Source organism: Epinephelus lanceolatus, chromosome 4 (genome assembly GCF_041903045.1).
Source record: "Epinephelus lanceolatus isolate andai-2023 chromosome 4, ASM4190304v1, whole genome shotgun sequence".
In the NCBI taxonomy this organism is placed as follows: Eukaryota; Metazoa; Chordata; class Actinopteri; order Perciformes; family Serranidae; genus Epinephelus; species Epinephelus lanceolatus.
Genome location: NC_135737.1, coordinates 29,693,726 through 29,982,083, shown reverse-complemented (window position 1 = coordinate 29,982,083; position 288,358 = coordinate 29,693,726). Strand labels below are relative to the sequence as shown.

At 40.5% G+C, this 288,358-nt stretch overlaps 5 protein-coding genes across 8 annotated transcripts; 3 read left to right on the top strand and 2 right to left on the bottom strand.

Moving 5' to 3' along the window:
• Window positions 1-93,600: 93,600 nt before the first annotated feature.
• Window positions 93,601-129,224, top strand: vps53 (VPS53 subunit of GARP complex). Of its 2 annotated transcripts, none has more exons than XM_033631782.2 (22): window positions 93,601-93,741; window positions 94,252-94,332; window positions 97,470-97,519; window positions 97,617-97,683; window positions 105,820-105,906; window positions 106,330-106,445; window positions 107,064-107,183; window positions 110,300-110,378; window positions 110,495-110,638; window positions 110,754-110,896; window positions 111,496-111,637; window positions 113,235-113,330; window positions 115,999-116,093; window positions 117,138-117,380; window positions 119,866-120,013; window positions 120,293-120,375; window positions 120,488-120,566; window positions 120,933-121,081; window positions 121,172-121,241; window positions 121,368-121,505; window positions 127,220-127,324; window positions 127,932-129,224. In XM_033631782.2, exons 1-22 carry the CDS (start codon window positions 93,655-93,657, stop codon window positions 128,097-128,099), a joined length of 2,490 nt encoding a protein of 829 aa, XP_033487673.1. In that variant the 5' UTR covers window positions 93,601-93,654; the 3' UTR covers window positions 128,100-129,224. The 2 variants fall into 2 exon arrangements, with proteins under 2 accessions (XP_033487673.1, XP_033487672.1); XM_033631781.2 differs by having other exon boundaries at window positions 113,232-113,330.
• A 236-nt stretch (window positions 129,225-129,460) lies between these two features.
• Window positions 129,461-132,366, top strand: rflnb (refilin B). The gene is made up of 3 exons (XM_078167126.1): window positions 129,461-130,018; window positions 130,428-130,522; window positions 131,044-132,366. Exons 1-3 carry the CDS (start codon window positions 129,821-129,823, stop codon window positions 131,360-131,362), a joined length of 612 nt encoding a protein of 203 aa, XP_078023252.1. The 5' UTR covers window positions 129,461-129,820; the 3' UTR covers window positions 131,363-132,366.
• A 2,996-nt stretch (window positions 132,367-135,362) lies between these two features.
• On the top strand, window positions 135,363-144,659 carry dus4l (dihydrouridine synthase 4-like (S. cerevisiae)). Its single transcript, XM_033631784.2, has 14 exons — window positions 135,363-135,701; window positions 135,906-136,027; window positions 136,245-136,362; window positions 136,578-136,700; window positions 137,332-137,558; window positions 137,662-137,906; window positions 139,754-139,767; window positions 140,253-140,357; window positions 140,439-140,539; window positions 140,926-141,073; window positions 141,160-141,295; window positions 142,629-142,731; window positions 142,886-142,986; window positions 143,333-144,659. Exons 1-14 carry the CDS (start codon window positions 135,610-135,612, stop codon window positions 143,366-143,368), a joined length of 1,671 nt encoding a protein of 556 aa, XP_033487675.2. The 5' UTR covers window positions 135,363-135,609; the 3' UTR covers window positions 143,369-144,659.
• Window positions 144,660-144,746: 87 nt separating this feature from the next.
• LOC117259958 (solute carrier organic anion transporter family member 1C1-like) lies at window positions 144,747-200,812 on the bottom strand. Its single transcript, XM_033631783.2, has 15 exons — window positions 200,321-200,812; window positions 192,674-192,846; window positions 181,332-181,473; window positions 171,380-171,512; window positions 170,722-170,843; window positions 170,501-170,647; window positions 169,787-169,885; window positions 167,947-168,195; window positions 167,399-167,563; window positions 166,035-166,230; window positions 163,589-163,754; window positions 162,173-162,345; window positions 159,084-159,148; window positions 158,680-158,797; window positions 144,747-146,822 (listed from the first exon to the last, which is right to left on the bottom strand). Exons 2-15 carry the CDS (start codon window positions 192,767-192,769, stop codon window positions 146,585-146,587), a joined length of 2,109 nt encoding a protein of 702 aa, XP_033487674.2. The 5' UTR covers window positions 192,770-192,846; window positions 200,321-200,812; the 3' UTR covers window positions 144,747-146,584.
• An 11,541-nt stretch (window positions 200,813-212,353) lies between these two features.
• Window positions 212,354-286,797, bottom strand: LOC117259801 (cGMP-inhibited 3',5'-cyclic phosphodiesterase 3A-like). 3 transcript variants are annotated; one of them, XM_033631541.2, is made up of 16 exons: window positions 285,750-286,797; window positions 246,445-246,495; window positions 233,273-233,518; window positions 227,547-227,692; window positions 227,335-227,444; window positions 226,749-226,992; window positions 226,409-226,485; window positions 226,110-226,306; window positions 224,751-224,888; window positions 221,192-221,303; window positions 220,564-220,671; window positions 219,912-220,111; window positions 219,521-219,724; window positions 219,146-219,307; window positions 214,611-214,878; window positions 212,354-214,316 (listed from the first exon to the last, which is right to left on the bottom strand). In XM_033631541.2, the coding sequence occupies exons 1-16, from the start codon at window positions 286,668-286,670 to the stop codon at window positions 214,000-214,002; spliced, it is 3,501 nt and encodes a 1,166-aa protein (XP_033487432.2). In that variant the 5' UTR covers window positions 286,671-286,797; the 3' UTR covers window positions 212,354-213,999. The 3 variants fall into 3 exon arrangements, with proteins under 3 accessions (XP_033487432.2, XP_078023253.1, XP_033487433.2); XM_078167127.1 differs by having other exon boundaries at window positions 214,626-214,878; XM_033631542.2 differs by lacking the exon at window positions 246,445-246,495.
• Window positions 286,798-288,358: the final 1,561 nt, after the last annotated feature.

The window sequence follows — 288,358 nt, the reverse complement described above, 5'->3', positions numbered from 1 at the left end:
CCTAAAATATTCTGTCACTTTCTTTGCACTTTCGACTTATTTAAATTCTTTTTTTCTCACACTCTAACTTTAGACTGTTTGTGAGCACTTTGTTTGTTCAGGTGGAAAAGTGCTATGTAAGTGCAGTCCATTTACAATGTTTTATTTAAAAGATCTTTTTCTCTTTTACTGGCACCAGTATAGCCCATGAAAATCCCCCAATTTACATTAAACCAATTTTTATTGATTTAAATTATGCTCCACTGTCCTCTAAAACTGGCTTGCAGGGGAGAGGCTGCTCTGCAGACATGCAGGTGGATCACTGTCTTCACCAGACAGAATCCCTGAAAACTGACTTTGATTTCAGAGACTGACACATATGCTGCCATTGACCTGCTGCCAATCTTTCTGCCTCACCTGTGATTCAGGTCAGCCGTCCCTATTCCTGAACTGACTGCCTTTAGAGCTTTGTGTTCCTCTGTTCAAGCCCCACATTTCAGATTGTCATAGTGGGCCAAATTTGGCCATGGCCTCGGTCACAATTTTTTGAAAAGCTGAAATTGTCACGGTTAAAGGGCCAGTGTGTAATATTTGGCATGTTTTATTGTCAATCTGAATCTGAATCTGAATATTCTACCCATTAATATGTTTATACAAGTGTATGATTGCTATAAAATAAAATTCGTTTGGTTTTTGTAGCCTTATAATTATGCTTTTATATATATATATATACAGTACAGGCCAAAAGTTTGGACACACCTTCTCATTCAATGCGTTTTCTTTATTTTCATGACTATTTACATTGTAGATTCTCACTGAAGGCATCAAAACTATGAATGAACACATGTGGAGTTATGTACTTAACAAAAAAAGGTGAAATAACTGAAAACATGTTTTATATTCTAGTTTCTTCAAAACAGCCACCCTTTGCTCTGATTACTGTTTTGCACACTCTTGGCATTCTCTCGATGAGCTTCAAGAGGTAGTCACCTGAAATGGTTTCCACTTCACAGGTGTGCCTTATCAGGGTTAATTAGTGGAATTTCTTGCTTTATCAATGGGGTTGGGACCATCAGTTGTGTTGTGCAGAAGTCAGGTTAATACACAGCCGACAGCCCTATTGGACAACTGTTAAAATTCATATTATGGCAAGAACCAATCAGCTAACTAAAGAAAAACGAGTGGCCATCATTACTTTAAGAAATGAAGGTCAGTCAGTCCGGAAAATTGCAAAAACTTTAAATGTGTCCCCAAGTGGAGTCGCAAAAACCATCAAGCACTACAACCAAACTGGCACACATGAGGACCGACCCAGGAAAGGAAGACCAAGAGTCACCTCTGCTTCTGAGGATAAGTTCATCCGAGTCACCAGCCTCAGAAATCGCAAGTTAACAGCAGCTCAGATCAGAGACCAGATGAATGCCACACAGAGTTCTAGCAGCAGACCCATCTCTAGAACAACTGTTAAGAGGAGACTGCGCCAATCAGGCTTTCATGGTCAAATAGCTGCTAGGAAACCACTGCTAAGGAGAGGCAACAAGCAGAAGAGATTTGTTTGGGCCAAGAAACACAAGGAATGGACATTAGACCAGTGGAAATCTGTGCTTTGGTCTGATGAGTCCAAATTTGAGATCTTTGGTTCCAACCGCCGTGTCTTTGTGAGACGCAGAAAAGGTGAACGGATGGATTCCACATGCCTGGTTCCCACTGTGAAGCATGGAGGAGGAGGTGTGATGGTGTGGGGGTGTTTTGCTGGTGACACTGTTGGGGATTTATTCAAAATTGAAGGCACACTGAACCAGCATGGCTACCACAGCATCCTGCAGCGACATGCCATCCCATCCGGTTTGCGTTTAGTTGGACGATCATTTATTTTTCAACAGGACAATGACCCCAAACACACCTCCAGGCTGTGTAAGGGCTATTTGACCAAGAAGGAGAGTGATGGAGTGCTGCGGCAGATGACCTGGCCTCCACAGTCACCGGACCTGAACCCAATCCAGATGGTTTGGGGTGAGCTGGACCGCAGAGTGAAGGCAAAGGGGCCAACAAGTGCTAAACACCTCTGGGAACTCCTTCAAGACTGTTGGAAAACCATTTCAGGTGACTACCTCTTGAAGCTCATGGAGAGAATGCCAAGAGTGTGCAAAGCAGTAATCAGAGCAAAGGGTGGCTATTTTGAAGAAACTAGAATATAAAACATGTTTTCAGTTATTTCACCTTTTTTTGTTAAGTACATAACTCCACATGTGTTCATTCATAGTTTTGATGCCTTCAGTGAGAATCTACCATGTAAATAGTCATGAAAATAAAGAAAACGCATTGAATGAAAAGGTGTGTCCAAACTTTTGGCCTGTACTGTATATATATATATATATATATATATATATATATATATATATATATATAGCAAGGGCCTTGTTTTAGAGAGATCGCCATCTTGCGCCGCCATGTATGTACGGCAGACCGAGTGGACAATCCAGCCAGCCAGAGAACGCGTTTCGCGTGTATAAATGAACCAACGAAGACAGCAGAAGGAAGGAAGAGGGAGGAGGAAACAGCAGAGAGTGTTAGTAGTTCGTCGATAGAGAGTAGTGAAAAGTTTTTTTAGTTATAAAGTTTGCGAATGGACCACACTTACCACGCAACAGGAGAGAATGAACCCGAACCGTTATCTGCGACGAAAAGAAGACGCAACTTCACTCCTTGTGATGCACTCTCTGTGGCGCTTTTCCTCCTGGTGATATATCTCCCAACAATGGCAGCAGTAGCACCGAATCCCATTCTGTGCATTCAGCCTCTCTTTTCACCCGCTCAGCATCAAACACATGGAGTTCCTCATCTGTGTGCTCCGGCTCAAACAGGTATGGCTCTGGGTCTGTGTCCGCTACAAGAAACTCTTCAAAATCGCGTTCAAAGTCGTCCATTGCAGCTACTATAGTCCGGAGATAGTGCTAGGCTAAATAAACAGCTGAGCTCTGTTTACTGGCTGCCCTGTCAGTCAGTGTGCGGGCTGGAGATTGAGCAGAGAGGGGAGGGGGGTCCCCACTCAGTATGGTAAACGAGTATGTGTGTAAAGTTATGAAGTGTGTCTGTTACGCTAGAAGAGTCAGAGTTTGGGACGGAGTGGTGTGTTACCGGAGTTTCTGGAGTGCTCAAATAAACGGGCCTTTTTACCGAACGCTCCTCTGGTCTCCTGCTCGTGAGGGATTCATTACAATATCGTAACATGGTTTAGATTTCTAAATAAACATTCACCTCGTCGCTAGATAGACCTACTCCTGAAAAACTCGTGCGCAAGACTTTTTGTCCCTACGAGGCCACCGTCATTTACCCGACGGGAGGGGTGAGCGAGTGAGCCCTGCAATCTAGAATTTGACCACTGATGTCACTGTTTCCAATGGTTTTCAACCCATTTTACACACTGGCCCTTTAAATCAAAACAGTGACAGTTTCAAACCCATTCTTTTCCATAATTTGACTATCTAAATAGCAAAGAGGAGAGAATCCAAACTGTGATAATCCAGTATAAACTGAATTTCACAACCACATTAGTTTGCTTGCCTCTTCCATGACATCTTCTGTCAGGGACTATTAGCTGTGACTGGACCCAGCTCAACAGGAGACCTATGATTAATGTAACGCCTCTGCATCTATTGTAACTTTTAAGTCTACATAATGCGGTGGCTCGGCCTATCCTGGGCTATTAAACATGCCAGGACTTTGCACTAAAGCTCTAACAAGCCTCAAGCACAGAGCTAGCTGTCCAAGCAAATTTATAAGATAAAAAAGCACATTGCTGGTTCTTTCAGGGAGTTTTCAACACACTCTTTAGATTTGTTTAAGATGCACTAATTGGAGCTAAATAAGGTCAAATCTTGTAATATGTTTGTAATTCCAAAGGGAACATACTGTAGAGGAGTTCGGATAGCAGCAGCAGAATATTTTAATCTTTGTCATTCCTGAAACCCAAATTGAATTTCTTATGTTCTCAGGAAACTGGGTTTATTAAAACACACAGCAGTAACATTGTAATCAGCCAGACACTGATTGGAAACACTACTGTGACCTAGTCCTTATGGTTGATTAGAGGGGCATGACTGTGAAAGGTAGGATAATACTGTAATTCCATCACTCTCTGGCCACACATTGGGTTCTCTCAGTGAGAATGGCCAAAAAAACATCCATTTCAAGCCTATGTGGCCATCTTGTCAGCGCCAAATCTTTATGTTGCTAGAGTGGGCCTCTTTGGCAGTTTTTCTCCCAATACACTATGCACACTGCAACACCGCACTTGGATTTAAAACCCGCTGGTAACAAGAACATCTCTTAATCTGTCTACCAACTGCTTGGCTCCAATGGATGATGGCAGGCTTTTCAAGCAGCTGTCTGTACAGAAACTCTTCCCCACCACGGCTTAAAAGTCACCTCACGCTCTCTGGTCCATGATGTGTTGCTGAAGGGCACAGATAGCAGACCAAGGGCTACAATTTGTGACCCAGGGTAGAATCTGCCACTCGTACTTGATGATGTTGGCTGCTGATTTCCAAGTGGGAGTGAAATGGAGAGTTTTCTCTGCAGGTTGGGGGCAGACATGATGAAAGACGGTATGTCTTACTGGTCACTGAAATAGCATGCTCATGGACACCAGGAGTAGATCATACCTACTGTATCAGCGTCAAAGAATAGTCTAGTGCTGATGTAAAAAAATTTGTGTGCCCTTCACCTGCCACTCATGCAGTTTTCTGCCCTCATCTGCAATGCAGAATACCTGCAATGTACGCTCAAACAACTCCTGAACTGCACCGGACAATGGAAATTACTGCTTTCTCTGCTGCGTAAGATTTCATGTGTCACGGCCATGACATGCCAATAAAGGCACGTTTCACTGTCAGCACCAGGGTGGGTGTGATTAGATAGCATCTGAATGTAACCCCTTAAGACAGGACAGTAATTACTGTCTTATATTTTACAGCGTATTACAGCATATACAATACAAAATGGTGCTGCAGCATTTTTTAAAAGACAGAAAATGTGCGCGAGGGGCAGGGAATTTACACTTTGTGGAAATGAGTTAACCTGCTCTACTGTAGCAGCCAGAAAGCTTGGATGAGTGACTGCAGGTATATGCCTCAGAAAGGGCAGCAGCTGTAGCGCTGTTGTCTGGATGTATATGTGTGTCAGTGAGAGCAAGTTATCGCAGAGGAAAAAAAGCACTGAACTGCTGACTAACAGCTTCAAAGCTCTCTCCACATTGACCTGGGAAACCTGACTAAATAGCTAAAGAGCTGAGAGATTGTGTTGGTGGAGCAGAGTGCATCGCCCGGAGAGATGTTGCAATGAGGAGATAACGCAGATATAAATGAAACACATTATTAAGACAATTACTGTGACACAAAGTGGAAAGGAAAGAGGATAAAACTATGCAGGAGGAGTGTCTGTGTTTTCCTCAGCAGGCTGCTGTTGATAGGCTCCTTTAAAACACTAATTGCAAATGTGCTTAGCTAATTAGCTGAATATGTTGGTCTGAATGGCTACATGGTGAGGGGCATCAGTAACTCCGCCACATAAACAGGCCTGTTGAGTGAAACTGATCACCCAGATCACTGTTTCATCGACCAGTTGGAAGATTTACTAGCAGCTGCTCGTTGCTTTATGGTCACATGATGCAGCACATGATTGTTGTGTTGGAGAATTTACTTCTTCTGCACAAGCACCACGTTTGCCATATTTTGTGCTGTAGCTTTAAATATACATACACACACATTGACAAACTCACAAGTAAAAAGCAACTTTACGGCAATGTGCTCAAGCCTAAGATGCAATATACCTGAATTATGGAAAAACACAACACCTTTACTGGGTTATACTCTGAACGTAATTTCATACAAGGGACTTGCTGGGATCAGGGGGGAACCATTGAAATAGACTGAAGATATGAGGCCTCTGTGTCTGATGCTGGCCATCTGCTGTGACGGGAGGATATTGCTAACTAATGCTCAGCATCTGCTCTGATCCTGGTGCGTCAAAGGATGAGGAGAGGCAAACAAGATGCACAATATTCTGTATATTTTAGTAGGACTTTGAAGTACTTTTTGATTCGCACTGGGGCAGCACTCAGGGCACTGAAATAATATGGCACACAATGTGAGTGTATTTTTTGAGACTGTCCTCTTTCACAGTACGGCATCATAGGTTGTTTGTAGAAGCAGCTTATTATGACTCAGATACAGTAATTGTTAGGTGGCATCCTTGAGTGGCTATGGTAATTATGATGGCAGCAAAGAAGGAAGTCAGGTGACGCCGTATAAAGAGCGTCAAAGTCTTTGTAGGGGGGAGGCTGGGTTGAATGATGGGTCAAACAAACACAGAGCTTTTACCCAGGAGACTGCTGTTTGTGTCCCATGTGAATCCAAAAGTCCACATTAGGTAATCTTAGCTACATAACATAGTGACGTGTGTCATGTAATCTATGTGTTGTACGTCACGTGATGTAGCCCTTTCAGGGCTGACGTTACAATGACGTCAGGTTATTAGCGGGAGGCAAAACACGGCTCGCCACCACAGGGCTGTAGGCTACATAGGAGTCTTAAAATGTTGTCTTGTTGTGTTATTGGGAGCCAGAATAGAAGGAGTCATGGCTCAAAACATAACAGAACAAAAACAAAGACAACTATGGTTGAATGTGATTAGACGAATGGACTGGACGGCAGTGATTATCAAAAAAACTCACATGCATGTGCATTAGGGAAAAAGTATTAACTGTTGTAGGGATGAATAACATTATAACGTTAGCTTCAATAGCAAAACAAACTGGAAAAAAAACATTCAAGTGTTGTCCTCCTTTGTAAGATTGGCATAGTAATCATCCATACACTGAGTGAGAGCATACGGGTCGGCCAGTCTGGTCCCGTTGGTCAGTGTTTACTGATTCAAGTGAAACACGCGGTCCACGGTGCATTCGTAAAATTCAGTTTGATGCTCTACACTAAAATGAGAGCGCTGTTGGTCGAAGAAACTGAGCATTATATATTCATATGAATTAACGAACCACACATTCACTCCGCTCAGTGCTATGCTGCTCCATCTTCCCAGACAGAGTGCAGAGAGAGTGCTCTGCCACTCTGACTGTGCAGTGCTCTGGATAACTGAACAGTACATTCCAGCAGTATTGCAAATTTTCGAATGGTCCAGTTTGTGCCCAAGTGCACTCTGACACTCAGAGTGAGTATTTCTGAATGCACCACTTGTATCATCTTCCTCTATTGTCTAAAACAAGCCAAAAGAACTCGTTAGTTAGCGCTGGCTAAACTCTATGGAAAATTGTTTTGCCTCCAGCTAAACCCTGTCCACCAAAAAACATCATACTGTTTACTAACAGTAAAAGGGTCTGTACGTTATTAATGACCATACATATTTTAACCCAAACCATAATCTTTTTTTCTGAATCTAACCAAGGATTTTTGTTGCCTAAACCTAATGAAGTAGTTTTGGTGTAGTGGTAATTTCACAACATTAACCATGTGTTTAAAACTGCAACTGTTATGGTCGTATACAGAGTTATTCTGTTGTTTAGGTATGGCACCCATGGGGGTGCTCTTTTGGAAATGTCAATATGCTAACGTAGTCATACAGGTTGGATGACTTGTATCTTTTAAGATTATTAAGTTACATTTGCCAGTTTTGTGTCATAGAAGTCTAAAAACACAAAAATATGCAGGGTGCTCTGAAATTAGAATAAATAGAAACTGACCAACACAGAAATGAAACTGTCTCAAAGATAAAACTGCTGCAGTGTTTCCAGTAACAAATGGCAGCAGTACTGGCTTGCTTTTCCCATTTGTTTGAGAAGAGTATTTTGTCTCAAAGATTATCTGGCTCTGTTTCAACAAGCTGACTCCTCGGAAAAAAAGAGAGAGTTTTCTCAGAGGGTCCAGACAGTTGAACTCTGTGCAAGCCAAAAGCCAAGGTGATTCTGTTCGTGTATGGGTTAGATAAAATAAAAATAAAAAAACTTCAATTTCCTTATCTCCCCCTTAAGGCTCATAGAGGTGAGAGCACAGGGATCTGAATCTGGGTCACCAGAGGTTGTCTCTGCAGTGAACTTTATCGGATTATCCTCAACCATTTCCTTTTTCTCTTATGTTCCAGATTTTGTTGTCCTGACAACATGTTTTCTCACTTACCTTGCTGTTGTATTTGATTGTCGATGTTTTTCTGTGGAAAGCCTCACAAAGTGGACGATTCTCATGAGTTGAAACACATTGTGAGAAGTGTGTGGTCCAGCAGGGGGAGAAGCTACATTTGTTCTTTTCTTATGACTAATCTGTAGTTATAGGCCTGTAGCAGTTCATGTATTCATGCAGAACCATCACGGTTCGGGGGTCACAGTCCAGTGCATGCAGCCAGACAGTATGTACATTGATGCATGCTCGATGTTATACTGGAATGTGTTAGAATATGAAGTGGCTGTTTTCATATTTTTTGATGAAATGTGATTGGCTGTATCTCCTGACACTGTTTTTTTAAGGTCTTGATTTGTTGAGGGCCTCTAAATTATTTTTTTGCTCAACCTAATTGTGTGGTATGATCATCTAATCATGATCAGCTGTGTGACAAAGGTGTGACCTATATAACAGATCAGTGTACCTGTGCCTTAGTGTGATTGTTGATCTTGAGGAAGGTCCAAAGGCCCAAACATGATAAAAGAAATTCATATGGAGCTAGAGTGTGTGGCTCTTGTTTTTTTTGTAAGCATGCTTGAGTTCTTCCTGGAAACTTTTAGCTATTAGCAACACGTGCTGAGCGCAGCACAACAAGATGATTGGCATGCAAGTCAGTCACACTATGTGCAAATGCTCAGAGAAAGGAGACCTGCCTGCAAGTTCCTGGTAAGCTACAATGCACAGCACTGACAGCGTCAAACAGACATGCCAGTTACTGATACGGGGAAAAAGCAAACTGTATTTTCTATTTTCAGTTTCATAGCACAAGAGATGTTTTTCAGTTTTAAAGCCTGTTGTAACCTGCTGCTTTTTGGGAAAGTGTTTGCTCCATGTTTGTACAGTGTGTCACACAGATGTGTTTAAAATGTTCCTTATTTTAACAATGAAAATAGTTTTACCAACGCTGCCTGTGGGCAAAATTTTACCCCAGTCCCCAGTGGGAGAATTTTGTCTGTCTTAAGTTCTTTTTTTCTCCCCAGCTAATAATAATAATGCATTATATTTATAGGCACCCTTCAAAGCACTCAAGGGCACCTTACAAAATACAGGGGAAAAAAACAAGCAGCAATGTATCCATAGATCATAAAATCAAACAATTCTGTGATATACAATTAAAGTTAATAAAATGATTAGACAAAAATCCTAATTATAAATATTAGGTATAAAATCATCATAAAGTTATCATCAGTGCAAGCCTCCATATGTGTGTCTCTGAATTTCCCCCTCAGGGATTAATAAAGTATATCAAAATAAATAAATAAAAAAAATATTAAATCAGACTGAATATACCAGCATGGAAAGGTGTGTTTTCAGACAGGATTTGAAAGCGGAAAGGGAGTCAATATGGTGAATGTGGTGGGGGAGAGACTTCCAGAGGTGGGGGGCTCTAGAACCCATGGTAGTCAAGCAGGCTGATGGTGATGTGAGCTGGATTGAAGAAGAAGATCTAAGCATACAGGAGGGTGTGTAGATATGAAGGAGTTCAGACAGGTTAGAAAGGGGCTTGATTATGAAGGGCCTTAAAGGTGAGAAGCAGAATCTTGAAATTGATGGGATATTTAACAGGAAGCCAGTGAAGTTGCTGGAGAACAGGAGTGATATGATCTATGGAGGGGGCTCTAGTAATGATAAGGGTGGCTGAATGCTGGACCAATTAGAGTTTATGAAGTCACATGAGAGGGAGACCAAAGAGGACAGAATTACAATAATCAATACGAGACGTAACCAAAGAATGAATGAGGATAGCAACGCTCTGAGTTGTAAGTGATGGGTGAAGACGATTAATATTTTGTAAGTGAAAGTATGCAGACCGAGTAACATTTTTGATGTGGGCCTCAAAGGACAATGTGCTGTCCAGGATGACACTCAAACTCTTAACCTTAGGAGATGGACGGACTTTAGAATCGTCTGTGGTTAAAGAGAAACTCTGCGGTTTAGCCAAAGTAGATTTTGTACCCACAAGAACCTCAGTATGAAACTCGCGCCAAACCGTGACACCTGTGCACCATAACTCCCCTATGTAGTTTGATTGTTGCTGAAGAAAACAGGCATCACTTGTGCCGTCATTGGTTGCTCTCAGAGTGTTGGACATCTGCAAGTATACAAACCTGGGTATCGCTCTTATGTTTGATGTCATCTGTAGATGTTTGAATGGCTATATTTTCTTATAAGTCTGATTGCTATGTCACTTTAAGTTTTTCTTGGTTACTAAAGCACAGATGTGCCAAGCCTGAGAGTCGACATTTTACCACTTGAGTCACTCCAGAGCAGTGCAGGTTGCTTCTTATAAAAAATGGTATCCCTCTGTATTATTTGTCAGTACTTCAGGACAAGCCCTCATCTATATTGAAGCAAGCCTGGATGAGGACGAAGTCTAGTTGCCATAGAAATAGGAAGACTTTATTGTTAACAAAGGGACTTTTTTGTTTTGTTTTGTTTTGGTGTGTTGTGGTTTGTTTTGGATTTGTTTTCGATGTACCCTGTGCCTCAAAACATATATGGAGCACTGATCAATTTAAGTTCTGTAGAGGACTCCTATCATCACAACATGATTTTATCAGTGGTCAATATTTAATTTTGGAACAAAACATTTAATGTACTCACTGTTCGCTCTGGGAATATTAAGCAGGATATTCACATTAATTACTGAGCCAGTCAACATAAGAGCATAAGCATCATTAGGATGTCAGAGCCATTATAATACGTCCTATATTCAGAAAAAGCAACGTGGAAAAAAAAATCTTTGGATTATGCTTTCAAAGTCTTCAAGCTGTATCATTTTCTCTTTGCTCTTGCCAAATCAGCCTACACACCATGACACACAAATTATCTCATTTAGTGTGTTATATGTAATGTACACTTTTACCCTGCAGCTACAGAATCAGTGAAGGCTGTAAGATTTCACAACTGAAACAACTTAAGAACAATTTTACAGACATTAGTGGTGTTGTTGTAGCTAAGAGATTTGGTCAACTACATCTTTAATTGACCTTTCACTAAGCTCCACCCCCTTAGTTACTGTTGCTTCCTGTAACTGTTTATAAAGAAGGACAATGCATCTCCACTTCCTCAAACATGAACCCAAAATATCCGGATACGGATGCTGCCATCTTGCGCTCGGGATGTCATTTGCATCCAGAGTCTGCACAGTAGCAATCTCCCCAATATCAAGTTCTCACCAAGTGACTACTTGCAAACAGCGCCACTGATCGCAAGTGATCAGTTGTTGAGATTCTCAGTCATCCAGGTCATGGTAATCTTAAGTGCTATATCGTAGGCAACTGAGGTCACATGTGAACTCTGAGTTTCAGAGTCATTAGGATCACATGTGTAACATGTATAACATGATCTTAACAGCTCTGAAACTCAGAGCTCACATGTGACCTCAGCCACTCTGTAAGGATTCACACCCACACAGTTTAAAGTTGTAGTTTAAAGCTTGTTAGAACTAAAGAGGCCTTTTGGGTGAGAGGTGAAACGTCTTTTGAAACGTCTTTAAGAAACTCAGTTGCAGTTGCACCAAAACTACTTGGTTAGGTTCAGAAAAAAAGATCATGGTTTGGGTTAAACGCATATGTTAGCTACCAGCATGGTATATGTCACATGACTTTTCACACTGCTACATTACCTTGTTAAAATAACTCAACGTTCACTTTTGGTTTCACATGGGATACAAAGATTCAAGGTTCAGTTTATTGTCATTCAAACATGTTAAACAACAAATGATGCTGGCTATGTTGGTGGCCCAACTGAGGTAGTTGGAGTTGTACAGGCCCAGATATTTGATTTCCTGGATGAAAGTCTTATGTTTGCTGACCTGTCTGCCACCCTAATCACCTCACTACATCGACTTTGGTGCTCTTTAAACTATGTCGTGTTGACTTTGTCACTCTTTATATTACGTCACCTGACTTTCTCTTTTGCTCCCGTCATAATTACTACCACCACTAGAGGTCACCACCTTAGCAATAAACATAAAACATCGGTCATAATTAGCTGACTTATGTGGTTGTATTGTGTAGGACAGTCTTGTTGTGACACTGTTCAAGCTTTACATACTTGCCTAACGGTGACAGATTTACCACATGAAATTGTTAATAAAAGAGTCATTGACTGTAGACAGTGGTAGACAGTAACACAAAGATGGCTAAAATGACAACTGTCGCCAACAGATTTTTTTCGGCTGTAGCTTGTTTGATAAGTGAGCTAACTTTACTTAACTTCAGAAAACGCACTCTAGAGTGACAGATCTATGATATACACAGTGGGTCTCATTCATGAAAAGTGAGTAAATCTGTGTGTAGATTTGCACATAAAAGCCTATGCTACTAAAAATCTACTCCGGATTCAGGAACGCCACAGGAAACTTGGATTTGATCGTAAACACGTGTGTATGATCATGAATGCCAATCCGTCATAAAGTGACAGCGCGCTCCTGGTAAAAAGGTAATTAGCATAAATCCCTGTCCATGAATAGCCAATGACCACCATATAAGGAGGTGAAGATGCATCCTGTTGACCTGTCAGTCATGGCGCAAAGAAAGAAAGAGAGAGAAAGAAAAAAGAATTTTTCCGAAGCAGAGATCGAAATAATTTTGGGTGAAGTGGACTTAAGAAAAAACATTTTATTTTCTTCAGTTAGTAGTGGTGTGACAGAGACAGACAAAGCGAAGGCCTGGAGGGTGGTAACAGATGCTGTTAATGTCTCCGTGGTACAAAGAACCATGTCAGAGGTGAAGCGTAAATGGGTTGATATGAAACTGGAGGCAAAGAAACGCATAAGCACACACACAAAAAATACAGCGGTCACCAAACAAACAGAAGATTCATTTGTGGGGTTTTGAATGAAGTGGGAACGGGAAACCAGAGATGTTTTGTGCATAATGGATAAACTCTAAATCAGTGATGGCTATCGGAATGTAGAGCTATTTAACATTTATTTTAACAAATGATACGGATAACATATAGCCTACAGCAGTTTGTATGCATCGTCTTCAAATTATTTGAATCTTAATAGCCTAAAGCTCTGTTTTATACAACGTAAATTAAACATTTTTCAAATCAGATTTATTCATTCAAATGATCAAAAAGCCCCAAAAAAACCCCCAAAAAACGTGTTGTCTCAAATAATTCTTTCAGCTGGCGCGTGCTCCTTCGTGGCTCCACCATCTGCTGCCCCTGCTGAACCCAGGCACCGAGGCTGAAGAGGCTGTGATCCGGCTGTACTTACGGATATTTTTATTATCATCATTCAACATGTAGAAAGAATGTGTAATCTATTGAGTCGATTTACATAGATAATTCACAATCATGAACCTAATCTGGATCTTAAACCTGCTAATTGCCAACTAATTTAACTAAATGTGTTATATTTTTAATATTTTTGTCATGTTTAGATTACGTGTTTCAAAGGCATCTGTGTATTGTGTACATAACAGAGCGCAATACGAATTAAAATTGTAATTTCCAATAGTGAAAAGCAATATTTATGTGCTTTACTAAATTTACACAAGCACTACGAGTGGTCAGGAGCAGGAGTAGATTTTGTTAGTAGCTACGAAAAGATTGGAGCTACTAAAATATTGATAAATGCGGACATGCACGTAAATTTCCGTCTGCGAACAGTTTACACACAAATTCCTTCTGCTCACGTTTCATGAATGAGACCCACTATGTTGGAGCCATAAGAACATTCTTTGTATTTGTTTTGATTCATGTTAGAATAATGGTGACTACATGTAAATAGATGCAGTTTTGCTGTTTGTACACAGGGTGGCACACTAGAGCAGGAGAATGCAGGTAATATAGGTAAGGTGCAGGTGATGAGCAGCAGATGCGTGACTGGGAAAGCAAACAGTTTTTTGACCGTGTCAAATGTAGCAGCATGACGAGTTTGTCATGTGTTGAAACTGGAATTGATGAAAGGAAACTTGGAGACTGAACTGTTGATATACACTGAAACAGTAAAGTGGAATCTTACCTGAGATGAATTATGGACATACCATGTTTTAACTGTGTGAAGGTGAGCATGTGTGAAAATAAATGCATTGGACATTGGTTTATTGTTGTTGCCCAGAACACACATTTGCCCCTCACAGGCCTTAAATGTAATGTTTTTTATTGAAAGACTTTACACAGTACATGATATTGTGCTGAAAGACTGAGTTCTGCTGGCTTTGCTGAAGAGTAAACTCAGGTCAGAGCAGGTAACGTACATCTACACTCATGTATGTAGTAGCATCCAAGACCGATACAGTGGGGAAACGCTGCACAGTGGACGTGCAAGTCCTGAACAGAGTAATGTTGCATTACATTACTTGTAGTAAGCTAGATAGGCAGACATAAACACATAATTTAATCCATTCCTTCAATTCTGCTCTTGCATTTTTGGTTTTGGAGTTAAAAATTCATTTTATGGGGGTGCCTGCTCTACTAAGTGAGCTTCTGTGCACCCCCTGTACTAGGGCTGTGTCCTTCTATTCAGACTCCAGGCCCTTTGCTATATGTCATCCCCTCTCACTCCCCTTTCACTCTTCAGCTGTCCTATCAAATAAAGGCAAAAAATAAACAACAACATCTCATTATACAGATGTGGCTCCTACAGCCCCATGCACATTGCTCCAACATGCAGAAAAATCCAAAGGCCAACAGGCCTGCTGTGGCTAGTTATGGTTGCTCAGCTTTTATTGGACAATCGCTGCTCATGGAAGAGATTTAGTGAGCTGTCAATTAATATGTTAGCAGTTACAGTTACAAAAGAAACAGCTCTTTGGCGTTAAGTCCAGGATTCAAGATTTCAATTGGTTTGTACTCTGGTGTTAAAGGTCTTCCTTTAATGCCTTGAAGGAAAGGAACACCTCATCTGTTTAGAGAAAGAGGGCCATCTATGTGGTTTAACAATGACAGATGACAGCTAGAAGGACAGTTATTTATATTTCTCAGATTCAATCTTAACTATATTTAGAAGCCTATAAATGTCTTTCTAGATGCAGCTTGAATGACTAAGACACATTGCGTGTGCGTCGGCTTGAAGTAAACAATCAAAGGTGTCATACATCCTGTTTTGAGGTTGAGCATCTAAAGAATCATAATTTATTTATTATTCATCTGTTTATTTTTTAATCTCAAAAACATGAAAATCAAGTCATTTTTGTTAGCGATCGCATGGAAAAATAAGGGATGACGGATGCACATACTGGTGTCTATACATTAAAGAAAACTGTTCACCAGTAGGTGAAGAGATTAAGCTTTTTCTTTGTTTCTGTGTTTAACAAATGAGCCACCATGTACAGCGGCTTTTTGGCACCCGAGGCATTCACACATAATGTTACTAAGGTATTGTTTCTGAGGATGGTATCCACACACTGGATTAAAGCTCCCAAAACTTTATTGAACTGAAACAAAAGTCCTTCATTCCATCATCCAAGGAAGTAGGTTAAGATTATTTTATAGCTGGTGTTCAGATCATTCAAGGAAAGCTACATGAGGATGTACGCCAGGATGACACCCACAATATGGCACATACACTGTATGTGTCTACAAGCTATAATGACACCCCATGAAATTATTTTTTATTGTTTTTGTTGGTTTGTTTGTTTGTTTTTAACAACACACAAGATTAGCAAGTATTTGCTCACTCAGTACTTGAGAATTTGTCATTTGTCCAGCCATGTGTGATCCTGAGGTTTTCACAGGCAACATCTGAAGTCAATGAGCACCATAAAGGGCTGAAAGGAGATGTAAGTATCTGATACAAAAAAAATTGGAATAAAGTTATTGATAGTGGGGACAAATTTAAACCCTTATTCTAAACCACTTTTCTTTACATCCATCTGAGGAAGTTTATCCGTGGTTGTTAAATTTAACCATTACTGTAATAAATATCAGTTCTCTCACACTAATTGTGATCCCACTGGTTTGTACTTGTAAATAATACATTATACTCTAAAAAATCCTGTTTCAGCAAGATAGGGCTGCCCCCCAGTTGTTGACTAAATGTTAGTTGACCAGAAAGGTCATTAGTCATCAAGATTTCATTGGTTGCTTAGTGGCAGAAAAAACACACACACATACACACACACACACAAGCAGCTGTGCCTTGTCAAAATATATCAAAACCTAAATGACTGGACCATGTGGGAATTTAAATTGAAAGGACAGACACAGGAAGAGGCCATGCTCAGCAGTCAGACAGGAGTCATGTAAGAAACCAATCACAGCCGATATCTTTCCCTTCTTCTGTAAATATTCAGTCTGATAAATACGGAAAAGTTGATCATGTTAGTGCAGGGCTACCCAGAGCTTTACATCTGTCCCACGGACGATAGTCCTACACACTTAAAAACAGCACCTGGAAGAAGATCAGCTCTGTGCTCAGGATTTCAGGTAAATAGGCTATAGAGTGCTTGTTAAGGCAGGTTGCGGCACAACCTGCCACCGCGCTCTTCAAAGCTGGCACAAAAAAGGCACAAAGAGTAGCACCCAATGCCTGACCTCGGGTTTCCAGGTGGTTTAAGACGCAGCATGTGTACGGCCCCTAATTTCCAGGGCTGGTACCTGCGGTTATCACACAGGCTAGTTAATAACATGTCGGGCAGGAAATCCAAAGTGTGGGATCATTTTGAGAAGGTGAAGGATGAACCCAAGGTGATATGTAAACTCATCTTCATTGGTCGACTACAAACATGACGTATCATGTGAAACATGGAAGTAGCTACATGCCCATTAGCCACTTAGCACAATCATTACTGCTTTGCCCACAGCGTCATTAACAGGCGGCTCGCTCAGTGTGTGACGTGCACTTGTAGATAAAATATAGGCCTATATTAATTAAGGAACTCAAACCATTGTGTTGTCCCACCCAAAATTTGTAATTTAATAATTAAATTAATTTAATAAACATGCAGGTAACTGGTCCTAAATGACAACTATCAGTTGACTAGGAAAATTCTAAGTTGGGGCAGCCCTACAACAAGAATATACCCAAAGCAAAATTCTCTTTAGATACCATTTCACATATGACCTAAAATGAGGCTGTGCCAGCTCACTTATATGGGTAGGAGAGGTGAAACAGTGAGGGGAATTAAAGACTTTATTTTTCAATCCAGAAGTTGCGAAAAAGGGAAGATGTTTTAATGTCAGATGAAAGCAGGACTACTATTAAGATAACCACACTCAGGCTGGGTAAAGTACAGAACATAAGGAAACATCCACACGTGTTATGTGAATGTGGTAGACCTGAGACAGGAAAATGAGAAATGATTTAAAGAGCTCTCTGACTCCCCCAGTGTTCTTTCACTCTCATCTTTGCTGGGCCTGAACAGTGATCATCGGTTGATTGAAAGAAGAGTCATCTAGTTTTATGTGCGTCAGCGTAGTCTTCGTCTTCTTTTTTTTCAGTTTGATGTTTTTATTTGATTTTGGGATGGATTTAAGGCTTGCTACCATCTTCATCAAAATCTACTTTAGCACATATATCAAGCACACAACCGACCACTGAAACAATCATAACTAAAGATGCACTAGCTTTCCCAGAGCTTTCAACCACATATCCACATAATGGGTGTCTCAGCAGGTCACATTTGCCCAGTTGTCATAGAGATGGTTGACCTGCTTGCTCACAAACAACTTTTTTAAAAAAAAGTTTAAGCCATGTTATCAAAAGTAATATTCACACCTTATGTATGGCACAGTGAGATGTGCATGTGTTGCAGACTGTATAGAACTAGTGCGCATGCGCCCGCGTGTGCAGCCTGTTGCAGTCGCTCCTGCTTGTTTTCTCAGTTTTCTTACTTTTTTGCTTTATTAAGTTTGGTGTTTGTGCTGGCTTTTTGTGATTGTCATTTTGAAACTGCACCCTATCAAAACATGCTGCTTGTTTTCCTCACTCTGGAATTACTTATTTCATTCGGACCCGGCACCATTGCGCAACAACTTCATGGCCGCATTGTTTACTCCAGAGATCAGCTGATCGCGCTCCACATCGGAGATACCAGCTGAACTGTGGAGGAAAACAGACAGAGGATGCAGGGGAAGAAGTAAACAGTGGCGGAAAAAAGCAGGGTTGAGACAACGGAGGCTTATGGAGAAGAGAAGATATAAGCCGTGTCTCCCCTCTCTCGTCATGGGCAACGTGAGGTCACTGGCAAATAAAATGGACGAGCTGACAGTGGTCGCCAAAAGTCAGAAGGAGTACCGGGAATGTAGTCTGATGTGCTTCACTGAGACATGGCTTCACCAGGACATTCCCGACAACAACGTCTCCATCAGCGGCTTCCAGACTGTTCGGGCCGACCGGGACTGCACCGAGAGTGGTAAGCGCAAAGGAGGGGGGCTTGCTGTTCTAGTAAATAACCGCTGGTGCATTCCTGACCATATTTCATATGAGAAACGTATCTGTTACCCGGACATTGAACTGTTTGCTGTTGGATTCAGGCCGTATTATTTGCCCAGGGAGTTTTCACATGCCATTATTGTAACTGTTTACATCCCCCCCTCTGCCAACCCGACGTCGGCATGTGACGTCATTCACTCCGCCATAGCCCGCCTGCAGACTAAACACCCGAGTGCCTTCATAGCTATCTCGGGTGACTTCAACCATGTCACCATGGCAACAACGTTACCCACATTTACACAGTATGTGAGCTGCCCTACCAGAGAGGAGAGAACACTGGACTTGCTGTATGCAAACGCCAAAGATGCATATAGCTGCTCTCCCCTCCCCCCTCTGGGTAGGTCAGACCACAACCTGGTGCACCTCAACCCCTGCTATGTACCACTAGTCAAGAGCCAGCCTGCGACCATGAGGACAGTGAGGAGATGGTCGAAGGAGGCTTATGAGACACTGCAGGGCTGTTTTGGTGTGACAGACTGGCAGACACTCTGTGAGCCACATGGGGAGGACATCGACGGGCTCACAGAATGCATCACGGACTACATCAGTTTCTGTGTGGACTCCACTGTCCCAGCCAGGACTGTCCATTGTTACCCAAATAACAAACCATGGGTAACAAAGGACATCAAAGCCATCCTCAACTCAAAGAAGAGGGCCTTCAGAGCTGGTAACAGGGAGGAGGTGAGAACAATACAGGGGGAGCTGAAGATGAAGATCAGGGAGGCTAAGGAGAGGTACAGGTGGAAGCTGGAGAGGAAACTCCAGCAGAACAACATGAGAGAGGTCTGGAGTGGAATGAGGACCATCACTGGCTTCAGGACCAACAACCACAGAGGAGTTGAAGGCAGCGTGGACAGGGCCAATGAACTGAATCTGTTTTTTAACAGATTTGACACTGCTGGACCTATCAGCCCTGACTTGGAGTTGAGGACGCCATCATCTACCTGCTCAACCGTGTCTACGCCCATTTGGATAAGCCGGCGAGCACTGTGAGGGTCATGTTTTTTTTACTTCTCTAGTGCGTTCAACACCATACGTCCAGCTCTACTGGGTGACAAGCTGACAGCAATGCAGGTGGATGCCCCCCTGGTGTCCTGGATTGTAGACTACTTGACTGGCAGACCACAGTATGTGTGCTTGCAACGCTGTGTGTCAGACAGAGTGGTCAGCAATACCGGGGCCCCGCAGGGGACTGTCCTCTCTCCCTTCCTCTTCACCCTCTACACCACGGACTTCAGCTATTGCACTGAGACCTGCCATCTTCAGAAGTTTTCTGATGACTCTGCTATAGTTGGATGTATTACCAAGGGTGATGAGGATGAGTACAGGGCTGTTGTGGATAACTTTGTCACATGGTGTGAGCAGAACCATCTGCAGCTCAACGTGGCAAAGACAAAGGAACTGGCTGTGGATCTGAGGAGGACCAAGACACCAGTGACCCCTGTTTCCATCCAGGGGGTCAGTGTGGACATTGTAGAGGACTATAAGTACCTGGGGGTACACATTGACAATAAACTGGACTGGGTTAAGAACACTAACGCTCTCTACAGGAAGGGCCAGAGCCGTCTCTATTTTCTGAGGCAACTGAGGTCCTTCAACATCTGCCGGACTATGCTCAGGATTTTCTATGAGTCTGTGGTGGCCAGTGCTATCCTCTATGCTGTTGTGTGCTGGGGCAGCAGGCTGAGTGTGGCGGATGCCAACAGACTCAAAAAACTGATCCGCAAGGCCAGTGACGTTGTGGGAACGGAGTGTGACTCTCTGATGGTGGTGTCAGAGAGGAGGATGCTGTCTAAGCTACGAACTATCTTGGGCAATGTCTCACACCCACTCCACCATGTGCTGGTCAGGCACAAGAGTACTTTCAGTGGGAGACTCATACCATCAAGATGTACCACTGAGTGTCACAGGAAATCATTCCTGCCTGTGGCCATCAAACTGTACAACTCCTCCCTCTGAGTGGCCCTGAGACTTTTTCACACACTGCAATAATCTAATTTAACTTGTGCAATAACCCCATTCACCATGACTGTATATATTCTGTTTGTGTAAATAATCTTGTTCAGTTTACAATATATATATGTATATATATATATATATATATATATATATATATATATATATATATATATATATATATATATATATATATTTATTTATTTACGTTTATGTTTGTTAATAATTCCTGTTAATTTAACTATATATTTGTAAATACTATTGTTTAAATTTCTTATATTTTCACGTATCTTTCCTCTCTTGCAAGGAGCACCTGTAACATAAATAATTTCCCCTCGGGGATCAATAAAGTATTTCTGATTCTGATTCTGGTTCTGTATAAACTTCAGTCAGAAATACACTTGGCGGTATGGCTCTGTTCTGGGGCCCCTCTGTTCTTCCTTTGGCCTAAGCAGAAAGACTCTTCCACACGCCTACATGGAAAGCCTTAAGACAGAGAGAGCACACCTCTCTGCCCTTCCACGTGCAAACAAGGAAAGCCTGAGGCAAAGAGAGCAAACCTTCCTGCCCTTCCATGCGCCTACATGGAAAGCCTAAGGCAGGGAGAGCAGCGGCAAAGACCCTCTGGGAACAGAATAGAGCAAGCATCAATGAAAAACAGAAATGACATTGATAAGTCAGACACAGCATAAAAAGGAGGAGCTTTTTTTACATCATAATTTTGGCTTTGGTCATAGATAGAGGGATAGTCTTTAATGTCCATGAGGGAGATTTGTTTTTACATCCTAGACACGTCTCATATGCAACATATTATTTCACACTTTAAACACTGAAGTCCTGCCATAGCAGCCCCTTCATGTGATTTTTATTTAAACATTCATTAACATTGACACGTTTGTCCAAGAGATGTACATTTGCACTAATTTACTGGCCAATGAAATAGGGTTTAATGCCATTCCCCAGTGCAATGCAGTTATTTCAACATTTCCTCTGTCAGAGGAGGAAAGACTTTTATCTGCATGTATCAGGATCAGGCAAATTTACTACCTGCACTAAACTTCGATGGATAATTCAAATAAATTAAACACTCAGCTCTTACTATCTATTCACCCACTCTTTTACAGAGCGTTTAATTTCCAGGTTATGTTCAAATGTTGACATACAATTCCCATACGTTTTAATGACATGGGTATAGGCTCGTGATTCCACTGCAGGAGAGGTCAGCTCTGAACTCACCAGTGCTTTGGGGGATCACATTTCCTTTTAATTGTCCCTGCTTTCTCTCCTATCTTTCCCCTATTCCCTGTACTGACTCCTTTGACAAAGACTTTTCCTCTCCGTAATCAGTCTCTTCCCCCAGTCTTTTTCTACCCCTACCACCTCTCTCTCTCTCTCTCTCTCTCCCTCTCTCTCTCTCTCACTCCTTCTGTTTGCTCTCACTCTTGCTCATTTAAATGTCACACTTTCATTTTAAGTTGGATCATTTTCTCTGCCAGAGGGGGTAAGAGAAGAGAAGAGGAGGAAGACGGAGACGCGCATAAAGGAGAAGGCGAGGCAGAACATAGCGGCTGCAAATGTAGGAGTTCACACCTAAAATACAGAGAGGGGAAGGAGAGAGGGAGAGATTTGATGCCGTAAGTGAGCAATATTAGAGAAGAAGGCATGACTCAAGTGAGAAACCTTGCAGTCTTCCCTTATCTCAATGTTAAAGCTGAACCTGACAAGCACAGCCGAGTGGGCTAGCGGTTCGGGCATGGTGTGGAATAGTCCAGCATATTAATGACTAGGTTTGACAGCTTTTTTAAAATATGTATATGATATGTGTTGGAGCATGGAGCACGGTGACGGCTGCAGTTCAACCAGATGTTATTTTTCTTTTCCAGACATACGCCAGCAGCCCTAAATTTAGTCCTACAGCTCAGTTCTGGCACTGTTGAGGTGCCCTTGAGCAAGGCTCTGAAACCCTGGCATCTTCACAATTACTGCATGTGCATGTGTTTTCCTTTGTGTGTGTGTGTGTGTGTGTGTGTGTGTGTGTGTGTGTGTAATAAAATAACAAGAGTGAAAGGGCTGAATTTCCCCAGGAGGGATTAGTAAAGTACCTCTTTTTATTCTTTTTCTTCTTCTTAATATCAAATTTTAATGATTCCAGGGGGGAAACTGGGTCATTGCAGCAGCAACAAAATAGATATACAATACTGTCTATAAGAGAACTAGAAACATACACTGTTCAGAATAACATTTGAATTTAATTCAGGGTTGGGCACAGGGAGCACTCCTTCACAGAGCACCAAAATGAGAAATTCATGAGACCTTGGGTATCATTAGCATGACACATTCTGCTACTGCCCTATATTTACATTTGAGTACACTCAAATCCAACAGAACTTATCATATAAAGGAACGGTTCAACATTTTGTTTTCAACACAATCATCTATCCTTTCCTCTAAAATACCCCTTAGGTACCCAATACTTAAAGTATAAGTAATTTATATTTTCCTGTAAAATATGCAGTGGGTACACAGTCCTTTTGCTAGTTTTCTCTAAAAGTTATTTCTCCCTTATTCAAAAAATTCCTAATGGTAACTCCCTGGTTCCACTGTACCTTCGCTCTAAGGTTCTGTATGCGACCTTCAGAGCATTAATATAGCAGCAACCACTTGCTACATAAAGATATGGTGCAGTCATGCTGTCCTGGGTGGAAAAAGAAGTCAAGCTTCTTCTGTAATTGTTACCCATTGTTTTTGTCTGAAGTGGCCTGTGGCCTAGCGGTTCAATCCTCGGCTCCTCCAGTCCACATGTCTAAGTATCCTTGGGCAAGATGGCGGTTCCGTTGGTGTGTGAATGCAAGTGAATGGTTACTGAGTTGCAGGTGGCCCCTTGTATGGTAGCCTCGGCTATCAGTGTGTGACTGTGTGTATGAATTGGTGAATGTGAGAGCTTTGAGTGGTCGGAAGACTAGAAAAGCACTGTACAAGTGCAGTGGTTAGCCGTGGTGGTTAGCCGTTCCGGCTGTGCGTGCATGTTAGAGGTCATCACCGCCACTTTGTGCTGCGTTTATACGGTAGATACCACTGACATCAGGACAGCGGTTGTCTCAGATTAAGTATGTTTGCTGTAACAGCACTCTTAGTGCTCTTAATAGAATTAGCACAGTTAGCAGCTAGCTGCAGGCTCAGCAGTCTCCATGCTGAGAATTACATCTGACAGCTCATACACTTTGAATTTCACATAGAGCCCCTTTAAGTACCAGTGGGAGCCAGTGAGTCTTTTACATGTACTCATTCATATTAGGGGTGAGTTCGTGTACAAAAATCTCTAAACATTTAGAGCGGGTAACTTTTTTCGTGTAAACGTGTACACGGGTTTCACCGCTGGGTAGTACTATTGCATTATACCAGTAAAGCCCCAGTTATCCAAATACCAACCGAACGGGCCATTTAACCAACGCGCCGTTTTAATAGAACGAAACATGTAGGCTACTGACCTGTTGCCAAACCCGGTCTCACACCATTTCTTGTCATATTCACAGTTGTCACTGGCCAGCCCTTCGCTTTAAGACGGTGGCCGTGTGGGTGTGACGTAGTAGATGTGGGAAGTAAAGCGGCGTATAGAGTGTACAGACGGGAATGCACCGTGAAAATATTACTGTTCATGCTACGGGTGGTTGCAGTCTGTTAACAGTCTTTTTACAGTGTTTAGATAGGCTTCAGTTACAGCATAGTCTCTGTGAGAAGGCCCTGCGTTATGTTATGTTATGTTTTCCTGCTGTAGAGGAGAAATAAATGTGCTTCTGCACGGACGTCAGTTCTGCATCCTCATTCTTCAAGCAGAGTTGGTCTGGACTCCTAGAGCTAGTTACCAGCAACGAGCCAAGTTGTAAAGATAACCTACAGAAAACCAGTGTCTCCCAACTACGGTTCAGAGTGCCAGACTGGAGAAGGTAACACAGTCTATCACAGTTAGTCAACAATTAGTATCACCCCCCTCCCCCCTAAAAAAAATAAATAAATAAATGTTTTTCGTGTACTAATTTTTCATAACCGTTCATGATCTCAAGCACGTGTACACGGACTCACCCCTAATTCATGTGATGATATTACAGGAAATTAAGAGAAATTATGCTACATGGTAAGTGTCAGGAAACTACACTATATGTCGCGGGCTGTGTTATACAGTAGTGTTACCGAAACTAATTGGTTTATTGTGAGACCAAGGCATTTTTTTGGGTCATTCTGTGAAGTTGTTCTTGATTCTAAAAGTGTTGCTAGAGTTTGACCTCTTCTGTCATTTTCTGTTTTCCAGGTATTGTACAGTTTGTTTACAGGTTGCCTAATATCAGACAGAACTGTCAACTCATTAAACTCCCTTTCCATCTTGAGTTTGACATTGCATCCACTCTAACATTTCTCTGTGGGGGAGGGGATTCAGTTTTCCCTAACCATTAGAGACTAAGGTATCCACTTGAACCTAATGTCATTTGGTCCACTCTGATGTGTAGCCATGCCAATACATCTGAGGTGAAGAAGGGCCTCCATAGCAGCATCTGTCTTGTCTACAGTGCTTGCCATTGTTGTTATTACTCCTCATTGGCTCTTGCGCATCACTTAACAACAGCTCAACAACAGCATTAGTCCCACCTGTGGCACTGATTGGCTAATGAGTCACCCCGCGGCACTCACTGGTCCCTGGTTCTTTATTTTAACTGAGAAATCGTTGTTTCATGTCACGACGCCAAACAGATCAGTCAGCTGAAACTCGGTGGAGTGGGTGGACTCAAAGGTCTGGACCCAGGCAAGTTTATAGGAGCTTCAGATGGCTGCTCTTTGACTGGAAGCCAGGTAAATAAAGAGTGAAGCCAAATCAGAGAGCCAAAAAATTCTGAAAATGCTTTGTAGAGCTGAGGGGAGCTGCAGAGTCAGGTAATAAGTCTCTCTGGGTTTGTCACTAGCAGCGATGCCATTCTTATTACACATAGTCGTTTCATCCACTGTTATATATATATATACATATATGAGTTCAGCCTGTTTTGCCTGGCTTAGCACAAAGACTAAAGGTAGAGGGAAATGGCTAGACTGGCTCCTTCTCCTGAGTTGAAAAAAAAAATACACCTACAAAAACTACAATTCCAAAAGTGTTTAACATTGTCAAACCAGTACTCAGAAATGTATCAATTTATGGATTTAAGGAGATTGATGGGCTGTTACTATTTCTTGGTAAACAACAGCTGGGTGCAGTGACTATTTGTCTCAGTGAGATTGGCAGGTTTTGTACCTTCTTACCTTTACAAAGACCAAAACCTGTGCTCACTAATCTTATCTGGCAGCCCACGCTACTGTTAGCGATGCTGCCCAGAAGTGAGAAATAGCTCCAAACCAAATAGTTGTTTTTCCATTTCTGTTTGTGTTCATCTGAGCCTTGAAGAGGCATTTGCTCCATGGTTTCTGGTGGAGGAAGATTGGTGTTAAGAAATATTGAATGAACCGTCCCAACATAGGATTCACATATGTGAATTCGGGTCTAGCATGGCATAAGTAGATTTGCCTGAACTAGAGCCAGTAACAGATGTCAATGCTCTCCCTCACTTTTTCTTTCGGTGTGTGTGCGTGTCTGTGTGTAAGCACTCAAAAGCCGCATGCTGCTTCTCCCTGGCTCCTGATGGCACTCAGCCGGCATGCCTGGGTAAGCACTGGATTGCTTGGCTGTATGTCTGTGTCTGTAAGCATGTGTGTGCGTGAGTGTGTCTGATGACAGAAAAGTAAAGTAGAGCAATACCGTCATAAGATGCTGAGTGAATATTCCTCCCATCTCCATTCCTCTTCCTCTCTGTGCCTGTGTGTCTTTCATTGTGCCTGTTTGCTTACTTGTCTGTGTATCTGCCTTTTCATTTCAAAGTTTGCTCGCCTCTTTGTTTGTTTGTGTGTCTGCCCACCCAGAGGCCTGCATATTTGCACACCTCCGAGCCTGTCTGCCAAACCTATCAGCCCGACTGACTGTTCACATGTTCTGCGTTCCTGTCTCTCTTCCCTCACTGAGTACAATTTCCCATCTGTATTCTTAAGCATCTGCTTATTTGCCGATCAGAATACAATATAGCAGCTTGCTTGTCTGCCTGCCTTACGTGGACTAACATTGTAATGTACACTAACAATGTCCCGTACAGATGACCTTTTCTTGCCAGTTTGTGAATAATAACAATTCCAGGTCATGATAAAAATTTCTGTGTGTGTCATCTTCAGTTACCCCTCTTCCATTCTCAACCAAGTAAGGGAACTCCCAGAGGCGGCCTTTGGCATCAGGGGGCCCGTCTCAATACTTAATATGGGGCCCTTATGTTTGCCAGCTACGCGTCCTGCGTCCGTGACGCATTATAAGCTGAAAGAACACAGTAAAGTCATCCATGCGTCCCAAGGACGCACATATTTTCCCATGTAAAACGATACATTGTGACCAAGTGTTAAAATCATAACCAGGGCAAGAAACCGGGACTCAGCAGAAAAGGCGAGGATTCAGGTTGGTTTGCAACAAATAAGGATATGGATACTTTATTGTCCCTTACAATCCCCTCAAATTAAATTAACAACAAAAATAGTGAGTGCTCCGCGTCATTTCAGCACCGTGGACAGCTCACTACCTGCATGAAAAGACAGAGACAGACGGAGGAAAAAAAGAAAGGTTTCGTTCTGCAAGGTGACAGACTATTGCAATTATCCTTTTCATGACATCGTTCCAGTGTTTCTTCTCCAGCATTTGTATTTCTTGGTATGTTTTGTCAATGGCACTGTGCGTTCTTACGCGCGTCTCCAGCTTGCGCCAGCTGTCCATGTTGGAACGGTGTGCATTTGATTTCTCATGATCCTGGAGTGTGAGAGTGAGTCGTTCCCACATTCTGAAACCCCCGTCAGTGAGACTGTGATTTCGCTTGCCAAATAGGGTACAGCAGAAACAGAAAACTGAATCTGATGATTTTGAATACACTAACCATGATTTGCGTATTTTTTCTCCATTTTTCATCCTTATGAAATATCTGTCATTAGTAAAACGGCGGCGTGTTTGGCTCTGTGGGAAGTTAAAGTCCTCTATCTGAACGGGACCTCTCCGAACATTATCGATCCGTTGGTCACTGGTAATATGCTCTGGCCAACATGCCGGGTCTGTCTCTGTGAATGGTAGTGGGACTTTCTCCCTGGCTGCAGTGCTGGTGGTGGCATCTCCCTCACCTGTCTCAGCTGTGGGACTATCATCATGTGGTGCTTCAAACGATAATGTATGGTCATCATTATCACCAGCTGTTTCAGTAGAAAGGTCTTTATTTTCACCTTCTCCCGTATTTGTTGTTTGGCTGGCGTTATGTGAGTGGGTTGCAGCCGCTGCTGTAGTCGGTGCAGCTGTTATAGATGCAGGACCAAAGAAAGAGGTCACTTTTGGAAGACTACTCACAGCTTTCCTTTTGATGTCTGCTAGTTTTCGCTTTTCAGCACCACTCTGGTATGTGCGTTTCATTTTGTAACAATAGGGATGTTAGCTAGCTAGTTAGGTGATGGCGGGCAGTGATTTATTATTGTGTCTTCCTTGCGGCATTTATTTTTTTGTCAGTCAGTTGGGGGCCCCCTGGTGGCCGGGGCCCGTTTCAACTGAAACGGTTGAAACATAGGTAAGGCCGCCTATGGGAACTCCACACCATTTGTTCCTGTGAGATTTCAGTAAGTTTGTGAGGTGCGCCCACAGCACTTGAGAATGGTGGGAGGAGAGGATCCAGTCCCAACTGCAGCTTGAGACGCGAGATGACTAGAGGAGCGAAATGTACATTTCAACTTAATTTAAGCTTCTCACAGTACTGTAGTCTGCATGAAATGATTATTATGTTATCACATGTTTTTAAATACGTTACCAGACTGCAGCTGCATATTTTGGGTTCTTTTTGCTAGTTTTGTTTTACTCGACTTTATTAAGACAATTGTACAACAAGTCTCCAAACCTAGACTGCAACTTCAAGTCTGCTAAATGAAAATTATGCTTCATTTAAATTGAATAATAAGATAATATTTCATGCATTCTGTGACATTTTTGCTGTTGAAATCATGTTATACGCGGTCTGTATGGGATACCGATTAGCCTCTGATCTCACAAAGAGGCAGAGGCATTACTTTTCCCCACTTTTCTCAAAAAGTATTAGTCCAAAACACATCAGTCTATGTGTGAAATGTCCTGTGGATATTCCCAAACATGCTTGTCTGGCTCTTAACAACAGGGGAGTCCTCGCTGTTGTGCCCCGAAGGGCAAAAACTGTCTGGTACATCGTTAGTCGACATTATCTGTCTTTGACCTTCACGTCCTTCTCTCTATACCCTCCTGAGGCCCCAGCTTTTGCTTGTTATGCATCTTTAATTTCTCCTAGCTATATGGAATAAGTAGGACCTGATGAGTATAAAAAGCTAAGTATTGTCTTTGCACAGTAAGTAGTTTTTAAAACAGGGATGGTGGCTTTATTTTTAATAGTCACAAAAGTGTATTAAAGTAAAAGCAAAGGTTTATTTCAATACCCAAATATTGTTATGCTAGAATAAAAATGCAGTATTTGCTCAGTGTTTTGTCACCGTATGGGTTAGGGGTCACTGTTCAAGTCTAAAACTGTTCAAAAGTGTTTATTTCAATGCCTGAACATGGCCATGCAAAAGCAAAATTGCAAGTAATCCAACATACCTAAAAGCCTTGTTGTTTGTTTGTTTGTTTTGTAACTCTGTAGGAATTTTCTTTAGTCTGTATCACAAGCTATAGCTATAGCTAAGCTAAAGGGACAGTGCACCCAAAAATGAAAATTCAGCCATTATCTACTCACCCATATGCCAATGGAGGTTCAGGTGAAGTTTTAGAGTCCTCACATCACTTGCAGAGATCCCAGGGGAGAGGGGGTAGCAACACAACCCCCCCTAATGGAGGCTTACAGTGCCCCAGATTCAAACGTCCAAAAACACATAATTGAAACCAAGTTAAGTTTTTCCAAACAACTTTTTATGTCGGGGCTTCAGGACACTTGGATCACTACGGACGAGCAGTATGGAGATATTTTGTGGTTTCAATTATGTGTTTTTGGACATTTGAATCTGGGGCGCCTTAAGCCTCCATTAGGTGGAGTTGTGTTGCTACCCCCTCTCCCCTGGGATCTCCGCAAGTGATATGAGGACTCTAAAACTTCACCTGAGCCTCCATCGGCATATGGGTGAGTAGATAATGGCTGAATTTTCATTTTTGGGTGCACTATCCCTTTAATGTCTTTTCTTGTCTGTAGGAACAGTCTGTCACACTTAATTGGCCTGTGTGAAATGGTGCAATGACACAAAAATAAAGTCCCAGTGTCCTCAAATAAGTACTTCATTATAATAGCATCAGAGTTCGTTCCTGATGCTAACATTTGTCAAATATGTATGCCATATCAAACTACAAACATTATTAAGCATAAATAAACACATTTCAACCAAAGCATTTGATCAGGTTTTGTACTTTGTCCACTTTTGTGTAGGAATCGGCTGTAAACCAAGACGGCTGCCATCTTGTTTTTACATGGATTAGTGTATTGTTGTTTTTGCTACCACTAGAAGGTGTCCACAAATAAGGACAGCAGGTCTAAATTAAGCAAATGAAGTAAGGTGTAACAAACCCTAAATGTAATATCCTCATATGAGGACGCAGAGTTGCCAAAGGTTACATTTGGATGTTTTGTTGGGGTTTTTTCTACTATTGCAGTCACTTTAAGTCCCCCAACTGTGTCTAAAATGTAAAACTGCACATTTAAAAATGTCTTTCTGCCACTTCCACGTTTCTCTGCCAGCCTCTGCCCTATAGTTTATAATTGCCCATGTCTGCATCTGCTTGTAACTGTCATCCTCTCAGGGTTTTGTTTGGTCTGACTACTTGTCTGCATTTGACTTTGTTGATCCTGGTTATCATGTCAATTTCCATGTCAGTGTCTGCACAGTTTGATTTTTGTGTCTTTCCTCTGTCCATTCATCAGTAACCACTTTCTTCTCTTTTTCCCCTTCTCTGCCTTTTCTCTCACTCTCTCTGTCTTTGGCTCCCTCACTCATTCCCTCTGCTCAGCTGTTATTTGAAATATCATGCTTTCCTTCTGAGTCAGGATTTTCTCAGTGCGGCGGCGGAGGGGTGAGGGAAGGACAAAGGTGGAGAGGAGTAGCTGCTAATCAGCTAGCATGGGAGTGAAGGGTGATAGGGAGACAGCAGCGGAGAAGAGCTGCTTCTTAACTTCGGGAAGTTTCACCTGAATTTTACAGGGAGGAAAGGATTGGGGAGAGACGGGGAGGGCCAGGGAGGAAAGAGAGAAACAGAAAGGGGAGACTAAGTGGATTAGAATAAAGGACAGAAGGGAAGAGTGGAGAAGAGAAACATCAAAGCTGTTGAGGGAAAATGGTGTCTGGCATCGGAGAGAGAGGGGAAAAGAGACGCAAAATGAGGCTAAAAAAGAACTCAGGGTACTATTACTTATCAAAAAGCTGACAGCAGGCTTAAGTTAGCTGTCTGACAGCCCTACCTAGAGATCTGAACCTACCATCAGTCTCTGTGGTCCATCATAAAACTCAAGTCAAAGTAGGTCCTGCATTCATTTGGGCGCTTAATAACAAGAATGTGCTTGAGTTTCATCATTAATTTGATTTTAAGAAACCGTGCTTGCACAAAGCTCGGTACCTTGGGTTCATGTGTGTGTCATGAATCACATTCTCAATCTTTATTTCAGCATGGTGGAACAATTTCACATTATGCTTTGAGTGCCCTCTATTAGTCACTGCCAAAGACTGGAGTTAAGAAAGAGGGTTTGGCATAACAATCACTTACAAAAAAAATAGACCACAAGGGTGTGTTTTGGCTAACATAAACATAAATTCTCTCACAGGCCAGTAATACTTTGGCACTGCCATCAAAAAGTTTCTTTAAAGGAGGCAACTTGGCCCACATTGGAAGACCAAATTTCCTGGCTTCTCTAGAACACACACACACACACACACACACACACACACACATAAATGTAGATGTTGTCGAGCTTTTCATCAAGCAGGAGTATGTAGTTGCACCAAACAGCTGTATTTTGCCATTATAAAAGCAAAGAAGCTGTGACGCAGAAGCAGACCTCAAATCTATGTACTGCCCTTCACCACGTTGGTGGCTTGGGGTTAAAAATGAGAAATACATGTGGTTTCAGGACCTGGAGCAAATCCTGGCCAATAGAACAACTTATTTTCCTGGACGCTATACCTGTAGAACCTGAAGCGACTTCCACTGATGGATTTTTCCACCCTCAAGCTGGCAGACTACATGTAGTGAATGGGCCAAGGTGGAGGATATAGTTTTCTTTATGTCAGCCTGCAGCTTCAACTGTATTTTTAGCATTATGTCACCTGTGGGTCTTAAGCTTTATGATTAGGCTATAATCCCAAGTGCAGAATTTTGTCATGTCTGTACGTTACAAAGTATTCTAGATGCACTCAGTTTCATTTCACTCGTCATATGGACTGTGGTTACTCACCTCATTTTGTCAGAGAGGATAAGCCCATGTTTACCCACCTAAAAGGAGAAACGGTAGAATAATACATCATGTTCATATATATATATATATAGAGAGAGAAAAAAAGCATTTTCAAAATGAAATTAATTTACATTAACTCAATTCACACAAAAAATACTTGAAATAACCATGTAAACACTCAATCATATCTATAGTTATAACATTGATTAAAAGGAGCAGTGTGTAGGATTTAGTGGCATCTAGTGGTGAGGATTGCAAATTGCAACCAGCTGAAACTTCTGGTTAAATTTCCTTTAATGTTCATTTTCCAGGAGGTTTTTACCAGGAGCCAAATTATACACAGAGGTCTCTTCCTCTCCCAAACAAACGTATCAGGTCATTAAAACCTGTAATAACACTAAATAAAGAAGTTTCACATTACAACTCAGTGTCCAATGCTGTTCCGCTCGTCGCAGCTTGAGGTTTTTGAGGTTTTTACCAGGAAGCCAAGTTATCTGCAGAGGTCTCTTAGGATGCTTTCAGACCTAGAGTTGTCTTGCTTTATCTGAACCAGGGACTCATTTTATTACAAAGTTGCATAGTTGCCTAAAGTTGGCTCATGTTCCCACGGCAGCATTTACAAGTGGACCAGATCACATGCCTTGCATAAGAAAGCTGCTCTTGACTGGTCAGAATTTCCATGCGGGAAAAATCCAGGAAATAAACAAAATGTTGAAGAAGAGTACACTTGCAAGATAAATGTGACACTTTCTAATGTCACAATGGAGGGACAGCTACGCAGGTTGATTTTAGCGCTGGTCATCGTGGACTATATTGCTGTCATTGTTCATTTTAGTCAAACCATACAGTTTGAAAACGAGGCGCAGCTCCAACTAGAAAACAATGTCTTGATGCATTGGATGTGCTGAATGTGCATATTAAGGCAGTACAGGAGGAGGTGCACATTAATAATCCTCATGCCCATGCTTGTTTAACCCAAACAATGCATAATGTGACTGCAGTTGGTTCAGACTGGGGTGGGAAAACACATTCTCACCACAAACAAACCGCACCAGAGTTCGTTTGTAACCGGATCGAGACCACCTCTTCAAGAAGGTCTGGGTCCGAGTGTGATTGCTGAGTTCACACCTGCCCAAACACACCGCGCTTAGGGGCAAACAAACTTGGGTTCGATTGAACTGAACCAATCAGGGCAGGTGTGAAAGCACCCTTACTCTCCAAAACGCATGGAACCAGTGATTTAAACCAGTAAAAACTCAGAATAAAGAGGCTGGTACAGAGGGCAGTCCAAAATGCAAATGGCTCTATTTAGAGTCAATGTTTGGTTTGTCCATTCTGGGCTATTGTGGAAGCATGGCGGTGCAACAAGGTGAACTCCATAGACGAGTACCCAGCACCTATGTAGCTCTAAATGGCTCATCTACGGTAATGATTTTTATATTCAGGTGATTATTCACTAAAGAAAATATTAAAGTATATTTTATTTCTGCCAGTATATACCACTGAATCCTACTCACTGAACTTTTAAGTTACATAGACAACTGTGCCTTGCAGTCATAAATACACTTCCCTCTTTGTGCCCCAAACTCACAAAGCTAGTACACCCTGACCTGTAGGTTTGAGTGCACTTACATTTTGGATTTAAGGGTGGATTTTGCTCAGTCATCCTCTCTCTCAGTCACATTTCTCACCAGGATGTGGCTGCCCACTTGAAGTGCAGAACTCTCATGTAATACTGTCAGTTTCCTGGATCTGCTGCTATAGGAGCCAGGGCAGTCTTCCTATTGATTTCTGAACAGAAGGTCTTTTAGAAGTGTGGGTAGCCTGCCAAAACTAAGAGGCATGGAAAGTAGCCTGTGGCGTCATTAGCTGGGCAATTATAGGCACCTATGACCTTGGGTGGCAGTGGGGAGGGAGGGGGGATTTTCAAGTCCTATTTCTGCTCATCTGTAAGTGTTGTTAACATAAAGAGAACAGTACCATTAAAGCTCTCTCTTTGTCCCCTGACAGTGATCCATGCATGTCTGAGACCCACAGAAACTAAAGAGTGCTTTAAGTCCCATCCTGAGTTGTGGTGCAGCATTTCTGAAAAACAACACTTTGCTCATTAGCTGGTTCTTGTATTTTCTTAACCGTAACCTTGCATGACCAGAAATATGTGATGCCAGATGCACAGAGTCAAGTGAAACCAACTAGCATGGTTGACTGGTTTCAGTACTTATCATGGGGGCACATGCCTGTCTGTTTCTTTGCCATTCTTGAGACACGTGCACACACTTTTCTATCTCTTTGCATTTGGAGCCAAAATAAACACTCTCCAATCAATTTTAATGGCCTTTCCGTGCCCAAGTGACCCATTTTGTTTATTCGGCTTATTTAGGATGAGAGAGCGGTACACTTCTGAAAGCACAGGTTGCCATTTGGTTTGATCCTTCCACTGCATGCTCTCATCTGTGCTAATCACTCTGTGCCTCCCCAGCTTCTTTGACTGCAGCCTCATGACTCTGGCTTATCAGTTTGTGTGCAGCAGGTCTCTTATGTCTCATTCTATAGTCAAATATTTTGCCAGTCACCGAATCTTGTCGTCCTGCCTGCATCATCTTTGGGAAATGGCTGAACTGTGGTGATCATATCCTGTGTTTCCAACATACTCTCACACCAAACTCATCAGGAACAGCAGCTTGCTCAGTGGCCCTACACTTCTACACACTTCAAACTATGATGCTGCAGGTACCCCTCTGTTTTGATTCTGCTTATTACATACTACATAGTCCTTTCAAAAAAAAACTTCTGTGTTTATAGGAAACATAGGTTTCAGAAACGACTTAAGGTTTATGCAATGATTCTACTGGGTTAGATCTAGAAAAAAGACCATGTAACCTACGTTTGGTATGTAAAAGAAGTTTTGTGAGTAAGTTAACAAGACAGTAATGTGACACATATGCTGCATGATGTTATTTAACGTAAATAACCAAAAAAAAAAAAAAAAAAGTTGACTTTTGGTTCCACACAGGACAGGAGACGCATGGGGACGGGTAACACAGACAGTGCCGTTTAGCCCTGTTTCTACCGAGCAGTACGGTACGGTACAGATCAGTTGGGTACACATTTTTTCCGTTTCCTTTGTGAAAAGTTGTGGATGGTACCAATGGAACTGTTCTGTACTGTCCCCATTTTTGGTCCCCCCTCTGTTGGGGTACCTAGCACACAGATCTGGTACTAAAAGGTGGAGCTGTGAACACTGCAGTCTGTTGATTGGTCAATAGAGGACGGTCACTCTGCTCAGGGCTGAGCTGTGGCTGGTTTTGAGGCTCATGTAACCACTGTTCATACTGTGGAGAGTTTTACATACATTAGTAAACTATAATAAAAAAATGAAAGGATGTTTTGCTGCCTCTCACAGCGAGGACTGAGAAATGGAAACAACTTAATTCAATGGCCCGATTGCAGCCAACCTTTAAGGTGGAACCTCTGCTTGTAATGTTACTCAATGTATGAGTTGACGACATGAATCCATCAGCACACCTTGAATTTCAATATGACAACTTTGACCATTACTTTGGTTTTTATTGTCTCTCTTGGATGACATACACTTTTAGTAATGAGTGGAACTTCAAGCGTTTATATTTCGACAGGATTTTGTGAACAGCATATATTCTAATCTTCACTTGGAGAAAAAAAAAAGCGTTGTGGAGCGTCGTTCCTGTGGGCTACAACAACACCAAACCCCTTTGCTTGCCTGAGAAGGACTAAATGCACAAAGCTGCTTTTTTTGTAAATATCCCATCAAGAGAGACTCTCACTGCAGCCTGTTCTATTTTGTTTTCATAATGTCGACATGCAACCCCATTCTGTGGACAATGAACAAGGTGCAGACTTCCATCTGTGTCACCAGTGATGAGGAAATAACAGCAAGTGCTGGACGGAGCAGTGAGTGTAAACAACCCCGCCCACATTTAAGTACTGTTTGCGGTGAAAAAGCTAGGGGCTAGGTACCATGTCTGAAGGGTTACTTTTGGTTCCAAAGGTACCATACTGAAAGTGTTTGGTGGAAATGTGGCTTTTGTTTGACCCATTTTTACGTTCAGGCTGATCTAATGCACTGTTCATATGTATACCTATGAAAAGTAATGCACCAAAATTTGTATGTAACCCACGTAATCATGAGCCAGTAATTTGTGTATATCCCAGGTAATCCCAGGTTTACAATGGAGTTAACTGAGTGCCCAGTGTACCTCATACAGACACCAGAACGATGCCTTGTGCATTGGTACCAGATGCAAAGGGCCACTGACCGAGCTGCCATATTTGATGCCCTTGGGATGAGTGGGTTGGTATTTTGGTGTGTTTAACCTCACTATCGATAGTTCAGTTCTGAGTAAACAGGATTTGAAGATCAGGTTTGTCAAATTTGAAGAAAAAAGGAGCTGTGGTGTTTGTCAGTCTTTGAGATAAGGATTTGTCAGGTTGTCATTTTCTTTGTAATGTCTCTTGAATGTGTTTTCTAAAGCACAGGCCTTAGAAAACAGGACACACCCTTATCAAAGCCTTGATGGCCTCTGACTCTGACCTTTCAGAGTCCACTCTCTATCTGTTGCATCGTCTTGGTGTATGAGAGCTTGTCACACTATCTACCTTCAACTATACAGTAGAGCATAGATGTCGAACTTCCTCCGAATAGTCACTTCAGGCACCTTGGCTGGTAAAAGGTTCTGGGTAGGATTTACTGTGGCAATATCAGATTCATTCAGTTTGTTGCCAAGAGCTTTTATCTCTTCCTCTAAAGCTTTGTGGGACCGCTGCAGCTCTGCAGAATACTTTCATCTCTTGTAGGTGTAGACATTTCTGTTTGCTCCCTAACAGCTCCCCACTGCCTTGCTTTCCATGAAGGACAGCTCATCTCGAACCATTTGGGTTGCTTCCTCTACTTAGGCATTTTTGTTGATTCTCATCCAACTTCTTTTCTGCCGGTTTAATGACTTTTCCACCTTATCTGTGCATCAGATACTGAGAGACCTTCACTAACTGATCCCTGTGCAGCTGTTGAGTGTGGTTGTTACCCAGAAGATACATTGCAAAAATGCAATTCTGAGTTTGGATTGAAATTCACTGCCATGGTATTTTGTCAGGGATGATTTTTTTCAAGTTTAATAAGGTTTTTTGCTTCGTGTGGTTTTGCCAAAATATCACTGCAATATGTCAGCTCTAAAAAAGCAAGGAAAATCAATGAAATGAAAGAAAAGTTTTAAAAACAAGTCCAAATATTTAGTCTCAAAGAACCCACAGATATCTTAAAACTACTGCATCCAGACTAAAAATTTGTCTAAATACAACCAAAGATTCATTTTCTCTCTATATGGAGGAAAATGTGCTTAATTTAGCAAATGCATGCCTGTAAAGCATACCCCCGCACCCCCTGCGAGGTGGGGGGGCCTCGGAGTCGAAGGGGCCCCTTCCCCACTCGGTCAACAACTACGTTTTTGTTTGCTTTTTTACAATTACATAGGAGCACATTGTGATCCTTTTGTCTGTGTGCCCAAAGTAGATATTGGCGTAACAATAAAGCAAACATATATTTCAATCCTTTTATTTTTGTTTGTTTGTTTGTTTTCTAGGGGGGGGGGGGGGGGGGGGGGATCTTGAAATAGGGCTATATGTTTGGGAATTACATCGTAAAAACCACGACAGCTACACTTGAAACAAGTACATTAGTCTAGATACAAAGACTTGCTTTGTTTTTGTTGTTGTTTTTAAACTATTATCAGCAGTGACAGGGTTTGCCTTGATGAGGTCTATTTTGATGTAAATTTTAATGAGAATCTCTTTGTAGCCCAACTGGGCTTAAACCAGCTGGCTTTCCAAAGTTGGGATTCGACCAGCTATTGTTACTGACAGGACCATCGAAGTAGTCCTCGGACACATGTCTGACCATGTGTCGGGGTTTGCAGTCCATGCTGTTAGGAGCGGTTGGACAAAGCAACACATTGGTGATGTTTTAGAAACATCATGTTTGCTGGAGGCCCGCCACATATTGAGAAAGTTCACCTTGATGTGTGGGAATTGCAACTCTACGGCAGGCTCTGTTGTCAGCAGGGGATCTTGCTTTGGTAACCTTATCAAGCAGCCAACATGGGCAATGCATTCTCATCCCAGTTCCTCAAATATTGCCGCTTTGTCAGTGGCCGCTAGGTAGCCTCCTCCGTCTGTTGTTGACGTTCCTGGATGTTGTGTCAATTTATGCTTGTTATATGCATTGTGTCTTTTTAAAATACGTGTTCATTCTCACAGGAAATATATGATTCTATCTCACACAGGTTTGCCAGTTCCTTGCATTACGTTATTATTGCAGCACTTTAAACTGACACCATCTGGTGGTGTTTCAAACTGATGCTGTCCAGCGGTGTTTCAAACTGTCACCGTCCAGCAGTCTTACACAGTCCCGCCAGCCAGCGGCGTATCATACTGCTATGAAAGGTGCTTTTTTGCCTATGTGTCTGATGCTGCAATCACTGACAAAGCAATGGTATTTGATGAGTTTGAAATGAGAATGAGAATGAGCTGGCCCAGGGGGAAGCAGGGAAAGAGCCTTCAGACCCCACCTGAACACCAGCCAAGGGCAGCCAGTGGAGGCCCTCTGATCGCAGGTCACCATTGCCAAGTGGTCAATGTGTTGTACAATAACAAATCTACTTGTTTTTAGCTGTACTGGTGTATAATTTCTAAATATATAGCCCTATTTCAAGATGATGAGACTAGAATTTCTTAAATTTAAGCACATTTTCCTTCATATTGAGAAATTCTTTCTTTGTATCCAGGCAAATGTACTTGGTTTTAGTGTAGCTGCACTAGCTTTAAGGTATCTGTGTGTTCTTTGAGACTAGATATTTTTGTTTCCAAAAAATATAGAATTGTACAACAGTTCAAATGACTCATCGTGCGTTCCTCAGATAAAAAACAGTGTTCTGTACTGTACTTTGTCGATAGGTATACATGATTGCTGTGCTGTGATGTAAGACTAACAGTAAAACAGTGAATTCCACTTGGTCATAATCTGTTTTAGGATGAGATACTTAAAATATGAAATTCTGACATCAACAAAGTAGTTTTGCACTTGTCAGTATTGATCCAGCAGCTTTATAATTCTGTTAATTCTAGTTTCAGGCATTAAGTTTCTCAGTAATGAGTTTTAGTATCTTATTTAGTTAATTAAGGACAAATAAGCAAAATGCTTCAACATAAAACTCTTTTCAGACAGTAAACAATATTATGCCTTGATTTGAGATATTTAATCTTACTTACTTTTCACTCTTTAGCCGTGTAGCCAGTGGCTTTGCCCTCAGTATATCACTGTATGCAGGTCATTACTATTGAGACCACTTGCATAAAGAATCGTTAGTTTTCTTTGTTTACAAGCAGCAAAATCAATGTAGTTTAACTTCAGGAGTGTATAAACTGCATCGATGTAATGCCAGTGTTTAAATTTGTCTGACCTAGTTTTCAACACCCACTTTAAAACCATATCTGCTGTATATTTGGATAAACTCCAATTAACATTTCTCGAGTCAACCAACACTTAATTAATATTAGGAAACCCAGATAAAGTTGCTTTTTATGGGTTTGATTAAGGGTCCATCGGAGACGTACTAACCAGAGCACTGACGAGAGGGTGGAGAGAAGAGAAAGATGGAAGAGAAGGGCAGCTGGGAGGGATAAGAGAGAGAAAGGCAGATAATCATGTGTTTGACATTTCAGTGTCTGGTGAAAGAGAGAGGATGGGAGAAAAGAAGATGAATAGACAAGGGATTACGGGTCTGAAAAGGAAGACAGCTTCTCTTAAGATGCTTTCCCTCTTAAATGCAAGTGGGAGGAAGTGAGAGGAGGGCCTGTGGTCAGAAAGAAAGACACGGAAAGTAAGAAAGAAAAAGATGTGAGAGGGGAAAAGAAAGGAAAAGTGAGAGAACCCTCCTACACTCACCAGTCTGTTATTTCTAAAAACGACCCTCCAGGCTCTCAGGATGGAGTGACGCATCTCTGGCTACCTTGGATTTACTTGTTTTCTGACACACACCACACACAGAGACACACACACGTAAGTACACAGAAAACAAAACACATCCATCTTCTGTCACTTCAGAAAACTAACTTGAACTCCCACCAGGCTGTCTATTTAAACACATATTATAGTGTTGACGTACATGTACTGTAACCACAGCGTTTGCAATCGCATGCAGAAGTTTTGTTTCATGTTTTCTGTGTATTTAGATCAAAATATTTTACTTTTCGTATTTTTTTTTTTTTAGAGAATGTTTTGTTTGTTTCCATTTTTGTTCCCATTTCCCAAACAGAAAAACAAGCATAACATATCCACTTATCAGATTTCATTAGAACTGTCAAAAATGTTGCTTAATCTTTTCCATAATCTGGTTTGTTGGGACATGGCCATGAAGGGTTGTGTGAAAGCCAAGATATGACACAATGAGGCTGAACAGAGAGACAAGAGAATCCAGATCATCATGTTCCCAAAAAACTAAGGGCCTCTTTTAGATTCTGTGAACTAGATGTGGAATTATAAAGTGAGAGTTTGTTATTTGTTCTATCTTCCTGCCATACAGTCACTCCCTGGCTGTCTCTTTCTCTCACTTTTAACTCAGCGAGATTACCGCACAGACAAGACAGGCAAAGTAACATGGCAGTTCAAAGAGTTTGGGTTCTTCAAAGAGAAGCTCGGGAAAAGCCAAACTCATGTCTCGGTAAATAAACAGAATATTTGCAGGTGTGTCTATTGTGGGAGTTGAAATGATATGTATTATTAACTGAACAGTTTATATTTTAAATTATTTTTTTGTTATGTTTTGTTTTTGTTTTTAGATGGTGGGTAAACTATTCCAAATGTTACAGGGTGAATTCTGCAGCAGAAACATGTGTAACACAGTCAAATATACATTTTTAATATTAACTTGCAAACAAAATTTGTTTCAGTTGTTATTATCTGACTCAATAGAGTGTGCCAGTAAACCCGGAACTCCGTTTGCGCTTTTAGCACTTCCGGTTCTCTCGTCTAAAAGTCAATACGTTTTTTGAATGGGATTTTGGTAAAATGCCTCAAATAAGGGGGTCCATGTCATTGGTCCGACCTCCCATTAGTTTGACTTCCCATTGGTTTGACCTCCCATTAGTTCGACGTCCCATTAGTTCGACCAGTCCGACCTGTTCGTACTAATGGGAGATCGAATTGATGGGAGGTCCCATAAGTCCAACTGTCCATTCTGACCGTTCACCTCCATTTCGGCCACGGGAGTGAAAGGCATGCACCGTATCTACAGACTGTTACATATTATGCAACCAGCAATCTGATCTATTGAGAGTTTATACTGTAGTAGTCTCGCTCTCCAGACCTTTCTCAAGAAAAGAAAGGTCTGGCTGGGCCGACTCTCACTTTAAGATTGGAGGAAAAAACGCCCCGGCTGCTTGTATTTCTTTCAACCAATCACAATCGTTCTGTGCGGTGCCACAGCAACGGTGCGCTTGCAAAAATATTGCCGGGGGGGAAACAGGTTTTGGTGTAACACGCTCACAAAAATATCGCCTACAGGACGCGAACCATGGCAGAAAAATGGCTACATCCCCGCAAGATCAAACACCGCAAAAGTTAGTAAAGGACGTGTTGAAAACTGCAACCGGAGGTGGTAGGGCGGGACTTAAGCGGGTGGCTCGTTCTGCCCAATGAGAGGCTGATCTTTGCAGCGAACTTCCACCCACTCAGACTAATACTGTAGTGACGCATAGCCTAATTCCCGACAGCAAGATTGGTTTTTAAAATAATAAAAAGTCAGTTAACCCTCAGAACTCAGAGCGGCAGCTTTCATATTTTGCAGAATATCTCTAAAACCACGCAACGGAACTTAATGGGTTAAATTGTGTTCAGTAGCTTACATGTTGGTTGTTCAAAGCTGAGCTCAGGGCCATTATAACCCTCGCAGAAAGTTTTTAATCCAGCCGTGAAGTGCAGAGTTTTTTTCAATAACTTCATAAAGTAAAGCCACTGCGGTATCGCCGTGATACTGTGATTATATCTTAATCTGAGGGCCTTTTCTGACAAAAGCAGTTCATTTGGTTGATTAATTACAGAAAATCAATTGACAGCAATACAAAGAATATGCAAGAATCAAAAACAATGTTTTGTTCCTGGCCAAGATGCGACTGGAGACAGCATTTCTAATGATCACGTGACAAAATATTGCAGCAATTGAAACATGAACTTTATTGAACTTACAAACAACTTTTTTCTTTTTTTTTGAATTGTCAAATTATCCCTCCTTCTGTGTTTTCTTCTTCCTCCACACCCCCCTCTCTCTCCCTCCCCTCCTCCCTCCTCCTCTCTTTCCTCCCTCCTCTCCACCCTGCCCCTCTCTCCCTCCTCCAGACTTCCCCTCTCTCTCTCTCTCTCTCTCTCTCTCTCTCTCTCCCCTTCTCCTCTCTCCTCTCTACTCCTCTCTCTCCTGTCTGTCTTCCTCTCTCTCCTCCCTCTTCCTCCTCTCTTTCCTCCTTCCTTTCCACCCTGCCCCTCTCTCCCTCCTCCACACTTCCCCCCCTCTCTCTCCCTCCCTCCCCTCCTGCCTCCCTCCTCCTCCTGACATCTAGTGTTGTCACGACCATTCCATTCGGGGTCGCGCAGTGAGGCGGCTCGGGTGCCGCTTAAAAAAGTGTTCCCCCACTTTTGGGAGAGGGGGAACACTGCTCTCTCAGAGGCCCAACGTGGTCCCCTACTTCTAATTTTACAAATTAAGCACTGGTTATTAGTTTGGCTAAGATAAGTCTGCAAAGATATTGTCACTGCCATTGGTTTGCCTGATATTAAAATAAGATGGAGCTAGCTAACATGTGCGCGTGCGTGCATGCATAATTGAGCTACAGTTCTTAGAAATGTTTTAACCATTGTCATTACAATAAATTAAATCTGTAGTCATTTAATACTCACAGGCCGACATTCAGCAGGCCTATATTTTGTGCTAGAGTGACACTATGTTAAATGAAACATTAACCATAAAAATTAACCATGTCATGTTAGCTTGTCGGTAAGGGGGGTAAATAGTGCTCCAAATTTAGGCTAACGTTTAGCATGGAAAACAGGGCACGAGCAAAGGGTCCCTTGTTCTCTTACTTCAAGATACCTGAATGAAAATGTTTTCGTATGATAAGCGTTACCCCTTTACAGACACATCCACTTCACTCTAATCCCTTGCAGTTTTGTGCAAAACCCACGCAGTTATTTTGCGTGCGGTATTTATGTAATTTCGCCTATTCTATTTTATTATTCCTGCATATTGGGGTCCTTAAACAGTATTACAGTTGGATAATTTGGGGCTGACTGGAAAGTTGTGACTCTTGTGGAGTCAGTGAGCCCCTTGTATTCATGTGTGTGCCATGTGTTTACACTCTTGCCTCATAGTAGGCATATCATTGCAGTAATTTCACTGTATAAGGTGAGCTGTTTTTGATATTTTATACAGGTGAATCGAATGCCTGCTATTGATGACACAATAAAACATCCATCGGTTAAAAGTAATTAATACTCTGAGTAGTTTTTGAGAGGAGTAGGCTACTTTGTACTTTTACTTAAGTATTTTTTAAACACCAGGGGCCTCATTTATAAAGCTTGCTTACGCACAAAACGGGGCTTGAAATTGGCGTACGCCACTTCCCACGCAAAGGTTGTGATTTATAAAAATAAACCTGGCGGGAGAATGTGCGCACCTGTAAGCAAACTCTGAGTCATGCATGCGCGCATTTTGGAGACACTGGGAAGTGGCGACGCAGACGGTGAGGTGGAGAAGTGGAGTCAGATTTTTATTGATGTCTCACACAAATTTAATGTCACGCTATATCCACCTTAAATTCACATTATCATTGAAATTAAATCCAGCAGCCTTATTTTGCGCTTGGAGTTTGTGATAATTGTTTCATAAAAACGTTGTAAAATCCAACTCAAATCCTGAATTAAAATTCTTTCTAAATACGTATTTAATCTGCACTGCCTCCAACATCTCACTGTCCACTCTGTGAGTGCAGGAGGGGGAGAGGATGGCGCAACTGCATGGAATATATTTATTTATTTAGCTAAATATTTCCAGTGCATTTATCATGTCTCGAAATACAGCCATTAAGCACAACTGTTACACTCTTTTCATTAGCCCTACTTAGACGTGCTGTTCATGACAAAACCGGCATGAAGAAACGTGTTCGCCTATTACACTTTCATCTTTGAATTGTATTTCAAATTACACGTTGTATTTTTGGGACAGGGATACAACTGGTTCATGCTGTAATTCAGGCCAGGAGTCTGATCAGACTAATTGCCATAAACATATAAATACTGCGGTGACCTTTGTGCGTAATTGCGCAAAATGGCACTGGCACATACTCCTTTTTGCCTCCACCTTTAATAAATGTGATTCTTTATGTCGCACATCAATGTCAAACATCCTCAAATTTAAAAGCAACACATTAACTACATGTTGGTAAAGAAGTAGAAATATTTGGTCTACCTTTAGATCAGACCACTTTTTTTTGTTCTGTCACTGTCCGTGACAGACACAGCTGACAGTGTCAGCAGCGTTGATGTGTTGCCACTTTGTTTCGCTTTCTTTTATTAGTGATCCCGCTGCTGTGGCCACCAAATAAAATCTTTCTTCAGTCCTCCACCTCCCGTTAAATGGTCTCTAGCTCAGTCTCGGAGAAATTCCGTTTTTTGGTTCGTTTCTCACACCTGTCGCCGTGACTCACAACGAGAGAACACTCGCGTGCCGGCTTATTTATATGCAGATCGCCTTCATGAAGTGATTTGCATGACCATTTATGGTTGAACTAGGGCGTGTAGAGGGCGGAATATGAGGCGGATCTGGGTGCGCACAACTCCAGGAGGTCTGTGATTTATAAAGAGAACATTGCGTGCAAGTGTGCGTGCGCATAGTTTTATAAATCAGATTATTTTTTGGCGCACTCCATTTTCAGCTTTTGGGCGCACGTCAACTTTTAGTATGAATCCTAAGCACTCTTTTATAAATGAGGCCCCAGTACTTTTACTTGTAATTGAGTACAATTTAAGCAATGTAACAGTACTTGTACTTGAGTACAAATTTTCAGTACTCTTTCCACCTCTGCCAAAATGGCGGCAGCGCTACCGCAGCGCCCCTAGTGGCTGTTGTCAAAAATTCAACGGACCTTCACCTCTTGGTATCCATGCTCTTTGTTTATACCTTCAACAAAATTGTTGGTCTTGTTGTCTGTGGTCCTCTCATACACGTTCCACAACGCCGGTGGAAACTGGCAGCCATCCTCCACATAATTACGGCCGAGGTAGTGGATGAAGCCTGCCAGGTTGTGGAAGTGCTGCATCAGTCTCACTGTCGACCTCTTAGCAGCCAGAAGTCTAAAATTCTGGCGCACCAGTGCCAATGGCAGGTACCTGTAATATGTTTTAGAATTATGAGGAAGTCTTCAAACTGAACATCTCTTAAAGGAATAGTTCACCGAAAAATGAAAATTCAGTAATTATCTACTCACCCCCATGCTGGTAAGTTGTCAGGAACAGTTTTGTGCAGCTCAGTGCATTGCTGGAGTCCCACGGGGAGCCAGCTTTCTGTATCGTTCCAAACAATGGACGTTTATGGGGACCTCTGGCAAAACCGAATAAAAGTATCCCCAAAAATCCTTCAGAATGCTCCAAACCTCTTCTGAGCCGTGTTCGATATGTCTGGAAGCCACGGTGTACATTATTATGCGGAGAAGACGGCATTTCATGTCTGTTTACAGGCTAAATGCTCAGTGTAGCTAATAGCAAGTTTGCGCATGCACAGGATGTGACGCCCGCGGGTGCTCAGGCTTCAGTTAGCATTTAGCCTGTAAACACTGATGAAATGTGGTTAACAAAAGGTTTTGTTCTACGACATAAAACACGTCAGTAAATACCCTACTTGTGAATTTTGAAGCTTTTACGTGTCGTAAAAAAGGCGGTTGCTAACAAGTTGCTCAATATGACTACAAACCCTGTCGGGGACATTAAACGTCATCACCCCTGAACAGGCGAGAGTGCTGGCAGTCCGCCATTACAGCTTCTTATTTAGCTTAAACAGTCCGATTTCCCCGTTATACAATGTTTTTAAAATAAAGCGACCGTGGAGTAGTCATGTAGTCCGTTAAAGCCTAACGTTAGCTTTTTACTTCTGGCGATCGCATTTAAGCTTCAAATGCGGTATGAAAGGTGTTCATATGTGAAGATTATCTCGCTGAACAAAACCTGTAAGTATCATAAACTTGTGTTAGCCACAGAGCTTATTTTCTGACATAATCCAAAACACAGTGCAAAAATCACATTCACTTTCTCTTCCGGGAACCAGCGCAATGCTAAACTTCCAGGTTTTGACGTCAGCCCTGGCACACTCTATAGACCTATGGCTAAGCCACGCCCCCTCCACTCACTCAGACAAACTATCAACATTCAGTGACCGGCGCTATGGCAGGTGTCACAGTACACGGCATTTTGCAGGAGGCAATTGATGATTTTTGGGGACATAACAATCAGATGTCATTTAGAAGTAACCAAAAGGGCCTAAAATGCGCATTGGAGGGATATATTCATCATTTTATTGTTGAGAAGGTCGATGAAAAGCTTAAATTACGAGCCAAAATTTACAGGTCACAGTGTACGCTTGTGAACCGCATCTTGTTGCCGTCACCATCAAAGACAACAAGTTAAAGTGCCGCTGAAGTTAAGGTTTTTGGCTCAGAATATGAGGATAACAGCCTTTTTACCATCTTTACCAAGAGTGTCTCTCTGTTAGTTTGGTGCTACAGTATTTACACTGAATCATTCAGCATAATGTTTGCCAACCTTTGTTATCTCTGTGATTACAGATAAGTTAATGAAGCTAAGCTCCAGAAGTTAACGTTAGCTTAACTGGAGGCCTTTAGACAACAGCTAACAATGATGTACAATCACCAAAGTACAAAACTAGAACAAAATAGGCTAATGAACTCCCAGCAAACAAGGTGACATGATGAATAACGCAGCTAGGAGCTAACGTTAGGCTAACTTTAGCTAACGTTAGCTAGAGATGTTAAAGATAACTTTATATTTCTTTCCAGCAAAGTGACAATATGTTGCCTCAAACACAATGTTGACTTACCATAGAACAGATGTAGACATCCTTGTTAATCTTATTCATGTTGAGCTGATATTGTGGTCTAACGTTACCACACAACTTTATCCAAAGGAGACACTTTTCTCGGTTGAGATGTGGTTTAGGAAAGGGTAAAAAACACACCTCGTCGCCCAGCCTCTCAGGATACTTCGTGTCGGAGTTGCATGTACCCCATGCACACCATTTGACCATTTTTAAACTTCAAATCTCAGAAAAAGCTCATAAAACCGAACAAAACGGACTTTCTGTAATGCATTTCAATGAACGTCCAGGCAGAGAATGTCCGAGTGTATGAGAATGGCTATATGCACTGTGATTGGCTCATCGTGTTTTAGGCCTCCATACATAGACGTCGGAACTAGGGGTGCGGCCGCAACCCCTCCCATCCGCACCCCCGCACCCCAGCCTCCCTACCCACTGCATTACGCTTTAAAAAAATAAAGAATCTGAATTTAAACTCAATTTGTCTGACTTACATTTATCTCTTTCATATCATTAATGCATAGATCTATGCTTTTGATGTGATATGCAACCTGCCTGACTACATACAGTAGCCTTGACATCCAGGATGTTGTGTCCATCCTGCAAACCTTGCAGCCCCAAACCCGCTTCATGCTGTTGGAGGGTGAGAAGCTCATTAAGCTCTGTCTGGCCCTGCCCATATCTGTCGCGGCATCCGAGCGCTCTTTCTCAGCCTTGCACAGGCTGAAAACCTGGCTGCGCAACACCATGACGCAGGAGAGACTAACACATTTGGCCATTATGAATGCTCACAGTGACCTTATGGATGAAAGCGATGTCTCGACCCTGCTTAAAATCTTCATCAGTAGGTCAGCTGAGAGACGGTCCACTTTTGGAAATGCATGAAAGCCCTGAGTCAGGAGCGCAGACTTTTCTTTTTTTCATTCAAGGTTACAAATAATGTTATGTTCCTTAAATGGCTTGATTTAGTTATCAAAGTTTCATTTTCTTAACAATAAAGATGTCGTGTTCATCCATTCTAGTTCTCTTATAACTGCATGTTATTATAAAATAACTTCAAATCAAATCCTTAATCATTGATAAGTGTGTGTACTTCCCCCGCCCCTCCCTACGTTCACCTTTGGGGGTATCCCACCTATAAAGGGGTGTCTCTCACCTTACCTCTCCCCTTTTGCTGTTGTGCTCCCTGGGAGAGGTGAGCGGCATTGCTCTTGTAGTAATTTCCGTGTTTTAGCCCTGTTAAGCTGTTTATAAATTAATTTTAGGCTAACATATTCCTGTGTCACTTAAGTTGTGTAGGGGCTCGAGTTTGTATGGTTGTGTTTGATGGAGGATTTTGTTTTTGCCACTTACTGTCAGGATTTAATGGAGATCACCTCCAAAGATATCCACAGTCTGGGCCTCTTCATATTAACACAATGCAGACAACACTGGAGTCCAAAATAATGCAGAGGTGAAACACCTCCACCACCTCCCTCCTTTTTCCTTATCTGCTGTGAGGGTCCAAATGACAGAGGGATGTTGTATGCTGTAAAGCCCTCTGAGGCAAATTGTTATTTGTGATACTGGGCTGTATAAATAAAATTGATTGATTGATTGATTTTGTCTGAGTTGACTTGTCATAATTGGGGGGAACCAGTGAGGGCTCATGTCTGTGTTAAACCCGCTCTCACGCTGAGGCTGTCAAAATCTGGCGCTTGGGCAGTGACTTGCGGCTTCAGACACTGACGCTGATACTGACACTGACTGACACCTTCAGTGTCGGCATAGTTATAGTTAACGGCAGCCGGCGGCATCAGGGGAAAACCCAGCGGGACGAGAACAAAAGTTAAGGTGGCGAAAGTCCAAGTAGGGTGGGCAGGAGGGATGGTGGATGGATCCAACTAACACCGACTTTTAGCCGGGAGAGAGACCTTAACCCAGGCAACCTGTAAGATTTTAAAGCCAAACCCTGTTCTTTTTTCCTGAACCCAACCACGTGTTTTTGTGTTGGCTAAACGTAACTATGTGTGTTTGTTGTTGAAGAAGAAAGAAAGTTGATTCGCGTTGTTGTACTGACGTAGTGTGTTTATTTTGAAATAGACTGTCTGTAAATGGTAAATTCTCTGTGAATACATTAGTGTATCTTGAAAGAAGACAATGCATGTGACAGGCAGAACTTGACATGGTGTCCCAGAACATCAACCTATGGTATGTGGTCGTGGAAAGTCCATGACCAAACATCAATATGTGATGAGGTTGGAGTGAGAATGTGTTGCTTCGTTGCTGCCATAGTGACCCCTATTGGTTGGTCTGGGCACCGTTGTACGTAACCTGTGCTGCCAGTTTTATGATAAAAACTGTAAAAAGGCGATAATTTGACCATTTTGTGACACTAACAGTTAGTCCGCACTCTCATTTTAATGTATTTCCCGACATAAACAGGATAGCAAAATATGGGTCCTATCTCCTTACATGACCCCTTTCCAGCCAATCATGCCTGGTGTAGACAATGATGAACATGATTCATGAACACAGCTGTTGTTCTGAAGCTTGAACTTTGTCACTAAGTTCTGCTGTGTTCAAGTCGAGTTGTTTTGAATGCGTCACTGGCCCTCTCGTATTTATTTAATTAGCTTAGCTTATGGCCTGAAGTGTTCACATGCAGAATATTAACAGGCTTACAGTCATGCTGTCTTGTAATTTAATTTTGTAATAGTAGGCTATTACAAAAGGTGACAGACTGATGGACTCATGGACTCATCCCCCCTTCCATGCATCAGTGCTACGTCAGCAAGGGTAGATTGCAAAGGCTGTCAAAAAGTTTAAACAATTTCCCTCAGAATGTGATAATTGTAAGCATCTGGTACCATAGTTGAACATTTTTTGATCTGGCAACACTGTATGCAACTCACACAGTGCTTGATTCAGTGTGGCAACCTCCTAATGCTTGACCAAAACACTTCCCTTTTCCATGAAAATAAACTCTTCTATTAATAACTTTGGCCTCCACAACCAAGCAACACAAACAATCTAGAAAAGTATTTTTCTAAGTGTTTTATCCGTTGTTGCACAAAAACAAGGTCAAGGATAACTCAGACCCACTCAGCAGCTAGGAACTATCTCCATCCACCTATCTGACAACATCATGCTGTACAGAGGTGAGCAAAATCTTCATATTATCCATTGAAAATGAACTTTTCTGACTCAATGTCAGAATTTCTGTGGTGGGAGTTCTGCACAGAGGGTTTCCAGGTGCTACATGACAGCCTGGAATTCAGTCAAGAACAAACAGTCACTCAGCAAGGAGAATAAAACACTGCATCATACTATAAACAATCTCACATCCTAACTCACCTCTGTCTCAATGAAAAAAAAGGTAATGAACTGACAGCATGAGGGACACTTTTACAACATAAAACAAAGATGTGTATCTATCCTATTCAACAAAAATATCTCATTTGTCTTTAACGACACAGTTGCAAATGCTGAAAAGATGCAGATACGGTGCATATTTATGGTGCAAACACAGATGTCCCATCCTTTTTTTATAACTTTTTCTCCAGCATCTGCAACTGCCCGATTGAAGGTGACTTTAATACAGTTATTGATCCATAAAACACAAGCAATAAACGTACCTGACAAGCCACATAATTCAGCTTATTAGGGAGAGAGAGTAATCATTCTTCCCACCAGTTCAACACTCATATTCATGAATTGAATTCTGAACCAGCAACATATTAATATCAAATATCTCATACTCAAAGATTCACCTATGACTGACCATGCTCCTGTGTCACTAATAAGGAGCTGAAACAGCCAATAGAAACCCATCATTAGAAGGCACTGTAACACATCCCTCCTACAAGACCCTGCATTTGACATATAGGAATATTAAAAGGAGGTGTTCATTCTCCCCAGTAAATTGTGTCAACCATGGCAGCTGCTGGTCTTTCAAACAGGGGAAGCTCACTTTAAGTTTACATCATAAAATTTGTCATATTGTAGCAAGGCAGTAACTTATGAAAGGAACATTTAATTGAAGCCGTTTTTCAACCACACTTATGCCATAGAACCACAGCAAAACACAACTCAAAGATTTTCAGATGGGTTTACGAATGGTGAAAAAGCACTGTCAATCACAAAGGGGTTCAGCCTTTTAGACAATTCCTCCAATCATCATGCATACACTGAGCGTCGTCTCCCGTCTACCGCTCCATTAGGTCCCAGGGAAGCTGAGCCTCCAAGGAAAGGAAAGTTTTTGTCACATTTATCCAATGACCGTCTCGCTTTGCTGCATGAAAAAAACCTGCTCAGCGCTGTCTCATAGGAATGCTTGGAGGCTCCGCATCCACTGTGCTGACACAAGAATATATGACAGGGAGGTCGCGTTTCAAAACTGTTGATAAACAGCTGACATTTGAACATCATAGTCATGATGTTAAATGCATCCTAGCGCATGTTTAATGCAATGTAAATTTTTTATTTTAATGTTAATTCAATAGTGCATATTTGACCATTTCTTCTATGAAATTGTAGGGGAAGTTCAGCCTCCCTTGTTGTCTCAGAGCAATTGCCCTTGGTGTCAACACACTTTATTTTGAAGTACAGTCAATTTTCAGTAGACATGAAGTGTTTGAGTGCTGTAATAAATCTAAGAAATATCAGGCACATCAAATGGAAATAAATCAAAAGCAAATAATTAAAGACTCAGCAGGGAAGCCCACACAGTCTCCTGAAGAAATACATATCTTTTATGAAACTTCACTGCAAACCTGCGTTCAGCAGAATACAGGTTTGTATTCAGTAGTGTTTTACAAATGCTTTTACAACCACTTGGACCATCTAAGCACCCCTTTTCACCAACTGACAACTGAAATAAAATAGAACTCCTTTTGGCAGGCCAAACAAAAGTCACCACCTTGTGGACTCTGCATAATTACTAAAGCCCCATGCACACCACTTCCAAATCCAAAGCTTGAAAGGCTTACCGGTGCCTAATTACGGTTACTAAGCTATGATTGGAAAAGTGCTGTTTGGCAGAAGCTTTGGTAAACAGTCAATTAAGATTAAATAGTTTAAGTTTATAAAAACTACATACCTGAAATATTTCTTGTATTGCTATTCTAGACACTTTATTGATCACTTAATATTTTCCAGGCATCCCCAGACCAATGGGAGAGTTTGCAGTGACAGACAATTTCTCAGCCTGTAACGCAGACCTAGACTGGTCATCTGGAGCCCCGAGAGAATTCCCAATGGCCTGGCCAGCTGATTGGCCAGGAGTGTTAGGCCAGAGTTATAAATGCAAAATGAAATGGGCAAAACAACACAGTTACTCCCTCTGCAGTCTCTGATCCTGGTGAGAGAAGCACCACCACATCAAAAGCACATGAATTCAGCATAGATCAGTGTCAACATTGAAGATATCAGCTGTAATCTGTCTTTTTATTAGTTTGAGCAGTTGATAAGCAGATGTATTTTATCTTGTTTGAGCACAAACACTCCAAATTGAATGACTCCTCTGTGAGTCCTTGAAGTGTTTCCCCCACAGCCTCAGTGCCGACATGCAGATAGCAGAGGTAGAGGTGCATTTTCTTTTTCTTTAAACTAAACCACACCTGGACATTTTGATATGGGCTGTATCTTCTGTCAAGTTTGGCCAGCCGGCTGTCAATTACAAGTGTGAACACTTCACACTCTAAATCCAGACAGTTGCTTTTTGTCTTGTCACTCGCTGTGTGTCTCCTTCATACAATTCACAAACCATCAGGGACATCTTCTTTGCACCTGCTTCGAAACTGTCAAATTGACCACAGAGACCTGACACTTAGTCTCTCTGTCAATGGACAAGGTCTGCAAGGTTACATGGGTCAGTTTCAATTGCTTGTAGTGCAGCACTCACCCAAATTTTGAGAGAGGTTTTCACAGTTTACCCAGAAATTCAGCTTCAAGCTTGCACAGTTGTGTTTAGACTCCAAAATGAATGCCAGATATTGGCATAGTTTTGTATGTGCTGACAACAGACTGTATAAAATAATAGATGTAGTTACGATGATGTCACCCATTGGTTTGTGGCCCCGCTCTTAAATATGCATAACTTTAAGCCTTAATAAAATGTAAATGGGTGAGTTATATGACATTCACACACCCACATTTGTCATGAATGTTAAAATTAGCAACAGAGACGAAATTCATTTTTTTGTACCAGGCTGTGAACATGTTTAATGAATAAAGGTACTTATAAGGTTAATGGATTTGCCACTATCCAGCAATTTCTCTGTATATTTAACAAGCAAATGTAGCTGTGCACATGCATCATATTCATATAATGGCTGTAAATGGCTACTGATACAAAAATGCCACTTAATTTTTTTCCCTTTTTTTTATGAGAACATTTTAAAGGTCCAGTGTTTAGCATTTAGGGAGATATATTGGTGGAAATGGAATATAATATAATATAATATAATGTAATATAGTATACTATAATATATTTTTTTTAGTCTATAATCACCTGAAAATAAGAATCATCATCTTTTAATTACCCTAGAACAGTGGTTCCTCAAATCCAGCTGTGCCTTGGAATTTTGTGATAATATTTTCAATATTCAACTGGGCCTATACACAACATTATGGATGGATTTTTAATTGACTCTATCAGTATGTTGTGCGCATCCATTTCCTAATAAGGAGGCAAACTCTAGCCAAAAATATAATTTAATTTAATTTAATTTAAAAAACTTTCACGGAAAACTGTAAACGGATAGGTTATATAAATTCGTTGCGCATGGGAATTCTAAGTGTGTGACACCTCAAAAGTCCTGATTGGCAGCCAGTGTGAGGGATGATAACATTTACAAGAAGAAAGCCGTGAGTGGGACAATGGATCACTTTACTGTACCAAGCAAATTACAGCAAAGCACAAGCGAAAACGACCTTCAATCTAAAGAAAAAAAAAAAAATCTGTCAGTAGACAGTATCACGAAAGCTACCTGTCTTATCTTTTTATTATTTTTATTGTCTTATGTCGTGATAAGAGCGATAACACGCGTTAGCTATTGTGCGCTGATGTAAACACAGGTGTGCCTTGAGATTTTGGCTTGCCCTTTGGTGTGCTTTGGGCACAAAAAGTTTGAAAACCACTGCCCTAGAACGAGCTGTTTGTATGTACATCAGGCGTGAGTCTGCCATGTTGCACTGCCATGTTTCTACAGTAGCCCAGAATGGACAAACCAAACACTGGCTCTAGATAGGGCCATTCACATTTTCACACCAGCCCCCCGCAATGAGCCCAGCGGCGTCAGAAAAACATTAAATTGTCTACATGAAACCGCTTTGTCCCATGTTTTTTTTTTTTACCAGTTTAAATCACTGGGCCCATTTGTTTTGGAGAGGAAACCTCTGGAGATAATTCAGCCCAGTAAAAGAAATCCTGAACAATTAACAATGAAGGAATACTAACTGCGAGTTAATGCTTGGCACATGAGAGAAGTTTAAGCTGGTTGCAATCTGCAGTCCTCACTGGTATGGATGCCACTAAATCCTACACACTGCTCCTTTAAGTACATTTTTTTTATTATTATTAATATAAAGTGCAAGTAAGTACAAAAAGTACATTAAGTTCTGTATATTAATGCATCCATAAAATCCAGGATATTTGGTATATTATTTGGCATGGTAGTCAGAATATGGAGGTCCTGAGCCACAAACATGAGGGTGACGATATTATTACCTTCACAAAAGTCATATTTTCGCAGGCCTTTTGAACTGGATCGCATTACACTGTAGAGGTGCTCAGATTATGGTCTCCAGCCCCTCTGTATCAGCGGCTGTAAGTCTCAGCAACTGAGGTTATCACAGTGAGATTTAGAGAGAGGCAGGGAGAGGGAATCAGAGGAGGAGCAATTCATGTCACTACAGTGGCAGTAATAAGTCTCTGCAGTGTGTGCTAGTGTGCGTGTGCTGTGTGTGCACGCGCTTTACAGTAATAAGCTTGTTGATGTCTCCAGTTCATTTATCTGCCTCCATTCAGAGTGACCTTCAGCTGCATGGCCTGCACTCAGATATTATCCACACACATACTGTCTCTCTCTCTCTCACACTCACACACACACACACACACACACACACACAGATGAAAAAAGTCGTAGACATACACAGGCAAGAACACACAGACTCGCACTTTAAGTTGCTAATAATCTCAACCACAATAAGCGAGTTAAATGACATTTTCATTAGGTTTCTGAATACACGTAAACCTCATTACATGGCACTTAGTCAATCCGCAGTCTCTGCTGGAAATATATAGATGATCGATGCTCAGTTGATGGATGAAAATTGTCTTCCTGGAGATCTTTTAGTCCTCTGCTCTCTTTTTCCTTTCCTCTTTGTAACTGAGATAATAATAACTGTTATATTAGTCCTGCAAGTTTGCACTGATAAATGGCCTGTTTTCAAGATGAAACATGATTAGAGTTATGAGACCTGATTTATGAGCTTGGCTTGGGTTCGTGGGTAGGTTGTTCAGCAAATTTACATTATGAGATACAGAGCTTTAGCACTGAACACTGACGCTAGTAAACCTTTGGTAATATAAGACAACAAAACTTGCACCAGCCCAAAAACAAATGCTGTTTGAAAGGCTCCACTCTTAGTTAAAGGGGCAAAAAGCGAAATCGTTTCCCTGCTAGGTTCGCTGTTGTGCACTGCCTGTACACCAAAACAAAGTGTCATGAGCCACACCTCCCTCTACCTCTGCTCTCCACCCCCCACTCGCCTTGTCTAAACTTAGTTTAGCAGTTAGCGATGTCTTTCACTCACTCTTAGTCTCTGCTGTGTTTAGCTATTTCCCTGCCTGCTTCAATGATGATGGTACCTGTAATAAATGCAATATATTTGCTGAGATGGAGGCGAGGCTCAGTGACTAGAGGAGCTGGTAGAAGCGCTCCATAGTTACTCCAGTAGCCAGTGGCAGCCGACTCGCTAGAGCCATCGCCGGATCCCGGCTAGTGGGGGGGTGGTGATTCACATAAACGTACATGAACACGCAGCCGGACTGGCTTGTAAACAATGGGCTGGAGATCAACACAGAGAGAGGGTGTGTGACATCATGCTTTACTCCAGATGAAATTACACCTCTAGTTCTTCACATAGCAATTTTTTAATTCCTTCAATCTAGAAATGATGAATTTCAGCTTATTGCCCCTTTAAAGGAGCTGTATACACCATCAAAGATATAGTGTAGTAATGGCGTCCTGAGCAGAGAATGAAGTCACGCTACCTCTGTGTGTGTTCCAGGTGTCTCTGTATCTTGTTGTAGTAGATATACCAGACCATACATGCATGTTAGTGCATATCACTGTATTCCACTTGGTAGCTCATCGCTGCTACTCTGCACTGCGCTCATACAGTGGCTGGGCCTAGCGCTGATATTGAAAAGGTGTAGTTGTGAAAGCATAGCACCCCTGGATGTATCTAGAGACCTGGATACAGCATTGTAGGCGGGACACGCTTCATTCCTGTGAAAGTAGGAGTGCTCAGTGGCGCATGAAGCCAAAAAGGTTCAACTGTCATGTATGATAATCGTTACCGCTTTTTCATCATCAGGCTCATACAGCATGCCGAGCCCATTTACTTCCATTCTAGTTCTCCGCCAACTTGAATTGAGATAAAGTTGTTTAATCTGGCTGCTCCTCTCAACTTTCCAAATGTTATCAAACGAACGAATGGATCAAGCCCTGATAGTGAAACGAGTCATTATCCACTGATTTACAAATGTCTCTTTAACAATTTAAGTCAATGGGAAACAGTCTTTTTGGGCCCAACAGCATCACATGAAAGGCTCAGAAGTTGTAATTCCGCTCTTTTGCCACTATAAAGATTGATTTCAAAGCCAGGCACACTTCCTGGGAACCTGACAGCGCCCACTCCCTGGTTTTCCTCTGATAATGTTCGCTCTGTCAGCACTGTTTCCGTTGTTAGCCCTGTTAGCTGCTAGCCGGTGCAGCCACTTCCATGTTAAGGGCCATGTGCAGACTATCCCACCCCAGACTCTGGATCATAGATATGCTCGAAATGTCGCATACAGCTTCTTTAAGGGTGTACTGCGCAGGAATTGTTGGTTACTGTTTGTAAACGAGAGGCACGGTGGTGTAGTGGTTGGCATTATCGCTTCACAACAAGAGGGTTCCTGGTTCGAATCCAAGGTGAGGGGTTGGAATCCTGGGGTGGGGGAGCCCCCCTGTGCAGAATTTGCATGTTCTCCCCATGGCAGTGTGGGTTTTATCTGGGTACTCCGGCTTCCTCCCACAGTCCAAAGACATGCAGGTTAATTGGTGACTCTAAATTGCCCGTAGGTGTGAATGTGAGCGTGAATGGTTGTCTGTCTCTATGTGTCAGCCCTGCGATAGTCTGGTGACCTGTCCAGGGTGTACCCTGCCAGCTGGGATAGGCTCCAGCCCCCCTGCAACCCCCAACAGGATAAGCAGTTACGCAAAATGAATGAATGAATGATTGTCTGTAAACAGTATCATCAGCAAAAGTGACAGCAAATCACAGTCATTTGTTGTACTGTATGTACTTTTTTTTTCAGCACTGTTACTGCAATTTCATAGCTTCTTCTTGGATGTGCACTGCTTACGGTCTGGTACCTGGTTACTACCTTTTTATAAAGTCCCAACCTCACCTGCGTGCTGTGTCCAGGAACATCCAGAATACAGCAACCAGAGGAAAATGAGAAAAACAACTGTGGAGGACCCCCAACTCCATTTATGCCCCCTCAATGTTGAAACAAAACCTTCACCCTGATAATAGGCTTTTAATGTGTTTTCCAGTCATGTACTCACACACTCTCCCATCAAGCTCTTGAACGTGGGTCATTTTGGGGCCACAGATACATTCCCTCTGACTGTAACCATGTTTAATACTGTTTGGCCATCAACCAGACAGCCCGTGACACCATATTTCTCGGCTGCTTGACAGATGGCTCTGGTCCAATTTTTGTAATAAAGATGCCTTCCACTCCTCTGGAATTTATTTAGCTGCTCTGTTACATAAGCCTGCAGAAAATCCTTTAAGGTTAAACTAGGTGAATGTTTTGGACTCGTGGCAGGCCCACTACAGACAGACAGGTAGAAACCATCCATTATACATAACTCGATTATGGTCTGTTATTTTGTTTCTTTGAAGTGAAATCATGTAACAATAGCAGCATGATAACAGATGAAGGGGGCCACAGGTAGACACAGTGGATGAATGATACAGGTTTGTATTTGCATAAACTAAACAAAGTTGGGAAACAACCTCAAAAATATGGGTTTCTGCCCATGCACCAAATCAGATATACTAGGTGGATTTCTTGATTTCTTACGTCTGTAGAGGAAGCCTCTACTGACTGGCAGATTTGAATTCGTACAGTATTTATTTGTTTAGTTCATGGTTTCAACCTGAAAACAGTTTTTACAGTCAATAAGTGAAGAAGGTCAAAAAGTGTGGAGAATGTTTCCAAGTAATAGGCTTATGCAAAAAAGGAAAAGGTCTTAAATAACTGATAGCAGTGACTTGCCAACCATTTGAAGTTATAAGCCAATAAACCAGTGTAGTTTAGATAACAAGGCTTTAAATTCTAAAACATATATTGTATGAATTATTAATTATGCTGATGAAACATCTACTGTAAACTACAGAACTACAGCGTGGAAGAAATCACGACACATTTCTTTTAGTTCAGTACCTGTTCATGTCAGTTAGGGAACAGATGTCACATTTCTGAACATTGTCAAGTAACTCCTGAAGCAACACACACAGCAGTCCCATGTATTGTGCATTGTAACAGGAAATCATGCAGTAAACACTGGGGGAAAAGGTTATTGTTTGTGATGATGTACTACTAATTTTGGGATGATTCTGTGAACCTCATACTGAGCCCCTCGCATATGTCTGTTTGTAAATGTCACATATGTTTGATGATCAGAACAGCTCAGACAAGTCCAGAGGTCTGTCACAGAATCTGTATAATCTGGGCCCAATCATGGCATTTTATTACGCTCTTTTCAACACTTTGTTGAGGCAACAGATGTAAAATACTCCTTTCAATGCTGATTTAACAGGATGATTCAAAAGCATCTTTTTGCTTTTGGTTACCAGTTTAAATGCAGTGCTTTGACTGGTGGTTTATTTTCATTCTATCTTTCTTTTTTAGTCCCAGGATAAACATTATGTTGATCTCTCTCTCTCTCTGTCTGTCTTTAGCTTGAGTCCATGGCTTCATTGTCTGTTGTCTGAAATTGTTTCTTTAGAAACCGAGTGTGCCTCCAGGGAAAGGACCAACTGACAGCCAGGGAGGAAGATGGGAGGAGGTGATGAGGATGACTGACAGGAGAGGAAGATGGAGAAATCACCATTGACAGAGAGGAGGATGAGGGGAAAGAAGATGGAGAGAGAAGGAAAACAGTGAAAAAACTAAGACGCACACAGTTACACTTTAAAGGGAAATACACCATTTTTAATATGTAGTTCTTCTGCTCTCTGACCTGTGGCGGCAGTGCCTCCATGTACCAGGATGCACTAAAGCACAAATCGCCGGCAGCTGATTTTAGAATGTAAAGACTGTCACCTGTTTTTACAGCCAACAGTCTTGCAGTGAAGTCTACTGGTCAAGTCAAAATGACTGCAGACAGCGTGTTCACTTGCCGCTGCAGGTGTTCCATTCCCACCGAGCCTTCTGTTCACGTCCTCACGGTGTGCTGGTGTGGGTCACTGGGCAATGGTGGGTTGTTGCATACAGATGATACACCATCCAATCCAGTTGCATTGCTGTGAACCAGCAGGTTTTTAGAATGTTGCAGAACGGCGCATTGCAAGTAGTTGCTTGTTTCAACTTATCTCGTCACAAATCTTTGGTCTGTACTGTGCTGAAAGTGACACTTTTTGCCCTACTGGTCTTGGTTGTCTTTTCCAGTTTATCTTTGGGATACTGATGAAGGTCTCCAGCACACCTTTAAGGAGTGAAGACGAAAATTTTTACTCATAGTAACACACACAAGGGCTCTGTCTGGGCCCTCCCAGGGTCAGTAACAACATCCAACAAAAACTGCCCACACTAAAATTCAGAATGATTCAGTTGCTGTTAGCTTCAGAAGGTAATTTGAGCAAAGGTACCACCAGTCGGTGTTTGCCATCAGCAGGTCAGGTTCTGGAGGGTCCCCACCAGTCATATCCTCTTGCAGGGCTGTAGCTATGTCCTCTGCCACTCTCTGTGGCATTTCTTTAGCCTAAGCATCATACTCCGATATACGGCTGAATATTCTAGTCAGCCAAAACACTGTCGAATGTTTCCTCATCCATAACATCATTTGCACTTATTTTTTGGGATGCCATTTTCCTGTTGGAAACATAGCTAGGTATCCCATTCATGCAAAAAGAACAATTAAGTTTATGCGTGGCATCTAGAACCTGTAGTTCTCCCTCACCTTCAACTGTGCCATTGTCACGTCAAATGATGCTGGATGCAGGATGAACTACAGCTGCAGCGCTCTTAGTCAATATAGCACATACTGAGTAATGTATTGCTTCATTCAACTACATTTACCTTCAACACTGATTGGACAGCCACATAAAAGCTTCCGTTTAAGTCCACAGGTACTGACATCCACAGGGGTTTATTTAGGTATGAAAGGTTTGGGATGTTTGAATAATGCATGCCAATAATTGATGGATCAGGCACCCCTTTTCCCCGAGTAACTGCTGCAGCCAGCAGAACCTCATCGATGTGAGTCTAAATGCTGATCAGGGATTTGAAATCAGTCAAAAGATATGCCCTATGGACATGTAGTACCAACACTGTATGTGTGTATGGTGTGTAATTCATCTCATCAACAAAGTATACTTCTCTTTAAATGTAACATTGTTATTTCAACCAGTTTTCTGTCTAAAGCAGGATTTATACTTGTCTGTATGTGTCTGTGTCACTCTGCAGTTAGACCTCGGAAATGGTAGTTGGTGCCAGGGTTTCTGTGAAGTGCTGCAAAGTTTAGTTGATTCAAAACACACCCAAAACACACATTAAACACACACTAAACATGACTTAATAGAGACAGTTTCAAACACAAGTACACAAATCAGCTTCACTGTAACTCGCAGCATTCACAGACAAAGCCCTTGTCTTTATCTGCACACATTTTCCCCACAAATACAACATGCTGATGTTTTTAGCACAAGCCAATGGCATTTTACATTGTATAAATTAACCTAGCAGCTAGTGAACTTTTCCTTTGCTTGTGTGAGGCCTGGGACAAAAACAACATGGTTACGTTATAAAATTGGGCTTCATAACTCACAAGGTTCACTGACATAACAACTGTCTTATACTAAACACGTTTTCCAAACAGATATAACATGCTAACATTATTAGCACAAGCCTATGGCATTTTACATTGTGTAAATTACCCTAGCCACAAATGGAGCATTCCTCTACTATGAAGCTGGGATAAATCCAAAAGTATAAATCCCTGAAGGATAAATCACACACAAGACTTAAAATGCTATTTTGAGGAGGCTTTATTGTCTACACAATTTATTGTTTGTTGTCCGTCAAATTAAAGTAAATAAAAGCTTTGTTTCCACTGAGGGAAATGGTTTCAGCTTACAAAAATAGACAGAGGGTCTGCCTCGCCGCGACGTGTAGGCGTAGGGTACAACATAGGCTCTATGTCGACGCAGAGACTATGCTGTGGGTACGGTGTCAATTCAGTGCAAAAGTATAAATTCCACATAAGCTGAAGTATTACAGCGATTTAGTATTGCGCTCCCAGAAATCCTCAATTTGTGGACTGTTTCGGCTGCTGTTCTTCTTGAGTTAGCTTCTAACTGCTGCTAGCTGATTTTTAAATCTCCCAGCGGTGGGTTGTACACATAAAATTTCATCAGATCACACCTCTCCTGCCGACTGTCTCTTTTACACAGACGTTTCAGAGGCGTTACTACATCTGTTACTGGATTGAAGGCAAGACAACTCTGTCTTCCCCATCCCGCAATTGTACCTTAGTTAAAGAGCAGTGTGGCAGAATAACAGCTCAACATTTCCACAGTGAACAGGCAGTGTAAAAGTAATAAATAATTTATTTTTCCAAATAAATGAAGAGTCTGCATTTTCATGTGGGGCCTGCACGCAGTGTAACGTGGCCTTAGTCATTTTTCTTTAACGTGAAATTTATTGTACCTTCTTTGATGTTACAGAACTACATGGATAAGCAGACTGCTAATGAAGGCTAGGTTTAGGACACAGGCAGATGAGCTGTAGATTGTACTTTGTGGACTAATGTTCTTTTCCAGTAGATGATTGTCTAAATCGAGTGTATACTTAAATTTCCTGTTCTGTGGAAGGGGCTCATGAGGTTGCCATTAAAGAAACATCTTACCAAGGTTTTCTTATGTCTTCCTTGAAACAGAAACCAGTGCCATAATTTGGGTCTCTCGAGTGTTTAAAGAGCTTCTTATTACAGACCCACTAGTGCATTCTATTTGAAGGGCCTCCTCTGCCATATCTACTGAACGCACAGCTGCTTGTCTTAGTTATTTGTTTGAAGACTCATTGGCAGTAGTAGCAGAGTGTTTTGTTTGCCCACATATGAGGGAAACAATCTTTACAAACCTGCGTTACTCATTTGTGCATTCACCAGACAAAACAAACAGCTTTGTCATAAAGGATTCTGTAAAAAAAAAAAAAAAAAAAAAAAAAAAGAACATTGTAAATAATAGACGTTTTAATGGTGTAATTACTGTATGTACTGAAAATTTTACATTTTGATGTGACATCTGCTCTCTTTCTGTAACAGAAACAAGAAACAGTGCTGATGAATATATGCATAGATTGAGGGGTTTTTGTTTTTTTTGTTCACGAATATTTCAAAGGTCCAACATTAAGTTTTTAATAGTCATTAAACATAAAAAATATATACTTTCTTCTGTGGGAAATGCACTTAACATGCTTAATGAAGCCTAATGACACATTTCTCACAAAACCATTGAGTGGAAATATTGAATATAAACATGAATCATTGATGGGATGAAGCAGGGGATCTTGAAGCACACATCTTTTGAACATTCCTCCTCTGATAGTTTTAAATAATTCTCAAAGTAACTCTATGCAATATCATTATCCAAAACCAGCCATTTGTTCTGTTGTTTGAAGAACAGAACAGAGAACATAGAAGCAAAACAGCCCGAAAAAAACACACAGCGGACCACACCACAACAAAATAACAAAAGATCCAATATGAAACACAGAAAACATCAAAACTAACCAAAACAGAGAGCAGAACAGACAGAGGACAGAGGGACGGCCACACCAGACCAGAATAAAACAGGAAAGGACAGAACAGAGGAGAGAGAAGGGCACCGTGTTTTATCTGGTGCAGAGCTGGAGGGTAAATCACACTAGGGAACTCTTGTCAATAACAGTTCTAAGTGTGTGTGTGTGTGTGTGTGTGTTGGAGAGAGACATGTGAGTTTCAGATGGGATCACACTTCCCTGTGTGTGTGTGTGTGTGCACACCTGTGTGTGTGTGTGTGTGTGTGTGTGTGTGTACAGATTCTTTAAAGAATTAAATCATCTCTGGTATGGAACCATTATGTGAATGCACTTATGTATCTGTGCTTTCAGATCTGTGTGTGCGTGTGTGTGTGTGTGTGTGTGTCTTTGAGAGATAGAGAGAGACTATGAACTCCAAAAATGCTGCATTACTGAGATCACTTGGTGCATCTCTGGCCTAGAAAGTGCCAGAGAACTACTTCCTCAGCACACTCAGCACAGGAAATATGAGGCCAACGCTGCAAACACACACACACACACACACACACACAGTCACACACACACACACACTGCCTGGGTCGTAAAAGTGCCAACATTAGTCTTTTTTTGTCACCTTTATGGATCAGATAAACAACATTGTTGTTCAAATTAAACATCAGCCTATAAGAACACTGCACTGTTTCTGTCCGCACTGAGATCTTAACACTTTATTACTGGGCTCATTTCCGGCCTGTAAAGTACACCGCAACCCCCACGAGACAGGGTCCCAGCAGAACTGCTCCTGTCTGCCATCAACTATGATGTATACTTTTAAAAAAAACAATTACATTGGGTGCACATAATGGTATTGTCAACATTTTTAGACACAGTGTTGGCTGAAGATAAAACAAATATCTAAAAAAAAAAAAATTTCAGTCCATATTTTTCTTTGTTATATATGTCAGAATCAGTCGGTAAGGTTTAGAAGGCAGGGGCGAGGTCCACTAGGATGAAACAGGCCTACCTGATTGGAAAGACAGTAATCAGGAAGAATGCATTACAGATGAGGGAGTCACTCCAATAGTGTTAGCGTCAGATGACAGAGGCCACCATGCACCCTGCGGCATCAGCATCAGGTGAGGGAGACAACAGTTTGACAGTGGTTGTGACCCTTTGTAGTTGGTAATGTTAAAAAGCTCCAACTCAATTAACTCCATAATCCCTGTCCAGTGTTTTAAAGTGGGCTGCTGAGTTCTGTTGTGCATTTAATATTATAAGTATCCTCACTATGAAAGATGATAAAATTCACTTGCCCTGTGCTGCAGGAAAGAGCCCACTCAGGGTTAGCTGCGTGGGGGCCTCACATGTTTATGTTACGGGGCTGACTCATTTGAATCTGTAACACCATTTGTAGGGCTGTACCTGACTCAGAAGTGTGTCAGTAGAGTCTGACTTGGGTGTTCAATACAATAATTTGACTATTTATTCCTCTTTTTCCATATAGAGTTTGAAGAGTTTGAACAGAGTTCAGTGGGACTTTCAGGGTGACATCACATTCATCTAATATAGTAAACAAGCTAACTGTGCTAACAACAGATCGGAAATGTGCAACAACATTTTTGCTGATGCTAGTTTTTAGGGGTGTAACGATCCATTGATTTTGATCAATGTATCGATTTAATGATGAATAATCGAATATCATCAATGCAAAGTGAAAACATCGATCCATATTGCCATCTTTAGGATACGCTTTTATTTTGAAAGGTTGCATCACCATCAAACAGCAGCAGGCAGATGGCAAAAAGCCAAGAGAAAGACGATAAGGATTATATTATTTACTCGGGAATAAATCAGCAGTGTGGAAATATTTTTGATTTCGGACAAAATACAGGTCAACGTACAGAGCACATGGCATACATCACCTGCCTGTACAGCAACTTCTCACTACAGCAACATTAGCTGCTCAATTTCAACAATGTTTGGCTGAAAAGCGTGTATGCATGCTGAAATTCAATCGTGCTGTTCTGTCGAGTGATGCAGTGAGTTGAAGCAACTGTGAGTAAGAACAATAATAATGTTACATGTAATCTGTTAACTTATGAATAGAGGAAAAAAAGTCCGCTAGCTGCTAGGCTAATTTCTGCAATGTTAACAATGCATACGCTAATAATGGGTGACTAGCAAAAAACAATTGTTTTGTTTATGAACCCTGACAATTATTTCTGAGCTGAATTTGATACTTATGGTCAATGATGATGTTGTTATTCCATGTTTTATGGCTGTTTAGAGAAGTTTGCCTTCAGGGCTTTAAGCAAGATAACCCTGAAGTTTAAGGGAAAAAGATGATGGTTTGGGTTCAAATAAAAATATTTCTTTCAGAAAAGGCTTTCTGACAGAAAGCTCTGAAGGTTAACTTATCACATGTGCTGTTTATGTTAGTGGAGTCACTTTAAAATAAACTTTACTGCACTTAAGAGGTTACAATGACTTACATTATATCTGTGTTGTTTTTATCTTTAATGGACAAAAGCAAAAGAGAAAGGGGTGGCAGCTTCTTTTGTTTTTGTTATATGGTTATAACATTGTCTTATATCAGTTGCAGGCCCCTAAATCCCATTGAATCAAAATTGAATTGTGGAGTATCAGTGGCTTAGTGGATAGAGCATGCGCCCCATGTACAAAGGCCCAGTCCTTGTCACGGAGGCCCAGGTTCAATTCCAGCCTGTGGCCCTTTACTGCATGTCGCTCCCACTCTCTCTCTCTCCCGTTAACACTTAGCTGTCCTATCAATTAAAGGCAAAACGCCCAAAAAAATAAAAAAAAAATGTATTGTGACAGACTTTGTAATATTGGCAAATACTGTATCGTTGTCTAACGAATCAATATATCATATGAAACTGGTGATTTATACTCCTACTAGTTATCAAACAAAAGCTAAAGGCTTTGTCATATTTAGTTGACGTAAGCTGTAAATTCACCACTTCTGCACAGGAGGTAGGAGATAACATTATCTCTGAGCATTATGGGGCAAAGCTTCTCTGGGCAACTGCCTCTGTGTCCTCAGCTGTCTGTACCAAAGAGCAGCATGCACTCCACTCTGCAGCAAAATCTGGGGACCAAACCATCCCCAGAAGAACACTGCACACTGACTGACAAAAGAAATAGTGAAATAAAAACTGCTTGACTTGAAGGAATCTCAGTCGACTGAGGGGTCTCCGACTGATGATTGTAATCTCTGACTTTAAGGGGGCAGCTCTACTGGTATGTGTCAGTAAGGGAATTACAGCCTTTTGAATTAAGTTTGTGTTCCTGGTGTTAACAGATAGCTTTTCAATTTTTTTTTACAGAACAGGTTTGTATTCAGATTCTGTGAGAAGTGTGTAGTTGTAGAGCTAAACCTATTCGACAAGCTGAACCTTGAGTGAGATGCCTCCATAACAGTTTTCATTAAGCGTCATAAAACAACACATTCCCTGACATCACTTGTAATTTTTTAATCATCTGATATCTGCTCTGGGAAACACCAGCAGTCACTGTGTGGCGTTGTTAAACAGTGAGCAAAGTAATCTGTAAAGAGTTTTCAGGAGAGGGTACAATTAGTGCCACTTGAGTAGGCTTACTTCATAATCCTGCATCTTAAATTTGAAAAAGATATTTCACTCAGGATAGATCAATTTAAGACTAACAATATTAACAATGTATTCATGGTGGTAATTAACCTCTATTAAAACATCTTACTGAAATACATGCTTGTGAAAATTTGGGGAGAAAGAAAATACATGATCGCTCCCTTAGACTCAAGGAACTGGTGGTGCTGAAGAGACTGCAGACAGTGATGGAAACTCCCACTTGGGTGACTCTCACGGGATAATACAAAGATCTTATCGGGGATGAGGTGGGTTGTGCAGCACTCGGCCTGAAAGACAGAGTGACAGATTCAGCAATGACATTTAAAGTTCAGCATTCAACCGGCCGATTGATTTGTTGAATGCAAGGAGAAAGATGATTTGTCAGATATGGTGACACCTGGAATTTGTGGATGTGAAGCTTTGTGCTTTAATGGTACGGGGAGTGAGGGTGACATTGTAAATGAAGTTTGATGGTGAGGAAATGTAAAAATTATACACTAGAAAGACACAGTTAGATAAATGGTACAAGTAAAAATGTGAGGTGATTTTCCTTATTAGAAAAACTGTTATGTTTGATGCAGGCTTGCATTCAATTCAAATCAAGGAGGAGGGTCAAAACTTTTCAAGACAGGAATTAAACATAGCGTTTAGAAAGCATGGTACTGGCTTCTACCATCCATGCATGTATCCACCCTGGAATGCTATACTATATAAAAACAGAAACGCGTCAGTGCCATCTGTAGCTCAAATAGAGTCGATTCTGAAAGGGCAATTTGGCTCCTAAAAGTGGTCAACAGAGGACTAAAAAAGGAACCTGCAGTCAGTTTCAATAGGCTCCTCAACAGTCTGCCTCTGCGGGGCAATTGTTTCTGATAACTACACATGTGCTCCCCGGCATTTTCCCCAAACCACTGTGGAGACTCAGACCTTTTTCTCCTTTTTACCTTCTCCTTACTTGCAAAAGGTCTGGACCAATTCTGAAAATGATCCGGGAATCAGCACTGCATTCACTCCTTTCTTCCAAAGACATATCAGACACCACCAACGCACCTGCATCGAAACAAACTTGATTAATACAAATGTTTTCAGTGAATTAAAAAAATAATTTGCAAGTCATGTATAAGATAATCACCAATCATGCCATACCTGACAACTAGGTGCCCAAAGTGAGTCTGATTCCCTGTTGTTCTTAAGATCAGCCATCTGCCTGCGCAGCTGTGCATCATTGGTTACTCATATAGAAGTCATTTTCCAGTGGCTGCACTTCATGTTGCTGTGCCAGTGTGCTGCATGTTTCAAGGGCAGGGAAACCCTTATACATAGATTGTGGACGAGTTGTCACGTTGCAATCCAGGCTGTTTACATGCAATGTCATATACAATCCATGTAATCATGAAGGCTGTGATCACATGATAAATGCACTGAAAAGGCTCAAGGCAGCATTGTAAAGGAAGAAGAAGTAGTAGTATAAGAAGTGACCTGTGCACGAAGGCAGGTTGGAGTGGTGAATGATTTAAACACACAACTTTCACACATGAGACTGGTATTCGTGTCCCGTGTGAAACCAACTGAACTTTGAGTCATTTATGTATTGTCTATCTACCAGTATATTTCTATTCTAAGTTGGAAAATGACCAAAATAAACTAAACTAAAACTAAACTAAAGGTTTGTTGTCGGGATTTGCAGCAAAGTGCAGGACTGTGACACCAGAATCTATCATTCTCATACAGACTGTCTTTGGTTTTGTTTAGGTTACAAAAGCACTTTGGTTAAGTTTAGGGAAAGATTGTGATTTTGGTTCAATTCCAAATAAAAAGGTGCCACAGTGGTTATCATTGTCACCTCACATCAAGAGGGTTCCTGGTTCAAACCAGTGGTGGGGGAGCACTTCTGTGTGGAGTTTGCATGTTCTCCCCATGTCAGCGTGGGTTTTCTCCAGGTACCTCCCACAGTCAAAAGACATGCAGGTTAATTGGTGACTCTAAATTGGCCGTAGGTGTGAATGTGAGTGTGAATGGTTGTCTGTCTCTGTAGCTCTTTTTAGATAGGAGTTGTGCAAATTTGCAGGAAAGCCCAATCAGTCTTTTTTCAGCATTGGCAGTATAAAAACAAAATCGGGGAGTGCGGCAAAATGCCGCCTACCTACTTTTGTTTATACAGAATGCGCCTTTTTCGGGGCAATGGGGGGCGTGAGCAAGTAACAAAACGTGTAGCTCAGCGTGTGACGTAAACAGTGACGTGTAAGGGAAGTGGCTGGTCAGTCCTTCGGCGATTCTCTCATAAGTCGGCCCGTCCTTCACCATCCCCGTCATCTGACGGTTAATGGCCTCTTCGTTTGCGAGGCCAAGGAGGACGCGCAATTCCTTGTCTCCCCAGTTGCTCATCTTTACTGTAGTATCTGTCAGGTTTTCCGCTTTTGCTACTAGCTGCTAATTCCTGCTATCAGCTGTTTCCTGTTTATCCACCGCCAGTGGGTCGCACATGTGGCGTCATCAACAGCTCCTCCCACAGGTCATCAACAGCCCCTCCCGTGGCGGAAGGCTGCCTCTATCTTCTTAAACTAAAAGGGTTCCGCCAATATGTCTACCCTACGAGGCGGAAAAATGGGCACCTCAGATCAACTCACCAATCCGGCTCTTTGTGTCTAAACGCATGTAGCTTGCCAGCAAAACAGCCCAACATTCGCGGAAAATCTGGCAGTGTAAAAGGGGCTATTGTGTCAGCCCTGTGATAGTCTGGCGACCTGTCCAGGGTGTACCCAGCCTCTCACCCAGTGTCAGCTGGGATAGGCTCCAGCCCCCAAGTGACACCCAGCAGAATAAGCAGTTGAAGAAAATGAATGATTAATAATCCTGTAGTCACTATGAGCGGATAGTGTATTACAAGATTGCCTATTTTGGCAGAAAACAAATGAAATACATTGTCAGTGAATATTTTGCCGATACGTTCAGTATGAACATTTTTGTGACTTGTCAGGTACGTTAATTAGAATCATGGCCTCATCAAGTTAACAAAAAACATAATTTGCTCTGCATTATGTTTCCCTCAAAACGTATTTGCTCTTTCAAATTAGTTTCTACTAATTTCTGAGAGACAAGGCTATTTGCTTCAGGGATTACACATCCCAAATACCGTGCTCTGACTTCCGCTTCTGTCTATACACTATCCAGCATGTGCTACAGGTGGCATGTGATGTGACACTGTGTGAAACAACAGGTGTTGACGTCATCCAGCATAATAGTAAGAGCTGCGCAAAAACCTGAATTACCTGAATCAGATGTCACACTTTCATCTGTGCTGCCTCTACAAACACATACCAACAAACTATGGGAGAAGGGGCATAAACACAACACTAGAAAAAAAAAAAAATGGGAAAGGTGTGAAGGATGTAAAGGAAGGGGAGAGGTGTTGGTGTCAAGTAGAGCGATCGGGGCCAGTACGGTGGAAAAAAAGAAAGATGATGAGATTGGAAAGAGACAAGACAAAGGACCAGAGGTGAAGGGGTGGAGAGGCGTCTTAAGAGGAGGTGAAAAACCCAGATAAAAACAAAAGTCGGGTTCGGTAGAAGGAGGGAAAAGATCAAGGGGAGCTTGAAAATGAAGGCAGAATGGAGAGGAAATGGAGGCAACCTTATTATCTAGCAGGATGACTCAATTAACTCTGAGGTCTAATAACCTGACTTAATGAGACACATTGACTATCAGTATGCATGCTGGTGCGAATCTACATTAAGTATTGTTACGTGATGTCGTATGTGACACACGAGCAGGAGTTTTTACACAGGCAGTTGTTATGGGCATCCAGTTGTTCAGCGTTTAATCATTTTGTGTCGTTGCTTCTCGTTTCATGCGTTTTTCTTGGTGTTGTTGCCAGGTTGACAGAACAATAAATGAAGCACTTATGGCGAAGACTGCTGTGTGAGTTGGGATAGCTGAGCACAAGCGTCGCTTTTATGGAGCGTTCAAATTCTACCACCCTGCAGACAGGAACCACAACAAACACTACGGGGATTATACACCCCTTTAAAACTCTCCCTCAGCCTTCATGTTCCTCTGTCTCACTCTCACTCTTCTGTCTTTCTTTTCCGGTCTTTCTTTTTTGTCTGGCTTGGTATCCCTCTTCCTTTCACGCTCTCTTTCTTCCTCTGTCGCAATTTCTCTCTGTCTCCCTCTGATTTAATAAAAGTGGCAGAATAAAAGGTTTACACTCAAAAGGAAATCATTCAGGGAGCCAGGAAAATAGAAATAGCCTGTCTTAATCACCGCATGCACACTCACAATCACACACACACATACACACATGCATACGAGGTTTCAGAAGCACCCACACAGAAACGCATTCTCCATATATCATTATCACGGGGTTCCAGGCAGCAGATAATCCGGTAACAGTTGACATTTAGCAGCCTGTTGTTCGCACAGACACATTCAGCAGAAGCCCTGATTAACACTGGGCATTAACACATTTTATGAAGGCAAGATTAACACCAACTAGCGGCAGATACGTACCCTCGAAAGCTGCAACAACATGGGGCACCACACAACAAAACAAAAGCGTCTTCCTTTGTTTGCTTTACATTATTTTGAAGGTATTTGTACTTTGTGCAAAAGAGACAAAGAGTTGGATAGAGGAGGAGGCAGCAAAAGTGTTGATGGGATGACACAAATCCAGAGTTGAAGTCATGTCAGCATGCTGTGTACGTTTGGATCTACAGGTGGGTAGCAAGGAATTGAAATTCAAACAGAAGCATGACATAACTATACAATAGCATAGCGTTTATCAAAGCTAGGCTCTAAAATCATAAACGGTGTTAGGGATTATAATGCGAAACGGCCTGCTGCTGCATAGCACTACAGCATGGTCTTTGATATTAAATGCAGATTAGATGGAGTATTATAAGGACAAAAAGAGGTGCCCAGGTGAAGTTGAACAGAACTGAAAAGAATAAGAACACATGCATTTGGCACCCTGGTGAAAAGTCCACTTTTCGCGGCCAGGGACATTTGTTGAATGTCAATCCGAATCTCTCTCTCTGCTAAGTTCTTGTCCCTTGTCTGGACAAAAAAAGCCCAAAAATATTTTAAAGAAAGAACATTCAGATCTCTCCCAACTTTAAAAACTAAATGTTGAATAATGTTTTACCTCTGGTGTACAGTTTTAACTTTGTAGATGACTTTTAATGCCTTTCCAGTAGTCTGTAGTTGATTAGATTAATGTTTGAGTCTATATTACGAATGATATTCATTCACACTGTTTGTAGAGTGTGTAGATTCCTTTTCTTTATTAAATCCGAAGTCCTTATAAAGCAACAGGCATGTACGCTGCATTTGCTGTCTCTAATTTTGCACTTGCACTGTGTGATATTTACACACAGCTGGCACAGCGGTGGGTATGCGCACTGATTATTTATATCTTTCAACATGCCACCGTGTAAGCACACAAAAAAAGATTAAACAGCGACTGTAGCAGCCGACCTTTTTTACTGAAGTGACAAGACTGGTTGTTTGGATTGCTGACATTATGCTGGCAAAGTTGGGCATAAATTAGCTTTTTGTTTTCCTTTCTCTTGTTTATGTAACCTGCAGCCTGCATGCATCTACCCTTACCTGTCAATAGTTAATATATTTATTACCGGGAACAAGCACTTTTTGCTGATTGCCCATGTGGGTACACAGGACTGTGGGAAGACTCAGCAGTTCAGCTAATGTCTGCTCTTACTGCACATTAACAACACAACAGCCAAGAGCTTCATTTTGTAAATTGGCCAATTACAAATGTTGGTTAGTAACAGATGATTAGAATCTGCACCAGCAGTTATCCGTTCAGCTGACAAACTAATGATCATTAGCTAAAAGTTTTGCCTCTTAACAGGTTTAATCCCATTTTTTTCCCAGACATAAAACTATCCAAATCATCTGTCACTGATAACTCTTTGAAATACTCAATCATTACTAAAATTTTCATGGAAAAGTAGGTAAAAAGTGTGTTTTATTGTGACCGGTGGCATAATGTGTTGTATCTACTATTTATTGACCAAATTAGCATAACCTCCTATGCAGTCATCAAAACACTTATACATTCTAGCTCAGTTATTAAAACATTTAAAACTCTGGCAGTCCTAAGCATCGCCACTAGAACACTCTTTCATATTCTAGAGGGACTGCTTTACATATCAGAAACCCTTACATACATATGTCATCACTTTGACAATAGCCTTTTACATTCACATTTTGTGGTAGGTATCCTTCTGTGTCTGTTGGACACGCTACCAATACCATGACATCAATAAAAGTATGTGGTCATAGGTTTAAAAAAAAACATCTTGGTTTGGCATTTGGGAAGGGGATCACTTGGCTCCTGGGTGAAAGTCCAGGGTTTGTTGGACCCATCCACCACCCTTCCTGTTCACCCTATCCAGACTTTCTTGCTCCTTATGTTGTTACCAACAGCGTTTCAACCTGACCACGTAAAGCTGCGTATCATACCACCCTGATAGGTGCCGTCCAGCCGACCAGCGGCATATCATACCAACGCCAAAGGTTACGTCCAGCCACATTACATACTGCTTTTTTTTTGATTGATTGATTGATTTCTGGAAGACGATAAGACAATAATCCAAAGGATGACATGCTAAAGTAAAATACTTATTTCCAGCATGGTCACTGGTGTTTACACACAAGAAACAAATAAACAAGAAGTAGACAAACTCAGACTAAAAACAGTGCTATGAAAGGTGGCTTTTGGCGTCAGGTGTCTGATGCTGAAATCACTGACAAAGCGGCAGTATTCGACGACTTAGGAATGAGAATGGGCTGTAGGGGTAGGTCATAACCACTGATAAAGTTGTTCCTGTCATGATCTGTTTGCATAAGTTCAGCAAATGAATTCAACAGCCTGCTTCCCCCTCAAAGTCTATATCTGAACTAGAGATGCACTGATCCAGCTTTTTCACTTTCGATACCGATCCCAATGCTGTGGCTTTGAGTATCAGCTGATAACCGATACCGATCCGATACCATGGTTCACCTAAAAAGCTATACACCTTTACATGTAGAACAGAAAAGACTGGAGGCATCAGGCATTGATGACTACACAGTTCTTGCCTAAGATAAAATGAAACAAGATGAAACAGATTAATGCAATGATTTTTTTTTTTTTTTTAAATAAACAATTGTACAACAGCAGTTGAAATAGTGTGAAATACCTCCACACAGCAGATTCTCTCTCCTGACGTAGCTCACGTCGCAATAGATTTAAAGGGAAAGGATCGCCTCAGGTAAAGGTTGCATTTTCCGTTACCCGATCCATCTATTTTGATGATATCAGGGCCGATATTAGTTCCAGATATCGAATCGGTGCATCCCTAATCTGAACCATCACTATCACATTAACTGAAGACAGCATTTCTCTGATACTGACAAACAACTGTAAGGTTGTATGCATTGTCTGGGTCGTCACCGAGATCCCACATCTCCAAAACCTCAAGTGAACCTAAAAAAAAGAAGAGTAGACAGTTAAGTAGAATAAGAGGTATGTATGTGTATAAGTACATGTACCTTTAGATGCACTGTTATCCCACTGGTCACTTTTGTTGCTGTCAACATGTTCACTAATTCTGTGACCACACTAAAAAAAGTTGAGTGATTGCAAATGCACATATCAATACAAGACACCTTAAAGATAATGTGTACCAAAAATGTCTGTCCTGTCTTTATATTAACATACTTTACTAACCTTTTGTTTGGAAACTTTGATGCCGCCATCCATATCTCATGGTGCAACATGGAAGTAAACAGCTCTGGTCATGTGACAATTTACACTAAACATGTGAGACTGCACATATTGTATTGAATCCCTTTATTATTTCAATATTGTCTGGTAATGCATTGATACATCATTTGGTAAATTTTTTAGAGCCTTATTACTGAAAACTTTTTTGCGGTTACTATTGTGACCAGTGGGATTAAATGGGTTAAAACATGTTTATCGAAGTCTATAGCTAAAGCTTATTAACATTACTCAATGATATTGGACTACATTGAGGAAGTGATTGCGTAATGAACTGTTGACTTAGTCCGTGAGGTGCACATTATGTGCAGATAGCAAACTGAATGTAAGGCACACTGCAAATTTGCCTTGTGCAGGTACCTAATAATATTCTTTGTTGAGGATTTTCTATACAGTTAATTGGTCCATGTTGTGGCTTTTGACTTTCAGAACTATATGTTTCACCAGAATAAAGCAGCAGTATACAGTGGAAGTAGCAATTGATTGACCAGGACAAGATAAAGTGTACAGGGCACAGTTCAATAGTTTAATGATCGTAATATTTGAAACACATTATAAGTGGTTTAATCTCACCAGAACTTATTCAGCTCATTTGCCGTTAATTCCAGCAGTGGATTTTCTTTAAGATCCCAGAAATCCGTTCTTATGAAGTACGTGTTTGTCTGTGCATCTGTGTGCTTGTGTGTCAATGCAACAGCTTGAGGGCACCATTATCTGGCAGCGGAAATGGATGAGTCCAGTGAACTAATTACACAGCTGTAATGTACTCATCAATATTTAGGGGTAATCACGGTCTTAACAGGTACTGATTACGCCTGAGAAGAGAAGAAGAGAGAAAAGAAGCATGACCCTGTAACAACCATACAAACGATGCTTATACAACGTTGGCCTTAACAACATTATAACAACACAGTTAGTTTTAAAGTGGCTCCTCTAGGACTCTAGAAACATAAAGTGTTTTTCTTTAGGGTCAAGAACAATCAAACTAATGTTTGAACATGAGCAAATGCCTCTCAAAGCAAGAAATCCAAGTGCTAAATCTGGAATCCGCTCTATGTATGTACACATAGAGACATTTACACCTGGTATTAACATGCGTTTTGGAGATCCTACGACAAGTGGACAGCCGAGATACATCATTGTTCACACCTGTGTCTATCATATGTGTCCAGGTGACCAGTCGTGTTCAGATTTTGGTGCTGTTAAAAGGCCCCGCACACAGTTAACACACTCTCGGTAGCGGCTTGCCAGAATGCTTGCTAGACATGTTAGCAATTGTGTTAGTACAGCTGGAGATATGGCTGTCAGCAGAATTCAACACATCTCCTTCCATAGGGCAAAACAACTGACGGTCGCACAACTCAGCGCAAAGTGGGCAAATTAGAAGGTCTCCAAAATGTCCACCGCATCCTACACTGATAATTTTTTTTCTGTTGCGTCTTTTTGTCGGGGAGGCATCAGTGTTCTACAAAAGATATGTGGTAAAATGCATCCCAGACCACCTCGGCAAGTGGTTTGAGTGAACAGATCACAGTGCATCTTAGTGGTTTTTATGCCTTATGCTGGTGATAGCTGCAGCCAGAGGCATTATGTTTCAGGTTGTCCATCCATCCGTACTTATGTATGTCCCTGTGAACATGATATCTCAAGAACACCTCAAGGAATTTCTTCGAACATGTCACAAGTGTCAACTTGGACTCAGCAATGAATTAACTAGTTTTTGGTGGTCATAGGTCAAATGTCAAGATCACTGTGACCTTGTCTGTCTCATTCTCCTGAACATGATATTCGCCTTGAGGAAATTTCTTCAAATTTGGTACAAAGGTTGACTTGGACACAAGGATGAAATATTTAGATTTGGTGGTCAAACATTAAAGGTCAAGGTCAATGTGACCTTGTCTGTCTCATTCTTGTTAATGTGATATCTCAAGAATGCCAAAAGGGAATTTCTTTAAATTTGGCACAAAGATTAACTGAATAATTTTGATGGTCAAACATTAAAGGTCAAGGTTGCTGTGACCTTGCATCCATCTCATTCTTGTGATCCAGTATCTCAGTTTCTTCAAATTTGGCACAAACATCATGGAGTAGATAAAATTGTATTGTTATTGTTTTATAGGGCATCCATTGAAACTATTATCCGTTATGGCATCACAACATGGTTTGGTAACCTGACCATCAAAGCTAGATCACAACTTCAAAACTTGATTAAGAGGGCAGGTAAAATAATTGGCATGCTGCCCCCATCTTCAGTACAGGACATATTTGAGCAGACAGTCATGAAGCAAGGCCAAAAAATTACTACAGATCTGAATCATATCCTCCATAAGGAGTATGAATTGATGCCTTCAGGCAGAAGGTACAGGTTACCCAACTATAAGTTGAACAGGTACAAATTTTCATTTATCCCACTGTCAATCAAGCTACTTAACAGCAGGAAATGAAGGTCAGCTTTTTAAACTTAGGGGCAATGTGCAATACTTGGGGATGTTGGGGCGGGGGGTATATATTTGTCTTCTTAATTTATATGTTGTCTGTATATGTGGCGGCTGTGTGACGGTGGACGGTCTCTCACAGGTCCAAAACAAATTTCTTCTAAGGAAGACAATAAAGATCTTATCTCTTATCTCTTATTTATTTGAACTCAACAATGAACTGGTGGTCATAGGTCAAATGTCAAGTATGTGTGACCTCATCTGTCTCATTCTTTTGAACATGATGATTCAAATTGGGCACAAATGTCCCCTTCTACTGAACAATTGCCTGAATTGGTTTTGGCAGTCAAAGGTCAAGGTCAGTGTGACCTTGCATCTGTCCCATTCTTGGGTGCATGATATCTCGAGAATACCTTCACGGAATTTCTTTACATTTGACACAAACATCCATTTGGACTGAAGAACAAACTGATTAGAAGTTTGTTGTCAAAGGTCAAGGTCAGTGTGACCTCACAAAATATGTTTTTGGCCATAACTCCAGAATTCAGACTCTAATTATGACAAAACTTCAGACAAATGTCTAATTGAATAAAATAATAAAGTCATGATGATTTATAGCCAAAAGCTCAAGGGTGAGCATCACTGTGACATCATAGTTTCTGCATAAAACACTTTTCTGGCCATCATTCAATGTCATATCTCAGGAACAGAGGGGCAAATATTTGATCAGGTACTGAATTGGTGACACTAATCTTGGTTGCCCACCTTGAAACTGTGCTGATTGTGTAGATCTTCTGTGCTGTCGTTGGCACAATGGGTGTGAAGCATCCACGTTTTCACAGACATGGATCTAAACTGTAAGAGGATCTTGACAGGTGCAATGAGGCATACAACCCCGGGGCGGTAATTCTAGTTTACACTTGTAATTAGTCCTGTACACTTGTGATCGGATCACCCGAGACTTAAAGCCTAAGCAACATTCAAATGCAATGTGTAGATGACATCAGTCACAAGCTGGAATGAGATAAAGTCAACCTCTCAGTGAAAATAGTTTTAAAAGTTCATATGATTGCTCGCACTCACAAAATACCCCGAGAGAGGCATGCAGAGAAAAACAGTTGGAACATTAAAAAAAGAACAGAAAGAAACACCCAGGGAGACAGAGTGACAGAGAGCGACAGCTTCATGCATGTAATTACCCTGTTGATTTCTCTGACAGACATTGAAATCAAGATTGAGAGAGGATGAGGGAGAGATGGAGAAAGTCATTACTGTACTCTGACATTACGTCTTCTGCTACTATTTCTGCCACTGCAGGGTCCAACGTGCTCTGACTGGTCCCACACATCCTGGCTCAGAAGATACACAGATACTCACATGGACACTCTCATGTACACATGCTCCTGGGAACATGGAAGCGTGCAACCCACACTTGATCATACACACACCCCTTCACAGTCATTTGCACCCACACCTGCATGCATACACGCAAACACTCCCCCCCACACACGGTAATTCTCTGGTTTGTCACAGTACTTCTCCACTCAGTTACATGAAACAGAAAAAAGGACAGTTAAGGTGGAGGACAGAAAAAGATGAAAGTGAATGAAACAAAAAGGAGGAATGTAAATTGACAGGAAGTGTGTTTTGGTTCCCTTTCAAATGTATGTCACACCAGGTTGTTGAGAGGCCGTCTCTCGCAGTGAAAACAGCATGACATGTGAGGTGACATGTTCTCCCAAGTGCCGATTCAGATTCCTGCATAGTTTCTTCTCTAGCTTGTTCTTATTGTCCCCTGTGCACATTTTGATGCAGTGTTAGTAATGTCCTACATTTGTTTTTGTTTTTGTGTGTTTGTTTGCTTGCTGATTTTGTTTCACTTTATTTTTCTCTCATGGCTTTGTGTGGGTTTCATGAATTTATTTATTTATTTCTTATTACCTTTTTAAATTTCTTCTTCTAGTTTTAAGATTTTTGCTGGTAATGTTTCAAAGACACAACGAGAGAAGTTCAGAACAGATGTTTTGGTTGAGTGATACAAATGATACGTCTTAAAGGAATAATTTTTCATTTTGTGAAATAACTTACGCTTGTTTGTTTGTTTTTTTCCCAAGAGGTAGTTGAGATGGTTGATACCATGCATGTCTTGTATGTACAGTAAATACAAAGCCACAGTAGGAGATGGTTGTAGCATAAACACTGGAAACAGGGAAAACGGTTTCTGGCACTGTTTGAATGTACAGCCCAGTCATAAGAAGAAAATGTTAGCATTATACGTTTCTGCAAACCATGAATTTGTTACATTTGCACCTTTCATGCATATTATATCAATGTTTCTAAAGTGACCCAATATATGAGCTGACTTTGTTATCAGGAGGTGGAGGGTGTGTGGATGGTGGGTCACCTATACATCTGCTAAGCTGTAGACTACTGCAGACTAATGTTAAAGACCAATACACAACAAAAACAGTAAGCGAGTTGTTGCTGTGTTTCCGGGCTTTAGGCTTCAAACATGGGTGTTTTGTAGCATCCTGTCAGTGTTTTTCCATCAGCTTTTTGGCTCCAGTCATGGGTGTTTTGTAGCAACTGGTTTGTATTGTTCTATCAGCTTTTAGGCTCTAGTCATGGGTGTTTTGTCGCAATCCATTGGTGTTTTTCCATCAGCTTTTAAGTCTCCAATCCTGAATGTTTTGTAGTGACCTGTCAGTGTGTCCTTATCCCTTATCACAGACGTTTTGTAGCAACCTGTCAGTGCATTTCCATCAGCTTTTTGGCTCCAGTCATGGGTGTTTTGTAGCAACTGGTTTGTATTGTTCTATCAGCTTTTAGGCTCTAGTCATGGGTGTTTTGTCGCAATCCATTGGTGTTTTTCCATCAGCTTTTAAGTCTCCAATCCTGAATGTTTTGTAGTGACCTGTCAGTGTGTCTGCATCAGCTTTTTAAGCTCCAGTGAGGGTAGTAGTGGAGGTAGAGGGGGTAGTGACCCATCAGTGTGTTTGCATGAGCTTTTTGGCTCCAGTCAGGGGTGTTTTGTAGCTACTGGTCTGTGTCTTTCCATCACCTTTTGGCTCCAGTCATGGGCGTTTTGTAGCAACCTGTCAGTGTGTTTCCATCAGCTTTTTGGCTCTAGTCATGGGTGTTTTATAGCAACCTGTCAGTGTTTTTTACACTGGCTTTTTAGGCTCCAGTCCTGAATGTTTTCAGTGTGTTTGCATCAGCTTTTTAGGCTCTATTGGGGGTAATAGTGAGGGTAGTGACCCGTCAGTGTGTTTACATTGGCTTTTTAAGCTATAGATGTGGGTGTTATGTTATGACCCATTGATGGGGAGAGTGCTCTAAAAAAAAGTGACAGAGACATTGCTGCTTTTCCTGCCAAGACTGTACCCCCAAACCGGGTATTTTTGCCAAGACATGATCTTTTTCTGACCATAACCACATGGTTTTTGTGCCTAAAACTAACCCCACGTTAATCACAGTGTTGTTGAAAAGATAAATTTAACAAATCTGTGGTTTGTAGAGACAAATGATGCCAACATTGTTTTGGTATTTGGGTTGTATTGTAACAAAATCCACCAACCATATCCTCTGCAGCTTACTAAACTAAAGTGATATATCTCATTTGTTAAATATGGACAAAAACTTGCTGTTCCTGGCCTGGCGCAGTAACTTCCTGGAGTCTTTTTAGACGTCATTTTTACACTTTGGTTTTTGTAGGGGTTGGATTAAACGAGACATGACATTTTAGGTTGTGTGGTGTAGAACCGCTGGTAGATGGATTTTGTTACTTTTGGACAAAGCCATGCTAGCTAGCTTTTCCACCTTTTTCTAGTCTTTATGCAAAGCTAAGCTGCTGGCTGTAGCCTAAATAGACAAACATGAGAGTGGTATCGGTCTTCGCAAGGGAGCGAACAAGCATTTCTAAAATTTTCCCTGCCACTGTTTCAAGGACACAGTCTGAAAAAACTGCTCCTGCTACTGTTTCTCTTGTTCTCTCTGGCACTAACCCAGCACTGTGGTGACAGGTCCGGCAACACAACTACTCTTGTTACATTACTGTTAATTCTCTTTCTTTTTTTAACCTTTGTAAAGTGGTTATCTGCTTTAAAACAAGCTTTGAGAAAGTGCAGAGAGGTATTGAACTTTGACCTTCAATCAACGGTCATGCCACACACACACACAGACACACACACACACACACACACACACAATAAACACTCCCAACAGGTTGCTCTCTGTGTGGTCATAAAAAAAAAAAAAACAAGGTCACTCCCCCCATCTTGGGCATGCCAACTCCGCAGGCGACCATGCAAGAAAGGTTATTAAATTGACCATCTGTCACTACACACGCATTCACACACACCCCAACACACTCACATGTGCCATATGCATAGACAAGCATGTGTGTGAAGACACATGCACGTGCGTGAAAACAAATGCGCACACAAACAAATCAGTGCACACGGCCCACACGAGGAAGGTGCTCATTTGGGTCTTTAGGGTTCAGTGGATTTTCAATTTTATCTCTTTTTTTCGCCTCCAGCGTTGCAGAAAGACATGTGCATGCTCATGTGGCACTTTTGCTGTCCAAGTGCATAGGCCTACAGATGCAAGACTTTAGGTCAAGTATGATATTGCCCTTCAGTCACCATACACACACACACACACACACACACACACACACACACACACACATATGTTGGAGTGGCGTGCCATAGGGTACGAGATGTGTTAAATCAGCTGTACTTTGCAACACTTGATGATGAACATGATGCACAGAGGACTTGAACATTATCACACACATGCAGGATGAAGGGTTGCTGCTGTCAACCATTGCACTATAGCATCCAAAACTAGCATGCTAACCTTCCCCCTAGCAAGGCAGATGGCTTATTCTTTCCATTCATTTCCCTGATGTTGTTAGCATGGTGCTAAGAAGGTGCTAAATCTCCTGAAGAAACCACTTTGTGAAAAAGTAGCTACAGTTAACTGTGTAATTCAACTCTATCAGCGTGTTAATTAGAAAAAAAAAAAAAAAAGTGTTAAATGAATCCGTAGTCGCAAGGCAAAACACTGACATCCTCATGTTCCTGATAAACCCACAATTTACATGAGTGATTAAATCATTTCTATCACACAGGGAGTCTTCCTCCTGCACCCCGTATCGGTAAATAAATGAATGCAATCATTTTGAATTTCTAGTGACAATTACAACACCGAAATCCCTGTGGCTGGATTCACTTAAGAGTTAAAATTAACCATCATTCTGTTTCCCGTTCCTCATCAGCTTCGAGACAAATAAGGCTCTAAATCCACCGTGGCAGATAATCTTGGCAAAATAAGATGATTGCACTGCTCTTTAAATCTTCATATTAAATTTAACCTTGACATTTAAATCTGCATGTTAATTTTCACTGATTAGGGGAGGGCTGAAACCGTATGCTCCTATTATGCTTAGTGTCACAAAGAGCATGTACTGTACCACAAAGGACTAACGGTGGGATGTTCTATTTCAAGATGACATTTAGCTTAGCCTAATCTTAGTTAAGCAGGATGCACACCAGGGCTGTTGTGATATGTTCGCTACCTGATTATCAAGCAATAAAGTAAGTGAATACTTTATGGCAACACATACAAGACAGAATGTCACGTTTCCTTATACAGTTTTGATTTTCTTCAAACTTAAACTCTATCTTTAAATAACTGTAGCATGGATAGCATTTCTAGATGAGTGCTGGAGACCAAGTGGGAAAAGAAGGAGCTCATATGGCAAGATCTGCATGTTCAGTTTTCAAGCTTGATCAGAAAGCTGTCTGGACGCTGCTTGAAAGCTGGCCGGAGTGCAAAGTGAATCTAGTTCTGCCAGCCTCGAGTGTCTGCCTTGTGAGTTTCTCTCCACAGCAGCAGCTCTTCACCTACAGTGATATTACTAGTGGATTGCTTGCAGATTGTTTGTCTCATGCTGTGTTCCACTTTTTCATTCATTGTGATTTATGCATTGTGATCATCTTGAAGAGGCCGGGCGTGCTGTTTAGACACTGAGAGCTGGAAGCATCTCATCTGACTTTCAGCAGAAGCTCCCCATGAATCCAGGTCCAGAAAGTACATTCAGATATAAAAACACCTTTGCAGATAAAAAAAAGAGTGTCCAAGATGCATGTTTATCACTCTATGCTTGCATCTTTGTACCGCTCGTACAGGTCTGTGTGGATGGATCATGCACAGAAAGATGTGAAGATGCAATAAATGCTTTTTATTCATTCACTGTCACTTTAACGTAATAGATGTACAAATTCTGAGCCAGTCAGAGATCATAGCCAATTCATTCTCACACTTTTTGGAGAAGTTGTCTAATTAGCTGAACTTTAATTAACTTTTTTTTCTTTCTAATTCCCCAAACTTTGGCGTTTGCCACTGATTCAGTTTGCTTTTTCAAGACATTTTTTGCACATGTCGATTTTGGCATGGTGCAGCAAAGCACAGTGAGCTTGAGGGATTTAAACCAATGAAAATAATCTGGAAGCCTGACAAGGTTTGGACAGATCGCAGAAACAGAACATGGCCGAGGTTCACTTCAGCGAGATCTCGCTTTGCTGTATTCGCTGACACACAACTTTGATTAGGGTGGGATAACGTAGCCAAATTAATGGAGCTGAAAACTTTTTTGTACTTGCCAATTTACAGTAACTTAATCTTAGAAACAAGTTTGGGTCCTCCTCAGTTAGAATGACTCAGTGGGATGCTGAGGGACTTGCCCAAGGGCACAGATTGTGTAGCTGGTTTCAGCTGCCAAAGAAACATGAAAAGCTCTGTGAGACTTCAGCACATTACGTGTTCTGAAGGGCTGAGATGTGGGATCCCTTTTGTCGCCTTGAAGACTACATTAAATGTATTTCCCACATTAATTGCACATCTATTCAGCATGCTTTTACTGTATCTTTTCAATGAAACAAAACATTCAGCGCACAAGACACTGATGTTTGACGAATGCAACAATGTTTGGAAATCTTGTCAAGCAGAACATCTCGTGGTTTTGGATGCTGAGGGAAATTTTGTCCCGCTTACATCGCTCCCTCCTTTTCTTCCAGGAGTAGTTAAACCCCTGGACCACACTCCATGACTGCTGCATCCACTTTGTAAATCCTCGATGCTTTTCCATTGCAAATTATGCAGAAAGCAGCTGATTTTAGGAGAAAGGCTTTCAACACAGCCGTGAAGGTGATAGTAAGTGAAGTTTTACATATTGATATGTTGGAATAATGTGATCCCGTCCTGACTTATTATATTTTACTGCTTGGGCAGAGGCCCCGGCGAAATCTAAAATGACTACAGGGGCAGCCTTTTGTGCTGGAAGTAGGGGTCAGCAGTTCGGATTGGGCAACAAAATTACTTGGTTATGGTAAGAAAAAAATCACGAAATCACTTTGAGTGGCACAAACGCTGCGATAGGAAGAGGTTGGCAGTTAGGTTTTGGCAACAAAACTGTGTAGTTAAAGGGGAACTAATGTATTTTTCAACCTGGGCCCTATTTTCCGATCTACTTTTGTCTAAATGAGTGATAGGATGTTCAATATTTGACATTTCTCCAGTACAAAGCTAGGGCTGACCTGCCTGCAGCCTGTGAGTGCACACTATATTTAATAATAGGGCACTCAGACAGCGTCAAACAACGTCAAAATACGTCCACTAAAAGTGCATTTTTTCCACACAGATAGGCTCGGATTGTCAGTATAATTATCCGACAACATAACGGAAAGGAGGAATGAACGTCTGTGTTTACCTTTAGCTGGATTCTGACATGTTCCTCTGCCTGTTGCAATTTTAGTATATGTGCTACTGAAGTAACACTGCTCCTTCTCTCTCCTCGTCCGCTCTTCAGTTTCAATGAGCTCTGCATCCGTCTACATCTGTGTACTCCATGTTCACATAAATACAGTCCATCCAGATCCAGTTGGTCAAAATCGGGTAAAAATTCGTACGTGTTCGTTGTGGCAAGTCAAAACACTCACTCGAGAGTGAAAGTCTGGCTCTGAAATCTCACATCTCACAAACCAACACATTCTCACTCCGACCTCGTCACATATCGATGTTTGGTCATGGACCTCCAACGTCCAGATACGTGCAAGGTACCCTGGGTGCATTGGTTGTTGACGTTCTAGGTAGTCTCGCCACCAGACAATCAGAGATCTCCGCCTTCTGATAGTCTGGGGACACTCCTTTCTAAAGTGTGCTTAACACACCGGCCGGCAACAAAGCAACGCCTCTTGCATTTTTGAAAAGGACACGCCTTCTCGGAAATGTGCGCTCCCCCTTTTCTCGTCCGCTAGGAAACAAACACACAGAGAGCTTGAAAATGGATGCCGAGAGATTAAACTCCGTTTTATCAAACGTGTGCTCATCCGTGAAGAAAATATTTTTTCCAGCGGATGTCTTAGTTACAACATGATTGAGCTAACTGGAGTAGTTTCATGTTGTATCCAACAACGGGAGGCTTTTAACAGATGACATCCTGATGTTAGCTTTGCTGCTGCTGTTAGCTGTCCCTGTCAGCTGCAGCCACTGATGCTTTCTAGACGTGATTTCCCAAAACGGAATAAATACCACACATAGCAACACAAAACTGCTTTGCTAGCTCAATCATGTTGTAACTAAGATATCTGCTGGAAAAAATATTTTTTTCACGGACCGTTTAATGAGTTATTACCTATTACAGACACCGCTAAAGGGCTAACAGGGCTAACAGCTAACGGTTAGCCCAGCTAAACGTGCACACAGAAATAGTAATGTTTGTTCAAACATTGTGTTTATAGACTTTACAAACATCGGATTAGTCCAAACGGTGATACAGTGATGTGAAAAATGTGATATATATAGGCTATATATATAGCTAAAGGCTCTGCTGGTTTTCTACCCGGAAGTATTTGTAAACAACAAGGCAAATCCCTCTATAGTCCGGCCGGACGGATGAGTCATGGCCTTGTAAAAGATTATGTTTGTTTCTTTTAGTTGGCGAGAATGTGTCACCGCAAACGCGACAAACATCCACTAACTTTGATGGCGTTTTCTGCGAGCGCGGCTGAGCCATTTTGTACCGCTACACGTGTTTCTAGTCAGACTATGTTTACAAGCACAAGAGTTCAGCGAGCCACCGAAGGACCGCCCTGCAGATTTACTATTGGTTCTGCAATGTAGGGAGTTTTTTTAAACTCTGAAATTATGTCCGCCCATCTAAACACAAAATCAGGGAGAAAGTCATCAGTCTTTAGTTAAGCAAAGCGTCTAAAGACTGACTTGTGAGTCTACGTTCTAGGATGCCGTGTCAAGTTCTGCCTGTTACATGCATTGTCTTCTTCCAAAATACACTTCTGTTTTAACAGGAAATTTAACGTTTACATACAATCTTTTTCAAAATAAACACACTACCTCAGTGTAACAGCGCAAATCGACGTTTCTTTTCCCCCAACAACTAATGCACATGGTTGGAATTAGGCAACAAAAACATGTGGTTTGGTTCAGGAAAAAAGAACAGGGTTTGGCTTTCTAATCTTACAGGACATGAACACCACTCTCCTGGGTGAAAGTCAGTGTTTGTTTGACCCATTCATGACCCCTCCCGCACGCCCTACTTGGACTTTCGCCACCTTAACTTTCATTCTTGTCCCGCCCTGTTTCCCCCTGAAACAGCTGTGCACCATTAAACTATAATGGCAACCAGCAGCCGTATCATGCCGATGTTCAAGGACAGCTTTTTTCATCTGCAAGTCACTGCCCAAGTGCCGGATTTTGACGACTTCAGAGTGAGACCAGACTCCACTAACACCACAACTGATGTTGTTTGCTGGTCTCTAACGCCGCTCCTCTGGGTAAAAGTCCAGTGTTTGTTGGACCCATTCACCCCGAGCAGACTTTCATGCTCTTTAAACTATGCCCGTTGCTCTGGGCATCTAATAATAACACAGATGGGTTTACATTTAAGTTGGTGGAAAGCCCAGTGCATCTCATACAGACTCTAAACAGTGCCCCTGGTGTCACTGTAATGACGCCAGAGACACTACCCAAGCAACATGCTTTGATGCCCTGGGAATGAGACCAGGCTGTGAAATAAACTGTGTGGATGCAGTGATGCCAGACTAGTTCAAAACACATGTAGAGATTTGTAACTCAAACTTTACATGCAGGAACATATTAAGGGTCTCTTCCTCAGGACTTTGGAACAGCTGTTCTTGTAAATGCTCTAAATCTTGACCTCCTCACGACCCTGAAAGACATCATATCCATCGCCACAGATAAGCCCAAGATCTTGTGATGACTTCATCCTGACATGAACTAATCTCATCTGCCTTTCTTTTCCTCTCCAGAGACCCAAGTATGTTTCGCCTTACTGAACCATTTGCTTTTGCTTGACCTGAAGTCTCTTGTTTCTTGAACGCTGCCAGGTCAGGAAAAAAAGAAAAAAAACGCTGTTAGCGACAACAGTTCAGCATCGTCAGCCCGGGCATTAGCAGTAAATGGCTTTCCACAAGCTATCAGAAACCGTCTGGCTAATTAAGTGCTATCATGAGTGTGGTTATCTACTCATTCTGTCCACCCAGCCTTTTCCAATCTGGCTTTGAAAGTGTTTATACCACTGGTGGGAAGTAACTAAGGGCATTTTCATATTCTGCATCTTTATACTTCTACTGCACTACAATTCAGTGACAGACATTGTAATTTTTACTCCACTACTTTTATCTGACAGCTATAGTTACTTGTTACTCTGCAGATTTAACATAAGAAAACACATGATAGGTCTAAAAAGACATGCATTATTAGACATAAAACCAGTGGACTGTCTCTACCCTATTGGCTTCTGGTCCCTTATAAGAAAAAAAGCAACACTGGGCACACAGGCTTTAATTATTAGCATTTCCGCCAAAGAGATTTCTCCTCTAAATTTCTCAGATGGTTTATTTAAGCAACTGTTTTTGCCTTGGACAGGTGAAATGGAGGGGTGAGAATGAGAGGGGCATATGTGACATTTGATCATCTTTACAGGACTGCCAAAACAAAATATAACCATAATTTGTCTCAACTTTGTTAAATGAATTTAATCTTTCAAATTAAAACTTTGTAACAGGTGATATACTTAATGAACAGTATTGTGACATGCATTTTAAGTAAGTAAGACCAATCTGTGCACCACCTGGACTGACTACAAGAAAGCCTACATCTCAATGCCACACACAGATGGATACTGGAATGCTTGGAAATGTGCAACATCAACAGGACACTAACGGCCTTCATCGAGAACTCAATGGGGCTGTGGAAAACGTTTCTGGAGGCCAACTCAAAGGCAATTGCACAAGTTATTGTCTAGTTCGGCATATACCAAGGCAGTTGCTGATCCTGATATGGGCCCAGGGCGGCACTTTGTCACAACGTGTGGGGGGGCGGCAGGAGCGGCAAGTGCTGGAATTTGTAATTTACGTGACAACGCCTGAACGCAACACAGGCTCCGCTCCAATTGACTGTGTGTCCAGTGCTGTGCTGCTGTCTGAGCTGCGTGTTACACACTGTCCATAATAATAACTATGTCAGGTAACAAACTGCGTCGGACTCGGGTCGTTTTTGGACAGGTAAATGCGGCCCGAGCCGCGCTCTAGTGTGGTCAACTGTGTCTGTGTGTGTGTGTGTGCGCACGTGTCTGTGTGTTTGTGTGTGTGTGTGTGCATGTGCGCATTGGAACTCTGCCGTAACCGATACAGAGAGCAGAGGAGAATTGTAAACATGCGACCATGTAGAGACAGAAATGACATGTAAGTAAGATAAATAACATAGGCTATTTAGTTAGTTTAATAAAAGGACAAGGTATAGACCTGTTCTATAGGAAAGGTAACCTTAAATGACTTCTGTTGTGATCTGGCGCTACATAGAAAATAGAATTAAATAAAATTAACTTCAAGGGGGGGCGGGGGGTGCCGTTGGGGGGGGTGTCGCCCAGGGCGCCATTTAGGCTAGAACCGCCACTGTACCAAGGTGATGCACTGCCCCCGCAACTGTTCTGCATAGGCCTGAAACCCTCAGCCAACTCATCACAAAGAGTGGCTACGGATACTGGTTCCGAAGTGGAGCGACCATCAGTCACCTCCTCTACATGGATGACATCAAGCTGTTTGCCAGGAGCAAGCGAGGCACTGATCCACCTCATCAGAATCTACAGCAATGACATTGGAATGTCATGCGGACTAGAGAGATGTGGTCGGAGAAGAGAGTGAAGACAATCAGAACCGAGGAGGTTGAACCACCAGAAGGTAGCATTGCAGATGTTCAGGACAGCTACAAATACCTTGGGGTCCCACAGGCAAATGGGAACCATGTGGAAGCCACAATGAAGTCAGCCACAGTACCTATACAGAGTAAGGCAGGTCCCGAAAATCAGCCGAATGGAAAGACCAAGGTCCGAGCCATCAGCACGTACACCCTGCCAGTCATCAGGTACCCAGCTGGTATGATAAGCTTGCCAAAGGAGGAGATAGAGGCCTCTGATATCAAGAAAATGCATGGAGGGTTTCATCCCAAGTCCAGCACCCTGAAACTTTACACTGGCACCAGTTTCAGAATGTACAGATGTGTGAGTGGTACTGATTGTCTCATTTGACTCTCAGTAAGACAGCCAATAAGTATAGGCTTAGATTCCTGGGGGGCAAAAGGACATTTGAGCCCCCTCAGCAATAAAATCATAAAAGCAGCATGAAAGACTTAAATTTTAGTCTAAATTTAAGACATTTTCACCATAAATAGGTGAATTAGACACTCACCAGAATGCAAGAAATGAAACTACCCCCCTTTTGACATGTGCCACCGCCCTGATATCATCTTAGACTCGATATTACATCCCATTTTCATATCACAGTTGTCACAAAAGCTGTTACACCATCCTTACCACACTAATGTATTCACACACACACACACACACACACACACACTGTTTGTCTGCAGTGTTGGTTGTGACCCCCTGTGTGCCGTGCAACATGATGTGCAGACAACTGCTCTGTCTCACACTCACACAGTACACCACAGCCCTCTTCACTCCTTCTACCTTCTTCCTCTCATTGATTTTCTTTCACCTCTTACTTGATCCAGTCTCATCCTCCTTTAACTTCCAGTTCATCCCTACATCCTTTCAAAATGTTTTTTTGCTAATGAATTGTGGCGATTTTGTCAAACGCATTTCGCAACTTTGTCCTACGAGTTGTAAATTAAATCTGTGCCTTGCTACATCAATTCTGTCTTTGCACAATGCGTACAATGAGGACCTGTTACACCTGATCATCTGGTGTCTTTTCCTCCGTCTCCTTTTTCTCCTCCTCTCTACGCTATTGATTTTCATCCCTATAAATAATATCCAGTTAAACCTGATAACGCCATTTCTGTCTTCTTCTCTCCTCAACACGCCCCCCCTTTCTTTGATACTTTGTCCTCTACTCGTCTCAGTCCCCTATCTCCTTCTGCCCTTTCGCCACTCCACTGCTTTCCTCCTCTCGTCTGCCTTGTTATGCTCCAGCTCGTCTCCTGTCTGCTCCTTTAAATAGCCGTACTAAAAGCTCTCTTATGTGTCTCTTTGGAATTAAACAGAACAGTGTAATGGGGGCTGGGGCTTGTGGGAGGATGTGTGTTTGTGTGTTGCTTCTGACACCAGCAGAGGGCACTGCTGCTCCTAAAATGATAATGTGTGCACAGATGACAGCAATATGTTACTGTAGTTGGAGGCTGGTTTCTTGACACAGTAGGAGTGGTGGAGACAATTTTAGTACATAAAATTGTCCCTGCAGGGCACATTGTCAGTCAAATCCTGTTACAGGTTGGGACACCCCATGATGTATTAAGATCAGAGCAGAGCTCGGAGGAGATTTGTGGGCAGACGGTGGGGGTGGAGGTTGTAAGGCTGTGTAAAATGTAATTGAAATATTCTGAGCAGGGATTTTCTTCACCTCAGTTCTTGCGGGGCTTTAACGGATGAAGGTGGTAAAGACGTAAAGAGAGCACTTAATCTATCTGTATTTGATGTAATTTACCTGTAATTATTGGGAGCATTTGTTCTCATACACGCAGGCATTAATGCAGTCAGGAGAAGTGATGTGACATTTTGATGCCTCCGCATGCCACTAATGAGTTCCTCCTGCTAGCTGTGTGTGTGCATATTGGAGATCATGATCCTGTGAGGCCAGAGGGAAGGCATCATCTGCAAACAACAGCAATAGAGATATCAGCCTTATGTTGGTCTGTCAGTTGGGGTGCAAAATAACAAAGCTGAGAGGAAAAAAGATTTTTTTTAAACGTATAAATAAACAAATAAAAAGGAATAAATTAATAATATTTAAATGTCTTCTTATAATGTGCTTTTATTGCACTTTATTTCTATGTTTTATACTTTGAATGGTCTTGTTGCTCAAAGTGGTTAAAATAAACTTGCTTTCCCCTTCTTCTTCTGATTATACTTGTATTTATGATTGTTTTCAATACATAAAATACTACCCTTACATCACTGCACCCTGTGGAGTCTGATGACAACTTCAACAGGTCTTGCTCCATGTGTACAAAATGGTTCCTATTCTTCTCATCCAAAATATGGTCGGACAAAACCAATCTATCTAACAAGTTATCTTTGATGTAGCTGCAAAATATCACTGTCGTGCAAAAAATAACTGTAGTAACTGTATGAGTGTATGATTCAACCATGGTCAAGGTTTGGTATTTTGAAAGGTCTCAGAGTCCTTCACTGTCTGCATGCAGGCATGTGAGGGGGCCCCATGGTGTCTGAAGGTTATAATACTGTAAGATGAAGACCTTGTAGATGTTCAGACTCCAGTGTTAAACAGATTGGATGAAGGGTTACACGTGCTTCTGTATGATGTGTGAAATACACTGTGTAAGGCTGAATCATTGTTCTACTAGTTTTTGGTATGTTTCCATGCATACGTGTTGTACAAAGATCTATGACGTCACATTTGTGTTGTAAGAAACATATATTTAAGTAAGATAAGCTAAGGCTCATTGAATTCATTTTATTATTCATCAAAATGAAGACCAAGAGTACAACTTTTTTCACATCAACCACTTTTTGCAGTTGTGGCGAGACTCATTTTTTTTTATTTCATAAAAGTGTAAAACCAACAACACAGACATATGAACAGCTGTTTACTTGTGTTCTCTGAATGTTAGGCTACAATATTCTACATAGCAGAGGCCTACATATGAATAATTAGAAATAATAACAGCCAGCTTATTGCTTGTTGACTTCATACCTCTAATTTCCACATCTTGACAACCAATAATTTATCATAGGCACAATGTTGGATCATTCATGGGCACTTTCAAGAGGGAGGGAGGATCTGTCTAGAGATTAAATTTGCACCAAGGGTCAGGAAAGATATGCAGGACGAAGAGGAAGCGAGGGATGTGTGTTGGGGGGATGATTATAATCCAAGGTTTAAGTTTAATGTTGAAGAGGTGAAGAAAAGATATGTTTCATTTCCACTTCCTCCTCAGATTAAAGAGGTGAACTTCAAAATTTTAAATGAGATTTATCCAGTGAACAAATTCTTAAGAATGAGATTCAATATTGATGTGAACGACTGTATATTTTGTGTCAGGGGAACATGAACATGTGTTTTATTGTTGTGATTTAGTGCAGCCCTTCTGGAGTGATATGCAGTAGGTACTGGCTGCAATCCAGGGATTTTGAGTTGTCACCCTTGGCAGTGAAGACAATTAGATTTGTTGTGTATGTGTTGATAGCAATGACTTTGTTCAAAATAATGTCCTCTTACTGGGGACGTTTTTCGTACATATAAGCAGACATTTTAAGGCTAAAATTAGGTTGAAACTCCTTAGTAAGTCACAGAAACTTGTTAAAGACAAGAAAGCTCTTAAGTTATTTTCATAACTAAATATGTTTAAATTAAATGTATGTGTGTTGTGTACATGTTTGAATCAATTTAAATGAGTTTTTTATTTATTTGTTTCATTTGCATTTTTCTGTTTTGTTATTATTAATAAAAAATATTATTATATTATTTATAAAAATGTGACTTGTATTTAAAAAAAATCTCAATGAAGCCGGAAAAAAACATAAATAAATTAAAATAAACAAAATGAATGAGCCATAGTTTAAGTTAAAGTTCTGATTTCCGATAGCCCTGAAAGCACCGTTTCTCCAACGTCATCAGGTATCCCAGAAGCCTCCTCACCAGGAAGTGGTATGCCGGAGAGGTTTTGTTTTGACAATGATGGAGGAGGAAGAATTTGAATTTGCTGAGGATTTGGAGGCTATTTTGCATCTGACCCCAGAGGTGCAGCTAGCCATTGAACAGGTGCCGTGTGACCTCGTTACTACTGCGGCTTTTTAAACACTGTTGCTGCGCGTGCTAACAAACCAGCTGTTAGCAGGCTAACTGGATGTGACACTGCTGTATGACGACAGCTAGCTATGAAACGATGATTTTCCCACTTTATAAACAGCATTTAGCTTCTAGACAAGTGTGTGAGGTTGTTTAAATGTCGGTAAAATGTTAATATTATCTGGAAAATGTGTGACGTTAGTGTACAAAGCTGTGTTTAACGTTACTCCTCGGTGAAAGTCGTCGTGAATGTCAGGATACGATTGTATCTGTAACGTTGGTGACAAACGGCTCATTTGACAGCGTGTATGTGCAGGTTGTCAGCAATGACCCGGCCAATGTTATGACAGGAAACTGCTGAACAACGTTACAAAGCATCACCTGTTTGCATGTTGAAGTCACCCCAGTACACCATCATATATGCAGTGTAGCACCGTCAGCCGTGACTTTGTGACCGACCGTCGTTTGTCTTCTGTATCCAAGGTTTTCCCCAGCCAGGACCCGCTGGACAGAGCAGACTTCAATGCTGTGGAGTACATCAACACACTGTTCCCCACAGAGCAGGTACAGTGATGTGACACAGGCTGCAGCCACACTGATGTGCATTGTGCATATTGATATCTGCTTTAGTCTGGACCAGCTGATAGTCAACATATTCAATTCAATTCAATTCAATTTTATTTATAAAGCCCAATATCACAAATCACAATTTGCCTCACAGGGCTTTACAGCATACGACATCCCTCTGTCCTTATGACCCTCGCAGCGGATAAAGAAAAACCCCCCGAAAAAACTCCTTTAACGGGGGGAAAAAACGGTAGAAACCTCAGGAAGAGCAACTGAGGAGGGATCCCTCTTCCAGGACGGACAGACATGCAATAGATGTCATACAGAACAGATCAGCATAATAAATTAACAGTAATCCACATGACACAATGAGACAGAGAGAGGGAGAGAGAGAGAGAGAGATGCAGGTAATGACAGTAGCTTACAACAACATTATTGAAAGTAATAATATTATAGTTATAGTTCTGGCTACTGTGGTACAATATGTTGAAAGCATGTATTAATATCTGGCAGTATACATGTGTGACAATAGTCAACAGTTAACCTGAGAGACAGTGGAGCACAAAGGCTCCGGAGAAGAAGCCCAGTTAGTGACATCCAGAATGGCTGAGTTAGCAAGATGCAGTAATAGAATACGAGAGAGAGAGAGAAGGAGAGAAGGTGCCCGGTGGATTATAGGGGGGTCCTCTGGCAGACTAGGCCTAAGTCAGCCTAACTAGGGGCTGGTACAGGGCAAGCCTGAGCCAGCCCTAACTATAAGCTTTATCAAAGAGGAAAGTCTTAAGTCTAGTCTTAAATGTGGAGACGGTGTCTGCCTCCCGGACCGTAACAGGAAGATGATTCCACAGGAGAGGAGCCTGATAGCTGAAGGCTCTGGCTCCTGATCTACTTTTGGAGACTTTAGGGACCACGAGTAACCTTGCGTTCTCAGAGCGCAGTGTTCTGGTGGGATAATATGGCACTATGAGCTCTCTAAGATATGATGGAGCATATGACACAAGTGGATTGACAGTTTGTGTTTTTGGTCATCTGAGAAAATAAAAATAACTAGACTTTTTTTCAGCTGACATTCTGACTCATCAGAGTAGGAAAAAACAGGTGTCACCTACACTGATCAGCTGCAACATTAAAACCACTGACAAAGTAAGTGAATTATACTGATCATCTTGTTACAATATGATGTTCTGCTGGGAAACCTTTGGTCCTGGCATTCACGTGGATGCCACCTGACATGCACCCACCCAAGCACAGTTACAGACCAAGGACGCCCCCTCATGGCAGTGGCACTCCACAATGGCAGTAGCCCCACCACTGGGACAATGCATCATGCTACACTGCAACAAGTGCTCAGGAATGGCTCGAGGAACTTGACAAAGAGCCCAAAGTGTCCACCCAATCCCAATCTGGCTGATCATCTGTGGGACATGCTGATACCTCAGTTCACAACCCACAGGACTCAAAGGATTCTCCAACAATGCCCGGGTGCCGGACACCACAGGAAATTTGAGAGGTCCTGTGTCCATGCCACGAAAGGTCGAAGCCAAGTTCAATCCAAGGAGGCCTGACCCTGGATCGGGGAACCTCCGGAGTAACAGCACATCCCAAGAATGCTCGATCAGGTTGGGGTCTTGGGAATTTTGAGGCCACGTCGATACGTTGAGTTCTTTGTTACATTCCCTTGGCCATTCCTGAGCAGTGTATGCCATTTAGCATGACATGTCATACTGCCTGGGTGAGGCACTGCCATCATGGAGAGCCATTGCCATGAGGGGGCATACTTGGTCTGCAGCTTTGTTTGGGTGGGGTGGAGCACGTCAGGTGGCATCCACATATATGCCAGGACCCAAGGTTTCCCAGCAGAACATTGCATTGTAACAAATTTGTAATAAATATGATGTTATTCACTTCACCTGCCAGTGATGTTAATGTTTTGGCTGATAGGTGTATATTGTAACATTAACAACGGTCCTGTTCTGTTCAGGTGACCCAGTAAGTCATGACAGTGTGACAGTGAGCCGGCAAGCACAATATCAGAACCCCAAAACTGAAGCAGCTAAATTAAATTCAACCATCACTAATTTCATTACATACATTTGTATGTTTCCTACTGTGACATATCAGAAAATCTTACATGAAAAAGTATCTGTATTGTGAATGCTAAATAACTGTGTTGCACTTTATCTTAAAACACTATACAGTATCATCCATATACTGTACATGTGTGTATACTCCATCTCCATGAGGGGTCACTGTAGACCTATGGTTAGTGCTAATATACATTGAATGGTTCCTATTAGTGTGCATGCATTTTCATCTAACTGGGTTTTGTGCGCAATAAATCAGTAGGTAAGGAGTTACACCTGCCCTGCATTTGACATGAAGATGTCTGTATAATTTAAAGCGAACTAATCTGCTTGTTTCCGCAAACTTGCATGAAGTTATATAAAGTATGTATTTCTGTACAGAGGTGTTTTTTTTGTTCATGTAAAATACACAATCAGCAAGAAAACACATAAAAGCAATACGTCACCCACGAAGGGACCATGTGTATATCAATTAGTCATGCTGCGTTGCCTTGAATTCATGAAGAAAATTTTGTTTACTTGCATGCCTCCATGGAAAGTGGCAAACATACTGATTTACTGATTGACTGGGGATGACTGGGTTTAACAACAACAAAACTATATCAAAACATCTGTTTACAAACTCTCACACAGCTTTGCAGTATAATCCAAGCCTCATTTATCCAGTCGGATGCTCAGGACTTTCCAAACACATGCATTTTTGCTAAAACCTCACTATCTAAAACTGAACTGGAAGTGCAACTTTTCTGTGTTCTCTTCAAAGCCGGACACCAATACTAAGGTTTTATAGTGAAAATTCATGAGTTTGGGAAGCACTGAGCGTATGACTGGTTAGAAGAGGCTTGGATCATACTGCAGAGTTGTGTGAGAGTTTGTAAATTGATCTTTTGAAATAGTTTTGTGAAACATGGTCCCCAGTCAATTAATAAATCAGTTTGTTCACTGTTTTCTGAGGAGGCTTGCAGAAAAACTAAATTTATTGATGAATTTAAGGTAACACAGCAGTCGCCTCATGTTTTCCTGATTTCCCGTTTTTGCTTTTCCCCTCAGTCTTTGGCTAACATTGACGATGTGGTAAACAAGATCCGTCTGAAGATCCGGTGAGTTTGTGTCAATGACTTGGTAACACTCTTGTTTGTGTTTGTGTTGTACCCTGTTGTAACCTGACACATTGTCGTTTTGTGTCTAATATTATAGGCGCCTGGATGACAATATCAGGATGGTGGTCAGAGGCCAGACCAACGTGGGCCAGGATGGCAGACAGGTGAGTTGAGTTGCAGGTTATAGAGGGACGCACTGCAGTGGGTAGACAAACTTTATAGACTTTGATTTTTTTTTTGCGATGAATTTGATCACTTTTCTGGCGGCATGACCAGAAAAAAATAGTCCTTTGAGTTTAGTTATATTTTTCATCAGCTGTCAGACTTATAGACGTGCTTGGATGATGTCATTGTGTTATGGTGATAGTGGTAGAGCCAGAGCTGTTTGCTAAGGGTGATTGGTACATGTGTCGGTCCCAGGGAAAATCAAGAAACACAGTATGCAGACCTTGCATGCCCTAATGGGGGATATGGGGGAGATTAACAACCAGTGTTGCATGTTTTATACACACACCACCAGGTCTTTTTATCACTTGTGCTGTTCAAAACAGCATCACTCAGTCAGAATAGTGCCAGTTGTTGCTCCCAACTCAGAAAAACATGTTCTTCCCGCTCGCCCGCTCTTTCCTCTCTCCACACTGCTTCCATGGAAAAGGACAAGATGACTCAGAACCATTCCCACTGCTCAAACTCCTCTTTACGGAAAACACGTCTGGGAAATAGATTCCCGTATGTAAATACTTAGATTTCTTTTAAACCCAGTCTTTTGAGTCTTTGCCTTTTCTTGCGGGAGCATGATGGAAAAGAACAGCTCCTGCTGATTTAGTCCAGGTCCTCGCCCTGTCAAGGACTTGTGGCTTAAAGGGAATGTGACACCTGACTGGTGAGTCGTGTGTGTTCTGACCAGTTGACATGATTAGGTGTGCGTTGTCGTCAGGGTGTCTGGCCCGGTGGCCCCGTCTTCCCCAGTTAGCTACCGTTTGGTAGCGGAAACGCTCTAAATCCCCTCCAGACCAATAACATTATACAGTCACACACAATAATTTTAGTTTGTTTTTCCAACCCCACTGTGCCATTCCAACATTTCCAGAGGGAAAATCCTTTCAGCAGACGGAAAGATGGAGAGGTGTTCATTTCAAGATGGCGACTGAAACATAAAGACAGCAAGAGAACAAAACCAACAACATCAGCAATTTAGTCATTTCTGCTGTTGATTGAAGTCACTCGCTGAGCTAAATGCAATCCCCAGGTTGAAACCTAAGATGGTAACATTTATGGAGAAGGATGGAGAGAGTGAGATGGGAGGAGGGAGAAAGTGGAGGAGGTCTGGGGAATGATTTCTCTGGTGTGTTTTTTTTCCTGTAGGGAGTCGGGCAGTTATATGCTGCAGGACTGAGAGTGTGGAAATGTGATTCTCTCAGTGGTCAGACGCTGGCGTCTAATAGAGCAGATTTTTAGTGTGTCGATGGCTGTGCTAGTTGGCAGTGAAAAGCTTTATGTTTCTTTCATATGGGTAAAAAAAAACAACAACTAATGTCTGTTGCATCACATTTAGACAGATGCATATGCACATTGGTGACAGTATGATTGACTGTCAGACATGGTATCTGGTGGCAGAGGGACAGATTCAAGTTATAATGATATGAATTCTGTCATTAAGCAGAAATTATGTCTGTGCTCATATACAGCAGTCAGACTAACAGTCCAGACTAATCCCTTTAACCTGCATGATTTCATGTGGTTGAAATATCATGTTATGTTTCGATGTAATTTCCTACAGTGCTGAAGGTGAGGGCAGATTGTTGGACTCTCCTGACCAGTCTGGCTGTGATGGCCAGGGGGCAGAGCCAGACGTCATAAACATTTGTGGCTCAGCCCAAACCCAGGGGGGTCAGGAGGCATGTTCCCTTTGGGAGATTTTTTTTTCTGTGTGCATTATTTTTCCAGCCATTTAAGATAATTGAATGCCTAAAAAAAAAATCTGTACATCATTTGGGAGAAAGATAATAGTTGCCAGGAAAACAAAACCATCCTGTAGAGTAGGGGTGGGAGATATGGCCCTAAAATGATATCACGGTATTTCAGGGTATTTTTGCGATAACGATATTCTTGATGATATGACAAATTAGTAAAAAACAATTTATTATTAATTTAGGAAAACACAATTGCAACAAAATAAGTGATGTAGTTTTACAGTTTTCCTTCAAATATTCAGTAAAAACTAAAATGATCTCTCATTTCTTTAGTTTGTTAACAACAGCAGTAACTCAGAGTGAGATTCAGATTCTGTATACAGTATTAATAGATCAACAAAATAAAATCCACCACAAAGAGTGTGGAGAGGGAGAGATGCTGTTCTGCTGCCAGAGGAGCCACTGACTGAGTTCCCTCTGAGTGGTAACTTTGCTAAAAGAGTCTGAGAAGTCCGGGGCTTTTCATAAAACATTCAGGGCGTCATAGGTAATTCCACACTACCGAAGCTGCTCCTCTTTTTGGAATAATTTCGCTTTCAGCCATGCTTCTTGTTGCCGTGGTTAACAGTAGGATGTCAGTATGTCAACAAGTCTAAATATTGCGAGTGTCATGATGTGAATTTTGCATAGGATTTTAAAAACTATATTGGTATTATCGTGAACGAGATGACACCCCTACTGTAGAGCCTACATCCTGTTTTGTATCCAGTAGTTCTCCAAAAGTCTTCATCATTCTGAAACTGTAACACAACAACTGTTTAGGATGACTCATTTTCACTCCTACCAACTAAAAAGACACAAAAAATTGAATTAAACAGCATCACTAATAGGGAAGTAATAAACACTGGCTTCACTGATTTTCTAGTTCACTCAGAAAGACTGAGAGAAAATGAAACACAGTTTAAGTTATCCTAAAATCCTAAAACAATTGGGGCTTTTGAGAAAGCATGTGGGACTGGAGCCCCAGAAGCCACCTCCTGCTCCACCACTGGTAGAATCCAATGTGGTGATGTTCACAACTCTACTCACATACACACAAGATATCTGTATCTGGTTGTAATCTGCCAGTGAAGAGTTTCCTACCGCACACGATGTTGCACGATGTTCCAGCCCGCCTGTTGTGAGGGTGATGTGAATACCGTATGCACACCTGCTCCGTAGTCAGCTCAGTATCACAGCACTAATGACGGGTTGTTAAGCATTTATTCTTCTTTCTTTTTATTAGAATAAAGGGCGTAAATGCAGTTTGGATGGCATCTATAAGTTGATGTCTGTGTTGAAGAATCTCATCAGTGAGACCAAACATTTGTTACTAGTTACGCCTTTCACATTAAGTTGCACACACATGCACACACTCATAGTGAGAGTGTGCTTGCTTGCTGCTTGCATGGTCTGCAACCTGGCATTTGTGTTTGTCTTTCTGTGTGTGTGCGTGTGTGTGTGCAGTCTTGTCCACTTTGGTATAGAGAGGGCTGCATTAGAAGATAGTGTCGGGCGGTATAGAAACAGCATTAATGTAAATATTTAAGGTTAACTCATAAAAGGCTGCCCACAGTTTGTTTAAGCTTCCCTGCTTTCATCCTCTCAGAGCTCTGTTTAAAACTTTCTTTTTTCTGTCTTAGTGTTTTAACTTTCTGTTTTCTGCATTTGTATTTCTTAAAATCAGGGTCGCTCTCTGCAGAGTCTTTTAGCTTGCACTTCATTTATGTGTGGTGACTTAATAAGTATATCCTATTAAATCTGACTACAACATTGACTTTGCCAAAACGTTGTATTGCTTTTTGAAAGGAAAATTAGACAATCGAGGCGATGCGCAGTAGCAGCAGCAGCAGCATCATAGTGTATTGCTATTTATAATGTGCATTTTGAAGTCGTGCTTTGGGTATTATTTACTGTCAGGTTTAATTATGACAAACCAATTGTGTTAGCGTTTGGAGTGATTCCATACAAAGCATTTCATCAGATTCTTTTCTCTGTTAAGTGAAACACTCTTCCCTATAAACTGTCTCCCTAAAATGTTTACATGAGGCATTGTGCTGAGGCAGTGATCCAACTGTTAAAATGATCCTGTTTGGTTGATCAGATTTATTGTATTTGGCATTAAACTCAGAAGTAGCATTTAATATTCCCCGTACTTCAGAAAGCTACACTGATGTCTGTCAGAGGGAGCAGTGAAGTGCACCCAAGCCCCTTTTTTAAACTTCCTTTGTGTGCCTTGGAACCTGTGCTGCTTATTGCACGTTAGGGATGCACTGGTGTGCATGTTTGCCTGTGCGTGTTTGTGTGAGAGCAGATAACATCTCGGGCATGGAGGCGCCTGCTGGGCAGTGGTCTCTCTCTGCTTTCCTCAAGGCTAAATACAGGAAATGAGCGCTAGGAAGCCGGCCAGATAGACTCAGCTGATTTGCAGCCTTGGAGGTTCTGGCCTCTTCTGCGTGCACTTTGTTTGCTCAAGAACTCCTCCAGGGAGCCTCTTTAAAGATTCAGTGGCCCTCCCTTCCTCCACACCTTTAGATAAAAGAGTAATCACATAACCTGCCTGCAGTTCTCCAATTCATTTATCCAATCATCCAACAACCATAGAGTTGTTTGAAGCATAACAAGAAAGACGGATGTGTGCGAGCCAGTCAGCTTTTGTTCGTCTTGATTAAAGAAGAGTTCCTCTCTGTCCAGCCTCTGCAGCAGACTGTCGCAACCTAGTCATATAACACACAGCAGATGAAGTTTTATCTTAGTTTAAGTGCATTCAGGTTAAAAATCCCCATGCAGGTTTCATTAGGCCCCTCACAATGATTATGTCATCAACATATCGAAGTTAGCAGAAGTAGGGCTGTAGTGGTGAAGGAATTTCCCTTGCGGTGATGAAGGGTGGCTCAACGTTGCAAAATGTGGTATTATCGCTATTATTAGTTATATTGCTGCTTTTTTAATGACAAAGATGACACAGTTTTAAAAGAAATTAAATACTTGTTCACCATTAAATGCATAACACAGAAGGGCAGTGAGGCACGATAAGGGCACAGCTTTCTTTTTGCGAAAAAAGCTTTGGTTTCTATGATACAGAATATCCACGGAAGTAAAAATGTCAGCACAAGGTGGAGTACTTGCTCGGCATGAAGGGAGGGCTGAAGCACGTAGGGACCTGCCAGTCAGTGTTGGTTCAGTATTAATTTCTCCTCCACTGTTGGTATTGTTCAGCGATGTGACGAACTTTGTAGTGTTTGTCCCGCCCCTCTTCCACTGTGATTAGACGGCTGGGTGAAAAAGTGGCAAGCAACTGTAGCATCTTACACAAAGTTTTTCATCTCTCAATGACCAGACAAAAATGTTAATACTTAAGCTTCTATGAAAAAAAAGAAACATGACCATAGTGGTTGTGGCAGTTGCTTGCCATCCCATGTGGATGGCTTGTTAATAGGGTGGTATTGCAATATTGCGGTTACTGCGACAGCCTTAAGCAAAAAGGTCGTGTCCTTAAATAGAAGAATATCTACATGCATCTGTGTTCACATAAGAATGTCATGAACATTTTAGCTGACATGGCACCAGATGAAACAGCAGGGTTTTCCCTGACATTATAAGATGTGGAGCCGCAAAAAACTGCTGAAACATGGTTTGCTGTTACTATTAAAGGGTGTACTTGCATTATTATGTCATTATATTATTACTATATCAGTAGCATGAAATGCTCCAAAAGAATACTTCACTGACAAAATGACCATTTGTATTTCAAATACTAATTGTGTGTTACGTTGGATTTGGGAAGAAAACTTTTCTTGCATGCCTCTATGGTGGATTGTGGAATTCAAAAAAGTTTAACATTCTTCGGGAATTTGTGTGAAAGGAGGCCCGCACCGAGTCTGTTTTTTTTCCCAGTTGTATGCACAGTACTTCCCAAACACATTTTCACTAAAACATTATGATTTAAAACACTTTGGCTAAATGAGTAGCTTGCCTGAGCATGCGTGTGCGTATGAGGATTGCTTGAGCAGGCACGCTGCTTGGCTTTGCATTATACTGTTTGTACCAACATGCTTTAAATCATAATGTTTTGGCAAACATGCATGTGCTTGGGGAGCACCAACCATACAACTGGGTAAATGAGACTTTGATTATACTGCAGGAGTTGTGTGAGAGTTTTTAAAAAGATGTTTTGGTATAGTTTTGCTGTTGTGAAATGTGGACCATATTTACTTCAGTTCATGAAGAATGGCGGCCTTTTTTTGGATTCTCCATTCACCGTGAAGGCATGCGTTAAAAAAGAAGTTTTCTTTACACATTCAACGTAACACAGGTTGAGTAACTGATATACAGATGGTAATTTTGCAGCTGAAGTATTCCTTTAAAATCACGATAAAATTGTTTCCGCAATTATTTCTGCGACAATATATCGTCCAATAAAAGTAGTTATTGTGACAGACCTACTGGTCATATCGTGTCGTCCTGACTTTAACTGTGTGTCCACCATACTGTCACCATGTGCTGGTCTTTGGCTTCACTCAGGAAGGAAAATGAATCCTCTGCTGTCAGTGCAAGCTGTGTTTATGTTTGTGTGTGTGTGTGTGCATGTGCACAGTTTTTGTGTGTTTGCTCACTCCATGTTTCTTAAAGGTGCTTGTAAAAGTGGTAAATTCCTTGCACAGCTGGTGCCGGCTGTTAGCATTCCTTTAGTGCGTGTGTGTGTGAATCTGAGGAGAGTCAAAGTTGTGTCACAGCATCGGGCCAAGTGAAGCCAATTACCTTGGCATCAGATGTCGGAGCACAATCTCTGTTTAGGACCATCAAAGAACAGCTGCCATGTCAGATGATGGGGAAATATTAGAATAGCACGTTAACTATCTTACGATTGTAACTGTCTAATGTTATCTAATCCGGTCTGGCTTTATAGGCTGTTAAAACTGCTAATAATCTCTTTAGCCTTTATAGTGACAGCCTTTATGTGGAGATTAGCCTTATGGCTCGTGTGTCGAACTAAGACCTATCAATGTCAGATATCTAGATAGCTCGCCAATTAGACGACCAATTAGTCTGTTTTCCAGAACTGGGAACAGGCATAAGCAGGATATTTTTTCACATGGACCAAAGCCAGTGGTGAGTGTGGACAAGGAAATATCCCTGGAAATTTGACCCAGACTGGCACACCACAACTGAGGCACAGTTATTCCACACACCGCCCTGCTTCTCACAACAAAGTATTACTAGTGTAGCATATTTTTTTCTAAAGGAAATTTAAAGGGAAGTAGATTTTTTTATTTTATGGGATGATACATTTTGATTAAAAGCAGAGTAAGAAACTAATCAATTTACCATCAGCTGCTGACAGAGTTTCCACATTCTCTGTTCATGAATTTGGGGATAAAAGGAAATCCAGACTGTCCCTTTCATTTAATTTTGGATATTTGAAACAGACACCAGAAGGGAGATTTATGTGCATTTGTTAGGTTGACTCATTTGCAATTAATGGACACTGCAGACCAGTGCAGTCTGCCAGCTTAGTGTATTAAGGAACAGAGAGAAAGCTAATTTGTAAGAGATGAAGATGTAAGACGAATGTATCCAAAGCCACAAATGTATTAGAGCTACAACAAATTATAAATTAATCATCAGTTGGCAACTATTAAATTATCACCAGCTAATTTGATGATTTTTTAAGAAAAATAAGTCAATATTCTTTGATTTCAGCTCCTTAAATGTGAATATTTTTTGGTTTCTTTACTCCTCCGTGATAGTCAATTGAATATTGTGGGGTTGTGGACAAATCAAGATATTTGAGGCCATCATCTTTGGCTTTATCACGTTGACATTTTTCACCATTTTCTGACATTTTCTGATCAAAGAACATCGATTAATTAAGAACATAATCGTCAACGATAAAAATACTTGTTCATTGAAGCCCTAAACTGTATTGCATCTCATGTGGAAGCAGCAAACAGCTGAAGACTTCTTCACCCTTCTTGTTTCTGTTCTGTCTGACTCCCCACTGCTCCACTGATCGACCAGCCAACAGATAGAAAACTCTGTAGCTGTCTACTCAGTCAAAATGAGTATGTGCGAGTAAACTGAGTGAGGAGTTTCTCATCCCTTTGCTCCTGTCAAGGTTATGTTGCATCTGAAGGTTTCCATTTTTTATCCACTTGTTTCTGCTTCAGGTGTTATTCTGACATGATTAGTGATGGACTGAGATGGACTTTGGTGTTCAAACTTCTTGAGTCCAAAATTTGAGTCCATTCAAACCACTTTTGTCAAACACTCTGTCAGTGATTTTTTTTTTTTTTACACAGTGTGTCTTCTCTGTATATCTCATATTGCTCTTTTTATTTTGGGCAGGCTTTGGAAGAGGCCCAGATCGCCATCCAGCAGCTCTTTGGCAAAATCAAAGACATTAAGGACAAGGCGGAGAAGTCTGAACAAATGGTATGCTCACAAATACACACACAAACACGCGTAAAAATACAAAGGTGGCTTGTTGAAGCTTATCAGAGACATGAACCTGGATCAGGAGAGATACACTCTGTATCCTCCTGTTACAATAGACAACAGTGGGGAGGGTTATTTAAAGTCAGAGTAATGGACCTTCCATGTGTCTGTCTGTTACACGTTTGTGTGTCAGAGGAAGGCCAATAGGCTGGATGCGTAGACAAAGGATAGGGGGGCCTCAAGAGGCATGTAGATGCAATTATTCCTCAAACCAGTGGGTGTGTCGTTCATCTTGCTATATTTTTCTTTGTCCTATCGGCCCATCCAGCAAACCATTTAGATTTATTTGCCTTCTTTTACTTCCTCCTTTTTTCCATGCTATATGACCGACCTGTCTGACTTGTTCCTCTTCCTGCGCAGGTCAAGGAGATTACAAGAGACATAAAGCAGCTGGACCATGCCAAGCGCCACCTAACAACATCCATCACCACCCTCAACCACCTGCACATGTTGGCCGGGGGTGTTGACTCTTTAGAGTGGGTACAATCACATTTCACAGATCAGTGCAAAAGATGTTCACAATTTATCCTCAAAGCTCATTTGACCAAAATAAATCTTAAAGGATTGTTCAGTGGTGCTGTAGTTGTGATATGTATGCTTAATGTTTGGGTTAGTTGCTGCCAGTTACAACGCAGGTCTTGTGTCAAGCCTTATATAACCCACACACTGTCAGCTTAATGATTTTTTTGTTGCCGTTTTCGTGTAGCCTGACAAAATAAAAAAAACCTTGGGGTTAAAGCTGCTAATGTATCCTGATGTAACTGCAAAACAAGACGAAAATCCCTTAAAATTTCACCCTAAAGACGGATGGAAAGAAAAACATACTGTGCCATCCCTACAAGAGGCTTAATCATTTTTATCTCTTGTATCCATATCCTTCTGTATTTCTTTTTTAAGAAGAGTGGGTGGTTTTCTCACCTCAGGAATGAATCGACACTGGTGAGAAATATACAGCTAGATTGATGCCCGTATGATACACTTGTTTACAGAGGTGCATGGCATTAATCACTTGGCAAACGTAGCGTAGAGCATGTAAAGGTACATATTGTCTTTAGATAATAATAGAAATTACTCATATGTGTGTTGTGTTTCAGAGCCATGACCAGAAAAAGGCAGTACGGTGAGGTTGCTAACCTTCTGCAGGGAGTGGTCAACGTGCTGGAGCATTTCCACAAGTACATGGGCATACCCCAGATCAGACAACTCTCTGAGAGGTAACTAACATGCACACTAACACATTTTGACAGCTTATATGTTTGCATAAGACTATTTCTTTACATATTTTCCTCAGGTACACTTTCTATGGGTGTATCAGCTGCATTGTTGCATCTCTTTAATGCTTTGGGGTTTAATGCCTTGCTCAAGCTCACTTGGGCTGCTGGGTAATCTGGAAGAGCAGCTCATTTCCAGTAGCCAGTTTAGAGCTTGATTTCTGCTTACAGCTGAAATGTTCCATAGCTCATCAGCTGAACTGTTGAAAAGTGGTTACAGTATTTGGCCGGAGGTATGCTGCATATTACATCCTGTTTATGCAGATATTCACACACATACATGCACAACACACACAGGAACACACAGGAAGGAAACTCGCTGAATAGGGCGCTATTATGCCAAAATTTCTTCCATTGTGAGAGATAAGGGGCGTAGATTTTCTGAGGGTTGTTTGCGTCTCCATGTATGTGATTCCACTCGTGTGGAAGATGCATTTAGTACATTTCGGACTTCAGATTGTTGTTCATGCTTGCATCATGTCTAACAGTGTAACATTTAATAAAAACTACATGTAGGAATGTTTGTTTGCTCTGGAGTCTGTGCTCAAGCACTCACACAAAGATTTACACACAGACAGAGACACACACAGAACAAAATGCATTGTTACGCTGTTGTTTCCCACAGTCCTGACTGATTAAATTTCCATTTTTACTCTAATTTTCCAGGAACATTAGAATCAATTTGGGACACATTGGCCAAGTTGATGTTTGAGTTCAAAGCAGTGCTGATCCCCAAAAACAAAAAAAGGATGACCTTCTGTTCTGTTTTGACTGAGGTGTGGCAGACCGTGTTCATACCAAATAACAGCTGCGTGGAAGAAATGACTCTGCCGGAGAAACAGATGATAGGAGAGGGAAAGGGGAGACACGAAGACGAGACAGACAGCTGGCTGCAAACAGTTAATAGAAAGTATATAGAGAGTAAGCAATAGAAAGTCCTCTCTGTGAGAAATGTGGGCAGGGTAACACACCAGCCAAAATCCTACACGTAGCAGGTAAACAGGGGACAGGAGATATAGAGGCAGGATGAAGGATCACAGAATTACAGCCACAGGGGAAAAAGTAGCTAAAGGATTTTTTTCTCCAGAGTTACCTGCAGCACCTTTAATTTAACAATAGCAAAAACAATAATAAGGCACTTATTACTACTATTATTATTACTACTACTATTACTACTTACTTACTACGCATTTTTATTAATTTCTGAATTCAAACAGCAAAAAAGACCTACTTTAAATCTTTTTTGTTTTTTTGTTTTTTTTTTTGTTTTGTTTTTTAGAGAGAAGACTTAGGTAAAACATTTCTGTCAATTATAAAATTAAATAAAATATACAAATAGATAAAAAGAAATAATTCTATTAATTTATATGTAGGTGATAGTGAAGACTATATTTAGGAGATGTTTATTTAGACAGTGCCGTGTTTAAAAATAAAAGGCAAAAACAAATAAAGCAAATAAATTAGCTAAATTCATATTTTAGTAGTGACAACTACAGAGGATATTTTCAGGTTAAAGAGAAATGCACATTTCAGCTTTAAACAAATGTGAAAATTCTACAGGATTAGTCTGAATGCATATTAGAGCCTCTTTTGACATTTCTCTACTCTTGCCTTTATGTCTTTAATTCAGTGAAAGATACCGACCTTCTGTCCTGACAGTAGTTTGAGCTGTGGCTAAATGGGGTCAGTGCAGCTGTCACCTTTAAACAGGATCAACGCTGATTATTTTTAAAAGGCTTGATTCTTGCCATCGCTTACTTTCCTAACTGTCTCTGTCTGGCAGGGAGACCAAATGTCTGGCTGTGTCGCACCATTGTATGTAAACGATGTGTATGCACATAAATGACTGGAGAAAATGCAGCCACAGGCTCGACACAGTCAGACCTGCTGCTGACAGATTGGTGTCTGGTATCAGCTTATCACAGTGTGAGATACAGCTGAAACAGGAGCTGGAGAGTTGTGTGTGTGTGTGTGTGTGTGTGTGTGTGTGTGTGTGTGTGTGTGATTAGATTTCTCATACTCAGACAGAAGCTGACCAGACAGAGGTGGATAGTTCGATATTTAGCCCACAGCGGGTGCTTGAAATGAAGGCTACCAGTTCAGTTAGCATCCATCTGTGACACAATCTCTCCACCCACTCCTGTTTATTCTGGACGATTGTCATGGCTTTGGGTGCTGTCCTTGGTTAACCTGGCCTGAATGCATTCGGACCAATACAGAGGACTGGACACGCTCAAATTGTCTTAAAGGGGAAGTACACCCATTTATAAAATTCATACATGTTATTCTCATGGTCTAAGACAGTCTAAAAATATTAGTAAACATGAAATACTCTCCCAAATCTAAAACTTAGAGTGCTAAAACTCACATTTATGATGTCATAGGGTATAAAGTCTGGAGGTGCTCCATAGACAATGAATTCTGGAAAGATGTTTTAGGTGACTCTGGGGAATGTTCTGAATATTTGGGTACATTTTCTGTTTTATAACTGAGAGCACTTCAAAATCAGGCTCCCATTCATTGTCTATCGAGCAGCTCCTGACTTCACACCTGATGACATCACAAGTTTGAGACTTACTTCTCTGGTTTCTGGCTTTGAGAGAGAGTAGCTCATGTTCACAAATATTGATTGAACTTTCCAAGGCCATGGGAATAACACTGGAATCCTTAGTTTAGGTGGTCTCTTCCCCTTTGAATATAACCCCATTATATAAACACTTCTCTACCAGGTTTGGAGTTTTCGTAATATTTTACAATAGCAATTTTTGTGATGTGTGTGCTATGACACTTCAGCTACATCACTGGTCTTGAGGTTTTCCAGGTACTAACTTGTAAATAGTGTATTTCTCTGTGGTCCTTCGACAATAATAAAACTAGGTATCTTTAAACTGGCTGTTAGCCATAAAAAGTGTTTGCCAGAGTGACTACAGAGCTAGAATTTTCAATCTTTAAAGGAGGCTAAAATCTGAAGGCTTCCACGTGAAAGTGCCACTGTTGTTTGAATGAGGAAACAATAAATAATAGATTTGTAATTAATCATTGGTTTTTGTCCTTTCCAGAGTAAAGGCAGCACAGAGCGAGTTGGGGACTCAGATCCTTGCAGATTTTGAAGAATCCTTTCCCTCTCAAGGTTCCAAGGTGAATATATTTTTCAGAAAAAAAAATCTCAGATCACCTCTGTTTAAACAATGTTCTTGTCTCGTTCCCATCTGTACAAAACTTAAGGTCAAACTTTTATGTCAATACCGATTCAGAGACCAGGTGGTCCTAGCAATGTGTTGAGAGATGCCTGCCAGGTGGCCAACGTGCTGGATCCACGCATCAAACAGGAGATCATCAAAAAGTTCATCAGACAGCACCTATCAGAGTACCTGGTGTTATTCCAGGAAAACCAAGATGTGAGTAAGAATTAATTTCATAATGTGTGATATCATATTAAATTGTAGTAAATACCTAATTTAAAAAGGGTGGTGTTTAGGTATGAATGAAAAAGTATCATACCCTGTTGCTCAGGTTGCATGGCTAGACAAGATCGATCGGCGCTATGCCTGGATCAAACGGCAGCTGGTGGACTATGAGGAGAAGTATGGACGCATGTTTCCTGAGGAGTGGTGCATGACGGAGCGTATTGCTGTGGAGTTCTGCCACATCACCAGGTAAACACACACCACAACATTTAGCATAAAAACCCATCAAGGACCAAGCATTACAAATGATCTTATACTATGAGGTTTATGGTTTGTGGCTTTACCCTATTCAGTGAATATTTTATGCTGCGTTTTGTCCCCCAAGAAAAGAAAATAAATTAAATGTAATTAAATTCAAAAGGCAGAAATTGAGAAATTGGTTGTGGGACTTTTCTGCATCATGAAATGAACCACACTGGTGTGGCGTGCCTGACGTGACTCTGTGATTTGGCTTTCGGTGCTGTTGACGTAGGTGGCCTACATGAGCAGTGACCTAGTGTCCACACTTCTCAGTCTTTTCCCCTCAGCTACATGAGGGAAGAAAAAGTGGGCACTGTTTGTGTGTTACTCCCGCGCTGCAGCTGACAATAAAAAAACATCTGGCAAAAATCAAAGAAGTAGCATTTGAGAAAAGCCTGACAAGACATGTTTTTGCTAAAAGGACAATTATGTAACAATTATTCACTAAGACAGATTATTGGACACATTTTGGGATGTAAAAGCAAAGAAATTAGAGGTAATACACTCAAACTGATGCTATGTCTGTTTTTTTCTTGTGTGTTTGTAAGGGTGGAGCTCGCCAAAGTCATGCGTACACGGGCTAAGGAGATTGAAGTGAAGCTGCTTCTGTTTGCTATTCAGAGGACCACAAACTTCGAGGGACTTCTGGCCAAACGCTTCACAGGATGCACCTTGACCGACACACCCGGAGTAAGAACAGCATACACAGACAAACAAAACATACGTGTCTATTGACTGTTTACTCCAGCTGCTTCAAATTATTCAAGCTGAACACAGAAAATTCAGTCAGCTATTGTAATTGGTGCAGTGTTAAGCATTGTTGCCTCACAGCAAGAGGACTCCTTGTTCGAACCCAGGGTGGGGGAGCCGTTAGGTGCGGACTTTGCATGTTCTCCCTGTGTGGGTTTTCTCCAGGTACTCCAGCTTCCTCCCACAGTCCAAAGACATGCAGGTTAATTGGTGACTCTAAATTGTCCATAGGTGTAAATGTGAGTGTGAATGGTTGTCTGTTTCTATGTGTCAGCCCTGTGATTGTCTGGTGACCTGTCCAGGGTGTACCCTGCCTCTCACCCAGTGTCAGCTGGGATAGGCTCCAGTCTGTATGTGTATACACTTTTCTCCAACGAGACCATACCACCTGTTGAAATCATGGATGTATAAAAAGAACTGGATACAACGTTGAAAGTGGAGCTTCATTTATTCCTATGAAAGTTGCTCAGTGGCGCATAAAGCCCAAAAAGCTTAATATCTGCAGCATGAAATTACCAGATTTTCTACACTGTAGTGGCCCTTAGAGCAAGTGGAGAAGGGAATTATGGCGGCTGAGCCTGGCTGAGCACATTTGAGCACAGCCAAGCGCAGCTGAGCGGCTAACTTCCTGTTTAACTAACATGAATGGGCATAAAATGATTTAGTCATTCAACTTCTCTGGTCTTTCCAAATGTTATCAGGCTGAATGGATCAAGCCCCGATGCAGCAAGTCAAAACAAGTCAGTTCAAGGGCATTGTGATGCTCAAAAAAATTGTATCTACTGATTTATATACATCTCTTTCCCAGTGTAAGTCTATAGGAAAAAGTTTTTGGGCCCCACTGTTTCAAGTATTGGACCCTGACATCGTGATTCCATGTTTGGCTACTCTGTAAAACTGGCTTTAAAGCCCGGCACTGTTCCTTGGGGCTTGGCTGAAATACTTTTAGTGTTGTGTTAGCAGAATGGCAGCGTGCAGATTGGTCCTATTAAGGCAAAAAATATTGGCAAAATATCTTTTGTTTGTACCATAATTACAATCATATTTTGTTGTGTTCCTCACTCACACACACACGAACAGCATTCTTTGTGCCACAGCCTGAAATAACCTCTTAATCCAGGTCATGTTGGCATGTGGAGGTGGAAGCGATACACAGAGAATGGAAGGATTCTGATTATTATTTTGTTGGGGGCACAACTAGGCCAAGCTTGTTCAGAACTGATAATATTTGGGCTCGTCAGAGGCCCTTTGTCCTCAGCTCAGTTTACACTCACGCCTGTTGGGTTCTGTAATTTAATCAGGGATTTGGTTGAGTGGAATTTTATAATTGGAGGTGCAGTTTTACCAAAGTCTCTCATGAAATGTTCTACATAAACACTGACGAAAGTGCTGAAACCTGGATCATATTTAAAAGAGTTTTTGATGATTACAGAAACTGTTCGCATGGAATTTCGTAGTGGCATTCAGACCTCTAATGATGCTCTAACAGCTGAGCAACAGAAACAAGACTCGTGTTTTATCTGTGCTTTTATAGCAGAAGAGGCCAGAGAGCCCTCTGGACCCAACTAACCCCTTCCTGGAGGATGAGGCAGGTGAGGATGTGGGCACAGATAAGGACGAGGACCTGGCTAAGGTGAGTTGACCTGGAATGACCCCAGATGACCTGTTCTGTAACATGAAGGGACATTCAGATGTCGTTTCCCCTGATGTGGAGCTGTCTGTAGGTCAAATAGATTTTCTTTTGGATTTCTTTCTAAAGCTCTGACTGCCTTTTTTTGTGGCAGGTTGAGCAGTGGTGTAGCAGCCTGATTTAAATACTCTCCCATGTACTACCTCCACTTACCACCATGTGCTTATGTGGCAGTAGTTTGAACACAAGAATCTTATCTGATAGACTCTTACTCTTGGCTGAAGGATGTTAGGTACACCTAGGTCAAACTGCTCCACTCCAATAAAACAATATAACAGCCCTGAGGGCTGAACAATGAGGTTAGAAATACAGAGGAAACTGCTTCAATTGATCTGGGGTCTCATTTAAAAACATTGCATACGCACAAAACAAGGCCTGAAACAAGTGTGCATCACTTCCCATGGAAAAGTTGTGATCTCTATGAAGACAGACTTTACGGGACAAACTTTGACCCATGCTCACAGACATTCTGGAGACAGGAAATTGGTGAAACAGAGGATGAGGTGGAAGCCTGATTGTAGAAACTGTCGAATATTTTTTGGCGCACGCCATTTTAGGCTTTTTTAGTAGCTATATATACAAGCTAAGATGTATTACAAAGGAATCCATAATAACAATAATGTAGATGTTGGTTGTCGTGATGGTAGTAGGTTGTTCCAGTGAGATGGTCCTGTGTATTTCAGTGAATTTTGATTAAGGGAAGTTCGACAGTACAGAAGACAAAAGTCCTTAGATTGTCTTGTGGAATATGAGTGAAAATCTTACAGTGTTGCCATTTGTATATTTATTACATGAATATAAACTAATGCAATGGACAGCTCTGCTATTTACTTCATTTTCTTGACTGTTGGAATACACAGTACAGCTGCTTCATTTCCTGGGCATTACGTGACCGGGCATTTTTCAATCCACTTGACGAGAATGGCTCACAGGTTGCTTCCCCCTGTGCACATTCATTTTCTATCTCATCACTGGCAGTAATGACTATGAGGTATAAGCTTTGAGGAGACAAATTTTGTCAGTGAGAGAAAATGACTTTCTTTTTCCTTCATCATTTCAGTGTTAACACATCACCAGTCTCAGGTAGCCAGCCAAAAGCAGATGGGTAATAGAAAGAGAATTACCATAGTTTAAAAAAATTCATATGTTATCATGTATGAAAAGATCAAAAATGGTCAATGTAAGCAGACTACTTGATTACCATAAGCAAATTATTTAGACAGCTTTTGTACAGGAATAATTCTGTCTAAAGCTTTTTGAGCCATGTGAACAGTTGATCATTTTAACTAGGGATGTTCCGACATGGATTTTTTCAGCTGATACTGATAATCGTCAATTACCTGCTTGCCATGGCTGTTGACTGATATGATAACCGATAATTTCACATTTTTGTGTTTTAAAGAGTAGTGTGTAACCTCTAGTTTATGTACACCTGGGGGTAAGAACGGCCTACTCCATAATCCTGACCTAACCAAATGAACCTGACATCTCTTCCATACCTGCCAACATTAGGTCTACTTTCAACACCCCTGCCCCCATATCACCCTACACTACAGATGAATCTAATAAATACAAGGATGTGAAAGTAAAATTACTTTTAATCTGTATTAACTAATGGTTGACGATAAGAGAGAGGGAAATTATGAAACACACCCATGCACCGTCTCACCATCCCACGATAGACTAGCCTACAACTACCAAGGAGAATAGTGCTGCACTTTTGATTCACCTCACACATTGAAACACAACTCGGACAAACAAGTAGCTATGTCTCACTCTCACACAGCCAGAGAGGTAATGATAGAAATAATCGCTAACTGTAGCATCACATGGCTAGCGGTTATTTATAAGTTTAACAACAGAGTCGAACTTTTTAAAAGCTTGGTGCGGGATGTGAGCCGCTGCTGCTAATTAGCTTGTGCTAACACTCTGGAGACAGTCCTCCAGCGCTGTGTCTAACCGTTCAGCGGTCAGAGATCAGACCCTTGGCGTTATCCTGTTGTCTTCCTCTGGAACTGTGAAAGACGGCTACACCGCAACATGTTTTGCTCAGACGAAAGCAGTCTGGCTTTGTATCATCAGCGCTATTTATCGGCTATAATTTTAATTATCTTAATAATGCATAATAAGTAAAATGTCCCTTTATCGGCCAATAATTTATCGGACCGATATATAATGTACATCCCTTATTGTAAACATGATCACTATAAGCAGTATACGCTGTACTCTCTCAGTGTAAAACAACATGGTTCAACAGCACCACAAACTGCAGCCTCCAGATGATCAAAAGTTGAATCGACACCTCTTTAAAAGTTTCAACAAATAATAACATTCATGAAAGTAAGATCAGTTGCAGGACTGGTGTATTGGACTGCGTAAGTTTTAGTGAGGTGGAGCTGATAAAGTAGGAGCTGAATGTATTTCATGCATGGTAAGCAAATCACTATCTCAAACATGTAACACCACCTTTGAAAACTGTGTTCAGTGTTTTGACGTTAACCTTTGCTTGCTGAGCTGGAGGCAAAACATAAACTCACTGATTGGCTCTTAGAGGAGCTGCAACCAAAACCTGTTATTTCACTCATTCCTCATTTTCCCTCCATTCTTTCAGCCCAGGAAGCCAAAAGCTCCGGACAACCCTTTCCACGGCATTGTCTCCAAGTGCTTTGAGCCTCATCTATACGTCTACATAGAATCCCAAGACAAGTGAGCAACACACACTCACACAAGCAGATGAGACCAAATTGGGTCGGGGTATACAGACGCGAGATCGGGAGCAGGTTGTGTTTAAAGCTGGCACATGCGTCCTTTTTCCATTGCCCACTCATCAATCAGATCCCCCACCTCCCATTCTACTTCCCTGCCTCTTCTGTCTTTCCATCTCTTGTTCCTGTACATGCCTCTGTCTCCACTGTGGCAGAAATGTTTCCCATTAGCTACACAACCACAGACGCTGAGAGAAACAGAGAAGGAGGTTGAATAAGTGCTGCCACAGCAGATCTGCCTATTTTCATTCCCACCTCTTTATTTTTTTTTCTTTGTGGTACCCCTTCTCCGCTCTCCTTCTATCTGTGTGGTTTTTGTTTCATTCCTCTCTTCATCCCAATCTCTTGTCTTTTATTTCTTTTATTCTTACAGTCTTTCTGTTTTCCTCCCTCTTCTACCACCATCCTTCACTTCTCCATCCCTCCCCTCCCCCCGTCATGGTGATCGCTCCTGAAACTGAACACGGTTCTGGGACTGCTGTGCTTGCATGCAGCTTCTGGCTCTTGGCTCTCTGGACCGTTAAATGCTGTTTGTCTGTCCAAGGGAACAGGATTGACCTATTCTGCAGCTACAACCTCATTTCAGCTCAGTCCAAAGCCCTTAAACAGGCAACAGCCAGATCAGCCTGTCCTCAGTGGGACATAGCGGGAGAGAACAGTGGCCTGCTTGTTTTGTCTTTGGCTTTAGTTCCAAGATTCAGTAAGATTGGGCCACACCAACTGACTGTGGACCTGTTTACTGTAGTCCTCAGGGTTTTGATATGCTCGGAATATTTTCCCCTATATATCCATGTGGCTTTCTGTCTGCCTGTTATATTATCCTTTTATTTGTTTAATGGATTTAGGAGCCAATCATGTTTTTAATGTTTAAATGTTTTTATTTAGTTCATTTAATTCCTTTCATGTGTCCCTAATCCAGCCACCCGTGTGTGTATGTGTGTGTGAACCTGTGTGGATTTGGCTATACATTTTTGGGTATCTGCAGGAACCTGGGTGAACTGATTGACCGGTTTGTGGCTGACTTTCGAGCTCAAGGCCCACCCAAGGCGGGTACTGAGGAGGGCGGAGCAGTGCTGCCCAGCTGTGCTGACCTCTTTGTCTATTACAAGAAGTGCATGGTGCAGTGTTCCCAACTGAGCACCGGAGAACCGATGATCGCCCTCACAACCATCTTCCAGAAATTCCTGAGAGAGTACGCTTGGAAGATCCTCTCTGGCAACCTGCCCAAGTAAGACTGGTTCCAGTTTGGTCACATATGTAGCACAAAACAGGAGATTGTCTGTGTCAGAGGCGTTCCCACCTACTGGAAATATTTGGTTTAGGCAAGGGGTGGCTTCTGGGAAGAGTGTGCAGGAGGCAGGACATGACAAAGATTATACCACGGTGACATAGCCCCATCGTAATTTTTTCATGAACTTTTTCTGCCGATTTCAGCTTCAGCCCATACCAGCAGAAGTTCCTCTCCAGTTAGACATTTTTGTTGCTGTCTTTGTGTAAATGGCACTTCTTCTTTACCCTCAGATGTTTATTTTCTTCCAGTTTGCACAAGCCTCATGTTAGAAATGTCATCAAGACGCCCACTTGCTCGCTGTGAATTCTCTGGACTATTACCTGATCTATTCACACATGGGCTCAATCGTATATGACACAGACTTTGTACTGGTGAGCTGGCAGGGTGAAGTCTGTTTAATGTCCGATGCAGCTGATTCGGACATTTGCATTCACACATACAGCTTGGCTGATTTAAAGTGACAGGAACAGCCCTCAGCTTCTCTCTCAAAATACAGTCATTTCATGTTAATATTATAAGTCTGGCAATGTTCAAATTGTTCTTATTTTCAACAATTAGCATGTAAGCCAAAGCCAAGGACGAACTGATCGTACTAACAAGCATTGTCTGTTTTCCACTGCGCCGTAGACCTCCATTGCTTTCCAAACACTATTAAAAACACATCATTCAGCCACACTGTTGCACTGGGTGGCATGTTCTTTTTATTACAGCAAACACAGGCCCTGTAGTTTATTTTGAGTCAGTCCCACATACACCATCCTGCTGACAAAAATACTCACTCGTGTTCGCTCACAAGTATCTCTAGTATTTAAACCGTTTCCATCCAGGAGAATCATTAAATTTTCTGGGCAGCAACACAAACAGAGAGTTATTTGGTATTAACTTTTCACAAACAAGCACGTCACGCCCATATTTGTTCATTCTTTTGGTATGGCAATGGGGCTGTTTAGGAGTTTAGTTTGAAACCTCATGTCTTCAGTGCTCGTTGTGTTTGATGGATTGGGATAGCATGCCATGAGGGATCTGGAGTTGGTTATGTTGTGGCAAAGCCTAATATGCTACCAGCAAAAACATCTCTGGCTCATTGGCCACATTAGAACTCATCCCTGGCTATGGTGCATACATACACACACACACACACACACACACACACACTCAGACACACTGTGTTTCTGTCCCAGATATGCATGCATGCTAATTACACACTTGTGCTCTCTGACTAATGTATACCATACTCTGAGTCGTATACAAGCACGATACAAAGATGCACTCAGAGGCTTTGGAAGCGCGTACACTGACAGACACACGCAGACACGGTCGCCCAATGTGGTGCGCTGTCAATTGGTTTTGCTAGGTTTGGAAAGGGGCCCTCGAAAGGAGCTTGAACTATGTTGTGGTTTTACCCACGTCTCTGTTATGACGTTTATTAATGACTGGGTTGCAGTTGAAGCTTCGTTGGCGCAGCGTCCCGACACTTGTGTCTGTTCGTAGTTAGGCCTGTGCTGTCTGGGTCACTAAACTTACTGGCCTTTACTTTACCTGTGGTTCCACAAAGAGATTTTCATAAGCTCAGTAGCAAAGGGAGTCCACATCAGCCTATCGTAGGAAAAACAAGACCTAGCTTCTTGAGGTTCGTCTTAACCCCTGATCCCTCTAAGTCACCCTATAACTTTACAGCATACAGTATCACAAATATTTAAATACGGAAACCAGCAATCACTAGCTTAGTTATTAGTAGACTCATTTTTTATTCAGCAGTGATCAGTTGAGAACACAAAGAGCAGATTTTCTGTCAATAAAGCCGGGCTTAAACTACAGGAGTTTTAAAATCCTAACGGGTTTTGAAATTGGGTTGAATCATGCACATAAGGAGAGACCTCAGAGACGTTCTGTCTAATCTCAAACATGCACACAATACAAGATTTGAAAATAATCAGACACTACAATATATTCTTATAATTACCCTGCCATAGGGAGCATGAATGCACCACCTCATGTGATCTCCTGGGGAAACAGATGTACACAAAATGGGGACTGACGTGGTGTGACAACTTGCTGTAATCTTAACAGTTCTTTGCGGTGAGGAAAAGCAAATGCAGACAGCTGAACGAGTCTGGAAGAGAAATGTTTTCGAAGACGTAGTCAGCATGGGTTGTCTGTTCTTCAGCAGCTGGAGGTGAGATAATATGAGCAGACCATTAGTACCGACCAAGGTTCCAGATCAGATTCCTCCTCTGATTGTCTGGAGGGGTAGATCAGGGATAAATCAGTCCAAACCTCTTGCAGTCTGAGCTCGGCTTAAGTCAGACTCTTTTATATATCTTAATTTACATGTCAAATATATATCAAGAAACTCCAATGTCTCTAACTCTGTTTCCCTGCCTGTTACCCTGTCTCTTGTTACATCTATCTCTCTGTCCAGATCCACCAGTAACAGCGGAGGTCTCACCATCACCAGTCTGCTGAAGGAGAAAGAAGGCTCAGAAACTGCAAAGTTCACCATGGACGAGCTCTGCCTGATCTGTAGCATCCTTAGCACCGCAGAGTACTGCTTGGCTACCACACAACAGGCACGCACATACAAATAAGCACACAGACCTGAAGTATCTTTGAGTTAGAGCTGCAGTGACAGTATATGATAGGGAGATAGGAGATGATTATCATGTGGGAGTTAGAGCATTTTTGACCTGTGTTTCATCAGTGTTTTGAGGAACTCACAGTGGCAGTTAGGATTACGCAATTTTAAGTCAGCATTTAAAAAAGAGATTAACTCATCTTAAAAGGATACATTCAAAATAATGCAGCTTTTATGTGTTAATATTTGTGTTTTTTGTTTTTAACTGTTCCAGTTGGAAGAGAAACTGAAGGAAAAGGTGGATAAAATCCTAGTAGAGAGAATAAACTTGACTGGGGAGATGGATACATTCAGCACGTAAGTGGCAACTACAAACCAGCAGTGCTTTTCTTACAAACAATAGCCTACCTTCTTTCATGTGAAGAGTCCATTTTAGTGGTGTCAGTTATGTACTTTCATGTTTTTTCAGTGTGATCTCGAACAGTATCCAGCTACTTGTCCAAGATCTGGATGCAGCCTGTGACCCTGCTCTCACTGCTATGAGCAAGGTTGGACACAAACACACTGACACAGACACACAGTCACACATTCAGCTCATATACAGGGTTTCCACACCTTTTAGACATGAAATTCAAGGACATTTCAAGGACTTTGCAGGCTCAGTTCCCCCAAAGTCAAGGACACAGCAAGGCATAGTTTGAGATACAGATCAAGGTTAATTACTGTTACAACACTGAGCAATTTTATGAGAATTAGCCAGCTTTACAGAAGCTCAAGGACAACAATTAAAAAGACAGAAAGGCTTGAAATTGTGAATTTCTAATTGTGCAGTGCTACAGTGACAACAGACAAAATCAAAAGAATTACAATCTCCACTTCCACTCTCTTTCTCTGCGTCTCTTTTTCTCTCTCAGATGCCGTGGCAGAGTGTGGAGCATGTGGGTGACCAGAGTCCTTATGTGACATCAATCATCATGCACATAAAGCAGAATGTGCCAATCATCAGAGACAATCTGGCCTCCACGCGAAAATACTTTACACAATTCTGCATCAAGTTCACAAAGTACGACACATTCACACACACATTTGTAAGCATCCATGAGCCATTATCAAAGGTTCCCGACGTTGATTTGTCACTTCTTTCTTCCCTTAGTTCTTTCATTCCCAAATTTATCAACCACCTGTTCAGATGTAAGCCTATCAGCATGGTGGGAGCTGAACAAGTAAGTTCAACTTAAGCTTATGTGTAAAGTGTACATGTATGTACGCTGTTACATGATTATTACATCAGAGAATTCATTATGTGCACTGGTATATATGTTTAATCTTATCCTATCCTGCCCCACCAGCTCCTCCTCGACACTCACTCCTTGAAGACAGTCTTGTTGGATCTGCCCTCCATAGGCTCCCAGGTGCTCCGCAAGGCACCTGCCAGCTACACCAAGATAGTGGTGAAAGGCATGACCCGTGCAGAGATGATTCTTAAGGTGAGGGGGGTTGGCTGTGCAGCTTGTGGGTACAAGTGTGTGTAAAGGACAGAACCGCCCTGAGATAAATGTTGGAAAAACGCTCAATCTTGCTGTGAAGGCCAGTAGAGATGAATTTAAACAGTTTACTTTTCAGGTATAAACTGAGAAGGAGTTTACGTCTCTAACTGATAGATTTTAATGAGAACTTAAGTTCTTATTCAAATACAAATAGTTCAACTTAAACACATTATCAGTGGCGCTTGATCTTTATGGGACACTTGAGATTTTATGACATTTAACTTGGGTGGCTAAATTCAAGCTGGCCATTTTTACAACCAGAGCTTCACTCTCTGACCTTTAAAGGCTCGGAACTTTAGATAGAGCCTTTTGTGTGAGAGCGGTCTGAATGACTTTTCTTTATCTCTTGTTTGCCATTGTACAGATTTAATGCTGGAACTCTGACATATCCAGTTAAACACAAGCTTTTGGTGTTGACGCTAACGCTTGACCAAGAATAGTCTGGCACAACCTGCAGCTAACTGCTTTTTCCACTGATTGAGGTTCCATCGTAAGAAGTTACAGAAGAAAACATTTCTCCATTGAGTGTTTGCGGTTTGACTGGTGAGCCAGTATTAAAGTGTTTGTTTTGAGTCACTCACGCAGATTATCTACTTAGAGTTTATTTTGGGCAGAATAACCCTTTAATTGTGTCTTTAACCCCACTCACAATAGCACTTTATGAGCATGTTTCCATAAAATAACCCACCTCACACGAGGTGGGGAGGGAATAGGAATGGAGCTCATGCACTGCTGGTTTAACAAGGGTGAGACGGGCCAACACAAGACACACACACACACAAACGTATTCTTTAACACAGTATGTGGTTGACCTTCAGCCAGTGGAAAGGTGTAAGCGCGTAAATAAGTAGATTCATGTAACCATGCGTCTACTCATGAGAACACGTGCAGTTTAACATGGTGAATATCCCATGTTGTTTAGCTTTGCCTCAGAATTACCTTATGGGACCTAAGAGGACACTGGTATGTGGCTGCCATAGATTAACCCCTCCCTAGTTGACTGTCTCTGGAGTGTCCAGAAATGCACACACACACACACACACACACACACACACAGAGTACACGCCTGTCCCTTGATTTCCTTTGGAACCCCAGAAGGCTTTGTTTCCTTCCTGAAGTTATGGTGGCTGGGCTGTGTTGATGTTTACAGCAGTTAGTTTGACCTGCTCTAATCGTGCTCAAGGGCTGTCACTTTTTATTTGATATTCGATTGTTTGTTCAACATAGTTAATTCCATCTGTAATGACCTGTTCGAATTCAAAATTTACAGTCTGTGAGCGCAACAAAGTCTTGATTTACAATCTGTATAAGCAGCAGACTGAAAATGGAGGACACCGGAAAACAAAGTATTTAAGAAGCAGTGTGTGTAAGTATTATGGGTTGTACGCCATACTTTAAACAGAAACTAAAGACAAGGCTGTTTTTCGGCTTTTTCACAAAGCAGCCGTCCTACAATGACCACAAATCTGTGGACTAGGGGTGGGCGATATGGGCCTAAAATAATGTCACGATATGTCAAGGTATTTTTGCGATAATGATATTCTTGACATGACAAATTAGCCAAAAAAAAATATACAGCAAAATAAAATTTACCACAAATTACACATTTAAACAACTCCCAAATGCAGGAAATGTACCCTGGGATCTATACATATATAAATCAACAGCTGATTTCCTTCTTTTAGCAAAATCCTTATTGATTGAGTCAGGTTTTTTTTCCACCTGGACCTTTATGCTCGGCCATTTCTCCTCTAATCATCACACTGTAACCTGTGACAGGCTGTTATGATACCACAACTATCACACATTCACATATATGTAGTTTTTTGTTGAGCCTTAAGCATCACGTGGGTTTACATTACCAAAGTTTTATGACAAAACGATACCAATTCCTGTGTGCACATGGTGAGAAAGGAGAGGTGCTGCTGCCGGAGGAGCCACTGAATGAGTTCCTTCTGAGCGGTAATTCGGTAAAAGAGTCTGAGAAGTCCAGGGCTGTTCAAAAAATACTCGGACACCACAGTTTATTACACATTACTGAAGCTGCTCCTCTTTTTGGATCCACTGCGGAGTCGGTAATAATTTCAGCCATGCTTGTTGTTGCCATGGGTAACAGTATGACGTTAATGTCAACAAGTCTAAATATCACGAGTATCATTATCGTGAACGAGATGATATGGCACACCCCTACTGTGGACTCACCTGTAGAGTCAGCTTGCGACTTGAATGAGGCAGCAAAGGCCACAGACAAGTGAAGAGAAGGCAAGTGTACAATCTCGTCTGACTGCCTACTATTCAGCACACACATGCCAGGACCTCTTAAAAATGTTATCACTGCCAAAATAGCAGAATTCATTTGCAAAGCTATGTGGCTATGTGGGGAGAAGGGTTTCAAGATCTCATGATGGAACTTGAGCCATGATACAGAATTCCAAGTCCCACCGCAATCTCAAAACACATAGTGCATCTGTACAACCCCACACGGGAAAACATTAAGACTTACTTAAGTATAAGGCACTCATTTTTACCACAGACGGATGGATATGGCAAGAGACAGTCAAGGCATCACTTCGGGCTGCAGCGTTCAGATACATTCGATCAAATTGCATGTCGTTTTAAATTCGTTCGATTTTGATTTTTGGAAAAAGTGACAGCCCTATCATGCTCTGCTTTGCTATAATGTTATGTATAATACTATAACCGCTCCTACACTGTGTCTTAGACTCGGGCCTCCAGGCACACTAACTTTGTTTTGTCTCCGACATTGATGTCCAGCAAACCCCTCTCAGTATTTCAGATTTGACAGCCTCTCCGGACTGTTTTTTCACTGCGATGCACGCTGTTCCATATGGCCCCTTTAAAGCTCGTCTCTGTTCCCTGGAAAAATGCCCTGAATATATATACAGTACGTGAATTTCCACTCATCTGCCATACATTAAAGGGGCTTTCACATTATAGAATTATAGAATGCATTCACATCAGCATTCACTGTCTGCTTTTTCAACTGCCAGCGGGCCCCTTCAGCGGGAATGTGATCTATATGGCTCGTGAAGAGCTCTTACAGACGGAGCTGACACTGCATGAAGGCCTCCGAGTGATTCACATTGATAACTGTGACAGCACAAGACAAAATAATCATTGTGGAGGCTAGATATCTGATACTACAAGATCTATTAAAAGAAAAACCATGAGCAAACACCCTATAGAAGAGAATTCAATTCTTAGCAATGATTACAATGATAAGCAAATGATAGGATCCTAATAATAAGATCCAATTAAGCATTGTATTTTGTCCCTGGTAGCAGGAAGGCCTAAAGGGATGAGTTGTTTGTAACAAACAATTTTCAAAGAGCCACACAAAGATTTGTTCTGTTAACATTTTCGGCCTTGAAAGAAGAAAGCCCACACGAGTAAAAAGAAGCTTTTGTACTAAAGCCAGGGTTTTAGCCATCAACTTTGTGCAACATCAAGGTTCCACTCAGGTAATTGCTTCCACCTTGGGCTGAGACTGAAGCCTCTGAAAGACAAATCCATCGAAGGAGGGTCAATAAAAGAATTCCTCTGTCTGGCCTCAACAATAGTTTTGAATTACCGTCTGCGATGCTGTGAGTTGAAATTAAATCTGGCTTACCCCCAACAAGAAACTGCAATTCACTGGGACAATTTAAGAAGTACTTTCAGTTTTCAAAGTTCACTTTGAGATACAAGCAGAAAACCCACTGCAGGATTCCTTGTACATTTTCTTGTCCACTCCAGTGTGAGAAAAGCTTGTGTTCCTCACACTTAAAGTTCTTATCATATATCTAATATATACTTCCTCTGTTGGTTGTTTTTCGTCAGTTGACAATTGAGCAAAACAATATTATTATTATCTCGTGTTATAGCTCCAGAGTTTACGCTAATCAAAACTCTCCAGTTGATGTTCCAGATAGATTTAAAGTAACTATGTCCTTAATTCACCTTATTTTGGCCGCTTGGGAGCAGTGAAACAAATTGTAAACTCAACACTGACATGGAATTATCTTATAAAGTTGTTATGTGTTTAACAGTTGCCTACTTACACATTTAACAACCATAAACATTTATTTGGAGTTTGTGGTGTTGAATCCTGAGGGAAATATTTGACTCTTTAGCTGCGAACAAGTTTCACCAGCTAGCTGATATCTTTGTCTCTCTGCTGTTAGGTGCTGGGCAGGTAGTGCACTATGGTTTATGAAGGCTGCCTTCTGCTGAAGAGAGCAGTAAGACTGACACAAAACAATAAAGTTCTGTGTCCTAAAACCGAAATAAGGAGTTTAAGATAGAAAAAAAATGGCTGTAAAGCTGAGGAGAGCTGTGATCACGCTCTGTGGGTTCATTGTTACCGACCTCTCTTCCATTACTCATTTGATCTGTTGGTGATATACAGTAAAAATATTTATTAGTGCAACTTCAGACTGATGCAATAATGGCTTGCACCTTACTGTAATTTTTTTCAACTTCCCAGTGCTCAGTTGTGTTCAAAGTACGTAGGATTCTTTCTGTCTGTCTGAGACGGCCTCTCCTGGCCGGTTTGATGCCTGTGAGACGTGGCTGTTTTCCACGCTCCTCCAGCCCAGCCCACCATAGCTCCAGCTCCCTCTCCCACCTCTCAAGTTCTCTCTTCTTTGGGAGTATTTAAAAGGAACCCCCCCCCCCCCCCACACCAGCACCACCACCACCACCACCACCCCTTCTTCTCCACCCTTGTTCAGCCTGAATGCCCCCTCACCACCACCCCCTTTCTTACTCTGTTCCTCTCGCTCTCCCTTTTTATGCCCATTTTCATTCTTAAACTCCCTCTCCCCCTTTCTTTCCCTTTTTTACAAGGTCCCTACAGGCCTTTCCCTTGGCCTGGCTCCAGGACAGTTGCTAAGTAAATCACTCAGTCAGCCAGGCTAGTAAGAAAGCAAAGAATTCCACACGATCCTGAGCCTTTCATGCCTGCTCTTCTCTCTCCTTCTCTCCTGCCTCTTGATTCCTGAACTCTCTTCCTGTGCAGCTCACCTTCTCATATATTTTACTTTGAGTAAAAAGAGAACACAATGAAAGGATAGATTTGGTCTTTTTTTTTTATTGAAGAGAAGCAAAGGAGAAAAATTGTGTGAGATGATCCCTGCATGCATGCGTATGCATGAGATGGGAGGTGGGGGTCTGTCAGCCATGTGTTGGTCTGCCTGCTTTGTAGCGGCTGCAGGAATTGCTACCCGATCCACGTTTTCCACCCAGTCTCTATTGTTGGGAAAAAAACAACCAGTAGAATCCAATCCAGAGAGACATGTGCCCCATTAAACCTTTTCTGCCTGCTCTTGACTAATGCTGATATTCGCCCAGACTCATTATACCCCTGAAATAATTACCAGTGAAACCAATTCTTGCCCACCAATGCGTGGAGTAATTGGTGTGTAAAAGGAAAAAAGAGTGAGGAGTGGGCTTTCTAAATATAGAAACATTGTCTCGACTTTGTACGCAGTTAGAGGAACCACTCAGTTTTGTCAGTTGTAGCCCGCTTATTCCTCATTTGGGCCATAGCTGCCCCATGTGGGATCATTTAAAGATCTCTTGGGTCGTCCCATGATGGTTCACAGGAAAAGAGGGAGGGGTTGAAACTAACATTACACTCTACTTTCCCGCAGGTGGTGATGGCCCCACATGAACCACCAGTGGTGTTTGTTGACAACTACATCAAGCTCCTGGCTGATGGAAATCCTGAGACCTTCCAGAAGATTCTGGACATGAAGGTCAGTTGGATTTTATGTGTAATTTAAAGGAATAGTTTGGTGTTTTGGGGAAGAAGAAGACTCTCCTGTGTGTATGTTAAATATAGAGCTAGTTATCTTAGCTTATTAGGAGGAAACAGCTAACCTGCATCTGTGTGAAGGTAACAAAATCTGCCCACCAGCACCTTTAAGGTTCCCTAATTAACATCGGCACATAACCCCTCGTCAAATCACAAGTTGTAGTTTTCCCTTTGGTTTCTGCGTAGATTTAACAAACAGGATATTTTGTGTTATTAGTGAGCTATAGAGGTGCTGGTAGGTGGATTTTGTTACCTTTAAAGCTGATTGATTGCTGGCCCCAGCTTCAACATGAACATACAGGTTTGAGGATGCTATTTATCTCCTTGTTTAACTTTTGGCAGAGAAAGCAAATAAGCATTTTTCCCAAAATGTGAAACTGTTGCTTTCACATCATACTTTGCTGCTGTAATCTCATCTTTTTCTGTTTTGCATATGTTGTCTAACCTGCTGCTGTGAACAAACACTCTCCTAGTTTTGCATTTTCTTCTTCAGTTTTTCTAACACTTTGAATTTCCTCCTGTGTTTATGTGTACTTGTGTTTGTGAAGGGCCTGAAGCGCAGCGAACAGAGCAGCATGCTGGAGCTTTTCAGACAGAGGCTACCCACTCCACCCTCCGGGGCCGACGGCGGCCCCTCTCTCTTCAGCACCCCCACCCCCGAGCAGGAGTCCTCCCGCATCCGCAAACTAGAGAAGCTCATCAAGAAGAGACTCTGAACAAACACACACTAAAATCTTGAAAATTAACAAAGCTGCTGGCCGGGGCGGGCGTCACATCTCTCGCAGTAATTCTCAAAGACTTCATTTTGCTCCGTTCAGTTATCATGGATAAGAAAGAGCAAAACGTAGACTGAATTTTCTGACTGACAGTGATGTGAACACAAGATGACGCTGGATAATGAAGAAACTTCCTCAAATGCTACTTGCTGTTGTTACATGTTTCATTTACCTCTGTAATTTCCCACCTTCCTTTTTTTATGACACCAACGTCTACGCTTTGTAACATTAGTATTGCACAGTGTATATGCACTCAAAAACAACTGTAGCACTGTTAACTAAACTCTGCTCAGAGCGCCTCTGGCTGCCTCTCTGGGACATGTCTAATCAACAATGACTACACGCAGCCTGATCTTAATTAACCTGTTTTAATTTCAAGTGTGGGTTGAAATCTGTTTAAAGTGGACATGCGTCATAAGAATGAGGACTGTTTTTGTGAATGGCGGCCTAAAATTTATTACTGTCCTCCCAATTTAAAGTCTGGGACAAAGAGAATCTTTGGATTTCCTGCATGTCCTGTCAGACATGAGGCCATCTTTGTCTTGGCATTTAAAATCCCTCTAGGTCGACTTGGAAATTAGAACCAGCTAAGTGAAGTCTTTTAACTTGGGCCATTGCCTGGGGTGTATACTGTATACATCGACATACCAGTCAGTACACATGTGTGCGGTCAGTCTTATTTGTTTAACTGTCCAACAATTTTCCCTGGTAATTTAATCCCCTGTCATATTTGCATTGACATGAAACATGGGTTTGTTTTAGTGCATCCATCCCTCCATATCCACAACAGAACAGAACGGGCCTCTTTATAGACAGTCTATGGTCTCAATACTTTGCTCTACTACTCTGAAGCTGCATGTGTGTACATCACAGTCTCTGGAGGAAAATCAGTCATTTGAAGTCACTGGTTTGATGGCAGTGCCTCTCTGTTGTAGTAAATCAAGTAACTGTAGCTGCGTAAGTGTACACATTCCTGCCTTCAGGTACAAAATGTTGCTTGTTTGTATTGTCTGAATTGTGTGCTACACATGCAGCTGTTGAACACTATTAAAAACATTGCCACCACTTTTCCCTTGTGCTTCATCAACTGGCTGTTTCGTGCTTCTTTTTACACTTTATGCACAATACCAGGAAAAAAAATATCAACCTGAGTTTACCAGGAACCAGCTTTGAATGAGGGGCTGGAAAAGTTCCCATGACCAGTCTCTGGTTGCCACTTATGCTCCATCCAATCAGGAGCCTGCACAGAGCTTCAAAAGGCGTTTCCTTTGGTGTGTTTGTGGATCTGAAGGCGACTGCGAGGGAGAAGTTTGAAGACGAGCCGCGGGCAGCAGGACCCCCCTCACACATCCTCTCTGTGCTCTTTACACATTCACAACAGAGCTGGGTTATGCTTTGATGTTTCTGAATGTCAAAGTAAAGGACAGTTTTAAAGTTTTTTTGGTTTTGGAGGTCTCCCAGTTTGGACTGAACCACCGCCCGGTTGATGATATTTCCAGCGCGGGCAGCTGTGCATCCTGTCCGGGGAGAGGTGAGCTGAAACACCGTGGGACTTCGCAACAAACCAGAGGACGTAAAAAAATCAGGAACTGTTATCTGGACGTGTTTCTGTTTCGTAACCTGCGTTTCACTCGCTGGACTTTTGCAACTTTTCTCTAGAAATGGTTGGCAGGTTGAACTTGCCAAATGTATGTGAAGGAGACCCGCTGGATATGAGCTGCAGGGCGGAGAGAGGACTTGACAGCCCGGACTCCGGGTTACCCCCGAGCCCGAGCCCCAGCGCCTGGCTGCTGCCTGTGTGTGCTGATAAAGCCGGGGGCGTGAGCCCGGTGTCTGAGGACGAGGGACGGGGCTCCCTGGTAGGTCACACTGCTACCTGACCATATGCTGTCATTTAATCAACATACGAACTTTGTTTGGAGCTTTGCAAACCACCACAAATTGCAACTGAACATTTATTTTAAAAGCCAGTATATTATATATGCCAGCTAGTTTCCACAAATGCATTGTGTAGTTTAATCCTACAAAACTGCAGGTTTGCATTGCAATATATGTTGCCACTGCACACAGGAAGTTAGCCACACCATGCCCATTGATTCCTGACTCTCTGTGAGCCCATTTTTAGTTAAATAAACCATTTTGTTGAAGCATCCCTGTGAGAACTTGCTGCATGTTCAGGCCAACTGGGGAAAGTGGGTCACTTCAGCACTGAACTGGACCTATGAGAACTTTGTGTTGACTGTGAGGTTGTTTTTTTTTGCACTGCAGGTTCCAGTTTTGCCCACCGGATCTTTCCAGCAGCTGCACCCGTTGTCCTTTGGGGAAGGCATAGCGATTGATCCATTGCCAGCGAAGGAAATAAGGTGGGTTGGCTTTAATGTGACTTGTTCTGTGCAGTGTTAGACCTGCTGGATGTGCACTAAAGTGGCACACCATGGGGGCATGCAGGCTGTGGTATTTTTATTTTGATATGTACCTAGAAGGCAAACAACTGCAGAGTGTGTGCATGAGCAAACAAGACAACAGTGGACTTGGACAGACCTTGCATTGATGCAGGTTATAGGCAGACTGGGGCTTCAGTTAACGAATATTTTCATTGTCCGTTAATGTGTTGATTATTTTCCTGATTGATAGATCAGTTGTTTGTCTATAAAATGTCAGAAAATGGTGAAAAATGTTGATCAGTATTTCCCAAAGCCATGGATGACGAACTCAAGTGTCTTGTTTTGTCCACAACCCAAAGATAATCAGCTTACTGTCACAGAGGGGCAAGGAACCTAGAAAATATCCACATTTCGGAAGCTGGAATTGGAATTTCCACTGCTGCTCTGATGCAAACTAGTTTTGCACCAAATAAAACCCTTACACTGTCTCTCCTGCACAGATACACCTCATCTGTGCACTATGACTCGGACCGCCACTTCATCCAGGGCGTGGCCCTACAGCCCACGGGCCAGGGCCTTGAACACTGCATGCAGACCATCATGGCCGTGCCCCACAGCACCTGGCGCCACTACAAGACACAGCTGGAGTTCCAGCCTCGCCATCGGCCGCAGCACTTCCAGAGCACCACCATCGTCTACCCCAAGAAAACCAGCACCCTCTACACCACAGAGCTGAGCTACGACTGCCACCGACTATCCAAACGTTTCCTCTCCAGCGTGGAGCTGGAGATGGTCGGCCGCAGGGAGCTACCTCAGTGAGGGCGGGGGACAGGTGCTGGGGACACACAAGGGTGGTTATTCCCATGACACCTATACTGCCGCTGACCTGCTGTGTTGTCTTTTAACAGTTGTGTAGCCTGTTATCTTTTTAAGTACCCCTCCTACGCTGTGGACAGGAAGCACCTGTGCTGTGATGTTGCAGATATCAGATGACAAGACATGGACAGAGTGGGTTAGATATCCATCCAGTACATGTCTCCATGATTATATTCCTGCCAGTGGATGATCCATCAGTGGGAATGGACGTTTCATTAAATGCTTCAACCTTGTAGCTTGTTGGTTTCCGAGGCATGCTTGTATCTGATTTGTTTTTACAGGCTGTAGGATTGACTCGTGGACTGGGATGAGGAGAATACGTCTCTGCCCTCAGCAGACTCTCCTCACGTCACATCAAGTTGGTCAAATAACAGAGTGAGGGAAGGAAAGGGAAAATTTAAATGTGGTGCTGGAGTTTGCGTGCATGCTAAGAACTCACTAACTTATCCACACTGTTTGTTTCTTCACAGGGTATTGTGTGTTTCTGCACAACTTAGACACAAGCTAAGCTCTTCCCAAGCCTTCTCTCTGGCCACTGTTGCAAGTCACAATGTGTTATGTAAATGTTGGTAGATTAAGGGAATGTATGTTTTCGCTGTGATGTGTGCGGGTAGACAAACTGATTAAGCAGGTAGTATAGATGGATTATTATGAGTGTGGAGTTTACTGAGAAGTGGATTTTTTGATATCACTCACTGGCTTTCTAGTGACAATAACAAGCTGCATTCCACTGCCATCACTTTCTCTGGCTTGACTTGGATTGAAGTTGTATTTATTCTTTTTAGTTTTAGGTTGAGATTTTATCAGCTGTTTAACGGGTCTCTCCACAGTCATGGCAAGGGATATTTTGTGATGCCCCATGTGCCTTATTGATGTATCTGTTGATGCTGTTTTTATATTAGTCACTTATTCAGTGCCAGTTTGAAATAAAGACTTCATCAGTTCAACGATTTTGTATTTTATGAGGAGGTAGCGGCGTGGGTTTTCTCCAGGTACTCCAGCTTCCTCCCACAGTCCAAAGACATGCAGGTTAATTGGTGAGTCTAAATTGTCCGTAGGTGTGAATGTGAGTGTGAATAGTTGTCTGTCTCTATGTGTCAGTCCTGTGATAGTCTGGTGACCTGTCCAGGGTGTACCCTGCCTCTCGCCCAGTGTCAGCTGGGATAGATTCCAGCCCCCCCCCCCCAGTTACAGTTACAGAAAATGATAGAGTGAGTGAAAGAATGAGGAGGTAGTCCTTGTCTGATTTAAAGATGACAGCAGACAGAGGTAGTTATTCATTATTTTGGCCCACAAAGTGAACACACTAACAAACTTTCACCACAGGAATGTCGTGTCTAAAAAGAAGCTGCTGGAATGATGTGTGTATGATCAAGTGATGCTAACTTTCCTCTTCAGAAGAGAAATAACTTTTTCTTTTTAAATGTTTTTGATGCTTTGAGCGCCTCCACTTAATATATTCAACCACAGTGAATTACACTACAACAATCTGGGTAGATGGATGTGCTATTGATCTCATAAGGTATGATACATTGATTTTGGGTGAACTGTCCCTTTTTAAGGGAAGACATCCCAGGTGAATAGGGAAACTTTTTTAACACATAAATATCACCATGAAACTTCCCTAGGTGATTACTTATATTAAGGCAATTTCTTTTTATCTTAAAGGTTTTCTGAAATTTAAATATGCACCAATTTGCATACATTTCCACAACATAAATCTGAACACTGGATAAAGCTGGTTTAAAATTTCTTGCCTTATTTTGTTGACATATTAAGAGTCAGAGGTTTTTGCAAATATAGTTTTTGATATCTCTTTTTATTACTCTATAAATCAGAAAATATTGTAAACAGTAAAAAAAAAATCCATCATCCATCTATCACCCTGTTTTTCGGAATAAAATGTTTAAAAAAAATCAGGCTATAAATGATATATGAACAAGCCCCTCTGTGAAAATCTTTTGAATATAGATGGGAATAAATCTGGGGATGTCTGGCTCAGAGTATGAGAAAAAACATTTTGAGAAAATTGCCCTTAAAGATGCGTATTGTAAAATTACATATATTTTTAAGACGCTACAGGTGAACAGAGTTAAACTATATCACCAACTTCATGTTTTTAATACGTTGTCTTAAACTTTATGTTTGAATATGGAAATGAAGCATTATCAAGGCTAATTATATATGCACTTTTCCAATAAATTTCCAGAACTGAAATCTGAACTAAACAGCTAAATGTCTATTTTTATTTTCTTTCCACCTGTCTGAAAGAAGACATTTCATGGAATCAAAATAGCCCAAAATCTTAAAATTGATCAGTGCATGAAAAACCTGTGTTTTCCCCTGGGGTATTGAGCATAGACTGTATAAAAATAGGTATTGAGTCGGATCATGAGACTCAGCATGATGAGAAATGCTTTTAGGATGCTTTACTGGCCTCCTGTGGCCAGAGAGGGAAACTCCTACAGGAGACATTCTGTCATTCCATAGTGAAGTGAATTCTGTGCTTCAAATCACATTTTCAACATTACAGATCATAAGTTGGGTTTTAGTGATGTTGTGTTGACTAGGTGCTACACAGTGGAGACACTGACATAACTGGGATAAGCAAGATAACATGCAATTGACCTAGTATCAACATTATCAGTACAAAGTACAATTTACTGCAATTGTCATATTACAACAGCCTCAGTCTTTATAAGAAGTGTTATTTGGGAAGATTGTTCTAGTGGTCACTGTAAATGATTACAGGGACACAATGACATAGAAAACACACCAGAAAGCCCCTTTCTGATAGCAGTCACAAGTTTGTAACTTTTAGCTTTTTACTTATTTCACAAAGAACAAATAACACATTTTCTAGTACATAGCATCTGTCTACCTTACAAGCACCAAGTCTGTTCAAATGCTTGGCTTTATGGTGTGTAAAAATTACCACAGCATTAGTGCTTATTCCTTCAGTTCAGTGTTTTCTTAGCATTTCTGTGCCAGAGGGGTTTCCTCAGAAGAAGCCTCCACCAGTGGCAGTCCTGACCTGATGAGAGCTGAGGAACAGTAGGTATTGGGTAACCTCTTGCATCATCTCCTCAGTATATTTCACTTTCTGTTCTTTCACAACACATCTCACCCAATGTTGCACTGATGGAGCTGCTTTTCACAACCAACGGTAAGATAAGAGATTATGACCTGCCAAGTATTATGTATTTGTTTTATTATTTATTTAACAGGGACAGTGCAGAGCTATTTAGCTGCACCAGAGTTAGCAATAAGCGGATTTTCATCTGAGGTCCCTGGGCAGGAAACAGAGAATAATTTATCTGCTAAAAGACACTGTAATGTAAAAAAAAAAAGCACTAACAATAGCAAGAAAAAATGAAGTTTTCTGTTGCAAAACAATTAAAGACAGAACGTTTTCTCCATTCTGTCTTGTATTTAAATGTTGCCTTTGTTTTTTTAAATAATTATCTGTAGGATAAATGTTTGATGGTCAATGTCATTTGGGGCTATAAAAAATTAGATATGAGTAATAATAATAATAATAATAATAATAATGATAATAAGGGGCTTAATATATTTATATATTATTTATATATTTGCTATATAGGAAGTTATTGGAATTGTTTGTATGTCCCTACTGTGTAAGCCCATTTCAGCAAGTTATTCTAATTCCAAAATCTCAGTGCAGCATTTTAGTGATCTGTAAACTCGAGAGGTAACTTTTCCCACAGAACTTGAAGGCAGCTTTGAATGGATCAGTATGACGTACCAATTCTAAGGTTGGTTTTTCGATAATATATTTTTTAACACAAAATGACACAATATTTACAATACAAACTAGTTAAACTAGTAAATGGATGTTTAAGATCTGAAAAATAAAATAAAACACATAAACACACATGTTGTTTTTTGCATGACGTATGAGTTCAGAGGTCGCAAAGACACGCCCACATTTCTTCCTCTCATGGTGGATTGAAGCAGCGTTGTTTGTTCCTCCGAAGTAAACCTAGCTATATCTGTGTTTCTGTTTGCGACTGTGTGGGGTTATATGGACTATATGCACTTTGTTATCGACTTTGAAACGATGAAGTAAATGCCAGACGACAGAATTCAACCTCAAACGAAACTTTACTCTTGAATATTGGAGTTGTTAGCTTGTTATGCTAGCTGGCTAACAGTGCTGCTTGTGTAAAATGAAGACCTCAAACGGAAACACCAGTATCATGGACATGTTTGAAAAGGGGAAGGTCCTGAAAATATGTGCTCCGATGGTACGATACTCAAAGTAAGTGGAGACTGTTGTATTTCCATAATGGTAGCTACTAATTCCCTAATGTTTTGAAGTAATAAATGTATGAATTTCAAGGTGCAAACACATTTTCCTCATGTGCTCTGTTCTCCTGTATTAGACATACTGCAGGTACAGCTACCCTTTATTGAGTGTCTGTTGCAAACTATGCTCACCACAGTTTTTTCTGTCTCTCCACAGACTTGCATTCAGGTCCTTGGTGAGGAAATACAACTGTGATATCTGCTTCACCCCGATGATAGTTGCTGCAGACTTCATGCGATCGATCAAAGCCAGAGATAGTGAATTCACCACCAATGAGAGTGAGTTGCAACATTGCATTATGAGCTGAATGTAATAGTGCACTATCATAAGTCTTGCTGCTCCACCACTTCCCATAGATAGCATCCAAACACACAGATATCTTGTAACACGATGACTGTGTTGTTTAGTGTGGGTTTTGCACAAACTGCCTTATTGCTGAGAAATTGTAAAACTTCGTTGCTATCACCATTTATTCTTGTTCCTTTTCCTCTTCAGGTGACTGGCCCCTGATAGTGCAGTTTGCCGCCCATGATGCCCAGACTCTTGCTGATGCGGCCTGTGTGGTAGCACCTTTCTCAGATGGAGTTGACCTCAACTGTGGCTGTCCCCAGAGGTGCAGTGACTGACTGAAGGCCCTGGTACAATTTGGCCATCAGTCTCTTTTTCATTACTCTCATATGTCAGCATTTTGATTTTCCTAGAGAATCAAAAGCTCACAGTTTGCACAACATAGGAATTAACCACCCTGCACCCTGAACATTCTTGTAAATCTGTCAGAAATTTGGTTTTATCTAGCTCATTGGATTAACTTTGTTGCTGTGTTTTCAGATGGGCAATGTCAGCTGGGTATGGTGCATGCCTCATCAACAAGCCTGAACTTGTGAAGGACATGGTCAGACATGTCAGGAACCAAGTGGACAATCCAAACTATACAGCCTCCATCAAAATAAGGTAAAAAAAAATGAACCAGATTGACATTAAACTTAATTATACATGACACAGTTTGAGCACTGGCAACTTTAATTTTTAATGTTAAAATGTCCTGCACAGTATTCTTGCTTACATTAAAAAATTAAGGGATCTGGGCCAAGATTGGTTGTTTGATGTTGAAGAAATTACAATTAGACTTTGTATTATAGCATTTTTAAACTCCAAAATTTGAATGTCAGCACTTGCCTCAGTAATCCAGTATTAGTTGGACTGTACATTTAATTGTATGTGGTAAAAATACATTTTGCAAGTGTCAGAATACATGAATTAATGCGTAATTGCGGGGCGGCAGTAGCTCAGTCCATAGGGACTTGGGTTGGGAACCGGAGGGTCGCCTGTTTGAGTCCCCATCTGGACCAAAATATGGAGCGTGGACTGGCGGCTGGAGAGGTACCAGTTCACTTCTTGAGCAAGGCATCGAACCCCCCAACCGCTCGGGGCGCCTCACCAAGGGCAGCCCCCTCACTCTGACATCTCTCCACTTTGTGCAAGTATAGGTCCTGTTTGTGCATGTGTGTGTCTTTTGGACCTGTGTGTAATTGACAAGCAAGAGTGAAAACATTGAATAAAGACCATTTCATTTCACCCACAGAATTCACAAGGACCTGAGGCGGACGGTGGATCTGTGCCAGAAAGCTGAATCAGCAGGTGTGTCATGGATAACAGTTCACGGCCGTACAGCAGAAGAGCGCCACCAGCCAGTCCATTACGATGCCATAAAGACAATCAAAGACAGCGTGTCCATCCCCGTCATTGCCAATGGGGACATAAAGTACCTCCGTGATGTGGAGTCCACTCACCAGCTTACTGGTGTCGATGGTAGGGTTTCTTTTACAAGTACACTCACAGCTCATGACAGATGTGTAAATCTCAATATTCCTTTCTAATTTATTCATCTTGTGTGTTTGGATTGTCTCACCAGGTGTGATGGCTGCACGAGGGTTGCTTGCAAACCCTGCCATGTTCACCGGCTATGAGGATACTCCTTTGGAGTGTATTTGGGACTGGGTGGACATTGCCATAGAGCAGGGCACTCCATTCACATGCTTCCACCATCATCTTATCTACATGCTGGAGAGAGTTAGCTCCCAGCCTGAGAGGAAAGTGTTCAATTCTCTGTCCAGTACCTCAGCTGTAATAGATTACCTCCAGAACACATATGGACCAGTGCATGATCTGGGAACATAAGAGTATTGAGTTGTGATATTTTTTATTTTTATTTTAGCATTTTTTATTTTATTTTTATGACAAATTAAACTGCAAAGCCACATATGTATCACTGATGTCATCTTTATTGCTCTGTGTTCTCCAGTTAAGCCTCAACAGTAATCATGCAGCTAATGAAACAATAGCAAATTATTGGTAATGCTTGTCTTAAACAGTGAGGAGTAGGAACATGCTACTGTAGCTGTGCACCCACAAAGGACTCAAGAATTTTCATCAGTTATATCAATGATGTTTCATACAGAACAATATTCTTTAAGTCATCAAATGTAATTTTTTTTAAAAAATGTCATGTCAGTTGTTCTGCTCATGTGCATACGCAGCAATCAAAGTCGTAATCAGAAAAATTCTAATACACATTTCATGACCGAAAAAGGAGAAGGGAGAGGAAATCAATCTCATTTTACCTGCCCCTCCCTCAAAACACAAATAATCATAACATAGATGTTCTGTCAGTTACAGTTACCAATACTTAGAGTAACTTCAGAAAGAAACATTAATACGTAAACAGAAGACAAGGAAGCCATACACAGTGTCCCCCCCAACAAGGAACCAGCTTCTACACAACAACTTCAAATAGTCCAATTGCTCTTTCTTTATACATTTTCTTAATCTGAAACATTTACACAACCCTTTAAATCACTCTGTAGAGAATTCCACAGTTCCCACCACTGAAATATACATTTGTTTTAATGTAGTCCACGCAAACTGGTGCTCAAAGAGAAATTTTCCTCTATACTCATCGTCCTCTGAAATAAAAACGAACAACTTTTGTAAATGTTCTGGAAACACTGCATTTTGCTTTACACATATTTAACAGCATCTGTAAATCAACTAAGTCTTTAAGTTTAAATAGTCATGTGTTGTCTTGGATTTAGTTTATGAATAATTCTTACTGCTCTATTCTGTAATGTAACCAATGGCTTCATGTTACTCACATACATGTAGCCCCACACCTCCACACAATAACTAAAATATGGCAAAATAGTGAATAGTACAGAATTCTCATTGCCTTGCAATCTAACATATACATTGCTTTTGTTCAGCACAAAAATATTTTTAGACACCTTTGTCTTTACATGTTCTATATGAGATTTCCATGATGATTTCACTGAGTGACAAAAACACTGTTAACAGTACTTTTCTCTTCTGAGCTCTAGCTTTTTGGACAGAAATGTTTTTTTTCCTCTCTTTACTGACAATGATTACTTATTTATGTGTGAGTATTTCAGTGGCAGAACTGAAATAAACACTAAGTTAATAGACAGAAATTCTGCAGTTGGTGTCCTTTAAGGAAAGACAAAATGTGTGTACTGAGTCTATGTGAAGAGAGGGCAGCAAAGAAGTCAGAACACAGTAAAATGCTTGAAAATCTTGAAAATCCTGATATGCCACACCTGTCAGGTGGATGATTTATCTTGCTCAGTAACACAGATGATAACAAATTTGCAGCCAAAATTTGAGAGAAACATATCTATGGAATTAATATGAAAGAAAAGGGATTAGATAAAAAAAAAAAAGGTATCACAAACAAAAGTCTTGCGTTAAACTAGTTTTATTTTGGAAGAACAAAGACCGGAAGTAAGGTCGTTCGCGCGAGCTCTCTGGAGCAAATACAGGAAGAGGAAGCAGCCAGAGTTTTCTCTCAGGTTGAATTAAGAAGTTTATCTTCTTTTAGTCCGTATCTTTGTCGATTTGCTGGTGAGTTAAGTTTCTGTATGCCTGAATACTGACATGAACTTAGCTACTTAACCTCGTTATAGCCATTTTAAAATGTTTAGCTAGTGTAGCTAACGCTGACGCTGTTTCTGAATTGCCCAGAATAGTTTAACGTTAGCGTTCTGTTAAGGTAACGAGTTCGAAGATGGACAGAGGATAAAAAGTGTGAAAGCTTTTATAAAAGCGTACGCGTGTGTTAAGGATGTCACGCTCGCTGTGTGTGTGTGTTGTCACATATAACTTGTGAGGGGGTCGCTGTAGGGTACGCAGACTGTTAGCGTGGGTTTGACAGAGTTAAATGTGGCTTTGTGAGTTTATGTTAAGGTATGTGGACTGTGAACAGGTTGGATTAGCAGCTTAAGTTAGACTTTTTCTCAACTGAGGCTGCATTGTTGTCCAAGTGAGGTAAAAGCCACACACGCTAGCTAGCTGAAACTTCCCAAATGACTCAGCTTTGTGGTCTCAGTAGTTTTTATTTATTTGTTTTTGTCAGAGAGGCTGCTCATGACCCAGTTTATACCTGTTATTCTGTAAGATTTCATGTCTGTTTTCATCAGGGTATCTTTAGAGACCCTCACTAAAGATGACGCTGCAATGGACTGCTGTGGCCATCTTTCTCTACGTGGAGATAGGCGTCCTTGTCATCCTCTGCATACCCTTTATCTCAGCCAGGAGGTAAGTCAGAATCGTGTGTGTGTTGTAACATGTTGCCAGTGTCTGTAATGATTGTGATTATGTATCTGTGTGTGGTTGCAGGTGGCAGAGTATATTCCAGCTGAGGATCTGGAGCTGGATGGCCAGATTCTGGAACAAAGTGTTTCTCACAATGATCATAGTACTTATTGTTCTCTTCCTTGGTAAGTCATACATGAAGTGTGTCAGGTGTTTTCCTCTCGACGTTGTGAATACTGTAGGTAATAACTCAAGGTTAGACTTGAGATGACATGAACTGTTGAAACAGTGAGCAGGAGGGATTTTTTTACGTACTGTGCAATGCTGTGAAAACAAACAAACAAACAAAACTATGCTTCCAGTATGGGTCAGTTATGAGGGCCCCTATCTTCTGAATGTTTGGTCATTTAAGTTAATCAAACCACAATCTCATAGTTTGTCATGTAGTTTAACATGTAGGGAAAAAAATGTTCAAATGGAAAGGGGTGAGGTCAGAAAGTGATTGCTCTCTGACAGAAGAAAAAGAGTAACTTTTTGTGATTGCTGATTGCTTACATAATTTTTTCTTTAGATGCAGTACGTGAGGTGAGGAAATATTCATCCAGAGAGCTTGGCACAGATGCCAAGGTGCAACCTAACATGTATGATCACCTGCACATGAAGCTGTTCAGAGCCCAGAGGAACCTCTACATCTCTGGCTTTGCCGTCTTCCTTTGGCTGTGAGTCTTTGCTCTCTTATACTAATGCACAAATGACAAATCAAATGTGTTTCTCAAACCTTTATTATGCCATTGTCGTGTTGCAGGGTCATGAAGCGAGTGGTCACCTTGATCAACCAACTGGCAGCAGTGTCCGGCACTACAGCTGCTCTTCAGGCGCAGGCTGACAATGCTAACAAGGCTGCCAAGAAATACATGGAGGACAATGAGCTGCTGAAACAGGTGGGGTCCACATTGGATGGGCAAATATGCAAGGTTGTCATTGTGCTTTAGGGCTGCAATGATTAGTCGACTAATCAATGACTAATCGACTATTAAAATAATTGGTGGCTATTTTAGTTGTCAACTAATCGGGTTGAGTCATTTTTCATAGAAAAGTACTATAAAAGTACCCCAAAATACAGCTTTACACACTCTCATGAAGGTGAACTAAAACCCTTTGGCGTGAGGACGAAACAAGACATTAGATGACATAATTTTGGGGTTTGGGAGAGACAGACCAACATTTTTCAACATTTTAACACATTTTTCAATAAAATGATTTGTCGACTAATCGAAGAAATAATTGACAGATTAGTCGACAATGAAAATAATTGTTAGTTGCAGCCCTACAGTGCTTAGATAAATCCATAACTGCAAAATCTACACCACACAGTTAATAATGTTGACGGTACTGTTGAGTAATGAAACTGATTTACCTGTACCTGACATATGAAAGTTATCATTTTTGTGTCAGATTGTAGATTTTGTTTGTTTCATTTAATCTCTTGGTTTGTCAGGATTCCATTTAGATATTTTTAGGCAGTTGAACACATCTTCAGTTATTTAAGGTGGGACCTCTGGGTGTTTTTTGTCACTTATCATCAAATCCCCATGTCCAGGTGAAAGGCCAATGTGGATCAGTTTTTTATGTCATGGGACTCCTAGGATGCCAACTGGAGTGTACACAAGGTGGAGTGCAAGTCTTCAGAGCACATTAAGAGGCAGACATCACTTACCCTTAACACACTTGTCTACCAAACCTTCACACTTGGTTTGATTCCCTTCAGTCACCACCTCCAGCTCAAAGTTATTATAGTTAACTGGGGCACCCACTAACTCACCATGTATAGCAGGCACCCCATGTAAAAAGGCTGTGTCCTTGCTGCAGCGGCCACGGGTTTGATTCCAATCTAAGGCCCTTTGCTGCCCTTTGCTCTCGCCCCTTCACACTATATCTGTCCTATCAAATAAGGGCAAAAGCCCCCCCAAATATCTAATAAAAAGTTATTAACGTTAACTAAAACTGAAAAAAATGTCAACCAAAATAAAAACTAGACTTTAGGAAAACTGAGTTTTATTCTTTGTCAATTTGTGAGTAAAACAAGCAAAAGGAGGCATTGGTGCATATGTTTATTGAGACTGTACTGTCTACATGACTGTGAGTCAGTTGCTTCACAATAAATACTCCCCAGTTGCTTCACAATAAATACCCCCCACTTCATCAGAGTTACACGTGTCTGATAAAGAGCTGTATTTCATGTCCTTGTGACTCATGCCATTTGCTGTATTCCAGACTCTGATGGAGGGGAAGGGTGACAAGGCCACTGCAGAGGGCATGGAGCTGCTGAGGAAAGAAGTGGAGAAACTGAAAGACGAACTGAAGACCTCAGGAGATGGTTAGTATCCATGCACATGCGCACATTATTTGCTTTTAGACATGTTAGTGTCAGATTCCAGGGAAGTTGATAGAAGAACTGTAGACTGTAAAATTTGTCACATCTAAAGACACTGAGGATGCCCTGTACTGATGCGTGCTTGTTTCCTCTCCAGCCTTGAAGAACTCCCAGTCAGAGGCAGATGTGATGAGGAAGCAGATGGACGGCCTCGCCAGGGAGTACGACAGACTGCTGAAAGAACATCAGGAGCTCCAGGTAATGCTGAGCTGTAAACACAGCAGGATAATGACTTGTTGGGTCATTCACTACTTAGATATAACCACTTCAGAGAGCCACTGAGACTGATTAACAACAGGCAGGTGGGAGGCAAGGCTCCTCTGTAATTCACATTTTAACAAGCCTTTCTATTTCATGATTAACTTAAAGCCTATTGAAGTAAGTGCTTGGGACTAAGAAACACACAATAGGTAGATTTACCACAGATAAGTGAAATAGAGTTTGAAAGTAAAGCTGTAGTAATAACCACAATGCGTTATTGTGGACTAACATCGTCACACATAAACTGACATTTTCTTTTCCTTTCTTTTTCCTGTCTTTTCAGAATCTTCAAGATAGCGGGAACAAAAAGGAAGACTAGTTTTTGGAAAGTCCCCTGAGGTTGAAGTGTTTACACAGCAGATTAGCCCAGCCACAGAGAGACACTGCAACACATGCTTTACCTTCATATATCGCCGTGTGTCACAGTGCGTATCACAAAACCAGGAGTGGCTACTCTGAGGTACATATTTTTTGCTGACGTCAGTAATGGTTTTAAAGCATGAAGGTGAATTTTTGTTAGGGCTTCAGACTTGCTTAAATAGCACGAGTAATAAATGATTTCCTGTTTCTGCCTGGAGCAGTCTGACTTAAAGGATTGCTTTTTTATGTGCACACTATATCAGGCAGATTAACTGTGTGAAGGAATTGGAGGAAATTTAGTGACCTTATTGGTAAAGAAATATGCAACAAGGATGGATGTTTTTACGGCTTGTGTCATTGGTTTTAGCGAGGTGTAGGGTGTAAGATCTTTGGAAAGCTAGAGCAGTGACGGCTATGAATGTATTTTGATACGGAGGGTTTGTGTCATTATTTCTAGCAGGGACAAATGCTGCACCGACTTAGAGCTCCACAACAGTATGGAAATTGAGTTTGTGCTCACCTGGCTGTGTGAATATAATTTGCATGTACACTTGCACTTAGTCAAATCGTCTACTCACTTTTTTTGGGTTGTATTCCATTTGATAATGTGTACTTTTTATTTAACCTGAGTAGTTGTGGTGAATGATAATGGTTAGAGATTTCTAATTTCCAGTTTTCATGTTTTTTCTTTTCTTTTCCTCTGTAATTTGAACTTGTAAATGTTCAAGAAAATTTGGCATAGTAGATCTATGGATACAAGTAAAAGTAAATATTTGTAGGGGTAGAAAAATTGGATTAAACCTCTTAGGATCTTGTTTGAGCTTTAAAATATGATAGATTTAATCCTAGTCAAAGGTACAACAGTTACCACAGACAGCTCAAATTGTTGTATATTTTCTGTACTGCGTGTTTCAAGCATTCATTTTTGGGAAAGTGTGAGAGTTGCACCAGGAGTTACACTATATGTGTCATGAAAGGAGGCTGTATGGTTTTTTATTCCCCCGATCCTGGGACCTGTCACTGTTAAAGAGGAGCTGAGATTGTAATCGCCAAATGCTTCAATGTCCCCCAATTGTTTTACGATAAATAAGCAGGTTATTGGGTTCACCACAGTTTTTATTCAGGTCGTAAAATTGCAAAGATGCCCTTAAGTTGTGCTCTGACATTTCTGTTGAAGACAGGAGTCAGATGAAAGTGCCTTGTTGGTGGATGTAGTACATTTTTGTGAAATAAATACAGATACAATTCTTTTTGCCGTGCCTTGTTTTTAAATCAACAACACCAACACATTTCATTGGATATTAAAAGTTTTATTTTAGTGTAACATTTAAGATATTCTTTCAAATTTTACAAAAATAATCCAAGAAAATTATTTACATTCTGATTTCTTTAATGCAAGTAAATGCCTTACATTACTGAGATAATGACTTGCTTCCTCTACGCCTCTCGCTGCTCCTCTGAGTCTGCAGTTGTGGCCGCCTGTGCCTGAAACTAAACCTGAATTGCAAAGATGATTCAGTCACCACGTAGTGTAAGTTAGCAAAATGGTATGCGTCCATTTTGGAAATGAAGGCTTACAAAATGATAATATGCTATACATTTACAAACACAAAAGTAATACTCTTTTAAAAACAAATTGCCTTGAGATACAGTAGCTAGTCGATTAATTTTATTTTAGAAATTATTCTTGACGGATTTCAAGGAAATGGGTTGTGATTATGGGATGGAGTGGTTTATGAGTATAGGAAAAACCTGAGTTTAGACCATGATCTGTCTGTCTGTCTGTCTGTCTGTCTGTCTGTCTGTGGGTTTTGGCACAGGAGTTCTTGCACACGCAAAAATACACAAAGAAAAACCCCCAACATAAACTAAAAAAAAAAGTGAAACAATATGTAGAGCAATGGCTGCAGACGTGGAAGCCGAGCTTATACATATCAGTAACATTTCCTGTGGTGACATGTCACACACACAGTGGAGTCATTTGCCTAAAGACTGAAACAGCACACAGTATCTTTTATCAGTGTTGCAGTAGTACTAAATCTGCCTTTTACAGGTGGCAGACACAAGAGCAAGCGTTCACCTCAGCCATCTGTTCCAACAAAATGGCTGCTCAATACCACCTGCTGAGGCGAAGCCAGATCTTCTGAACAAATTTAGTGTAATCGTATCAGTGTCATGACAAAGTTTAGTGTTGTGTACTCTTGATATGTATTTTTTTCTTCATTAATACCACATTTAAATGAATTAACTTGGGCTAGTGCTGGTTGAAAGTATAAAACTATGAAGCAGCCTCCACTAGACAAACAGGTAAGCAAATCTCACTAAAATACAGTTTCCACTTTTAGTGAGTACGAGTACCAAAGGAACAAGTTCACGTCCAGAAAGCGCACAACACAGACTTCAGTACAATCAAACCTGACTTTGGGCTTAAAGTAAAAGACAAAAGTGTTAGAGTCAGTCAGACATGAATCTTTTTTCTAAAGTGAGTGTAAAAGTCAAAACAGTGTTTAGATATCTGCTCAAACTGTGAGATGCATGATTTAGAGGTAACTGTTGAGTGAATGAGGCACATTTGTCAAATCGGCAACTGCCAACCCCTCTGAAAGTTACTGTTATCTTTTCTATTTAAAATCCTGATGAAACAAAATAAACCATTACTTCCTGTCTGCTTGAAGGCCTAATCTTTAAACAGTTATTTTGTTGAAATTTAGCGCCATGCCTCTGGGTTATAAGGCCACTTCCTCTGTTCAGAAACAGTGATGTCAACAAGATAAAGAAAAATCCAAAGAGGCAGCTTTATAAGTGCTGGTTTTCAGAATGATACTGCTTTTGTAGTAGTAACATTTCGTCTTATCTCTTGTGCCTCCATTAAAACCAGAAAAATATTGTTAAACTTTTCTTTTTAAGAAAAAAAACAGCATATACATTCAAGAAATATTTCAGTTATATCAAATTTCCTGTCAAATTCACAAAGTCTCCCAGGTCCAGTAGTACAAATATAGAATTTATGCTTTGTATGAGATGATCAGATACGTGATTCCCTGCAAATCTCATTTGAGTGTGTGCGTGTACAGTATCACTGTGTTCATACTGAGGGTGTATTTGTTCACCTGTGGTGTGTATGTGTGTGTGTGTGTGTGAAGGAGACAAGAGGGGGTCAGTTCTTGTGGATCTGTCACAGCCGTGTCTCCCTGTCTGTGCTGTTGTCTTGCGTTTGTTGTGATTGGTCAGAATTAGAAATCACAAACTCTTCCTTCCTGAGTGCCTCCAGCTCTGTGCCGCCGTTGGCCAGAGCTCCGTGGATGGCATTTCTTTCCTCCTTCCTCAGCTGTCGACCAAGCAGGATGAAGCCCGGGATGCAAATGATAAACGAGATGGTTCGCAGGCTCAGTGTCAGACCCAGGTATGCTATCCTGAGACGTTAAGGTGTAAAACACAGCAAGTCAACAACTTTGATTTCAGTGACATAGCACACTACATTATAGCTTTTTAAAAACTTTTTTTATGACATACTGCACTATGACTTTTTTTGGACACACTATGCTATATCTTTTTTGTTAGGCTTTTCTATAGTATACTATGCTATACTATGACTTTTGTAGAACATTTTTGTATGACTTACAATTGTAAGTCTATGACTTTTTATAACTTTTTGGACATACTACACTATGACATTTATTTATTTTTGTTTGTACCATACAAAACTATGACTTTTTTTTTCTGAAATTCTATACTAAGACTTTTTTTTAACATACTCTATTATGACTTTTATGACATACTATATTATGACTTTTTATGACATACTATACTATGACTTTTTTTAGTGAAACATTTCGACATAGTATACTATATGGAAAATTATTCTTGATGAAAAATTGATGACCTACTGTACTATGATGTGTTTGATAAAAAACTGAAGACATACAAAACTATGACATTTTTGATAAAAAATGTTTACACATTATACTATGACTTTTTTTATGACAAAAATCACGACAAAATATACTATGACGTTTTTGATGAAAAATTGACAACATACTATACTATGACTTTTTTGTGAGAAAAAAACACGACTTACTATACTATGACGTTTTTGATGAAAAATTGATGACTTCCTATACTATGACTTTTTGGATCAAAAACTGACGACATACTACACTATGACGTTTTTTGATGAAAAATTGACAACATACTATACTATGACTTTTTTATGAGAAAAAAACACGACTTACTATACTATGACGTTTTTGATGAAAAATTGATGACTTCCTATACTATGACTTTTTGGATCAAAAATTGACGACATACTATGCTATGACGTTTTTGATGAAAAATTGACAACATACTATACTATGACTTTTTTATGAGAAAAAAACACGACTTACTATACTATGACATTTTTGATGAAAAACTGACAACATACTATACTATGACTTTTTTTGATGAAAAAATGACGAGATACTAACTATGACATTTGTGATGAAAAATTGATGACTTACTGTACTATGACATTTTTGATAAAAAAATGACGACATCCTACACTATGACGTTTTTGATGAAAAAATGACAACATACTATACTATGACTTTTTGGATCAAAAATTGACGACATACTATACTATGACGTTTTTGATGAAAAAGTGACAACATACTATACTATGACATTTTTGGATCAAAAATTGACGACATACTACACTATGACGTTTTTCATGAAAAAATGACGAGATACTATACTACGACTTTTTTTATGAAAAAAAATCACGACATACTATACTATGACGTTTTTGATGAAAAAGTGACAACATACTATACAAGGACTTTTTGGATCAAAAATTGACGACATACTATACTATGACGTTTTTGATGAAAAAGTGACAACATACTATACTATGACATTTTTGGATCAAAAATTGACGACATACTACACTATGACGTTTTTCATGAAAAAATGACGAGATACTATACTACGACTTTTTTTATGAAAAAAAATCACGACATACTATACTATGACGTTTTTGATGAAAAAGTGACAACATACTATACAAGGACTTTTTGGATCAAAAATTGACGACATACTATACTATGACGTTTTTGATGAAAAAGTGACAACATACTATACTATGACATTTTTGGATCAAAAATTGACGACATACTACACTATGACGTTTTTCATGAAAAAATGACGAGATACTATACTACGACTTTTTTTATGAAAAAAAATCACGACATACTATACTATGACGTTTTTGATGAAAAAGTGACAACATACTATACAAGGACTTTTTGGATCAAAAATTGACGACATACTACACTATGACCTTTTGATGAAAAATTGACAACATAATATACTATGACATTTTTGATGAAAAAATGACGAGATACTATACTATGACGTTTGTGGTGTAAAATTGACGACTTAATATACTATGACATTTTTGACGAAAAATTGAGGACTTACTATACTATGACGATTTGATGAAAAAATGACGACATACTATACTATGACATTTTTGATAAAAAATGGACAACATACTATACTGTGACTTTTTTAATGAATAATTGACGACACACTATACTGTGACGTTTGTGATGAAAAACTGATGACTCACTGTACTATGACGTTTTTGATGAAAAAATTACGACATCCTACACTATGACTTTTATGATGAAAATTTGACGACATACTATACTATGACGTTTTTAATGAAAAAATGACAACATACTCTACTATGACTTTTTTTATGAAAAAAAACACGACTTACTATACTATGACGTTTTTGATGAAAGATTGACAACATACTATACTATGACGTTTTTGATGAAAAAATGATGAGATACTACACTATGACGTTTTTGATGAAAAAATGACGACTTACTATACTATGACGTTTTTGATGAAAAATTGAGGACTTACTATACTATGATGATTTGATGAAAAAATGACGACATACTATACTATGACATTTTTGATAAAAAATGGACAACATACTATACCGTGACTTTTTTAATGAAAAATTGACGATACACTATACTGTGACGTTTTTGATGAAAAATCGACGACATACTTTACTATGACTTTTCTGATGAAAAATTGACGACATACTTTACTATGACTTTTTCTAATGAAAAATTGATGACGTACTATACTATGACGTTTTTCATAGAAAATTGACAATGTACTCCACTATAACGTTTTCGATGAAAAATTGAAGACATACTGTACTATGATGTTGTTGATAGAAAATGTTTACATACTATACTATGAAATGATGACTTTTTTACGAAAAAAAATCACAACATACTATACTATGACATTTGTGATAAAAAATTGATGACTTACTGTACTATGACTTTTTTAATGAAAAACTGACGACATACTACTATGATGTTTTTGATGAAAAATTGACGACATACTATGACATTTTCGATGGAAAAACTTATGACATACTATACTATGACGTTTGTGATGAAAAATTGATGACTTACTGTACTATGACATTTTTGATAAAACAAGGTTTACATACTATACTATGAAATGACTTTTTTTATGAAAAAAATCACGACATACTATACTATAACTTTTTCATGAAAAATTGATGACTTACTATACTATGATTTTATTGATGAAAAATTGACGACATACTATACTATGACATTTTTGATGGAAAATTGACGATATACTCTACTATGACGTTTTTGTTGAAAAATTGATGACATACTATACTATACTATGACTTTTTTGATTTAAAAGTGACGACTTACTATACTGTGACGTTTTTGATGAAATATTGACGACATACTCTAGTATGATGTTTTTGATGAAATATTGACGACATACTATACTATGCTCATATCTTAGAGAGCTCATAGTGCCATATTATCCCACCAGAACACTGCGCTCTAAGAATGCAGGGCTACTCGTGGTCCCTAAAGTCTCCAAAAGTAGATCAGGAGCCAGAGCCTCCAGCTATCAGGCTCCTCTTCTGTGGAGTCATCTTCCTGTTGCAGTCCAGGAGGCAGACACCGTCTCCACATTTAAGACTAGACTTAAGACTTTCCTTTTTGATAAAGCTTATAGTTAGGGCTGGCTCAGGCTTGCCTTTTACCAGCCCCTAGTTAGGCTGACTTAGCCCTGTCTGCCGGAGGACCTCCTATATTACACCGAGCAACTTCTCTCCTTCTCTCTCTCTCCCTTGCTAACACTGATGTCCTGTTACTGTATCTTGCTAACTTGGCCATTCTGGATGTCACTAACTCAGCCACTTCTCCAGAGCCTTTGTGCTCCACTGTCTCGCAGGTTAACTTAAATCACAGCCGTGCCTGGAAAGTGTGACGTGTGTGGTTATGCTGCTGCAGTGGTCCTGCCTGATGACTCCTGCTGCTGCTGTTATCATTAGTCATACTTCTACTGTTATTATACACATACTATTATTGTCACATATGTATACTATCAGATATTAAAATATACTTTCAACATATTGTACCACAGTAGCTGTAATTATTATTATAATATTATTACTTTGATTAATGTTGTTGTAAGCTACTGTCATTACCTGCATCTCTCTCTGTCTCTCTTTCTCTCTTATTGTGTCAGGCGGATTACTGTTAATTTATCATGTTGATCTGTTCTGTACGACATCTATTGCATGTCTGTCCGTCCTGGAAGAGGGATCCCTCCTCAGTTACTCTTCCTGAGGTTTCTACCGTTTTTTTCCCCCGTTAAAGAGGTTTTTTTGGGTGTTTTTCATGATCTGCTGTGAGGGTCCAAAGGACAGAGGGATGTCCTATGCTGTAAAGCCCTGTGAGGCAAACTGTGATTTGTGAAATTGGGCTTAATTAATAAAATTGAGTGATTGACTGATTAATTGACTGATTGATACGATTCTATGAATTTTTTGATGAAAAATTGACTACATTATATACTATTAAGTTTTTGATGAAAAACTGACTACATACTATACTATGACATTTTTGATGAAAAACTGACCATATGCTACTCTGACGTTTTTGATGAAAAATTGAAGACATACTGTACTATGACATTTTTGATAAAAAAATGTTTACATACTATACTATGAAAGGATGACTTTTTTATGAAAAACATCACGACATACTATACTATGACTTCTTTGATGAAAAATTGTTGACATACTATACTATGACGTTTTTGATGAAAAATTGACTAAGTACTATACTATGACGGTTTTGATGGAAAATTGACGATATTCTCTACTATGATGTTTTTGATGAAAAATTGAAGACATACTGTACTATGACAATTTTGATGAAAAAATGATGACATGCTATACTATGACATTTTTGGTGAAAAAATGGACGACATACTGTACTGTGACTTTTTTAATGAAAAATTGAAGACACACTATACTATGACGTTTTTGATGGAAAATTGACGACATACTATGACATTTTTAATGAGAAACTTATGACATACTATACTATGACGTTTGTGATGAAAAATTGATGACTTACTGTACTATGACTTTTTTGATGGAAAATTGACAACATACTATACTGTGACATTTCTGACGAAAAATTAACGACTTACTTATGACGATTTCATGAAAAATGGATGACATACTATACTGTGACTTTTTTGATGAAAAATTGAAGACACATTGTACTGTGACGTTTTTGATGAAAAATTGACGACATACTATACTATGACATTTTTGATGGAAAAAATGTCTACATACTACACTATCACTTTTTTGATGAAAAATTGACGACATAATATACTATGACAATTTGATGAAAAATTGACATACTATACTATGACGTTTTTTATGAAAAAAAAATCACGACATACTATACTATGACGTTTTGGACAAAAAATTGATGACTTTCTCTTCTATGACATTTTTGACGAAAAATTGACGACATACTATACTATGATATTTTTGACGAAAAACTGACGACATGCTATACTATGGCGTTTTTGATGAAAAACTGACGACATACTATACTGACTTTTTTGATGAAAAACTGACGACATGCTATACTATGATGTTCTAATGAAAAATGTACGACATACTATGACGATTTGATGACAAAATCACGACATACTATACTATGACGTTTTTGATGAAAAATTGACGACATAGTATACTATGACTTTTTTGATGAAAAATTGTTGATGAAAAATTGACAACATACTATACTATGACTTTTTTGATGAAAAATTGACGACATACTATACTATGACATTTTTGATGGAAAAAATGTCTACATGCTACACTATCACTTTTTTGATGAAAAATTGACGACATACTATACTATGACTTTTTTGATGAAAAATTGACGACCTACTATACTATGACTTTTTTGATGAAAAATTGACAACATACTATACTGTGACTTTTCTGATGAAAAATTGACGACATACTATACTATGACATTTTTGATGAAAAATTGACAACATACTATACTATGACTTCTTTGATGAAAAATTGACGACATACTTTACTATGACTTTTTCTAATGAAAAATTGATGACGTACTATACTATGACGTTTTTCATAGAAAATTGACGATATACTCTACTATAACGTTTTCGATGAAAAATTGAAGACATACTGTACTATGATGTTGTTGATAGAAAATGTTTACATACTATACTATGAAATGATGACTTTTTTTATGAAAAAAAATCACAACATACTATACTATGACGTTTTTAATGAAAAATTGATGACTTACTGTACTATGATGTTTTTGATTAAAAAATGACAACATCCTACACTATGAAGTTTTTGATGAAAAATGGACGACTTCCTATACTATGATGTTTTTGATGAAGAATTGAGGACTTACTATATTATGACGATTTGATGAAAAAATGACGACATACTATACTATGACGTTTTTGATGAAAAGTTGACGACATACTATGACATTGTTAATGAAAAATTGACAACATAGTATACTATGACTTTTTTGATGAAAAATTGACAACATTACTATACTATGACATTGTTGATGAAAAATTGACAACATACTATACTATGACATTTTTGATAGAAAAAATGTCTACATGCTACACTATCACTTTTTTGATGAAAAATTGACGACATACTATACTATGACTTTTTTGATGAAAAATTGCCGACATACTATACTATGGCTTTTTTTGATGAAAAATTGACAACATACTATACTATGACATTTTTTAATGGAAAATTGCCAACATACTATACTATGACATTTTTGATGAAAAACTGACAACATACTATACTATACTATGACTTTTTTGATGAAAAATTGACAACATACTTTACTATGACTTTTTTAATGAAAAATTGATGACGTACTATACTATGACGTTTTTCATAGAAAATTGATGATATTCTACTATAACGTTTTCGATGAAAAATTGAAGACATACTGTACTATGATGTTTTTGATAGAAAATGTTTACATTCTATACTATGAAATGATGACTTTTTTTACGAAAAAAAAATCACAACATGCTATACTGTGACGATTTTGATGAAAAATTGATGACTTACTGTACTATGATGTTTTTGATGAAAAAATGACGACATCCTACACTGACTTTTTTGATGAAAAATTGATGACATACTATACTATGACGTTTTTGATGAAAAATGGATGACTTACTATACTATGACGATTTTGATGGAAAATTGATGACATACTATACTATGATATTTTTGTCGAAAAACTGACGACATACTACACTATGACATTTTTGATGAAAAACTGACGACATACTATGCTATGACTTTTTTGATGAAAAAATGAAGACATAATATACTATGACGTTTTTGATGAAAAAGTGACAGCATACTATACTATGACTTTTTTGATCAAAAATTGACGACATACTATACTATGATCTTTTTAATGAAAAACTGACGACATACTATACTATGACGTTTTTAATGGAAAATTGACGATATACTATACTATGACGTTTTTGATGAAAAATGGATGACTTACTATACTATGACGTTTTTGATGAGAAATTGACGACTTACTATATTATGACGATTTGATGAAAAATTGAAGACACACTATACTATGACTTTTTTGATGAAAAATGGACGACATACTATACTGTGACTTTTTTAATGAAAAATTGACGACACACTACACCATGACGTCTATAATGAAAAACTGACGACATACTATACTATGACGTTTTTGATGGAAAATTGACGACATACTATACTATGACATTTTTGTCGAAAAACTGACAACATACTATACTGTGACATTTTTGGTGAAAAACTGACGACATACTATGCTATGACTTTTCTGATGAAAAAATGAAGACATACTATGATGTTTTTGATGAAAAAGTGACAGCATACTATACTATGACTTTTTTGATCAAAAATTGACAACATACTATACTATGATCTTTTTAATGAAAAACTGACGACATACTATACTATGACGTTTTTAATGGAAAATTGACGATATACTATACTATGACGTTTTTGATTATAAATATATGGCATACTATACAATGACGTTTTTGATGAAAAAATGATGACATACCATACTATGACATTTTTGACGAAAAACAGACGATATAGTATGATGATTTCATTAAAAATGGATGACATACTATACTGTGACTTTTTTGATGAAAAACTGAAGACACATTATATTGTGACGTTTTTGATGAAAACTTGACGACATACTATACTATGACATTTTTGATGGAAAAAATGTCGACATACTATAATACGACTTTTTTTTATGAAAAAAAACAAGACTTACTATACTATGACGTTTTTGATGAAAAATTGACGACATACTATACTATGACGTTTTTGATGGAAAATTGACGATATACTATACTATGACATTTTTGTCGAAAAACTGACGACATACTATACTGTGACATTTTTGGTGAAAAACTGACGACATACTATGCTATGACTTTTCTGATGAAAAAATGAAGACATACTATGACGTTTTTGATGAAAAAGTGACAGCATACTATACTATGACTTTTTTGATCAAAAATTGACGACATACTATACTATGATCTTTTTAATGAAAAACTGACGACATACTATACTATGACGTTTTTAATGGAAAATTGACGATATATCATACTATGACATTTTTAATTATAAATATATGGCATACTATACAATGACGTTTTTGATGAAAAAATGACGACATACCATACTATGACATTTTTGACGAAAAACTGACGATATAGTATGATGATTTCATTAAAAATGGATGACATACTATACTGTGACTTTTTTGATGAAAAACTGAAGACACATTATATTGTGACGTTTTTGATGAAAACTTGACGACATACTATACTATGACATTTTTGATGGAAAAACTGACGATATAGTATGATGATTTCATTAAAAATGGATGACATACTATACTGTGACTTTTTTGATGAAAAACTAAAGGCACATTATATTGTGACGTTTTTGATGAAAACTTGACGACATACTATACTATGACATTTTTGATGGAAAAAATGTCGACATACTATAATACGACTTTTTTTATGAAAAAAAAACAAGACTTACTATACTATGACGTTTTTGATGAAAAAATTACGATATACTATACTATGACTTTTTGGATAAAAAATTGACGACATACTATATTTCAACGTTTTTGATGAAAAAGTGACAACATACTACACTATGACCGTTTTGATGAAAAATTAACAACATACTATACAATGACGTTTTTGATAAAAAAATGACGACATGACTTTTTGGATCAAAAATTGACGACATACTATACTATGACGTTTTTGATGAAAAAGTGACAACATACTATACTATGACTTTTTGGATCAAAAATTGACGACATACTACACTATGACATTTTTGATGAAAAATTGACATACTATACTATGACGTTTTTTATGAAAAAAATCACGACATAATATACTATGACGTTTTTTATGAAAAAAAAAATCACAACATACTATACTATGACGTTTTTGATGAAAAACTGACGATATACTATACTATGACATTTTGGACGCAAAATTGACGAAATACTATACTATGACATTTTTGATGAAAAACTGACGACATGCTATACTATGACATTTTTAATGGAAAATTGACAATACACTATACTATGACGTTTTTGATGAAAAATTGATGACATACTATGACGGTTCTAATGAAAAATGTAAGACATACTATACTATGACGTTTTTGATGAAAAAATGTCGACATACTATACTATGACGTTTTTGATGGAAAATTGACGACATACTATACTATGACATTTTTGATGAAAAAATCACGACATACTATACTATGACGTTTTTGATGAAAAAATCACGACATACTATACTATGACATTTTATATGATAAAATCACAACATACTATACTATGACATTTTTGATGAAAAATTGACACACTATACTATGATGTTTTTTATGAAAAAAATCATGACATAATATACTATGACGTTTTTTATGAAAAAAAAATCACGACATACTATACTATGACGTTTTTGATGAAAAACTGACGACATACTATACTATAACATTTTGGACGAAAAATTGACAACTTACTCTTCTATGACATTTTTGACGAAAAATTGACGAGATGCTATACTATGACGTTTTTAATGGAAAACTGACGATACACTATACTATGACGTTTTTGATGAAAAATTGACGACATACTATGACAGTTCTAATGAAAAATGTACAACATACTATACTATGACGTTTTTGATGGAAAATTGACGACATACTATACTATGACATTTTTGGCGAAAAATTTGATGACATACTATACTCTGACGATTTGATGAAAAATTGACGACATACTATACTATGACTTTTTTGTGAAAAAGGTGAAGACATACTATACGATGTCTTGTTTGATGAAAAATGGACGACATACTATACCATGATGTTTTTGATGAAAAATTGACAACTTCCTATAGTATGACGTTTTTGTTGAAAAATTTATGCCTTACTAAACTATGATGTTTTTGATGAAAAATTTAAGACATACTATACTATGACGTTTTTGATGAAAAAGCTGACGACATACTATATTATGATGTTTTTGATGAAAAAGTTGACGACATATTATACTATGACGTTTTTGATGAAAAATTGATGACATACTATACTATGACTTTTTTGATGAAACAAATTACGACATACTATACTATGACTTTTTTATGACATACTATACTATGACTTTTCTGGCATGCTATTCTATGACTTTTTCATTAGTTTTGTTAAATGACATATTATACTGTGACTTTTTTTTAGCACACTTTGTTATGAGTTTTTCATGACATTTCTATAACATTCTATATTATGACTTTTTATAGCATATTCTAAATGACATGTTAAACTAAGACTTTTTTTTCGACATACTATATTATGATATTTATAGCATACTACACTATAACTATTTATGGCATACTATACTATGACTTTTTAAAATGACATACTATAGTATGACTTTTTTATGACATACTACATTATGACTTTTTATGGCACACAATACTATGGCTTTTTAATGTAATAAAATAATAATACTGTGACTTTTTCTTTCCTAATTTTACTATGTAATGACTTTTTAATGACATTTTTGACATAATATTGAGTTGACACTTTCTATGAATGTTTGACTATATAACGATACTTTTAAATTATGATTTTGATTTTTCTATGACATAGTATACTATGACTTGTTTATGAATTTTACAACATAGTATACTTTGACTTTTTTGGGACATAGTATATTTTAACTTTTTTATTACTGTTTCTTACTCACATACTATACTTTGATGTTTTTTCTAGACATACTATACTATGCTTTTTTTATTACTTTTTTGAATGACACACTATGCTATGACTTTTTTGGATATAATATTCTAGATTTCTTTTATTGATTCTTTTAAGGCATGCCATACAATGACTTTTGAATGACATTTTTCTGAAATACTATAGAATTTCTTTTGATGATTTTTTTGACATAGTGTACTATGACTTTTGTAATGGATTTTTATGGTATACTATTGCTGTTTTATGGCATACTGTACACATCAAGGGCAGCATGTAAACAGCATGACGATACAATATTACAGGAGTTTTTGAGGACTGACACTGGGCGTCCCCACTCAGACAAAATTGAGACACCTAAGTTCTGGAACTACAGATCCTACAATTTTGGGACAGTCTGAGACTGAGTCCATCGTGATGTTAAATGAATGTTACAGATACAGAAAATGAAAAAATGCGAGTGCTACCTGTATGCAGTCGTGTTGTAGATTCTACAGGCTCCTATGCCTCCACACCTCTTCTGGCCCCATTTTAGACATGTGGTGTCAATGACTGCTCCAAAGTAGATGGGTGCTGGGATCCCGGCTGTAAGACCAAGGACATATTTTCACAACAACATCCCAAAGAACTGAAACATAACAGATTACACTGTTCAGAGCAGTCTGGATAAACATTCAAATGAGGCTGAAACACTAAAGTTTCGGCAAATACTTCTACTACAAGAACATTTTGGAGTCTATCTGGTAGGTCAGGTGACAGGTAAGTTTGAAAGAAAGATGGCAAAAAGATATAAAACAAGGTTAATAAAATTACATCTTAACCCTGAGCCACCTGAAGATGTGCGATAGAGGATGTTTTGAAGGAAACTTACCAAGGGTACGTGTTGCTAGAGCATGGAAACCCAACGCCAGAGATTTCAGTTGTGGTTTGATGCACCTTCATGAAAAGAAATTGCAGACATTTTTTAAGCAATATTATCAGAAACTGATTCACTCAAACCAATGTACACCAAGAATGTAAACAATGCACATTCCATAACATACAAATAACTTTTTACTGAGGAAAGAATGTATTGATTGTATTGTACTGAAAGTACAATAAGCTACAGAAACACAGCAAGCAACCTAATTTAATCCCAGCAAGGGACAGTGCATCTGTTGATATGGCAAGTGCAAGTGTGTTTGCATGTCATGTGTAGGTGAGAATTCTTCAATATCTGCTTAATGACGGTGGGGTTGTTGGTTGCTGTCCTGCTGTGGATCACTGCTGATGTTCAAAGGTGTCTGCAGAGCAGAGTCACTGCCCGTGTAAGGAGCAACCATGTGGTCATCTTGTTGAGTTCAGGATGTGTGGACAGTTAAATCACTCCATAACCAGAAACCATGGATCACCAGAGCCATCCGGCATCATGGACAATAATAAAGCGGCAGCCGACAATGTAAGAAGACGCAACACGGAACTAAATTACAGTGCACAAGTTAAAGGAGCTGATGGGATCACATTTCCCTCCAGTTGTACTTTGTCAAATTCCATGTGACAAATAAATGGCTGATTTATTGATTCATTGATTTGACTTATTTTTTGTATAAAGATGTAGGAAGAATAAAGCTGAGGATAAAAAAAGTAGGATGTTCTATATTGTATCTATAGAATGTCTCATTAGAAAGGGTGATCTATGTTAGGTAGAGTACTGGCCAGCAGAGGTCGCTGTGGTGCTGAAAAATCGGTCCTCTTGTCCAGGGGTTCTCAAAGTTTAGATAACTGAGTGGAAATTTAGGGAGCAAGCATATGATTAAAGCTCACAAAGCAGAAGTGCACACACAAAACAGAATAGCATGTTTTTCTTTGTGATGGAATGATATTTTGTTTTGTTATCATATATATTAAATTATATGACTATATATTTTACAACACTTTTGATGACATACTGTACTATGACTTTTTAAATGGCCTTTTTGGTATGATATTTTTTATTGCATTCTATACTATGACTTTTTATGGCGTACTATACTATATTATATATTTTTTTTAAATTGCATACTTTACTATGAGTTAGTATATATTATGACCTACTATACTGACTATAATGACTTTTCATGGCACTCTTTTTTATACTGACATATTTAACGCATACTTTAATATGACTTTAATGACTTGTATGGCATACTCTTTTTTAACCTTTTTTCTGACATTCTATATTATGACTTTTTAGCTATACCTTTTTTTTTAAATTATTTTTCATAGTATACTATAGTATGACATTTCTATAACACTTTTTATGGCATTCTATTCTATGATTTATTCCAATTTTCTTCTGGCATACTTTTTTAAAAATCATTTTTAATGGCATACTGTACTTTGACTTTTCATGACTCACTATGACTGTTTTTTACCTATTTCTGACATACTAGACAATTAATTTTTTTATGCTATTTTAATGGTATCCTATACAGTAACTTCTTTCATGACATACTATGCATGACATTTTATCACATTTTTTAAATGATGTACTGCGCCTTTCTTATGGCATACTACATTATGACTTTTTTAAAGCAAGCCATATACTACGCCAGTTTTTAATGATTTATTTTTTGATTTTATTAATGATTTTATTTTTATATAACAGTTTTTATGAAACACTATACTAGGGGTCCTCAAAGTTATGATGACTAGGAGTTCATTTTGGGAGCCAGCATATATTGAGGGATGCACACAAAAAGTGCACACATAAAACAAAAAAAACTCTCAATTCTTTTCCATCTCTCTCCCACATTAAACTGCCGCGTTGTCCACCAAAATCTCAAATTTTATCTGAAAGCACTGATGACAGAACATAATGCCTGCAACACAAGTAGTGTATTATATGTGCACTATTGAAAGTGGAAGTATTGAAATGGAATGCGGATGATTAAAATATGCTTGCATTTAATGTCACATTCAGGGCCCGCACACAATGTTTCTGGGGTCTTTTGATCATTTGGAACTTCAGCCCATTATGTTAGCCCTGAGCTAATTGAGCTAATATGCCAAGAAGAATTGCTCCAAAGTATCAGTAAGACATTATTAAACTTGTATTTACTAATATTGAAGAAATTAATGTAATTTATTTACTTAGAATCACAGCAACACAGAACAGCCAGTCTCCACATAAAGCCACATCACTGTCATACTAAAGTGGCAGTGTCTTTCACTTGATCCTTCACCTGTGCAATTGCAGGAGATCAACCAACTGATTCACAATCCTCTTGAGTAAACTTAATGGGAGAGTTACAGCACTGGTTGTAATGACCCATTTCTTCTGGGCCACTCAACATATTAAATTAATGAAGAGTGGTTTCATCGTTTTAATTCTGAGCATAATTTATTCCCATTCATAACGAGATTCAAAACTCAGGAAATCACATGATTTGAATCGGACTATTTTTAAACATATGTTGACACACGGATACAAAGACACACACAAACATGTAGCCATTGCCAATAACAATAAGTCAGCTATAAATGGCCCATATCATTGTCTGTGGAGGACTTGATCCCATGATTCCTGGTAATAAACAAATCAGACAGATGTAAGGTCTGGAAAAACTGAGTAAATAAATGTAAGATTTTTTTTTTCTTTTCAAAGCAACTGAATCAAAGCTGCAAATTAAAAATGTTACTGACTTTGAACAGGTCACTGAAGGACACTAATTCAATAACCAGCTGCAAATGTGGGTCAGAAATGAAGTTGAATGCCAGTTAGCAACATCTGTTCGCTATAGAAGAGCTTCTGAAATCAGCACTGAGTAACACAGATCCAAACTCTAATGGGTTTAAATCATCTACGCCCATATTGACAATGCATCAGTATATAAGAAAGTCAAAAAGTGAAATAATATGACCCCTTGTAGTGGTTTGAATAAAGGTTATTTGGTTACTTCACAGTCATTTTTCATTATATTTTTTTAAATTAAATCTAACCTGATTAGAAACATGTAGCCCGGTGTGCCCCCAAGGGAGATGATGAAGGAAGTGATGACAGAGAGAGCCAGGAAGTACGGGAACATCCTGTCACAATCGTCCTTGTGAGGGCACTGACCTGTACTGGCCGTAAAGTTACCAGCCACACCGACACAGCTACAATTAGAGAAGACCTGGAGAGACATGCATAGTCACACACATATTGACCATGTATAGCGGGACATAGACACATGTATAAACACAGCGATACAAAAACAAACACTCACATATGTGGCTGAAGATCTCTGAAATCACTGCTATTACAGTAATTAAGTTAATCAGTAAAAAGAGGCCAACCAGGCACAGTAGACAACATGGCTCCCTGCAATTACATAATCTATACTGATAAATTATGGGGTTTAATTAATAAGAAAATTAAATAATTCATAAAGAAAATATTATGACAGGTGTAAATGCCATTCAGTGGAGAATAAATAAGTAAACAATAGACTGATATGTGAATAACCTTCTCAGTTATACATTCTTTTTTAAATTTTAATTTATATACTTTATTAATCCCCCTGAGGGGAAATTCAATTTTTTCACTCTTTTTGTCATTAACACACAGGTCCGAAAGACACACACATGCACAAACAGGACCTATACATGCACAAAGTGGAGAGATGTCAGAGTTCGGTTGGGGGGTTCGGTGCCTTGCTCAAGGGCACCTCGGCAGTGCCCAGGGCGACCCTTCAGTTCCTAACCCAAGTCCCTATGGACTGAGCTACTGCCGCCCCAGTGTTTCATTTTATTTTTAATAGAGCAGAATACAGACTAATATTTGATGATAAATTTACACTCCCGGTTCCCACACAAAGGAAGTGTTTTTTTGTTAATTAATTTCTTTTAGTTGTCTGAAATGAGGTTAAGACAAGCTTAAGAGACTTACACATTTTGTGCTACGTCATAAAATACATCAGTAAATACCCCACTTGTAAATTTTGAAGCATTTAGGTGTCTTAAAATAAGCGGTTGCTTACAAGTGGCTAAATGAGACTACTGAATGTCATAACGCCAAACTCAGCTTTACAGCCTTGTTGTGGTGGTGACATCAGTCGTGTGACCGTGGTTTAGTTTGCTTATAGCCTAACGTAAGCTTTTTACTTCTAGCAATTGCATTTACGTTCAATTGTAAAAATTATATTGCTGAACAAAATGTGTAAGTATCATAAACTTTTGTTTTGCCACAGAACTAATTCAAAATCCAATGGAAAACTCCCATTGGCTTTTTCATGAGGAAACCAGGGCAAGGCTAACTTCCACATCAGCCTAGAAAAAAACATCATCCCTGTATCACTCTATAGTATGGTATTTAATGCCAGAAATAGATTTTCCATGTGTATTATTTCTTATAGTTTGAGTACCTTGTCAACTTACTGTGTTTTTCCCTGAGCCAGCAGAGCTGGTGCAGCCAGCGAGACAGGGAGAGACATATGTGATGCCATTCTCTCCACAGACTGGATCCCAGTCACTCGCTGAACAAAAACAGTCTGAGTTGCAGGCTGTGAACACTGAGTGTTTATCATAAGATATCGTATCGATGCTGGGAGGAAGAGAGTGAGAAGAAAGTACGCATCAGAGGCAATTATTGATTTTGCCGTTACATACTGGCATATAATGAAATTTGTAATAGTTGAAGCAACATTATCAGAAGAAAAATAAGACAATGTATCTTTAGAGAAAGTTATGTATTCTTTCATTTTCACTGTTGCTTTCATTTCTACATGTCAAATTAAAAATGAGATTGTGTAGGCAAACTAGGATATGGGTGAGGTGAGGTGAGGTGAGGTGAGGTGAGGTGAGCATCCACGGGCTGCTTTTAGTCTGTTGTTATGTGTGTACTGTTGAACCTCAGTTAAGACTCAGCGGTGCATTGGGCAAACACACACTCACAGGATTTTTGTTGCTCTGTTATTTTACTTCTGGCTGGATTTAAGCTTGTGGTCACCTGCTGGTTGCCTCAGTGTAACAGCAGTCTACATGTTCCTGCTTGTTCTGTTTACAGTTCTCATGCTGTTCTTTCATGTGTGGCCCCCATGGAAACCTATGCCCATTTGTTGCCAATCCTGCCTAGATACTAGTCCACATTCTCACTCTTAGTTGAACATTAACTCATCTTACATTGACCTCATTTATCTCTAGAGGCTATGATTGATGATATTGGACATTAATGATTAAAACGTTGCATTTTTTTTTTTACACAGGCTCTGCCCTCTAATCTTAGTTTTTTAGTACTCTCCTCTAATCACAAGCATGCATTCACCCACTGATATTTGCATAAAAGTAACCAGCCAATCAGGACATGCCTACACAAATATCTGCCTACAGTATATAAGGAGGCGTAACACTGTCATTCATTCATTCATTCATTCATTCATACATTTTCCATAACTGCTTCTCCTGTTAGGGGTTGCAGGGGGGCTGGAGCCTATCCCAACTGACACTAGGCGAGAGGCAGGAAACGCCCTGGACAGGTCGCCAGACACATAGAGACAGACAACCATTCACACTCACATTCACACCTACGGACAATTTAGAGTCACCATTTAACCTGCATGTCTTTGGACTGTTGGAGGAAGCCGGAGTACCCAAAGAAAACCCACACTGACACAGGGAGAACATGCAAACTCTGCACAGAAGGGCTCCCCCACCCCAGGGTTCAAACCAGGAACCCTCTTGCTGTGCGGTGACAATGATAACCACTGTCAGCTATCCTTTTTTTTAAATCCTTCTTCAGTGTGGGCAATTGAATTTGCTCTGCCCAGCTGGTGCATTGGCATGTCATGTTGAACGCGCGGCCCCAATCAGATGCACTGAACTCCTGTTTGTGTGCTTTGGTCATGGTGTAAGGTCCTATCCAAGAAACCCCTTGTGAGATGGCTTTGTGAGTACTTCTTTCAAGCCAACGGTGTCAGTGTCCATTCATACGATTCTTTCTCTTGGACATGTCGGGCTCCTTTTCAGGGTCTGTGCTCTCTGGAATGACACAGGACTGGTGAAAAGGGTTGGGTGTGTGTCAGATGTATTGCACCTGACTCCACTCTGGGCATGATACACCTACATGTTTCCATGCCCCTTGATGACCCTGAAAATTTGGCATGCAGGGTATATATTGCCCATCTTTTGACCCCTGCAAGTTTGGCCACGACTCTACCCAGTTCGGTTACTTCACACCTGAGTTGGCTGGGGCCCCCTGATTCTCTGCTGCGGTGTGTGTGAGGTTATGAAGAAGTAGGTGGGCTATGGCAACTAAGCTTTAGCCGGTCAGGATCAGTGTGGCTGGGTTTATGTCGCGCAAGGGCGTTCATTCATTGGGCTCCACCCACTGTACCCAAAGAGTCCAGTAGAGGGCGGAGCCTGTATGAGACAGAGCGAAGGTTACAATATTGTAACCCTAGCTCTATCAGTACAGGCAGAGCCCTCCACCTAGGGACCCTGTTGCTCCTAGGCCACTTGCTAAAGAGCGTACCATATGCCTGCTTTAAACTGTGGGCTCCGCACTTGTTCAGATAGGCATGTCCTGACTGGCCGGCTACATTTATACAAATTTCAGTGGGCAAATATGTGGTCGTGTTTGAAGGAGAGTAATATTCATAGAGTCTAGCAGAGGGCTATGCCTATGCTTATAGAACTAGGGTTATAATATCATAAGCATCGTAACTTCCAACCAGATGTACTTGAATGTACCACTCCAGATAACAGAAAGACATGAGGTGCATTTAAGGTAAGGTTAGATAACTGTACTGTGGTGTACTGAGTTTGAAATAATAATATAATTTGATGACAGTATCCTGAACACACCATGTTCTTTTCTATGACTCACCTGTTGTATGACAGTGTCACACCAGCTACCCTGGCATTCTCACAGCTCATTGCGAAGAAGAACAGCGACAGGATGTAACCGATCAAAGATGTGCCGAAGGCAAACCGAGCTGCTCCCATGATGTTCAGCTTTAGCCTCTTCATCAGCAGACCTCCAGAAAACATCCCCAGCGCCACAGCTGGGATATTGATCACACCTAAGATTCAGAGAACGCAAGATCAATATTAAGTGAAATGAAATGTTGACTCAAAAGTTTAATCTGGATTTAAACAAAGATGGACAATATGATTTAATACAGTATCTATGCTTGCCCAACATCTCTCACACTTGTTCATTACCCAGAAGGAGGAAATAAAAAAAATTCCAAGTTGTCTTGATCAAAAAAGATCCCTGCTTTTTTATGTTTTCAGTCTCTTCTCTTACACCTTCATTTAACATCAATGTGAAGACATGGTCTTTTATCTACACCCATGTCATTTGCTCTGGTCACTAATATTGCATTCTCTTTCATATGCAGCCAGTCTAGTCAGTGCAGGCATCTCCTTTGATGAGACCACATGTACGTAGGGACTTTCATCTTATGTTATCAACTTCATTCGAAATTTCATTTCATATGCAAAGCACTTTTCATATCCACAAAGCTCTGGTCTCTGCAGCTGTGGCGGTTAGTAGGCTCTGCTGAATTAGAACCCCGACCCAGTTCTCCTTCCTTTAACAAAGATCTTTTTCTGCTTCATTCAGCAAATGCAAAGTACATCAAAGTAACTAGGAAAACAATGCTGACCTGTGGATACACTGAGATTAGTTATGGAATTATAAACAGGTTAAATGTGTAAACTTTAAAGTCTATGGTGACACTAGAATTAATTTCAGCTAACTAGGCACTTCAGAGAACTCTTTCTTTCATCTAGTGTGAACCGAGCTGAAAAGCCTTCACTAGGTCTGTATGTTTTCCCAGTTGAAATATACACTTTTTTAAATTAAAGGTCCACTGTGTAGGATTTAGGGGCATGTATTGGCAAAAATGGTATATAATGTTCATAACTTTGTTTTTATTAGTGTATAATCACCTCAAACTAAGAATCGTTTTTCATTACCTTGGAAATGAGACATTTATATCTACATATGGAGCAGGTCCTCTCCCAAGGAATCCACCATTTTGTTTCTACAGTGGCCCAAAACGGACATATCAAACACTGTCTCTAGATTTGGCCATTCATGTTTTCTCATTGGCCACCGTAGTTCTCTTACATGCCTGGCACAAGGGAGAAGTTTCAGTTCTGCAACAGCACCACTAGATGCCGCTAAGTTCTACACGCTGGACCTTTTAATTATGACTTTATTTGCCAGTGCAAGTGCCGTACCCATGAGAAAATTTGCCTTTGAGGCAGACTGTCTGAAGTGCTGCTCGATGTACTTGGGCTTGTAGGTGACCATGCCGATAAGAGAGTTCAGCTGAATGATTGTCACACACAGATAGATCAGATACACAGGGTGTCCCAGCAGAGTCCGCAGGGTTGGAATAAAGTCTGTAGAGAAGAAAAAAAAAATCAGAGTTGAAACACACCTGTCTGAAGATGTTGGGAAATGTGTCCTTATGTGACTACTGGCTGTAACAATCTGATTACTGCTATGATATGATGTTTGCCTTTCAATCTAAATAAGGTAATGGTAAGTGAAAGAGAATTACCTTGTGACAGTAGGATGAAATTAAAGCCACTATGTTTATAGACTTAGAAAATATGCATTACATTAATATTTATGAACACAGAGACCATTGATGGAATCTGAATCTCCTCTATGATTCAAATGTTTTCTTCCAAATAGCCCTCCAGATAACATTTTTTCCAGCTCTGACAAGTACAAACATTTAATCATTTTCTTAAATGACCACCTCTAAATTCATCCTCACCTTTGGCCATCTCTATGAAAGTCGTGTTTTCGTCTGCAGGATACTTGTGCTTCAGATGAGGAGGATCTTTAATGAAACTTGTCTGCTCTGGTGTGCACTTTTCTGGGCCCTGGGGCCCGGATAAGGGAAGGGAGCGGGGCAGAAACCAGAAAGGGATGGCAGAGAGCAGGGTGATGACCCCAGCGATGAGGTAGCCAAGCCACCAAGCCCCCACCCAACGCGCATCTGCTGGGGTGATGGTGATGGTCTCTGTGTTGGGGTTACAGATGATGAGATGTAGTAAATGCTCAGTGATATGGTTGAACACAGATCTTCTATGGTTTGGAGGTACATTTTCTTTAATGTGATATGCAGTTTTTAATACTTGGCTTTCTGAAGCCTCCCGAACTCCCTCTACTTGACTGGATGACCAAATACCTTACCTTTACCTTTTCATTGCTACAGTTTCTGAAATTAAAAACGTGACATGGTGGTTTTTAACTGGTGCTCATCTGTTTCATTTGAATGTAGTGGCTTGGGTCTTGATTTTTAATACAACTCTTACCAGCAATCAGGAAACAGCTTTTGATTGGTTTATTGAGAGGTCGTCTAACCTCATGTTTTGTCCCCTGATGCTCTTTTCATTGCTACTTATGTCCCCTTTTCCTCTGTTCCTCTTTTTCTCTCTCTCTCTCTCTCTACGGTTGTTTTCTTCTGCTACTTTTTTATTTTCCTGTCTTGGTTCTCCTTCTTCCTGTGCTGCACTCTATTTGATTGTAGTCGATCACAGGGCTTTGTCCCTCCTGTCCCTCAGCATGCTTTGTTCATTAGCTGATTGATGCTAATCCTGTACACCTGTTCTGAGTCTGTGAGCCATACATATACTGCTTGTGATATCTGATAATATCATGCCTCAGTTTTATGAATGAAAAGGCCTTTTTTCAGAGCAGACATTTTGATCTGTAAAGGCAGGAAAAGTACGGCTTTACAAACATTACCGAAGGCTCAGTTCTATTCAAGTGTCCCTGTAAGTCATGACTGTGTAACAGTGAGCCAGTGTGCACGATACCAGCACCCTGAAAGCATATTCCGCCATCATCACGTCTGTTACTTACACCTGTGCTTTTTGTGCCATGCCATCTTTTATGGAAAAGGCCTACTTTGCATTTTTTTGCCATGATGACCCACTTTTAGGTCAATAGAAAGTTTAGAGTTGCCAAGGGCAGCTATTGTCAGCTGTCCTGGCATGGGTTGCTGTACTGGTATACTAGAGTAGTGTATTCTAATAATTCATTATGTTAGTTATTTTCTATTTGCTCATTCTTGTCACTAATATTACAGTGACTTTTAAAGGTAAATATGATACAGACTGACAACAAATCAAACCATTGCTTTATGAAACAAGAGTTAATAGGCTCTCTAAGATGGTCAAGCTTCAATATGATGTATGATGTTAGTAAAAACAAACACTTTTTACAAATCTATTCACACAAGCTTTATGTGGAATCTAGGGTGTCTAGATCAGTGGTTCCCAACTGGTGGGTCACGGCCCAAAAGTGGGTCGCAGGTCCATTCTGAATGGACCGCAAGTGACTTTCCAGACCTTTCAAGTACCATTTCCTGTTGTAGAGTTAATGACTAACGGACAGATCCTTGACAGAGACAGCAAACTAACTCAACGGCATGGCCAAATACAAGTATGACACTGAATGTATCAAACTATATGGACCTTAAACTAATGATGAAGAAGAAGTCTGGACCCTGTGGCTTGACCAGCTGGGAGCCACCAGTCTAGATGGTCAGCTAATTCACATAATTGTCTGGTCTTTAAATATAGACATGTACTTGTGTTTAAACTCACCCATTTTTACGAATCCAATGTCCACATATATTTTGGCACAGAGGGAGCCTAACAGGTAGCCAAACACAGGTCCCACTACTGAAATGGTCTGCACACAGCCTAGGATAATGTAATAAACACACCCAAAGAGACACAACACAAAAACATTTCACCACAAATTTTACATTCTTACTTACATTGCATATAGATTTACAATATATCCATGTTATAATCATGCTTTAATGCCACATTTGTTTGGGAAGGACTTGCTAAGTAAACGTGTTCTTGCTCAGTAATACTCATCTGCTATTGTAGAACTGAAATAGCATCTCTGGGCAAACCAATATTGCACACAGCAGAGCTTTTAGCAGGATACTGTTATGTGCTCTGAGATGACTGTTTTTGCTGCTTCACATGAGAGCTACAGCCAAACTTATAACATTAACCAAAGCCTTTTTTCCTCAATATAGAGCATATGTATCTTGGTTATTTCATAGATTATGGATGACAGTAATAAATACTGACAATGTTGTACAGTCCAGAGTCAAAAAAGTTGCAAGAAAATCATGTTCAACTGTAGGTGCGTCTATATAGAACCCTTGTGCACTGCTTATCTATGGTTGAGGTATAAAAACATCCACACTTTAGGAATCCCTTTTTGCAGATCATGTGCATCAGTCATCAAGTATGTTCTAAATTAAGAATATCTCTACCATTGGATGAACTTTTTCTTACCAACATATAGCGCTGCATTCTCCTCAGTAGCAAAATCATCTATATAAGAGATCCCAAGTGGCTGAACAGGCGTCTCTCCAATCCCTCGCAAGACATTTCCCAGGAGTACATAGATCCACATCGACAGGTTGGACTCGCCTTCACAACCTGGAGCAAAAGATGAGTGTAATCAGACATCTTTACTTGTCTACACTGATGTGTATGTGTGTATAAGAGCTCACCTGTGGCTGGCACTTGAGGCATTTTACCATCTTGGGTCAGGTCTGCTGGTGAGCCCACTGGACAAGGAGAAGGGTTAAGTGTTGAGTTCACTACCCACCGCACCGACGTTTCGAATTCATAGCTGTACACAAAAACGCAAAGGGAACCATAAATTAAAATACAGGGGACAAAGATGAAACACTCCCTTTACTTAGTTAAAGGATGCAATTTGTTAATCTTTCTGGAAGTAGACATCATAAGTAACATGTCAGTAGGGAAAATGTGAAGCATTTACTGTCAAGACTCATTGGAACAGCAACATGTTTGACCTGGTATAGGCTGACCCAATTACAGTGCTATACTAGGTACAGAAATATATCATGGAAAAATAATGGTGGCATTTGGTTATCTTATCTTAATTATATACATTAGCAGCGAAAATGAAAAATAGCACAAAAGAAAGTTGTCCTGTTGTACTGATACAAATCTCCTGGAACTAATGTGCCCTCATCATATGTATGGGATGTTGTGTCAATGAGACCCTAATTGGTTAGTAATACATTGCCATGTGTTATGTAGCTCCTGTGCAGATGTAATCGATGTGTTGATGTGTAATCGATAGTAGCTGAAATTGAGTCTATAGTTGTAGTTGTAGCCTATTGGCTCTTTTTGACTCACCGTCCTATGATGAAGTGAGGCAGAGCAATGATGAAGGTGCCAATGGACATCAGTACACAACCCACTGCGATGATCTTTGGCCGATGGAGCTTGGCTCCAAAGTAACTGACGAAAGCTATCACCAACAGGTTACCTGGGGGGACATGAAAAAACATGGAATTAATATATATTGGGTTTTGCAGTGTGACTGTGCCTCACTATGTTTGAGGTATACAGCTTTTTTGTGACACTGTGGGTAATCCAGATGTGGCTCTGTATATGCTCTTGTGTCAAAATTCATTCATTTTCCATAACTGCACATCCTGTTGGGAGTCGCAGGGAAGCTGGAGCCTATCCCATCTGACATTGGGCGAGAGGCAGAGTACACCCTGGACAGGTCGCCAGACTATCACAGGGCTGACACATAGAGACAGACAACTATTCACACTCACACCCACAGCCAATAGAGTGTGCCAGGGCTGACGTCAAAACCCGGAAGTTTAGCATCGCGCTGGTTCCGGGAAGAGAAAGTGAATGTGATTTTTGCATTGCGTTTTGGATTATGTCAGAAAATAAGCTCTGTGGCTAACACAAGTTTATGATACTTACAGGTTTTGTTCAGCGAGATAATCTTCACATATGAACACCTTTCATACCGCATTTAAAGCTTAAATGCGATCGCCAGAAGTAAAACGCTAACTTTAGGCTTTAACGGACTACATGACTACTCCACGGTCGCATGACTCTTGACGTCACCGCCACTAAGCTTTCAACTGATTTCGGCCGCTTTATTTTAAAAACATTGTAAAATGGGGAAATCGGACTGTTTAAGCTAAATAAGAAGCTGTAATGGCGGACTGCCAGCACTCTCGCCTGTTCGGGGGTGATGATGTTTAATGTCCCCGACAGGGTTTGTAGTCGTATTGAGCAACTTGTTAGCAACTGCCTTTTTTACGACACATAAAAGCTTCAAAATTCACAAGTAGGGTATTTACTGACGTGTTTTATGTCGTAGAACAAAACCTGAAACTCGCTTAAGCTTTTGTTAACCACAGACCTTATTTGAGGCATTTTACCAAAATCCCATTCAAAAAAAGTATTGATTTTTAGACGAGAGAACCGGAAGTGCTAAAAGTGCTAACAGAGTTCCGGGTTTCCTGGCACACTCTATTTAGAGTCACCAATTAACTTAATCTGCTTGTCTTTGGACTGTGGGAGGAAGCCAGAGTACCCATAGAAAAACCCTCGCTGACACGGTGAGAACATGCAAACTCCACACAGAGGGGCTACCCCACCCTGCAAACTGTGTCTTGCTGTGAGGCAACAATGCTAACCACTGCACCACCGTGCCGCAGTGTGTCAAAATGTGATACTACTAATGGGGGGGATGAGTGTGTAAATGCTGAATAAACAGTATGTGTCTTCTTTTTACTTGCTTTCTTTAGCAAAATAACATAAGATAGCAAAGCTGGAAAAAAAAAGTCTGAAAAAAAAAATCAAAACAGTTATTTCCATAGACATATATACATAGACGCCGCATCGAGTGGGTTTGCCCGCTGCTGCGATACGTCAACGTCGCCGCCATATTGGATGTGGCAAGGCTGCGCTGTAAACTAATACAAGTAAATGGACTTAATTTCATAAAGCGCCTTTCTACAAAGAAATTTACATTAATGCCTCTCGTTTATTCATTCACACACACACTAATATACTTGGGAAACAGTTAGGCACCAAAAACAATGTATTTGATCTTCTCAGATGGCTAAGGTAAGAACTTTATTGATCTCACACAGGAGGTAATTCACCTTACATCAGCTACAGAAAACAAGGTAAATGTATATATATATATATATATATATATATACAGTACAGGCCAAAAGTTTGGACACACCTTCTCATTCAATGCGTTTTCTTTATTTTCATGACTATTTACATTGTAGATTCTCACTGAAGGCATCAAAACTATGAATGAACACATGTGGAGTTATGTACTTAACAAAAAAAGGTGAAATAACTGAAAACATGTTTTATATTCTAGTCTCTTCAAAACAGCCACCCTTTGCTCTGATTACTGCTTTGCACACTCTTGGCATTCTCTCCATGAGCTTCAAGAGGTAGTCACCTGAAATGGTTTCCACTTCACAGGTGTGCCTTATCAGGGTTAATTAGTGGAATTTCTTGCTTTATCAATGGGGTTGGGACCATCAGTTGTGTTGTGCAGAAGTCAGGTTAATACACAGCCGACAGCCCTATTGGACAACTGTTAAAATTCATATTATGGCAAGAACCAATCAGCTAACTAAAGAAAAACAAGTGGCCATCATTACTTTAAGAAATGAAGGTCAGTCAGTCCGGAAAATTGCAAAAACTTTAAATGTGTCCCCAGGTGGAGTCGCAAAAACCATCAAGCGCTACAATGAAACTGGCACACATGAGGACCGACCCAGGAAAGGAAGACCAAGAGTCACCTCTGCTTCTGAGGATAAGTTCATCCGAGTCACCAGCCTCAGAAATCGCAAGTTAACAGCAGCTCAGATCAGAGACCAGATGAATGCCACACAGAGTTCTAGCAGCAGACCCATCTCTAGAACAACTGTTAAGAGGAGACTGCGCGAATCAGGCCTTCATGGTCAAATAGCTGCTAGGAAACCACTGCTAAGGAGAGGCAACAAGCAGAAGAGATTTGTTTGGGCCAAGAAACACAAGGAATGGACATTAGACCAGTGGAAATCTGTGCTTTGGTCTGATGAGTCCAAATTTGAGATCTTTGGTTCCAACCGCCGTGTCTTTGTGAGACGCAGAAAAGGTGAACGGATGGATTCCACATGCCTGGTTCCCACTGTGAAGCATGGAGGAGGAGGTGTGATGGTGTGGGGGTGTTTTGCTGGTGACACTGTTGGGGATTTATTCAAAATTGAAGACACACTGAACCAGCATGGCTACCACAGCATCCTGCAGCGACATGCCATCCCATCCGGTTTGCGTTTAGTTGAACGATCATTTATTTTTCAACAGGACAATGACCCCAAACACACCTCCAGGCTGTGTAAGGGCTATTTGACCAAGAAGGAGAGTGATGGAGTGCTGCGGCAGATGACCTGGCCTCCACAGTCACCGGACCTGAACCCAATCGAGATGGTTTGGGGTGAGCTGGACCGCAGAGTGAAGGCAAAGGGGCCAACAAGTGCAAAACACCTCTGGGAACTCCTTCAAGACTGTTGGAAAACCATTTCAGGTGACTACCTCTTGAAGCTCATGGAGAGAATGCCAAGAGTGTGCAAAGCAGTAATCAGAGCAAAGGGTGGCTATTTTGAAGAAACTAGAATATAAAACATGTTTTCAGTTATTTCACCTTTTTTTGTTAAGTACATAACTCCACATGTGTTCATTCATAGTTTTGATGCCTTCAGTGAGAATCTACAATGTAAATAGTCATGAAAATAAAGAAAACGCATTGAATGAGAAGGTGTGTCCAAACTTTTGGCCTGTACTGTATATGTTATAATGTCAATGTTCTGTGAGTTAATGGCATGTTTGGGATTGAATGAGTATAGATAGGGGGGCGGGGTGCGAGTGTGACGGGGATGAGGGCCGCTGCGTGTTGGTGTGTGTAGGAGCGAGCTGGAGGAGAGAGCAGGAGTGCACAGTTGGAGTTACAGCTAAGTTCTTGTTTGTGGGTTGTTTTGGCGTGATTACGGCCTACTACAGTAATAAACAGTGGTTTGCCAAATAACTGTGTCATCCTTTCCAGACGTCCTGGCAGACGTTACAGTATATATATGTGTATATATATATATATATATATATATATATATATATATACTGTGTATTGTTTTTCAGCACTACCTTGTTTTCTATAGCTGATGTAACTTGAATTACCTCCTGTGTGGGATCAATAAAGTTCTTATCTTAGCCATCTGAGAAGATCAAATACATTGTTTTTGGTGCCTAGCTGTTTCCCAAGTATATTAGTGTGTGTGTGTGTGTGTGAATGAATAAACGAGAGGCATTAACGTAAATTTCTTTGTAGAAAGGCACTTTATGAAATTAAGTCCATTTGGTATTAGTTTACAGCGCAGCCTTGCCACATCCAATATGGCGGCGACGTTGATGTACGGCTCAGCGCTCGATGCGGCGTCTACGTATATATGTCTATGGTTATTTCCCCTATAGTCCTTAGTATAATAGTCATATTGCAGATACATATCATTATCATTGTATGTCTGAACATTTTGATGTGCCATGTAGGATGACTTCTGCATTCAATTTTCTTGTGAAAAGTATCGGATGAAATCTGACAGCTAGACTGTTGTGTATATCTGTAGTTTGCAGGGCAGATGAGGTTGTGTTCTCACACGTTATCTTCATGCTCCAAGAGATTTTTATTATCTACAGCATGTAGCAGCAAACATCATTCAAAAAACAGCAGAATAAAAATTAAACAATGCTGGATGGAAACATGGCTATTTCCCTTCTATCGCCTTTTTAGTGCATCTTGTCTCCTATTGGTGACATGGAAACTCCACTGTGAAAATGAGGTGGAAAACTGACCCAGAAAGATAAGCTTAAGCCATGCTGCCTGACCTTTTTCTATTGTAAAGGCTAATTTGAAGGAATGACGTCAAACCCTTCAATAATCCTTCAGCTGCTGTCGTGTGTGTTTGTGTGAGAGACAGCAGCATTGAAATATGTCACGTAATTATGAGTAAATGGACGTGTAACCTCAGTGTGTAGCTATAAGAAATGTGTATCTGACACAGTAGTCTACATGGTAATTACAGTGTTTAGTGACCACACGGAAGTGCGGTGGCTGTGTGTACTTTCATGGAGTGAAACAGGAAGTATCTGTTTTCTCTTAAACTTATTCATTTGTGTTTTATATGTGATAGTTTTGTTATTTATTCTAACTTTTTGATTTTGGTGCATAGTATTTGGAAGTGCATGCTAAGATTGATTCATGCAGCATATGTACAAGGACTAAGCCAATCATCCATCATCCTCCACTCTCCTTTCTCTTCTCTATTATTCTTTATTTCCCTCTTCTCATCCTTTGTCTTCCATCTGCTCTGCTCTCCGCTCTTGTTTCTTGCACTTTCCTCTCTTTCTCTTTCCTCTTCACGTTGCCCTGCTCTGCCTCCATGTTACCCTGGCAACGGTCCTATAGAAAAAGCTTGTTGCCTAGGCCACGCGAGAGGAGCAGCTTTCACAGGAGACGGAGCGATGGAGAGATATGGAGGGAGAGAGAGATCCGGGGTATTCAGCTCTGACCGCGTTGGAGGTGTTGTCCTCACCTTTGCGGTCTAGCAGATACATGCCACCTCCATCAGAGTAACAGCAGGTTGCACACTCAGCCATGACGTTATTGAAGAAAAACATTAATGATTTTTTACTACTAACATGGGCCATAACCGCCTCCCCAACAGCAAGAGAACAGAATTAGAATGGCTGATAGTAGATGACGACTTATCTTATATGATTCATGTCTCTTTGGGTTTCATCTCGCTCTGCAAGCTATGCAGCCTATTGTAACAACTGTTGTGTGTGGGGTAACAGGATAGGACCCAACTGCAGACAATGCAGACTGACTATTAAAGTGTAATTATTTATAAGGACGTGGCTTTTCACCAAACAGGTGTTCAAAGGGGGAAACAGATCAGATGAGGGACAGGCGAGGAAAAACAAAGTCCAAAAACACAGAGATTCAAAGAGGCAGGTAATAACTTTCAGAGGCCAGGTTACAGATAATAGACACTAGGACACACAGACAAGAAGCGCATGGCAATGAATACAACTTGGCAAAACGTTTGTAAGAAAGGGACAGTTTTAAAGTGCAGGACAAATGAGGGAAGGTCGGCAGGGAAAGTCAGGGCCAAATTCCTTCTGACACTGATGTGTACCATTTTGCTGAAGTTGAATGCCCAATGGTGCGCAACAGGGCTCAACAAGCTTTGAGGTACATTTTCTCTTGTTCGGTGGATATTCTGGTAGATTGTTATTTATTGTACAAAGAATTTTTGTTTATTTCAAACTTGCTCTGGCAATATAAACATAGTTTCCCATGCCAATAAAGCCCCTTTGAAGTGAACTGAATTAGACCTCGTTGTATTAAAAGGCGTAACACAACTTGTGTAACACAACCTTAATGCAGCAGGGTGTTGAACGCACCTCCGTTTCTGTTCTAATGAACATTTTGCTATGTTATGTCGGGGCTCTGGAGCCCTGCTAACTGCAGGACTGATATGTAAATTGGCAACAGGTGTGTAGGTGGGAGGGGCTGTCAGGTGAGCAAGAATGGCAAGACAGTCTAATGACATCTGGAGGAGGGTTTGAGGATGGCAGCTCTGGGGAGTGAGAGGAGGGTATATGGCCTGGGGGAAGTCAGCATTGGCCGAAGTCAGGGACAGAGAGCCAGGCCAGACAAAACAACAAAGAGTCCTCGTGACATGTATAATTTATAGCCTACAAGAGACACTTAGGTTGAATGGATTAGCCTTACACAACTGGCCTAGAAACTGGTCAAGGGACAATCTGGGACCATACTTTGCTGAATGTCATCAAGAACTGTTCAGTGATAGGAGGACCCATAAGTTACATACAGTATGTACAGTAGTTGTGGTAGCCTATGTTTACAGCATGCTGCAAGCCAGATCTGTTCACTATCTGTACATTCAAAAATGAAATTGTGGCGGTCAAATAATTTTAATCCAATTTTAATGCTATGTGATATCACACAAATGAAGCTCTAGCGAAAGTTCAGCCAAGAAGACAATACTTTTCATGCTCAGGCTGTAATTTCTTTCTCACCCTGCCATTAACTCCTTGCAGGTATGCTCATTCACTTTCTCTAGCTGTCATTGTCTGGGGCTGTCAATTGAGTCATCAGCTGATTCACAATCAACCACTAACACAGTGACGCACCTTCTCTGTCAGCCTATCATCTTACTGCTCCTCATTTAAAATATGGCTTTTTCTGCCATAGTTCTTTCTTGCTGCCGTCGTGCGCACCGTCCACCTCCCCATCACCACCTAGTCTTTACGGATTCATCAGCCTCATACACCTCGGAAGTCAGCAGCAAAATATTTCTCTCTGGTGTCCAAGTGCCAAAGACTTCTGTTAAGTCTTAATCAATACAAATCATCTGTTAATCTATAAACTTATATTCTGTATTAAGTATTATCTTCACTTCATTTTCTGTCTCTCCTGATCCAACTATAAGTCATAGTACAACCAGCAGGACAAGTGGTACCTGAAAGCCAAAAATTAGCTTAAAACACATGAAAAGGAAAATCTTATTCCACACATTCTTCTTCCTTGTCACTTAAATTACCCACAATGCAACTAAACCACCAACAGTTCAACTGGATATTCAGGTGTGTTATGCTAGTATAGTGAGTAAGTAGCCTTGAGCTGCTAGCCTCAAGCATAGATGAGGAGTTGGCTACAGAGGTCTGGTAAGCTCACGTCTTTCTAACCCTGCAATGCATTTTAATTGGAACTCAGGAAAAAACTACCTCAGACACCAAAAAGTGCGATGGAGAGGTCATTCAAGGTAAAATTTCAAATGGGAAACTTGGGCAAGATTCACCAAGCCGTAGTTTGCTGATGTAACACACCTTACGGCACAGCAACATAGCAGCAACATAGCAGCAACCACAGTTAACCAAGCAGAATTACCTTTCCATCTGTTTTTAGTGTTTCACTGTAACACCAAAAACACATGTTCACGAATTCTACAACTTTATGCTATTGGCTGTGGTTCAAACTATTTTGTTCTGCACCTGTTTACACCATTTTGAGCTGTTGCATGTTGCTTTAATGAAAAAAAGATGAGTGAGACAGTCGACTTAGTTTACACGCTGTTTCTCTTCGGTAAATGAAGTTTTATAACTAAGTTGGGGAACAAAGACCATGCCTCAGTCTCATCCATTTCCACAATAAAACACTTTTCTTTGTTTTTCTTTTTGCTGTTATCTCTCCCTTTTCTCTCTCCACAGAATACAGGAATCACCAGGGGGCTCTATTCATACGTAGTAGAACAGGCAAAGAGATGGCTCCCCCACTCCTTCTCAACTTCCCTGGTTCCGTTGAGCCCTCCTCCCTTCAGCCGACACCGGACCACCATCAGATTCCACCCTCCGCCTGTCTGTGACCTTGATTCCTCCCATCATTGCCCCAACCTTCCTTCCTTCCCTGTCCCTACATCCCCTCATCCCTCCATCCCACGACCCTCATCCCTTCATCCAATATCCCTGTCCTTTTCCCTGCTTCTCTCGACCCTCATCCCTTCATCCCACAACCCTCATCCCTTCGACCCTCATCCCTCCATCCCAAGACCCACATCTCTTCGACCCTCATCCCTTTGGCCCTTACCCCTTCATCCCACATCCCTCATCCCTTCATCCCTCGACCCTCATCCCTTCATCCCACATCCCTCAGCCCTCATCCCTTCATACCTTCGACCCTCATCCTTCCATCCCACAACCCTCATCCCTTCGACCCTCATCCCTCCATCCCATGACCCTCATTCCTTCAACCCTCATCCCTCCATCCCACGACCCTCATTCCTTCGACCTTCATCCCTCCATCCCACAACCCTCATCCCTTCGGCCCTCATCTCTCATTCCTTCAACCCTCATTCCTTCAACCTTCATCCCTCCATCCCACAACCCTCATTCCTTCGACCCTCATCCGTTCGACCCACATCCTTCAATCCTTTTCCCTACTTCCCTCAACCCTCATCCTTCTATCCCTCTGAAATCCATAACTCTATTGGTGTGGTCTTTGTTAGTGAATGGTGTTGTTGGTGTGATGTAGGTCCGCTATAGATACTTGTGAAGCTAAGAGACTTGACATAGCAACATAAGTTTGCAGCGGGTGTCCATGTTTTCCTGAAGCGATGCTCTGGGATGCATTTAAATCAAAAGTCAGGAATACCCAATCAGAATTATCAACTTCTGACTCGTAATAGATTTCAGGGTAACTCCACATTCCCCATTTTGTTTTCATTTTCAAGCTTGTAGCCTTCAGCTCCAACTGACACTGAGAACATGTATCAGACTTCATACAGCTCCCTCTGGAGCCACAGAAGACTTTATACAACCTTTTTAACATATGCAGTCTTACAGGCTTGATGTGTAAAATCTGTGCAGTTCCTCTTTAAAAGCAGCTGCTTCATGAATCAGACAATTTCCAGGTGGACTGGGATTGTTAGCGCCCTGAGACAGTGTTTCAGAATCACATATCTTTGGCATTTCTGAGCAGCAATTTCTTGTCACTAGTGAGCCAACATATACATGGATACAGATATAGTATCTGGCTGATATTACTGGCTCTAACAAGGAAAATTGCTTTTTATCCACTTTTTTTGTGTGTGTTTTCTTTCTTTTTTTCAACCATCTCTCATTTTTTTATTGAAACATTATGCATCCCTAAATAACTTAATCACCAGTGTGGAATAAAATCAGTTGGACATGGAGTCAAAGAAAAGAAGGGTGAATGTGATGTTTTACTTTGTGTTGTGCTTACACAACAAATTATTTTATTACTGGCTGCAGGGTCCATATCCTAGCTAATTGCATGTCTAATAAAAGTTGGAAAATGCCATTTGATTTCCGTGTAAATTACGAATGGTAAGCTGAGAATAAAGTAGTAGTATAGAGAGGTTATTGCATAACAAAACTTTACAAATCCTAAAGTCCAGCTGTCCATAGCAAAGGGAGAGCTTGGAGCCTGTTATGTCCCTGCTCGACACCATAACTCATTAGGCACACACGTACACATACACATGCAGACACACACCCCTCTGTCCTCTTCTGGGAAGCCTGATGAATCCTTTATCTGCAGCTTGAATACCTCTGTGACCCATTCATATTTCCGGCCCAAAGACAGAAAAAGAGAAGGGAGGGGATTGCATGAAACAGAGGCTGCGAACAGAACAACAAAATAACAGCAGTGACAGGCAGGCCTACTCACCTATCTCGAAGCTTCCGTCAATGACACCTATTAGGTAACTGGGGATGTCAAAGCGCCTCTCCAGCTGAGTTATTGTGCTCTTCATGTAGCTCCCCGACAGAGCCTTTGCAAAATAGGCAAAGGACAAAGCCACCAGAAACATCTGGGGGAAGAGAGTAAGATGAGAAAAGGAGATAGAAGAAACAAAGAAAGAAAGAGAATTTAGATCAAAATGCAGCAGAGCATGAAAATACAATCAGACAAATGCAGTGTTTTAACCTGATTATTACTAATAGTAACTTGATTGTGTGAGGTTCACACTTGTGCTTTGTCCACAGGGAATGAACAACAGAAGAAGCTCTGTGATATCACTACAGTTGCTATGATGCATGAACTCCCCTCATTAGCCTACTTTTACCGCTCCAACGTTCCCTAATTAACACGAGTGCCAGCATCACAAGAATAATGGTGTTTAGATGAATTGAAGCTTGTCGAGTGGGAGGAGAGGGATGGAGATGAACACAAACTGTAGGTCAGATAGCATGAACTGCCAAGAACAAAGAGAGAATAACTGGCTTACATTTGAGTAAAGACAGCCAGACAAACAAATGGATGAATTTATTGATAAAAGAAGGAGAGTAATCCATGCACAGATCCAGACACCTGCATTTTTTCCGTTTGTCTGTGATAGGGCCCAAGCAAATCTGTGGTGGATCCCCACTGGGACCTTGCCTGGCCCTTGGCTGGGATGAGATTGTATGTGTTGATAGTGGACTCTAGACATGCCCTGTCAGGAAACCACTGGTTGGGAGCTGACTGCCAGCTGTCTGGCAGCCAATAGGCTTTTGGTTGGGAGCCGAAATTCTAGGTGGCTGCATCTCTAGGATGGACTTGCACAAGGCTCGATGTGCACCACATGATACATTTCAATGTTTACGTAGCGCAGCAATATACTGTAAATTAGTAATACAGGGAGCATATTTCATATAATGTTAGATATGTTTAGGGATTTTCATGAGCAATAGTCAATGTATACTCAAGATTTTTCCAAAAGTTTGAAATAATTATTTTTTCTACGACAACTTTTTCAGATTCTTTCACACCTAACCTAATAAATCTTTAAAGGGTTATTCGTTCGTAAAGCGAACACAGACTTCTGTGAAATATGTCAGAAATAGACTAGTCTAATCTAATCTAGAGTCACATGTTTGTCTCTCCTTGCCCATAGCAGCAAGTAGCATAGATAATGTAAGGTATAAAGCATACATAATTTTCTGTGTCACACCGATGGCATAGAGAGCTCAGATCATCTTACTAATGATCTGTTTCAGTATTTATCTTTAAAACATGTTAGAAAAAGCAAAAGGTACATACACTAATTTGGATTAAAGATTTGTAAAAGTTGAAACTGAGGTCTTAATAACACATTTGCTAACATGCTTATTTACGCAACAAGTGCTCTGACAATACACACACACAAACAGACACAAACAGGAGCCACCATAACAACCCTGGCATAACATGCAACGAATTGGGGCATGCCAATTCCAGTTACTCATTTATGTTAATCAGTGTAGGCAACCAAATGTTTCTTTTGCTGTCAGACTGTAGCTAGACATCAATAAGACACAAAGAGACCAATTAGACAATAGCTGGATGAATGTAGGCTAATACTGAATAAGCGAGGGGTTTTTACTAGAATGAACATATCCACATGCTTACAGATAGAGTCCATCTGAAAGTGTCCATCTTCTAAAGCAATGCTTAAGGGGAACCTACAAAATGTGATTTTGAAAAAGCACTTCTTCTTCTCTTTTCCTTACACTTCTCTATTTCTTTTCTCCTCACTGACTCTCTCTACATCTACTTCAAATAAGTGCTCACTCCTTTCTTGCTAGTTTCCCCTGCCAGCAAAATGGCAGTGGTTTCACGCAGAGTTTAGACAGAAGGAGAATAAAACCTTTGTGTTGTCTATATAATAATGTAATCTCTTTCAGGCTCCGTGAGTGCTTGTAAATAAGTAACGGTTGTGGCCTTGGTCATGGTTCTTTTACTACATCCTGTCATCTTACTGGCTATCAAGTGCTGATGTGAGAAAACCCACGCACATGAGAGTCACATTACGTTAATGATCATGCAAAGACATACCATAGGAGATAAAACAATGGCTGGAAGTGTTATTCGCCTATAGGATATCCCAATAAAATTGCTCGTAAAGTGAAAATAATTAACATTGAGGATACAGTTTGATCTTTTAACCATAGGGTGGTGGTTGAATTGGAAGCAGCTGACTACTACCAGTGCTGGTAAAACCACATTTAAAAAGGTTACAGAGGGAAAGAGAAGGTCTGAGTCTATTCAGCAAGTATGAAAACAGTTCTAAGATAATCAGGAGCTTTACTGTAATTGTAATAACTCGTCTTATACATGCACCACCTCTCCTCGTTAAGTGCCCTTTACATGATATGATGGGATCAATGCAAACAGACGTCCATTAAGGTCATGCAGTGCTAGCTGTGGGGCATTAACAAAAGTAGCTCATCACATGTGCATTTCCTTGGGGATTAACATTACATGAAGGTCTGCATACACTTATGTTTCCCTCCAAAACAAAAAGCAAAAACTTTATGTGAAGCTAATAAACAATCTAAGTTATGAATTGTCAGAAAATCCAGTGGTTGCTTTCCTCCAACCCCCCTATATTTTTTATCAGTAGGAATTAAGTTAACATTGGCATCACATTTTACATTTTAAACTGTCTGAGTCTGTGCAATATGTCTTTGTTGATTCAAGCTTAGCACAGATACAATAACTTGAAAAATATTGATATCTGATAGAAATTTTGATACCATGGGGGCGGAACTGATATTGACGTTATCAAATTTAATCTAAAAAAAAATTAAAAAAAAAAAGACGAGGCTATAACGTGACAACAACAACTTTTCTTTTCTTGATTACTAGCAGAAAACAGCAGAACGACTGTAGCATTAACAGTAAGAGAGAAAGTGCAGATGGAACAGATGAATCAATGCTGCAGAAAATGATTTGTGAAACCTTTAAATATTCGGAAATAACATGTAGGCTATCAGTTAATAGATATTTTTGACAACACTAGTGCCTGTTCAGTTATTTAACGCCCCACACTGACGTTGTTTGTACCAGAGTGGGTTACAGAGTCCTTTAGAAACACATGATTGTAAAAATAATTATGAATAATCAAAGACACTTTTGAACCTCTGACATGGCTTTTCTTTGATTTGACTCATCCTCTGTAACCCTTTAATGTGCCATGACGGAAACAAAACTGCTTTCAAAGAAAATGAACTGAACTGAAAGCTAATTCAGAGGGCTGACATCACACATCCCTCTCACATTAGGTCTTTTTTTGCTAATTATTTGTAGTGGAATTGTGCTCTTATTCAGTAGTTCCCATTAGAGTGCTGGGGAAAAAAACAAGAAATAATGTGGTAAAGATGGATTTTGTTACCTTTGGACAGAGCTGAGTTAGTTAGCCTTACATTTAATGGACAGCTCTTCTAAAATTCACTAATGATGTGTTCTCATCCTTTGATAAAGGCCAGGTTACAGGTGCCATTTTCATTGATCTCTCCAAAGCTTTTGGTATGGTGATCACTACCTCCCCCTTGACAAGCTCTATTGTAATGGTTTAAGTCAAAATGCTCTCCTCTGGTTTAATACTCATCTTCATAACTGATGTCACTGTGTTGTCTTTCAGGGGTATCAGTCAGAGTACTTAATTGTTGGAAAAAGGTGTTCCACAAGGATCAGCCTTGGGTCAACTCCTTTTTTTATTTTTATTATTGACTTACCTCAAGTATGTTCAAACTGCCACACCAATTTGTATGCTGATGACACTGTTATTTACATGTCCAACTCAGATATATTACAAATCCAATATTCTTTATGGCTCACTGTTAACTTGGTCCAAAATTGGTTTCATAACAACAAACAACCATTTCCATCCCCTTAATTTGCATATCCATTTTGATGATGGATCACCTCTTGACAAAGCTGATTCTTGGACTTTGGATTGACCCTGAACTCTTCTTTTAGCCCGCTATTGATTTTATTATTAGAAGAGTGTATGGTTGTCTGACTTCTCTTTATCGATCAATTAACTGTTTTATACTTCAGGTCAGAAAAAGACTAATTTTGTTGATATTACCTTTTATTGATTATGCTGACATTGTCTATCAAAACACATCTGACACTCATCTTAGACCCGTTAATGTAGCGTATAAGTCTGTAGATTTGTTTTGAGGTGTCCATACAGAACTCACTACTGTTTCATGTATGAATCACTGAAATGGCTGCAGCCAAACTCTAGAGGGCTATTTCACGGGATTGAATTCATTTTCAAATGTGTTCATTTCAATTGTCCCTCCTATCTGAAACAGGTTTTGACCCCATTAAATTTGTCATTTCCCCTTAGACATATGCGATATCCCTTTTGTCCCCAGGATTTTCAAAGAAGTTGGATGAAGGTCATTCCAGTAAAAAGCTCCTTTTGACTGGAATAATCTTCCTCTTTTCTTAAGATCTGTGACCTCTTTCCACTGCTGAAGGACTTCTCTATATTCACATCTCAAAACAACTTTTCATGTTTTTAAAATGTTGTACTGAAAACTACTATGTACTATATACTATTATATACTACTATTAAAGGTCACCATATCCAGTTCTAGTTTCTCCTGTACAACTGCTGAGGGCAGGGGGTGTGGGTGGGAGAGATGAGCGAGATGTCTGTAGCCGTGTATATGTAGTGTATGTTTGTTATGTAATGCAGTTTTTTCTGTATGTTTTTGTTTTGTATTTGTTTCTCAAGGACACCCTTGAAAATGAGATGTTACATCTGAAGGGGCTATCATTTCATCAAATTCAAATTCAAGGTATGACAGTGGTATCCATCTTCTCGTCTAACTCCAAGAAAAACAGCCAAATCATTCCTTTCCTTACTAAATAAGTCATGACTAAAGAAAGTAATGGATCTTTTTTTTAATGTTGTTTTGCTCATATTAGAATTTGTAACAACAGAGTACAATATGCCTTTCTCTGTTATTTTAATTGGTTTTTGGGAAGTGCCAAATAAGCAGTGGCCTAATTGTGACTAAAGATCATTGAAAAGGGATTCACACTAAGACTGTTTGAAATTTAAACAAAGCCTCTTGACCTGCGACCTGCTATTGTTCTTAGCCCATTGATGTCACCCACCTAATACGCTTAGACTAACACCAGGAGTCTGCCACACACAGACACACAAACAAACACAGTTAGAGAGATGTCCAAGAAAAGAAAAAAAAAGTCTCATAAAAAACGTTACATGATCAGAAAGTGTTTAGGGAGTTCTGAGATGATGTTTGAAGCAAGAAACAAATGAGATATTTAAAAAAAAAAACACTGGGACATTGTAGCACCAAAAGCTGGAATTAACAAAAAAGCAGAGGATAACACTGAGCCCATAATTAGAGTTGAAACAGGCTGTGCCATGTCCCACCCAGCCGGTCAGGGAACCAAACAATTCTGAGAAGAAATACAAGTCTGTCCTGCCACTGCAGTCTGTATTATGATAAGCTGCTTGAACACCATTGTCTCACATCACTTTCATGTGGGGAAAAAGCAACAAGAGTGTCTGATCTCATTCAGGGATTTACTAACTTTCATGTCGTTAGCAGAAGATATGCTTTCAGCCAACTGGACTTTTTTCTTTTTTGAAGGTTGTTTGAGGTGGGAGAAAGAAAAGAAAGACTGAGGTGGTCTATTAATAACAATATGAGATTCACATCATGTTCTGTCTCATTTTCTAGGAAAGAAACATCAATAACAATTGTGACATTTTCACTATGGCAACAAGAGGACACAATAAGAACAGTATTGTTAAAAAGCATGTAGTTGCTGAAGTAAAAAGCCATTAGCTTAGGTTTGCTTCATTCATGGATCTCTATATCTAGATGTCTTCTACTAACACAATGAATTTTTAAGTTTTTTGTACTAACTTGTTGAGAGATAAGTTAAATTAGCTGTGGTTTGGTTCTACCTGTTGAATCAATGATGTTAGGATGACAGACTGTGCTTTTTCTACATTACAAGGAGATTGGATATAGCTTTTTAAATTGAAAAAGATTTATCCCACATTTGCAGCAGGAATAAGATCCCAAATCAGGGAGAAATTAACAACAGCACATAAACAACCAAGATTGCATGTTTCCCTGATGCTGGCATGTAGCTACACGTTACAGTGTTCATAATGTCAACGCATTCTCACTCCAACCTCGTCACATATCGACATTTGGTCATGGACTTTCCATGTCCAGATACAACGTGCAAGGTACCCTGGGTGTGTTGGTTGTTGACGTTCTCGGACACCGTGTCAAGTTCTGCCTCTTACATGCATTGTCTTCTCTCAAAATACACTGATGTTTTTACAGGAAATTTACTGTTTACAGTCTCTTTCAAAATAGATGCACTACGTCAGTACAACACTGCAAATTGACTTTTTTTTTTCCTTCAACAACAAATGCACGTGGTTGGGTTTAGGAAAAAGGAACAGGGTTTGGCTTAATAATTTTACGAGACACAAACACCGCTCTCCTGGGTAAAAGTCGTGGATGGGTTTGTTGAACCCATCCACCACCCCTCCCACCTGCCCCACTTGGACTTTCGCCACCTTAACTTGCACTCTTGTCCCGCCACATTTCCCCCAACGCTGCTGGGCGCCATTAAACTATAACGGCAACCAGCTATGTCTCCAACAGCTATATGTCCAACATTAATGGACAGCTTTTTCATCAGTGTCCGATGCTGCAAGTCACTGCCCAAGCGCCATATTTTGACAGCTTAGGAGTGCGACCAGGTTGATGTGAACACTAGCAATAAAGTGCCCAGAGCAGATGACCATATAAAAAAATCCATCATGAAGTGATGTCAGCTTGTCTCAGAAGTATTAAACAGAGTATTCAGAACAGCCTGAGGTTGCTGCACAGAGATTTTACATAAATTTACCACATTATCTGAATCTTTGGTCACCTTTAACATGAACATCAGAGATTGTAACATTGGAAAAGCATAATATGCCCCCATTAAAGAGCCATTTAAAAAAGGCTATTTTGGAAAATGTTAAACCTAAATTGTGTTAACCTTTGCCCTTCAGTACCACGTGCACCATCTTTGCAGATACTAATAATCAACTTCCACTGCACTTAGAAGTGAAAATTAGCATTTAATTCAATCATTTAATTTAATTAAAGGTAAAAGAAGAGTAATGGTTTGCCCTGGTAGCCTATAGTTAAGGCGCTATCCACAAACCAAATCTTCCGATTGCATCCAGCTGTCAACCTATGTTGCACGTCATTACTCAACTCTCTGTTTCCTCTTTTCCTGTCATCTCTCCATTGACAGCTTTTTAATACAGACATAAAATGCTGGAAAGCATAATAGAAAAAAAGCCATGAAGTCAGCAAGTTAATTCAGTTATGTCTGTCATACGCTAACATCATATGGTAACATGAGCTAACATTGGTCATCCTTTGCTACTGATCATATCAGACCAAGAGAGGCTACAGCAGCAAAACTGAAGAGTGTATTGAACTGAGCACTGGTGCATTTTGTTGCTTATGAATTTTAAATGTAATTTGTGAGAATAAATATGTCATTGCCTTGCTTTATATTTATCAGAGGTCATTCTTCAAATGGAAAAGTCACAATAGGAGCCATATTGTTTTCTGCTATGTTCATGACAGTAAATGACTGGAACCTTTGTTAGGACAAAATAGATTTTAACTTCAGCTTCTGGTGAAGATCATGTGGTATGATCAACATCTCCAGAAGAGCTACTAAATAGACCTTGGTTTGTCAATTGCTGTTTACAGTCAAGAATGCATTTTGAGACTCCTTTAAGTAAACATGAATGAAAAGTCCTCTATGTGCCGAGAACAACTGAGCAACCTCAATCTGCTGACTCCAGTGTATTTTGGCATTTTTATGATATTTCCTATTTCTCTTAATGCATTTCCTGACAATGTTGATAAGCCACACCATTTTATGACATGAAATTTAATTTCATGCTCAAGAAAAAAAAACGTTGTTGCTAAAACAGGAAAATGACAGACAACCATAAACCCTTTTACTGTTAGTAAACAGTGTGATGTTTGGTGGGCGGGGCTTAGCTGGAGGGAAAAACAATTCTCCACAGAAATTAGTCAGCATGAGCTAGCAAGCTCTGTTGGCTTGTTTTAGATAATGGGGGAAGATGATATAAGTGGTGAATTCAGAAATACTCATTTCGGGTGACTGAGTGCACTCTGGCACAAACTGGAGCTTTTGTAAAATCGGAGCATTGTCAGAATGTACCGTTCAGTTATCCAGAGCGCCGCACTCTCTGAGTGGCAGAGCGCACTCCCTGCAGTGTGTCTGTGGAGACAGAGCAGCAGAGCACCGAATGGAGTGAATGTGTGATGAAGTTAACCGTTTGTTAAGGCTCCCTTTTTTCATTTTAGTGTAGAGCGTCAGACTGAATTTACGAACACATCATGTCAGGTCACTCACTCTCAGGGACCGCGAGTGTTACTTGAAAAAGTAAACACTGACCAACGGGACCAGACTGGCCTACCCATAGGCTCTCACTCAGTGGATGGATGATTTGACAGGACTGCTGAAGGTGGGATAGTCGGTGTTCTGACAAATAGAGCTACCCGCTCAGAATGACCTACCAGTAGCGAAATAATCTATCAGAATAGACCACAAGTTGTAGGTAAAAGTAGAGCAGCTCATTCTGTCAGGTAGAAATATCTATCACAATGTGGTTAAAAGCAGATATAGGGTAGGAATTATCCATCAGAATATGCTACTACCTCTATAAATGTGGTTAAAAGTATGGTTGTGTTGCCTGGTATGGTTTTGGTGTTTTTTTTTCCATCACTTAAAAGCACCATGAAAGCACAGTCTGTGTTAGTAGGATGACACTTGAACGGTTTCCTCCGGTTTGTTTTGCAATCAAAGCTAACGCTAGCTAACGCACTAAAAAGTTAGCCATTATGGAAAAATTCAATATTCCTGTTAATACTTCCCCAATTTCTGATTAGGTGGACATGATGACCCTTAATACACATAATGTTATTCATCCCTACAACAGTAAATACTTTTTCCTTAACTTGATATGAAGTGGTGCTGAAGGCTACATGTGTGCACTTTTAATAATCACATCCGCTCAGTCATTTCATCTTGCATTTAGCCATAGTGTTTTTTGAAGGGCAGTCGCATCTGTTATGAGATCAAATGAATGTTTTGAGTCGACTCCTTCTATTCTGGCTCCCAATAACACAACAAGATGACATTTTAAGACTCCTATTTAGCCTACAGCCCTGTGGTGACGAGTCGTGTCTTGCCTCCAAATGACGTCATTGTGACATCGGCCCTAAAATGGTCTATAGTAGAAGCTGTAGGTCATACATCATTCTCCATGCTTGCACAGGTGCACTGTCATGCATCACAGCAACAAAACCAACGTAAGCTAGCTGGTCAACTTATGTTGTATTTTGGTTACATTGAAGAAATCCCTGATGTGAACAATTCGTTGAGTGGATGCACCACTGAATATATCTTTTTACTGGCTACACCTGCAGCACACATACGGTGTAGGTTTGTGTGAGTCACAGGCAAAAACAAGACAGTGAGCTTTCATTTTGGGAATGTCTGGAATAGTTTTTTTCAGTATTTGGACCAGCAAGGTGCTATGAAACTTCAGCTTTTTCACCGAGTTAGTGAAATATTGGTAAGTTATCATTTACATAACACAGTAGGCTATGTAAGGGACAAAGTTGCTAAGCAAACGCCAGCTGGTACTGGCAAAATAGATGCTGACAAGGTGATTAAGACCCCATAGTGAAAGCCCAGTTTGATACAAAGTAGGTGATATACAGTATGGCTAACTTACTCATCAAAGATAATTATAAATTGTTGAGAAATATTGATTTAAATTTTTTTTTTCATTAACTTGTTTGTGTTACAGAAACTAGCAAACAATATAGTTGCCCACATCAACTGTCAGTTAAATAAAGCTAACCGGTCATCACTCAGATGGAATTGAATTCCTGCTGATATGAGAAGTTACCGCTAATGCTATCCATGCCAATATCCATGCTATCGCTTTGACACATATGATATAACAGCAATCTGTTTGCCAAATAGATTACGTTATAGATTACGTCAAACTATTAACCGCACCCTAATTCTTTGTCTGAGAGAGAACGTTAATGGAATAACAGGAAGTATCACTGGCTGGAGCAGGACTTTGATATTCTGTGATATAATCGAAAGATCCAGAACAGCAGCTACCTCTCACCTTGAAATGAGATTGTTTTGCCAACTGCTTTTCCAAGGTCAAAAGTGAACTTTAAAACTCTTTGACAAAGAACAATAAAAAGATGGGATCTATTAAATTTTGTTTTGTGAGCAAAAGGAAGGAAGGAAGCATCAGCAATGTACAGCCTCGCCTTCTGCCAAATGAGTTCTGTGAGAAGGCAAGGCTCGACATAAAAGTGCCAAGAAGATAAGTGCCAATAGACGGGTTTCCTGTTAACAAACAATCGCCCAGCAGGTGGGGGCTGGAAAACATGATAGCTTACACAGCATATGGATATTTTCAGTGTTTAGAAATAAAGCAACTGTTTAGAGGTGTGTGAGTGGCACACATCCTGGTATTTACAAAACATTTTTTTTAGCCCATGATACACTTTGATAGACAAATGGTGGCTCTGACCAGCTACAATGACACATATCCCAGTGAGAAACAACAGGTGTGGTAGCAGCAATGATGCAAATCTTAGCACGTGATGAGAAATGACCAGTGTGTCCTAAACTATCAACAAGTAACATGGTTATAGCACAGAAGCCACCTCACACAACTAACAATAGCATTAAAAAAACAACATTAGTATATATGTTAAGAGCACAGAAGGCCCCTCATTCTGCATATTACATTAGTAACATCAGCAAAACCTCTGAAACCTCAGACCTAGTGCTTGGTATATTTGCCAGGTGCGTACCTGCCAGACAATCTCATATTAGACGCTACAGTGTGTCGATGAATAGAAGCATTCATTTCCTCTGCGTCCAATGAATGCCTGTATAATAATACAGAAAAACTACAGTATTCCTCGTGGACAAACACATCAATCTTGTGGAAATAATTTGTTGGACTGTAATTTTGTTTTATACACACACCACTGCATGCAGGCATCATGCAGGCATCATGCTACCAGACCACGTGACCTCTCCCCTACACACAGACAGCACATGACAAATAGATGTCTGGAGCTCCCTCATCCCAGACATGTTAGTTTGTGTACCTTCAGGCTGGTGCAGGGAGAGGGGCGCAGTTCTCTGGCCACGGCGTCACTGCGTCCGTTCCTCTGTGCACGTCCTTGCTCAGCTCCCACCTCCATCCTCCAGAAATGTCTCTGTGTCTCCTTAGCAGAAGTCTCCCACGTAATGCAATTTCTTGGCACTGATGCATGCAACCCTGCAAATGGATAATTCAAGCATGTGACCCACTTCTCATCCTCAGCACAAAAACAGAAACATGTCTGCAGCAGCATGCAGAGGGTAGACTGACACACAAACAGTACTGTCTGTGTGTGTTAAAGAGATCTTAAGACTTTAATCACAACTAAACATTGCAATGACACAGGTGCACTTTTTCACGATAAAAGGTTTTCATATTTAGTTAACTGTTTTGAGAAGCAGCATCAAAATCTCTGAGCTAAACATTCCAATGCATCACAACTACATACTTGGTTGTATTGTTCAGCTAGTAACTGAGAGCATGTGACTAAGGGCTATGAAGCATAAACCCGGGTTTTGAAGTGTGGTAAGATCAAGATCTTAACCTAAAATCACAGAGAAACCACTTGAGAGGAAATTTGATTTGGTGATATGGTGAACGTCTGTTTGCTTTTGAAGAAAGAACATCTCATTCAGTGTGGAAAGGTTTTGTAAACAGGGTGAAAATATGTGTCAGATTATCACCAATACTGACAGTACTGCTGCTCTGATATTTGCCCTCATGTTAACTCTGTTGTCAGTGATCTGCCCATTGATTGCCCACGCCATGTGAGTTGGTGAAAGTAAAGTGGACATTTGTCCTAATTTACCTAGTAAGACTAACAGGTACAGGTCATTATTCCCTTTTTTTCCAACATCTACTGATAAGACTGGAGGAATAAAAAATGTGGGATCACCACTCATATTCATCAAAAGCAGTTCAGTCTGGAACACTTCAGTCAAAGAAAATTTTATTTCCATTTGCAGTATTATATTTGGCAGTATGGCTCTGTTCTGGGGTCTCTCTGCATTTACTCGGGGAAAGCCTGAGGCAGAGAGAGCAAACTTCCCTGCCCTTCCATGCGCCTACATGGAAAGCCTAAGGCAGGAAAAGCAGCAGCAAAGACCTCCGGGAACAGAACAGAGCAGCAGCAATGACAAACAGAAATGACATTGATAAGTCAGACAACATGAAAAGGAGGAACTTGGTGGACGCAGGTTGCAAAGCAGCTTGCAGAGGAAGCAGCAACTGTAGGCAGGCCAGAGCAGTTTAAATAGGGCGCCCTGAATGAGATTCACTAATTGGTTGTATAGAAAGGAATCATGTGATCTATCAGCTGACTCCCCTCCATCAATCAGCTCCTCCATCAGTTGATTGGGCTGTTTGAGATCAGCTGATGTAGCCGGGATGTGAGCTGAGCTTGACATCGTGTCCTGCCTGAACTAATGCTATGCTCAATTTTCTATGCAGAACCAACACTGTGCTATTTAATCGAAATTTTTTGCAAGCTCTGCAACCTTCTTGCAATTATTTTGGCTGGCCAACATGTGAGAGTGCCGTGTGGAATAAATTTTTTGGACTTGTGTATGTTACACATAAATATTATGGTATAATGTAATGACATATACACATAAGAGACTGAGTTCCATTGTTCACCATATGGTTATACTGTAGGCAGTATTCAGGAAAACTGGAACAACTGATGGATGATGCACATGTACCTTTAGTTTTTTGGGGGGCCTCTCTCATTCACTTTAGCCAGCACAGTATTTATTTCCCACTTTAGGTGTGCCAATCTGGTCCATCATGCATTCGCAGTAGGAAATTCCTGAGTCAACCTATGCAGTATCCATGCAGTGCTTGTGAACAGAACCAAAGCATGATTGTGCCACCCTCTGCAGAGCTATATTGACATCATGGTCAACAGAGTGGCTCAAACAAAGAAAAAAGGCATCACGGAAAACACTCACATATGCTAACCATTCAGTATAGCTGTGTAGAGGAAGAGTTGCTGCTGTTTGAACTGAGTTAGATTTTTAGGTTCCTGTTCTTACAATCCAAAGAAGCTTCAGTGTTTTCTGATCCTATATTGCTACTGTATATCCCTTAATAACAATAAATTTCAATACTCCCTTGCAAGGCATTTACTGCAGATGCAAAATCAACACTTCCTGGTGGCAGCTGCTTCACTGAGTAAAATGTATTTATATAGCGTTTTTTGCAGACATAGGTCATGAAGTCCTTCACAGGGGCATTATATAACAAGAAAGAAATCATAGAGACAAAGTGACTACATGAGTCACATAGTAAAGAGTACACAGCTAGCAAAACTATTTGTACACAAATGAAAAAAATAAGAATTCACACGACACAACAACAATACACAACATTTTGTATAATCATTTCCAGTTCAGCAGTTGAAACAACAGATCTCAGTTTACTTAAATTTCTCAGGTGCTTCATGTGGGAATCAAATGACATTGATTGATCAAATATTACTCCTAAATTACACAGGTTTGTGTGAGCAGCAGTGGAAAGAGGTCCGATACTTTGCATAATGAGGGGGACAACATTTTCAGGAGCAACAACCAGAACCTCCATCTTATCAGCATTGAGTTGTAAAAACATTTCAGCATTCCAGACACTTATCTCACTAGGACAGTTTGAATGAGAAGCGGAGCTGGATATCATCTGCTTATAAATGATATGAGATGTTCTATCTGTTTATTATTTGTCCTAATGGTAGAAAATATAGAGAAAATAACAAAGGCCCAAGAACCGAGCCCTGCGGGACACCACAGGACAGTGGAGAGGAATCAGATACGAAGTTCCTTATTGAGACGGAGAAACTTCTGTCAGAGAGGTATGAAGAAAACCATTCTAATGCGCAACCTGTTAATGAAGATTTTATGGTCCACCGTGTCGAATGCAGAACTAGGAACACAGAACAATCAACAGCTGCTTCACTATAAAAGCCTTCCACTGGTGCTCCTGTACTTCCTATCTTTTGCCAGATGTGTAGATTAACTTTTGTTTTGTTTTATTCACATCAGTTTTTTGTGTCATTCATTAGAAATTTGATGAAAAGCAGCATTAACTGTGAAGCAGCTGCAGGGAGGTCTGAGTCACTCACTGAGGTTTGGATGCGTTCACCTCCTGGGCACTGCCAAGGTGCCCTTGAGCAAGGCACTGAATCCCCCAACCGCTCGGGGCGCCTGACCAAGGCAACCCCCTCACTCTGACATCTCTCCACTTTGTGTATGTACTGTATAGGTCCTATTTGTGCATGTGTGTGTCTTTCAGACCTGTGTGTTAATGACAAAAAAAAGAGTGAAAAAAAATGAATTTCCCCTCAGGGGGATTAATAAAAGTATATATATGTATATATATAGAGAGTTTTTTTTTTTAAATAGTTTGTGATGGATCAGATTGAACAGAGTGGCTGTCAGAAAAGTAGATTGATAATTTATGGAGCTTCAAATGAACTGATATTGAAAATAGCAAAGCAACATTAAATCCAAACAATGACTCCCACATTATGCAAACTAAGTATTCATTTATTCCAATCTATTCTACTCCGTGTATATGGAGACAGATGGAATGAACTAAAAGCAGATTTTACCTCCTTTCCACCTCCTTTCATCTCGTCCTTACTGACCTCTTTATCTTCCTGTCTATAGATACTCTCTTCTAACTCCTCACATTCATCTTGCTCATTTCACGTATTGCCCTCTCCTCCCCCCTTAGTCCGTTTCCAGCAGTCATGTGAAACAGTGAATGTAATTGCTCAAGGGGGCCGAGTTAGTGAGTGCTATGCAGCAAAGAACACAAACACAATACCGTCACCCTTTCTGTTGATGACACTGCGACTGGTGCCAAATGTAGCACGTTTGCATTTCTCCCTGAATGATTTTTCTGTCTTGAAGACCAGAGCAGACAGAAAGAGCTGGCTAATCGCAACAGGTTGACCTACTTTCAAGGAATTAGACCAACAGCCACTTTAAGCAGGCCAATATAAAGTGGTAGTCCACCGCTTTTCCTCGTGTACCACCAATGTTTATATTGAACCTCTTTTTTGCATTCCCACCAACGCTGTGCTGAGGTCAGCACAGTATTATATCAAACCACATTTAATCTGTCACTGTTATGTAATGTCTGGTAAAAAGACTTCTTTATTCAGACTCAAACTTAGAGCAGCAGGAACGGAAGTGGGTAATTTCAGCCACTAGACCATGAGGTTAATGGGGGTGACTTGTTCTAGCATCACTTACCCAGTTTTAATAAATTATTCAAGTCACATAGTAGGAATACGTCACAAGTATACTTACATGCATCAAAGTTTTAAAGGTCATCTAAAGGTCTACGCTGAAATGCTGAAGATAGCAAGATGATGCTGGTGCTTATTTTATCTTTACATACACCAGAGGTGGGGGACTCAAGTCATATGACTTCAACAGAGTCTGACTCGAGTCACAAATTTGAGGACTTGAGACTTGCTTGACTAACATTGGTAAAATATTTGAGACAGATGACTCGAAAGGACTTGACTATTTTATTAAATATAGGAATTTTCCCAGATATTGAGAAGTTGTGTTTTTGAAACACAATTGGGTGATTCCCAGTGCAGTTCGCACAAAACGCTAACCTGTTGTTGGTGAAGGTTCTCCAGGGCCTGGTAATCATAAGTGCTACATCGTGTGTTGTTGGGGTTAGATGGGTCCAGGTGAGAATGGGTGTTTAGTCATCTGGGAAGGGATCTCAAGACTGTCGAGTCCTGACCTGAGGAGCTGGCTCTCCTGTGCTGTGCCACGCGCTTGTGGAGTGGTTGTTTTGTTTCACCAAGGTACAAATCTGTGCATTCCTGGCTGCACTGAACTGCATTCACTACAGTACTCTGCTTATGCTTGGGTGTTTTGTCCTTAGGGCAACCTGTTAGGACACAACAGAACAACAGAGGCCACAACCCAGTAATAATAAAATCTGGATTCAAGGATTATGTTGACAATGATGGTAGTAAGAAGAGGACAGTGGTACGCCAGGTCGGCAGCTGTAAAATCAGTGACCCTACAACCACAACACCCAACTTCATCCAAAACTACAAAACCCACAAAAAAAGTATGTGAAGGAGTCATTTTAGCTAACCTATTAGCTTATTGGCTCAAAAGCTAACTTTTAACCAGATCATCAGAGTTTCATATGACTCATGACTTGCTTGACCTGAGCAATGACTTGACTTTTTTTCCTTGACTTAAAGAAGGGATCATATTTGACCTGCTTGCTTCTCACCACAGTAACTTGGGACTTGCTTGAGACTTGAAGGTTAAGACTTGAGACTTGCTTGTGACTGCATATGTGTGACTTTCTCCCACCCCTTGCCATAAACTGTTCCCAAAGGTTAGGACCAATACATGCTTGAATTACATGCTGTCATTCACTCGTAGTATCGCTGGTTGTGCTTTGCTCCAATAAGTTTCATGCTGCTGGAACATAATCATTTATTATTATAGAATAATCTTTATTAGAATGAAGACAAGCAAGTTCTTAATAACTGATAGTAACCATGCTTAACAAGAGAGAGAGCCAAAAAGCTACATTAGCTGCACAATCTGTCACCAGCAAACCCACAAAACAGTTGAGTGAGCACACTTCATCTTGTTCTGTCTTTATTTTGGCTCTCATTTAGTGTTACTGTCAAACAGCAAATGAACCCAGTGAGACTAAAGAAACACCAGTTGTTTTTTCCAGCCTAATGTATCTCTACTGATAGCTGTAAATTGAACTCTGAAAAGCATCCATATAGTGTCATTACTCAGCTCACCCCTAACATTAGCTTTGTTTTTCAAGGCACTGGCCTTTAAAGGCCACCTGTAATCAGTTCAGATAGAAATGCCATACCTACAGTAAACAGGGTGAGCATTTTGTGCAAATGCTCGCTTGCTTTATATATATATATATATATATATATATATATATATATATATATATACATATACATATGCTGACAGTGGGGCACTGGCTCTTTAATATATTCATGTTTCAGCTCTTCATTCACTGATTTCGACCTGCCATAAACAGCAAACAGCAACTGCCTGGTTGTGCTGCTGACTCCCTCCACCACTGCAGCCTCCTCCTTCATTTCTTGCTTAATAAACTAAATGAAATGTTATGTGTCTTCTCTCTTATATGTAATATCTCTATTCACTGCTCTGTAAACCTCTGGGGATGTTGATTGAATCCTTAGCATGCTGCTAAAGGGCAGCACCCTGTGGTCATAACTTCATAATGTCAGTGTTGCCATCTGAATTTACTGAGAATTATCAGGTCCAAAGCTGGACTGTAGAAATAAAGTCTGCCATAGCAGCCACTGGCAACACCAGTTCCACAGCTTTCCATGTTCTCACACACAATATCCCATCTACTAAAACAAAACGTTCTACATTTTCTTAATGACAATAATGAAAATAATGAAAATGGTGTTTCTGTAAGAACATCCACAGTTTCATAGGCTTAACTGCCCAAAGGTCAAGATACTCACTTAACACATGAGCAAATGTCGCCTTCATTATGGAGTAAAGGGTATTAGTGGAAACAGAAAGGCGTTCAACCAGTATAAACTATTTAATGGCCTCTTCAACTAGTCTAACCGCAGCGCTAACAAGGTCAAACACACACACACAGACATGCAGACACCAGCTAATGAATCGGGTACAGCTCAGGCTATGTTTGGATTAAGATTTGTGGTTAGGGTTAGGAAAAGGTTTAGTTACACTTTGTCTAAACGGGTGGGATCAGATGGCATCCACACAACTGTCCACATCAGATCCACCATCTCTGCTACGGTCTGAACACCATTTCAATCAGCTCTCAGCACTGGTGATGGTTGACATGCAGGTGTTACTGATGCCAGCTTGAATGATTTCTGCACATTTGCTTTGACAACTAATTAGGACGACCGGCACTAATGACTGTGATACTATGGCCTGGTAAAAGTGAGAGCTCAATAACCTCAATAGCCACTTTTTGTATGATTTTAAACATGAGACTTGGGTCAATGAGAATAGAGATATCATTGTATTCAATATTTATTTTTTAGCATTCAGCAATTGAGATGGGGGCAAAGAGCTGTTTACAATTTAGAGAATAGAAGGAAAAGTTATTTAGACATTTTGAGCAGTCTCGTGGCATCTCTAAGGAGCGGAGTTATCCGGCAAGGCATGTGGCAGATATCTCTATCAAGCGGGGCAAGCAATCTTCATCAAAGGAACACTTTCTAACAATCTGACATGCAGATAACAACTCTGACAGATCTAAACTGAAGATCCTGCTGTTGGGCTCCTGGGCAATATACACCTGTACATCTTACAGTCAGCTCACTGTTAACCACTTGTGTTAACTCAATAAAAGTTATTTCAGTTCACGAAACACTGAGTTACAGTTAGGTTTTCAATGGAAATGTGAAAAGGGGAATTAATGACCTTGAATGAGATAATTATTAGTTGCAGACGGATATTCAAAAAGTACAGAGCAGAACATAAAGAGGTGCGATAGTCAGGTCAGACTGTGCTACCCCAGACAGGCAATTAAAAAAAAATGCAAATTTTCATTAGTAAAGACACGCTCTGACATCCTACATCATGCAGCTGAGGATGAGGGGGGGAAACGCACCACTTACCACAGTGTCCTGTGAAACAGTCGTCCACTTGCTTGAGCTCCAAAGATTTACCAGCCAATGGGAATCACAGGTAGCCTCCCTTCAGCCAGCTCCAGTCAAACTTCTCATGTGGATGGGGAAGGAGGAGAAGCGCCGACTCTTATCATGAATGCTCTGAGACCGACATGCACCTTCAGTGTTCATTTCCAGCAGACTTCACGGTGACTCCCAGACAGACTAATCCAAATCAGAGAGGGATTCTTATCTCCTGAAACATGTCTTCACCCGGCTGCTGTGCATCGGTGAGACGCGGCGCGGAGATGCGGTGCGTTAGACGCGCTCGGGGGGAAAAAAAGTGACCCCGTCTCTGCCTCTGTTTCTTGGACTGACTACGCGGATAGATGGGCTGCAGCAGTGCAGGCTTACACAGGAAAAAAACACGTCTTAATCTGCAGCTCGCTCTCTCGGTGTCGCTTTCTTCTCGCTTTCTTTCTGTCTCCCGCCCCTGTGTCTGCCTGCCTCTCTCCTCCATTCATCCCTCCCTCTCTAATTTCTGCACATCTCATCTGAGCTTTATTTAGAATCACAGAGCATCTACAGTGTCATGCATTTGTCAGTTATATTTATAAGCTATAAACAAGGTCATTGAAAGCATCATATTTTTCAGCATCAGAAAACGCATATCTAAACTTTTAAAATAATACTTGTCTGATATCTTTGCTTTACAAAATGTGATCATTGAGACTTTCCCTCTTATGGTCACATGGTCAACCTGCATTTTGTAATGACTTGTCTTCCTGAGTCAGTTAATTTGGAGAAAATTCTCTTTATCCATGTTTATTAAAGTGACTATGACTCATGTTTACCCCTCAAAGCTTTCTGTAAATAAATAAATAAAGCAGGCATGTGATGGAGTTATATCTTTAAGTTCTGGATCAGACATTTTTCTTGGAAATGTTGTGGTCGAAGTTGCCTTTAATTTCAGCCTCAGAGGGAATTGGCCAGGGTTGGTGCTTTACAGATTACATTGCAATAAATGCTGATGTTATCCATGATGACATATATTATGGCTTACCTTTTAACTGTAATACTGCCATATTGTTTCCTTTTTCCCCCTTTCTTTCTGTCTTTATTTTGCACAATGTCATTAACAGAAATACAGACAAAAATAGAATAAAATAAAACAAAATAAATACCATCCTATGAAGACAAAACTAAAAAAAGAAGCTTTTTATAATGCCAAAATTTGTGTTATATGCATCACATTTAACCGTTTAACAATTTAAAGGTCTTCATAACTTTGTTATTCTTAACATTAGATAAGATGGTGCTGAACTGCTGTTCATAAATAAAGTGCAGGAAAGTCGGTTTGGTTTCTGACCAAGTTGTACAATATACAACATGTTAATTTCAATCTTATCTTTATCAAAATATAGGATTAAATCAAACATATTTATTTCAGCATTGATCTTACGTTTCTTTCTTAAGTTGGCACCATCAATCCGAAACACTCAGGTATATGTACAGTGACAAAATAAATGACAAATACTCTCTTTTTCCAGTCCACAGAAATCACACTTATCATCAATATTCAGCTTGAATCTTTCTAAAGCAAACTTTACTGGGTGAATTCAATGTCATATTTTGAAAGATACTTCCTTAAGATTGTTATTTATTTATTATTTATCTCAGACTTTCCATGTTTTCTCCTACTGTATATCATTAAATAAGGTAGACAAAAAACATACAGATGAAAGTACAGTAATAAATTAATCCCACCAATGTGAATTAATTTCTGCACAAGATTAAGATTAACAGGCAGATCCAAAGCACCAGAGTGTCATAGAAGTATAAGGACACTTTCTGGTATAGCTTTGAAAACAGCAGCATACTCCTTGGTTTTACAGGTGTTTTGAATGTATCCAGAATTTTTTTATATTCCCATGCATGCTCATTATCCACACGGAGACCTCACAAGATTAGATCTAAAAAGGGCACAGCTTATCGGGAGAAAGGAATGAATGAAGGGGAGGAAGTGAAGCTGGGAGATAGCCGTGGGTACAGACAGGTGGTGAAAGAGAGGGAGAGATCATAGCAGAGAGCAAAGAAGGAGCAGGATAGGGAGATGGGGAAGAGGAAATGTTGATATCAAAATATAAATCCGGCACCAATTTATCCTATATTCTTAAGTCCACCCAGGAAGAGGAGGATGTCTGGTGTTGATACTTAAACACATCCACTTGTAAATTCCAAAGGCTGAGGCAAACTGATCAGACAGGGAGCACTTCAAAGAGAAGGCAACTTCAGTGAAAACAAGATTACCAGAGGGATTACTTTCAGTCTGCGCTAGACAGAACATACAGTCAATTTATGAGATCCTCAGCACTGGAAATACCTACAGCAATATCTCAAAGAATTAATTTGATGATATCGTCACTGAAAGTTTAGAGATAGTAACAATGAACATAAAGAGCTCCAAACCCCAGGGGTCACTCTGTGCACACATTAGAACTCAAAACAACTGTGTAACTGGCTCAGTATGATGAGCAACATGAAGCAATGCAACAATTTATTGAACATTTCTGGGATCATCACATCGCACAACCTTCTGTCTGTCTTCCTTTTAGACAGCACTAACTTGCAATATTTTGCACTGACAAAGAACGAAAACGAAAGCAGATGAGACCTATGAACACTCTTTAACTCATATTTCATAGTATAGGTCGAAATGCAGTTCGGTTTCAGGCTCTTATTGAAGGTCATTGTGAACATTCCTGGGTAATAATAACCTGAATATAAGCTATGGGAAGCAAAGTAGAAACCAGGATTATTGCTTCATGGTTCTATGCCTCCACACACCAGTCATACCAGACATAAGTACATATGGACAATACAAAAAAATACAGCCTCTGGCTAAGGCTACCTCTGACATGGAGGCATAAAAATGTCAATGACAAGAAGCACACTTGGGTTCTGAACAAGAATACTGTCTAGCTGTAATGTCCAAGTCATGTTGCAAAGTAATGTGCTTACCAATTAGATGTCACTTGAAATCAGATATATACTGCATGATCCGTTGAGGCTCCCGATCCGCTCTTTCTCTCAACCTGTAAAAACGAATTCTTACAGCCGCAAAGGCTCAGTGTTGGCAGTAGGTGTTTTTGTTGTTACTCAACACTCTCTCTTAATAAGGGATGGGTATAAGGTACTCAATACCTTTAAGGTATCAGGTAACCTTTTTTGCAAACCTGCATTCAATCCTTTTTGTACCCAGATCTAGGAAAAAAGACTACTTGTATGGTTTTGTTAGCAGCCAATCACCGCAAGCACTCTTTGATTTAATGCAACGTTTGACTGGCCTACTGTCACAGTAGCTACAACCCAAACATATCTGTGCTGAAGTCCAGTGTATTTGACAGAGTTAGCAGTTCAGCATGCTGAAATGCATTCACCTGATAGGTATCAAATGATGTGGAAAGGTACTGTATCGGTAACAGTATTACTTCATAGGTACTGGTGTTGTAATTTCTTAGATGATACCCAGCCCTACTCTTACCAGTGTGTAGAACAGTGTTAATGTGGCCGCACTTACATTACACAAATTATAAGGAGGTTATTTTAAAGATTCAGCCAAGTGGAAAATACATGAACATCTAACTAGTCTCGCCACCAGACAATCAGAGATCTCTGCCTTCTGATAGTCTGGGGACACTCCTTTCTAAAGTGTGTTTAACACACCAGCGAAAACGGCCGGCAACAAAGCAACGCCTCTTGCATTTTTGAAAAGGACACGCCCTCCAGGAAATGTGCGCTCCCCCTTTTTTCGTCTGCAAGGAAACAAACACACAGAGAGCTTGAAAATGGATGCCGAGAGATTTAACTCCGTTTTATCAAACGTGTGCTCAGTCCACAAGATTGTGGAAATGAAGGACTTACAGCGACTTGAGCCATTTTGTACCGCTACACGTGTTTCTAGTCAGACTATGTTTACGAGCACAAGAGTTCAGCGAGCCACCGAAGGACCGCCCTGCAGATTTACTATTGGCTCTGCAACGTAGAGAGTTTTTTTGAACTCTGAAATTGTATCCGCCCATCTAAACACAAAATCAGGGAGAAAGTCATCAGTCTTTAGTTAAGCAAAGCGTCTAAAGACTGACTTGTGAGTCTACATCTAACAGCATTATTTATTACAGTGTCATCAGCATATGGGCAGAACTACAATTAAATAGGCCAATGGTATAGAGCTGTGCTTCATGTTAGTTAGGAGTGGCTATTGTATGTCAAGTTAACTAATTATAAACCAGCAGGACTGGAAAATATACTTAAAAGAAGCAGGCATATACTAGAGTACCTGTTACTCATTACCAGCTAAAAATATAAAAGCAACAACTGCAACTCACATGAAATGAAACTCAATTTTTTTCAGTGATTTAGTAAATTTAAAATTTGTAATAAAAATGTTGTAAAATCTGAGACTTGAAGAAGTGTCTAAAGAACAAGACAGACACGTGTGCAGCATTTATAAATCTTATTATTCAACAATATTCACATTACAACATCAACACTGCTCTGCTAGTGACAGGTTCTAATAATCCCAATATATTGTATAGTTACTTTGTAATACATTATCGAGAGGCACTTCCAGTAAGTCTGGCAATAGAGGAGCTACAGTATTGTGTCTAAATTACAAAACAGTAAAAATAAATATTTTTTCTAAAAGTTTTTTGTTATAATATACTTTTGAATCTGTACAGTATATATTTTTTTATACAAAGTCAAACAATATCTAGAAATAAAATGTCATATTTCACTTAAACAAATACTGGTGAATCATACAATTTCCCCATCCTGTAGGTATTGCTACATGTGTTAAGTGCAAGATACTGGAGAGAAGAAAATAATTGAGTCTGTGAAGCGCCCGCTACAGAAAATAAAAACATACCAGTCTTGTTTGTCTTGCTTTAAAGGTGGTGGAAAAAAAGAAAGTTTGTTTTGGTTTCCTTTGTGACAAACAAGGAAAGCTGATAAATGTAGCATTCAAACAATGTACATACATGTGAAAATGGTATGGCACAGGAGCAGAGCCTTTTAAAATGGCTGAAACAACAAACAATACAAAAAAGGAATGTTTTTGGTTCAGACCATCAAAAGAAACTACAAGGGCTTCAGTCTGAGAACAGAACGGTTGCTCAGGTCCACTGTAGTGCTACTGCTGCCTATTGACACGGCAGTGAAGTAATAACAGACAGCAAAGACGTGTGGACAACGCCGTGAGCTCCGGCCTGTTGTATCAATGCTAAGATGGTTCTTATGTTGCTTTAACCTGTCCTGTCCTCACATGAGAAGTGTTACAAAGGATAAGCATATCCAGACATCCTCGTCCAGGTTCTGGATAACACTGACAAATAAGAAGATGCAAGAAACATGCTCCTTTTAGGGCTCATTTTGTGCAAATCACAAAAAAACACAGAGTTCAAAAAGTGTCTTTGGTTTGCACAAGTTAATCCAGTGTGCAGCAACCCCCTTCCTCTCATCGTCACTTAAAAGAAACCACTGTTACTGGCTTTGACAAACGGACATAATGAAGTTGAAGACCCTGTACTTTTGTTGCTTTAGTGGTGAAATTTATGAATGCAATTGCCTGCTACAAACCACTGGGCCATGTTGCCAAGAAGACTCAGACCAAAACAAAACAGATGACATGAGCTTTCATGCTTTTGTGACCAAGAATCTTTACCTAGGATGAAAATACAGAATTCATAGAGCCAGCAGGTAGTTATTATATTACCAGGGACCAAAAGAAGGGGATTCTCATGAACTTCGAGAGCAACTTAAACACCCTCTGAAAATCTCGTTTTTGCTGACCTCTAGTGATTTAACTTTTCACCTTGCTACAGGGATGTACTTGCCTGGGTCCAGACCTTTAAACCCGCGCACTTCACCGAGTTTGAGTTGACTTATTCCTCTGACACAGCGGTTTCTCGGTTAAAATAAAAAACTACCAATGAGCACCACGGTGGGACTTGATTAGCCAATCAGGACCACGGGTGGGACTAATGTTGTCAGGCTTTTGTCGAGCAGTGTGCCAAGACCAATAAGGAGTTATACCAACAATGAGAAGCGCTAGAGACAAGATAGACGCTGCTATGGAGGCTGTTTGTCTTTACAATATCGACCGACATTGGAGTTAGTTTTACTGTGCTTCTAAAACCCCAGCAAAACAAGTATTTTGGCATGGCTATGCCAAAATGACGTAAGATTCAGATGGATATGTGGGTCTCTAGTGATCAGCTAGGGAAAATCATATCAACCTCCTTTACGAAAATCAGTCAGAGTGGACATAATATCAGACTGAGGACGGAAATGGAATTTAACAAGCTCACAATTCTGTCTGATATCTGGCAACGGATGTACAGAACAGTAGGGCTTTCCTATCGGCACTTTTGGACATGCCAAGTCAGATCAAGCTCCGTTGATTTGTGTTTTCATTACCAGTTAAAACGTGCTTATTTGTGGCGAGTGATGCGCAAGATGGACCATCTTGTTGAGCCAAAGCACGCCTGACCACCTTAAAGCTAGTTGCGGTGATGACAGATGGATTTTGTCAGGATTTTAGCAGGCAGGAGATGGGTATCCGGCGTATGTTCATGCAGTGCAGAGGGAAAATTCAAAAACTCTGACAACAGTACAAGAAAGTTGTTGAACACAGGAACACAAGCGTGGCAGACAGAAAAACGTTCTGTTGGTTCACAAGCACAAGTGTGTCATCAGTATAAGATACCTTCAAGCGGGTAGCTCTATTGTATGGAGATGTAAATCTGCAACGCTGAGCTGATGTGCTGAGTCAAACCAAGTCAAGCCAGGCCAGCAAGTGTATTCTGGGGTGTGTCATTACACAGTGACATTACTATTACCACTACTAGGTGTGGTTACAGATGCAACAAAGAAAACATCTCCCATGACACTGATGCAGCGTCTGGTCGGAGGTGAAACCACTGCTTTCAAACTAGTGTTAAGTCACTGTAAACTGGATCCATACCAGCGGTCCAACATGTCTTAGGCCCATTTACTAAACCACTTACATTTAACAATACAAGTGACCTTTGTGACAATGCGTGTTTCACAAGTTTGGATGTATTTCATCAGCTGTTCCAGGCATGCACTGGTTGCTATTCATTTATCACAACATGAAAATCTATAAGCACGCTCTTGAAACTTGTTTGAGTACTTAAATCCCCCCAACGTTCTCAAGTAATGCAGTGCAGAGTTTTTAAATTTATCTTTACTTAAATTGCAAAACGACACAAATTAATCCAGACAAATGATCACTGAGATGGGTTGTGCTAATATATTTTTATACTTAAGAAAAATGGATGAAAACCCTGGTTTGAATTCAAGAAGCAAAGAACTTGCAGAAACACTGGTATGGTCCTTTCATTTTGCTGCAAAAAGAACTGAAACCTGTTCTTAAAAGACTGAAGCAACCAACCAGCTGACCGCCCCCTTACAATATGTCTCAAAAAAACCCCTAAATGGCTACACACAGCTTGGATTGTTCACGGCAAAAATAGCGACCCCATAGTCTATCACAGCTTTGATTAAGTCTCTTTGATTGCTGCACTGTAGTGTACACAGTGAGGCAGGCTGGAAGGGGAAATCAGAGGAGGGAAGCATCTATTTTGACCAACTGGATCCCTAGTGAGCTTTGTATTCTCGGATCCCATACAATTCGAGAAAATAAAGAGAAGGGAGTATGAGATGCTACAAATTCCCAAACACAGAGATGGAGTATGGGATGGTACAAAGGTGAGAAAAGTGTTTGAGAGAAAATCCATTGCAATGCACATTAGATTGCAAGTGAGGCATCAATATACTGTACGGTGCGTTGGGTATTTACAGTGCATGGAGCTCAAGCTCATTCATGTGTGCTCAAACGCCTGTTGTGTACAGGCGGCTTGCTGAGCTTTTTACAGTCTTGCTTATTTTTAGAATAACTGAAGGTTGAAAGCTACGTTGCTGTACAAAGCTTAGAAAATGCTCAACTAAAAGACCCCAGTCAATGCTGTAGTGACCCACAGACGTGCAGATCAGTCATGTATCAGCTGGTGTTTACAGATCGCTGCTACTGGTAGACTTATCATGACAAGCCAACGCAAGGAGAGGCTATTGGAAGACATTTGGTCCAGGAGGGGACTTGGATAAATCTAACTGCATCCAACATTTGTGTTGGCAGGTAAAGCCCAGTTCAGACCACAAATTCGCAGTGAAACAAATTGAAACCTGCAATGCGCTGGTCTACATCACTCTGACACCTGCTAGTTTACACCATGGATGTATAAGGAGAACTGGATACAGTGCTGGAGGAGGGACTCCATTCATTCCTATAAAAGCTGCTCAGTGGCACATGAAGCTAAAAATGTTCAACTGCTGTGTGTAAAATTACCCAGATGATCAGCAACTCTTTGGCATCATTGGGCCATACAGCAAGAGTGGAAAACAAGTCTTTTTGTGCCCTACAGCATCACGTGACGGACTCAGAATTTTGTAATTCCAGTGTTTACCACTACAAAAAATGGCTTCAAAGCCAAGATGGTGACGAGATGGTGATTCGTCTTGGTAGCAAAGACCTTCTGTGCCTCCGTTCTAACTTCTGGCTTTTCAGACTTTTGTTGTAGTTGGATGTAATTTTACAGTGTCTTAAAATATGAATGAGGATAGTAATAGAGTGGCACGCTACCGTTGCATTTCTAGTAGTGATGAAATGGCAGGAACATTAAAAAACCAAGAGGGTCAAGAATTGGAGCTATCCATTGGTGCTGCAACAGGAGATCTCATATTTTTTTCATTGTTCCCAAGAAAAACAGGTCAAATTCAACAATGTTATACAGAACGGGCTGCTCCTCAAATAAATCGATGAGGTGATCCTTTCCTTACTCTGTCTAAAACTCCGCCATTTTGACCACCTGAAAATCTGTAACTGACTTGACCAGCTGATCTTGCTACAAGCTCATTGGCGGTTGAAAACTAGTGACGAGCCTTACGGTGCAAAACCAGCCACTGGCAACTTGAGAAGCTGAGTCACAGGAAACACCGTCAGCCAACTTGAGTCAACCTGAGATGGGCCAGGTCACACTGCTAAAATGGTTTTGTCCTGTCATGAATGTTTGGTCTGAGCTGGGGTTTAGAAACATAATGTTTCAGGGATCTCTTTGCTTTTTCTTTTTTATGGTCCCGAGCAACATAATCTTCTTTCATTACGTACTTATCCAGTGCTTCCGATCTAATTTTCACCAGTGTGGGAGGGTTGTTTCGCTTTTAATTAATTCCTTTGCAGTTTGTAAAGAGAAAGTTTTTCAAAATAAAGGTTAACTATTTAAATATCTGCAATAGTTTCCATTAAAATCTCTGAAACCACAAACAAAACCAGATATCTTGGCGTAGTCATGGACCTTAGTTTTAAAAACCACTTTAGGGCAGCCTATGAGCACCTTAAGAATACATCAAGAATTAAACAACGTATGTCTCAGCAGGATTTAGAAAAATGTCTTTCAGCGCTTATCTTCAGTAGGCTCAACCACTGTAACACTGTCCTTAAAGGTCTCTCTGAAAGTGAATCTGACAGCTACAGCTGATTCACAACGCCAGGAGAGACCACATCAGTGTAGTTTTCAGATCTTTGCACTGGCTTCCTGTGCGTCAAATAATGGACTCTAAAATACTTCTGTTGGTTTATAAAGCTCTGAATGGTTCAGGACCAAATACACTTCTGATCTGCTGCTCCATTATGAACCACCTAGCTCTCTCAGCTGGCCTGGGACAGGTCCGCTTACTGTTCCGAGAGTCAAAACTAAACTCGAAGAAGCAGCATTCACTTTTTAAACATCATATACCTGGAGCAAACTTACGGAAAACTGCTCCAACTCTTTGTTATTTTGAATCAGAGCTTCAGACTTTTCTGTTTGCCGCTTTCATTGTCATCTTCCATTTTATTTTACTCTTTTAAATCCTATTTTAATGTGTCTTTTTATATTGCCTTGTATTTCCTTAATGCCTTTTATGTCTTGTGTAAAGCACTTATTGTTGAAAATAAACTTGCCTTAGCTCTCCTCTCAACTAGAACTGAAACACAAACAATAAGCTCAGGCTTTGGTTAGCACAGACTTTCTTTTTCCTTGCAGTAAAAACAAGCTCAACCACTGCATCCTTTTGTAAGTACATGGAATAAGCATTCAAGGGCATTACGTTGCACAGTTTAGCTCTCCTCTGCACAATGGGCGTTTTGATAACAGTGCAATGGATACAGCTGAGGATTTAGACAGTATTAACATTAGCAAAACTCTAATTGAGTTAAGAAATTGGGTCACAGTAGGGCAAGTTCAGCCAGTAAAAATGTAGACAGTGTCTGCAAACAAACCTGTTAAACAGATTGCTTAGTTTCCTTTTCCTGGTAATGTTTTTCTCTTGTGATCGGCCCTCACCCAAGAACTCACCAGCACGTGAGACTGAATCCAAGTAAGCATTGTGTGTCACCTCGTTCACCTCAGCTGCTCATTCAGGAAGGAAATTCTGCAACCGCAAATTTCCCATACCTGCTACAAAACTGAAGCAAAATGACTTATCAATGCTGCTTAAATGCCTCTGACAACTAGTGCTGCTGCAGATATAACCACACACTGCTGACTCTGACTTACCTATCCAAGTCCACCTCCACTCTTGAGCCTGCCTTAAGTCTCAGGCAGCTTCTCAAAAAAGTGCTATCAAAATCTAAGAAGGTCCTTCACGTGTATCAAAATGTGTCACTGTTCACTTTGCAATTCTACAAGTACTTGCTACAGATTGGTACCCTCAGTGAGGACACAAAGCCGCCTTCAGTCTCTGGTTCTGTTCGCCTGTTCCTTTCCCAATGCCAGATCAAATACACTCTACCGTATTGCACACTTTGGATATGTGGATCATCACATGATTGATGATCCACATGATGATGATGAATCCGACTGAACTGGCTCATCTTCAAAGAGTTACATCTAGAGGAATCTACTTAAATGTGAAAAAGATCTGAGCCCCATCTGACCCTTCATAAGCAGCTACAAGTCAAGCCAACAGGCTTCTCCCTCTCCTCCTTCCTGTTTCATTACTAAGTCTCATTACTAAGGCTGTTCTCCTTGTTCACATCACATTCAAATTCATCACCAATCTGAATCTCTGAGGACATCAAAGGGGAGACACGGCCTGTGACGCCATATGCTAAGTCATTATTAAGGACAATAAATGGAGAAAAAAATCCAGAGGTCTGCTGACCTAAGATCAGATATCAGTGGAACTTCCTTTTAATCTATCGCAGAACGTAGACATCATCTTCAATGACAGCTTTTGTCAAAGCACATCTCTGTCATGTAAAATTCTTACATCTCTTATTCTTAGATCTCTTTTATATTTGCTCTCATTAAGGATAGACTACATTTACAAAATATTTTGATTTCCTTAGTGTAGGTAAAAAATAAAAAAAACCCTGACAGTATCACAGAAGATTAGAGACAGCCGCATTTACAGCTGGGAGCCAAAAATCATATCCAAACTGGAATCATATCCAAAATGCCAAGTAGCGAGTATTTGTTAGAAAGAACACAATTGTGGTTCTTATAGGTCCCTAAATGCCATAAACCTATATTACTGCAAACAAAGGCTACATATCTGCAAGGATGTAGCTATCTGCCAGGACCTGTCTATGTGACTACATGCGATACAAGCTAGCATGCATGGCTAACGTCACAACAGTATGACTGACAGACCATGTAATGGACTAGCAAATAGTAAATATTATTTACTTTGTGAATGTTTAGTTAACGCTTGAAAGAATAAAGATATTTTTGGTATATGAAGATTTGACCTCTTTTTTTTGTTGTTGTTAACCATTTTGGAATCAATACGCAGAATCAGAGTCGGCAAAAAACACTAGCAGCCTTTGCAGCCAATCCTGAAATTGTCTTGACTGGACTTAATTATTAACATCATATATATATTAATTATCATTACACATTTCTGCAGCTGAGACTCTTTTTCTGTTTTTTGTTTCGTTTTTCTTTACCTTTTTTTAAAGTCCATGGGTTCCATTACTCAGAAATAGCTGATATCATTTTTTCTACATAACTTTCTTTGCCTCTTTGTGCAACAACAAAAATGATTGAATGATTTAATCTAATTGAGATTTTTAGACAATTTGTTGTGGGTGCACAGCACCCCCTGGATGGCAATAGGAGCCACAGGGTTTTCTTTCTATGTCTCATTGAAGTAAATCCTCTTGGGTGATTTGAGAGCTGTACGTCAGCTCTGGCTCGAGCCACTATGGCTTACTGGATTACTTCACTTTCTGAAACATTTGGCCTACATACCGGCCTATAAATGATACTGCAAAGAAGAAAGAATTCTTGTCATTAGTGAGTACATTACTGTAAAGAAAACAAGTTGGGAAGTGGCATAGACACAAATGACATTTCCTTAACAAAGCACATTACCTTACCAGTTAGTCTTGTGTCTTGTAAGTTAGTTTGGATGTGATTAACAGTGTGAGCAGCTGCTTTGTACAAGAACCAATTGGAGGCTGACACTGAGAGAGCACAAAATAAATAAAATAGAATTGTGATACAGAGTATAACATCGTCAATAACTTTGTTTTCCTTGTGGTACCTTTGTGATCTGCAACAGCATGTCTCTGTGGACATCTGTGAAATAATAGCATCGCAAGCAGCAGAGAAAGAAACTCTTAAAGCAGTGGCAAAGAGAAGGAAACTGCGAGTCCTATTTGATTCTTTTTCTCTACGGGTTTCTGCCTTCCTGAGTTGTGTGGCCTGGAAACGTGTAGGTGTGCTGGACTTACTGAGTAACAAAAGACAGGGAAAAAACATGCTGACAAACATTGTTTTACATGAACAAAACCTTGTTTTGTATGTTTTTCCTTGAGCGAGAATAAAGCTTTTAGAGCAACAGGACCTCTTTGTTTGACTTCCTATCTGTTCTGAGTATGGAATGTGTTTCTACAGTAGCATTGTGGGTGTGTGTGTTTGTGTGTGTGTGTGTGTGTGTGTGTGTGTGTGTGTGTGAGAGAGTGTGGCTGTATGGCTGTATACACAATGTACTACAACTGTCCCTTTCTTTCCATCTCCCTCCGAAATCCACCCGTCTAGCCTCAGAGGACACAGCTTTTTCCCTGGCTTTCATCCCATTGTCTTCAAGGAGAGGGGGCTTGTTGCACATCCTCAGCCAGCATGGGAGCACTAAGAAGGGTGGAGCGGGGCTCGTGACAGTGTATTACTCACTGGTGGAGTGAATCTGTGAATTGGCGTGGTATGGCCCGTAGTGCAGGTTGGGCAGTCTGGGTGAGGGCAGGGCAGCAGATCCAGACTAAAACAAACACTACAGCAAAGACAAGTAAAGTCCCAATCATTCTCTTTTTGTTTTTCATCTTCTACTCCTCAGTCACGCCATGTTTTGCTCATCTCACCTCTCTCAGATGAACTGGGCATGCATCATCCCTGTCCTCAAACCCAGTTTTTGTTAGGCACATATTACCCAAAACATCTTCTACAGTGTTGTGTCAAAGTGATGTGCTGGCTACCATATCAAGAGTTTAGTTAGGAAAGAAACAAATATGTTTAGACAACGTTCAGAATCCTGGTTTTAAGAGGAGGTCAAAGCTCATAATATCACTCTGGCTCCTCCTCATTTTCCCCTGAAGGTTCTGATTGCGAAAGGATTTCTTCTTCCTCTATAGCCGGCACCTCTTCCCTTTCATCAAGGCCATCAGTCGAATCATCCTCTTTGCTTGCTTGCTCCTCCTCTTCCTCGTGAATGGCTGTGATTGGATCTGTGGGGCTGCTGATGCACTTCGGGTCCTCTTTCTGAGCCTCCTCCTGGACTTCTGCAGCGATTACTCTTTTCCACATTTCATGGTTTTCCAGAATATGCTGCGTGATCTGGCAAAACACTTTCCTCCTGCTCACCTTTTTGGTTTGTTGCAGCTCTGTCAGACACAAAGTCAACAGTTAGACACAACCTTGGAAAAGTTGGTCATGACCTTGCTTTCCCAAGACTGAGACTAAAGGATTAATAGCTGCACTGATGTCCGTACATTAGCTTAGCTTAGTTTAGCATCAAGAGTGAACAAGTTATATGTCATTAGTCTCATACATACAAAAACCTTTATGTAAAATCCAAACCTGTTCCTTTCCAAATTAACCACGCCTCAAATCTACACTTGACACTACTGAAACTAAAAAAAACCCCCAAAACATTAATTATTAAGAGGTTGACATACGGGAGGTGTCAGAACCTGTTGAGGCTTCCTCATCTGCAGTATCCTCCTCTTCCTCTTCTGTGTCTTGTCCCTCCTTTGCCTCTTCTGACTCCGTCTCCCCCTCAGGTGGATCAACCCAGTGTCCTGGCATAAGAGCAGCAGAGGCGTAGGAGGAGCACAGAGGCCCCACTATGTGAGTGATGAATGACTCCTGTAGTTTAGCAAGCTGTGGAGCAGATCGGTCCATGAATGGGCTGATGGGAAGGCCCAGGCTTGCTTCCTCGTCACCCTAGAAGGGTACAAACATGGCAAATGTGTGAGATGCACAGAGATGCTAATATATAGCAATGTGCTGGAAAATGAACATATAAGCACATTATATTTTATAATAATACAAGTTGAGATTGGATTGAGAAGATTGGTCTGGTTCAATCAAGGAGGCCAGAATTAATGGGGCAGGAAGTAGGGCAGGACCCATTAGCCCTCCAACACCTCTGGCCCACATTTATTGAAGTCACAGAATGCTGTATTGGGGCTGGAGTGATCCTATTCCAAGGTGGTCTCTAGTTCTCTCTGCATTTCATTGTTACCAGCTGCGACGACTGGTATTGTTTTCACTTTGTGAGTTTAGCCCCATTTCCACCAAGTAGTACAGTATGGTACAGTACGCATTTTTCAGTTTCCACTGTGAAAAGTTGCGGATGGTACCAATGGATCTGTTCCGTGCCTTCCCCATTTTTGGTCCCCCCTCTGTTGGGGTACCTAGCACACAGATCTGGTACTAAAAGGTGGAGCTGTGAACACTGCAGTCTGTTGATTGGTCAACGGCGGACGGTCACTCTGCTCAGGGCTGAGGGGTGGCTGGTTTTGAGGCTCATGTAAGCACTGTTCATACCGTGGTAAGTCTTCAAGGGTTTATATTAATTTCAACTGGATCATGTGAACGGTATATACTCTAATCCTCACTTGGAGGAAAAAAAAGCGCTGCAGAGCGTTGTTCCTGTGGGCTCTGGCAACACTAAACCCCTGAGCTTGCCTTAGAAGGACTAAATGCACAAACCAGCTATCCTTAAATATCCCATGGAGAGAGACTCTCACTGCAGTCTGTTCTGTTTTGTTCAGAAAATGGTGGCATGCAACTTTGTTCTGTGGACGATAAACAAGGTGCAGACTTCCATCTGTGTCACCTGTAATAAGGACATACAGTGAGTGCTGGACGGAGCAGTGAGTGACAACAACCCCGCCCACATTTAAGAGTACTGTTTGTGGTGGAAAAGCCAGGGTCTAGGTACCATGTCTGAAGGGTTACTTTTGGTTCCAAAGGTACCATACCGAAAGTGTTTGGTGGAAACAGGGCTCATCATCATGGCATAATGTGGTCCTGGTGACACATACTGTAGAGGGAACTACCAAAGAAGCTGTTTTGACTACTTCTGCGCATGTTTATACATCTGTCTGCCCGTAAACAGATTTTGTCAACACAATAAAGTCGCAACCATGCAAGATGCAATCACAAAACTTTACAGGGGTCTATTGAGATCAAAACGTAGGCCAAGTTCAAAGATGGGTGTGGTCTAAGCAAAGGCCCTGGAAATAGTGTGGTCGGAAGCAAGATAAAGGGCCATTGCCCCCCTCCCCAACTTTACGCCCCTGGCCTACATCCTCTTTTAAGTCATGGATCGTTTTACCGCGACTGGAATGAGCCGATCACAAAACAGTCTCTAGTGTTTTGATGGTATTTTTGTTTTCTTTTTCATGTGTTTCTCCTTACATTTAGTGTTTCATTTGTAACTATACTGAGAAAAGTACTACATTACATACATTTAATGATTTATCAAATACACTGATATTGTTTATAACATTTTAATAATTTATCTGGCTTGTACATGCAGGTTAACGCCATATTATAAGTTTTATGTTTTTGTTTTTTAATTCATATACACTGAATATGCCGCTATAAAGTTCCTCTGGAAAGCACAGACAGTCACAGATACACTACCACTGGATACAATCTCTGGAAAGTAGGTCAAGAAGACTAGAAATAGAAAAACATCAATTCAAACTATGCTGAATCAATCATACAAATGAGACTGTTACATGGCCCCACAAGGTCACCACTGATAAATACTGACATAAATATTCTGACTAATTATCTCTGACCTCCACATATGCAGAGACACAACATGCAATATATCAGATGTTTGTAATTGTACTTGTTGAAGGAGCTATTTATATAACAACTGTCTACTGTAAATGGAGGCTGGATTAAGACAAGCTAAAGTGGTGCCATGCTGCTCCTTCCTTGTACTTGGGGTATTTGTTGTTAATGCCTTTTCTATTTTTCTGTTTTGTGCCCAAAAAGACAGAGCTATCAATCTGGCAACGGAATCTCATCTTTGGATTTGTTCTGCTGACTGCAGTCCTGGTGGCACTGACCATCTTACACAGCATGAATTGGTTTTCTCAACAGAGTTTGTCGCTCATTTTGGGATATTTTCCATTATTTTGACATTTGCTGATAATAAACGCGGCGCCGTGTGGCCGTGGTTTATGTTTCAGTGTGCGAGGAGATGTAGCTTCTGCTGTAACTTCCTATATTGTGGCAGGCATGTAGTGAGCTTTTGTGTTTGTTTTCTGATGTCAGGGCTTTTAAAGCAATTCAGTAGGAGGACAGCGGGGCAAGGGCTGTCATTGCTATGGCAACCTGAAACCTGATTGGCGTCAGTGCACTGCACAAGTGGTTGATGCGATAGGTGTGTGTGTATATGTATAGTAAGTGGAGAGAGAGAGGGAATTGTTCATCATAACAAGAAGAGCATAATATAAATAGATTTATGTGTGTGCAATTTATACAGTGCAGCACATATACATGTATATGTGTGTGCCAGTTACGTCCTTGTGATCTCTCTGTGTGGCTGTGAATGAGCGTTGTGAAGGATGACTCATTTAGGACATCTGTCTCCCCACTGAAGAGAAAAACATACACACTCACTCTGTCTCTCACTAACTCCACCCGTTTGTTACATCTGTGAACAAATACTGAGGACAGTAAATATCAAAAGTCTCACATTAGTGCACTTCCACTAAAAACATGCCCTTACTAGACAGGTCATCGTACTGTATCTCCCTGGCTAATCGGATTTTATCTTTATTGACTTCCTCGGCACTAACTGGACTGACCAATCAGAGGCATTGTTAGTTAGGAGCAGGATTTGTCGCCAGGCTTCCACCTACTATAGTCTCTGACAAATTCATGAGGTAGCAGGTGACTCTTTTGACTACTCTATTTCTGTTCAGAGGGAACACCAAGTGGCACACATAAAACACTCGCTGAAGGGTCCTTGAGTCAGAAAGTAAATCACTATCATCTGCAGAGGAGACGCTATGTAGTCTACCCTGACCTTGCTGAGGAGGAAATGAGCAAAAAGATGAATTGCCTCTTGAGAGAAATAGAACATTACAGTTACATCTTTATCCTTATTATCATTTTTATATATTTTTAGAATCTAATGACAGTTTGTAGGTTGTTTGGTCCCTGTCCATCAAATCCAATCAAGTAACACACACAGAGTCCTGATGAAAGAGAATAATTGAGTTCTTGACCGTTTCAAGGGACGGTGTGTAAGATTTAGGGGGATTTAGTGGCATCTAGTGGTGAGAACTGCAGATTGCAACCAGCTGAAACTTCTCCAGGTTTAACATTCCTTAAGTGTTTGTAATGTTGGCTAATATTAAAGATGTAGTGTGTGGGATTAGTGGCATCTAGCTGTGAGGCTGCAGAATGTGAGCATAGCCTTAATGCAGGCAGGACATGATGTCAAGCTCAGCTCACATCCCAGCTACATCAGCTGATCTTGAACAGCCCAATCAGCTGATGGAGCAGCTGATTGATGGAAGGGAGTCAGCTGATAGATCACATGATTCCTTTCTATGCAACCAATTGGCAAATCTCATTCAGGGCGCCCTATTTAAACTGCTCTGGCCTGCCTACTGTTGCTGCTTCCTCTGCAACCCGCCTCCACTCCAGCTCCTCCTTTTAATGCTGTGTCTGACCTATCAATGTCACTTCTGTTTGTCACTGATGCTGGCTATGTTCTGTTCCCGGGGGGTCTTTGCTGCTGCTCTCTCTGCCTCAGGCTTTCCTCATAAGCACGTGGAGGAGGCTTTCTGCATAGGCCCAAGGAAAGGCAGAGACGCCCCAGAACACAAAATGGAAATGTTTCTTTGACTAAAGTGTTCCTGACTGAACTGAAACTTCCTGGTGTGCCAAGCGTGTATAAGAACTATGGGGGCCGAGTCAAAACGTGAATCGCCCGTTTTAGAGCCAGTGTTATTTGTCCATTCTTGAATACTGTAGAACAACATGGCAGACGCCGTGGAAGAGGACACACTCCGTATGTGCTGTAGATATAAATGGTTCATTCTAAGGTAACAAAAACATGATTCTTAGTTTTTATCAGTGAGAATTATTCAGCACTTACTGTACTTAGTATAGTGCACTTCCATCTATGTATAAACTTTAAAAGTTAGATTTTGAAGGAGATTTCTCAGCATACTTGTTCGTAGAACTCATTGACGATCCCCTCTGTCCACTGCAGGTGCAGCTCCTTACACTTCAGCGGTCCATTGACATCAGCCAGCTTGATGCACATCTGGCACACCAGCAATCGATCGTTTTCGTTGGTCCAATCAATACCAGCCACCCCTTCATCGCCCACCTGAAGAGATGTGCACAGGAATGTTTGTGGATTGTAAACAATTTCCCACTGACTGGTAGTCAGCTTTAGTTTAGGACAATTTAGAAGAAAGAGAAATTACAGGAACAGAATAAATAATTTAAAGGGAGAAGAGAAAAGATCACTAATGATAATAACTTTAGATGGATGACGGATGGTTCCTTTGTTGATCTACAGTATATTTCATAGTTTTACCTTTGCATTAAACTCTGCAAGAAAGTCAAAGTGCTTTTTGAGGTCGGTGGCCAGGATGGCTTCAATGACCAGGAAGCGGAAGCGCTTGAACTCCACATGTTCAAGATTAGCCAGGAAGTTAAACTCAGGTCGAGACATGAAGAGGTTCCACGCTGCAGCTGCATGGTGATTTTCCAAGACTGAACGATCGTTGTACAGAAGAGCCTACAGCGGAAGACCAAGGGAAGAAAGTGAAAGTCACATTCAAATTTGGTATTCAAGATGTAAGCTTGTGTTTCGGGAGCTCTGGTATTGGCTCTGCTTTACACTTCTTCATATCACAATTGATATCCGAACTGCTGAGCTCCTGCTAAAGGTTTTTGCTGCTGCACGAACATGCTGGTGCATTTACCTGTGGTGCACTGGTAGCTACTAGAAAGGCGTTGGTTCTTCCTGGATGGTCATAGTCGTGCATGGCAGCAGCTACATACAGGGCCATGAGCTCCAGGCCAGGTATAAGGCCAGCCAGGGAGCCATAGCCGTCCTCCAGCACAGAGTTCATCTTAGACACCAGGAAGCCTGTGGCACCAGGTGTTATGCCATTCTCTGCGTCTAGGGACAATAAAGAGAACAAAGTTCACGCCCCAGTCACTGATAGTACTCTTTACTCAAATGCTGCCATTTCATTAGAGTGTTTAAGGTGTTTATTCACTAAGAAATCAAGCATGTTGTCTCATTTCGCCTACTCGACATTATCTAGCTCTTCTCTTTTATAATTATTTCTGAGGGCATTTTATGACTTTATTAGATACCGATAATATTGAGGGATGACAAGAAATGACAGAGAAGGAACACCTCTTAACCCTAAGCCACAGTGAGTGGTAGGATTTGTTTGACAATGAGAGAGAGAGAGAAGAACACAGCCATGATTAATACCACCCCAGCCCATCAAAAGACTGGTGTTAGATTCAAGTGGAAACAAAAAAGAGATTTACATTGCCCAGAATATGGGTCAGAGGGAACATTCTTGCATGTTAACCATTATCTGCATTAAAAGTCCTCACCAGTGTGTATCCCATTCTCAGTCAGCAGGGTGGGCAGGCCTGGCACAGGCTGAGTGGTGAGGAACCAAACAGCATGTAGCACATCAGTGGCATGGATCCGGTTGTGATCTGGATAGAATAAAATTATTTGTATGTTGGTAAAGAGATGACATTTATTAATAGCAGTCAGCTTCATCTTAAATTTGAGGTACTGGTATTGCAAAAGCTCTCAGTTAAACAACTCTACAGTGCATTAAATATAGTTGTCCCCCTGAAAAGTATGAAAAATGGTTAAAACAAGCATTAATATTTCATTTTAAATGTACAGTACTTCTGTCACATGGTGTCATTTAAATCCCTTGCAGTAAAAACATTCTAAGACTTCATGTAATCGTCAGCTACATCTTTAGTTTTAATGTGAAATTACATGATCATCTTCCGATACCAAACACCAAACAGGAAACCTGATATTCCTGCCAAGTGTGAACAAGGAAAGCATGCTTTATATTACCGAAGCAGAAAGTAGGCCTGTTAGTGATGCTTCATTACTATGACAATGCAATACATCCCTCTTGTGGCAGATAAAGGTAACGCTGGACATAAATAATTCACTGGTACTATTGAATAAACATGAAGATCTTCTACTCACAAGGGATGACCCTGTATCCGTTCTCCAAAGCATGGAAGTAGTTCATGAACTCTTGTACGGGAATTCTAAAGGTCTCAAACAGACCTGTGTCCTCAAAGAGCTTATAGGAAACCTGGGACATAACAAAAGGAACACACACTGTGAGTCGTATCTCATCTTTGTGGAGGTTCAGGGGTCTATTCCAGAAAGCAGGTCTAACCTTGAACTCTGAGTTAAAGAACCCTGAGATGGAAAACTCTGTATTTCTGATCAGTTCAGCCAACTCTGAGTATGTTTAGTCTGAGTTAAGCTCATGTGCGGTGAATGAAAAATGCCACAATGAATGGAGCTCTCATACTACAGTTCACCATGGCAAGAGGTAATAAGAAGCAGAGCCTCCATTTAATGTGGTGGATGTACAGATATTAACGCATGTACAGTACAGGCCAAAAGTTTGGACACACCTTCTCATTCAATGCGTTTTCTTTATTTTCATGACTATTTACATTGTAGATTCTCACTGAAGACATCAAAACTATGAATGAACACATGTGGAGTTATGTACTTAACAAAAAAAGGTGAAATAACTAAAAACATGTTTTATATTCTAGTTTCTTCAAAATAGCCACCCTTTGCTCTGATTACTGCTTTGCACACTCTTGGCATTCTCTCCATGAGCTTCAAGAGGTAGTCACCTGAAATGGTTTCCACTTCACAGGTGTGCCTTATCAGGGTTAATTAGTGCAATTTCTTGCTTTATCAATGGGGTTGGGACCATCAGTTGTGTTGTGCAGAAGTCAGGTTAATACACAGCCGACAGCCCTATTGGACAACTGTTAAAATTCATATTATGGCAAGAACCAATCAGCTAACTAAAGAAAAATGAGTGGCCATCATTACTTTAAGAAATGAAGGTCAGTCAGTCCGGAAAATTGCAAAAACTTTAAATGTGTCCCCAAGTGGAGTCGCAAAAACCATCAAGCGCTACAACGAAACTGGCACACATGAGGACCGACCCAGGAAAGGAAGACCAAGAGTCACCTCTGCTTCTGAGGATAAGTTCATCCGAGTCACCAGCCTCAGAAATGGCAAGTTAACAGCAGCTCAGATCAGAGACCAGATGAATGCCACACAGAGTTCTAGCAGCAGACCCATCTCTAGAACAACTGTTAAGAGGAGACTGCGCCAATCAGGCCTTCATGGTCAAATAGCTGCTAGGAAACCACTGCTAAGGAGAGGCAACAAGCAGAAGAGATTTGTTTGGGCCAAGAAACACAAGGAATGGACATTAGACCAGTGGAAATCTGTGCTTTGGTCTGATGAGTCCAAATTTGAGATCTTTGGTTCCAACCGCCGTGTCTTTGTGAGACGCAGAAAAGGTGAATGGATGGATTCCACATGCCTGGTTCCCACTGTGAAGCATGGAGGAGGAGGTGTGATGGTGTGGGGGTGTTTTGCTGGTGACACTGTTGGGGATTTATTCAAAATTGAAGGCACACTGAACCAGCATGGCTACCACAGCATCCTGCAGCGACATGCCATCCCATCCGGTTTGCGTTTAGTTGGACGATCATTTATTTTTCAACAGGACAATGACCCCAAACACACCTCCAGGCTGTGTAAGGGCTATTTGACCAAGAAGGAGAGTGATGGAGTGCTGCGGCAGATGACCTGGCCTCCACAGTCACCGGACCTGAACCCAATCCAGATGGTTTGGGGTGAGCTGGACCGCAGAGTGAAGGCAAAGGGGCCAACAAGTGCTAAACACCTCTGGGAACTCCTTCAAGACTGTTGGAAAACCATTTCAGGTGACTACCTCTTGAAGCTCATGGAGAGAATGCCAAGAGTGTGCAAAGCAGTAATCAGAGCAAAGGGTGGCTATTTTGAAGAAACTAGAATATAAAACATGTTTTCAGTTATTTCACCTTTTTTTGTTAAGTACATAACTCCACATGTGTTCATTCATAGTTTTGATGCCTTCAGTGCGAATCTACAATGTAAATAGTCATGAAAATAAAGAAAACGCATTGAATGAGAAGGTGTGTCCAAACTTTTGGCCTGTACTGTATATGGAAATTGTGCTCATTTATCTTTAATTCACTATTTAGGTCCTAGCCAACATAACATCTTAAATTAAATTGTTCGGCTTTAATCTAATGGGGACAAAACACTGGGCAGCAGATGATTTTAATGATTTTACACACACCTTAAGGTGCAGCCTAGACACATCATCAGTGATGTAACCTGTGGTCATCGGGTGTTTCGAGTCTTTCAACATCATACACCCTCGCTCAGCCAGGGTAAATCAGACCCCAGGCTGTGTTTCTTATCCACAGATCACCCCTTTTTGATCCACAGCCATCTTGATGCCCTCTCAGCAGCATCAGTGATGTTCCTTATGGCTCTCTCGCTGTGCAGTCCTCTGATCCCCAGCAACTTGAGGGCCCTGTAGAGGGACTGGCTGGCAAATCCTCTGCAGCTGACCTCGATGGGGTAGCATCAAGACGTCCATCCATTGCTTTGGCATTCACCAGCGAGCTTGTCAAACTTGGCTTTCTTCCTCTCAAACGCCTCTCCCATCTGGGCTTCCCAGGGCACGATCAATTCTAGCAGGACCACCGGCCTTGATGATTCTGACACGAGAACCATATCAGGCCTGAGCATGGTCACAGCTATGGTGTCTGGGAATTTGAGCTGTCTCCCCAGGTCAACCTTTAGCTGCCCAAAGTCCTTCTGACGGGTTTGTGCGCTGTTGTAGCTTCTCTTCGGCTTTAACAAAAGCAATGGAGTACTTCGCTGGTTGTTGCTGCCTACTGAGAGAGATCCCTGCGCTGATGGCCTCTGCCATAACCCTCAGCACCTGGTTGCGGCGCCAATAATGTGCTTTTGGGCAACAGCTTAATATGTATTCAAGGGACCTCTATTGGATCAACAAATACATCTAAGACTTGGAGACATGATTGTAAGCACACAATCATATCTAGTAATAATGTGTTTGGTGAAATAAAATAGCATATCTGGCTCTGTTAGAGGGAGGAGACACAGAGAAAACCTGCCAGCAAGCAGGTTTGGCTCACAGTCAATTACCATGGTAACAAACCCAGAATTCAAGTGACCTCTCTTTCTGAAACAGAGTTTCTCTCATCTCAGGGTTAGCAAACTCAAAGTTTTCACTTGACCCACTTTCTGGAATACACCCCAGATGTATAGTTGGGTCAAGTCACTTGTCATTCCACAGCACACTTTTTGTTATAGTAAGGTCAAGAATCCACAAGTCAACACAAATTGTTTTTGGAGCTGACATTTTGGTCAACGCTACATGTGTCACTGATCTGTGCTTTCATTTTCTAGTGTTGGTTTTGATGTTGTTGTTGTTGTTGCAGGCTTAAAATGGAAATTCACTCTTACTACCACCTGCACTGATAGCTAATGTCCCTACCACATTGAGCTGCTAATTGAGAAAATGAAAAAAAAAAAAAATCCATTAATATAAGTTCCCTGTAATTGACTCAGTATTGATATGTCTTCATCAAATAGATGTCATGTGAGTTTTAACATTGCCCCACTAATTATTGTCTACCTGACTGAGGATGGAGCCTGTCTTGCCATCGGTCTTCTCCACTAGCCTGAAAATGGGAAAGTTCCAGTTGTTGAGTTGACTCATCAGAGGCTCCAGCGCTGATGTCATCACAGGCTCCACAGCCGAGATTGGCTTGTCCTGTCAGGTGAAGGTAGGGGTACAGAAAGATACTTGTAAATTCAGTGAAATAACTTGATGGTCAACAAATTGGCAAATTTAAGTCATTTTACAATCCACTCTGTATATATTCACTATTGGACTGCACCACTGCTTTGTTTCCAGCCTTTACACCTCCTGAGGTCACCAAGTGGTGTAAAGGCTTTTCTTTCTGGTTGTGCGACCTCAGAATCGAATCTCTGCTTTTTGCAGATGATGTGGTTCTGTTGGCTTCATCATACCGTGACCTCTAGCAGGCAATGGAGCAGTTTGCAGCCAAGTGTGAAGCGGTTGGTATGAGAGTCAGCAGCTCCAAATTTGAGGCCACAGTTCTCTGCCGGAAAATGGCGGAATGCCCCCTCCGGGTTGGGAGAGAGTTACTGCCTCAAGTGAGAGAGTTGTTCACAAGTGAGGGTAGAACAGAACGTGAGATGGATCGTCAGTTTGGTGCAGCTTCCGCAGTGGTGCGGGTGCTGCGCCGGACTGTCGTGGTGAAGAGGGAGCTGAGCCGGAAGGCAAAGATTTCGATTTACTGGTCCATCTACGTCCCAACCCTCACCTATGGTCATGAGCTCTGGGTAGTGACTGAATACAACTGGCCCAAATGAGTTTCCTCAGAGGGGTAACTGGGCTCAGTCTTAGAGATAGGGTAAGCAGCTCGGACATCCAGAGGGAGCTCTGAGTAGAGCTGCTGCTCCTCTGTGTCGAAAGGGGTCAGTTGAGGTGGTACGGACATCTGATCAGGGTGCCTTCTGGGCACATCCTGCTGGAAGTGTTCTGGGCACGTCCCACTGGTGGGAGACCCCAGGGCAGACCCAGAACACGCTGGAGTGATAACATATTTCGTCTGGCCTGGAAACACCTTGGGGTCCCTCAGGAGGAGCTTGAAAGCGTTGCTGGGGAGAGGGATGTCTGGAATGCTTTGCTCGGCCTGCTGCCCCTGCGACCCAGCTTCGGATAAGCAGTTGAAAATGGATGGATGGATGGATGGATGGAAAGCCTTTACAAAAAATGTATGTTGTTTATTGAGCTGTATGTTTACCCAATGACAGCAAATGGTTAAATCACTGTAACCTATTTAAAATAAATGATAAATCTTCTATATTTCTTACTGTCTTTGGAGGGATTTTAAGCAAATTAAAGCACATAAAACATAACAGACATCTTTTCTCGTTACTAAATGAAGCCCCTCTGATTGCCTACCTCTGGTGATGGCAGGAGTGGTTGAAGAACGATGCCCTCCGCCAGATACTCCCTGCAACCTTCCCTTGCTTCAGGCGGCTTTTTGTTTCCCTCTCCCTCCTCTTCATTCTGTGCAAAGTCGCTGCTGTCACTGTGGTTGGTCTCGTAGGTGCTGTCGTAGGTGCTGTCATAGTCTGAAGAAAGTACAGCACGCTCATCTGGGGACAAATTACACATGTTAGACATGTACAATTTAGTGTTACCATGAGGGCAGGTGTGGAGGAGGAACAGTGGACTGTAGGCTGTACTTTGCTGTATACCTGGATGGGGTATTCTGTCCATTTTGTCGACAGATTCTACCCCGTGGTTTAGTCGATTGTTGAATGGCCTGCCACAGCTGATGGAGAGACAGCAGAGAAACACTGACACATTCAGAGGATAAATACTGGTCCATCCTGATCATTCTCCCTCATCTGATAATTGAAACACTTCCCGTCCTCCCAACATAGACTAATGATATAACTCAATTCCCTAATCTTCACACAAATGGACAGTCATACCCACAAAAAGACACAGATGTTTGTGAAACCTCATTATAATATCTGTGAATTTGAACTTTCTATATTAATAATTAAAATGTAATAGGAGCATAACTGTTACCTGCCGCAGAGTGAAGGAGGCCGCCAGTGAGGGGTGGTGGAGCTCGGGGCGCTCTGGCTGTGAGTTAAGGCTCTGTGGTGGCTCTTGGGAGCCACAGAGCCAGGGGTCCGCTCCGTCAGGGGCCCAGCCGGCTCAGGAAGCTGCACTGAACATGTCTTGATGGTAGGGCTGGAGACAGGCGTGCCCTGGACGGGAGGAGATGGGCACGGAGAGCCCAGAGGTGATACGTTGGAGGGGGGGAAACCTGGAGAAAAAAATACTGACTTTAATGTTTCCGTTACGTACTTTGCTCTTGATACTAGTATTTACCTATCTTTATCTAAGTCATTTACTTTTGAATTAAGTTTTTATTGTTTTTTCTGTTTTAAGTCACATCAATTTCAGAGCTAATTTTATTTACATCCGCAACTACAAAATCCTAAATTTGACAACGAACTGTGAGCAGTGAAAAGTGAAGCTAAAAAGGGAATTTTTCTTTTGTAAAAATTCTTTCCAGTTCAAAAAAATCTCCAAAGGCGTGTTTTACCTGCGAAACTTACTCAATTTGTACTCAGCGTGTCAAATAGCTTTGTACATACAGACGTACCTGGTCTTCCCAGTGGTTTGCTGTAGAGGTGGTTGGAGGTGACGGTGGCAGCACAGGACATGGACCGACTCTTTGAGATGGTCATCATCACTGAATGGTTCCATGACTCACTGATTTAATTTAAGAGAAAAATCAGGAAAATTATTTACTGTGACCCTAACATTTCTTTGTGATCTCTGTTACCATTCAAAGTTAATGTGAGTGAGAATGACCTTTCTGTGGTGTGTTTGATGCTGGCTGAGCGGTCTCGGCGTACAGGGCCTGGCTCGATGGTGGGCAGCCCCGTAGCTGAGGTGGTTGTAGTCCAAGTTGATGAGATTCTCCTAAGTAATCCTGGGGGCAGACTCCGTCTTAGACGCTGTAATGCAAATAAACAAACGCATATTTACACACTCACAGAGGCATCGAGGTAGGATGTCATTAGTGTTCTCGTGCACTGGACAGATTCTCAGAATTGAGGCTGTTTTCAATTAAAGCTACCAACAATAGCATCTTATTGGAAACTACAAAGATATGGCCTTGCCTGTGTGTTTGTATGAAAAGTATATGTTCTGATACGTGGAACTAAAAATATGCATATTCTTTGCATGTCAACACTTTTATCTAAACACTTAAATATACACTCACTGGCCACTTTATTAGGTACACCTCGCTAGTACCGGGTTGGACCCCTTTTGCCTTCAGAACTAACTTAATTCTTGGTGCCATAGATTCAAAAAGGTGCTGGAAACATTCCTCAGAGATTTTGGTCCATATTGACATGATAGCATCACACAGTTGCTGCAGATTTGTCGGCTGCACATCCATGATGTGAATCTCCTGTTCCACCACATCCCAAAGGTGCTCTATTGGATTGAGATCTGGTGACTGTGGAGGCCATTGGAGTACAGTGAACTCATTGTCATGTTCAAGAAACCAGTTTGAGATGATCTGAGCTTTGTGACATGGTGCGTTATCCTGCTGGAAGTAGCCATCAGAAGATGGGTACACTGTGGTCATAAAGGGATGGACACGGTCAGCAACAATACTCAGGTAGGCTGTGGTGTTTAAACCATGCTCAGTTGGTACTAAGGGGCCCAAAGTGTGCCAAGAAAATATCCCCCACACCATTACACCACCACCACCACCACCACCACCACCAGCTTCTTCCCCATTCTGATGCTCGATTTGAACTTCAGCAGGACGTCTTGCCTAAATGCACTGAGTTGGTTCCACGTGATTGGCTTATTAACTTTTTCCGTTAACAGGCAGTTGAACAGGTGTACCTAATAAAGTGGCTGGTGAGTGTATATGTTACCCCTGGAGCCTGGAAAGTGAATTCATATGGCTAAAATTTGCATAAACAGTTCATACTTCTTCATATCAGCCCCTCCAGGTTGTTGCAATGTTGAGTTTGTAACCGTTAACACGAACTCAACCAATCCCTGTGAATTTTATGCAACTTTTGACTTATCACCACAACTTTAATGTCTCACATGATGCCCCATGAGCTTCACAAATAACCATGACAGAGACTGTTACATCCAGATGTATTGCACGCATTAAAAGAATCAAGGTAAGTTTCAACATACATAGTAAGTGGCCACGTTAGTGGTATAAATCATCATGTCTATCATATAAGCCTTTGATTTTTCATCTGGTCTTGCAATTTCATTGCAAAAAAAAAAAAAAATTAACAAAAAAACAAACAACAACACCTAAAGATATTTCAACACTCATCACAATTTTTTAGTCAATCCCCAAAAGAAGCCTGCGAAATCCTTGAGGAACTGACTTATAAATGCCAGGCACGGCTGACAAAAAGCTTGGCTCATATTTATTATATGACCATAAAAGAGCACACAGTTCACACGACTCAAAACAAAATTGGAATCTGGAAAAGAAAGGAAAACACAGGACCACATAAATAATATAGCTCTATTTAGAAGTATAAGTGATGTTTCAGCCTCAGGTACATGTTTTACCCAATAAACTGAACTATATTTTCACACACAGAGAAAGAGAGAACTGTTGTGCTTCCCTTTTAATCCCAAAAACTGAATATGTCAAACTTGAAGGATGACATTTTTGTTTTTTTCAGCACTTGGGAGGCAGAATAGTGAGTGGAAAGGAGTCATGCTTGTTTCGCCCTGTGGTGTCAGTCTATCCAGTGCTGTACATTTTATTGTAAAGCCATGAGCTAAACTCAGATATTTGTAAGTTTGTGCATCACTCTCTCTTTTTCACACACACACACACACACACACACACACATACTAGAGGGCAGCAAAGGATCAAATTTCACATAGTATCGAAGAAAATCATGTCCATCCCTCTTTGTCTGTTTACTTCATCGGCAGATACACACACTGAGACGCATCACTGCCATCCAAACACACACACACACACACACACACACACACACACTGTGCTCTGTGGCATACTTCCCTCCAACAGCGAAGGCAAGCTAATCAAAGGCATCTAATAGTGTGTGAAAGAACGACAGAGGAGGAGGAGAGTGAGATAAGGGGCATTTGGTGGTAATCAATCACTGTGAACATCATGTCTGCTTTCACTGTTGTGAATATTATTACTGTTCATTAATGAAGCCTTAAGTGCAGATCTGAAACATCTGCACTACATTATTATGCAATAATGTTTCTGATAATAATGTAAGCAGACATGTTGGCTGTGATGGATTCCTGCATGTTATCTTGGATGTTTTACATAAAGTCTCTTCACTACTTTATTTCCCTGCTGTAGACAAATAAATATAATCCACTATGGTGTGCTGTAGAAAATATGAGGCTTATGGGGCTGTATTATAAAGAAAAATCTGTGCATCAGAATTGTGGCTCATTGTTCAGGAGCTGCTATAAACTTGACAAATAGCCAGCACTGCTGGAGTTACACCATGGGAAAAGACGAGTGAAAGCCAAATGGTTCCCCAGCTTTTAACAAGAAATGAAACAAAGCGCTTTGCTGTCCCAAAATAACAAATGCACCTCAGTCATCAACATTTCTTATTACCTTTATGTAACCGCTATTTCTGTCCTTAGTTCAGAGCCATACAGCAGGGCATCACGAGTGAGCTGAATCACCAACTTCAACCCACTGCTTCACGCAGACTCACAAATCCCCGATGAGCTAAAATGAGGCAGCATCTCATTGAGTTTCACTACATGGGTCGAGCATTTGAGTGCACTCAGGCAGCGTTAAAGCTGCTTGTCACTTTCCTGGTAGGCTATCCTGCATTGCATCACACGCTTTATTTAGTTTCCTTGCCGCCTTAAGTGCCCGCATACATTTTGAAGCACTGGCCTTGTAAAACATTAAAAAGCCCTCTTGAAGCCTGTGCGTCATTGTTAGCTACATTAGAGCCCCACACCACCCCAGCAGTGAGGGAGGAAACTGGGGTGATGACAGTGTGTGTGTGTGTGTGTGTGTATTGACATGTACTGCAGCATACAACAATTTTTCTTTAACATATTTACTTCCTGATGGAAAACATGATTTAAGTTTTAAGGGAAACTCCACCAGTTTGACACATCAAGGTCTTGTGGAGTGCTCCTCCACAAATATGTAACAAACAAAAGTTGCAAGAAGTCCTTTTGAGGCTCCAGAGGGAGCTGAGTAAATCTGATAAATCTGGGTGAGGAGTAAGCGTAGAGGCTGTTCATATCACATAATGCACCTGAATTTCTGACAGCACTGTGAGCACTGGTGGTGCATTGTGGGTAATGTAGGCACCAGGTTTTGCCAAAGATGAAGAACGCTTGTAATGAAAAGGACAATATCACATGTTCTGCTGTGTTGATTGATGAGTAATCACTTCATTCTGTTAGAATGAAGTGATTACTCATCATGACCCACGCTGCAAGTATTAAAGTGAGTTGTACGCAGTTCAACCAAAATGCAATCTCTAGAGGTCGGGGAGGTGAAAATATGTTTTTTATTTCACAAGACGAAAAAGCAAAAATTTAAGTTTCTAATCTTCTCTAATCATTTGGGGGTCCGACCCTCAGGTTTGGGACCATCACTAAATGATTAGGACTGTCATGATTTCTATTCTAAATCAAAAATAAGTGGAAATGAGCTTTTGATTCTGACTTTCAGAATCAAAAGTGAACAGGCAATTTTCCCATTTTTTTCCCTCTATACATCCACTGACATGTGCGCATCCTAGGAAGACAACAACAACAAGGCTTCAAACTCGACACAGCTGACTGCTAACCTGCAGCTGCACTTTTCGAGACACCATGGCCAACGTCTGAGCCAGAGATGGAGAAAAAACAGAACTGGAAACTCCTCCTACTTCACTGAAGTCAGTGGTGTGGTGTTCCCTGGGAGTTAAGTTAACAATGAACACGTCGTTGACAGAAAAACTACAGTTTTTAGGTTATATTACACCATCCACTGGTACCATAGGCCACCTCAGGCAAAACAGGATCTGATGGCGTTTTACAAGTGAGGAAACTGTAGCTGTTGGACAGATATAGCGTAAAAGGGAGAGAGAGAGTGGGGATGACATGCAGCAAAGGGCTGTGAGTTGAAAGCCGACCAGTGGCCGCTGCAGCAAGGACAAGGCCTTTGTATATGGTGCGCCTGCTCAACCAAGCGAGCTAGTGGGTGCCCCAATATTGTTTGTGACCTTAAAATCAAAAGCCCGGTCAAGTCGTGGATTTCAAGAATCGTGACACCTCTTCTAATGACCCATGTGTTGATATATCTATCTGTATTCAGGTTTGTTATTCAGGTTCAAGTGGGAAGAAGCAGCGGGTCTGTTGGGCAGCTGAGTGAAGTGGAGCCTGAGGAGGAAGCACCGGTTCGCCTCGGTTTCACTACAGGCAGATTCACTTGCTACAGGGGCGAGGAAATAAAACCTGAACAGCCAATCAGAGTGATCTCTCTGACTGACAAGCTCCACCGCCGATTCAATATGCTCAGTCGGCCGAAAAGCCGCCGACGGTGCGGGACACACCGCAAAAACTAGGGCGACAGACGCTCACCGACGGGCAACTGTTGGCTTGGTGTGTCAGGGCCTTTAGTTATTGCAGTCCCGCATTGTTGACATTAGTCGGCCCTTGTCACCTGTTGTTAGGCTGATTCAGCTTGTTGAATCGCCATCAGAGATTGAATGAAATCACTGACGGGCAGTTCAGCTCAGTTCTTGCAGGTGAAGAGAAACGGGAGTAAGGAAAGCAAAGAAACGGCTAAAGTCAAGAGAGAGTGAGTTTAAAACCAACTTGTTACAGTAGGTAAGATTATTTTTTTTAGCAATTGAGCACTTTACAGTTAGTAATTGTTTGCTAGTGAAAAGTAAATATTCTTTGTTCTTTCAATATCAGGTTGTGTTGTTAATGTGCTAACTGGCTAAGCAGCATCTTGAATTCGACCTTTCAGTTTTGCGGTTTCCCTTTTTGAATGACGAACATGGGCATAGAGCGTATGTGCTAGTTGACCATTGGCTGTAGGCTTTGCGGTGTTCATGTGCAAAGTTTCGCCTGGGACACAGGCAACGTGAGGCAACACAACAGTCAATGTCTGGTTCTTTAATCAGCCCTGTGCAACAGACTGTAGATGTGATGGAACACAATTACTGTCATTTGAAGTCCTTTTGGACAGCAAATCAATGCTTTCATTTTTTTGGCTTTTACCTTTAATCAATAGGACAGTATGAGAGGTTAAAGGGGGGCAGAGACAGGGGATGACATGCAGCACAGGGCCGCAGGCTGGAATCAAACCCTCGACCACTGCGACAAGGACATTGCCTTTATACATGGGATGTCCACTGTCCCCACTGAGGTACTGGGTGCCCCGAATCAATGCTTTCTATTAGCTGCTGAGTGAACTTATGTGATTTGAAAATGTGGTTCAGCCATGGGATATCAGCTCATACACCTAACCACAGACACAAGAATGAACTAAAACACATTTTTTAAAGAAGACAAACATTTACCTTTGGAATGGCCAGTCTCTCTGCTTTTTCCGGCCCGTCCTCGGAGTCAGAGTAGGTGTGTGTGTCTGCAGGGACACGAGGCCGGTGGAGTGGCTGGAGGCTGATCTGAGTGCTGAGGAGGTTGCTGACGGCCTTCAGAGAGCTGCAGGTGTTAGGGGGCAGCGAGGGGTCTGCCAGCAGGTCTGAGATCAGACCGTGTGCCTCACCCATCACCGCGATGTCCACTACCACGCTGGTGCCTGAAGACTGGAGAAGAGGAGATAGAGACGGAGATAAGAATTCTTTGTTCATCTTTTCTGGTGAAATGCAATGATGATGCGGTGAATAAACGTCACAACAGACTGACGCACGCAGCTTCTTTATCTCTGTACCTGAAAGAGAAAGAGGATATGTTTGTGTGTAGTGGAGACGGCACATGTGCAGTGTGTGTGTGTATGTGTGTGAGCATCTATCTTTATGCTAAATTAAACATTTCACAGTCCCAGGAGGAACTGACTATGACATCCTGTCTGTTGGTGTATCAACAGCTCCGTCAGGTGATGTGAGAGTAGGATGAACATGTGAACGATAGAAAGGAGTAATGACAGTGTTAAACATGTCGACGCCAGAAAAACATCATTAGCAGTCATTCTGCAATATTCCTATAAAGAAAAGCACACCCGTCTCCCATGCCACCCCCTCCTGCTCACACGTAGCTGCCACTGATTCATCATATTGACAGGAAGGCCCAAAGGATCGTCTATGTCAAAGGTCAGCCACGTTAGGCTTCAGTGATGGATTCCACTGTTAATGTCAACATGTGCTAATCAGCTCCTCTTTAGCTTATAATCAATTTACACACACTCTGAAATGCATGTACCCACACACACCTACACAGACATGTAAAGTTAATATACGTGTAGAGTGTATATAATTGCATGCATACAACATTTAGCATGTGATATTAGCAAAGTCAATCCATATGAATGCAGAGAAAGCTAAAGATACGTGACTATGTTTACATGCAAACATAATATTTGACTATTGCCAAAAAGAGAGGTTGCTGGATATTCCAAATTAGGCCTTTTATGCTCGAAGAGCATAAAGCCCACATTTTTAGTCAGAGGCAGAGACACGACTACTTTTAAACATCACAAACGACTTGAATATTATCAGGTTTTTGGATATGCGTAGCGTAAATATGGCAACATCAACCTTTTCCAGAAAGCAATTAAAGGAATGAAAGAAAAATTCTTTGCTGTCACAATGTCAAACAAGCCCGCCACTGGTGGAAAACTATGAAAAAAAATCATATCTTAATGCATTACCAGCAAAATGGCAAGTGGTTCCTGCCATTCCACTTTTCCATACTTTAATGTGATAAACAACATGTTAGCACACGTTAATCGAAATATACTCAACTGCATGCAAATGGGTATATTAGTGGAATACTCATTTTCATTAGCCATGTACACAGCTTCATAGGAATGTTGTCTTTTTGGGAATATGGGTAAAAAACGGAATATTTTGTTCATGTAAATGTAGGCAATGAGTACATGAAAAAGAAGGCGTTGCTACACTGTAGACTTTGAATGTAATTAACATATCTTGCAACTATACAACAATGGAAAACAGATGTGTTTACTAGAGTACAGATAATTTTTTTGAAGTCTAAAATTTGTGTAAAAATAGGATCTGCACATTTGGATCAATGCAAGTATATCAAGATACTTGCATTGATCCAAGTGTGCAGATCCTATTTTTACACAAGTTTACACGTGGTTTTCTGGCACCTTGGCATACTCTGGTCGTGAGTGCAGTGATTTGTTCCTTGAAGTCTAAAATTTAAAATCTGAAAATCAATAATAATATATGGACAGTATTTCCAGAAGCATAAAACATTAAAACAATATGACATGTTTATATGCCATGGTTATTGCAACTTTAAGTCACAAAGAGGCACAGCCCGAACAGTTGTGTAGGGCTGGACACAGCAGACTACACACTTAATGACTAGAAAAGCCATGACTAGAAAGTTGTGTTGATATGCATCCCCTCAGAACCTTGCCAGAACACAAGTACTTGTGTGTGATCTGTGAATAAAATAAAGAAAAACACCAAATTTGGTTAAATAGAAGAGAAAGAGGAAGTCAGGACTGCACTGCAGAGGGAATTGGCAGTGAGTGAACTTTGGAAGAGTCAGCTGAGCTGCAGCTCTCCACTGAACCCTGGATGAACCGTGTTATAAAACAATACTGTCAAACTCATGGCAGATCACACCGTTTTACTGTTTACTTGCCTCCCTGTTTTTTCTAAAGTATTATTTCTCCCACTCATGCCTGTGATGTTGACACTTCTAGTATGAATCCTTAAAACTTTGTGTACTTTTAAAATAATCTCAATGGGAATGACTGGCAGCTACTGAACCAGAAAGCTAATGCTTGACACGTTTGAGTCCTTAAAGGAATTCCTCACTCCCCAAATGACCATTTGTATATCAAATACTGGCACAGTGTTATTTTAAATTTGTGAAGAAAGCTTGTTTTTCTCACATGCCTCCACAGTGAAAGAAGAATCCAACTGAGCTTTTCTGAGTGTTTTGATGTTGTGCTGTTGTTTAAAGGGGACCCTATGACTTCAGTTCATCAAGCATGCTTTCGTTTCTTCGTTCACCATGAAGGTATGTGATTAAAACAACGTTTTCTTAACAAATTCAATGTGACAAAGGTGAGTAATTGATATACAAATGGATATTTGGGGAAGTGAAGTATTCCTTTAACGCCTGTCTTTAGCCAAATGCTCGATGTTGCCTGTTTGTCAATATTAGTGCTAACACAATACCAACTGACTACTTACACAATAGTGGTAAGTCTTGGTACCACTATGAAAACTTTTTTTCTAAAATGGACTTCGAGACTTATCAACACATTTTTTTCTGCAAAACTCGTTTCTCATTTAAGGAACAAAGAAAAAATAATGTCAAATGTTACACGGTAAAATAGTCCTACATTTTCATTTACACTGGGAATAACTGGTATGTGTGTTTACTCCTAAAGTGTCAGGTAAGCTCTTACTTGGAGGAACATGTCTTGATCTTTTGGACCAGTGCTGTTAAGTGTTAATTTCGTTGAAGAAAACTATGACAAACATTTTTCATCAACAACCTTTTATCCATGATGAAAATGAGACAATGAGGAGCTAGAAATACATCTTGATAATAAAAATTAAGACAAATCTATGCTTCACTTTCACTGACAAGAAGAGACGGGACGAAAATGTTCATGGTTGACTATCGGACATTGAATGCTGAGAACAGCCGTGCTTGTAATACTGCATGAGCAACAGGCTGGTAAACTTCAGCAAATAGTCTGCACCAGGGTGTTTTGCTAGTCAGCAAAAACACTCACACCAGAACAGGGTCAGCCGTTGGTGCGAGTTGTGAGCTGTAATTCAGCAGTAGATAATCAACCTTATGTGTCTGACTGTGGATGGTGGAGCTGTTTAATGGATATGTGGAGTTTGTTAAATGTAGTGGTGGCAGGAAGAAAAGAAGCATGCGGAAGAAGAAAACCCGGCTCATGTATTGGCCAGGACCGAAAACAGAAATCCATCCCCTTCAGCTGGCTTGGTCACCACAAAAACAATGGAGCAACACCAAATTTATGCAGTCTTGGGGTTTCTGTTTTTAATTTGGTGTTCAAACCTAATTGTTTTTTTACAAGAAGCTGCCCAGTATGAGCAGCAGACGAGGCAGCGAGCTATCCAGCATGTTGCTCTGTACATGAGACGAATGCAGCAGTACCGAAAAAGACAGCGGAGAGTGAGAGACTACGACGTGCTGCTGTGGTTACGCAGACGCCGAGCGAGGTATTGCAAAGATTTAAAAGTTTTAAGATTACAAATATGTCCGTAAATCATACGTAAGAGAGAATTAAGCACTTTTCTCATAAATAAGGTGCACTGCGCTCAGGGTTCACTTGCAAGTGAACCTGAGACCCCCAGTTTTCAAGCGGACCAGGGTTTGCTCGTTTGGTCCGCACCAGAGTTCGAATGAGCATTCACACCACTCCAAACGAACCAAACCGTGGAAGTGGACCAGGGTTCGTTTAAAACGGACCAAATAGCGCCAGTGTGAATGTGTCCTCAAACTAATAAGCATTTTCTCTCAAGACTAAGACTAAATCTAAAATAACTGACAAAATGAACACTGGTGCTCATATGTGTGTGTGTGTGTGTGTGTGTGTGTAAAGCATTTCGATAGCAAGGATGAATTTGGTTATCATGAACATAGTGGAGGAAGGGTATGTTAAACAACAGTTATTCCCAACAGCTCATATGCTATTCAGTATTAAAAAAATCACTTGTAAAAAAAAAAACACGATGTAGCCTAATGATTACAGCCGCTGCAGTTGCGGCTGAACTTTGTACAAACACTGTCTATGTAGTTTGTATCATCATCATTAATTTGATAACAATTTGTGTTGTATAATGTATGTGTCGCTACCGCTGACACCTTGATGAAGGCAAATCACAACCAACAATAAAAAGCTGTTAAAGTAAAATAAAAAGTGAAATGGAAATGAATGGAGAGCTCATGGAGCAGGTGATTCAAGGTATTCAAACGGACTCCTGCTTTCCTCCTGCATCCTCCTCTCCGCCGTTGTGCAACCACAAGACGAGCTCATATGATCACTCCATCAGCCCTCACTCTCCCATCTGCCTGCCCCCTGAGGCTGCTAGGCTTGGCGACTGGCAGCAACCTCTGCTTTTGCCACTGTGCTTGTATCTGTGCCGAACTTTTTCACTCCAGTTTCATTTAGTTGTTTCTCATATACTGACCCTGGGAGTTTACTTATTTTGCTCTATTTAACTCACACTGTCTTAATTCTCTATCTCACGTACCAATATTTGTCTGGTAGAGCTCCGTCTTACGTAGATAAAGATGTGCAAGTGGAGTAAAGGGAGGGAGAGAATAAAAGACAACAACAGCAGCACCCCCTCCCTCCGTATTTAAACACAGTGACAGATGATGCTCATAATTTGCTTCCTTAAACAGATTGTATTAGCTCTTCAAACATGTCAGAGCTCGGGGCTGCGATGTGATAAGTAAATGCATCAAGCACATAGGAAGATAGTTTCCTGTAAGAGTGTGTGTCTGTATGCGTGCATGTGCGAGTGTGTGCATGTGTCACCTCAACCTGAACAAAACCCATTAGACCACTCCAGAGCTTTATGACATCCTGCTATTGTGACATTCACCCATTACCTGGCAGTAATGGTCTCTGTTCGGCTAATGTCAGGGAGAGAGTCAGGTAGGGGGGGGCTTGAATGTGTGTGTGTGTGTGTGTGTGTGTGTGTGTGTGTGTGTGTGTGTGTGTGTGTATTGCAGCTAGTTCTATAGCTTATTTGTGGTCCCTTTCTCTGTTAGAATTCTTACAATTGAGCATTTAAAAAAACAAGTCCACAGTATACTGTATGTGTGCATTTGTAAGTCCATTCAGAGCAACATGCATAAGCATGTGAGCTGATGGAGTGCCACAGAGCGCCGCTCTGGTAGAGACACAGTGGAGAGGCAAGGCGAGGGAGAAGGTTATCGATTCCTCCCAGCATAAAGGCCCACAGGAGACAGCGGGCGGAGTGATGGTCAATGAGTAAATCAACAGTGGGCACACACACAAATGAGGGTACACACACACGCAAACACACACGCATGTACCAGAATTGCCCCTTGGGACCACTCTGTCAGGCTTTCAGAGTAATACTGTACATGCTGAGCACAGAACGATGGGTCAAAGTCCCTCAACAAATGCAGTACTCTGTAACAAAAGACAGTATTAAACCCAGGTCTATGATGATGAGCACAGATAAGTAAAATAAGATCTGTGTACATCAAGCTCCTAAGAATAGAACCACTGATTTAGATCGCTAGTCGAAGCCACATAACATCATCAATGTTAAAAGGTAAACTGATATCCGTCCAGAGTGGGGCTGGCCATTTAGATGGAAACATACAACATGTGGTCACACTTTACAGGTTTATATACATTACAACATGACCATGATATTGAGTCAATATGTGTGATACAGCAACAACAAAAACAGCTTTATAACAGTTATTGCTAAATTATTCTATTGAATTGATTGCATTACATAAACCAAATGTTTGTATCCAAAAACCTGTGGGTAGAAGCCCCCACGTCACGCATAAAAATCAAACAGCACAGAGCAAATGCTGTCTGGATTGGTTAGTTTTTAACCACCTAAAAAAGCCCCACCGAAAAAAATCAACATGAGGATAAGTGTACGCTATATTTGGAATATTTTCCCCCCTTTACCTTGTCGTCAGACAGACTTTTCTGACAGGAACTGAAGCTGCTATCTCAAAGCAACTAGACTCCATTGACAAAAACAGAACAGGGGAGTTAGTCAATGACTGCCTCGATTGGTTAGTGTGTAAGGTACAGCACAGAAAATATTCCAGATATCACATACACTTATTTATATTTAAAGTATGGTGCAGAGGTTTGGGGCAACAATCACAAAAGTTCACTGCATTCACTTTCTATTCTCCAAAAAAGAGCAATACGCATAATTCATAACACTGAGTATTGGGATCACACCAACTCAGTCAAAGTTTATAAAATTTTCTGATCTTGTGTCAAACTGCTCCAATAATGTTTAAAGCAAGAAATAAACATCAACTGGTATTATGTATATCATACACTTGGACTGGTTTATACTTATCACGGATCATTGGTCATTTATACTAAGAAAGGTTTTTGTGAGATAGGTATTTGGTAATTACTATTGTACACATACACATGGGTTATTTTACTGTGACAAAGTTAAAAGGTAATAACAATGGTATATTTAGAAAAGTCTTCAGTATAGGTTTATCTTATGGGGTGCCGTTTGTAAAGTGTCTCACGCTGAAAATAACATCAACATTTTGCCACATTTAGCTTCAATCAATGTTTAAAAAAGTATTGTGAATTTTTTACCACATTTACAGCAATATTTGTTAACTTAGAAATATATTAAATAGTTAAATCTAAATATTAAATGTGGCACCTAAATGTTAAATGTTAAATCTAAATGCTAAATCTAAATATTAAATCTAAATATTAAATGTGGCACCTAAATGTTAAATGTTAAATCTAAATATTAAATCTAAATGCTAAATATAAATCTAAATCTAAATGTTAAATCTAAATGCTAAATATAAATATAAATGTTAAATCTAAATATTAAATATAAATATAAATATAAATGTTGAATATAAATGCTAAATATAAATCTAAATGTTAAATGTTAAATCTAAATGTTCTGGGTGAAACTAAATATTTAGCTAATATGCAAATTCACACTGCCGGTCACCGGAAGTACCAAAATAAAAGCTCGAGATGGTCAGACTGTGTTTATAGAATCAAATAACGAATTAAAACCAACTTATCGGGGGAAATGAACACTTGAACATACATTAGCGTGATAATAACTACCTAAAATAACAAGAAACACGTTTGGAGAAATTTTATTTGACGTGTACTTTGAGTTGTTAGTATCCCTTCGGAGGGACTAACAACCTAAGCTAAGCTAACAACCGTTAGCTCTTAGCACCGTTAGCAGTGTCTGTAATGACTCATTAACTCTTAAACGGTCCGTGAAAAAAATATTTTTTTCCAGCGGATATCTTAGTTACAACATGATTGAGCTAGCAAAGCAGTTTTGTGTTGCGATGTGTGGTATTTATTCAGTTTTGGGAAATCACGATTTCTAGAAAGCATCAGTGGCTGCAGCAGCAGCAAAGCTAACATCAGGATGTCATCTGTTAAAAGCCTCCCGTTGTCGGATACAACATGAAACTACTCCAGTTAGCTCAATCATGTTGTAACTAAGACATCCGCTGGAAAAAATATTTTTTTTTCACGGACCGTTTAGAGTTAATGAGTCATTACAGACACCGCTAACGAGGCTAACGGTTAGCCCAGCTAATCTACGATAACCATGTTATTAATTTCAGAACGTGATAGTAATGTTTGTTCAATCATTGTGTTTATAGACTTTACAAACACCAGATTAGTCTAAATGGTGATATAGTGACGTGAAAAATGTGAGATATGCATATATATATGTAGCTAAACTACGCTGGTTTTCTACCCGGAAGTATTTGTAAACAACAAGGTGATTCCCTCCGAAAGGACACTAACAACTCAAAGTACACATCAAATAAAATTTCTCCAAACACGTTTCTTGGTATTTTAGGTAGTTATTATCACGCTATTGTATGTTCAAGTGTCCATTTCCCCCGATAAGTTGGTTTTAATTCGTTATTTGATTCTATAAACACAGTCTGACCATCTCGAGCTTTTATTTTGGTACTTCCGGTGACCGGCAGTGTGAATTTGCATATTAGCTAAATATTTAGTTTCACCCAGAACATTTATATTTATATTTAGCATTTAGATTTAACATTTATATTTATATTTATATTTAATATTTAGATTTAACATTTAGATTTATATTTATATTTAGCATTTAGATTTAACATTTATATTTATATTTATATTTAATATTTAGATTTAACATTTAACATTTAGGTGCCACATTTAATATTTAGATTTAACTATTTAATATATTTCTAAGTTAACAAATATTGCTGTAAATGTGGTAAAAGGTGATGTTAAAAAATTCACAACATTTTTTTAAACATTGTTTGAAGCTAAATGTGGCAAAATGTTGATGTTATTTTCAGCGTGAGACACTTTACAAACGGCACCCCATATTATCTGTGTAAGGAAGCTGTCTGTTTCATTTCACTCAATGAGTTATGGAGAAGAGGGGAGATTTAATAAGTTTATACTTCCTCCCACTCCTTTTCAAATGTGTAAATCAAAGTAACTACACACTGACAACTGCTTTTCATTATTTGCAAATACTACTTTCTTTCTGTCTATCTGCTTGTTTGTATGTTCGTGTCTTTTTTTTTCAATAACACTTGGACTAATACTTCTTTTTTAAAGTGGGTCTTTTAGGTGGTTAAACAACGTTTTGCTGCTGCCCCCATCCACAGCCGTACATTGCTTAACTTCCGTGCCAGTAGATTTAGTTTATCAAAGATAATAGCAAAGCAACACAGCACATGAACTAAGTCCAGCAGAAACATCAGACAGGTCAGACCACTGTGTTTTGCTATATACATTTAAATGTTACAGTTACTTCTGAAAATGAAACAGAAATAAACAAGTTTGCCGATGACACGTCTCCACAGTTGGTATCGATTGCTAGCCGTCTACCTGGAAGTGAATATTGTTGTTAGAGTGATGTCACCGTCATCAATCCAAATAAAGAAACTAACTGTGAAAGAAATCCTTTACCAATGCAAATCTCCACATATCTTTTTGTATTACAGTACCTTAAAATTCAACAATTTAAAAGGCAACCAAGTGCACGAATCTCAAATAAGGACATAAGGAAACCTGACTTATACCTTTTGTTGTCTTGACCTGAATTAGTGCTTATGTTCTTGTTTCATTACTGTTTGTTAGGGCTTTTGTATAGTACGTTGTGTTAGCGTTATGTGCTTTGCTTTTATGGTGATGTCACTGTCTTGCTACTTGTGCTTGTGTGCTGTTGTCCTTGCTTATGTGCTTTGCTTTGTGCTTTTGTGTGTCTGTTTGTGGCTAAGTGCTTTGGTCTATGTTGTGTTTTCTGTTGTACTTTTGTATAGTACGCTCTTAATGTTTTTGGTCATATGGTTATGTCATTGTTTTATTAATAGTGCTTATGTTTTTGCTCATATGCTTTGCTGTGGGCTTTTGTCTATGGTTATATGCCTGCTCTTTGCTTATGTGCCCTTCTGTGGACATGCCATCAGTCTGCTTTTATCTGTGCTTATGTCTTTTTCTTGTATACACATATACCTGCCAGGGACTGCAGATGAAAATTACCCTGTATGGCTAAATCTGGCACATTTACGTGACTTAAGTGATCATGTTCATTACTGTGCGCTGTTCCTTTCTAAATAAAATTAACATAAACCTATCTGAAGACAGCCCATGCAAACGTCTACATTATTATCACAGGGATGTTCACTATCACCCATTTTCCCTCAGGGTTCCTTTTCCCCCTCTTCTTCCTCCTCGTCTCTGCTATTTCCCACTGTTTCAGTTTTCCCTCTCTGCCCCATCCCCCAGCCCTCTCCTGAGAGACAGTTAGGAGATATGTAGACAGATCAGGCATAAAGGCAGATGGTGAGAGCAGAAAGAGGGAGAGATAAAGAGCGACAGAGGGAGAAAGCGAGTGATGGACGGAGAGAGAGAGAGGAGCCGGGTCCACAGGCAGGCCATGGGCAGTCAAGTCAAGAGTACAGCTCACTCGAGCAGGCCAGCTGAGCTCCTCCACAGTCTCATCTACAACAGCTGTAAATACAGCACTACAGTGGGGAGCCGATGATGCTACTACACCAACGATACAGAAAATATGTAGGAAGCCTTCACACCTCTCTGTGCTTTAAGAATTCATGCTGGGGCAGTAGTGGCCGACCAAGCAATGCCATAGGTCAAGTTTATGTTCTGGATACAGGAGGATGGTTGGAGAATAGCAAACAGTAGCAGGATTGTGAGGCTATGAATTGTTAAATTCATATGGCTACAATGATGTGTTTGAGGGAGCACAGGCTGTGTTGTATGAGCTTGTCAAGATGTATGAACACCAGAGACGTCATTTTGCAATTAATATTCCTTTCTCTCATATTAACAAGTGTGCCAAGGTGGTTTATAATATCTATAATAATAAATAATGATGCAATCTTTGAAGTTGAAGGTAATGAAACTACTACTCAACAGTTAGCACCCATCGAAGAACAAGAGTGACACTGAATCTCCCAACAGTGTCTTCATCCTCCTGCTTAGGAGCACCAGTCTCACATGCGTAATTGACCTAAAAACTGAAGACGCTTAATTTAGACATTGTTTCAAGTTGTCCTATTTAAACCGTCTCATCATTACTGATTAAATGGCTTCCCTTTCCCACACACACAGACAAAGTGCATGCACATGAACGTGAAGAATATACAGCCAGACTGAATGGGAGAGACTCCAGTTAAACCAATACTGAACCTGTTTAGGAGGTTGTGTATTGTCCTGATGGCGTCCCATGGTACTAGCTGAGTGCCTTCTCTGCATCATTCGTGTCCAGTTTGAAAACTCAATCCTGGTCTCGCTATCTAGATTCCTATAGATATGGTACAGCAGCTTTATGCTCGCTTTTCTTCCTTAAACCCTTGTTTCAAATGTCACAGTCGTAACAATGTCGATCCAGAGCAAATGACATTTCAATAATGTAGTCCACAAACACTTCCTCGCCCTCTCCTCTGCTCTGCTCTCCTCTTCTCTGCTGCTTCATGAACCTCCCTCCGTCCTCTCACCCGCCCCTACCTCAGCATCTGCCAATTGCAAATGTTCACCATTGGCTCAGAAATGAGAAGACCTGCAGTACGCTGAAATCAGTTGTATTGAACATACCTGGTTGCCAGGATACATCGGGACAAAGATCAAAGTGACTCGACTACGGACCATAAAGTTGTTGTTCGGGGCTCAGTTGGCCACTGATACTACGCCCACTACTTGTCAGGTGTTTCCTGTGATAGTAAGTGATGCATGACAACTGAGCAGCGAGTAATGTGCATTATCAGAACAGGGCTTTCTGCATCAGGAAACTGAGGTACATATTGATTCATTAAAAGTCTATTTGGATGGGAGGTTTGTTCTCGGCTAGAGCTGGAGCTGCACGTCCAGTATGGAGAACATTATTGATGATTTAAATATTAAACTCAAAGCACACTGCAAAGCAACCCAAATGTCGACAAAAGAGTCAGACAGTTAACAAAATGGAACACGTGTTAATATCAGCAAAGTGTTTCAGCGATGGAGAAAAAATGTTGCAGATAGTTTAGCCCAGTGGTTTTCAAACTTTTTGTGCCCAAGGCACACCAAAGGGCAAGCTAAAATCTCAAGGCACACCTGTATTTACATCTGTGCACTAGCTTATATAAGGTGTGTTATCACCCTTATCCCAGTGTAAGACAATAAAAATATGAAAAAATAATACAGGTAGTAGCTTTGGTGATACTGTCTACTGACATCTTTTTCTCTGTTCTTTCAGTGGTCGGTCGTCTTTGTTGGTGCTTTGTTGTGATGTGCTCCGTACAATAAAGCAATCCATTGTTCCACTCACAGCTTTCTCCTTTTAAATGTTATCATCCTTCACACTGGCTGCCAATCAGGGCTTTGGATGTGTCACACACATGTAATTCCCACATGCGAATGGCAACAAATAGGTTCCCCATGAAGGTTTTTTTTTTTTTTAAATTAAACAAAATTACACTTTTTAGCCAGAGTTTGCCTCTTTATGAGGAAATGGATGTGCACAACATACTGATACAGTCAATTAAAAATTCATTCAGAACTTTTTTGTACAGACCCAGTTGACTATTGCCATAATAATGTGTGATTATCACAAAATCCCATGGCACACCTGGACTGGCATCACGGCACACCATTTGAGAACTACTGGTTTAGCCTTCTGTTAACCGTAGCTAAAGGCTCAAGGTTGCTGCTTCAAGTTCACATTTATGTATTTTTATGTAATGTTAGCTAATGTTAGCTAGAGTGTTGAATCACAGTGTGGCCCTTGCCCCACTCCCCGCTCAGTGTTATCCTGTGGTGATAAACAAAATATACATAAAACAGCTTTTTTTTGTGTGGGCCAATGAAACCAAATTCCTATCGACTATGTTGAAATAAATGGTAATCTTGAATCTCATATGAAATGTTAAAAATTAAAACTAAAAAGGGCAATGAAAATATGTATGACAAAAATAATAAAAAAAAACAACAAAAAACGCTCAAACTAAACTAAAATTCTTTCAAGATGGAAATGGTATCGCCAAATCTCTACTAATGGACCCATTTCTCCCGTCATATTGCCCAACCCTACTTTCAGGCATTCAGCTAAACAACCTTCAAATCCTAACACATCTCTGAACTCACACACTAATTAAAATTAGCTGCTTAAAAATGTCCTGCAGTATCGGGTCCAGTGCTATTGTACTACACTCAAATGGGAAGAAATTATGTCAAACACACACACACACACACACATTCTTCCTCTCTTTCCCTCAGGGCTGCACTGACCTGCGATCTGCTCAGAGCTCTCTTGTAGTCCCATTCTGGCTGGCACATAGTCTGGAGATAGAAAGACACAAACAGAAGCTCCCGTCAGAGACCTGTCCACTATGTGACACAATACAGTACTATCTAAGCACACTTCTTTTCATTTCTTCTGCTGTCCTTCACTTCCTCCTCATCATCCCTCTCTCCATCATGCCATCTAAAAATAAAAGAAGAGCAGGCGCTGCTGATGAAGAAAAAGAAAAGAGCACATCACCCTTAATGCTGGAGGGCTGATCCACATACAGCTCCCCACCGCCACCACCACCACCCCCTCGATCTGTTCCCTCACTGCAATGATTTTCCACTTTTGCTCAATAAGAGAAAACTGTAATTCAATTTCACAGTCAGACGATGAGTTTCCGAGTGGCTTTCTCTAAATATGAGCTTTGAAGTCTTTGGAAGGCACCTTTAACGGAGCTACGTTACCTGTTTCTTCCTGTTTCCTCTTTGTGCACCCAGAATACAAGAGGGGTCATTAAAAGTTGCAGTAGATAACAAGTAGTCCCAAATGGCAGCAAGACGTAACTGTTTGAATTGTGACGCTTCAAGACAATGCAGAAATCATGGAGCACGCTCTCCTCTGATCTACATTTCATGTTGCTAACAGCAGGTGTAGTGGGGACGAAGAAGACTGAATCAAGAAACTAACCATTGCTGTGTTGGAGCAAGTTGAGCATTTTGTGCTGTAGTTTTGATTAATTATTTTATGTTCATAGAGAGGGTTTCATACAAGTGGTTATACCTGACAGTTGACATTAATTTGGAATCTACGGCATCTTAGTTAGGATGCTCTTCTAGGTTGCATCCCCACTGTGTGAAATAAAAGTGAGTGGGTTTTTTGCATTTACAAAATCTGTCCAGTGGAGTTTTACACCACACAGGGTTTCATCATTTTGGTCCCTTGCCTTCCAGGGTCTGTCACCACAGCAAGAAGAAAGATTGATCGCCAGCATGCAACCTTGCTAAGGTTTTGTTGCTTGAGTCAAAGCAACAACAAAAAGTGTTGTATAATGTCTTATCATATAAAACTGCATTTCTTAATCAATGAATGTGGCCAAATTAAATAGGGTACATTTTTAACATACAGATATCAACATGAAACCTCCCAAGTTTATGACTTACATTAAGACAATTGTTTTTTGTATTACAACTTTTCCAAAATAGTATGTTTAAATATACAAATGATGCATTATCTAATTAAATATCCACAATTTTGCATACATTTCCAGAGCAAAAATCTGAAAATTGGATTAAGTTAGGTTCAAAATTATTGTTTCATTTTGTTGAGTCAAATTAGAGTCAAATGTTTTTACAGAGGGAATTTTTAATTTCTCTTATCACTCCATAAATCAGAGAAAAACTGCCAACAGCCATAAAAAAAAAAAAAAAATGTTTTTAGGAATAAATGTTGTTAGCTTAAATAATGTATGTTGAGAGAATGTAAAAAAGAATAAAACTGGAAAGTTTGGTGTACGTAAGTGCTACTGAAGTCGAGATTTTTGGCTCAGAGTATAAATGATGTACTGTAAAATTCCCAAAACTTTCAGACAAAAAAAAAAAAATGAATTTAGACACTATAAATATATATGGTCAAATGTTTAATAGATATCACCATGACACTTCTCCAGATGACTACTTCTATTTAGGCAGTTATTTCTTTGCATTACAAGTTTTCTGAAATTTTACATGTAAATATGCAAATGAAACATCATCTAAAAAAAATGCACTTTTTGCATTAATGTACTAAATTAAACTAAACTAACTAAACTAAAATTATTCAACTTAAATACACACCTAAATTGTATTTTTGATGTTTCTTCTCCACTAATCTGAAAGAAGTTATGTTATGGAAGCAAAATAGCTCAACATCTCAAAATTTACCATTGCATGTTTTACCTGGCGTGTTTCACCTTATTGAAAAACTGTGTCCCAGGTATCAGTTTATATTTATATCACAGTAACAAGTGACACCTTCATGCCTAATGATGATACCAAGCTAACTGTTTAATCCTGGAATCAGAGCTCCCTAAGAAAGACTCGCCACTCTGGTGGTCTTTTAAGCAGCAAAAAAACAGACAAAAAAACCCCCCAAAAAATCATAAAAATTGTAATTTCAAGGATTTTGTATAAAATAATACCATATGGTTAATATCCTAGCTACATTAAAGCCAGCTTCAAAAGATTTTCACCCTAGAGGGACAATGTATTAGTTTGGAGAATGATCTAAAAAGGAAATACGCCATAAACAAAGAAAATGAGTTCAAAACAGAACAAGCAGAATTAAATGATTAGTTAAGAAGTAGGGAAGAATATATGATACCTATAACCAAACATAAGTGCTATGCAAAAGGCAGCAGACAGAGCCATCTTTTGGTACTAACTCTCAAACAACAAGAAGCTCAAAGGTCCAGCAAATAGATGTGCTAAACATGGAGGAGTATCTTCAACAGAGGAAATAAATGCAACATTTAAGAATTACTACTTGCAAGGACTGTATAGAAGTGGCTCAGTTCCTACCAAAGTTGACTTCACCATTTTTCTTTTTTTTTAGTGAATTAGACCTCTCTGTGTTGTCGGTAGAGAGAACCACATCTCTGCACTTTTCTATTACACTGGAGGAGCTACTTAAAGCAGTCAAAGCTACAAACAAGGGCCGTACGGCAAGTATCGATAGCATGCCGGTGGAGCTTTTCCTTGCAGTTTGGAATATTTTTGGACCAATATGGTTAGAAACACTAAATTACGCTACTGTAAAAGCACTTTCCTCGGATACCTAAACACAGCCCTAATCATAGTTAGACGCAGGTAAACCTGGTAAGGACCCCTTGAAATCAGCCAGTCACCACCCAATCTCACTGATAAATGCTGACTTTTAAAATATTTTCCAAAGCCTCAGCCAGAAGACTTGAGACAGTGGTTGGGAAAATAATTATCCTAGATCAAACAGGTTTTATCAGAGGGCATCTCGCCTCTGATGACATTCACAAGCTCTCTGAATGCAACACATAAAATCTCACCTGCCTGTGGCCTGCAATTTCTGGGTGCTGAAGAGGCATTTGATTGTCGTCAATGGCCATATCTTTGGAGGGTTCTAAAGTAATTTATGTTCCAAGATGAATGTGTCAATATGATTCAAACACTGTATGTTAATCCATCAGCACAGGTTTGTGTGGGAGGAGGCTATTCAGACTCATTTGATATAGAACACACACATGGCACGGGGACCTTCTGTCCCCTCTAATCTTTAATATATCTATCGAGCCACTTGTGCAATTAATTAGAAATTGTCCTATCATAATAGCATCGCATTCAATATCATTCTATGCAGATGACTCATTCGTTTATATGGCAGATGTTCAACAAACTCTCCTGTGTATTTACTTCACTTGAGCACGTTGGATGTTTTTCAGGATACAAGAAAATCAACACTGAAGCTTATTAATACAGACCAAAGTAAGGTGTCTCCTCCTCCCCAGATAAATGTTACAAATTAGGTTGTTTACTTGGGCATTCAAGTTAGTACTCCTCTATTATCTATGGCTAAAACAAGTTACTCTTTAATTTTGAAAAAATACAGGAAGATATTAAAAGATAAGGACACCTCCATGCATCAGTCTTAGCACGTATATTGGTCATCAAAATGAACATCTTATCCTGCATTAATTTTATCAGCTCAATGATCGCATTTGCACCTCCAGCAGGATATTGGCAAAAACTGGACTCATTATTACAGCGCTATGTTTGGAATGGTAAACAACCAAAAATAAAGTGATCAACTCTTCAATTCAAAAAGTCAGATGGGGGTTGGGCATGTCCAGATTTTAAATTATATTACCAGCAATTTGTATTAAGAAGTCTCAGTTATTAGATGGAGGATAGAATTTCATTATGTAAAAATACAGAACAAGAGTTAATAACGGCAATATGGTTATATCTACCATGGTTTTTATTATGGTTTTATAATTTTAACACATATACTACAAGTGTTTAAAGCAGCAGAAAATTTTCTAAAATTAATATTCATGCAAATCATCTCAGTTATGGAACAACGGTCATCTTCTTTCTGCAAGGAAACCATTCACTAACACTGGGAGGATAAATGTATACAACTGTTGAAGACACTGAAGCACTGTCCTCAATTTTCTAGAATTCAATAATAACAATTCAATATAACATTGATGAGCAGTCTCTTTATTTCTACTTCAGAATAAGTTTAGCCTGTACAGACTATGGGGTTCTCTAGAAGTCAGATCCAGAAGACCCCATCCTAGTCTAACTTGGTTACAGAATACCCCAAGACGGTTAGTGTCATACATCTATAATAAATAAGTTTATGCCTACATCAGGATCGAAAGCTTGGGAGAGGGATATATCTGAATGTGGGACAAGATTTAAAAGGGGATGCAATTTGGAACTATGTCGCTGGTGCCCAAATGACCAATATATACATTTGAATTTTGTCATGGAGCATATCTAATGCCAAGCATAGGAAATCACATGGGACTGGTACCAGAGGGAGTGTCTCTGTTTATGTGTTTATGTTGCAATAAAAAAACATAAGTGATACAAAAATGTTATTTCAGCTGGACATTAAATAAAGGCTTTACTTTATCTTTCATTTAACTGACTGCATAAGGTCAATGTGCAGAATGTTGCTTGTGCAAAAAGAAATGGATTATTCTTTTGCTTAATTCTTGTGAATAATTATTATTTAAAAACTGGTCCCAGGCCTAGTGTGCATGTCTGTGTGCGTCTGTGAGTGTGTGTTGTGTCTGTGTTATGCCCTAGCTGTCACAGTTTGTAGGCTGATGTATAAAACGGCATAAAATGAGGTGACCTGACAGTGCGACTGTCATCCACTGGAGATGACTTTGCATCTTGAATGGCAGATGAGATAATCTGCCTAATACAGCGGATTCATGTTTTATGTGAGCCCCTCAGGACGAGGGGGGATGTTGTTTAGAAGAATAACAGCACTGTAATGCAGAATCACAATGAACTCCATGATCATGTAAAATATGTATAACTCATTTTGGAACATTGTGTGTGTCATTCTTTTTTTGTTGATAATGTTTATTTAAGCGTTAGGCTGGTAAACAAGCCGCTATATTAAAGTAATGATGCAGTTACAGAGCTGCAACATGACAGAAATCAGACTGGAGAAAACCAAATGAGTCCCTTTTCTCTCTAACACGAAGTACACACACTTCAGCTTCTGTCATTTACCCAGGCCCTTAAATCCTCCTCTGTGCTCTGCTGTTCCTTGAAGGCCTCCATTACAGCTCAAATACACTTCTCATGTCAAGTCTATAAGAGGCTGGGAAATCACAGAGGCCTAATGCACTTCTGAACCACATAATCTTTGACAGCTCCATCATTCAGACTTAAGTAGAGTGCTTCTAATTTCACTCATGCAAATATAAGCAACGCGTCATATCAGCATAGGTTTTTTAAAAAAAAAAAAAAAAAAACAGTCAATGGTGTGTGCAAGTAAGGATGGTCCATTCAATCACACACCTGAGTGTTACACTGCATGCATGAACACACTGCACACTGCAGAGGGAGCTCTTTTTGTTTACATGAACACTGCTGGTCTCAGGGGTGTTTTTGCTGTAAATCTGTTCACAGGCACAAGTCTCCTGTGTGTATGTGATAAATCCATACATGTGACAGCTATTTAAAAACAACCATGATTTTATATAATTGTGCAGTTCTGTCCTTTTTTAAATTAAAAAAACACAGCAAGCAACACAAATTTTCTGTGAATTCACAGAAGTTAACATATTTCATAAAAATCTTTCGAGTTCAAGGAGGGCTGGATACAATCCCATCATGCACTGGACAGACCTGGACTGGCTGTCCGTTCCAATACTCATACGACTATACTATTTAGTATGACAGAAAAATATTTAGTATGTCCTAACACATAGTATGTAAAATGCAATATGCCAAAAATAACAGGATGTCATACTACATCCGGTCCGATTTTGCAGCATGCAAGCCAGCATGTTTTTCTGGCTATTCTGACCCACAATCCTCGGCACAGGGGACGATACGTCACACTGACTGAGAAAAAAACAGATGACAGCCGACCATACTAAAAGACAGCCAACACTCTTTATACCTCAGTGGCTTTAGTTTTGGGCTGCACAATATGCATAAAGAATAAAAAAATTATTATTAATTAATTATTAAAAATAATTTCAAATTACAATTGTTTGTCATTTTTTCATTTAATTAAACTGAGGACAATATGATTTCTGCCAGGGTCTGTACCAAGCAAGCATGTTTCCTCTACATCCTGAATATGGTTTGTAGGCTGGGGAACCTCTGTAGCATCACATTGCTTCATTTATTATGTTATTTTGTGGCACATTTTACTCGGATATTTACTTGATATCGCACTTGCCATATTGTGTTTTCAATAATTAATTTGATTAACTACTTGCAGCCCTACTTTAGTTTCACCTGACTTGCATGAATTTGAAATTTAAAAACATGCAAAAACACCGTCTCAATCCAGGGAGTACCAGTGATGAAACTCGGTCATACCAAAAATACAAATTTGAGCTTTGTCTTTGAGAGGCATTACTTATCAGGCCCTCCCAAATAATACATGGCACACTGTACTCTATCATGCATATTATGAATGACTTACGTTAATCTTGACTGCTTCTAAATGACATCTACGCTGCATGTTCTTCATCAATCTCATCGTTAAAACCGTCTTCATCAGCTCCCTAAGTTAAATGAAAACATTCTTCTTTTGCATTGTACAAAATGCTACTTCAATCCACCACAGGTGCAACATGGAAATATGACAAATTATTGTGTACTCGACACGAAAATCCCCTTTTTTTTCCTTGAACTGCTCTTGAAGCACTTTATGAAATCCACTCTGTCAACATAAGAAAACATTTAGGGTTGTTTACAGCACTGAATCACACTGTGTTACTATCCTTAACCCTGGGTTCTTATGTAAACTCAAAGTTGTATGTTTGTGTATGTGTGTGTGTGTTTTATGTTGTGTGTAATGACATACTATGACAAAGCCATGTAAGGGCTAAAGGGACAGAGCCCGGATGACTGCATGTGAGTCCATCTTTACGCATACACACCCACACACTTGCACACACACAGAGGCACAAGCACACGCAAGTGCACCAACACACACATTAACAGACACACACACACACACACACACACACAGACACTCTCTGTTTGTCACGACTCAGACACTCCAGTCCTGAAGAACCCAGCAAGCCAGACAGAAACCCCTACTGACCAGCAACTGTTCTTACTAGATCTCAGTTGAGGCAGAAAAGAGGACAGCAGAGAGAGAGCGAAGAGATACACGGAGAGACACACAAACGAGAATTTAAAGAATAAGAACATACAGTAGAATATAGATACAGTTTCTCTATCATTACATTACCACTAGGAAATATTATATATATATATGAATAATTAAAGCAAAAACAAGACACAAAAGGAGCATATAACACATGCTGGGAAAACAGAATATAGCAAAATGATAACATGATATGTTTCAATCGTCACATTTACCAAAGGTCAATAACACAATAATATTTAAGTATTAAAATAAGGTTAGTTGATCTGAGGGAACATCTGCTTTCATCTCATCTTAACCAGCGCTCCCTGTTGTAGCTCGTCACTTTTTAGGCTTCTGAAAAGACACGTTATTGAAGTAAGTTTGCTTGTAGTGTAGTGTTGTTGCTCAATACCCTAATTCAATAATGATAATCATTTAAAAAATGGTTGATATAGCACCTGAAACAGAAATAAAATTCACAAAGTGCTTCACAAATCAAGACAGTAAAAACATGCACGTAATAAAAACAAAGGCAAACCAAGCTGGTGAAGAGTCTCAGTCATCCAGGTCATGATAATTTTAAGTGCTATTTCATAGGCAACTGGACTTGCTTGAGTTTTTTGAAGATGTTTCTCCTCTCACCCAACAGTTCTGAGATCCTGTGTTGCCTGCATCTTAAATTGAATAACAGGTGGTTGCTGTAATCAGCCAGCTACCTAGATGTTCTTTCGAATTCCTGTACCAGTTGAAGGGCATTCTTCCCGAATTGTTTAGCAAGCACTGAAGAAGCCTCTTGGATGAGAGGTAAAACGTCTTCGAGAAACTCAAGCAAGTCCAGAAGTCCAAAATAAAAGACCATAAAACAAAGAATAAATACAGGCTGCTAAGGACCCAAAGAAACACACCAGGGAACAAGCACTAGACAATTTAGGTTGGGACAAAGGCCATTTTGAAAAGATGGGTCTTCGGTTGTTTTTTAAAGGTTTCTAAGGAGACTGCAGATGGTATAGTTAGTGGAGGATAGGACACTACCTCAAAAGCACAGTCACCTTTTGTTTTAAGTCTAGAGTGTGGGACAGCCAGTTGGCCCTGGTCCGAAGACCGACTGGAGACATAGGGATGGAGGAGGTCATGAAGGGCGAGTACCTTAACATGAATCCTAAAGCCTATGTAAAGAAATGTAAAGAAAGTACAGTAAAAAGGGTGTGATGTGTGTTGACCTCCTGGATCTGTTTAACAGCCTCTTTTGTTGTATTCCTTTTAGTGTAGTAAAAGCCAATAGTTTCAGTGATGATACAGCACATGATGTTTTCTATACTAACTGAATCATAGTGACCCCAAGAATCAGTGTTTACCTACTCAACACAACTAGCTTGCCAAAAGGATTTGGCAAAGCTGCCTGTGTATGCATGGTTTGCCTGTGTGTGCGTGTGTGTGTGCGCGTGTGTGTGTGTGTGTGTGAGGGAGAGAGATGGGACTCCTGGGCTGGATGATGATGACTCACCCACCCACACACACTCACACACGTGAATTCAGACGTGCACTCATCACCGTCATCACTCAAAACCATGTTAGCCCCGCTCACTGATGCTAATTGTTTCCAATCAGTGTATCAGAGGTCCTGTCAATGCACCGTGAAACCAGACCACACCAGCGATTGCTTATCGATCTCATTACACGCTCACGTCAGCCCGTCAAGCAGGCATTCGTGTGTCTGTGCACACATGTATGACTGATCAGGGCTTCTATGACTGAGCCCAACACTACAACTATTTAAAACTAAGGATGATCTCAGCATGTAATCAATACTAAAGGGTTTTATTTATTGAAAGTCTGCAGCCGTGATGGCTGCTGTGTGAGGCAGTACTTAGGGTTCAGCAGTGCTTTCAGCTAAATGCTAGCATGCTCACAATGACAATGCTAACAAGCAGGTACACAGTTTACCATTGTCACCATCTAAGTTAAGAGTTAACTAGGGATGTGCCAATACTGACTAATACTGTTACAGATGTTTAAAATAACAATTTGGACAAAAGTTAAGCTTAATGTTATTTATTCCCCCCATTGTGCCAGGGAAACAAAGAAATATTTATTATAAAAAAAAATAACTGAATTGTTTTAAATTCACTCCACCCTTCATTACACTGAGCGCAGATTTAATTATATACTCAGACATTTATGAAGCAACCTTTAATATAACATTCTCTCACATGGAAAACATAGTTTTTGAAAACATTTAAAAGGCTTTTTTACTATATATAATATATCATAATTCTCTCCCTAATTTGTTTTATTTTGCTGTAAAAACATCAAGAATTTTTTCCTTCAAACAAATGTGTTTAGAAATGTTTCTTGCAAGATTGCACTGAACATATTATGAGAACATTATAATTTACCTTTGCCCAGTACTCATTTTACCACGTAGAGCTTGAAAGTATCATAATGTAACTCAATGCAATCTCCGTTAGCTGTTAGTACTGGCCACCAGCTGCTAACAGCTAACATTATTAGCTCTCCACATGCTAACGTGCTAATTATTGTAGCACTAAACATACAGTGCAGTGCAATGGAGGCTGATGGAAATGTTATTAAGTTTGGTGGTATTCAGTCAAAAACAAATGTATTAGACTTAAGTGAAATTTTGACCTGATGATGGCGATAGATAAAGAACTTAAGGGATTGTGATGGGACACAAAAGTCCAATTTTTATGGCAATCTATCCAACAGTTGTCAAGACATGTCTCTAAAAAGCACAAATGTTAATCTTGTGGTGGCGCTAAAGGAAAAGCCATGGAATTACAAAAGTCAGTAGGTGTGTCTAAAAGTTGGTGAAATATTTCACTCAGACATACTACTAAAATAAAATAAAAACATGGCTAAAAAGGCAATTAAAATGTTTTTTTTTTGAGATTAGAAAAGCTTTTCTACTGATTATATTCCACCATAAAAGGTTATTTAGGTCTATAGGTTAGGAATAATTTGGATAGACTTCCCCAATGCAGACTGAAAATTTGCTCAACATATTTTATGTTCTTCAGTATATTTGAGAATATAATAGTATTACAAAGACTCACAATGACCCTATCACTGTCAGGAATTCCAACTCTTAGTTTGTTTTCATCTGGTTTTGTTTTTGTCTCATCACTAACTCTCCTGTCATTTCAGACCACGCCTCCCTCTCAGCCCATGCAATCTGCTCATTACCTGCACCTGGTTTTCCCCGCCCATCTCCACACCTGTGGCTCATTCTCCCATTAGTCCTTCAGTATATATACCAGTACATTTTCCCCTGCCCTCTGCCAGATTGTCTTGTGTTCCTGTCAAGCTATCCAGAATTTTTCCCTTTTACTGCCTGATCACCTGTTTTTGGACCCTGTCTGCCTGTTTTTTGGACTCTGGATTCCCTGCCTGCTCCTTGTAGGATTTGTTTGCTGGTTTGTCTGATTTCCTGGTTTTGATTCTGCCTGAACTGTTCAAGTAAAGTGAACTTTGCCTGCAACTCTATTGCCTCATTGTTGTGCATTTGGGTTCAAATCTGTACTGGTGATTCTCACAATCACAACTTTAAATCTAAACCTCTAAAACCTCTCTGCACTAGAGTATATACTTATCACTCATACACTTATAGTTACGACTGGATGATATAAGGTTAAATGTTAGGTATAAAAAGTTTTGTCGTGTATCATTAATGACCAGTGCAAGTTTCCCTAACTCTGCTGCAATCCCAGAAGTCACAGTCAGATGACTCGTTTACAGTAGCTATTAATAAGTAAAAGTTGACAAGACAGTAGGAGGAAGGCCTTTTAAAAGTCTCTCTTATGCTTCGTAGGACATATACAGTATGTGCTAAAATGAATAATCACTTCTCAGAGAATATATAGATAAAATATTCGTGTGAAGTGCAGAATAGCAAAATTGTTTTCATCATTTTATTTGCATCTACCCTTTTTTGTCCCCTGTGAATGGACTGTGCTGATGGCAGCCACCAACATAGCCTCAGGCAAGAGTGTGTGTGTGTGTGTGTCTGTGCGTGTGGTTCACAGCGGTGTTGCATGACTAAGCCGTTGCATGTACTGTCATATAAATGCATGCATGCATCTGTCAGCAAATTTACATCTTTGTTGTGTCTTCCTCACGTGTGACACATAAACAGCAGCTCATGACAGGAACAACAGTGGGTTTGCGTGTGGTCATGTGTCCTGTAGCATGATGTTTTGTATCTGTTGATGTGTTTAATGCTTAATGTAACTAGCCAGTATAACTAGCGCACAATTACACCACATGCTCAAAATTTTAACCCCATAAATTAATGAAATATGACTTATCTGTCTTGACTGTGTCTTTAAGTATAAGTATGTATGCTCTTTAACAGATAAACCCACTAATCAATAACTAAGGTTTGTTAACTAATCATGTTAACAAACTTTACGTTTCATTTTTGAATGGCAACCTTTGTTTGTTCGTTCTTTAACAACAATGCCGCAATAAAACTATCCTAAGATTTTTCTGAAATCACAATTTTTTTTTCACCTGTGCTAAACACTGCACCTAATGATCTACTCTTTTTCATCAACACTGACAAATGACAGGGTTGCTACTGTTACCCAAACATTTAAGAATCAACACCCAACTCTGCAGCTTCACACACGTTTTAGCCAGTTCCAGCTCCATGTTTTGGTTATCTGGACCAACAAAAACAACCCATTACTGCATCATATAGAACTATGCATTCCTCGCACAGGGGCTTATGCAAGCTAACTACAATACCTGTGTTGACAAGTGAAGAAAGTCGCATTTTTAGCAAAAAGAAACCATTATTTTCTCAGTATTTGGCAGAAGAAACAGGGCAAAAAATGCTGGTAAATACTGGAACAGCAAAAAGGTTGGTAGAGAAAGGACCACAGTGAGCACCTCTGAGAATTCCCCTGTATCTAAGCCATAAACTGCGTCAAAATAATGAACTTAGCCACCATGATGTCACCCATTGGTTTGTGGACTCCTGTTTTGACGCCGCGAGTTTGGCATTTTGGCTGCCACCATCATGTTTTTTTGTTTGTTGAGCCAGACCTGACCATATTTGGGTGAGAGGCTGGTGTTGTGGAGGAGCGAGAGTTGGATCTGACTCGACTGTGGTGACACCTCGCAGACAACCTGTCACTCAAAGCAGCCATGTCCTTAATCATGCTTAACTTTGAGCTTCTAAAATGTAAACGGGTGAGTCATAAAAATTACAAATCAGGAATTTAGCTGTAGAGATCAAATCTGTTGTTTTTTTTTTTGTTGTTGTTGTTTTTTAACCAGGCTGGATTTAGGGGGAGATAGTGGCAGAAATGGGATACAATGTAAAAAGTATGTTTTATTTATTTATCTTATTTTGTGTAAAACAACAGTGGGTCCTCATCAAGGAGATCAACATGTCAATTCACCATGATCGTCATTTTTCAGGCCAGGGGGTTACTGTTTGATCTAAATGCAGCTTTTACCATATTTTAGTAATGCTGGACAGTGTTGTGCAATATGACACTGTAAATAATGAGATTATAGAGATGTGCAAATGAACACATTTATTTTGCCACAACTCCTTTCCAGAATATCCATGTAGTATGTAGTTTTATTTGGTTAATTATAGGTAATGTTTCAACGCAATGAAATCCTATGTTTGTTTTATTGTTGTTGTTGTTGTTTGGTATTGTTTTCTGTTTTTTTTTCATTTCATTTTTTGGCCGGATATTTAAGTCACTGTATTACCATCTGTTTATTTTATTTATATTTATTTGTATTTTATTTGTGAACCGTTCCAGTGTTCCAGATGTAATATTTCATGATATGTCAAATTACATATACCATGGTAAGAGATTTTATATCTTTGCTTTTTTTTTATCATTTTATTTTTTTTGTAAAGTTGTGCAGTGAAAGACATTTTATTGATTCCAGGGTGACTTGACCTTAACAATGAATTAGTAGGAAACACTAAAATATCGATAAACTAATACCAAAACAACTAAAACCTGCACTACTATGAATACATGAGTAAGTGAATGAATGATAATGCATGAATACAGCACAATAGAGTACTAATAACGAAAGATATCCGTATATACCATTCAAACAGTTAAAATGATATCAGCGTGCATCCGTATTCTTGCATGGTCTACTTGTCATATTTACTTCACTGAATCACACGCAAATGGGCCCTCATGCATGCTCAAAACTCATCTGAAACACACACACACACACACACCCCATTTCATTCCTGTCTTCCTCCCCCCCTCCCCTCCTCCTCCTCTCCAAGGCTCCACGGCTAAGTGGAGTGCTTTTCCCTCGTGTTGTTGTACCCATGTTAGGCTACTGACGCCAGCTTGTCATTCTCTACTCCTATTACTGTGAGAGGGGAGTGCGTCACAGCTCCCACAACCCACTTCTCTCTGTCAGCTTTCTGCTCTCCCTGACTGACAATGACGTTGCCGGGCGTTAGCATTTCAGGCAGAGTCCCGTGGGAACAACGTGAGCGTCCAGACACTGGTCTTCCATTTGGAGCTGCATGCATAATGACTTACATCCCATTTTGTGTCCACGTTTCCTAAAGTTTTTGCTCTTTCAAGTACCCCCCCCCGCAAAATCTTCCCAATAATACTCTTCAAGGAAGATAACAGATATTTATGCCACAATACTTTCTGCCATACTTCACGTTAAGATTTGTGGTGCAAACATTTCAGGTTTCAGCTAAAGATCTCCCAAGTTTAAGTGTTAAGAGCTAGGTCCTTGAACTGCTTTTTTCATCAAATGCAGGAGCTCAATGCCTGATGGGAAAAGTCTGACTTCACAGCACTTTTTAAGACCTTTGTAATACCACCTGATATGAAATTTATGACCAAACCTGTGTGTGTGACACACATGTGTAAGTACTCTTTCAAGTAAACACACTGATGTGAGTCCAAAATGAACAGTGAGGAAAAATGACAGCAATAAGGTGAGTTTCAGTTAAATGTGTTTAATGTAAAGAGAAAAGAAAATCTCATCGCTGTCATAATGCTATTTATTATTGCAATTCTTGGGTCTGTCCAGTGATTGTAAACAGTCACTGGGTTTGTCAGGCTGGAGATTTTTTTCAGCAATGTGACTGAAAATATTTCAGACCCATCGAATCTGAATTGAAGACAATTTAAGACTTTTTTAAGGACCTGTAGACACCCTGTGTTAATAGATTAACTACATTCCCTATCCTTTAGCATTAAAGTCAGATATTTGAAAATGTGCTACATACAAATATCACTTCCTGCAGACAGCTGTAAATATGATTAGTGCTTTAAACTTAAATCCATAGGTAAAAATAAATATAGGGTATGTGTGTATAGTTCATTATGTGATAAACTGCTTGGATACTTCAAGGCCTTAAAGGTCAATCACTTTGACTGGACCTCTAGTCAGGCTGAAGTTCGATGGAGCTATGCTTGAAAGTACGCCTTGTGGTAGAGTGTCCGCCCTGAGACTGGGAGGTCGTGGGTTCGATCCCCGGCCGGGTCATACCAAAGACTATAAAAATGGGACCCATTGCCTCCCTGCTTGGCACTCAGCATCAGGGGTTGGAATTGGGGGGTTAGATCACCACATGATTCCCGAGCGCAGCACCGCTGCTGCTCACCGCTCCCTCAGGGGATGGGTCAAATGCAGAGAACAAATTTCACACATTCAGGTGTGTGACAATCAGTGGAACTTTACCTTTACCTTTACGTAATATCATCAAACTCTACAATTTAATAACAACAGTAAAAGTGTAAACTTTCCAACTAGAGACCAAGGGAGCTGAAAATCAAGCGTAGTCTGTACATGCTGACACAGTCCTGAGAAGAGCTCTAATCAGGCAACAAAGGGTGCTTTCACACCTGCCCTGTTTGGTTCGGTTCAGGCAAAATCAAGTTAGTTTGCCCTCAAGTTTGTGGTTCGTTTGGGCAGGTGTGAACACAGCAATCACACTCAGGTGTGCACCAAAACAACCAGACCAAGACCTTCTTGAAGAGGTGGTCTCGGTCCGGCTACCAACGAACTCTGGTGCGGTTCATTTGTGGTGAGAACGTGTTCCGACCTCGATCTGAACCAACTGCAGTCACATGACACTGTGACTGCAATGCATCAAAACATCGTTTTCTAGTTGGAGCCGCGCCTCATTTTCAAACTGTATGGTTTGACTAAAATGAACAATGACAGCAATATAGTCCACGATGACCAGCGCTAAAATCAACCTGTGTAGCTGTCCCTCCATTGTGACATTAGAAAGTGTCACATTTATCTTGCAAGTGTACTCTTCTTCAACGTTTTGTTAACTTCCTGGATTCTGACCAATCAAGAGCAGCTTTCTCGAGCAAGGCATTTTACCTGGTTCACTTGTAAATGAGCAATTATGCAACTTTGTGACAAAATTAGTCCCTGATTTGGACCAAAGGAAGGCAACTTTAGGTCTGAAAGCACCCAAAAATATCTTACTATATAATGATGAAAACTCTGTCTGTGGGTGTGTCTCTGTTCCATGTTTTTCTCCTCACTGACTTGGTCGATCCATGTGAAATTTGGCACAGTGGTAGAGGGTCATGGGAGGATGCGAATGAAGCAATATTACATCAATTGGCCAAAGGGGGGCGCTATAGCAACCGATTGAAATTGAAATTGCAAAGATTGCAAGAACCCATAACTTCTGGTTATATAGATTTTCCTCCATTTTGAATTTTTTTGAAAAACGCTTAAAATTGATCTCTCGAAATATAGGCATTTTTTGCCTATATTTGACAGGACAGTGAAGCATGACAGAGACAGAGAGCAAGGAAGACATGCAGCAAAGAACGAAAGCCGGATTCCAACCCCCACCGCTGCAACAACGGTTAGCCACACCTTTCCCATGTGAACTACCAGTGCACCTCACTTTTAAGTCAGTACAACATATAAACACTTTAACTATCTGCCTTTCAACGTGCTACCTCAACTACTAATGTACAGTTTTAGCCCACTAACTATCCCACTATTGGCAATGGTGCTATTGTACTTTCAATAAAGCAATTGTACTATCAAATTCACAAAAACTCTGTCTGAATACATTGCTCTTCTTAATGGGTTCAGTTGACTATTTAATCTGCAATTTCCTATGACCTGAAATCCCAAACACACACTATGTGAAACTGTATGTGGGCAACTGTGCACTCAATGGGTATGGTATAGTTAATATATAAGCAGAAAACAAAGTCTGTGTCCAAAGTTATAAACTATTCCAATCAATATTCTTTGCAACAAAAAAACTATAACTGTTAGATTCTACAATTTTACTATTTTACAGCTGTTAATCTGGCTCTGTTACACAAACGCACTTTTAGTACAGTGGCGTTACATTCAATTCAATTTAAAGGGCATTATTGGCATGGGAAACATATGTTAACATTGCTGAATCAAGTGTAAAACACAATCAAAAAATGTATGCATGTCATTGCTGATTGGGTAACACCTCTGACACACTCACCAAACAAGCGAAAACATACCTAAAACCCACAGCTCACCTTTTTACATTGTTTCGAAGAAACATGTCGCTCAACCTGGAAACCATAGCAAAGCAGTGCACACCATTTTGAGATTGAATGTGCTCCTGTTTGTGTGTGTGTGTGTGTGTGTGTGTGTGCACAAAAGATAACACTTAGTAAACACTGGTCTGCGAGACTGACAACAGAAACAAAGACACTGAGTATAAAACTTGAAGGAGAACAAATCCATAGAAAGAAAGCGCCTCTTCTGGGTAGCCTTGTCTTCAGGCTAAAGCAAAGACACTCAGCCTGTTTCACACCAGAGCAGCTTCATCCAATAAGGACTTGCTCATTGAATTCCTTGCTGAATGAGATTGGACAGAGAGAGGTGGAGAGGCGGAAAAAAAAGTAGGAGGCAGATAAAGAGAACGATGTTGGAGAAAATAATCTGAATGAACCAAGGGAACACGTTGACATTAGCAAAAGCTGAATCAGGCCGACAGGAACCAAACAGGCCACACGTATATACACGAGTTCATATGAAGCTCTGTGTGTGTTTATGTAGGTGTTTGATTGAGACGGAGCAAGAGAGAGACAGAGAGGGAGAGATAGAAAGACAGTTTGTGTGTGCAGTGTGTCTACCATCCCGTATACACATCACAGCCCAAGGCCAACTCCTTCGTCTGCTCTTCAGATGAGAACCAAGCGCTCACTTCGTGATGCTTTACCGCAGCTCGCGGAGAAAACAGGGTGCCATTTATAGAAGGGATCCAATTATTTCTGAATATTAAAACTTGACCTGGAATAAACTCTCTGCTCCATACCTGGTTAAACAGACCCAGAAAGATGTTCGAGACACCTTGAAAACGTATTACAAATCAGCACAACGCACTGGAGAAATTAAAAACGTGGTCTGTGTGATCCTCTGGTTTTGAATGCCTGTGGTGCAAAGTGATGTATTTCTTTCAATGAAGTCATTTTAAGATCCAGTTGAAAGCGATGTTCTATTTTTGTAACCATGATGTTTTCACTCACAGTGGGGCTGAACAAAGTAGTTTCACATGTTTTGTATGAATGTGCAGTTGTCACATTGTAAAGTATGCAGAGCAGTAGGGAAAATAGGCTCACCATGGTAAACTACACAAACCACTTCACTGCTTGATTTGAAAACAATTTCCTTTTTTGAATGTGAAAAACACTGATGTGAAATGTGGGAAAAGGGTACGCTTGTTTCAATCACAATGGCCTTACATCTCTATATTATACTCAGGTTGACTGTAGCTACCCCTTGTTACTGTAACTGCCTTCCTCTCCTGCCACAAAAAAACCCAACATGCACTGACATGGGCAGAAACGTCATTCGCTCTTGTGCCTCATTTATTTGAACACATCTTCCAGTTGGATTTTGACTCACTTTCCTTTAACAGTTCAGAGCTAAAGACCATCTTGTAATGCGGCGATACAGTGATCCACGATTTAAAACAGGTGTGGGCCAGGGGTGGACAGTATGGTCCAATGGCCCCTTGCCTACTTCCTACCCCCCCTACTTCTGACGCCCTAGCTCAGCCCACACCCATCTTCAAACTCAGCCTCCACTGATATCAACTACACATCAGGGGTGTAAATCACGAGTTTAATCATGACATGATATGATTTGATATCAATTCTTTGGAAAACAATACAGTATTTGCTGCCACGATATGATTTCAGTTCAGTTCAATTCAATTCATCCACCCATTCTGTAATTTTCGTTTATCCTCTTGAGGGTCGCGGGGGGGCTGGACATAGAGACAGACAACCATTCACACTCACATTCACATTCACACCTACAGGCAGTTTAGAGTCACTAATTAATCTGCATGTCTTTGGACTGTGGGAGGAAGCCGGAGTACCTGGAGAAAACCCACGCTGACACAGGGAGAACATTGTACATCAATTCAATTCAGGAGCCTGGATCAATACATCATATACCCATTTAACACAGGTTTCTGAAGAAGCTGCCGTCCCTTTCTTTGTTTTTTGCTCAAGACACTCATTCATTCATTATCCAAAACCCCTTCTCCTATTCAGGGTTGGGGAGGCTGGGGCCTATTTCACCTGACACTGACTAAGAGGCGGGGTCATCAGACTACCACAAGGCTGACACTTAGAGACAGACAACCATTCACAACCACATTTACATCTATTTAGTCACCAATTAATCAAACCTGCATGTCTTTCTAAAGGAAAAAACAACAAATAAATAAATAGTAAATAATTGTAAGCAGTTCAGCGCACTAAGGTTTACTTTAAATTGACTTCGATGGGGCGTCGGTGGCTTAGTGGTAGAGCAGGCGCCCCATGTACAATGCTGTTGCCGCAGCGGCCCGGGTTTGACTCCAGCCTGTGGCCCTTTGCTGCATGTCACTCCCTCTCTCTCTACCCCCTTTCACACTTGTCTGTCCTGTCCATTAAAAGCTAAAAATGCCCAAAAATATCTTTAAAAAAAATTACTTTTATTATTTATACTTTTTCTTAGTTTAAGTGACTGCAGCTCCCAAAATTTCAATGTTTTCGCACTGCTCCAGAGACAGAAGTAAATATCTTCATTGTCCTTTTCTTGGCTGCTTGCCATTCTCTGTCTTGCATTATTTCATGGTGACAAAAACGTGCCATGGGAATTTCACAACAAAGGTGTGTCTTAAAGATGCTGATGTGGACTGATGTTTTCACTTTGCATCGATCATGTTGGATCAATGACGACTGACTCAATATATCAATGTAGATCGATGGATCATTACACCCAGACTACACACGTGAAGTTTTGCGAGCCATGGGCATTAAGGAGAGGGGGGCTCCTCTCCTACTTGCTAAGCCCCTATGTCTGGCTTCTTTGCTTGGACCACACCCATCTTTGAACGCAGCCTTCATTTTGATGTTAACTGCACGCCTGTAAAAGTTCCATGACGGTATTTTGAGTGGTTGAAATGCTATTGCAATGACAAAAATCTGTCCACAGACAGACAGACAGACATATAAAGTAGTATTTTATTCTTGTCCATCTCTACAGGTCAGCGTCAGACACCAATGAGCATCTTAAAAGTCATATAAACTGACTGTTTGGTAAATAAGGACTGCAGCCTGCTTCTCTGTACTCACTCCAGCCCACTGATGCTAATATTATTGATACATAAACAGAGTGTGGCCTAATAGGACAAGAGGTCACGGTTGAAACACACCACACATCTGTAGAGCTGAAACAAGCCTGGCCTCAGTCTGGATACGCTGGGATGATTGTGAATTCAGAGAAGGCATATCAGGACTGAAGCCAGGCAAAAACACAAGCATACATGCATAGACACACACACACTCACACACATATACACACACATCAGCAGTGTCTTACATAACACAGTGAGTGATGGCAGCTGAGGACACAATAATACTGCCTTTGGCATTTGTCCTGTGAAAGTTGGACAGGGAGGAAATCGGGTGAATGGGAGAGAAAACAGAGAGGGACAGGCAGACAAAAAAGTGACACAAAGTGAGAGGGAGAAAGAGAGGAGGGCAGAGAAAGGCTGAGGATGAAAGAGATACAAACAGAGACAGAGAGATGCCAATGGCCGGAGGCAAAATGCCCTGCGGGAAAATACTACCCAAATTATGCTGCGGTCCAGTCATTTTCATGTCTTCTCAGTTTTTTTATTTCATCAAGAGTCACTAAAGCCTTTCCCCGTCGACACTGCAGCTTGAGACTGTGAAATAATGCACCAAAGTATTTTTCAAATACCCTTCAAAGCTTAACGCATACCACACCTCTTATCACCTCATATATCCATAATGTATTAAATAATGTAAAGAAATAGCTGGATATATTCAGATGGGTGCATTCCTCCTGATACAAGCTCTACCAGGGAAATGCTATTCATTTACAGATTTGAAGTGCATATTTTGAATTTAAGATGACTCCAAATGTTTGATCAGTTTTGGGATTTTTTTTCATCAAGCACTTCCTTTTAATTTTTAAGACAGCAGATCAGATGATACCAATTTAGACTGTGGGGACTTCTGATGTGGGCTCATCTAATAGCTGCTTAGCTTTGCTCTGAATTTCAGATGTTATGCTTTCAAAAAAGTCTCAGAGTAAGGTATATTTGGGCTTTTGCAGCAACCTAATGCACAATATCTGCTCCTTAATGTACACGTGTGGGATTTGGGATTTGGGAGGACATCCTTTTTGGTGGGACTCTGAAGTGTGAGTATGTACTGCAGTTTTGTGTAACATGCATGGGAACAAATACATGTTTTATGTGTATCAAAAAAATAATCTATATATAAATTCACATTTTTATATCCAGGTGACTACAAGCTTATTGTCTCTCAACACAGACAACCTCTGGCAATTAGCTTCTGTATGTACGTCATCAAGGTGTGTCTGCAGCAATATGTGTGCGTGTGTGTGTGTAAGAGAGAGAGTGTATGTGTGCATGTGTGCGACATGTATGCGTGCATTATGAGGGATAATGGAAGGGAAAAACACTCCCAGATGCATGTGATGCAATTATACCCTTGATTATCTGATCGGGTAATCTACAGGCAGGCTGGAGGCGTCCAAGACAAACACACTGTCGCAGACTGTTGACCGAGCATAAACCACTAGGAAGTCACACACACACACACACACCTGTATTTGAGCAGTGTGCTCAACGATGCATAGATATAGTAAAAGTCAAGCAGAAGGCTGTAATGAAAGGAGCAGTGATATGTATTCATCACAAAAAATACATTTGTGTCATCTGTACAAGCAGTACAGTGTATTGTGTGTGTGTGTGTGTGTGGGGGGGGGGGGCTGTACTATGGAGGCAAGTTGTGGAAACCAAGCCACTGACTGTATTGAAACATTCGTGACGAATGTACATACAGACATATAAGGCTAACAGCTGAAAGCATGTGCTGTGCGTGTGTGTGTGACAGAGACGCAGCTTGATCAGGTCAATGATCTAACCCACAATGACACTTCAACTCAATATGGAAAAAGATCCTGCTTTACAAGGACACAGCACATCTGGGAGCTTTGTGAAGGCCAGGCCATGTATGTGTGTGTGTGTGTGTGTGTGTGTGTGTTTGTGTGAGTGTACAGTTTGTGTCTGCACATTGTCTAATGCAATGTGTGTTATACACGCATCATCAGCCGTACAGAATACACACCAGATAGGGTCCTGAAAAGGAAACAGGTTTAATATGCCAACAGAGGCTGCTTCAAATGCTGAGACTATGGTACATTACAGATTTCCACAAATTCACTATGAATGACTGACGCAAAACAAAATAGCTTGAGTTATCTCTTTTAGTGCTTATTGCAAAGACATTAAAGACATCATGAAATCTGGCATAATCTCTTGAATTTAGAGTTTAAATTAAACACACAGCCATGTCTATGATCACATGAGACAGTTTGGCAAAGGTGTGCTGGAAACTGTCATTTTCATTAAATTTGCAGTAACTGATTTTTTGTCCACTCAAGGGTGTCATGACAAGCTATAAATACAACGCTGACATATTACCAGAGCGACATGTTTGTGTCAACCTGACAAAGTCAATTATTCACACTCTTTTAACTCTGTTTTTGGTCTCAACCTACCCCTGACGGAAAAATCTGACTCTTCAGAGACTAAATCCTTCACTATGTTCACCAGGTAGTTGTTAACTTGTCCACCTGCTATTTGATGCTGGATGAGTAGTGAACTGTGGTTTTTAAGAGCTTTTCTACTGTGAATTGTGAGATGCAAAATCAAAACAATGAGCTAAAGGACATTAAAATGCCTCATCGAGCAGAAGGGAGCTGAGACGGACTAGATACAACAACAGAAAGAGTCCAAAGTTTGGAATCATTTCAAGCTGAAACAAAAGGAAAACTCAGGGCGTCCATTGTAAACTCAAACTAGCTCACCACAACAGCATAATGTCAATAGTTTAGCATCTCAACAGAGAGCATCCAGTTCACAGAGCAGACCTAACAGACAAACATTAATGTTAGCATTAACGTTAGCTTCCCTCTGGGCTGCCAGTGCCTGGAGCTACCTGCTCGTCCGCTGGCAAAAGTCCAGTGGATGACACAAAACCCAGAAACCCCAGCTGTGGCATTTTATTTTCTATTTTTATTGTCTTAAATAAAACTTGCGTTAGCTGACTTAAGGACATAACCACAGAAATTAAATGCTTCAGTCAGTTTCTGAAAGCCTGAGCTTCATTATCATCCGTCCATTATGAATCCTATCATCCATTATTGCTCTCTGATAAAGCATAAATATCTTTAATCTGATTACTCAATTAAGCAACAAATTAATTGGTAGAGTGCTCAGTTACTAAAATAATTGATAGCTGCAATCCTAATTCAGTGCAAATACAAAAATATTGATCAGTGCAGCTTTAAATAATGACAACTTCTTTTAGGGGACATTTTAACAACTTTCAACAGCTACTCACAAAGTGTTACTTTAGCACTGTAACCGTATACACCCCAGGTCATTTCCCAGCTTTACACATACTGGTGCCGAGGCTGTAGCACAGGACTCCAGTCTCAGGCTTCAGATGTTTTTCCTGGTTTCAGTCCCATAGGTTTTTTTAACAGTTAGAACTCACTTGTGGCCTACAGTTTACTGAAGTGGTGACCTGATAATGCTGCTTTGCAAATGAGATGGCAGCATTAAAGTGTCGTAAATAAATAATCTCCTACCTATGTAGAGGAACAGAGGTTTGGAGAAACCGTCATCATACAATGTAGGAAAAAAGAAGGCCACAGGCAGAAATTTTAATTGGTTCTACATTTAAATGAGGATTCTTACAAATGGCGCCCAGAATGTGTGAGATTACTGAATAAGTAATGATCTCTCCTCTAAAATCAACCAGTATCCAGCTTTTAAAGAATTATGCTGCCATTTTTTCCCAATAAGTCCCATAAAAATGTCCAAAACAAACAATGAATTTATCCTGCTAACAAGAGGAAATGTACATCTAACTGAGATGAGATGAGAGTAAACTGTACTGTCAGTGTTCACCACCAGAGGAAACACGTCACCCTGTGAAACTGTGTGGCTCTTTAATGTGTTTTTAATAGTGTTTGGGTGATGATGGCACTGAGGCCTGTAGCCTTGAATAGTAGCCTGGAGCTTTGCTTGTTAACAGGATGAATTGTTTGTTGGTTTTCATGGGATTGGCTGATAATTATCAAAAAGATAAACTGAAACCAGCATTATTCTTGAAGTGAGGTAGCTCAGTCAATAACACTGCACAGGCTGTTCTCATGACTGTTCATATGTGGATCATGACTTGACACTGATTTTTTGTGTCTGCATGGTTTAGGTAAATATAAAAGGGTCAGTATTTCAACATTAACTAGTAGTAGTGAAGACCTAGTCAAAAGTGTCTGGTTTTAATGCATTTTGAGAGAATATGTGGGGAATGTTGGCAAAAATGTAAATGTGGTATAACCTTAAAAACTTTGTACCAAATAATCAAAACTGCTTTAACAAAGTGAAATTCTTAATAAAACACCCCATTAATAATAATAAACGGAGCAGTTTCAGTAGGGCCTTCACGGGCCTGTGGTCGGTGCTCAGGAATAATCTCCCAGTAAAATGATTTAATAGTAATTAAAGTAATAGAACGCCAATGTAGCTACTGAATATTATAATTATTTGGGTAATGATGTCAGTCAAGTCAACTTGCAGAAGTGACAAGATGATGTAACCACCATTCAAAGCACCATCTTGTTACTACTGTGCAAAAGGACCACGTGACAGGAAATTACATCACTTAGGTGGACCCCTGATGATGCCAACTGCTGCATTTCAAAGTTGGCTACGAAAAGACTACTACTAAAACATATACCTACAAAAAGTAATGCACCAGAATGCATACATAACCCACGTAATCACGAGCCAGTAAGTCATATAACCCATATAATCGTGAAGGCTGCGATCACGTGATGGATGTGTTGATAGGAGTGAAGAAATAAGTAGTATTAAGAACAAAAGTCGGTGTAAGAAAGCAGGCTGGGGTGGAGGATGGGTCAAATAAACACAGGACTTTCCTTCTGGAGACCGGTGTTTGTGTCCCATATGAGACCAAGTGAACTAGTGAGTTATCTTAAGACACATTATCATGTTTTCATGGTACATTAAACACGTAACTTTATGTTAGGTATGTAACCTGATGACGCCCAACCATGTTTCTTTACCAACGTAACTTTGCTTTCCTAAACCAAACCTAGGCAACTTTACATTAAGTACGTACTGTGACAACACCCAACCACATTTATTTTCCTAAACCTAACCTAACCAGTAGGGGTACCAATTCGTTACATATCATCTTATGAACCAATGTATCCTCATACAACGATTCACATGATAACCACTTCCTTCTTTCCTCCTGTCAGTGCATCGGTCACGTGATTGCAGCCTTCCCAGATACATAGCTTAGACACAAATTACTGGCTCATGATTATGTAGGATATGTAAGACTTTTGGTGCATTAATTTTCTTAGGAAAGTGTACCAATAGTGAATAAGAACAGCCTGTATGAACAGTTGTATGTGCATTTTCATAAGATATCACATGAACCATTGTATGAGCACACAATGCACTGCAAGACAGTTGTACTCTTGGGCAGCTCCCAGGTAGGTCAGTAGGTGTTCACTAAGTCTACAAACCTAGGACATAGCTATGAAAGAACACATGACAGTAAATGCAAACCATTACTGCAAACACACAAAAAAAATCTTGTCTCTTATCTCCTAACTGATTCCAGCGTTCCCAAACTGCCCATGCTCTGTGTTCCCCACTACCCACGACTCAGGCACAAAAAATGACGCTGTAACAATCAAACTATGCTTCCACAATTTTCTCAAAAATGACTCGGCTTAGAGTCACATTTCTCTCACCATGTTAATCTCTCATTTCATCTGCATCTTTGCTCTAAAAATGTCAAAATTAATGACTTTTTCTCAATTTTCTTCAAATCATACTTTCACAAACTCAATCTCAGATTGTTTGTCTAATTGTCCTGAAACTTTGGCAGGATTGTTTTCAGACAATGCTGATCTAAGGTTATCACAGAAATTTCAATATGTGAATCCATTTTGAGGTTATACATGTTTAAACATTTGTCTACACAGTAAGTTCAATTTTACATAAATACTCATAAATCAAAAATGGCTGAAGCAATTGTAAGCAAACTTGGTGCACATGTGCAGATGCTTTGTCCAGGCTTTGCTAAGCAGTCTTCGGCGTTCTGCCACTAGAGGGCACCACAAATGCAAAAAGCATATATCTCATAATGAGCTACAGAGAAAGTACGAAATTAGGTTTGCACCATCTAGAGTCATGACTCGGTCAATGCATGAAATATGGTAACGACTGCCTAAAGAGGGTGTGGCTTATTAAACAGATCTAAATTTCAGGATATTCCTCATTCTAAGCTTCAAAAAAATCACAATAAATCACCAGTACATCCTACAGAGTGGAAGAATTTTCAGCACACCCACTAAACTGTGTCGGAATTTTGTTACGCTGAAACTTCGGGCCACTTCAGAAGTCCACCTCTAAGAATATGCTAAATAATTAACATCTGTGTATCCACAAGTCTTCATTCAAGTGTTACCAAAAGTGACTCAGACATTCTTTGGATACTAGATATTGCATGTTTCAAATGGGGTTCAGATCGGTTTAACGGTGAGCACGCAGTGATATTCAGTACTGTTGTAATTTGTACCATATGCACACAGCATTTTCTATTTCATCTCATTTTTAACCAAATTTCACCAAAATATCAAACAATACATCCAAAACCAGCAGAATGATGTGAGATTTTTTTCAGAATTGTATCACTAAGATAAGATAAGATCTTTATTGTCTTCCTTAGAAGAAATTTGTCTTGGACCTGCGAGAGACTGTCCACCATCACACAGCCGCCACATATACAGACAACATATAAATTAAGAAAATAAATATATACCCCCTGCCCCAACATCCCCAAGTATTGCACATTGCCCGTAAGTTTAAAAAGTTGACCTTCATTTCCTGCTATTAAGTAGCTCGATTGACAGTGGGATAAATGAAAATTTGTACCTGTTCAACTTATAGTTGGGTAACCTGTACCTTCTGCCTGAAGGCATCAATTCATACTCCTTATGGAGGATATGATTCAGATCTGTAGTAATTAAGGCTTGTAAGTGCTTTTAGCCTAAAAAGATTAAAAAAAAATAAAAATAAAATAAATAATTACCCCAGTTTTGCACATGTGGTATTAATCAATTAAGTTGTCAGAAGGGGACTCTCTGCTGATACAGAGGGTCAAAGTTCAAATCCCAGGGTGGAAAGTGTTTCACTTTCTGAACACTTTGACAATGCACCAGAAACCAGCGGGTTGATGTCGGGTTATTTTTCAGGATTGTATCCCCAATAGTTAAATTGCTGTGAATATTTTATGTTTTGTAACTTCACTCTCTGCCTTCTACTTCTGAGGCTGGTTAGACTTCCTGGTTTTGGAGTCAGTGGGCAGGGTTGAAGAGGTCGTCAGGGAACTACCTGCACCTGGGTAGATCTCATGTTTCTACCCATCTGTTGGGAACTCTTGTGGTTAAAAAGTAGACGTGCCATGTCATCTGATACTTCATTAATTTCCAAACTACATCATTTTCCAATTTCCTGTGACGAATCTCAAATATCTAATATACTCAAGTAAAAAGAACTTCATTCAGTTCATAATTCACATAATTCATGGGGTTAACGTCAGCAAAGGCATGCGGTGGCTAGAGGTTCCCACCGCCGGATCAAACGGGATCAGATTCCTTAAGGAGGCTTCAGGCATCAGGATAAGAGAGTAACTCTGGATTCTGAGCCAAGTCCTCAACAAGAGCGCGTCTCAAGCCCATTGTAGACGGAAGGTTCTAGATGTAAAAGCGGATTCATTTAATTCATAATTCATCCTGTCAAAACCGACTATGGCCTACCTTGACCAGCTGATTTGTTCAGTAGTTGAGTAGTAAGGACGTTGTATTTTAATGCTAAGGGTAAGAGTTCAGATCTCTGTAGTGCTACCCTGCAGGTGGTCTGAATCTTTGCATTTTCCAGAATAACTTTTGACACTTTTAACATAGTGGGACTATTTGTGTATACATTATTAAACATGACGCATTCTTGATCTTGAACAAAATAAAAATTCAATACAAATGTGAAACATGTTTTCACAGAAGGTCATAAGCCACATCAGATGTTTCTGAAATCAGATTTACATACGTCAAAAGAGCATTAGCGTCTAGTGATCGATATAAAGAGAAACGGTCTGCTTGATGCCTTAATTATTTAAATGAAATTGATTTTCTTAAAAGCTCAAACTAACAAATGTCACAAAAGTAGAGCACTCACATAAAACAGTCAGAGCAGAACTGTTTATAACTCTCTCCTGCTGACTGAGTGTTTACTGCAGTGCAAGAGAGAAGCAGACAGACATACAGTCGGACGTATGGACAGGTTGAGGTTCTCCTCGTTGATGCTGCCCCCTGCCCAGGCCAACCACCCTTCCCCCTCTCACCTCTCACCAAGCATATTTTGGAGTTAAAACACGCCATTGAATCCAGTAACAAGGCATTCCTTGTCCAAGGCCACCAAACCTCATCTGGACAGCCAGCAGGGAAGCCACTGTACGTGTGTGTGTGTGTGTGTGTGTGTGTGTGTGTGTGAGCACGTGTATACAGTAGTGGCCAGGCCAGGTTAAAATTATTTGCTGCTGCCTTTCAGAGGCAAGCTGTGGAGGCTACTCTCAGACACACACACACACACACACACACACACATACATACACACACACTTTTTTGCTCGCTTTGCCCGGCCCTCTCTTCTCTCTGTGGGAGCATATGGCATAGGGCCATATTCACATTATGCGGAGACAAACACACAGAAACAGACACGGAATATCTGTCGCACATAACCACATGCAATCGGCACGAACTTGCCTCAACAGAGTGTCCGTGTGAGAGCTGGGAGCGATGGTGTGTTTATGAAAACGGCAGCAGAGAGGTTGAAACACGGGGACCAGATAGTTGTCCTTTTACCATCAACACTTCTGCTGCGCTTGGCAGCAAACCTCCTCTCACTCCCCCTCTTTTCCTCACCCTCCCCAGCAAATCTTTCAACACTCTCTTCTTCCCCCTCCTCTCACTCCCTCCCTGCTCCTCTCACGCAGTAGCTCCTGCATTAGGTCCCCTCAAGCTAGTTTGTCCGCCCCCCTCCTCCACCGCCCCTCTCTCTCACACACAAACACTCACTCACCCACATTTGGCTATTTGACTGCTGCTTGGGGCTGGATGCAGCCTGTGCTAATGCCAGTGTGTTCTTTTCCTTCAATCACGTCTTTTTTTAACCCGACTTTCCATCTCTGTTCCACTATCTTCAGCGTCCCTCGCTCTGTCTACCTTTCATGTGTTTCTCAGTGTTTCTTTTGAATGAAATGATCCATTCAAGAAGGCCACAGCTGCACCTCTGGCAACACAGACCTGGATACTGAATCCCCACTCTCTCAGCGTGTTTTTCCTTAACCTTGTCTAATTTCTGCACATCTCACTCCATTCCTTTCCCCCTTCTCAGTTTCTCTCCTTAACACTACTCTTTCACTCTCTTCTCCTAGCAACGAACAATCAAGAGCCCCCAAGAGTAGGACAGTTGATAATTCATCCGATTATGCTCCGGCGCTTTTGGCCTCTGATTGAATTTGCATTCATCTGTCTTTTTTCCTAAGAAATTAACACCAGGAGTAGGCATGGGAGAATATGAAATTCTCATGTCACGATGACCCTGGCCAGAATAATTGCGATTCACGATATTATGCTGAAAATAATCAAAATATGCTTAAAACTCTTAAAATGAAGTGCCCTAGCCTTGCATTTTGTTAAGAAACAAAAATTTTCATGGCATCGCAACTATGACACACATCCTTTTTTTAGTAAACAACAAACAGTCTTAAAAAGCCAGGCTTTTCAACTACTTGAAATGGCTTCATATATTTCTATATGAATGATGCCAGTGATTGATCGAGATCTTTTTGAATTTCGTGTGTATGCAGCCTGTTTTTTGCAGTCAGTTTTATTGTTGGTTGTCCAGTAGAGCTGGGTATTGTTTGAAAAATTACGCTACCGGTAGTGATACCATTACCCATAAAGTGATACCGACAAGGATAAGATTACATTTGATATCCATACTGTGAATGGGGGTGTACTATCAAACATTTTGGTGGCATCTTGACACATTGAACTGCCAACTCGCTCAACTTCACCACACCACAAACTGTATGGGCTGTAGCTGCTGCTGGAGTGTGAGCTCCACACCAGAGACAGTTGCGAGAGTCCATCCCGCTGCAAACACAGTGACTGGGCTAACAGTTAGTATTACGTGGCTAATGTTATCTAACCGTTAATACCAGCTTTAAAAACCAAGTTGAGCCGTTTCATGTCAATGTGAGTTTGTTGGGACCGTTTAACAGCTCAGAGTTGGATATTAGCGGTGCTGCTCTGCTAGCTTGTGCTAACATGGCAGACTTGCCAGGAGGAGAGTGGCTTCTGAGTAGGGTTGGGCAATATGAAGATATATCGTTGTCAAGATATAAGGCAACATATCATCTTAGATTTTGGATATCGTTGTATCGTGATATGGCATAAATGGTGTTTTCTCCCTCGCTTTAAAGGCTGCATTACAGTAAAGTGATGTAAATTTATCATCTTACCAGACTTTTTATTTGTTTTAACGCTTGCCTTTACTCACTTAGTCATTATTGTGTTAATATTTTCTGAACAAAAAATAAAACAATAGTTATCCATACAACTTTTTTTTTTGCATCAGAGAGCATATTTTGTCAGAAATATTATGTTATATGCATTTGAGAAGATTTAAAAACATTGAGATATACAGTGTTGTGCTAGTTACTGAAAAATAGTAACTAGTTACCGTTACTTCATTAAAAAGTAACTCAGTTAGTAACTCAGTTACTTAAACCAAAAAGTAATGCATTACTGAGAAAAGTAACTTTTTAGACACCCCCCCCCAAAAAAAAAAAAAAAAAAAAAAAAAAAAAACTTGACTTAGGACTCTGGTCTTGGCTTGCCATCACACCATGACCTTGACGCATGCACACTTGTGTCATCTATACTCTGAGTACGTCCTGGCTGTAGATGACTGAGTGGGGACGCTAGAGGGCGCTAGGTGCTTTTCTTTTTTGCAGTGTAGTTTTTCTAAGCCACAAAGAAGACAACATTGCTAAGAAGGATCATGTTTTGGGAAACTCAACCTAGCAGCCCAAAACTTTTCCTAACTGTATTGGCTTGTAGCTACATTGCCTAAGCGACAGCGGCTGGAATTTAACCAAGGGACTGTTAGACTACAACTTGACAAAACAACTGAACGGTAGAGGAAACATGCAACTGTCTTCTACAGTGGAGTCACTCGCTGTCAGGCAGCTGAAAGTTTTACAACTACGGTACTGGATATCACGTCACTGGATATAACGTTACTGGGACTGAAAATCTACAGAAGTGCTACCGCTTTATGTAACGTTACAGCACTGTGGTGAGGCCAGCAGGTTGACAGTGACTTGGTGAGAGACGTGTTTCATTAAGATGCTCTGGTAAGAATTGTTCATATACCTCTATCTGACTTGACTATCTTTTATTGTTTAGGGCTAAAATGCTTTAGTGAAAGGGAACTTCAGTTTGTGAAGGAGTACTGCATGCTGCGCGCGGTTATAAAACCTGGCCAAAAATAACGGAGTAACACATCGTTTGGTAACGGTAACTGAGTTACTGAATTTAAAAACTAACGCGTTAGAGTATTAGTTACTGCCAAAACTAATGGCGTTACTGTAACGCATTACTAATAACGCGTTACTGCCCAACACTGGAGATATATATCATGTATCGAGGTATAGCCTAAAAATATCATGATTTAATTAATTTTCAGGACATATCGCCCAGCCCTACTCCAGAGCCAGCATCAACAGAAAGTTTGCTGATCCGAGACAGTCCAGGATCAGACCCCAGCACAAAAACGACTGAATGCAGGTATCGTTTGACTGAAGATGTTTTGATGCAACTTGGTACTGGGTTATTTCGGTTGATACCTTCAAGGTGTAGAGTACTGATACCAAACCCTACCAGTCTCTTTAGGTGCTGCTGGACACAAATTTCACCAAAATCCCGATAATGGAAGTTCACCACAATCAGCTTATTGTGAACATTTTTTATCATGGCCCCAATGAATTGGTATATCGTCACATCCCTAACCAGGAGTTTTATCTTTACCTGATGTGCATGTATTTTGAATGTGCCATGAGCTTGTGTCCAATGTAATGAAAATAAAAGCAAACTGTAAATGCTCTTTCCTGTGAAAAGGGTTTTAAAAACCTAACTGTGTTATGTGATATTCATTAGAAATAAAAACAACAGTCTCCATTTTCTCAAGGTATAATAACCCTCAGTGTCACACAAAGTCAGATGGCTCTAGCAGCTGGAAAGGTTGCGTGTCTCCCCGGAAATGTATTTGCGTCAATCAGAGAATATGGGCCTTTCCTCAAATAGATCTCTGAGCACATGTCCCTGCTTTCATATCTTATATCTGTCTCCCCCCCTCCGCTGTATATGACGCTGAGATGATGAGTATGTAAAGCAGCACAGTATGGCCTCATTCAACATCTGACCTCCATTTTCAAGTGAAGAAAGATTTTTAAATCACAAGAAAAACAGTTTGTTTCACCCTGATTTTGCTTTATACTTTGATTTGTTTCCGGTGTAGAGGTTCTATGGCCTTAGATAAAACAAGTGTATGTTAACATTTCTGTAATGAACTATTGTGACTGTATAACATGGAGAGAAAGAAAACTGCATGACGAAACGTAAAAAAACACAAACAAAAAACACTTGGAAATATTGCTGCTTTTTTTAGACATTCTATTTATGGCTGTTGTTATCTTGTATAGAGTGAGTGCTTTTCAATTGCATGTGACCCAAAAACCACTAGCAGAGGCCTCCCCCCCTCCCGAAATCCCCATCCCACTGAGACCCTGGCTAAAAGACAAACAACTTCTGTCACAGGCCTCTGTGTGGAGCTAGCCCAGAAAGATCACAGTGGAGTAAAATTCATGTCAAAATCCTCAAATATTAAGACACAACCTGGCGTCATAAAGACACTATAGACACGTCTCATTACATTAATATAAGCTCCTTTGTTCTGCATAGACCTACAACACCAAAACAATAAATCCCTCTCACCTTTAAAAGAAAAAAAAGAAAAAACAGAAATAAAGCCACATAACCAAAGCTATTTTCCAGCTTCCAGTTTAGCAGAGTGCCTGTCTTGCCTCTGGCTTGGCAGGCTGCACCAGCCTGCTTCATAAATACTGCACAAGCAACGCTTGATGAAAACCCCCACTTCTCTCAGGTACAACTGCACTCTGGAGAGCTTCATTATCTACAGTATGGATAAACTGTACCTACAAACTGTGTGTGTTTGTGTCAGAGACAGACTTTGGGAGAGAATGAAAGGTGACAGTGAGAGAGAGCAAATGTGAGAAACTGATTTATTTGACTCATTTGTTAAATGTCTGCTCTGTAATACCGCGAGTGAATGGACAAATGGCAGGTTCCAAAATGGTCCACACAAATATAATCTATGAGTGTGTTCATGTAAAGGTGCAAATATTTAGTTTAATGACATGAGGTAGTAGTAAGAGGCGTCAGGAGATAAAATATATTCTTAAAGTATTAAATATTTATGGCAGGATTCTTACTTTCTCAGCCTCGAGGTCATGATCCCATGCCGCACTAATACTCAACTCACGGCCTGACAGGGTGCTGGGTGGCTCATTGACCATTTTAAAATAGACAATGAAAATAAATGGGCTCACAATGGGAATTTATTTTGTACTTTAATGTAAATAAGGTGCATAAAAAATAGGGGTGGGAGTCACCAAAGGATTCATGATACAATGTTATCACAATACTTTAGTCATGATACACTGTTGTTGCAATTTTAAATATGCTGCGATATGCTGATTACTGCGATAAAATATATTTTGGAATTTATTACCTTTTTCAACTGTAAATTGTGTCCACAAAAGAAACTTTTTTAACATCTGTTCTATCAAATAAGATCAAGTCTTCAGTCTGTTCGTCTCACTTCAGCCATTATTTACAGCACCAAAATGTCTAGTTTTAAGGTGTCTAGTGGAAAGGCAACTGATAATATTATTCTACTAGGCTACCTCATGTTTAATTTGTATCTGTAATAAATGAAAAGAAAAAATAAAATATAAATACAAAAATCAATACTTGGCACTGTGTGACGATACGATATTGCCACACAAAAATATTGCGATACTATACTGTATCGACCCCCCCCCCCCCCCCCCCATCCCTAATAAAAAGGCATCTATATGGAAATTGTTTATCAAGTGCCCTTGGACCCCTAGACAAAGGTCCAGGCTAAGCCCCAAGTGTCCTCATATCCTAGTTACACTCCTGCATACACTTGATCTATGTGGGGCTGCCATGACTGGATTTGCCTCTTGGCTAGGACGAATGAAGACAGCAAATGTTGAAAGCTTGAAAACAGGCAATTAATTTATTATACATACTAATAATTATTATTAATGGTTGTTTATTATCTGGCCCCTGGCCTGTCATTTTGCAAGTGGCCCCCAGGCAAAGCAAGTTGAGGATCCCTGCCATTTAGGGTGGTTTGATATGCAGACTGGGATGGTTTTAGAAATCACTCCCTTGTTCACTCATTCGCTTTCATTAAAACACTTAAGGGCTTACTCTACAGTTAGTAAAAAAATTAACACTAATAAACCATCATTATTTTGCAGCATTGTCTCTGATCAGTGTTGCATTGCATAACTTGAATTTATACTATGGCTGCCCTCTGAAAGTTGAAGATTCTAATCATCTACTGTATATTACATGAACATCACTGACACCCTGAATGTCCCACTGAACCCTGTTCAAACTCTCAAACAGGGAAAAAAAGAATGAATAGTCAAATATTCATACTGAACAGCTAAATCTGATATGGCTGACATAATTTGAAATCAGGTACAGTCCCAATTTATACATCTAGCAGGCATAAGAGTGCATGATAGCGTATTTAGCTTCATTTTGTTTGAGGGACATATTTGGTGAATTTCCACTCAGGTGAAAGCTGTGACAAAGACCTGTATATTAAATTCCCAGCACTAAACAGCAGACAGACAGAGTTAGTGGCTAAATGGCGAAGATGGTCGAGGGTCTTGGAAGGTAAAAGACGACAACGGAGCTAAAAGGACAGGACTGACATTGAACTTCCATTTGTCCAGTGGCCAGGATTTAGGATTATTCTATTATATACTGTAAAACTAATGTCTTTAACGACTTTGAAACCCAAAGTACAGTCCATTTGTTTGTGTTTTTCTCTCTCTTTCTGTGCCCTACATCAATCTCCATGTTCCTCTCACCGGTCCTTCAGATTACACAGAGGACACACTACAGGAGGACACGCTGTCCTCAGCATCTGGTCAATTGTGAGGTGTTTTAAGTTTCAAAGTTCAATTTGTCATCAGTCCTGTTCCAGAGACGACGAGGTAAAGCGGGTAATGGAGCTGTTCTAATAGTGCAGATAGTCCACTAAGTCAGCGTTCCCCGGATACCAATTAGCAGTGAACAACCAGGCATCTAAAGTCGGCCAGCTGATGTGGGATCAGCTCCAGCTTCCAAATGAGAGAATGGCATTTGTGAGATGGGACAACATGTGGGAATCTAGATCAGGGCGCTTGGAAAGGTGTGTGATCCAGTGATGAGTCACCATCAGCCACACAGACTACGTATATAAACTAGCCCAATCTGAGTTGCTAAATTTATGGCGGTTGCTGAAGAGTGATATGCCTAACACCGTAAAATTGGCTTGACCATTTTGATTACAAACAGCACTGGAGTGACTAACTGAAGGGTTGTGCTTTTGAGGAAGGAGGTCGTTAATGTTTGCTTCATTTCAAAAGTGTATATTCAATCAAAGGAGGAGAGCTGATGAGACATTTAATTACTGCTATTTCTTACTCGGTCACACTTTGTTTCCCTCTCTAGTCAAATCTATAGATGAGATCAGGGCAACTTTGCAAAAAGAGGAAAAACAAGCACACCCACTCAAAGTGATCACTGTGAATCCCCACTGTACATGGATTTGTAAGGATCACCGTCTCTATCTCCCATTTGGCAACAACAGTGCCAGCTCCTTGTTCATTCCCCCCAAATTTCTCAGTGTTTATCTCAGTTTGTCACTAGAGGGCATGAGCACATTTAGGGGCAAAGACTGCAGGAGAGTAACCTTCAGCGCAGCAGGCATCCACCGGTATCAAAGGATGATCAGCGGAGGCATCACTTGTTTCAGCGAGAGGTCAACACTCAGCCGTAAATAACATCATCAAAATGTGATCTGTTTTCAAGGTGCGCAAAAGAGAGCAAGTGAGTGTCAGGCATACGTATCAGATGATATAGTCAGGTGTGGAAAAATACTGAAGCTGAAAACACAGAAATCACAAAAAAACAGAAACCACTTCCCAGGCCTGAAAGATGAGTCATGTTTTCCTTCATTTTTTAATTTAATAATGTATTTACAGTCTTAAATTTCCCTCAACGTATTTGTGTTATCAAATAGATTATCATGACTGATTTTTTTCCAAGCTCTTTTTTGGCATGGTGATATCTTATCATTCCTTTTATGAAGCAAAGCACAAAACAAAGATTAGATGTGGGTGTGAGGTTAACCCTGCAGAGCATGCCTCATCTGAAGAGTGCTTTATATTGGGTCCCTCTTTAAAGTGAACATTCAACTCTCTGTCAAGTTATGCTGCGGCACTAAAAAGTGAATTGTAAAGTAGGCAGTCCATGGATAGCTGGTGGAGGCTCAGTATTGAGATTGAACTAAACCGTGTCCAACAAAGACTGTCAGTATACAGATATAGGCGATATAGAATATGGAAATGGCAAATCAAATAAGTGTCTTTGTGGAAAAAATGCAGTATACAAGATATTTCTTGAAGGACTTCAAACTCTGGCTGTCAGTAACTGAGCTAAAAATAAATACCATTTACTTAAAAAAAGCGTTGTTTTTTTTCTACATGCCATTAGGCTGCAAAGCTACCAGCTTTCATGAAAGCACATTTTGCCTGTAAACCATAAAAATAAATACGGTACGCCACTCTGCAACCAGGGGTCAATCACAGTCTGAATCATGTTGTTCAAATTTGCACATTTAAAGGTCCAATGTGTAAGATTTTGAGCAGTGGTTCCCAATTGGTCCAGACACAAGGTCCAGATTTCTCCCTAGTCATAAGTTCAAGGTCCACACAGTTTATTGTATTAAGCTTCATACTTGCGTTTGGCCATGTTGTAGAGCTAGTTTGCTGTCTTTGTTAAGTAGCTATCCGCTAGTCACTCACTCTACAGCAGGAAACAGCACTTCAGAATAAAAGCTCTGCATATTCACTGCACTCCAAAACAAAGTGGTTTTTTTTGTTTGTTTTGTGTTCACAACTGACACATTTGTAAGTCACTTGGACCTGCGACCCACCAGTTGGGAACCACTGATTTAGGGGATTTAGAGGTATCTGGCAGTGAGGAGTGCCGTCTCCTGACTCTTCCTCTCCAAAACAAATAGACCAGGTGTATGCGGATGCAGAAAGTGTTAAAGCCAGTAAAAACACTGAATAAAAAAGTTTCACGTTACAAATCAGTGTTTCTCTGATGCTTTATGGCATGTCAGAGATGGGCAGCTCGCCCACCACATGCTGATGTGTGCTAATTTTTTTTCTGTAATAAATTAAGATACAGGCATTCAGGTTTTTACCAGGAGCTGATTTATCCACAGTGTTCTCCTCCTCTCCAAATCTGCGATGATACCGGTAAAAACACTAAATAAAACAGTTTATGTTAAAAAAAATCTGTGTTTTTATGAAGCTGTTGTCGCAGAGGGGCTGCTAGAGTAACTATGGTGGCCAACGTGAAAACGCCAGTCTTTATTTTGTTTGTTCTGGGCTACTGTAGAAACATGGCGGTGAACATAGCAATCTCCGTAAACAAGGACCTGCTCCCTATCAACAGCTCATTCTAAGGTAACAAAATCAGGACAATTTTTATTTTCAGGTGAATACCCACTAAAAAAAAACTATACTTATTTTATTATATTCCATTTCTGCCAATACAACCCCCTAAATCCTTCACACTGGACCTTCAATCACAACACAAGCCAGATGTTGATGCACTGATTCATAGACAACGATCCTTAACATTGTCACACTTACATCCCCAGAATAAATGTTTTTCGATGAAAAATAAACCAACACGATATAAGTGAAGTGTACAGAAGCTGAAATCAGAGCTATTTTGGGATGTGAACAGCTCAAGTTGGATAACAAACACAGAGTGTGCTTCAAGCTCCAAGTTAGCTCATTGAAAAAGTATTTAGGGCAAAGCACATCCACCTCATTCATGGATTTTTGGTCACATTTAGTTAATTATCCTGGATCACACTGTGTACATGTTCCCTTATCGCTACACCTTCATTCACCACTCTCTGCACAGTTTCCAAAATAGTCCAGACACCTTCAGGATCAACAGCAGGGGCACCTCTGTTAAATGTTAATGAACACATCAGAATATAAACACAGTGATATACAGTGTAACTATAATTATTCACAGCCCTCTCTGGTGTTGCTTCCAGGAACACTACTGCAGTAATCATGCACCATAAGAGGAGGTTCTCATGAGGACACAGTTGTATCAAATTTGGCTCCATCATGTGTTAAGTTTGGAAACACGTGCACCACACCACTAGCCAGCACCCAGGATAAACAGAGGCTTTCAAAATATTTACATGTGACCTCACACCTATGCATGCGCGCGCGCATACACACGCACGCAGGCAGGCAGGCACACAGTAACTTGGCATGCTAAGTGAGCCATCCATTTGCTTATCAGCAGCACAAATACAGCACAATGATGATGACCAAATTAACAGCGGTGTCAGAGCGAGGGTAAACAGCAGTGATTGCACGGTGGAGAGGATGTTGCAATTCCAAACACCAAAGCAGCAGTAGATCACAAAAATACCAGTATGGGTCTCAGAGAGTGTACATGTAGGTCTACGGAGCACACAAACCTTTGCTATGGTGATAATAAAGCGTGTTATTACAGTCTGTGTTGCCCCGGTTTGCTCGGTGTCATGAAGGAAACGCGCGTAAAGCTGTCACACATGCCATCAGCGAAACACAGAGGATACCAGAAAGCGTTGCAGGTCTACAGTAAGTGAAAGGTCATAAAAAGCAATAACAAAACCCTGAGTTTGTTCTGGTTCAGATGTCCGAAGTTGGACATGTCTTACCTGGTCCCGCGGAATGCAAGGCAGCGAAGTCCTGCGGTGGGACTTGCTGTTGCTCTGACTGTGAGCCATCATTTCCGAGGCCGCTATGGAGCTGGACCTCCGTCTCCTTTTGAAGACAGGGATGTCCTCCTCCTTCGCCCCGGTCACAGAGCCACAGCACCCCGTCCCGCTGGTCCCTGAGGCCGGCAGGAGCCGGTCAGCATAACTCGCAAGCAAAACCCCCAGCAGCCCCAGCAGGTAGGCCAGGTAGGGTCTCCAGCTGGCCCGGACTCTGCTCAGAGAGACGAGGGAGACGGCCCTGATGACGCTAATGAAGACGAGGATGGACACTCCCTGACGCAGCCGGACGACCAGCAGAGCCCCGCTGCCCAGGCAGCCGAGGACTACCAGGGTTGCGGGGAGGGACAGCAGCTGCTCCTCGGCGCCGCGCAGGAGGGACTGCGCCGCGGCTTCTCCCAAGTGGCACACTGCTAACAAAAAAATCGCGGTGCGGATGAGCACCCCGCAGCGAATCAGATACAGTCCGACCCAGAAGAAGGCACATACGAGTGTAAAAACGGGGGAGACGCAGTAACAAGCGGTCAAAAGCAGCTCCACAGCGCAGCCCGCCGCGAAATGAAGACGAGAACCGGAGCCGCTGCTATTTCCGTTGCTGCTGCTGCTGCTGCTGCTGCCTGCATCCCAGTCGACCAATCTGAGCAGCAGAGCGAGAATAACGGAGACGGAGGCAACGCAGACCGCAGACGACACTCCTCGGCAAGTCCATGTCACGGCGAGTCTCAGCCACGACTGGCTCCCTGCGTCCTGGTGCAACGGGGTGACACATGTCTTCACGTAGCCGTTGCGCTCCAACGCTGCCCGGGGATATTTTTCATGAGCGCTTCTTGATGAACCTCTGTCGCTGTCTGCCTCCAAGGCCATCGCTATCAGTCAAGCGGAATGCTTCGCTGACCGTCCGGGAAAATAATAGATTTAGGCTCTGTGTGAGTGTCTCAGTGGTCTACATGTCCCACCTGTGATTCCCATGATAATGCGTCTTCTCTGTGCGCAGCTGGCAGCAAAACATTGGTCAGTGATGTTTGGCTCCAAAACAAAAGTTCAATAAGCATGCATATCACTTAAAACACTGCCATATCATGGGGCTCACAACTTTTCTTTAAGTTTTGTGGTTGAGAACTTTCCCATTACATTATTGGGTTGCCTCTGGTAGTCAACCAGTGAACCAAAAACGCAACCCCTGGCGTTTCACACATCCAGGGGACTGTCTCCACTCCTCCACATAGTATCTCTCCCTCTCTCCTTCTCTCTTTCCCCTCCCACTAGACACTATCCCTTTTTTGTGCCGCTCCGGTGATTCCTCCGTCACGTTTCAGCTCTTCCTCGTGTTTCGCTTCATTCTGCAGCCTGATGTGACTCAGTTCGCAGTGGATGGATGCCATGTTTACACCAAGATTTCCTGACGTGCTCTGGAAGATGGAGCGGCCCATTATGTGAATCACCTATAGTAATCCCCTAATAAATTTTAAAGGTACTCCACTGTGTAAATATGTCAGGAGTCCAAAAAGGGATATCACGCAACTTTAAGCTACAGCATTTATCAACCTGAGGTCACTCCAAACTCACATGTCAAAGGCACTTTACTATATAGATATCTGTATGTCTTCACTGCCAGAGGAGGCTACTTATTTCACTTTCCTTCAGCCTGCAGTGGTCATTGTTTCATGGATGTATGTACAGTAACAGGGTCAAATATACAGCAGTAATATGTGTAGCAAAGTCAGATGTACACTTGTAATATTAAGTAGTGCTGCAGCCATCGATTCATCGAGTAATCCATTGATTATTCTGGCGATTAATCGAGTAATCGGATAAGAAATACTGCGTTTTCATTAAACTGCTTTAGCTTTATTTAAATGCAATAGTGACATATAGAGAAAAAGAAAATACTAAAAAGTCTCTGAACTAAGAGAAATGAGCAACAAATTTGTTCTTGCTCAGTTGAACACGGTGGACCCCTCTGCACAAAGCTGTCCAATGTAAGAATCTGCAACTTAAGAGTATAATTTTTTGTATTGATATTTATTACTTGGCCTTCATAAATATAATACTTTAAGTTCCTATGACTGACTAGTTTAGACTTCACTGTGGTTAAGGGGTGCCTTACACCTGCTGACCCTACTTACTGCAATCCAAATTAAAATACCTGTACTTGATACGTGCATTTAGGCTCCATTTTCAACTGTGTGTGTGTGTGTGTGTGTGTGTGTGTGTCTGAGAGTGACTGAGGAGGTGCATGTGTGCAAAAGTGCTTGACTGAGTAATGGGTGTGTGTGTTAATGTGTGTGTGACTGACATAATAACATGAATGGAGCTAAGGCTGTAACAAGTTGATTACTGCATGTCATTTTCCATGTGTTGCTATCTTCTACAGCAAAACTTGGCTAATACGCATCCTAGCAATCACTGATTAAGGTTAAATGCAGTTAAACGTGACATTAACATACTTTGTTGTGCCGGGTCCGTTCAGCAAACTCGATGCATACACCCAATGTTTTCTACTTAGACGTTGTAGCACTGAGGACATGCTATTGTGGTATGCTAACTCTGTT

What these genes read in the sequence shown, in the direction of transcription:
- vps53 (XM_033631781.2), top strand. Translation starts at nt 93,655, where the DNA reads ATGATGGAGGAGGAAGAATTTGAATTTGCTGAGGATTTGGAGGCTATT. An exon ending in ATCAGACAACTCTCTGAGAG is followed by an intron (nt 107,184 to 110,299) that starts GTAACTAACATG and finishes TGTCCTTTCCAG; the next exon opens with AGTAAAGGCAGCACAGAGCG. An exon ending in GCTTGGCTACCACACAACAG is followed by an intron (nt 120,014 to 120,292) that starts GCACGCACATAC and finishes TAACTGTTCCAG; the next exon opens with TTGGAAGAGAAACTGAAGGA.
- rflnb (XM_078167126.1), top strand. Translation starts at nt 129,821, where the DNA reads ATGGTTGGCAGGTTGAACTTGCCAAATGTATGTGAAGGAGACCCGCTG. An exon ending in ACGAGGGACGGGGCTCCCTG is followed by an intron (nt 130,019 to 130,427) that starts GTAGGTCACACT and finishes TTTGCACTGCAG; the next exon opens with GTTCCAGTTTTGCCCACCGG. An exon ending in TTGCCAGCGAAGGAAATAAG is followed by an intron (nt 130,523 to 131,043) that starts GTGGGTTGGCTT and finishes TCTCCTGCACAG; the next exon opens with ATACACCTCATCTGTGCACT.
- dus4l (XM_033631784.2), top strand. Translation starts at nt 135,610, where the DNA reads ATGAAGACCTCAAACGGAAACACCAGTATCATGGACATGTTTGAAAAG. An exon ending in TTTGCCGTCTTCCTTTGGCT is followed by an intron (nt 141,074 to 141,159) that starts GTGAGTCTTTGC and finishes GTCGTGTTGCAG; the next exon opens with GGTCATGAAGCGAGTGGTCA. An exon ending in ACAATGAGCTGCTGAAACAG is followed by an intron (nt 141,296 to 142,628) that starts GTGGGGTCCACA and finishes GCTGTATTCCAG; the next exon opens with ACTCTGATGGAGGGGAAGGG.
- LOC117259958 (XM_033631783.2), bottom strand. Translation starts at nt 192,769, where the DNA reads ATGGAGGTGGGAGCTGAGCAAGGACGTGCACAGAGGAACGGACGCAGT. An exon ending in CATTGGATTCGTAAAAATGG is followed by an intron (nt 168,196 to 169,786) that starts GTGAGTTTAAAC and finishes ACCCCAACACAG; the next exon opens with AGACCATCACCATCACCCCA. An exon ending in TTTCATAGAGATGGCCAAAG is followed by an intron (nt 167,564 to 167,946) that starts GTGAGGATGAAT and finishes TCTTCTCTACAG; the next exon opens with ACTTTATTCCAACCCTGCGG.
- LOC117259801 (XM_033631541.2), bottom strand. Translation starts at nt 286,670, where the DNA reads ATGGCCTTGGAGGCAGACAGCGACAGAGGTTCATCAAGAAGCGCTCAT. An exon ending in GAGCTCTGAGCAGATCGCAG is followed by an intron (nt 233,519 to 246,444) that starts GTCAGTGCAGCC and finishes CCTCTTCTCCAG; the next exon opens with TCTTCAGGCACCAGCGTGGT. An exon ending in CAGGCTCCATCCTCAGTCAG is followed by an intron (nt 221,304 to 224,750) that starts GTAGACAATAAT and finishes GTTATGTCCCAG; the next exon opens with GTTTCCTATAAGCTCTTTGA.